The sequence below is a fragment of the Hoplias malabaricus genome, chromosome X1 (genome assembly GCF_029633855.1).
Source record: "Hoplias malabaricus isolate fHopMal1 chromosome X1, fHopMal1.hap1, whole genome shotgun sequence".
Classification (NCBI taxonomy): domain Eukaryota; kingdom Metazoa; phylum Chordata; class Actinopteri; order Characiformes; family Erythrinidae; genus Hoplias; species Hoplias malabaricus.
The window spans coordinates 19,714,193-19,944,864 of NC_089818.1; the positions used below are offsets into that span (position 1 = coordinate 19,714,193).

Here is a 230,672-nt window from a genome sequence, read left to right on the forward strand (position 1 = left end):
TGGACCCTGTGTCCAGCGCGCTTGTCCAATGCTCTGAAACACGGCCAAAAACATTCGGCACATTGTCTAACCCCCTACAGCCAAATCCCAATATCAGCAGAGAGCAATGTAAGGGAAATTGTCCATGAGGCGAAAACCACTAAGCCCTCTATTATAGTGGCATTGTAGAGGCAGCCTTGCTATAGCCCACCACAGCCTATAGGCCATATATATCAGAGTGTCCAAATTTTCCCTCTGGTTGCTTTCTCTCTCTCCTTTTCTCTTTCCCTCTCTCTCTCTCTCTGTCGAGAGGATAGTCTGGACTGCGTTCAGGATGTCTCAGTATTCAGGGAAGGTGAGTAGTGCACTCAGATTGAGGAACATTCACAAAGTTGCAGAACGATCCACATTGACCTAGCATTAATAGTGTAAGAGCAATGTCTGAGTCTGTCTGAGCCGTGCACGTTTTAAAATCCGGCCTCTAATGACAGCTCTAGGATCAGTTTCCCCCTGTGATTATTCATTTAAATTGTCGTTTGCACAATCCTAGTAAAATGATTCGCTGTGTAAATCAAGAGGCCAGAGTTAAGCATCTTGGAAAACAAGTAGAACCTAAACTTTAAAATATGCCATTACTTTTGTACAGGTCACATTTATGTTTTCTTTTTTTCTCAATAAAATCAATTAAAAAAATAGTCAATGGTGCTTTAAAAATGTGAATTACAATATTGGCCTTACCCTCTGCACACAGCTGTACTAAATGCAAGCCATCCATACAATGTAAATCTCAGCAGTGCACATTATTAATTTCTAGCTACAAGGACAGTTTGGAGGTCAGTGTTTTTTAAATGCATTAAAAGGCATCAGTCACGATGTGTAATTCCTACTCTAACCTCTGTCTGAATATGGATAACATGGTTATGAGTGATGCATGTTTGCAGATATTTATGAATGCATATAATGCATCTTTAACCTCTATTGTCCTTTTAGACAAACTTTCATTTATTCATTTGTCTTTTTTAACCACTTCGTCCACGTCCATTCATACATTAACAGCTGTAACGTGGCTCAGACACCTTGGACACGCTGAGAATAACTGACATTTTACTTAAGCATATGTTGTTTTGTCATTATCTCCCTGTACTTTTTCATTTGGTGCTTAATCACATTTAAAGCAGGTGCTTTTTTTTACTAAAAATATAAATATAGCACTTCTACTTTTATTTGAATAACAGCTTGATTGTGTAGACTTTGGCCACTGCGGGGGGCGGGGGGTGTCCTCCAACTACATTAGTTACAGGACTGGTTCTTTTATCCCTATGATATCCCGCCCCGGCCTTTCTGCTGACATCAGCCCGATTATAATGCCTGGTATTTAATCAGGGCCTTCTATTATTGATAGCGAGAGTGAGTGTCTGTAACATGAAATTGCCCCACAAGCTGACTGCAGGAAATGATATGTTTATTATAGGAGTGAACTGTACGTGTGTTGACTTAGATTCTATGTTTAATTAAAGCTTTAAAGTACTGGTGGACATTACACATTCTTGCCACTTAGTGTGTGTGTGTGTGTATGTGTGAAACTATGTGCATGTAGGTTGTGAAGTGTTTCCTGACTCAAACTTCCTTCCATTGAAATATTATTTTGGTTGAGAACAGAACTCATACAGAGGAAACTAACCATCAATGTTTAACATTTTCCTTTAAAAAAGGAAAAATGATTGCCTCATGTCTCTAAGTGTTGTGTAGGGAGCCTCTGGCCCACCATCCATACACAGCTCTCTAATCATCTGTATATATTTCATATTTTTGCAATAGCTATCAGTTCTTTTGCAAAGAAAATGAGCTGAAAACCTAAAAGAACCTCCCTGTTTTCAATGAAAGGAATATTGAAAGCGAACACACACGTTATGCCACGCGACAAGGAACAGTACAGAGAACATGAAGGTTCTCAAGATTAGTCGGACTGCGCAGCAGGACACTGTGACAGGAATAAGTGTGGGATAAGTGTGTCTTTAGTGAATTGATGCTGCATTTTGAGACGTTTTTTTCCATGTTAGCTGTTAATGTAACCTCCAGATACCAATTACAAGCCTGTGTAGTGGCTGGAAGTAGGGGGAGTGACAATAGCTATAAGTGAATGCAAGGAACTGAAATTCTAGCCTGAACTTAGGACTTGAGGTAAAATTGCTGACCTTTTAAAACCAACAAAAACAAGCTTTTGCGTGTTCTCTTTTTCATTTTGCAACCACCAGAAGAGTGTGTGGGCACTCCCATAACAGGCAGGTCTGTAGCAATCATGCTAAAGCTAACGGCTAATCCTCTTTTTCCAGATAGTGTTTTATGAAGGGAAGTGCTTCACAGGCAGGAAGCTGGAGGTGTTTGGGGAATGTGATAATTTCCAGGACCGCGGCCTGCTGAACAGGGTCAACTCCATCCGTGTGGAGAGTGGAGCCTGGGTGTGCTTTGACCACCCGGATTTCAAGGGTCAGCAGTACATGCTGGAGAGAGGAGAGTATCCAGAGTTCCAGCGCTGGAATGCTCACAATGATCACATGGGCTCCTGCAAGCCAATAAAAATGGTGAGAGGTTCTAGAGCATCATTTGCAGAAGCAATCAGGCTATTTGGAAAGCAAAAACTGTCTGAATGTATGCCCATGGTTTTACTTCACATTTTACATATTGGTTTCATAACTGGTGTCTGTCTGTTGTTCTGTGTGTGTATCTCTCCCCCTCTCTCTTATTCTCCCAGCATGGAGAGCACTACAGAATACAGATGTATGAAGGTCCAGACTTCACTGGTCAGTGTGTGGAGTTGTGTGAAGACTGTCCTTTTCTCCAGAGCACTGGCCTCAGCAAGACCTGTGTCAACTCAATTAAAGTCTATGGAGATGGAGCGTAAGTCCTGTCACACAGGGTAGATAGAGACGTTGTGTTCATGTCACTAGTAAAGAACCAAGAATGAGGTGTTCGCTGTATATTACCAAACTTGACAATGCTGTTTTAACTATTTACACTAGGCAGTCCGTACTGTGCATATTTGACACCAAAAGTAAAGGTTGTTTGACTAGTGTTAGTGCTCCAACAATGGCAATGTTCAGCTGGACTCAGGCAGGGTATGGGTCTTTGTGGGTGCTAACCACACTCAAACATGGAACCTGAATGTGATATCATTTTTGTGACACTCACTGCAAACAAATATCATGTCAACGGGGACACTCTGGTCTACTCATAGACATATGGGTCTGTGACTGAGGTGCAGTGTTTGCTGGAAGTGTTTACAGAGGTTTTTGTTACAATTTGTAACTATTTGCTTCAGTAAAAATATCCTTATACATTCGGTACGATTGAAGGAAAATCACTGTGCTGTTTGATCGATTAATTTATAAGGCATTAGAGTGTCATTTATCAAAAATGAAAAGCCATAGTCTGGTGATGTAAGCGTGCTTGGGCTCTGAACATTAAACACCGTCTGAGTGCAGATCAAAGCGGGGTACAGAGATGGGGACCACCCTACTTCCACATGGTAGTTTCGACTGGGCCAGCCCTGTGTCTGAAATGACTCCGCTATCCTAGGGTGACCACACGTCCTCTTTTACCCGGACATGTCCTCTTTTTTAGACTTAAACAAATGTCCGGGCGGAATTTCACAAACTTTTTGTCCCCTACTCTGATTGGTTCGCTTGAGTGAGAAAGGGGCGTGGTGAAGTAGCCTAAAATCTTCTGATTGGACGGTCTGACTGTAGAGCTACAGTTATTGGTCGATAACCTTCTCTGTAAACATTTAATTGGTCAGTCTGCACGTCAGTAGTCCTTGTTTACGTCAGGCAAAGCTCATGTACCCACCCTCATCTCGAGCAGCTGTGCCGAAACGTAAATGTAAGTCCTCGGATGAATTAAAAAAGAAATTCCCATGTTTTGTGTAGCAGATAAAGGTGTAAAGGATCTAAAAGCACACATAGGTTCAGCTAAGCATAGAACGGCACCCACCCACGCACCTCCCAATGTTTTTTGAACACTTCTACAAAATGACAGAACCCTAAATAATGCACTATATGGTGATTAGCATAACATTTAGCCACTGTACTACAGTCTAATTTGCTGTTTCTCTTCAGCTGGGTGCTATACGAGGGAATATGTTTGAAGTAAAATTCACTTTTTAGCTGTTTATCCATGTTCTCTGCTCAGGTGCTGATTTATGACGTGTCAAAGTTCCACTCTCCGTACATGGAAAATCCTTGAAATATATTAGCATAATAATATAAGCCACAAAAATAATCTAACTTGCTGTTTGCCTATAGCTGGGTGCTGTATGAAGAGCCAAACTACCGTGGACGTATGTACATTGTGGAGAGAGGAAACTTTGGCAGCCACATGGAATGGCAGGCTGAAAACCCCAACGTCCAGTCCATCCGCAGAGTGGCCAACTACTTCTAAACCTCCAAGACATGAGTTGCTAGCCTGATAAATCCAGCTAAATCAAACAGCAGATACAGCTAGCAAAAGCTACAAACTCCACACCATAGAACAGTTATGGTCTCATCAAACTGGACATGACACAAATATACTTAAGATTTTAATCTCTGCAATAAAGCTGTAAATGAGTAAAAGAACCTAAGAGTTGCTTTGTCCAATATTTGTGTTTTTGTGTGAAAATGTTTGAACGTCAGAGAAGTCGTTTCTCCAGAAATTTGCTCAGGGAAATCATTCAGTTTCACAATATGCTTCTGATCTATTTTAACTCTGTACTTTTGTCATATCCTGAGGAACAGCATTTTGTTAAATTTCCTCATATGTCTTTTTCTTTCACTTTTCTTACGTTTGTGACTGTTGCGCTGCTCAGACGTTAACAGGCATCTCCTGTAAGACACTGGCGTTGGGCAACAGTTGGCACAGATAAGCTTTAACACGGTTAGACAGGCCTTTCCTTGGCCTTATCTCATAGTGTCTAGTCATGGATTACAGTTCTGTAGCTTTATCATACTCTATTCCATCAAACTGACATTAGTCATCAGATGCATTTCTGTACTGAATCCTGACCTCTTTCTTTAACAAACATTGAATCATTGGTCATTAGAGACCTTTTACAACACTCAGTGAGACATTTTAAAAGCAGATGCTTTATGCCCAAATGTGTGTTAGTAACACTGACACTGCTCTTATGTAATCAACCAGTCAGTGCTAGTCCATATAAATGTTTCTTTGAAGACTGTACTATAGCAAGTACAGGCTTTGCCCACAAATGTGCAATTTGCTGTGTTGGACAAGCTAATACAATCCAACACCTTATGATTGCTTACATCTTAAAACAATTATAAGATACTCCTAAATGAGTACATGACATTATCAAGCTTGCCACATTATACCTGGTGGTTAGCTGATAGTTTCTGGTGCTCACCTACACCTTTTCCAAAATGCCATAGTTCTACCTTCCTCTGTGTAAAGACATGATGTGCCATATCAAGAACCCATTACTGACAAACAAGAAGAATATCTGCAGATCAAAGAAAGAAGCTGCTGATGTTCGCAGAACAATGTACTGGTTAGAGCCCAGACCCCAACATCAATAATGCAACCAATGTCTATGACTGAACTTTGTATCTGAGCATGACTCATGCAAAATACTGTAACGTAATAAAATTAACACACATAAATGGTGATTTTATTATAGTGCCTGTATGAATTTTACAGGAAGTCAAACGCTCAAGAACATAAGTCTATTCATATGAGCCGCAAGAACAATACACATATAACAACTAATACAATATAGGCAGCAGGTCTTTTAGAAAATGGTAATTGAAATTTTGGTGATAAATTTCAACTTAAGATGCAATTTTGATATTTGTTCAGATACTTTCATTTGTAAAAAAAATGTTACTTAATTGTGGGTTTAGGCTTCTCTGTCCCCTCTGGATATGACTCCTGCGTTCACTTCTTTGGGGGAAACAGGGAGAGCCTTTGTATGAGTGAGGAGGAGAAAGCGAATATGCCTGAATATGTGTGTGTGTGTGTGTGTGTGTGTGTGTGTGTGTGTGTGTGTGTGTGTGTGTTGTGTGACAGCTGAGCTTGTGGGGGTGTTGGGGAGAAAATGGCCTTCTCCTCTGAAGTTTTGTCTCAGAGGAGCTGAGGGACAAAGCCATGACCTTTTGGGGCAGTCCATGCTGGGCCTTCCCTTGGCCTTTGTGCTGCTAATAGTGAAGCAACTCAATTAAGCAACTTATTAAACTCCTGCTCCGGGTGACTGTGAGGAGTGTGGTGTGTTCTCCCTGTGTCTGCGTGGGTTTCCTCTGGGTGACTGTCTGTAAGGAGTGTGGTGTGTTCTCCCTGTGTCTGCGTGGGTTTCCTCTGGGTGACTGTCTGTGAGGAGTGTGGTGTGTTCTCCCTGTGTCTGCGTGGGTTTCCTCCGGGTGACTGTCTGTGAGGAGTGTGGTGTGTTCTCCCTGTGTCCGTGTGGGTTTCCTCCGGATTCTCCGGTTTCCTCCTACAGTCCAAAAACACACGTTGGTAGGTGGATTGGCGACACAAACCTGTGAGTGAATGTGTAAGTGTTTGTGTGTGTGTGTGTGTGTGTGTTTGTGTGTTGTCCTGTGAAGGACTGGCGCCCCCTCCAGGGTGTATTCCCGCCTTGCGCCCAATGATTCCAGCTAGGCTCTGGACCCACTGCAACCCTGAACTGGATAAGGATACAGATAATGAATGAATTAATAAACTCTTATTATTTTGTTATATTCATTAAGCTATTTATTACTTTGATTTAAAAAACTGTACAAAAAATTGTATGTAAAGAAACCTAAAGAAGTTCAGATTCCACAGTATTGGTTAAATATAAATATCATGGATTTTTCATGGTAAATAATAATACTCTCTTTGGGAAAATCACTTTGTAAATATTTAATTCTGAGAATGTTTCCTGCTTTAGTTTTCACCGTTCACTACTTAACATTATGTCTTCTAAAAATAAAATACACAAATCTTGTTAGATGATCTGAGAAAATTACAATTAAATCTGCAGCTCGAAAGCCCTTCCCTGCAAATTGACAGGATTGGTTCCTTAGGTTTATGACATAACAAACCCCACCTGTCTGAATCCACCTGTGTTTGGAAAACAGCCGTTTCAATTTGACCCCTTTTTGACACAATATATCTTCTAGCATAAAACACCTCATGGCCATTTTATGAAGATTAAACACTTGGATTTCCGTTGGAGGGAGTCTTTATATAGTAACTGCTTTTAATGAATCAGTGCTGTAGTAGTGTGAGTGGGTTTGTTGTTTAATTGAGAAAATTCCCGTGTTGTGATTGGTCGCCTCTGGAACATCCGGGTCCCTGCGCTACTCTTCTCTCCAGTCTGGAGCCATTTTGGCTGAGGTTCAGTTTTTCTCGTGGTAAACTCCGCTCCCGGAGCCTGAGGGAACTGAGAGAAACAGGCACTCGGCGTGGACTTAGCCCGATAAACAAACACTGTCCAACACCGGCTCGGAGTCTCAACAGTTCCGCAGATATGAGACTGCGTGTCTGTGTGGGATTAGACCGTGTTTCTGGCTGTGTGAGGGAGCCGGAGCGGCGCTGCTGACAAACTCGTTGTTTTTGTTGTGGAGCGGAGCGGTGGGGAGTCGGAGGCCGAGGGCCGTTTGTTTGCGCTCCCATGTGTTACCGCTCTTTCCCCCTGCTGTTTTCTTCGTAAATGCTTTCCAAAGGAGAACAGGGTAAAAGACAGAGTCTTGCTCGGATCTCTCTCGCTGAAGGACTATGTTCGCTCGCTGGCTGACGCTTGCACTTATTCGGGGAAGTTTGTTGGCAGGTAAGACCTCAGAAAGAAAGTGGTTTTGTGACATTTACGTTAACAGTTAAAGATACACGACTCAATATCAGTCATGACCGAGTTCTCAGAGTCCTGCTTGGGCGAAACAAACTGAACTGGGATAGATATATGCTTTAATATTAATAAAAGCCTACAGGAAACAACACGGTGTCGGTGAAGTTGGCTTGTTTTCAGCTTTTCTCATAGAAAACCATGGAGGAGTATGTCCACACCCCCCTAGTTCAGTCTTACAAGCTGTTTTGCGTTAAAAGGTGGTCTGTATCTCTTACATCACATAAGGGGGATGGAACGTTTGGATACAGAGTCCAATTCAACCTGGTATTTTGTCCGTTGTTGTGTATTTTCTGTTCCTCCTCGTGATGTTCTCAGACCCGTGTCCAGAGCTCTGTTCCTTCTTTGGTCACTTGGGGGTTTCAGTTAATCTCAGCTAAAGTGGTGTGTTGTACTCTGTAGTCTTTTTAGAGCAGCCACGCTGACAAACTGTCTTCACACAAAGGAAAGAGTTGAGAGACATGCCATGAACAGCTGCTTCGAACACGTTCCGCGCTGCAGCCTGTAGGTGGCGCACTTTTGTTTGTGGTTTCAGGAAAGCAGGCTTTGTGCACATTCACACATGTTGGAAAACAAACGGGATTAGTAGTGTTTTATAAAATATTTAATTTTTCAACAACGTGGGTCCTGATTTATCTGAAACTCTGTACAGTTTTGTAGGTCTCCATTTAACACTTATTACAGGCGTTTATTCATAGGGATATCTTTGCTGGAATATAGCACAAGGCTTCTTATGATATTGAATATTGTCAATAAACACAGCATTCTCATATTTAATTTAGCAATAATAAATTCGGTTAATATTTTCTCCTTCAATACGTTTACGCTGGGAATACAAATTTGTCTTCTTCCTATCCAACTTCTTTTGATTAAATATTTTGTGTGGCAAATTCATTAAGGGATTTGTTTAATATAACAGAGCCAAATTCATTCGTTATCTGTAACCCTTATTCAGTTCAGGGTCATGGTGGGTACAGAGCCTACCCGGAATCATTGGGGCGCAAGGCAGGAATACACCCTGGAGGGGGCGCCACACACATTCACTCACACCTACGGACACTTTTGAGTCTCCAATCCACCTACCAACATGTGTTTTTGGACTGTGGGAGAAAACCGGAGCACCCGGAGGAAACCCATGCAGATACAGAGAGAACACACCACACTCCTCACAGACAGTCACCCGGAGGAAACCCACACAGACACAGGGAGAACACACCACACTCCTCACAGACAGTCACCCGGAGGAAACCCACGCAGACACAGAGAGAACACACCACACTCCTCACAGACAGTCACCCGGAGGAAACCCACGCAGACACAGGGAGAACACATTCAATTAGGGAGTAAATTCAATAAGGCTTGAGCCATCTGCTCCAGTGAAAAATTATACTAAAAGAACGTACTAAAACTCTCGTCCTGCAGTTCTTTTGAGCAGTGTTTTGACATGTTCGGTTTGTTTTCTTCGTTAATAGGATGATTTATGCATTGTCAAACACGAGGCACTTTCTTAGTGTAATTCCTAAATGTAGTAATTTGAAATCTACTCTGGAAACTGCTTCTTGTGTAAAGCAGAGAGTTGAGGAATCCCTTCAAAACAAAAGAGCTTTTGATGCCTTATACACCAGCGGCTCTACATCAGCTGGGATGTGGTGAAGTAATCTGGATCAAGGGGCTGTAAGACTCCACAGGGGGCTGAAACTTGCATATACAGCCCCTACACCCTCACTCTCTTTTGTGTGTACATGAGTGTAGAGCAGGAGGGAGTGAGATATAATTGGAAAGGGTGGGGGTCGTGGCCTGAGGCTGATTTTGTAATTTGCTCTCACCATGTGACGACCTGTATCAGTAACAAGAGCAGTAGAGCAGGGGAAATCTGAAGTAGGGCTACATGATATGGACGCAGTACTAGTATTGTGAGTGTATTGTTGCATAGTGCCGTTGATTTCTGGAGGTTAAAACAACATTCAGGTGACGTGGTCATAGACGGACACACGTTATTTGGGTCAAAAATCCTTATATTCCTATGTTAAATCACATAAACATAAAGATTCTTCAAAACACCCACAGAAACACAGCTTGAAAAATGGTTTGTTAAATAGACTGAAGAGAATGGGCCACAATTATTTGAGGGAAAATTAATTACCTTGATATTAGCCGTGTCAATGTTACTGTTAGGGCGGCACGGTGGTGCAGCAGGTTAGTGTCGCAGTCACACAGCTCCAGGGACCTGGAGGTTGTGGGTTCGATTCCTGCTCCGGGTGACTGTCTGTGAGGAGTGTGGTGTGTTCTACCTGTGTCCGCGTGGGTTTCTTCCGATTTCCTCCCACAGCCCAAAAACACAGGTTGGTAGGTGGATTGGCGACTCAAAAGTGTCCGTAGGGGTGTGTGTGTCTGTGTCCCCCTGTGAAGGACTGGCGCCCCTCCAGGGTGTATTCCTGCCTTGCGCCCAATGATTCCAGGTAGGCTCTGGACCCACCGTGACCCTGACAGACACTCCTAAGTTTTAGGTTATCATTACCACTCATAGTTAAAAACTACATTCACTGCTTCTTATCCCACTTTCAAGCCATTGGACAAGTGTCAACCCAAAGAGGGTGTGTTCCCACTTATGACTCTTGCTTCCTGTCAATGTTTCTTCCTTGTGCATCGAGGACGTTTTTAGTTGTTACTGTCGCCCTTGGCTTGCTCAAAGGAGGCTTGGACCTGGATGTATGTAAAGCTGTTTTGTGAAATGTGCCATGTACATAAAATCTGATCAATACATTTGATTGACACCAGCGGTCACTCATGACACCCCCGTTTGATGTCACATGTTTGTGTGTACAGCATCCAGCTCTACACTTCAGTTTTCTTTAAATTATCTTTGTATATATTAAAGATGAAGCATATGGAGGAGGAAAAAATGAAATAGCAGTTATGAACTTCCCTTTCTTAATTTGGGCGACACAGATTTGGGAATAAAAATGAAAAGCTAATATGACACTTTCGACTCAAGGATAGACCCCTCAGTGTTTGTATCTGCTCAAAGCTATTTTTGGAGCCAGTATATTTGTTTTACAACTCATTTATATACAGTATAGAAAACCTTAGCTTGCTTTGTTATGCTGTTGCCATATCACTTGCTGCCTGCCAAAGTAATGACTACAGTCGGAAATTGATGGTGCTCTGTTGCTTTCTACTTAGAGTTACAGGGTCAGATTTGGAAAAAATAAGACAAATTAACCATGCAAAATACTGGCAAATCACAATGAATGTTTTTAGCTAGTTGGACATCATAAATGAACATTTATTAACATGAATCTCTTATTACCAAATTATGGTTGACATTTAAAAACACCAACTTAAAAGTCACTAATACAGATATATGTAACATTAATGACGATATGTAGCAGGCTGACAGCACATTGTGATGGGCTTTCAACAGTCTTCCTTCTTTCAAGGTGTGTGTGTGTGTTTTGGTGGGGTAAGGAGGGGGACTAAAAAAAACAGGGTAGGTGGTTAGTGGAAGAGATTACCACTTTGGGGGATGGGCTGCAGTCGGCTATATACATACATAAGACTTAAAGAGACAGAGCATGAATTTTATTTTTTAAAAGATTATACTGTATTCTGTCTTTGAATGGGTTTCGGTTAATTTCCAAATATTTTTCTCATGTCACTGAAATCATAATCCTTTGACAAATTGCAGTTAATCTGAAGGTTTCTTCCTTTCACTCTTATAGTAGACCACCCGACGTAAACATGATCCGTGACCCAGTTCTCTGGGTGTATGTGTGCATGCGTATGTATGGGGGTGATCAGCCTTTAGCGTTCTTTTACTTTGTGGCTTCTCTACTGACGCCTCACACATCTGGATTTAATTGTGCTTTTTAAAGAGCTCCATATTGATATTCTGAGCCACTTTTGGTAATTCAAATCTGAAGGGTTACATATGGTTCCTGGTGTTTGTTGAACATGTGTGCTTATGTTATTTTACTGCCAGCTAGGATTTAATGACTTGTTAAACATCTCTTGAGGTTTTATTGAAAAGGATCTTGAAATTTGAATGGTCCCTCAAAGGAGGTGGTTGACAGGGTTTTTTTTTTTTAAACATAATATAAAAGTTAATTTTATGTGTAATTATCAGTCCTCTGTGAGATGTTGCTTGATCCATTTGTGTAGAGTATTATATTTAATTCAAAAGGTACTTTACAGCTGCCTCCAGATTCATTCATTTTTCATTCATTATCTGTAAGTGCTTCTCCAGTTCAGGGTCGCGGTGGATCCAGAGTCTACCTGGAATCATTGGGTGCAAGGCGGGAACACACCCTGGAGGGGGCACCAGTCCTTCACAGGGCAACACAGACACACACACTCACTCAGACTCACCCCTACAAACACTTTTGAGTCGCCAATCCACCTACCAACGTGTGTTTTTGGACTGTGGGAGGAAACCGGAGCACCCGGAGGAAACCCACACGGACACAGGGAGAACACACCACACTCCTCACAGTCAGTCACCCTGAGGAAACCCAAGCAGACACAGAGAGAACACACCACACTCCACACAGACAGTCACCAGGAGGAAACCCAAGCAGACACAGAGAGAACACACCACACTCCACACAGACAGTCACCAGGAGGAAACCCAAGCAGAAACAGAGAGAACACACCACACTCCACACAGACAGTCACCCGGAGGAAACCCAAGCAGACACAGAGAGAACACACCACACTCCACACAGACAGTCACCCGGAGGAATTATAATATTTGACACTCTTATTGCTAACACTAATCCATTTCTTGCACCATCCCCTCAGGTCCTGGGCATGGGGAGGTGGGCACCAGAGAGTGTGTGTATTATAATGACAACTGGCGGGCAGAGAGGACCAATCAGAGCGGCTATGAGAGATGCGAGGGAGAGAAGGATAAACGGCAGCACTGCTATGCCTCATGGCTCAACTCTTCCGGAGCTATCCACCTGGTCAAAAAAGGCTGCTGGTTGGATGACTTTAACTGCTATGACAGGTGCGGAGAAAACCATTCTTGTATCTTTCACTCATTTTTTTTAAAACTTTTTGATTAGCTCTGTTTGGCTGGATTTGTTTTACCTGGAAAAAGATCTGCAATGAACATTGGTATCTGTGAATTTTATCCAGTAGAGGTCTGCAACAACTTCAACTGTTTAGACAATCTGAGCAGAAGCAGAGTAATGTTGGCAGTGTTGTGTATAAAGTTTTTAAGAAGAGATCTGATACCATTTGAAAACATGATATTATTATTGATGTGCAGATAGATGTACTAGATGCTGCCCTCAGTATTTCAGCTCTACTTTTTCTGGAACTAGGGTCAGCGTGTCAGTCAATCAAACAGACCTCTCTTTTATTTTTTGTAGTAAATGATATGATTACTTGAAGATTCTTATTGATCCCTTTTCCAAACATCTCTTTATCTGCTCTAACCGTGTATGTTTGTGTCTGTTTTATGAATCCATATAAATGTGTGTGAGCAGACAGGAGTGTGTGGCCACAGAACAAAGCCCTCAGGTATTTTTCTGCTGCTGTGAAGGAAATTACTGCAATGAGAGATTTACACACATACCTGAGACCATCAGTTCAGGAGGTGAGATCAGACGCCAGGGAACACCATAAGAGTTGTCATATTTTAAACGACAAGTTAATCAAGGACAAACTCTTCCTCCAAAACCTAACCTGGTCTAAACAAGCCAGCAACTTTACTGGATGTAATATAGTATAACAAAAGTAATCCTCTATGTCGTTTTTTGTTTTGTTACAGTGAAGATCCAGCCTCCTCCAGCAGGTCCATCTCTGCTGGGGGTATTGGTTTATTCTCTCCTTCCGCTGGTTGTGTTCTCGCTGGCCTTGGTACTCGCCTGCTGGACCTACCACCAACGCAAACCTCCCTATGGTCATGTGGATATCAGCCAGGTTAGACAGCACTGTTAAAGCAGAAAAAACACCTTTACCTCTTTGTATGCTGGCAGGGATGGTGGTTTATGTTGTGTGTACCAGCTGCTTTTTAGTAAATGGAACAAGACCTTTGTTGTAGTAAAGACCACAATCAGCCAATGTATGTGTACATTGCTTAAGGCAGATTAAATGAAGAAAAATTAAATTGATATTTTTTGACTATATCTTTTTGTCTATTACAAACCACTTACCTTACCCCATTTCACTGTGTCAGGATGTGGGTCCTGCTCCTCCGTCTCCTCTGGTGGGTCTGAAGCCACTGCAGTTGTTGGAGCTGAAAGCCAGGGGGCGCTTTGGGTGCGTGTGGAAGGCCCAGCTTCTGAGTGAATATGTGGCAGTCAAGATATTCCCCATTCAGGTCAGAGCCCTTTATAAATCTGATCTAAACCTTTCAGCTCATTATTTCTACACCGTTTGAAACTGGCAACTGCCTTTTAATTTGTGTACGAAGATTAAAATATAGGTATGAGTGTATTAGTTACCACAGTGTTATTGTAATTGGGTACCAAGGAGTGCCATCTTTAACTGTGCGCCACAAAAGTAAAAACTATGCATTTGTAATCGATGTGGTCTGGGAATAAACTTGTGTAAAGTAATTTAATGTTTTGTGTGTACAGGATAAGCAGTCATGGCAAAATGAGAGAGATATCTACCTGACAGAAGGACTGAGACATGAGAACCTGCTACACTACATCTCGGCCGAGAAACGTGGAACTAACCTTCAGATGGAGCTCTGGCTCATTACGGAGTTTCACGAGAGGGTACGTTGTTTAATAATTCAGGGATGATTTCAAAACTCTGCTCTTCCTTCTGAACATTTCTGGAGCTTATTATTTTTAATTTCCTTATTGGGCTTTTTGTTCTTCTGGTACTTTTTTTTGATAGCTGATAATGTAATAAAATGTACTGAAAGTATTGATAAAATAACTTCTATGTATTTGTATTTTATTTAATCGTGCTGGTTTCTTACTACAATCTCAAAACAGAAAAGTTTGAAATATTTTAGATCATTTAACTTAACGGCGGCATGGTGGTGCAGCAGGTTAGTGTCGCAGTCACACATATCCGGGGACCTGGAGGGTGTGGGTTCGATTCCTGCTCCGGGTGACTGTCTGTGAGGAGTTGGTGTATTCTCCCTGTGTCTGTGTGGGTTTCCTCCGGGTGCTCCGGTTTCCTCCCACAGTCCAAAAACACACATTGGTAGGTGGATTGGCGACTCAAAAGTGCCCATAGGTGTGAATATGCGAGTGTGTGTGTTGCCCTGTGAAGGACTGGCGCCCCCTCCAGGGTGTATTCCTGCCTTGTGCCCAATGATTGCAGGTAGGCTCTGAACCCACCGTGACCCTGAACTGGATAAGCACTTACAGATAATGAATGAATGTATACCCAATGTTTTGCAGTGTACACTGATTTGTAAATATGTCAATTTTTACTGATAGTTCTGGGTAGCACAGCTTGACAATATAATTTCCCCTCGTCAGTGATCTTGTTGGTTTGTGTTTGAAATATGCCTCTTTCATTTTTAAAATCAAACTACCAATCTAGATAGATGTTAAATTTTTTGAGTAACAGTTTGTCTATAAAAGTGGACCACAGCTTGTTACACAGTTAAAAGCCATGATAGCAGCTTCCTAGAAACCATATTTTTCCTGTTCTCAAGGTAGTTAAATGCCTGTTCACTGGTGGTGTTTAATTCTCTCGTCTTCTTTCTGAACTTATGAATGTCAGGTCATTTACTCTGTTGTTTAAACTTACAGGCAATGTTGCAGTCTGTTGTGAATGCTACAGATGTTTTGTCTGGGAATGTCTGAACACGTTAGTGTGAATACCAAGCACTGGTTTTTAAGTTTCCTCTTTTGTATGAAACCCAAGGGACAGTGATTCTTCTGTATTATCCAAGGTTTCTGCTTGTGATATTAATACTGTGATACATTTTGCATGTGTGTTTGGTTGTAGGGCTCTCTGACTGATTATCTGAAAGGAAATGTAGTGAACTGGACAGAGCTGTGCCGTATCGCTGAGAGCATGGCCAGAGGCTTGGCTTATCTACATGAGGATTTGTCCTACAGACTGGAGAAACCTAAACCTGCAATTGCTCACAGGTACCCAGCTACACTCTTTCTGAACCCATGTTTAATAAGCCCCCAAAATCAAAATGTAACATCTTTTGATTATAAGCATATGTTTATCCTATGGGTCTGAAAAGTACCTCTGCTCTTTCTCCTCTGCAGGGATTTTAAGAGTAAGAATGTGCTGCTAAGGACAGAATTGACTGCTGTCATTGCAGACTTTGGTCTGGCTGTCCGCTTTGAACCAGGGAAGCCACCAGGAGATACTCATGGCCAGGTAAAATTGTCAGAGAAGAGTTAGACCTGAAAATAGTCGATTCAGTAGTTGCATTGTTATTGTTTGTTGAATTCTGCACCTACTGTTCACAATGTCTTTGGATTCTTACTGCTTTAAGCTGAGATTACGGCAACTCATTTATCATAAACTACTAGAAACAAAGCAATCCTATTTTTGGTCTCTTGTCGGCTGCAGGTCGGTACAAGGCGCTACATGGCTCCAGAGGTGTTGGAGGGGGCCATTAACTTCCACAGGGATGCTTTTTTAAGGATAGATATGTATGCTTTGGGGTTGGTGGTCTGGGAGCTGCTGTCCCGCTGCACTTCAACTGATGGTGAGTATTTAGTGTTTTAGTGTTATACCTCTGGTCCTAAAGATTTCAAACTGTTAGAGACTGTTTCAACTGTTGTTAACAATTTTATTTATTTATTTATTATTGCTTTATTGGGTTCCTCCTTTAGTTTCTTTTAGATTATGTCTATTCTGTTATTTAGATGGCTGTAATGTGCTGTCTCTGTTCTGTTTTCAGGGCCTGTGGATGAATACCTGCTCCCGTTTGAGGAGGAGATTGGCCAGCACCCATCTCTGGAGGATCTACAAGACCTGGTGGTCCATAAGAAAATGAGGCCTGCCCTGAAGGATTGTTGGTTTAAACATCCAGTAAGGATATTGTGTTTTTATTGCCCTTAAGTCTGTGCAACACCACAGGAACCAAACCAACCAAATAAACCTGGTGCTTTAAAAGCCTTCTTACATGGCTTTGCTAAAGCCCAGGTGCATGTGCTCAGTGGCCGAGGACCAATCAAGCTAATGAACTGTTCCCAAATCAGGGTTGTGAAGTTGAACACTAGTAGTAATTTGTTTTTATTTTTTTTTTTCCTTTTTGCAATGGTTTGTTGTCAACTGAGGATCACTGTATTATTCTGTTGTAGTGTATGTTGTGTATACACTGTAATATATATATATTGTGTTTGTAGTGTTTGACCTTATTCAAACTCTTCTGATTACTGACGTTTGGACTAATGATAATAATTGTTATTATTATGATTGACTTAAATGACAAAAACATTAACAAGTAGTTAGAGAATGAATACCGTCATCGCTACGTGAGTTCTTCAGGATTTTCAGACTTTTAATGAACAGACTCCACACACTGTTATTTCAAATAATGGAAATATTTTATTAAAAGGAAAAAAGAATATTTACTTAACATAGCATAATCTTAGGAATTCTCACTGGATCAACGCAGGTCAAACTAGTTCGAATTTAAAGATAGGCTAGGCGATATGACTTGACTAATGTGTTACTAAATGAGGTTTAATTAATGTATAAATTTATCAAGAGACTTAATTAGGCATCAGCTTCTGAAAAGTGAGTAAAGTTTGCTTCTTACTCTTTTTGCCTTTTTCACCGAGCCGTCGGGTCCCGCAGTTTCAATCTCCGTTCTCCGGGTTTTTGCTTCATATCCTCCCCGTGTCGTCGAAGGTAGGCTCGCTGGAAAGGGGATTCCTTCCAGTTTGAGTCGGACACTCTTGGCCTTAGACGGGGTGACGTCAGTCTGGGGGATTCCCTTCACGGAGAACTACTGGCCTGTCCCCTGAGAAAGGGGGGGCGTCTCAGAGTCGTTAGCTCGTTACTCGAGTCTCCAGAAGCGCTATCAACTAATCTCAGGGGTGATATCTTATTCTGGCCAAAATAAGTTTCACCTGCTTTGACCAGTCGTGAGATTAAACTTAGATTGGGCGATCGAACACAAACACAATAAAAAGAAAAAAGATTAGAGTTACTCAACGTTACTTGTAGTTTCTGTATCACACTGCTAGCTAACACAAGACGTCTCTTGGAAGCTGAGTGAGGTCCTTTTAGAGTCTTTGATTCGTTTCGTCGACGTAAGGAATAATGAAGAGCGTCGCACTTGAAGAGAGTGAGCGCAACGTCAGGAGGTCGCCGGAGAGCGGCAGAAGGGCGAGAAGAGGAAGCGAAGGGCGGAAGCTAGAGCGTAAGAGTTAAGAGGCCGACAATTGGGCGTGACCGCGCCACCTCTGAAAAGAGAGTGCCCGGCTCACGCCCAATTGGGAGGTATCCTTCCTTTGATTGGATCCTGGTTCTGAGGCTCACGTGACTTGCTTCACGTTTCAGAGAGAGAGAGAGAAAAGATTCACGCATACACAAAAATTACTTATACATTTTTGTGGTATAGCACAATGAGTGTCCTGGATTATTAATATCAAACATCTACGTATATATATCTTGGGTATTTTACGATTACATCCCACTACAATATTATGCTAGAAGATACTAATTCGTTTTCTTAATCAGAGCCAGAAACTTTCTTTCATGATTGAAACAGTAATACACATCACTTCATTGGTTGGTAGACGTTCACCTGAGAATAACAAGGGGGTGACATTAATACATATTTGCATAAAACATGTTCATAAACACTCGTTGCGTTCGGTATGCATTTAGAAGTCAGCAGGGCGAAACATGATTTCGCAAACGTCCACTTGGGGTCGCTGTTGGTCCATGCCGTTCGTCCTGTGCGGGTGGGTTAACAGGAGTTCAGACCGAGGTCACCCCTGTTAGCCATCTGTTGATTTTGCATACGATAAGGTTTGCCATCTTGACGCCGCTCGTCATAAAACTGGATTGTTAATCATAGTTATTCACCACTTTGTTTGATCTTCTTTTTGCCTAAGAGCATCATAAACTGGGTTTGTTTTCTTTCCATTTCTGAAGACGACGGAGGGGGTCACTGGAAAGTGTCCTGCTCAGTCTTTGATGTGTGGGGGGGGGGATGCAGGGTCCTGTCCCAGGAAATCCTTATCAAAGAGGGAGAGTCTTTTCATTCAGAACCTTTCATTTCTTTATTCGATCCATACTCCACTACACTGTGATAGAAATATTAGTAGAGAATACATGACAGGATGGGACAAGATGTCCACAATGCAAGCATGTCATTATATTAACTGTTCAGTATTTCTATGACCATTAAAAAAAAATAGTAATTGGAAGTCTCATATAAAACGTTATTTAATATTGCCAATAAATTAAATCTGTGTTGATTTTATTGACAACTCGTTTTATTTTTTTTGTCATTATCTTTGTTGTTTTGGTAGTGGTGTAATCTCTTTCTCTGTCTCTGATATCTCAGGGTTTGGCTCAGATGTGCGAGACAGTGGAAGAATGCTGGGACCATGATGCTGAGGCTCGTCTTTCCGCTGGTTGCGTGGAAGAGCGTATTGTGACCATCACCAGGGCGACCGGCACCTCCAACACTTCTACCTCCGAGTGCCGGGTCTCCATGGTAACCTCGGACAGTGACTCAGAATTGCCACCAAAAGAGTCCAGCACTTGACTCTCAGCCACTAAACCAGGAACTTGACCACTTCACCATGGTCCTGTTTCCATAACAACTGGACAGACCTCTTCAGTAATAATGTGAACTCTGCTGCTGTTCTCATCTTCACGACTTTTTCCTCTGGATGAGTTAAGGGTTGCTTGTTTTGTTTTTTTAGTTAGCTTTTTTTTTTTTTTTTTTTTTTCATGGACTTATTCGGTCAGTTTACAAGCCTCACACTATCTGTCTACTGTATTCCTCTTTTTGGAAAGCACAAACACAACGATAAAGCTGACACCTCGAAGTGTGTCAGAACCTTCAGGTCACCACTTGGAAGTGCTGTAGCATTAGCACACGTTACCTCATCTGTTTCTTATTGTATTCTAGGCTTTTATTTTAAAGTGACTTTTTTGTTTTATTTTATTTTTTTTAAACGTAATCTGCCTTCACTCCACAAATACCTCCATTCAAGGGACTCCACTTGTGAAAACCACATTCCTCATGTGTCGTGTTGGATTAGCCATTGATCTGGCAAATTCGAGGGGGAAGTTAAAGACTGTTACTGAAAACTGATCTTCCACTGGAGAGAGAAAGTGTTCATACCTCTCTTTTTACTCAGTGATTTATTGTTTTTTTTGTATGTCTGTGTCTCGACACATTTTATGGAACAGTGGATTTTCAGAGAGAGAGAGAGCAGTTGTCAAAAACACTGGAATTGTAAGGCAGCAGGACTGTTTTGTTTTCTTTCAGTGTTAGTATATCAACATTTTAAGAGAATTAGGTTTATTTTAGCTGATCCTCTGCTGATTTCAAGCAGATTTCTACCATGTATTCAGAGGTTATGTTAGGTCCCGCATAGGGTTCCCTGACCCTGCTGGTCAGCTGAACACGAGTAGTATCTACAGGTTAGGAAACTGTTTGTGGCACAAAGGATAAATGACCTGATTTCATAATGCGGCCGCGGATTCACCCCAATAGGGCAGGGTCAGCTCAGAGCTCAGCTACGGGTCAAGATTTGATAAGTTAATGAGATTTATGCAGTCAGGTGCTGTGGAAATATTGAGCAATAGCATTGACACATCAGGATAAATGAGGGTGCTTTTGTTTGTGGTCTGTACACTACTCAGGTAAGTGTGTGTGTGTGTGTGTGTATAATATGGCTGTTTTTCTCACAAGTGTCTCATGAGCATAGCTAGCTTTGAATCTCTCACAGCTCTTAGCAATAGACCTTCTTTGTATGTTCAGATCGTTCACCTCTATCATATGCAATGACTCTGCCATGTAGCAAAGACTGAATGTCCAACAAGCTGCTGGGTACTTGGTGAAGGTGTGTATACTCATTGCTCCTTCAAAAACAGCTGTTCATTTTGATGTAAATGATTATGGATGACAATTGGCTTCCCCTTGCTCTGCTCCCAAAAGTACTGTACTGAGGTTGGATACGTTTTACCAAGTTCTGGGACAACTTCATTAACTGTCTTGGTTTTATATTGTGAGTTTTGTGGGGATGAATATTACATTTCAGTGTGATATGGAGCTTAAAACAGACTACCGTGATATTATTAGGTGATATGGGATTCCTGCTAAGCTTATCTAAAGTAATAGTTGTTATAAAAGCATTTACAGGAGGAGCCCTGGATGGGTCAGTTGAAAAGAAAGGACAGAGACGCCGAGTTCAGTGAAATATAACAAGTTCAACCTCATATATAAAGGTTGGTTTGTTTGTTGTTTATTTATTATTATTTTATTTGCTTTGTGGTAGAAATGTAATTTAATGTATGGCTGTTTTTTTTATGATTGAGATTTCGTTTTATATAATTTTAAAAAAAGCAGTGTTTCAGTTTCTATTTTATTTGATTTTTTTGTGTGTGCTCATAATGTATCCAATGTAAAGACAAGAGGTCTGTGTTTTTATTGCATAAGGAGTTGCCATGCAGTAGCAATTACATCTATTTTTTTTGTTATTATTATTAGTACATTTGATAAAAGGTGTAACCTACCTCATTTTAACCACTCTGGAATAATGGAGACCGTTTCCAAACCTTTTTCTCTTTCTCAGCTGTGTTTTTGATTGTATTTATGTGCTGTTGTTATATCTGTGTATACAGTAGCATTGTCCCTACTCTTTACCTGAGCCATTTCAGTACTCCTTTCAATTTCTGCTGACATCAGGGACTTGAATTTAAATATGAAGTACCGTAATTGTATGCAGGCTTGTGCCAAATTGTTTAAAGTGTTACCTGACCTTGACAGAGGTCAGCTGTTTTCAGGGCAGTTGCATTATAGTTCTTGGCCATTGAATCTGTACACTCCTAGCTAAGAAAAATGAAATAAAATGAACATTTAGGTGAAAGTCATGTAGGATTCTAGGCAAGACTGAGCACTTGTCTGAAGGGGCATATTTCATCATTTTGTAGTCTCTACTCAAATCCCCAGCCCTTTGTCTCACAAGCAAACAGGATATTACCAGAGGCAAAGGCGTTCTTGGAAAAAAAAATTTGTATGTTATGGAATTTGTTGTTGATTGCTGCTTGTGTCATTTTATTGTCTTGCCCTTTTGGGTCATTTCATGTTGTTTTCTGTTGCTCCGTTCAGTATTTCTTTGAATTAAATATAGCTTATTTCTAACATTTGAATCGTTTGCTCTCAGTGTTGGTCATTCGTCCTTTTTAAAGGCTAAGCACCACTTAATGGACCTCCATGAATATTTCACATTATTGTAGTTACTGACAGATATAAGTATGAATTAAAATGAAAATAGCAGCTTAATTTGCTTTAAAACTGACAATTTTATTAAATTGACGGAAAAACCCGAGCTCGCTACGGAAATTCTTGAACGCGACCGTGACGTCACTGGTGGACAACAGCTGAACAACGCCGCGGTAAAACACCGTTATGACTGACTGTTATGACAGTATCTAGCTAAATAACCAACATTATTCATGACAATAGCCTAGCAATAAGCTAAACTCAAATTTAGAGGTACCGTTATTCTTGTAAATGTGATCGAAGTCGAACTCGAATTCATCCGACACTATAAACCTCCGTAATGCAGCTACGTAGCCGAGTATAATCTGAGACACCGAGTTTAGCGAGTCAAGCTAACGTTAACTAACACCAACTAAAACAGGCGAAGTGAGTGTCCTTACCCTGTTTACCTCCATGTTACAGAGGCTCTTGAACACCTTTCGTTGGTGTCCTTACATGCCCATATTGTTGGAAAAGCGCCAGTGAAATGAGCTACAGATAACGGAGTGAGCGGATGGTCCTTTCCAAAGTGCCCGTTTAAAGTTGACAAATTTAGTCCATTTTCTGGATATTTTGGGATCTTTGGGCCATTTGTGCACAGATGTCCCACTGTACATTGAATGATTGCAGCCAACAACAACACACCTTTTCCTCATTTTGCATTAAATTAAGTGCAGCTTCTAGAGTTGTTGTCCACCATCTACGTCACAGGCAAGACGCCTATTAGAGTTTCCCAACACCGTTGAGGGGGGGAACCAACGGTCTTTTAAACCTTATTCCTTCAATTAGTAAGAAATAACATGTTTTCTGACTATCAATAAACACAAGTTAGGAACTCAAATTCCACTGTGTTTGGAAGACGCATCACAGCAAACAATTCTGACCCGAGGTTTCTCTAGAATGGAACATTGTTGATGGAAGTCCTTTAACTGAAGTTTTTTATACTCTTACTGTTGTAGATACCCCTCAACCCCTCCCTAACATGTCATTGTATATGATCAGAAACACCGATCAAATTATCTCACTGTCCTGTGGCTTTATGAAGAGAACTGTATGTAACTTAAGTTCTTTTTAGTGGCAAGTTCAGATGTGCACAAACTGACATTTTGTCCAGTCAAAGGTCTTTGTGGATTAAGTGGGTTGAGCTCATACTCTTGCAGTTAAGCTTTCGCGTTTCCTGGATTTGGCCGGAAATCCAATACTGTGTACAGCCTTTTAGCAAGTGGACCTTTCTGTGGACACTGCTGCATTTGTACACACTGCTCAGACCCTACTGAAGTGTTTTGTTTTTAGGACTGATCCCATTTTCTCAAAAATATAAAATCAAAATAGTAATTACTTTAGTAATAAGGATCTTTTTTTGTGTATTAACCTTTCTGCAAAATGATGAAAAAACCTAGCAATGCATCAGTAAACACTATCTACACACAGTGCACTGCTATTAGCGCCTTGGTTTTAAAAGTGTTCATTAAATACAGGGCATACCCTAGTGTTGAACACAAGAGGGCAGCATTGTTATGGTCTGAATTGTTTCATTCAAACCAGCGTGTTCTTTGACTGTGCAACTTAATAAATATTAATGTAATCTCCCTTTGTTTTCTTTACTGTTTCCACACCAGAAAAGAATGTATAATTCACAATGAATTCAATATTTATAATGAGACTGGGTGAGTGTGTGGGTGACTGGGTGATGGACTAGTACCTTCTCCGGGCTGAAGTTACTGCCTTGTAGCCAAATATTCCCAGTGGGCTGTGGACCCACAGTGACCCTGAAGAGATAAAACAATTACAGAATGAATGAATGATTGATTGAACAAACGAATGCTTAGTTTACAGTCAAATTGTTCCTGAACAAATCAGAAAAACTAGAAACAGCAACTGCGTGCGGTCATAATGTCTCTTAATGGTAATACAGCATTAACATGGAATTAATATGTCTGTCTGTGTTAATAGTTATGCTTCCTCTCCTCTATTCACTGTACTCACTGTCTGATTATATGGGTCATATCCACATGTGTATGGGCTTGTGTGGGTGAGGGCTTGTGTGTTAATGCATGAGAGAGTGAGAGAGACAGAGAGACAGAGAGAGAGAGAGAGAGAGAAGCAGATCTACTTAGTCATAGTGGGCAAACAGTGTGCAGATGGTGTGGTGAGAGAGGAAGTGCTGTGTAATTACTTTTAGTGTGTTTGGTATCCTCACAGTTAATCTCTTCCCTCCCTCTTTCTCCTTCACTTCCTCCCTCTTTCTTTTTCCTTGTATAAAAGATGAGGTTTTGCCTGAAAGCTCCTTCCTTATATCTGTATCTGTTATCGTTATGAACGAAGGAGCAGGATGAATGTTAGTATGGAAACACTACAAAAGTTTAAAACATCCATATGTGTATAAACTTAGCCTGAAAAAAGGACCCATTTTGAATTCACATTTTTGTGATGTCAGAACATATTTCATTTACATAAAGGCACGACAGCAAAGAACTTCTAATATTAAGGGATAAAGAGAGTAGGACCTCACACGCCCAAACACCCCCAAGTCCTATACGTACCCTGCAAACGCACATCATTTCCGCACCGGACAAACTCGTTCCCACCTCTGCCCTGTCTCCACCTTTTCTCTTGCACCCATCGATCCAACAGGTTTGTCTTTACACACATCCCAAAGCCACACAGAACTCCTGCCCAAAAATGTATCCGAGTTTACCTCCCCGTTCAAGCCTTCACGGGCATGGCGCGCACTAACAAACAGAATAAATGCAGGGTCCCTTTAAACGAAGTCATGGAACCAGTGCATCCAAAATACCACGTCCCTTATAATGCAACAATAACCTGTTTGAAATTCATAAACAAAACATTATAGTGTTATATATTTTAACCTGAAGAAAATAACTGACAATCACTGCATTTAACTATAAGTTTCTAATTTTCTGTGATTGTGATTCCGTAATAAGTCATTGGTATGTCCTGTTAAATATACACGTGTGTGTGTATTGAAGGAATAAGCAATAGATCACCATGGACACCATGTTCATATTGTCATTTTGAGGCTGACCAGTATCACCTGCTTCTCTCTGGGCAGCTTCAGCTAATAACAGTCCAGGGGCAGTTCAACCAAAAGCAATCCTATCAACTCAGAAAAGTTTGGTATTAATGTACAGACAAGACTAATATATATATATATATAACAGCCTGAAGATATTGCTGCAATGCTAAGACCTCATTATTTAGAATTTTTTGAGATTATTTGAATATATAGAAAGTTCAGGATGAATAATTTCTAGGCCTGTCATCATCAAATTTGTCAATTGTCTTCATATTTCCAGAGCAAAAATGAAGAATCTGATTTCAGACACTAAAGATTTAGACTTTAGCTAGTTAATGTATAGGGGGCACGGTGGCGCAGTCACACAGCTCCAGGGACCTGGAGGTTGTGGCTTTGAGTCCCGATCCGGGTGACTGTCTGTGAGGAGTGTGGTGTGTTCTCCCTGTGTTTGCATGGGTTTCCTCCGGGTGACTGTCTGTGAGGAGTGTGGTGTGTACTCCCTGTGTCTGTGTGGGTTTCCTCCGGGTGACTGTCTGTGAGGAGTGTATTGTTCTCCCTGTGTCTGTGTGGGTTTCCTCCGGGTGACAGTCTGTGAGGAGTGTGGTGTGTTCTCTCTGTGTCTGCGTGGGTTTCCTCCGGGTGACAGTCTGTGAGGAGTGTGGTGTGTTCTCTCTGTGTCTGTGAGGAGTGTGGTGTGTTCTCCGTGTGTCTGCGTGGGTTTCCTCCGGGTGACTGTCTGTGAGGAGTGTGGTGTGTTCTCCGTGTCCGCGTGGGTTTCCTCCGGGTGACTGTCTGTGAGGAGTGTGGTGTGTTCTCCGTGTCCGCGTGGGTTTCCTCCGGGTGACTGTCTGTGAGGAGTGTGGTGTGTTCTCCGTGTCAGCGTGGGTTTCCTTCGGGTGACTGTCTGTGAGGAGTGTGGTGTGTTCTCTCTGTGTCTGTGAGGAGTGTGGTGTGTTCTCCGTGTGTCTGCGTGGGTTTCCTCCAGGCGACTGTCTGTAAGGAGTGTGGTGTGTTCTCCCTGTGTCTGCGTGGGTTTCCTCCGGGTGACTGTCTGTGAGGAGTGTGGTGTGTTCTCCGTGTCCGCGTGGGTTTCCTCCGGGTGACTGTCTGTGAGGAGTGTGGTGTGTTCTCCGTGTCAGCGTGGGTTTCCTTTGGGTGACTGTCTGTGAGGAGTGTGGTGTGTTCTCTCTGTGTCTGTGAGGAGTGTGGTGTGTTCTCCGTGTGTCTGCGTGGGTTTCCTCCAGGCGACTGTCTGTAAGGAGTGTGGTGTGTTCTCCCTGTGTCTGTGTGGGTTTCCTCCGGGTGACTGTCTGTGAGGAGTGTGGTGTGTTCTCCGTGTCTGCGTGGGTTTCCTCCGGGTGAATGTCTGTGAGGCCTGTCATCATCAAATTTTGCCGAAAGTTAACTGCCACATTGATAACTGCATTTATCAATTGAATTGTCTTCTTTTCTGTTGTTGTTATTTGTAAATGTTGCACTGTAAGCCCATAGTGACCCGGCTGGGCGAGTTGTCCACTGGCTGTAGCTTAGTTCCTACCAAAAGATGACATAAACAGCTTGAATTAACCAGGTATTACTCCCCAGAGCCCTCTTAAGTTATAGAGCGTTTAGAAATGTTGTTAGAAGACCTCTTCAATGTTTAAATACATGTGTTTTTTTCACAATTCTCCATACATTAATGTACAATGTAATTTTAAGAAAGACGGTTCTCTCCTTAAAGCTATCATGTTTAGCTTGTGAGGTTTGGGAGTATGGGGACAATTTTCCTGAACAGGAATAAATCCAAGATTAACAGAATATAGCAGAAAAACGGACGGAAACACTGCGTGGGTTTCCTCCGGGTGGCTGTCTGTGAGGAGTGTGGTGTGTTCTCCCTGTGTCTGTGTGGGTTTCCTCCGGGTGACTGTCTGTGAGGAGTGTGGTGTGTTCTCCCTGTGTCTGCGTGGGTTTCCTCCGGGTGACTGTCTGTGAGGAGTGTGGTGTGTTCTCCGTGTCCGCGTGGGTTTCCTCCGGGTGACTGTCTGTGAGGAGTGTGGTGTGTTCTCCGTGTCAGCGTGGGTTTCCTTCGGGTGCTCCGGTTTCCTCCCACAGTCCAAAAACACACGTTGGTAGGTGGATTGGCGACTCAAAAGTGTCCATAGGTGTGAGTGTGAGTGAATGTGTGTGTGTTGCCCCGTGAAGGACTGGCGCCCCCTCCAGGGTGTATTCCCGCCTTGCGCCCAATGATTTCAGGTAGGCTCTGGGCCCACCGTGACCCTGAACTGGATAAGCGCTTACAGATAATGGATGGATGGATGGATAGTTAATGTATAGCTTCTATATAAATCACAGGACTTTATTCATTCAAACTACAGTTCCTCACCAATGGTTTTTGCCTGATTTTCCTCTTAAAAATGTCTTTCTTCACTTTTCAGTATCCAACAAATAATATTTATGATATTATATATAAAAATTATTATAATATTTAATCCAATAAATCAGATAATGTTTCCTTATTATTTGCTAGCTGTCTAGAAAAATGTCAGGTGTTTGTACACAGCCACAGTGTCTCTCTCTCTCGGGATTGTACAAAGAAACCTCTGAAAGTTGGAAGGCATGAAGAAGGTGAGGATCCTGCTCTATTCCTGCTCCTTAGGTAGGTAAAATTGACTTATTTTTGCTTTTTCAGATGCATAACTTAAGGGGGGACTGACATCAAATATGAAAAAAAGACCGCTAACTGCGTACATTTAAAGTAAACACAAAGTGCTACAAAGCTAAACAAATTAGTTTCTGTGGTAATTCAAAATCTTACAGGTAAGTTAACTACAGTCGAGCTCTTACTCAAAACTTCAGTACCTCCAGGTGAAACTGACTGCATATTGGGGTTTTTGCCATAAACGTAAACGCTAAATGGCTTTCAAAAAGCTCGAATTACAAATTGGTTTATGTGGTAATTAAAACAGTGAATACAAACAGACAAACCAAGAGCAAGCGTCAGTCAGCTATTCAAACATACCATTCCACCTTAAAAAATGCGGAGCTACTGAATGGCGGCAGCGTGGGGAGGGTGTTTTGTTCTGAGAGCTGCCGTAACCTAGGGTGACCAGGCGTCCTCTTTTACCCGGACATGTCCTCTTTTTTAGACTTAAAAAATGTCCGGGCGGAATTTCACAAACGTCCGGGATTTTGTTTTTCTAGAGCTTACATAGAACTTCGAGAAGTTTCCTTCACAAACTAGTCCCGCCTTCCCCTACTCTGATTGGTTCGCTTGAGTGAGAAGGGGGCGTGGTGAAGTAGCCTAGAATCTTCTGATTGGACGGTCTGACTGTAGAGCTACCGTTATTGGTCGATGACCTTCTCTGTAAACATTTAATTGGTCAGTCTGCACGTCAGTAGTCCTTGTTTACATCAGGCAAAGCTCATGCACCCTCCCTCATCACGAGCAGCTATGCTGAAACGTAAATGTAAATTCTCGGATGAATTAAAAAAGAAATTCCCCTGTTTTTCCATGTGTAGCAAATAAAGGTGTAAAGGACCTAAATCACACATAGGTTCAGCATACAACGGCAGCGAGGGGCGAGACGTGTCCTCTTTTTCACCATCTCAGATCTGGTCACCCTACTATAAGCTGAATAAACCTTTATTGCCACAAAAATATTACCACACAGAAAATGAACGAAAACATTTTGATATTCTGATATACCACTACAATACCTGAATTTTTTGGTTCTCATGGTTGAATGCCATCAAATCCTCATAGAAAATTTCCAACCTAGTCCGAAGTTTATATCTGAGACTTCTCAAAACCTCATTCCGAGGCCAGATAAGCCGCAGCTTCTTTTCGTGCTGTGTATGTTGACGTTAAAATGTCCTGCCAAATTCGACACAACCTTGAACCTGGGCTATATTCGCCTTTCCTCTGGACTCACAGCAGTACAGACGCCAAATTGTTTGGCCATAACATTATGACGACCTTCACTGATATTACAGGAGTAATTTGTATTTCTACAATTACAGGTTGTAGTCTATTTGTTGTTCTGCATAAGTTGTTTGCCGTTTTTAACCCGTTCTTCAAGGTCAGGACAACAAGAGAACAAGTATTATGTCGGTGGTGGATCATTCTTAGCACTGCAGCGACACTGACGTTGTGGTGAAAACTCCAACAGCACTGCTGTGCCTGATCCACTTGTACCAGTACCACAACCTGTGTCAACCCAAAATCATCTGCTCTGTGTTGGTCCTGACCATTGAAGTTGTAACGGTTACAAACTTTTTTTATATATATATATATGGGTACAGGTATATAAGGGTCTCTCCCATGAGAGAGGGGGTAGTAGAGTGTAAGCTGGTATCTCAGCATTAGGCTGCACCCCTCCATCTTAGTGTAGACTCTCTATTAAATCCAATAACACTATTAAGAAGTTCCCTGCTGCACTTTTCCTTTATATATGAACGGAATGAGTAGCAGCCGTATGACCTGGCTTTGTATGGTCTGTGTAGTAGCTAAATAAACTAGCCTTTGTGTAGCCCACTCCAGAGTATGTGTCCTGAATGCTAACTGCTAGCGGCTTCCTACACACCACGTAACCTCTAGGCCTGGAGTTTCCAAATTCCCCGCCCTAAAGGTGAAGTTAGTACAGTCAAGTGTTACAAAGTACACATTGAAATGGGGCAAACAACAGACGCAGAGCAACAGAAGACTACAACCTGTAACTGTAGAACTACAAAGTGCTAATGTATGCTCAAGGAGGTGTTTAATTTTATGGTTGATATTTGTGTTTTCCCATGTTGTTTTACTCCTCCATCAGTATTCCTATTTCTTTCAAACTTAGCCAAATTTGACATAGTGCAACGAAAACCTGTGCTGTTCATACTAACATACTTATAATTGAGGTTATGCTTCAGTGTTACTATCAGGTGATTTTTGATAATTCATTAAGTTTAATTTTAAGCAGCAAATAACTATTTTGAAGGACTGGCTCTGGACCCACCGCGACCCTGAACTGGATAAGGGTTAGATAATGAATGAATGAATAAATGAAAATTACTATTTTAGCTATTGCTAAATACATTTGTTCATGTTTTATGTTCTATACATTTTGAACCAAACTGAAATGTCTTGTGACTTATTCACTCACTCACATTTAGTGGACTACAAAAATCTCCACAAGGGGGTGCCATTTACAGCCAAATAGCTTTTGATGCCTCATCAGGTTTTTTTTTTTTACATGATTAGCCTTATAGACTAGCCAGCAAGTTTTTAATTTGGTGAAAGAAAATACATTTGCAGTGGATCATGGTCGACTACCTGTAGCAGAAATACAATTCTTTAAAAGCCTCCTCATTGCCCTGATATGCATTCCACGATTTGGACAGTGATGGTACAAACACTTCTTGCATGTGATAGATCAGTTCCTTTAAAAGTAAACCCCTTAAGGTGCATTTGACCCTTCTACAGGTCATGCTTAATGACTACAATGACATACAGTCCAAGGTCAGTCCAAGGGAATTTTTTTTCTGTCTAAATCAAATTTCAGATGCATTTGGATTGTGTTCACAGAATTGCAAAGGGCAGTAGCATGTGCAAGTACATTTTTGTAATTAGTAATAGTGCATTTTTAATCTCTTATGTTTCCCCTCTAGCAAAGCTTAATCCTGGCCACATGTTCCAATGCTTAAACATCATCTCAATTACTTAGGTACATTCATAAAGAGGGATTTTCCCTCCATATATTTCATAGCAATTCTAGCACGTAAAGAAACTAGAGGAAGTAAAAAAGCAAAGAACTTACTTTTGCGCAAAAGCAAGAAAATGCAGCAAGCGAGATAATGAGCTACATAAGGATGGGTTAATCAAGACATAAAGCATTGGAGAGGAAATGCCCAATAAATGTATGCACACAGCTGAAGGAAAGAGAAATAAAGTAGAGAAAATGACTTTTGCAGTGAACAGAAAAACCCTGACTGCTTCTGTCTGTATGTATGACTGGAGAGAGAGAAGTATGCGTGTGTAATTAAAACAAGTGATTTTTTTTCCCCTCTCTCCGCTGGGATAATCCATACGGTCCAGCTGGTCTCTGAGGGATTTGAGCACCCTCTCTGTTGGGCAGGAGAGGGGCAAGCTCTCTGGGAGCTCTGCCAAATTGGCTCCCTCTTCCAAAGCCCCCAAAAAAATCTGTGCTCATTACAAACTCCAACTACAGTCTGAGGCTTCTGCAGACTGTGGATTTCTTAAAATAAAATTAGTTTGAATTTTTGATTGCAGACTTTCTTGAACGTTGCGTACAAGTCAATGCATTACCTTTCATTTATTTAATTTTCAGGCAAAATGCCTTGGAAAAAGTGATATTTTCATCATACGTCCACTTTAAAGAGGCATGTTTAAGAGATATTTGATAGATAAATAAATATCAAAAAATTAAGATAAAATAAATAAATAAAAAACCCAAGGTTTCTGTAAATGCTTTCTCTGTAAGAAGGCGGCCTAATGCTGGATCTTAAAGGATGTGTCGTTAAAGAATCTTTAATAAGAAAAGTAAATAGACTAAATTTGCCAATCAAACAAAGAGACTGCTGGTGTTGATGCTCTCGGTGATCCCAGATTACAGTCATCCAACATCATTGTCGGGGATTATTCATAGATTGATCCTAAACACTTCCAGCCACTTCCCTTGTACCGTAATTCAGGGGACACCTTGCACTTAAACTTGAACCTAGCAAACCTCAGTTTCTGCAAAACTGCACCATCCATTGGTACCATAATCCTTTTTGGTGCACCTTTAAAAATAAAAATAATTAAGACATCCTGAAATATACTGTTACATGTTTCTTCTATCTTTGCACATCACATTTTCCTTTTCCTCTGAGAAGGCAAGGGTGGAGATCTGGGCCGCATTGCTGGGAACACAAAGACCAGACCCCCTTTTCTCAGCAGCAGTGGAAGGGAGGGAGGGGATGGGGTGGTGGGGGAGCACCATGATTTTCATCACATCAAACAGAAAGGAGATAGGGTGTGGAATGTGTAGACACACACTGCAATATTTATAATCTTTATGGACGGTACACGTATGTACAAACGATGTACATTTGATGCAGTTTGATGTACATTAGAATGGGTTTTTACAGTATTGTAAGTGTACAAATGTACAAGCTGTAGTTCATGACAAATATTTTATTGTCAATTTCTGTAATATTTCATAAACGAATAAACCTCTTACAATAGGAAAATATTTTGTATAAAAAAAAGAACAACACCTAGCAGATGTTTGTTATATCTCAGTTCTCTGTTCACTTTCCTTCTCTTGCTTTTCTTTATAGCTGAGTATAGCATACTGCTGAAGCTCCCTTTCAGAATAATTTAGTAACTACTGAAGAAAGTAAATGAACTGTAAATGATATGATGGTCTACAGCAGGGGTGCCCAACTCCAGTCCTGGAGGATATCCAGCAAATTTTGGTTATACCTCTGCTCACACACACCTGAGTCAACTTATCTGTTAACTGCCAGGTTTAAGGGGTGTGTTTTAGCAGAGCAATCACCAAACTTTGCTGGATACCAGCCCTCCAGGACTGGAGTTGGGCACCCCTGGTCTACAGCATACACCCCCCTCTCACACAAACCATTAAAGTAGGGATTTAGATTATTGCTTACAACAGTGTCTCAATGCCCTCAGAAAAGGCTCCTGAAGACAGCTTTATCAAGTTGAATCAATCACATGAACTCACTCACACACACACACACACACAAAGCAGGAACAGGCACATATTGCAGATCTCCATATTACAGTCTGAAAACTCTAATTTGGCTAAGTTTAGAAAATAGGTTTTGTTCTAAAGCAAATGACTCGTATTTTTCCTTCATTTAGTGCAAGTTTGATTTGAAATTTGTATTAAAAGAGAAAACACATTAGTGAATGATCATGACCCCTGACCCTTATCTGTATTAGAAATACTAGAATATAATTAAAAATGTTATTAAATGCTAAGCACCACCTAATGGACCTCCATGAATATTTCACATTATTGTAGTTACTGACAGATATAAGTATGAATTAAAATGAAAATAGCAGCGTAATTTGCTTTAAAACTGACAATTTTATTAAACTGACGGAAAAACCCGAGCTCGCTACGGAAATTCTTGAACGCAACCGTGACGTCACTGGTGGACAACAGCTGAACAACGCCGCGGTAAAACACCGTTATGACTGACTGTTATGACAGTATCTAGCTAAATAACCAACATTATTCATGACAATAGCCTAGCAATGAGCTAAACTCAAATGTAGAGGTACCGTTATTCTTGTAAATGTGATCGAAGTCGAACTCGAATTCATCCGACACTATAAACCTCCGTAATGCAGCTACGTAGCCGAGTATAATCTGAGCCACCGAGTTTAGCGAGTCAAGCTAACGTTAACTAACACCAGCTAAAACAGGCGAAGTGAGTGTCCTTACCCTGTTTACCTCCATGTTACAGAGGCTCTTGAACACTTTTCGTTGGTGTCCTTACATGCCCATATTGTTGGAAAAGCGCCAGTGAAATGAGCTACAGATAACGGAGTGAGCGGAGGGTCCTTTCCAAAGTGTCCGTTTAAAGTGGACAGATTTAGTCCATTTTCTGGATATTTTGGGATCTTTGGGTCATTTGTTCACAGATGTCCCACTGTACATTGAATGATTGCAGCCAACAACAACACACCTTTTCGTCATTTTGCATTAAATTAAGTGCAGCTTCTAGAGTTGTTGTCCACCATCTACGTCACAGGCAAGACGCCTATTAGAGTTTCCCAACACCGTTGGGGGGGGAGACCAACGGTCTTTTAAACCTTATTCCTTCAATTAGTAAGAAATAACATGTTTTCTGACTCTCAATAAACACAAGTTAGGAACTCAAATTCCACTGTATTTATTTGTTTGACACTTTCATATCGCTGGTGCTTAGCCTTTAATGATATGATCCCACATTATGTAGGAAACTATACTGTAAAGATTAGTGTGTTGTGCCTCTGAAAAACAAAATTAATCATAATTGAACGAAAGAGGCCAGATTTTTTTAGTTGGTGTGCTCATGATTAAGAGCTACTGAGTTGATATGTCCTAAACATGGACAGTTCACGTTCCCACTCTAAATAACTTTCAAGTTATAAAGATGTCATTCTTTCCTTTAAACCCAGACATTTGAACTATAAAAAAATAATATTTTGCAGCCCTGGAGATATACAAATCAAAATTTGTTGAGGAATGTATCATTATAGTCAAAACCCATCTTGTGAGGTAAATATCTAAAAGCCATTTAGTCTATAATCAATACGATCTGGCAGGACCTTTAAACTTATTAGTCCACTGATATAATGATGATCTTTTGCTCTTTTTTGCTAAATTGTTATTCACACATCCTGATGTTTCAATGTCTGTAGCGATATTAATATAACGCATGGCTTGTGCAATGATAAAATATCACAGAAAACTGCAAAAAATACTTTGTCTTTCTTTCTTATAAGTTCTGGATTCCTTTGCATATTACGTGATAGCAAACAACATAAAAAAGTATAATTTCTCCATAAAATCTAATGTGCTGTGAACACTGTGTATGCTCATCTTGAAAAAGGTGGCCCCGACACGCTTTAAAATGGACCCAAACACACTTTCAACTTAAAAAAAGAGCAACAGTTCCTAAAGAAAGGTCTCTTCATAAGTTTCTGCCGAGGTGCAAGGCTCAGAGGGTACAGAGTCCCTGGAGTCAGATATCAGCACCTGGAAGAGGTCGCTGTTAGCCATAGTGATGGTCTCATATGACGGAGGAGAAGATTGCACAGACTCCTCAACTATTTCCTCCTCAGGGCCATAATTCTCCTTAATCATACAAGCTATGAGTCCCTCTTTCTCTGGGGCGTCCTCAACGTACACACCGTCAAGGTTTATTTGTCGATACAAGTAGGAAGCTTGCTTCACCTGTCGTTTGACCAGGTGCCTCCTATAAGCATGCTGGATGATAGCTGCTGAAACTTCCTCTTGTTTGCGCCGGAGAGTTGTGGTGATTGGCTCGTGAGAGATCTTGGAAGGGTTGGCCATCATAAACTTGTCCTCCATTTGCTGCTTGAGGGCGTCCATCTCACCCGACTCACCCAGGACACGTTTGGTGAAGGCGAACAGGATGTCAAGGCAGTGGATCTTGTCTCCACTGACCATGGGCAGGTCCATGTTGATTAGCTTAATCCTGTTGGGTTTGGGGATCCGCAGGGGCTCTGACAGTGCATCTGCAAAGTTTGACAGCTTGGAGTACTCAATGAAGTGTGTAGCCTCGAAGTCAAACTTTTCCCACACCTCATAGAACATCTCAAAATCGTCCTCGCTGAGAGGTTCTGTGCTCTCTTCCGTGGCCACGCTGAAATTTTCTAGGATAATGGCAATGTACATATTAACAACAATAAGGAAGGAGATGATGATGTAACTGACAAAGAATGTAATCCCCACTGAAGGACTTCCACAGTTGCCCTTGGTGTTGGTTCCTGTGTTGATGATTTGTGGGTTGCATTCCTCAGGTGAGTTGTTCAGGATTGGATCCAATAAATTATCCCACCCAGCTGAGGTGGTGATCTGGAACAAGCATATCATGCTGTTCCCAAATGTCTCGAAGTTAAACATGTCATCGATTCCGCCTTGCTTTTTCACATAGGCGAAGTTGGCCATACCAAAAATGGCATAAATGAACATGACGAGAAAAAGCAAGAGGCCGATGTTGAATAGCGCTGGTAGCGACATCATTAAGGCAAAGAGTAACGTCCTTATTCCTTTGGCTCCTCGTATGAGCCTGAGGACTCTTCCAATTCTGGCCAGTCTGATAACCCGAAACAAAGTGGGAGACACAAAGTACTTCTCAATAATATCAGCCAGGACAATTCCTGCAGAGAGAGACAGATACAAGGAATTCTGAAACTAAAATGTGAAATAATGACACATTATATACAGAAAAACAATAAATATATTATTGGCAGTACAGGAGGTCCTCGGGTTATGTCAGTCTCGAGTTACGATGTTTCGTGGTTACGACACATCTCCCATTTACTGTATAAAGCCTTGTTTTGACTTAAGTGGTTTTGTGTCGTAAACGTCGTAACGTGAACTTCGTGTTTGGTGTGCGTGGCGGAAGAATACACGGTTACGCGGCTCGGGACCGAGGAGGATAGGTGTTAGGATAGGATAAGTGCTTACAGTATGTTATTTACGTACAGTATGTACGTATGTTCCGACATGCACCGAAAATCAGTTTACGACACCATGTAGGAACGGATCAACATCGTAAGTCGAGGACCCCCTGTATATTTATTTATATATGTTTTATAAATACAATATATAGGGGGTAGTTGTCGCCTAAAGTTTGGACAAGCAAACTTGGGAATGGAAGGTCGCCTGCTCGATCCCCATGGCAGGCAGGAAAATTGAGGGCAGTGGAAATGAAGGAACAGTACTGTCCTCCCTCAATCCATGGCTGAGGAGCCCTTGAGCCAGGCTCCTAAACCCCAACTTCTCTCCAGGCACCTGGGGATGGCTGCCTGCTTCCCTGTGTGTGTTCTGTTCACTGCCCCTAGAGCACTAAAGTGTGTGTGCCCATGTGTGGTTCTGAGTGGATTTTGAGTGGTTAAATGTTAAAGACACATTTCTTTGTACAATGATAAATAATGGCACATTCGCACATATGCATTTGCATATATACACATGAAAATATTTGTTTTATTTTTACAGGTTCCTGAAAAACCTGAGGCTAATGCACTATATCAAAGTTACACCAACAAATAATTTGAGCCCTCTACCTTAGCCACCAAGCTAGATGGATGAGAGGAATTTAAGTACTATAGGAAGCTCTGTTCTATTTAAACTCTCAGCCAAAGATGGATGTGATGTTGCTGGAAGCTGCATCTCAGCCACATGCTGGCAGTAGGCTAGATTTTAAATGAAAAAAAACATTTCAAGCAAAGTGGCATGACATGTATTGGTCCAAAACAATGTAGTGATTTGAGATTTGAGACCTCCTTTTGACTGTGTTTAATGAACGTTGCCTATATGTCATTAGACAGTACACGGCTTACTGTATTTTGGAAAGCTCATAGCTCAAGACAAGTTTGATACCCCTGATATATCTAAAGCAACTCCTCCAAACAGTCATTACCCACCCACAATAGAAAGGATGACCACTACAAAGTCAAATATGTTCCAGCTAATGGTGAAGAAGTAGCAGCGGAGGGCAAAAATCTTGATGAGGCATTCAGTGGTGAAGATGATGATGAAGGCCAGGTTGATGTTGTTCAGGATGAACTCCATGCGAATGGACTGCTCATCTGTCTCCACCATCATGGTAATCATGTTCAAGATGATGAGAATCATGATTGTAATGTCAAAGGCTTGTTTGGACACCAAGTCAAAGAAGAATCCTTGCAGAACATTCTAGATAGACCAACAAATTGTTAACAATTATTAAGAAATACACTAGGTTCATAGCTAAGATAATAACATTAATTGAATGAAACTTGTGTTATACCATTGGTCTTGGTATGGGCTTCTGCGGCTTTTTTGTCCCCAATTTTTTCATGGCATTGTAATATTTTTTCTGCTCTGCAGTCATAAAAATGTCCTGTCCACCTAGAAACAGCAAAAAAGAGGTTAGTCTTATATTAACCAACAAATATCCACATTCAGATTAAATATCTCTCTAAAATTGTAAATCTAAAAAAGTATCAGCACCTATCTTTCTCTTCTGCTGATTGAAGTTGTCAATAATGACACCAATGAACAGATTAAGGGTGAAGAATGATCCAAAAATGATGAAGATGACAAAATACAAGTACATGTAAAGATTGATTTCTTTAATAGGCTGCTCTTCTACCTGCGGTGAAGAAAGCAACACAGAGGATAGTATTTTGATTTACACTTCAACATTTTTTTATTTGATATCATTTCTGTCTTTTCCTGAAGCAATAAAAAAGCTTACACCACGGGAATCCACAGCTGCATACATGATTTCCATCCAGCCTTTGAAAGTTGCCTGGATAACAAAGACACATACCAAGGTAAACATGACCTACTTTTAGAAAAGCTATTAAACGCAATTTTCTCAAATATGGCTTTTATTTCAAACCTGATATATAACTACCCTACCCCTTACCCACACATTTACCCCTTATAAAGACAAGACCCACACAATAGTCAGTTGTAAACCAATTGGATGCACACCATAGGAAGCCACTGCCTTGGTAACAGGCAATTATATGCTTTTGTGATTGACTGAAAGCAGACTATTTTCAGAGGTAAATGATAGGTTTGGGACCAGAGACCAGAAAAGAAGTGAGATGACTCAGCATAGCCAGGGAAAATGGACATGAAAGACTGACATAACTGTCAACTCCCAAACAAACAACATGAATACAGCAAAAAAATTGTACCACTTACCACTTGCAAAAGCGAAAGATAGCCCAAACCGACATTGTCGAAGTTGACCTTCACCTTGGTCCAGTAGAACTGGGTGTCGTTCATGGCCTGGCATTCAGATTTGTTGTTCACAACTGATGCATTGTGGATGTAGCCTGTCCTGTTAACACACTTCCCAAACTTGCCAGCGAAAAGGTTGACACCCATGATGCTGAAGATGAGCCAGAAGATCAGACACACCAGCAGGACATTCATGATGGAGGGGATGGCTCCAATCAGTGCGTTAACCACCACCTCGACAACAGCAGACAAACACGTTAGACCACACAGTTCTGGGAGACATATTGGACCTGTCTACAATCTAGTGTAGTAGTAGTAGTCAGTAGACGTTTAAACCCTAATCCTACATTAGGATGTCACCAAAACTTGAGTGCACCTTGTGAAACGAGGAGGAAAAACATTGGAGGAACACACTAGAATATTTTATCTGGCTGTTACAGATGTTTCTTCGGATACAAAGGGATCTGTTACTCTTTAGGGGCAAGGACAAAACCTATAAATATATTATATACTGCAGAGTTGGTAACTTTAGATCCAGAAAGTAAAATAAATCCCAGACACCTCTCAAGCTGCTTTGAGATTACTTACAGTTGGGATGAAATCTTGGAGAGAATTTTTTACTTTTATTTTGCCACCTCTGGTGCCCTGATGGATGTCATTTAGAATTAAAGTAAACGTAAGGTTTGTAAACGTAAACTGAGGAGTGAGGCGATGACAAACCTTATGTTTCAACACTAATATACCATTTTTCAGGACGTGTATATTATATATTATTTCCGTAACTAAATACAAGAAACACAGAAGAGAAGTTGTTCTTACTCTCATTCCTTCGAATCGGGAGAGAGCTCTCAGTGGTCTGAGTGCTCTTAAGGTCCTTAAGGATTTAATAGCTCCGAAATCTGAATATCCCAGAGAGTTAGCCACCAAGCTAATCAACGACACCTGCAGGATTGAAAGAGAAAAGTATATTTGAGCTTTATTGTAGTTTATAATAAACCACAAACTGATGGGCTATTACTTATTGAGTTAATTAAATATTTATCAGAGTTCAAAAACCTAGAAGATATTTCTCAGAACTCATAGAGTTCTGACGTCTGTTTGGATTGGGCTTAGGTTCCAGATTTGGACTTTGGGCTTGAGATTTGCAGTACATTTCAGCATCTACCAAGAGTTTATATAAGGGAGTTGTGCACTAGGTGTAATCACAAAAATAATAGTAATTATTTAAAATAAGCGATATAAAAAGTATACTCAGTCCAATAAGTTATCCTTGCTACAGGAACCTAGAAAATACATTACAATGTATGAAGTCAGCACTTTATATTAAAAATGGAAAAAAACATACATTCTTGTAAGTTACATTATCCACAACTTGCAGCACTGAGGTATGTTCTTCAAATTAGAAAAGAAAAACATCCCCTATATCTGATATGGCAGTATTTACTGACACTGCAATCAAACTTTCATCAAAACACAGTTATACCAGCTGAGCACACTGCTATTACACATTTTACAACAATGTATTGCTAAGAAATATTTTGCAAATGTTAAAGTAACCTGATAAAATATTGCAATGTTTTGTAAAATGCAATAAAACAAGAATCCCTGTTTATTATCTTTAACCTTTATTGTGTTAGCGTGGCTTTATAGACACAGAATGTGTGTGCTGTGCTGGCCTACAGTTGAGATCAGTTTTCTAATGAGCAGCAGAATCAAACAAACAGCTGAAGTAGTGCTGGGCGATGCGATTGAAAACCAATATCACGCTTCATTGAACATTTTACCTCGATTACGATTAATAAACGATTATTTTGTTGTTCTTTGTTGCCTCAGAGTTCACTGACAAAGCTTGCACTCTAAATATGCTCCAATATTGAAGGTGAGATATATGTTTCTAATGTTGCTGGGAGCTTTTCTCTGTTTTTAAGCCGTGCTCTGTTCATATTCGGAGTGTGATTGTGTTCAGTGTGAAACAGACCGAGGGACATATTTTGGTCTGAAATTAATCAGTGTTTACATTTGACTACTTTATGTTCAGTGTCGTCTTCACTAGACTCTAAACATGTCCAACCTACAGACGCAGCACTTTTCTTTGTTACGAGCTGCGCAAATCGCTCTGTCCACCTCTTTGTTTAGGTTCTCCTCCATGTTGTTTCCATGTGGCAGACTGAATGAGGCAAAGTCACATGACTGCATGGTAGTGTGGTTTTAAAAGGACAGTACATGAACAGGCAGCGGGGATGTAACGGAATTAATTAAAAAATGTTAAAGAGAATTAAAAGAAAAGTCAGTATTACTTATATGGGCAAGATTACAGCGATAAGAAATTCTGAATGTTGATTTTGATATATTTTAGATTAATTAAATGGTGGCACAGCAGGTAGTGTCGCAGTCACACAGCTCGAGGGACCTAGAGGTTTTGGGTTTGAGTCCCGCTCTGGGTGACTGTCTGTGAGGAGTGTGGTGTGTTCTCCCTGTGTCTGTGTGGGTTTCCTCCGGGTGACTGTCTGTGAGGAGTTTGGTGTGTTCTCCCTGTGTCTGCATGGGTTTCCTTCGGGTGATTGTCTGTGAGGAGTTTAGTGTGCTCTCTCTGTGTCTGCGTGGGTTTCCTCCGGGTGCTCCGGTTTCCTCCCACGATCCAAAAACACACATTGGTAGGTGGATTGGCGACTCAAAAGTGTCCACAGGTGTGTGTGTTGCCCTGTGAAGGACTGGCGCCCCCTCCAGGGTGTACCCACAGCGCTCTGAAATGGATAAGCGGTTACAGATAATGAATGAATGAATGAATGAATGAATAAATGATTAAGAGATATAATTAAAAGATATTTTGACATAGTGGTACACATGCCTCTGTTTTTGGAGCATATTTCGGGTGTCAAATTCTAGATTTGTTTATAATGGTTTATACAATTAAGTTAGTTGATGAAAAGAGTAGGATGAAAACAAATCACAGATTCTTGTTTTTTATTGCATTTAACAAAAAAAAAAACCTTTTATGGAAACATGGTTTATACAAAAGACACAATAAATATGTAATTTTAAATAGAAAGCTAAAACAAATCAAGTTATGACATATTCCTAAATACTCTAAAATTAAACAAAATTCAATAATTGTAGTAACTGTAATGTACTTGCAGTATGCACACTTCAGCTGTATTTGAAACAAAATTTCAAACTGGAACAAAACAAAACTTCTACCAGCAGCAAAGAAAACCTTGATCAGGATATATCCGTATACTATTTATACAATAATGAAGTTAAATTTGGCAAAATAAATGGTTAAACATTGTAGAGCCAATAATTATGGGTTATGGGACATTCTACAGGAACACGCTTATTGGGACGTCTTAAGTTGAGTAAATTCTGATGTGTAATTTATAAATTGGGTTGTTACAAGAAATATACTTCCACTCTATTCTACATTCAAAGTGGAGAGAACAGTATGGTATTCTGCTGTTGAATGACCCGTTGCTGATGACTGTTGCAGGAAATGGCATGATGTTTGTGATCATCTAATGAAATGACATGCCGACAAAGACAAAGTATGCTCCAATACGCATTTTATTAAGCGCACTTACCCGCATACTCAACTATATATGCATTTCAGTATGCATATATATTAAATAGAGAGGTTTTTTATAAAGAATTTAGTTTTTTACAATGACAATTTAATTACTTCAGCCAAATTAACTTTAGGCACTTTGCAGTGCCAAAAGTGTATAGTTATGCCAAATGAGAATACTGCAAATATATTTTTTCTAAACGTTGTATTTGTCCCAAAAAACTCTAGTTCTTTATAAAAGAAAGTACTTTTGGATTTTGTCCAGTATACCTAAAAAGGACTCATACAACATGTTTGTGTGAGGCTCTAGTTTCAAAAAATCAGTAAATAAAATAATATAAAAATTGCATACAGCACGCAACTACAAGATTTTAATTATTCCCTGATACAATACAAGATCTAGTTAACTGAGAAACTCTTGCTCTCTTTTCACCACTCAATAGATAATCTCATGAGCCTCTGCAACAGCACTGAAATAATGGTATGTAGAAAAGATACTTAAAAATGTAAATAAATAAAAACACCGTCTAGTTCCTCTTGTTAAATCTTCCACAGAAAAAAAAAATGATGGGGGCAAGTTCATCTGATATAAAAGCCAGGGTCCTGCACATGTAACCACATAACTGTTACAAAATCTGTAAGCCTACATACTCAAACAAATAAAAAATAGGTTTTGATTTTGTCTAGGAGAGACAGTGGCATTTATATCTTGAAGTAGCACAAGTGAAACAGAAAAGCAGTCGTCATGCAGATGTGACCGCTTATCCTGAGTGTTTACTCACCTCTGACCTTTGAACTATGAACTTACCCTATCATTAGAGGTATGTGTGGAGATCTGTATGGGGTCAGACGAGTGGGTGAAACCAGGAGAAACACAGTGAGGGCTTGTGCATTCAAATCATATAAGGTAATTCTCACTCGCCTTACCCTCAGTGCAACTCATTTTGGTGTGTGTGTGTGGAAGAGAATTTGAATTGTCTGTGACCATTGCTGCCTATATATATAAATATTGTATGGTATAGTATAGTACTGGTATGGTACTGAAGACATGTCTTAAAATACGTTTTATTATGTAAAAAAAATTGATAAATGGAATCCATAAGTATCTTACGTGTCATATTAATAATCTTTTTTATAATTCAAATATCAAAACTAATGTTTTTGTGGTCGTTTTCTGTTTTGATTGGACAATCTTGGCTGGATAATTTTTTGCAATGAATTAATGCTCAAAAACAACTACCGTATAAATCCAAAACAACAAAAATGTGCTTTTACAGAGTCTACATAAATACATTTTCAAATGTTCTTTTCATATTGTGGTGCATGCCATTATTGAATAAAGAAAAGCGTTCATGAAGAATGTATACTTCCAAATGCACTGTAAGACGTCACACATCTTCATACTGAACTCATCAGAAAATGGTGACATCAGCCAAATTCAACACAGTACAATAAACAATCGATTGTTTCAGTGAAATAAAACCATAAAAATGTACACTCACATCCACAATCAGGAAATCCAACCAGCACCAGTAATTTGTGAAGTACTTCTTAAAGCCATAGGCAATCCACTTGAGAAACATCTCCAGCACAAAGATGTACGTGAAGACCTTGTCAGCATATTCCAGTACTACTTTCACCACCTTCCTCTGTTCAATATAAATGTCTTCAAATGCCTGAAAATACAAATGGGCAAACATAAATCATAATAAATACAAACTAAACTAAATTAGAGTTCATATTTCATTCAGCACATCTCACTGTACAACCAAACTGCTTTCTTTTACACTCGATTTCTGCTACTTGAAGTTCTGTGTATAGTTTATGACATCATAATTTGTTACTGATTTATTCATGAAGTAGTTACTAACCTACTTTCTTCATCAATACATTATCTTGTGTAGACTGTTTAGCATCAGAAAGAAGCATGGGTTGAAAACACTATACTCTTTTAGATTCCTGTCCACACATGGCTGTGGAATTTCTTGATCATTTTACACAGCTGCATGACTCAGTTTGTTGAGAGAAGGTAAGGATTTTGTTTGGCCATTTAATTATTCTTCTTTAGTCTCAATTAATACCACATTGTTTTCATGAGTAGAACAGGAGCTATGGACATGGCTAAAAAACTATTAAGTCAAAGGTGCAGATCTGAATCAGAATGAAAATAATATATAAATTAAATTTCTTATGTTACAATGCAATAAATAACATATACATTATATAACACTAACTGTAGACTAAGAGTTGATTGTGCATGGACGTTTTTTTAACAGCCTTTACCAGTGCTCCGCTGCTGAGAAGAATCATAAAGATGATGAATGTCTCAAACCAGCTGTGCTCCACAATTTGGTAGCAGGTCTTCCTTAGCCTCCACCAGGACAGGCCAAAACCTTGTGTAGTGTTGATTTTACAGCACTCACAGTGACGCAGGCAAACTGTGCAAAGTAAGATTATTATTAGAGTCAGAAACTAAAAAAAAACAAGGTGAAGGAAACTAGCCAACAAACATGGTCCAATCAAGGACGCTGAGTACAGGCCTGTGTCCTCACATACTCATTTGGTATTTTATGTCATAAGACCTGGATTTAGGTCAAGCGGTTGGAAGTAACAACTACAGATAATGACCTACATTTAGGGAGACGAATTTGTCAAACATGGTGTAAAACTGTGGTTTCCCACCCTTCAAATGTCATCAGTTTTATCTATAATCCACAACACATAATCAATTTTAGCAGAAGGCTATTAATATAAGGATCAATTGTTTCTCTAGGAAGCTCCAGAAAAACATAAAAAGTGTAGGCTTCCTCTTAACCTAAATATCGCCCAGTGTAAAGTGTCTGGCATTTGCATCGACACCCAAAATAATCTCAAATAGACTTGCTTATATGGTCAACTACATTTAGGGTAGGAGAACACAGGTAGACAATTAGGATACTATACTTCACTCACACTCAGGAAAACATTCTTCTGGCTCCATGGTATCTTCAACCACAACAGAGCCTTCTTCTTCTTCACCTGGTTTCCTTAAATCAACAGTACTTCCTTCTGACAAGCTGATCACTTCCTAAAGGAAATGACAGGATAATGTTCAGTTCCATTCTACACAATGTTCACAAGTAAAGTTGCATTATGTCCATGTTTGCAGACACGTCTTATTATGATTGGTAGGACTGGACAATAAATCAATATATACATATAAATAATTATCACAATATAGAATGCTTCAGTAACAATGATTTAAATTTTGCCTATATCTTCCAGCTTTAATTATTGGGTTTACCTACTTTAACATGCACCTACTAAACACTCAGGCATTTAAGTATGTATACACAGCTTGTATAATCTACACAGAAAAGCATCAAATGTAATGAGGCTCTGGAGTAGCTGCATATGAACCTAAGGTCACTATGCCCAATGCCAAGCATCGGCAGGAGTGGTATAAATCTCCCCAGCACTGGTCAGTGGAGCAGTGAAACTGCATTCTCTGGAGTTGTAGGAATCCATCCAATACCTCTGAGATAGGTTAGTGTGGCTCCTTTGACCAAAAACCCTGACATTATCTCAGAAAGGTTCTTGTGGTTAAAGATATAAATACCTCACATAAATGATCCAACATGAAGCTCAAATCAATTTCAGAAGAAAGTTAATTGAGCTTAGGCTTGTATAGTATTGCCGTACATGACAGGGTTTAAACACACCTGGGTAGATTGAGGAGCAGGGTTTATTCGCACTGAGGTAGCTTGTGGACCAGGGAGAGCAGGGTGCAATCGCACTGTGGAAGCTTACAGGGCTGGGTTAAATTGCACATCTGTGGCTCGTGAGGCACATTTGAATCGCCTTGTAGTAGCCCAAGTAAATACAGAGAGGTTTAATTGTGTGAAGCTGGCTATGACAATTTTGCCAAACTTTTTATTATTTTTTTTCACTCTACTTGTCAACACTTGACATTAACAAACAGTGAATATTTGTGCAGTGCTTGTTCCTGTCTTAACATGAGACAATAAAAACAGAGGAGCATTCCTGCAATTCTACATTGCTTGTTTTTTTGGCAGTTTACTAGCTAGATGTAGAACAGAAATTTGTCACATTGTCGTTTTCATATATCATACTGGCAACTCCTACCAATATTGATGTATATTGTATAACAATCCTACTGCCAGACCCTAGCTGGGCATCCACAAAGTTCTGTTAATAAATGTACTTATGTCTCTTTTTGGTTAAGAAGAGTTGATTGACTGTTAACATCCAAACCATTCATGCATAAACCTATTAATATTGACAGAGGACAGAAATCCCTGAAATATATACGAGAGTTGACAAAATTTATTTATAAACCATATGTCCTTAAGTTCATTCAGTGTGGTAGATTAGACTGCTATAAATGTTACTTTTCTCTCATCTAAGATTAGAGAGCATCACTAACCTCAGCTTGTGTGTATTAAGTGTTTGTGTGTGATGTAGCTCAGGCTGAGTATGCACTGCCACAAGCCCTACCATCTTAATGCCATTTTGAGGAGATTTCCTGGTGTTGTAATGGCAGCATATTTCAAATGATTTACCAGGATTACTGGTCTGAAGGTGCTGGCAAAATCCAATCATGTTAGCACCGTAATCCTACATTAAGGTGCCAGTGAGCAGAGTGAACAAAATGTGTGTGTGTATGTGTATATGTATGTGTGTGTGTGCGTGTGTGAGGGAGAGAGACAGAAAACAAGAAAGAGAGACTTTATATTACTATAAACTTTAGAGTTAACTTGCTTAGAAGCAAAAGATAGTTCCCTTTGAAAAGAAGCTGGTGAATTGTGTCAAATTTATCTCAATATATACTTCATCCACAGATCTTGTTGAGCCTCTGGCATTTAACAATATCTTTTTAGCCTTATAGACACACACGAATAAGAATATATTACTGGGCTTATTCCAAGTAATTTCAAGTATTAATAAGTGATCTGAAAAAGGATAAAAAATGTTAAAAATTAACGTGAAGCAATACTTGTGTTTAATAATTAAAACTGGACATACAGGGGGTCCTCGACCTACATCGCGTTGTAAACCAAATTTCGGTGTAAGTCAGAACATACGTACATACTGTACGTAAATAACATACTGTAAGAACTTATCCTATCCTAACACCTATCCTCCTCGGTCCCGAGCCACGTAACCGTGTATTCTCACGAAGTTCGCGTTACAACGTTTACGACGCAAAAACATTTAAGTCGAAACAAGGCTTTATACAGTAAATGGGAGATGTGTCGTAACCACGAAACATCGTAACTCAGGACTGACGTAACCCGAGGACCTCCTGTATATAATAATTAACTCAAAGACTGATTTGTAACTAACATATATGGTATTCTTCACCATTAGCATTTATGATGGCATTGGAGGTAGTAATCAGGGCCTCTATGTGGGTCGCAGGTGGGAAGAGGTTCCATGATGGTACTTGGTTCCCTCAATCAGGGCTTACATGGACAAAGTTAAATGATAATCTAACGTTGGCTACAGTACTGGAGAGACCAGTGAAGAGCTTAGGTAGCTGGTACAGTACGGCACTAAATAATACTGACCAAGTTCTGGGAATAAAGGCTGAATTGGTGAAGGCTATTAATAGCATTGATAGACCATGTGTGCCAGTGAAGTTGAAAGTGTTTTGTCTGCAGTTTGGCTTACTGCCTCGTATTAGATGGCCGTTGAAAATTTATGATGTTTCAATCACTGAAGTATGGAAAAGGTTATGAACAAGACTATAATGAAGTGGCTAGGGGTGCCACAGTGTTTAAGCAGCGTGGCATGGTATGGGAGAGGGATACTGGACCTACCACTCACAAGTTTGGTTGAGTAATTTAAATGTGCAAAGGTGAGTCGCGAGAATATTTTGTCAGGGGCAAAGGATGCAGTGGTTAAAGCAGCAACGCCAGTCACAAAAGCAGGAAGGAAGTGGAACCCACGAGTGGCAGTGCAGGTAGCCAGGGGCTCATTACAGCTAAGGGCCAAGTGCAACACGGAAGAGCGGGCCTTCGGTCAGGTGATTCGTGAAAAGCGTTTAGTAAGGCCACATCACCAGAGAGAAGGCAAACGATGACTAGATTTATTCACGATCAGGAAGAGGAGGCACATTGCGCAACAGCAGCGTCACAGGCAAAACAAGGCCAGTGGTTTCGCTGGGAGAATGTAGAGAAGTGGAAAATCACTTGGCAAGAATTGTAGGTGATGGAAGCAAGTCGTATTGAGTTTTTGCTTGGAGCCACTTATGATGTCCTTCCAACTCCACAAAATCTTGGACAGTGGGTCCTGCTTGTAAGGTCAGTTTGTTACAGGGGAGGTATACATGGAGATATAATCAGGTGCTAAGGGTTTTAGTATGTTTGTTGGACAGCAAACGCTTAGAGGTAAACGCATTAACGAGTGGTTGTAGTAATAAAGTGATTAGGTTTGTGCATGAAAGTGAACATATTCGAGAGTGTGCACAGGCTATAAATATTGGTAAATGGGTCGAAGCACAAGACTGAAAATTGTTGGTGGACGTGGGTAAAAAACTGCAGGTCCTGGAATGCATTGCATTAACTACACTGAGGCCAGATATGGTGCTGTACTCTGAAAGTAAACGGATAATTCATGAAGTAGACAAAGCATTCGAAAGGAAGAAACTGGACTATGCGGACTTGGCGGCTGAGGTGAAGGAACGTGGGTGGCAGGAACATGTTAGACCGGTGGAGATAGTTCTTAGGGGATTTATAGCCAAATCTGCCACATCCCTGCTTGTGCAGTTCGTATCAGGGGCCAGACACTAAGGGCAGCTGTGAAGAAGTTATCAGAAACAGCTGAAAGGTCTAGTCAGTGGTTGTGGATAAGCAGAACACAGAATAGTTGGGGAAATGCACTGTAGAGATGCTGTTGTGGTGGTTGGTGATGTAGCATGTAAAGATAACATGGAACTGGTGTCAGTGGGTCTAGGTACAGCCTTAGTCACCAGGGAGGCCAGTGTGGATTTACGGTTGTTGATACTAAAGGGTAAGGTAGGACTGTAAATCTAGCTTGGAGTGGGGTGGGTCTGGGACACCAGACTTCACTGTTGAGCTTTCTGGAGGTGTAGAACAGCATCAGAAAAGATGGTAGCCTCTGCTTTTAAAAGATCTTCCACAGTGCTGAACATGATTTTATAAGATGATATTAACCCGTAATGTTCTTTAAGGTCCTATAAAAGGGAAATCCATTCAAAAAGGACTGTGTTGCCTATATGGGTCAAATGTAGCTAAATGTAGCTAAAATTAAAGTTGACATTCAGCACTTATATTTTAATTTAAAATGGTTTCCTCTGGTTTCCTCCGGGTGCCCCGGTTTCCTCCCACAGTCCAAAAACACACAATGCAGGTGGATTGGCGACTCAAAAGTGTCCGTAGGTGTGAGTGTGTGAGTGAATTCTGTGTGTGTCTGTGTTGCCCTGTGAAGGACTGGCGCCCTCTCCAGGGTGTATTCCTGCCTTGTGCCCAGTGATTCCAGGTAGGCTCTGGACACACCGCAACCCTGAATTGGATAAGCGGTTACAGATAATGAATGAATGAATGAATTCTCTGGGAATGCTGAGCCAAAACAAACAAACAAACAAAAGTCATTGTCCAGTTACTTATGGACTGAGCGTGGGTTCTCTGAGATTGCTCTCTTTGACGGTGCTGCTGTTTGTGAGCAACGTGATCATTATGAAAGAGGCCAGCCTGGTGGGCATTAAGATTATACAACTGGTCACATGGGTGCTGGACTACCCCTCTGAGGGCCACCCTGCCTTTCAGATTTGTCTATTACTGTAAATTACAGCAGAGTACTTTCCAAAATGACTGTACTTCTTTTCCAGTACTGTACGATGCTACTACTTTCGTATACTAAATGTTTGAAGTTTTTCACAGTCTATGATTAAATTTGCAAAGTAGTCAAGTTCAAATAAGGGCAGACTACTATCTTCACTTTTGAAAATTACTGTAGAGTCCTGGTATATCATAGTTGGTGACATGAAATTGTCAGTTAAGTTTATTATTTTATGTTTATTTTTATTGCTCATAAATTGTTAATTAATGCTGAAAAGCAACCCCCCCCAATAAAGAAAAACTTTAATATCTCTCTCAAACCAATCATTGCCAAACTCTAATCCTGCCATGTTATCACTGCACTGGTCTAAATGGATTGCATTACAATGCATAAACATTAGATAATAAATTATTTTTAAGCGCTAAAATACAACTCTAATACAATATTTTTTTAAAAATTCATAAGACTCTTGATCTTATGCCTTTGACAAGCTGGCCTACTTGAGCAGACGCATTTCTCATCTCAGCTCTTATGTAAGAGAGACTGTGCTGCCGCTTGGATCACCTTGTCTGTGGTGCAGCTTAACAGCTTATGAATTCGGAACAGGCTCCACACATCCAAGGCTTCCACCCCCTCCCCTTCCTTTCCTGGCGCACACACACACACACACACAGCAATCTGCCCTTTCACACATGCCACATCATCCCGTTGACCTACGAACCCTGCTTTTCATTTGAGGGACAGTTCTCACGTCCAGTCACAATGAGGATGAAGGTATAACTGCAAATAGATGTAGAGATGAAATGAATAAATACACCTTAATAACAAATGTTCCTAATGCTTATCATTACAATGTGCTGTGATTTCCTTTGACATAGCTCACAGATAAATAGGAATCACAAAAACACTAAAAATAATTATTAACAAAATTGGAAAAATTACACTGATGCTCTTTTCCCCTTGCAACCAGTCTTGTCTGACATTATAATTTCTTCTTGCTTTACTTTGGAGCTAAAGTACTAAAAAGCAATTGGTAGCAAGCAAACTATATGATGTGCTATGTTTTTTTTATCTATAAAAACTGACAAATTTAGGCTTCAAGATGCATTCAGGTAAATGTATGATGATTATGCTCAGTGTTAAATGGTGTATAGGCTTTCGTGAACTGTCCACTAGATTAGCCTCAAATTTAAAGCTAAATTAGAAAATTTGGAATTTCATACTTGTCTGACTGAACATAATGGAAAATTCTATAAATTTGATTTTTGGCAAATCTATTCCTTTAAGGAAAAGAACTTGTCATTCTTTAAAGAAAATCACCAACTCAAATCAACCATTCAATCAACATTCAATGAAAAGTTATTTCAGTAATCCCTTACTGCTTTGTTTTCTTCATCCTCTGATGTCTCAGTATCCTCCTCTTCTTCCTCCTCCAGGAACTCCACATCTGACTCCCCAGGTGCAATGGGAACACATATGGTCAAGTTAGGATTGGTCATATAGCTGTCCTCCCCTTCTGGAATGATATACTTCTCTCCATAGCGTCCAATTTTCCCAACAACTCCGTTACATTCAATGTGGTTGGTACTGTGAGCCTTGATGACTGCCAGGGCCTCCTTGTTCATCTGCCTGTGTCTGGACAGATTGCCGTTGAAGAGGTCCTTACTGAAGCCCAGAATCCAGGTCAGACTCGAATGAATCCGTGCAATGGCAATCTGCAAGTTGTTCATTTCGCCATCCTCATCTGGAGCTGACAGGTTATCAGAACTGAAGGAGCTCAGCAAAAGAGCTAGGAACAAGTTTAGCACCTAGAGACAGAAAACGCATAAGCAACTGTAATTAAGATCACTTAACAAATGAAAATGGAGGCTTGGGATAATTTGCACTTAGTTTGCATAATGGAAAGGGGAAAAGCTTCCATTATTATCCTTTAAATTTGCCTCAGCTCTGGTGCAAAACAAAAAATTGTAAAGGTGAAAGGTACGGTGAATTGGATGTTGTAAACTATTCTTTTAAGATTTAATAATGTTAACCTTACATAAAATTTTCAGGGGACAAAACTCATGTAGAAGTTGTGATTTTTTTTAAATAACAAACGAAAATATGTGAATTTAACTGAGATTTAGCTCACAATGAAAAGATATACAATTTATTCATGGCTTGATTGAATTTTGTAAATATTAAACTGCAACACATTTCAAAAAATGGGACAGTGGCAATAGTATATATTTTAGAGAAACATGCTGCAACCAGTGTGACATCTTTTCCTGGAACATCCATGGTTATTTCACTAAAAAAATGCCAGACCTCATTGTTCATGTAATAAAACAGCATGACTCTGTAGACACAGTGTGTTTTTTGACTGGCCGGCCTGCAGACCAGATCTGTCTGCTACAGAGAAACAGTGATAAAAACATGCCTCTGTTCCGAGTGTGATACAGGCATCAAAAACAAACAAAAATATGTAAATGCTATAACCTGTCTCTTTAATTTTATGGCACTACATGCCTGATAACATATCAGTTTTAACACATAATATGCTTTAGTTGCACATGATTGAACATGAATTTAAGCCCAGTCATTATGATCATGTAATCCCAACTACAGGTCTGCTTTGAGCCTTACGTTTACTGGCTCAGTAAATGAGCTCATGCCAGCATGAGTTCCAGGAAATGCTTGCCTGTGCAAGCTAGGCTCTGAACTGTATATATTACAGTCAATGATATGCATTTAACATTGTGTTTGAGCCACTATGTGGCTCAAAATGGACCTGGTATTTGACAAATGTTTTTTTTTCATCTGACAGCTAGAACAATCCCTAAGGGGAAATGGGGATGTAAAAAAATTACATCGGATACAATGAGTAAATTAGTGGTGTCTAAAGCTACACATCATGATTAATCATAAAAATACGATGAGCTAACTGTGTAAATCAAATCAAGTTTGGAGCAATTTCTGTGTAGGTCAATCAATTTCATATTTATGTTTATAGAAATGTACATCTCAGTTTACAAAATTAAAATTTTGGGGTTTTTACACATACCTTGTACAAATGTCCATTTAGTTTTTTTTTATAAACTAGAAGATGTATCATGCCCCAGAATTTGAAGTCACGGGTGAGCTATTTCACTTTTAAACTTGAACTAGTCCCAAAGACAGTCTCAAACATGTGACTTCAAACAGCCAGGTTTTCTAAATAACAAATCCTGTCAGCATGCAGGGTGGGGTTTTCAAGCTGCAGGCGAGGTGCAGACTGTACGTAAAGATAGAGGTGTGGACGGATTCCACATTCCTAGATCCATGTGTACTGATTCATAGGAGGTGCAGAGCTACAGGGGTCAGACAATGAAACTGAAACACCTGGTTTTAGACCACAGTAATTTATTAGTATGGTGTAGGGCCTCCTTTTGCGGCCAATACAGCGTCAGTTCGTCTTGGGAATGACATATACAAGTCCTGCACAGTGGTCAGAGGGATTTGAAGCCATTCTTCTTGCAGGATAGTGGCCAGGTCTCTACGTGATGCTGGTGGAGGAAAACGTTTCCTGACTCGCTCCTCCACAACACCCCAAAGTGGCTCAATAATATTTAGATCTGGTGACTGTGCAGGCCATGGGAGATGTTCAACTTCACTTTCACGTTCATCAAACCAGTCTTTCACCAGTCTCGCTGTGTGTATTGGTGCAATGTCGTCCTGATACACGGCACCGCCTTCAGGACACAATGTTTGAACCATTGGATGCACATGGTCTCACTGGTGCAATGTGCAGTTAATGAAGATTGGCCACCAGGCTGCTCCAATTTAGCCATGAAACCTCCCTCACTACAATGACAGGTGTTTCAGTTTCATTGTCTAACCCCTGTACATCTAAACCCATTTTAAGGCATTAGGGGAATTTTAAAAATATCTAATTTTGAAAAAAGTAGAGATTTTTAGAATTTCATTTGATGAACAGGGGGTGACTGGTATAATTAATATTATTTTGTGGAAAGCAAAAAACTTTCTTAACAATTTTGCAATGTTTTTATATTTCTGACATTGAAACCAACAATATTTGAAATTAAAACAAAAATGATGTAAATGTAACTAATTACTTATGTAATGAATATAAAATATTCATTTCATTCATTCATTATCTGTAACTCTTATCATTGGGCGCAAGGCAGGAATACACCCTGGAGGGGGCGCCAGTCCTTCACAGGGCAACACAGACACACACACACATTCACTCACATCTACGGACACTTTTGAGTCACCAATCCACCTACCAACGTATGTTTTTGGACTGTGGGAGGAAACCGGAGCACCCGGAGGAAACCCACACGGACACAGGGAGAACACACCACACTCCTCACAGACAGTCACCCGGAGAAAACCCACACGGACACAGGGAGAACACACCACACTCCTCACAGACAGTCACCCGGAGCGGGAAACGAACCCACAACCTCCAGGTCCCTGGAGCTGTGTGACTGCGACACTAACCTGCTTCACCAACGTGCCGCCCAATATAAAATATTTTGAAATATATTGTACAAGATAAACTTAGGCTCTAAAAGGGGGTATTATGCAAGATCTAGTTTATCATAATGTACATGGACTATGCTGTTACCCAGTCATTCAATGTCTATGTTAATAGGAGCATTGTGGCTGTTTACTAAATAACATCTGTTCTGCTTTAATAAATCTCACCAAACAAATCTACAGTGATATGTACTTATACTACTAACAACAGGTGACAAGGTCAACAACAGCCAAAAAAGATATCCTGCTTATCTTCTCTCTTTTACTGAAACCAAAATAAAGGACAAAAACACAAACTCATGTTTAAAAATGTACTTAAATTAGCAATTTACATTGGTTTGCTGTAACCTGCCACAAATGTGTATATTGTTGTAAATGAAGGTAATGTCCAATATGATAACTGTTCAGTGGATCTGTAAATAAGAATAATATGAATGGGTGTTCCTCAGGCAGAAAATTACAGTATGTGTCATCTGTTTCTCTGGAAAAAAAAACATTCTTGAGCTGCTCCACATGTATGTTTTTGTAGGCTATGAAAAGGGTCATGTTGGTAAGGGCATGAACTGGGCGTAAAATCACAGTAGATCACTGAAGCTTACGAAACATAGCTTTCATTGAATTCAGTATTACAGATTGATTCCTGATAACATGATAGTTCAGCAACTTTTCAGAAAATGTCAACCTCCAAAATCGCTTCAGAACATAAAGCATGATACTGAACATTTAATACATTTTCAAAGTACAGCCATTTATTTTTTCAACCATCAACACAGTCTGAGTAGGCAGGCAATAATGTTCTATAAGTGTTTTTGACATTAGTCATTGAACTCGAATGATGCTTATGCTGTCACTCAGAAAAAGCTAGTTTATGTGCCTTTGTATAGAACTCGGCTAACGTTCTCAAGAAAAAATGTTTTTGAAAAAGGTGTCCACACTTCCCAAGTGTCAGTAGATAGTAGGTAGTTAATGTCATGTTTTAGAAGCCTATGCTAAAGCAGGTATTTTAATTTGGAGTCACTGCATACTGAATACATCAAACTGATAGAGGTAGTAAATAAATATTCCATATACAAAGTGCATAAACATGGAAGGTATACCTGATATAATTGCCGATGTACTGATACTGTAAAGTATCAGAAAAAAGTACACATCACTGAATGTATGTCTTAATCTTATTTCCAGCTGGGAACAAATTTTTCTGGTTCATGAACCAGTTTATTTCTGTGCAAACGTGCCGAACGGTTTCAAATTTAGCTCACAAACTGGAACCATTCCGGATTCTCGTTGGTGGAAAAGCGGTATGTGAAATATAGCTGAACTAACAACAGAGGGTGAAATAAGCTTAATACTCGCATTTCAACAATAGGAGACAAAAATGGACATAAAATAAAGTACTGCTTGCAGCATATGACAGATGTGGTAATCCTGTAGTCAGCACAAGCCATGCGCTACACATTTTACCCCATCTCCCTCATAACAGTTATCTTTAAAGATCCTATGCAAACATGAGCTTTTCCAATCACTACAAAAACCTACACCGATAAAATCATTTGTCATTAATACATTTGAATATGCAAATGTATTTTTCAGAACCTTTTAACTTACCACCAGGTTGCCTATGACCATGACCAGCATGAAGACCAGAATGCAGAGTGGTTGTCCAGCCACTTCCATGCAGTCCCACATGGTTTCAATCCATTCGCCACAAAGGACACGAAATACAATCAAAAAAGAGTGGAAAAAATCCTTCATGTGCCATCGTGGCAGTGTACAGTCCTTGCTGATCTTGCACACACAGTCCTGGTAGTTCTTCCCGAATAGCTGCATGCCCACCACAGCAAAAATGAAGACGATGATGGCCAAGACGAGTGTCAGGTTGCCCAAGGCGCCCACTGAGTTGCCAATAATTTTTATCAGTGTGTTGAGTGTGGGCCAGGACTTTGCCAGTTTGAAGACTCTCAACTGAAAGAGCACAGAGGTCAGTGTCTTGTTTTCAAAGATATCAAACACTGCACTGAGTAAAATTTCAATAGACCAAATAATTTTGTGGTGAAAAGCTAGATGTCACAAATTTTAATCCACTGTTTCATTTAGCAGATGAAAAGTTTCATGATCACCCATGTTACACAATAAAGCAAATAAAGAGTGTTTTCCACAAGGGTGTATTTAGTTCAATTAGTATGAAAATCCGGAAAGTCATAGTGTGTAATGGTCAATAAAACGCTGTAGGGGCAACCTCAAAAACCAAATTATTATACATAAAAGATAGACAAACTGGTCAATCCATTTGGCTAAACACTACATGACCTGTACTACAATTTGTTTATGCATTGTGATTGAAGTGGACAGAATGTGTAAGCCACATTTGGGTTTCAGTAGTAACATGATGGCATATTTAATCATTCTAATGCAGTGAGCATTTATGCTAGCGTAAGTGTGCATGTGAACAAGGCTATGTAAAAAGCCAGATTTTCCACTTAAATACATAGAACATACCTATGCTCCCAAAACTGTTACCTATTTGAAGTTGACATAAAGGCATATATAGAAACACATGCTATCTAGTAATGATAAGGACAATCATAAAGTTCTGCACATGGCTTTCCCTCCAGATTTACAAAATAAATGTAGAGAAACATTTTAACATAAATGTTAAATAAATCAATGTTAACATAATCCCCAAACACAAAAATATTTGATCAATCTCCAGTAAAAATATTCTGCTGAACTACTTCCAATAGAACTAATACAGTGGAACCTCTAAAGTTCGTTTCATCGAGTCAATTTTTCCCATTTAAAATAATGGAAAAGCAATTAATGGGTTCCAGCCCCCACCCCGAAAATCACCCTTTTTGAACTGATATATGTTTACAACACTCTCAAATTAGTAAAAAAATACATGTAGCGTTACTAAAAATAAAAGAGAAATACAGTGGTAACAGTAATAAAAAAGAAATAATAAAGTTTTAAGTGGTTACACATCGCTACCTTGAAGACGTGACGACTGGCTGGAGGAGTAACACAGGCACTGGCTGTATGACGGGAGGTGGGGGGTGGGGGGAATAACGGAGAGTAGGTGGTGAATGTGGGGAGACGAAGCGTAGATACGGCTTAACTTTCACGAATTTCGATGTCTGCTATTTACACTAATGCTAAATTGCTAAAGCTACAATTAGCTAATCTTAAAAGCTCACTCAAGTCTGGGCGCTGGGAGACTCGCCTATTGGGGTCAGTGGCCATTTCCAGCCGCCGGCTCGGGGGAGGCTCAGGTTCGTTTCTAGAGTCATGGTTCGTTGGTGGAGGAAAAATATATTCAAATGCCCGGTTCGTATCTTGGAAAGTTTGTTAGTAGAGGTTCCACTGTACTTTGACCATACTGATGCTTAGATGTAACCATACCAGTCTGAATGAGCGGAGCACAGATAGTCCTTCCACATTAGATAGGCCAAGTTCCATAAGACTCAAGCAAACAATTATCCCATCAAAGATATTCCAGCCCTGCTGGAAGTAATAGTATGGGTCCAAAGCAATGAGCTTCAGCACCATCTCAGTAGTGAAGATGCCAGTAAACACCTGAAGATACAAAAAGATACAAGTCAACAAAATATAAACAGACTTGCTGAAACCCTTCCATGAGTTTTTTTTTAAATATACCTAATGAACAAATGTTACTAAATATATTATTTACTCAACAGTTGAACCAATACAGCCTTTGTTGAAAGAACCAGTATGTCTTATATTCTGGCCTAAAAATGCATACATGGGGCTAATAAATGACTTTAGTAAACACTATTAACATTCGCTGTAATCTGCTATAACACTTTAAATACGATAGAGACTGCTACATTACATTTGATGCATTTGTATGAATACTCTGTGTAATTTCTCACCAGGTTCCCCACACTGAGCATGCCATTGAACTCCTCAGTCATGGGGTAGTGCTCCAGGGCCATGAAGAGTGTATTGAGCACTATGCAGATAGTAATGGCTAAGTCCAGGAAGGGATCCATCACCATCACCTTCACTGCCTCCTTAAGCCTCATCCAGGTTGGAGAGCACGTCCAGATCAAGTGCTTCTTTGCAAATTTATACCAGCATGGATAACACTTCTGGCGAGACTCTTCCAGCTCTAAGATTAAAAGGTGAATCATTAAGATCTGGTCACAAAAAATATCATTAAAAAATGTGTTTTGCCAAAAAAAAAAAAAAACTCACCTATGTTTAAGCTTAGATTAAAAAATATAATTAAAGTATAATCCTGTAGTTCAAAATGTGTTCATTATCATTCATGTGTGTCCAAACATAAGATTAATGAAAGAACAATAAAAAAAAAGTCTCAATGAAGCACACACCTCTTTGTGGAGCATTTTTCTAAAAATTACTGAGTAAATATGTGTAAATAAGTGAGTGAGTTACAAGCCTGTTCACTGAGAGACTTCACATCTAAAAATAGCAATGTTGTTCCATTCTCATAACCATGAGAACAGTTTGGCATTAATAATTTTGTTGCAGTGTTCATTGTGCTCAAAGCATGGAGTGCACTAGATGCTCAGGCTAAAGGAAATTAAGCAGCATCACACACCATCCATGGCATCACTGAAGAAACTGATGGAACTGAGTCCTCTCTTTCTGTGCGGAGGGGGTGCTTCCACTTGCACTTCCTGAGTGGGTTTGGGGACCGCAGTAGGGTGCTCTTCCACACACACTAGCTCCTGTTACTCATCATACACAAAGCGTATATTCAGAACACATACACTATATGTTTGTACAGGGGATAGACAATATTTATAGCCTTTAATAAATCCATGATACTTTCACAGTAATATGCAAAGTCAGAATTCACTTTCTATTTTATGTTATTCCCAGACAAACATTTCACTCTCAGTAACTATACTTATTTTAGATGCATATGAGAAATAAATGAGCAAGGTGCTAAAAAGTGGTGCTACTGAGATTAATTAAGTAAATGTACACCACAGCAATGAAACAATACATCTGAGATATATACTGTAATATACTCCACAGTAAGCACTTCTAAGACCAAGCTTTCAAATGTGGAAATGTAACCAAAAGATGTTCAGTGAAGCTGTTTAAATGTCATGGTCGGCCTGAAAGTTTTTTTTTAAATGCCAGAAAATGCAGTTTGAACCAACTACTCACCATGTCTTCTTTGACCTTCTCCATGCTGCAGCCAGGCAGGGAGTTGGGTGTGTGGAGGCCGATGCCAGTGATCCCGTTTTGGTCGAGCGAGACATTAAGACGGCCATTAACGGTGAGGGTGGGTGTAAAGACTTGCGAGCAATGGCTGCGAATGCTACTCGTGCGGCGCTTGTGCCACGGTGTGACAGTGGACCCTGCCCTGCTTCGGCCATCACCGAGAACACTCGTCTCATCATCTGCAAAGTCAGCCTCTGAGTTATTGCGTGGGCGGAAGGTGAAGATGCTGATGTTGCTGCCCCGCCGTGTGCTGAGAGGATGGGAAGAGAGTGTGGCTAGTAGAGGGTGTGTGGGCTGGAGCAAACACAGAGAGATAAATTGGCTAGAGAGATGAAGTCTCTCAAATGATTAAGAAGAACAGATAGGTGCTGAAAAAATAGAGAGAGCAGAATGGATAAAGATTTTAATGAACAACAGTAATGATATTTTATTATTACATAATTAGTTATGCACTGGATTATATTTACATTTAATGTACGCTCAGGCCTGTGCTGCTTGTTTCTGTGTGCAAAAAGACATATATGAATGAGAAATCCAAACTGGCTGATGTGATACCTACACATGTAGTTGAATAAGTTCATCTAGCGAAAAGATGCTGTAAAAAGCATGTCAAAGAATATTCTATAGGACTGGCCTCTCTAAAACGTGTTAATACAGTAGTCTAAGGGTCTTCTGTGGACCCTTGGTGCAGGGACATAGACACAGGTGGGTCTGGAAGGGCCTGAGCCCACCCAAACTGAACAAAGACCCAGCCAATCAGCCATAGCTAATTTCCTCTGTCTGAGTTCACACACGTGGACACACTCTCCTTTTTGGCAGTTCTGTGCACAAGTTAAATTAGAATGGCATTGTAACATTGAGTGTGTGTGTGTGTGTGTGTGTGTTTGATTAGTCTTACTACAGTTCACATTTTTCTTGAAAATATATGGTGCCTCATTAAGAGGAGAATCAGACAACAGTTTCCACAGACTGTCGAGCAGCTTGTGTCTTGTATATAGCAGGAATAGGCCAAGTTCTCCTTGCAAAAATGCAACAATTAGTATCTTCAATTCCCAAACATTCATTCATTCATTATCTGTAAGCGCTTATCCAGTTCAGGGCGGCAGTGGGTCCAGAGCCTACCTGGAATCATTGGGCGCAAGGCGGGAATATACCCTGGAGGGGGCGCCAGTCCTTCACAGGGCAACACATACACACACACACACAGACACACACACACACCTAAGGACACATTTGAGTCGCCAATCCACCTACAAACGTGTGTTTTTGGACTGTGCGAGGAAATTGGAGCACCCGGAGGAAACCCACGCAGACACAGGGACAACACACCACACTCCTCACAGACAGTCACCCAGAGGAAACCCACGCAGACACAGGGAGAACACACTCCTCACAGACATTCACCCGGAGCGGGAATCAAACCCACAACCTCCAGGTCCCTAGAGGTGTGTGACTGTGACACTACCTGCTGCACCACCCAATTCCCAAACATTTAAAAGTATAATTTAAAAAAAATGTGATGTGACCCAGTAGTAAACATGCCACTCCCGTTTTTTTTTTTTGTTTTTTCAAATGTTGAAGGCATTTCTTTCTAAATTTGTATAGACTTAACAAACAGAATTAAGTTTGTCACTGAAAACAGTGAAAATCTCATGTCTTTTTTCTGTTAAATAAAGGTTAAATTAATTAACAAAGAGTTTTGTGCATTCATAGGATGTCTCTCAAATTTCTGGAAATGGGGTTTGTATATTCTTAAGCATGACCTCTGTTTCCTTCATTGAAATACAGACAGAAAAAACTATCCCTCATGTTTCAGGCATATGACATTTTTAAACATTTTATAACAGGGAAAGTAATTTATTCTTTAATGGGAGATCTTCAGAAATCATACCTTCTCATCAAATGGATCGAACTTGTGGGATCTGAAGTCTGTATCCTCCTCTGTCTCCTCTGACATAGTTCTGTGGGATCTGGATCTGGTCCGGCGTTCTCTGGAGTCTTTACGACTACATGGAGATGGAACCATTTCTTGCACTCGAGCTAGCTCAGCTTCCTTGTTTCTTTTTGCTAATGCCTAGGAAAAACGGTTCAAAGCAACTTCTTCAACAGATATTTTATTGAATGTTCTATAGCTAAACAAAATACATAGTCAACTTGAATATACACTGATCAGCCACAAGATTAAAACCACAGAATACCATTAATTGTCTTGTTAAAATGCCACCTTTCTATGGAGAGAGATTAGTCTCAAAATACTTTACAAATGCGTAAATGTTAATCCACACATTAAACACAAGTCACAAATATGTTTCACTGTTTAAAAATGAATACGTCCCAATCTGTGTCTCACGGGCTGCAATTTGTACAAATACAGTTACATTCATAAATACATGTTTTTGCTTTTCATAGATATATCACAATTTTATGCGAAAATAAATAATAAAATGCATTTGTTTAAATTTACATCGCAAATATTTGTAAAGTCGAAATTCAAATTTAAAGTTTATTCGTAAATTGTAGAATCTGCGTTTGTGGATCAAGTCGTGTTTTCCGTGACGTGCATTTGTTCATTTCCTCTCGCGGGTTTTTGGATTTTGAGACTTTCCTTTCGCATTTCACTCGCTCCAAATACAAATGCAGCCTGATCCACAAATGAAACCTATTAGTATCTTCAATTCCCAAACATTCATTCATTCATTCATTATCTGTAAGCGCTTATCCAGTTCAGGGCGGCGGTGGGTCCAGAGCCTACCTGGAATCATTGGGCGCAAGGTGGGAATACACCCTGGAGGGGGCGCCAGTCCTTCACAGGGCAACACAAACACACACACACACACCTACGGACACATTTGAGTCACCAATCCACCTACCAACGTGTGTTTTTGGACTGTGGGAGAAAACCGGAACACCCGGAGGAAACCCACGCAGACACAGGGACAACACACCACACTCCTCACAGACAGTCACCCGGAGGAAACCTACGCAGACACAGCCTGATCCACAAATGAAACCTATTTGTGACTTTATTTGTGGATTAACCTTTACGCATTTGTAAAGTATTTTGAGACTAATCTCTCTCCATACCTTTCACGGGGTGGAATATACTAGAAGGGGAGTGAACAGTCAGTTCTTACCATTGATATTTTGGAAGCAGAAAAAATGGACAAGTGTAAAGACCCGAACTACTATGACAAAGACCAAATCTCCAAAATGGCGGGTCTTCTGAGATGTTCCTTGTATGCTGTGTGTAGTACTTACTAAAAGTATTCCATTAGGACAGCCAGTGAGCTGATTAGCCAAGGCTCACTGTACAAGGCTCAAATGGGTCAGCATGGGCAAACAGCAAGTTGTGAAGCACTGTATGTTTTAACATACAACAATTTGTGATACAGGAGCTCTTCTGTGGGATTGAACCAGGAAGACTAGGCTTCCATCCCTGTGGGCCCATGAAGATGTTGTCTGTTCACCTGACTAATATATTCCACACTTTGACAGGTAACAAGCTAATTTTTGTTTACCACTTCTATGTCTACCACTTCTACTTCTATCTATCAGTGGCTTAATTGATTTCATTCTTGTGGTTGAACTGTGTACAGTGACTATAGCATTTTGTGTAAAGCAGAGATGAATGGTTATTACAAAATCAGCTACATAATCTACCTGTTACTACACAGTTCCTCATTCATCCACTACTATCTGCCATGATTGTGATAATCATCTTAGCATAATAACTCTAATGTAATCAAATGGAATAACAATTGAGCAACAATGGAATAACCTGAGGTTATGTGTATTACCCTTTGCTCTTTTCGGAGCTGTTCCATGGCCAGCTGGAACTCTCTCTCTTTCTGCCAGGCCTCAGCGATAGTAGCCTGGTTCTGCTCCTCATACGCCATGGCCACCACAGCCAGGATCAGGTTCACCAGGTAGAAGGAGCCCAGGAAGATCACCAGCACAAAAAAGATCATATAAGTCTTACCTGCCGAGCGCAGAATCTGTCAGAAAACAGGTGGACAAGAAATGAGTAAATGATTTAAACTCCATGGACTCACACACAGAGGTTTTCCTAGTTTTTAATCTTTCTTGACCATCTAACAATTTAGAATAATGGTACTTAGAGCAAAATAACACAAGACAGAGCAAACGTTATCCATTTTTATGTAAAGTTTCCAGTCAAACAGGCAATATGTGGGAGCTTTACAAAACCACAGCCCAACACATGATTGATTATTAATTATTTACTTTAATCTAAATAACCCTAAAGGAGATATTTACAGGAATACTGGGATCAAATATGTAACATATATATATATATATATATATATATATATATATATATATATATATATATATATATATATATATATAATGTGCAGGGGTTGGACAATGAAACTGAAACAGCTGATTTTAGACCACAATAATTTATTAGTATGGTGTAGGGCCTCCTTTTGCCAGTACAGCGTCAATTCGTCTTGGGAATGACATACACACGTCCTGCACAGTGGTCAGAGGGATTTGAAGCCATTCTTCTTGCAGGATAGTGGCCAGGTCACTACGTGATGCTGGTGGAGGAAAACGTTTCCTGACTCGCTCCTCCAAAACACCCCAAAGTGGCTCAATAATATTTAGATCTGGTGACTGTGCAGGCCATGGGAGATGTTCAACTTCACTTTCATGTTCATCAAACCAATCTTTCACCAGACTTGCTGTGTGTATTGGTGCATTGTCGTCCTGATACACGGCACCGCCTTCAGGACACAATGTTTGAACCATTGTATTGGATATATATATATATATAAACACACGTACATAAATATATATCCCTGCACATTAATGTGATCAAAGGTCACACAACCTGAAAATACATATGCATTAATACATGACAATAACAGCGTATCACTACCTGGTGATAGAGATTTTCCCAGTAGTCTTGTGTCATTAGCCTGAAGAGTGCCAAAAAAGCCCAGCCGAAACCATCAAAACTTGTGTAGCCATAGTTGGGATTTCTCCCCGTCTTCAAACAGTCAAACCCATCGGGACACTTTCTGAATGGCATAAAGAGAGCAAACAACGCAAACAATAATACAGTTACATACTCCAGAAACAAGTTCATCTGTGACATGAATTTAACTCTGAGTTGTGCTGCCATTTTATTTCTATTTATGGACTTGTAGTGATTGGTATAGTTTGAAAATCTAAACAATTTTACACTTTACAACTCCAACAATCAAGAATTATTATTATTGCCCTGTAAAAACCAGGCTTTTATACCATACATGTAAACATATTTGAGTCCATTGTAGATAAATATATATCCCATTGTTTTAATAATTCAAAAATGAATACAGAGGTTGCTTTTCTGTGTCATCGTATTAGCAGAGAAACCTCAAATGGGGCCTCACAAGACATCCACAATAGTATGCACTGAGGTCCAAAGGGGATTATGATGAGACAGATGGGTATCAAGTTGCAGTTTTAATTTTTTTCTAACCCATCACCCTCCACCCATCCCATCTCTCCCTAACCATGGTGGCATTAGGTTTGAGTGACAGGCAGAGTGGAGGACAGGCCTGTGTCAATCTGAAAGAGGGATCATTTAGTAATGGAACTATCAACAGCTGGAGAGAGCACTGCCTCACTTTGAGGACATCTGGAAAGCTGTCAGAAAGAGTGAGAGAAAGGGGGGATGAGGTAAAGGGGAGTGAGAGAGAAATTAGGTAAAAGGAGTAAAAGCAAGTAAAGGGGAAAAGAGGTAAAGAGTGAGGGAGAGAAAAGGGAAATGTGTATAGGAGAGTTAAAGAGACAGGAGTTAAAGAATAACTGTAGCAAAGACACAAAGACGTAAAGAGGTATACAAGAGAGAACAGTTAGAAAAAGAGTGGAGGGGAAAAGAGAGAAAGAGTAGGACAGAGAGAACAGTGCAGAAGATTTAAAAAAGCAAGTGTTTCCATTAATGAGGCTCCACTTATTTATCCACAGATGTGATAAACAGCCTGGAGCTGGTTAAGAGAAAAGTGACCAGAATGCAACATGAATAAATGTCTGTGTTACAGAAATGGATGCTGGTTTGGTCGGCTCCGTGAATAAACAGAGAGAACAGGCAGATAAAAGAGGGCCAGTCTAAATTCCATGCATTAGCCAAGATCAGATGTGCAGAGGGTTGCTATGAGGACACTCTGAGTCTCTATAGTAACAAAGTCTGGGAGGCAGTTGCCAGCGGAGACCATGTTAATGGTGTCTCTTGAGTCCAGCCTCTTACAGCAGTGTGTGTGTTCCAGTTTGTGTGTGTGTGTAAGACTGCTCATTCAAAGTGGTGCCAGCAGTACTTTCTGTCCATCTTGCACTATTGCACAAAACTGCCCACATTTAAATCAACTTTTTACAAATACTATGCACCTATATATTTAGAAATACATGTATGTCTCAGCAAACATTATTAAACTGATATAGAATATGTAAAAAGTGGAATCTGTGTGAGTACACACGTCAGATTTATTTTCCTGGAAACACTATTCTCATATAAATGATGTAAAATCAGCATGATTCCAGCAGCCAGTGAAGCACATGTTGCACTGCAGAAAAGGGTACCCAGCTGTGAGACAGTAACAGTACATACTGCTCTCTGAAGTGATCTCTCTCAGACAGGCCTGATCCTGTCTCTGATCATCAGCCAGATCACACACACACACACACAAACAATCACACGCGCACCATCAATAGTGCAGCATCTTATCTCATCTTAAAAGGTCCAAGGTCATGTCCTGATGGCACTGGGGATTTTCTCAGCATGGCCTTTAAAGGAGAAAGATCTCTAAAGCAAAAAGGCATGAACCCAAAAATATCTGAACTGAAACATAGGGTCAATATCTGAAAATAGAAACTGTGCAAATGCACTGCAAATACACACCTGGTACACATTTTTACAACAACACAGGAAAACAATACAGGAATTTCATATAGTGAAGGGAAATGAATTAAATAAACACATCTTAGGCTGTGACTGATATCATTAGGGGCGGCACGGTGGCGCAGCATGTAGTGTCGCAGTCACACAGCTCCAGAGACCTGGAGGTTGTGGGTTCAATTCCTGCTCCGGGTGACTGTCTGTGAGGAGTTGGTGTGTTCTCCCTGTGTCTGCGTGGGTTTCCTCCGGGTGACTGTCTGTGAGGAGTGTGGTGTGTTCTCCCTGTGTCTGCGTGGGTTTCCTCCGGGTGCTTTTTTTATCCATTGTTTGCATTACCACAGAAATTAATTTGTAACTTGAGCTATTTGGTGTTGTAGCACTCTCGATGCACAGTGAGAGAATGTCTGAGCCAGTTCCAAATGATATACTTTATTTGTTTCCCATTTACAGAGCCAGGCTCTGTAGAAATACCTGACCTGTTTTCAGACTGGAGAGCTAGCAAAAGGAAACTGAATTGAAATAAACGTATATGAGATTAAAATCGTGAATGTCGCCTTGGTTAGTACAGTTGACTTTTGGTTTGACAGTATGTAAAGTTACGCATTAATAGCGCACCACAATCTGCAGCTCCGGCAGGTATTGTGGGTGCATATTACTGCCATGTGTTTGAAGATTTTTTTCTGTGCATACAATCATCTCACTCTGATATACAGCATAATAGAGGCAGAGAGCAAAGGGCAAGGGGGAAAGGGAAAGAATAGTGTGTGTGTGTGAGAGACAGAGAGAGAGAGAGAGACAGAGAGAGAAAAGAACAGCAGCCCTAATCCCCAATGTTCTGTTACGGTAAAAACAGCCATTAACAAACCTACAAAAGGGCTTAGGCAGGATCAGATGTGAATTTAGAGGGGAAATCCTCTATAGAGCAGGTTTGTTTATGAGCTGCTAGAGCAGCAGGACAGCGCCCTCGATCCCATTAGTGTCAACACTGTTCAACATTGCCAAACAGAACCCACCGTTCACATTATGCTTTGAAAAAAAAAACAGTAAGAATTAGCCTTCAGTTTTTAGGCACCTGCTCATTTAGTAGGTCTTCTGAAATTAAGAGTATCTACTCTTCTAGAAAGGTTTTAGAACCTTTTTTGTTGGGCTTTGAGGTTATTCAGCCATGAGATATTAGTGAAGTAATATACAGATGTTGGATTAACAGTTCTGGATCACAAACCTTACTCCAGCTCACCCCAGAGGTATTGGATGGAGCTTTATCACTCTGAAGAACAGTTTCAAAGCTCCACAGCCTGTTTTTAGGAACTTCACATCCTGCTAAGTGTCTCCTGGCATTCACCATAGTGACCATAAACTCATGGTTGTTTATAATAAAGTTGAACAAATGTGCACAATAGGGGCGGCACGGTGGTGCAGCAGGTTAGTGTCGCAGTCACATAGCTCCAGGGACCTGGAGGTTGTGGGTTCGATTCCCGCTCCGGGTGACTGTCTGTGAGGAGTGTGGTGTGTTCTCTCTGTGTCTGCGTGGGTTTCCTCCTGGTGACTGTCTGTGAGGAGTTGGTGTGTTCTCCCTGTGTCTGCGTGGGTTTCCTCCGGGTGCTCTGGTTTCCTCCCACAGTCCAAAAACACACGTTGGTAGGTGGATTGGCGACTCAAATGTGTCCGTAGGTGTGTGTGTGTGTGTGTGTGTGTGTCTGTGTTGCCCTGTGAACGACTGGTGCCCCCTCCAGGGTGTATTCCCGCCTTGCGCCCAATGATTCCAGGTAGGCTCTGGACCCACTGCGACCCTGAACTGGATAAGGGTTACAGATAATGAATGAATGAATGAAATGTGCACAATGTGTGCATTTTAAAATGCCTTTATATAGTGTCTTAGTTTAAAAAGCACAACTTTTGTTTCAAGTACTTTTAGGACTCTGGAAACACATGAACTTGAGGCACATTTCAGACATTCCTATATTTTCCCCAAATATATATTTATTTAAATAAAATAATTTTATATAAATTAAGTTTATATCTTAATTAAAGATAACAGTGCCAGATTTCCTAATGTCACACCAATTTCTGCTGTTACTTATTTCCAAACTTTTCATAGTGTACATTCCAACCCACCCAAAAGAGCGGAGGATTTAAAATTAACACAGATGGGTATTTAGTTCAATGAAATCCTTGAACTAGCCCTGGCAACATAAACATCATCCTGTGGCACTTGTTTGAAAGGCACTGGGATTTGTGGGATTATAGAAAAGGCACTGCAGAGGCCGAGTAGCTGCTTCAGGGGAGATATTTGGATCTGTAGAGCTGCAGGCCAGACTCCTGATTCACTAGGAGCTATTCCAACATGACACTGTCTCTGTATAACAAAAAATATAAACTCTTCTGGACAGTGTTTTGCATTTGTTGAATTAACCGTATTGCAGTCTATGAATTACTCGGTCAGATTACACACACATCCTTCTCTTGGAGGAAAATATCATTTGAGAGGTAGTGCAGTACATAAAGGTCACCCTTAAAGATAAGCTAAGAAAGGTTTGGTGTACACATTTTGTATCTATATGTTGATCTATATGTTACTCTTAATTAAACTTTGCAGATTTTAGAGCACTACATTCTACAAAGCATGACTACAATTTCATTCTATTTATAAACAACAGAACATTTCAGGCTAAAAGTTATTGTAACTCCGATCTACCGTCCATAAGCTAAACATGTACATGCTGTCAACTGTCAGACCAAGGCTTTCCTTTATACAGTGAAGTTTTCTTTACGTTTATACCTCACAGCATGTCATATTGTAATTATTATTGAAAAATAATTTGCCTAAATGTAGACCTGTTAAATGTCTTCAGGCGCCCATCATGTTAGTGTTAAGGATCAGGTTTGGAGATTAAGCTGATGCACGCTCTCAATATAACGTTAATGACCGTGTGAGACTGAGCTGATGGAAAATAAGAGTGAAATCATGTGAAACAATGAATGATAATCCAGAAAGACACATGCTGCAACATTAGACAGATTACCAGAACAGAGGGCACTAGCAGTGATCAGCGCAATCAGGGTTTTTAAAGGCAGCTGGGAGAACATTATTTCTTGCTTCACAGGTTTCCAGAAATGCATTTCCAGTAAGATTTTTGTTGTCTCATTTTTGATATCCAAACAAGGATTTTTAAAAAATCGGAAGGAACTATTTCATGCAAGCAGCTTATTACCAGTCCAAAATAATAATAATAAAAAATTCCACATACCCAGCATCACTGCTATATCCACATATTAAGGCATCCTTGGCTCCTTCAATTTTGTAGTAATTCTCTGAGGAAAAAGAGGAGAGTTCACTTTTAATGCTAAAATGAGGAACAAGTAATGTTAGGCAGTGCAACGGTAATACTGCATACAGCGTTATTTTAAAATGAGGGTGGTATTTTAAAACGTGTGTAGTGTGTCATATTTAAGTTGTGTCTTTAAATACAGGTTCAGAGTTCATTTATGTGCACTTAATAGAGCCACAAGGAGGGGGCGCTGTAGTTGTGTGTTTAATGCTGAGTTTGGGTTAATAGAGAGGAAGGAAGCTGAAAACCGACAAAAGACCCTTCACTCGAGTTTGTGCTCACAGGTACGATGTGCGATTTTGTAAATACAGTGGAACCTCTACCTACGAACTTGATCCATTCCGTGACGCGGTTCGCAAGTGGAAAAGTGTGTTTCTCAAGTCAATTTTCCCCATTTAAAATAATGGAAAAGCAATTAATGCGTTCCAGCCCCCACCCCGAAAGTCACCCTTTTTGCACTGATATGTGTTTACAACACTCTCAAATTAGTAAAAAAAAGCGTTACTAAAAATAAAAGAGAAATACAGTGGTAACTGTAATAAACGACTGGCTGGAGGAGTAACACAGGCACTGGCTGTATGACGGGAGGTGGGGGTGGGTGGAATAACGGAGAATAGGCGGTGAATGTGGGGAGACGAAGAGTAGATACGGCTTAACTTAGCACGAATTACGATGTCTGCTATTTACACTAATGCTAAATTGCTAAAGCTACAATTTGCTAATCTCTCAAGTCTGGGCGCTGGGAGACTCGCCTATTGGGGTCAGTGGCCATTTCCAGACGCCGGCTCGGAGGAGGCCCGGGTTTGTTTCTAGAGTCATGGTTCGTTGGTGGAGGCCAAAAATATTCAAATACCCGGTTCGTATCTTGGAAAGTTCGTTAGTAGAGGCTCCACTGTATGTGTGATTTAAGCTGGAGTTCGATGGAAAAACCATCTACTGTGGTGTGCTAAACCAAAAGTGTGTTAGCTGGCCAAATATGCTTCTTCATAGTGTAGAACCCCCAAGAAATGTATACCCTGATAATACTTTGAGGCCGTATGACAGTATGAAAAGTGTGGACACTGCCCATCCCTAGGGACAAGCCAAATAAAAAAAGTAAAAAGGGAAAGTCTAGATAGCTAGAATGCCTATAAAGTAACTAAGTATATCTTATCTCCTGTAGGCCAAGTCAGAAAAGAATATTGAGGGCAAAATTAGGGATCCAATATTTACCAGTTGCAATGACAGACCAAGATATAAAAGCATAAATATTTAAGTTTCAAAACACATGTAATACAACAGATATATTGGTAATAATTGGTGAATTTACTAAGGTGAGATTTTAGGTAAAATGGGGCAAATAACCTACACCTTTTGACATAAAGTAGCCAATCAAATGTAACAATTATAATTATTTCCTACAAAAGTAAATGTCAGTCTTTTTTCCACTGGCGTGACATCATGATGTTAGCTGCATTCACAGCGAATACTACTTTGATACACCCATGTTCTTTACATGCCGTTTAGAGATAAATCATGTTTTACTGAAAAGTAGGTAGGTAGATAAAGTAGGTAAAATGCCCACAGAACTGTTCGATCAGAATTAATAATGAGAATATTTGTACCTTCACTGGTAATGAATTCCTTCATGGACTGCCAAGTTTTATTGTTGCAGACGAAGCTTGAATTTCCCATGTAGGTGGAGTTCACACAGTGGGCAGCACTGCGAACGCACTTTTGCCGCAGGACACCCATGAAGAGCTGGAGACCAATCAGAGCAAAGACGCTGAGGCAGAAGACAGTCAGTATCATCACATCTGCTAACTTTTTTACTGACTGGATCAGAGCACCCACAATGGTCTTCAAACCTGCCCGATGAAAGACACAGCATGTTAGCACACTTCCAAACACCCTAGTTATCAAGACTTTGCCTTTCAGGTAAAATAGGATGACCATTTTATAATCACATCATCAGGATTCAATCCAAATCCAAGTCATAGTAAATAACCAGGTGTAAATGTAGTCTCTGACATTCAAGTAAACTGCATTTAGCAACAAAAACTAAATAGAGTATTTTCAGTAATTGTGAGTGATTTAAAAAGCAAAGGAATGTTATTATGATTTAATAAATGTAATATAAAATGAACTGTACAGTGACAGTGTAGAGATAAATGTGTAGGGCTTCTCTTACCTGGAATGACGGAAATTGTTTTTAGAGCTCGTAGGACTCTGAATGTTCGTAATGCTGATACATTGCCAAGGTCCACAAACTCCGTCACATACCTAGAGAGTAAGTCAGAAAGAGGCCATTATAAATAACACTAGGAAATATGGCTGTAAAAATGGTATCTGTAATGCATTTTCTCTATTTGAATTTGCAATTCTGATATTGCCTATCACACAAAACAACAATATTCTACTAAGCCTTCAGAAAAAAATGAAAGTCAGATATTTCAGATGAGTTTTACTGGTGAATATGCTACAGATGAGAATACTTTTTTTAAATAAATGGCAATAAAGACTGAACCATTTTGATCAAAATATCGCAGGTTAGGTTATAGCCTTGCTACATTAGTATGATTTCCTTACACTGCAAGGCATATTGCAATAACCATATTTATCACAATATGTATGCCACAAAAGTAAAATGGGATTTTTTTATTTTTTTTAATAAGTGACCAGTGGTTTGGAGCTCTTTATAATGCAAATCACATCAAAAACAAGATGTACACTGATTAAAGAGAATCTGTTAGTAACCCCTAAACCCCTACACACATAAATAACAGCCAAGTAGTGAATTGGATGTGAAACATTTGAATTCTACTAATGTGTCCTCTAAATTGATTACTTAAAAGTACAGGCTAAGTAAAATGTGGGTCCAACCAATATACTGTTTGGCAAATTATATCATTCATTCATTCATTGTCTGTAACCGCTTATCCAATTCAGTGTCGTGGTGGGTCCGTAGCCCACCCAGAATCACTGGGCGCAAGGCGAGATCACAGTGAGGTGGGGGGCAGTCCTTCACAGGCCGACACACACTCACAAATTCACACCTACGGACACTTTTGAGTCGCCAATCCACCTATCAACGTGTGTTTTTGGAACGTGGGAGAAAACCGGAGCACCCGGAGGAAACCCATGTGGACACAGGGAGAACACACCAAACTCCACACAGACAGTCAAACAAAGCGGGACTTGAACCCACAACCTCCAGGTCCCTGGAGCTGTGTGACAGTGACACTACCTGCTGCACCACCGTGCCCCGCCCCCCCAAATTATATCAGCTGGTGTCAAAAATCTAAATATTTAAACAATAATGTGCCAGTGATTATTGACATTGTTTGACTGCAGCATGGCCAGAATTCAAGTTCATTTTATAGTAACATGGGCTAAACTGGTGAATCACTTACCAAAGAGTAAATCAGCAGTGGTTAAATGCCAAAACAGTGCAAAAATATTATTGGTTTTTATACTAAACGAGAGGAATTGGCTAGAGATTCTGGAGAGATCTTTTACTCTGTAAATCTCTCTTTCCTGCTCTTTCTCTCTCTCTCCCTCTCTGTTTTCTGGCAACTAATCTGAGCCTCTGGTCAAGCTGCACTGCTAAATATGTAGGTCATCTGACAAATGCCTCATTGGATACCTGTTTTGCTCTGTCTCTCTTTTTTCACTCCCCCGCTTTATCAATTGCTCCATGATTCATTCCATCTCTCACACACACACTTTTGTATTTCCTTTCACTTTGCATTCTCTCTTCAACCACACACTTGCCCACACCCTCTGTCTACCACTATTACCATTCCTCCGTCTCCATTATCCACCTACATACTTTTAGTTAACCCTCACTCACTCACTCACTCACTCACTCACTCACTCACTCACTCACTCACTTATGCATTTCAGCTTCAAGCTCACTCTTTTGAGGGCTTTCTTTTGTAAAGATAATGTCGAAGCCTCTCTAGCTCATCTCAGATGCTTATGCTCAGCTTCTCTAATTGCAGAGAATTTTCAGCACCATGGAGAGCAAAGAGTCTCATTTAACTTTATTATCTGCAGCTTTTCACAAGCTACTACGGCATGGTGGTCACATCAGCAGAAGGTGTGTGGTGTAACTAATAGAGAAGTACTGTCATATTACGTTGTGATGTTTTACTGAGTATTGTGAGGTTTTCTAGATTATTAACCAACATTTATTACTATATCTTGTTATAGTTTCAGCCCCAAGAAGTTGAACTGCATGATATACATGCAATTTTGAGGTATTGTCGTGGGTGTCTAAATGCATTTAGAAAAGTGATAACTGCACTTCCTTTTAACAAATGTTACAAATTTTTCAAAAGGTCAGAGTGACTTTTAAGTAGCTAGAAACATACTTACGCCATAACAATGACACTGAAATCTAGCCAGTTCCATGGATCTCTGAGGAAGGTGAAGGGCCCAACACAGAATCCTCTCGCCAAGATCTTTATCAATGACTCAAATGTATATATGCCAGTGAATGTGTACCTGAATGAGCAAAAACAAGACAAAACATATGGTTGACGTCTATCATGTGTATATCATGTGTTAGAAAAACAGCATGCTTCATGCCCAGTCACATTCTCTTAGAAATCATCTCCATGCACATATTCATAAAAGGTAGATGCATATTGGACTCTGAGGTCAAATTTGAGAGCCATGAGCAGGAGGGGATTTTCAAAATGTGTCAGGCAGTCATTCATTGATTCGTTTGTTCGGCTAGTGTTGTGAGCTTTTAATGAGCAGCTGTGACAAGTAATGCCTCTAAACCCTAAAAGGCAAAGCAGGAAGAGTTATCCCAAGTCTCAGATAGATAGTCTGACAAAAAAACTAATTTACAATTCCTTCCCATGTTATAAAAATGCTAATATAGCTAACAAGTAATGATAACCTCAAAGGATAGCACTGTGTAACTGTAGCTTAAATACTCACAGTTAAGAATTCTCAGATTTTCATGGTTTTTGGCACTGTACATTTTTTATTTTAAAATTATTTTTATCATTTTATACAATGATAAAAATGCAGACAAATTTTAGGCTCAATGTTTTATGACAATTTGTTAATTTCAGTAAATAACCACACTCTAAAATGGCAAAGATTTAGTATTTACAAGCTTTTTAACCGGTTTTATATAAATATAATACACTGAATGAAACAAAGGGAAAAAAAATAGGTTAGTGATGTCAGGAATGAATCAAAATGTAATATTTTCAAATAAATTAAATTTCATGTTTTTTAAAAAAAACTGAATACATGCTTTTTTTTTTGCATGTACATGAAATAAGTATAAATGTTTACTGGTACAAACGATATCTCTATAAAATAAATGTTTTTTTTTATGTTGGACAGCTCACTAGAAACGTTGTATGCTGAAAGATTATGATAATAATCGGATAGATCCACTGGAAACTCAACAAAGTAATCAATTCACCACAGGGGCAGAGGTGTCTATTTGAACTTGTATGCCCTGAATGTATGTGATCAGAATTTCTTTAAGGAAGCTGTAAACATCATCTCTGATAATACTAAGGGCATGATAGTAGTCAGGAGAGACTTCAATTCTCTACATGATGGTAGATTCACTATAGATTTGGATTAAGAATTTCTTTGGGTAACAGAGACTGGGAGGAGAAGTGGGCGAAAACGAATCAATTCTTTCAAATGTCACAGGCCAAAGTAATTGCTTAATTACTTGAATATATTCATTAATTCATTATTAAATTTGGATCAACAAAATGCAACAAATTACAACAAATCAATTTTTAAAAATTCATCAATCAACTTCTACCCTCTTCCACTTTTTAAAGTTTAGGTTTCACACTGCCAAAAAATGTGTGAAGACCTAAATATCTGGTTTCACAGTGTTGATTTTTGAGGTACACACTTCCATTAATTGTTAGCTACATTAGCCTTGAGCTGCACAGACACCAATCATGTCTTACATATACAGGGGATTTAGAAGTTAAATTCCGTCCATCTGATTTATCACCAAACTCAAAGAAATGAAAGGAAGTTTTATTTGAGGGGGCATTCCAGTTGCAGTAGACAGAAGGCCATGCAGACGTTCAGTGTCTTACCCAGCCCTTTTCTCAAAAGGCCAACAGGATCATCCTAGCAGAGTATCACATTGATGAAGACTCAGTTTAAAATTTAAATGACATCAGATTATACAATCTAAATTCTCTGGTTACAATTACTTGTGGCATGTCTTGTCACACAGTAAAACATGTTTCTATTGATCACAAAAATGTAATTAGCAATACAATGTATATATGTGTATAATACATATAATGACAATAGGGCTTTAACAAGTACTCTGAAATACAGTGGAACTTCTACTAACGAACGCCTATACTAACGAACTTTTCAAGATACGAACCGGGCATTTGAATATTTTTGGCCTCCACCAACGAACCATGACTCTAGAAACGAACCCGAGCCTCCTCCAAGCCGGCGGCTGGAAAAGGCCACTGACCCCAATAGGCGAGTCTCCCAGCGCCCAGACTTGAGTGAGCTTTTAAGATTAGCAAATTGTAGCTTTAGCAATTCAGCATTAGTGTAAATAGCAGACATCGAAGTTCGTGCTAAGTTAAGCCGTATCTACGCTTCGTCTCCCCACATTCACCACCTACTCTCCGTTATTCCACCCACCCCCACCTCCCGTCATACAGCCAGTGCCTGTGTTACTCCTCCAGCCAGTCGTCACGTCTTCAAGGTAGCGATGTGTAACCACTTAAAACTTTATTTCTATTTTATTACTGTTACCACTGTATTTCTCTTTTATTTTTAGTAACGCTACATGTATTTTTTTACTAATTTGAGAGTGTTGTAAACATATATCAGTTCAAAAAGGGTGACTCTCGGGGTGGGGGCTGGAACGCATTAATTGCTTTTCCATTATTTTAAATGAGGAAAATTTACTCGAGAAACTAACTTTTCTACTTACGAACCGGGTCACGGAACGGATCAAGTTCGTAGGTAGAGGTTCCACTGTATTCATTAAATTGGATCATTTTATTCTACTTATATTATAGGACATTGAATTTATATATGACAGTTTTTCTCAATGATACATAATAACAGTAAAATTAGAAGAATAACACAAATACTTACTCCAGGTACTTGGTCCAGTGCGCTGGGTCTGACATTGCCATGACACAACAGTTGGTCAAAATTGTGCACATTATGAACCAGCTAAATAATGTAGACAAGAGTTAAGGTAACTCATGGGAAACTGTGAAATAACATGACTTTACATTTACTACATCCTTACAAATCAAAACCAAAGCCAACACAGAGTATAATACACATGGTTATTAACTGTATTACCACTTTAATCATCCTGACGTTAAAATAGCACAGCAAAGTGATGTCACATCCTGCCTCTCACTCATTGTTTTAGGAAAAGTAAATCTAGGGTTTGACCTTATTTCGGCCTGTATGGCGATCCTTTATCCATTTTCAGCATTACAGACTCAAGCAGCAATGAATTTCCAGTATTAACCTGGACTCACTGGATTTAAGCGTGTATTTGAGGACTGTGTGAAATAACTCTAGCCATGTTTGATCTGCCAGTATATTTTTCACAAAAATGCAAATCCTCAAAGCCTCTGTCTGCATACAGAGCTCAGAATGTGTTTAAGCGCAGACTGGCAGGGACTTAGTAAGGTATCAACTTTACTATTATTGTATTATTCCATCAAAAACATGCTAAAATTAAAGACGGCTCAAAGGGCAATTTTAAATCATGTAAACCAATGCTATTTTTATATTTAGGTTATCAGTCCTAAAATCCTTGTTACTGCGTAATGCAGCCTAACGGTTATCAGCTCTTCTTTTTTCATCCTATCTAAGCAGCCAAAAATATAAACTATGTGTGGAAAAAAATGCAATAAGGCCATCATTTTCCAGGCTTTAAAATAATATAAAATGCATGTCTATTTTCAAATGTAAAAAAGCTTCATAAAGAGTGAGCAATAATAGTTTAAAGTTTTCAAAAATAGTCAAAATCATATTCTGAATTCTGCTGAAATCTGAAATATTATGTCACAGAAATCCAATCATAGGTCAGAGTTACAGCCCTAATTGTAGCTGGTAGTCTTGTATAGGCTTCATGGTCCAAAAAAGGCTAAGAGCTGATGTGAATATAGCGTGAGTGAACAGAAGTGACCGGCTGGGGCCTTGACACCAGCGTGCATTAGAGCCACTACTGCATATAAAGGACCAGCCTTGCGAGTGCAGGTCCGCTCAGTCTGAGGTCTGATGTGCAGCCGTCACATGATGCCAAATCTCCTTGCTCTTATTTCATTTGGGGGATTAGAAGAGGGATATCAGAGGATTTGGTTTGCGATGCCAGGGAGGAACATTACAAAGCTGTTTCAAAAATGGGACTGAAAACAATCCAATAGAAAAGAGGGAAATTTTAAATATGTGCAATTGGCTTAGTGTATGGTATAGACCACAGGCTGCAACCATGACTCTTTCAGAAGCATTACTAAAAGCTTATGTCACCTCAGCTGTCTGTAAAGACATCTTTAGACAATGCAGAGTAGTCAGTTTTAATATCAAGGTGTCTTATGAAAACATGAGGACATGGATTGGTTATACTTTTACTAAATCATAAACCCATTACCACACTCTTGCACTCTGACTATCACATACACATACACAGTTTAAATGCCAGTAAAAGGATATGAGTGGACTAGTATTCGTATGGAAATTCTTCTGATAAGGTGAAACGGGCTAAATATGTACAGAGCTGATGTGGCACTGAAGCGGAAGATAGCCTTCCCCTTGTTAAGCACTATAAAGGTCTAGAAAAAAAAAGGACAGATCATTTTTAGTCCAACCAACCAAAGTTGCATTACACACAGATCAGCAAAAACATTCAAATGACTTCCTTGTTTTTACACTCATTGTCCTTTTTATGCTCTCCACTGACCATCTGCTGCTCTGCATACTTTGTTAGCCCACTTTCACGTGGCCATGTACTTCTGTGATCAGGACCCCCACAGGACAACTACAGAGCAGGTATGATTTGGGCAGTGGATCGTTCTCGTCACTGCAGCAACACTGACGTGGTGATGGCGTGGTAGTGTGTGTTGCACTGGTATGAATGGATCAGATACAGCAACGCTGCTGGAGTTTTCCTCAGTGCTGGACTGAGAATAATCTGTTCATTCATTCATTCAGAATTACTGAGTGTACATGTGGATTCTCCCCAACACTCACACATGTTGACCCTAACACTTGTAGCTGGACAGTGGGTAGCACCAAAAGGAAAACCATAAACACACACCGGGAGATCATACCAGACCCCACAAAGACAGTGAAGAGACTGAACACACAACCCAAGGAACCTGAAGTTGTGTGGCAAAAACACTAGAATAAACCATGCTGCCCTGCCAGCAGTGTCCTGTGACCCACTGGTGAAGGACTACGGGAAAACCAGCACAAACTGTGCAGCAACAGATGAGCTAATCTCTCTGACTTTTCTTCTACAAGTGGGACCAACAAGGTGGGTGGGTCTAATAGAGTGGACAGAGTGGACACAGAGTTTAAAAACTCCAGCAGCACCGATGTGTTTGATCCACCTGTACCAGAGCGAAGAAGACTAACACTCCAGAGCCTTGCCATTGTCACTGTCACATTGAGAGCGCACTTAGTTCTCTGATTGTTTTCATGCTGTAAGAATGTTTTATGAATCACAGCAGAATCAATATTAGAATGTGAAGAACCATGGGAACCTGCACTTGACCTAACTGCAAAGCAATAGGTAAATGTGTCTTGCTTTGTGTAACCTGAACAATGAATAAAAACAATTAAATTATGGCTACAATGACTGAATACATTTAGCATATCTGTGGTGTAGCTTAGATGCTAGAAGGCGTATCATAAGCCAAATAATTTCTGATTTGAAACTACAAAGTTCCAAAGGTATTTTCAAAGTCATGGATTCAGACAGCCAGGGTGTCACACTCCTGTCAGCTGGCAGGGCATGGGTTTCCAGGTGAGCTTAAGTTACAGGGGTAGGAACTAATAGCATAATCATAGATTTTAGCAAACTATTTAAAGGCAAAGGTGTAGAGCTAGCTCTAAGGCAATTTTAAGGTAATCATTTTTAAAAAGCAGAGATGAGTCGTTAGTATAATCAATGGCTGAAATTGCCTTAAATATAATTAAATGTAACTCTAATGTTATAAACAGCCATCTTTAATTCCTTGAATTGTAAACGTTTGACGATCACCCTAGAAACTCATGTTCAATTTTTTAAAACACTATTTCTCATGTTTTTGCTTATTTTTTTTAAAAATATTGCACACCTGTCCTTATTTCCCCAGAATAACTTCAAAATGAATGATAATTAATGAATGAATATGAGATTAGTGATAATCCCAGCACTGTCTTTTTAGGTCATGATAATAACAACTATAGAGTTGTGCCTGGTGTAAAATTCCAATCTCTTCCATGCAGTCTCAAATCACAATCTGAAACATGTCTGCCCATGCACCTCTGGAACTCAATCTGTTGCTCAATGCTAGAAGTTTAAGTCCCTCCATGCCCTATTAATATCAAAAACCATTCAACATGACTACCAGATTTAACCAATCTTGACTCACCTTTTGATTCTTGAAGTAAAAAGCGTCAATGTCCTCCACCGGGACTCCAACAAGTCCTGTGGGGATGTCACCGAAGATGCGAGGAAGCACCTTGCCGGCCTCCAGGTCTGCCTGAGGCTTTGGCTCATCAGTGTTCCCCCTGTTTGCTGAGGAATCCTTGACTTTCTTGGCCTGCTCCTCAGAAACCCTCTTTTCGATGGCCGCCAGGGACTCGCGAGTGAACCGCCGTAAGGCGCCTGGACCCGCTGGTAGCAGCATGGTCGCCATCTTTTCATCCTGATTGTCCTGTAGAATTTACTCACAGCTGAGCGCACATGTGAAAAAGAAAAAATATATATATTTTAATTTAAAGACTTATAAAGCAGACATCAGAATTAGTCAAACTCCCACTGAACATGTGATTACACAATTCATATGCAACTAGTTTGTGATTAGTCAAATATGATCTAAGGTACGGGCAGCACAGTGGCGCAGCAGGTAGTGTCGCAGTCACACAGTGGGTTCGATTCCTGCTCCGGGTGACTGTCTGTGAGGAGTGTGGTGTGTTCTCCCTGTGTCTGTGTGGGTTTCCTCCGGGTGACTGTCTGTGAGGAGTGTGGTGTGTTCTCCCTGTGTCTGAGTGGGTTTCCTCCGGGTGACTGTCTGTGAGGAGTGTGGTGTGTTCTCCCTGTGTCTGCGTGGGTTTCCTCCGGGTGACTGTCTGTGAGGAGTGTGGTGTGTTCTCTCTGTGTCTACGTGGGTTTCCTCCGGGTGCTCCGGTTTCCTCCCACAGTCCAAACACACACGTTCGTAGGTGGATTGGCGACTCAAAAGTGTCAGTGTGTGAGTGAATGTGTGTGTGTGTCTGTGTTTCCCTGTGAAGGACTGGCGCCCCCTCCACCCAGAGCGAGAATCGAACCCACAACCTCTAGGTTCCCGGAGCTGTGTGACTGCGACGCTAACCTGCTGCACCACCGTGCCGCCACTATTTTGTACTTTCGTCAGGAAATTAAGGGTTGAACAAAATTAATACACCAGATTCTTGTTTTTATTTCAATTTACATAATAAAATGAACTTTTCCTGAAACAGGGTTTGCCTATTGCTTCATCAACTGATATCACAGAAGGGTGTAGTGTGTAAATACGTATCTATCACTTGGTGGTGATTGTGAATCAAGGTGTCCACATGCACTAACATATATCAACACTTCTAGTCAAAAGACATCGGCCAATCCTTAACCATGTCACATCAAGGTTTAAAAATATGTCTTTAACGTAATTGAAGTATAGTTCCATTGCAGTGTGTAGCAATAATTGCAATATTGTATTCTGAACATATTATGTAGCTATTAGAGAATTTTGAACCAGTGCCTGAATTCCCCATTTTATTTCAATGTGTGACTAACACATTAATCATAAATGTACAGTTATCAGTGCAGTTCAAACCCATAGATCAGCCTCAGCTACCAATTTTCTTAACTGTCTCACACAGTGTAGGCCAGGAGGTAGCCTTGGTCAAAAGACTAAAATAAAAGCTTCTCTGAGCTACAGTTCTCAACTAAATCACAGACAAAAAGAACTCATTCACTATTTTACATTATTTTATCCAAATTCTATTTTATTCTCAACGGTTTAATGCTTCCCCTAAGCCCAATTGCATTGACTAATTATTGTTGGGTAATGATTTATTCTAATGTAATGCTAGGCAGAGTATAGTGTTCCATTATTTCTTAGCTATACTAACACTATAGTGTTTTCTCAAGACAAATTAGAAAAGCCAAAGCCAATAGACAAATTGTGAAAAGCAGAAACTGTAAACTGGAAGCTCATTTGGTGTATAATGAGTTTTTTTATTTTTTAAATCACCATTATGCTAATATGGAGCTCTGTCTGCACTGGTCGCGTTCTCCAGTGTGAATTCCGTGCTTTCTGTTTAAACATTTTCAAGGCAAACATCTTCCATTACTGCCCACGTCAACTCTCAGGAGTCCAAATTCAAATGGATTTTAAAGAGGATTATATTTGCACCATGTCAGTGGTCTACCGGGACCTACTTCAGTACAAAACTGACCTTGGCACTGTGCTAGGCACTATGCCCAGAGATTGCCCCACTCTTGGTTCCTGAAATACTGTGAGACTTCAAACAGGCTTCAATAGATACAGTAATATAGAGCAATGCTTACTGATGATCACGATGAGGGGCTGTTGATATTTAACATATCCCCTATATATATATATATTATCAAGTACTACATCATAGGGGGAGCACGTACGTGAACAGTACGTACTCATTTTCATTTTTCAGATTAGATTTGCTTGACCTCTGTTCAAACATGTTCATGTCAGGCCTCTTTTTCTTAACATATTACTAAATTAAATTTAAGTAGTTTAAATTCCAATCCCAAACATCATTCTGCTTCCATGATGAGCTAAAATCACCAATGCATTATGTCTCCAGTACAGTATGCAATGAAAGAACATTCGTGAGACTAAGCAGTTCTGAGCTGGCCAATTTTTTTAGTGAATCAGGTCCTGAACATTCATTACCTTTAATCAAATTAATGTTGTGAATTTCAGAATTAGGTGTTCTTTGTTAAGCCCCGTGAGTGTGTTTTGGATCAATCAAGTGGCTAATAAAATAAAATAAATTTTACTTTAGGTGTATGTCTCTACGAAAAGGGTTTTCTATCCACCACTGTCAAACCAAATGTCGGCCGCATTCTATCAAATGTAATTTAAAGTTGTCAGGATTCTGTTAATCGTCTTAACTAACACTGTATACAAGTGCACACACACACACACAGATTTATTTAGACACTCACATGAACCAACAAGCAATATGTTACAAAGCACAATCAAAATACAAAGGCATTCTACTGACATTCATGTTATTCTTACATAATAATACAAATATATAAATAAAAAATAAAATATAAAAAATATGTAAGTCATTTAATCATTCAATCAAAGTGAAAATCATGTGTTTGACCTGGTTAGCAAGTCCATAAAGGCCTTAAATGTACGAAACAAACACTATATTAACCTACATTAAATTTATGAAGGTTGTGTATAGCCTATATATTGCAACCTATGTGGGATTTTCAATACACAACATCAAACCAAATATTCCACTGCTGAATTTCTGTTATGTTAAACCCTAAAAGCCAGTAGAAGCCTGTCCACACTCTCTCCTGATATTAATTCAATTTTAATGGCAGATTTTGAATGAGAAATCTTCAGATTAATAGCTGAACAATAAGCTCAAGCTCTACACGTCATTAAAGCAAACTTCACATAAACATTTAGCCCCTTCTGAAGTTCATGAAATCTTCTTTATGGTACAACACAAATAAGACGTTACCTGTGTGCAGCTGTTAGCTAATTGCGATGACTGTTAAAAGTTCCCAAAAATCTTTCCATTTTGAGAAGCGCCTACATAGATCTGGGAATGTTGTGTGTTTGTTGCTTTGTTTAACCTTATCCACTCTAACGGATCCCATTCCGGTTCTGTGGTTTTGAAAGTGCAGATGTTTTCCATACTTTTTCTAATCGGTCTCAACTTTCTGTGGAGCTACTGTGTCCTTCTCTCTCAAATGTGGATTTCATAAAACATATTGACTGTGCAGTAGTAATAAATAATATTCCCCAAAACAAAACACAACAAACAGGTGCATTCAGTTCTGACAGACTCAACATGACCTCTACGACTGGGATTAACAGCTTTTGCTTTTAGGTCTGTGACAGAGGAAGAAAGTCTGCTTTGTCAATGCTTTAATCTGGACTAATCTTGGTATTTTCTTATTATCGTAACTGTTTATCTTGCACTGCTAACACTTAATATGAACAGTGATTCAAGTACAGAATACAAGTAAGTGTGCGGTGGTTAAAGGGGCTTCCTGAAGTCATTGGCGACCCCAAGTTCTCCAATTTAGGGGTTTTCCCTATTGTAACACATCCCAACAACAATGCTGAGCATTTACTCATTTGTAAATGTTCTTACGTCATTTTGATGTCCTTTATATGTCCTATATTATTAATATGTTGCACTAAAAATATTGATAATTTTATGGAGAATTCAGAGAGGACCAACGTCTTCATCAAAAGTACTTGTTTCTCCACTGGATAAGGGGACAGGTTTAACAAATGTTTAACACTTGGATGCTTTTAGTTCAAATAAAAATAATTTTATAGTGAATTGTACAGTGGGTGTTGACATAGAACATTATTGCAAAAAAATCCAGGTCCAAGATTTTAGTGCACATGCAAAATGAAAAATTTCTAAAGCATGAGGAGTATGGGGGGGGGGGCACTCCATCTCTGACCAACAACAAATAAAGCATAAAAACAGTACAATAAGAACAATAAGAAAGAAAATTCAAAAGTACACAAGTACAATTTGTAGGCGTAGGACCAAATGAGACCATGCAGGCAGCATTATGTAGAAAGAGAGCACCGGCCAACACCATGGATGGGCAAAGTGTATTTGGGTCTACTTCCCTTCTTTGTCAGTACATTGTTTTGGCCTTTGACCTCCCAAAGTCATTGGTGGAATTTACAGATGTGATCCTCAAGAACATTCAAATTTAGCATCAGATAGAATTGCTTCTTCTTTTTTGAGCTGTAACCAGTTTGCTTTATTTCTTTAACAGCTTGATATATGAGTTTTGTTTCTTATTTGTTGTTTCAAGCCCAGTTCACACAAATGGTAACACACTGACCATATAATATTGGCACTAACAGTCAGCCATTTTAAATCTTTTTATCCACATTTAAGTCAACGTTAATCCGCAGGTCTATGGTGGTCTCTAAGTCGATTACAGCTGCATGAGCCACATTGGTGTAGAAGGTTTTCAGGCTGAATAATTAAATAAACTTGATTATACTGAATTTGATTAACTGTATTTCATCTAGAAGAGGGCGATACAGCTAAAATGTCACCATAAATTGCATATCACATTATTTTGACTCAGATACAATATACTATTGGGTTGGGTTTTAAAATGAGCTTAATACATTACTAATAAAATATATAATAACGTTACTTTTGTAATGAAACATGCAGTTAATCAATTTGGTATGAATAATGATACTGGAAATTACGGTTTAAAACAATATCAAGTATTTTCATATTGCCAGTCCCTAACTTATACCTGAACCTATCTTCTCAAATCGAAAATAGTTTTAGATCATTAAAGCTGGTGGAAGCTGTGAATCTATTACTTCTGTGAGTTTAGTCCCAAGAGAGGAGAAAAGTAAAAACGTATAATGAAGTGTGGGGTAACTTTCACTCACCGTTGAACACAGCATGGCGTCCACAGATGCTTTTTCCTGTTTTTGGTCTTTTTTCCTTTGGGTTTTCAGTGAAAAGAAGCCACTCTTTGCAACTCCAGGACCCACAGTAGCTCCATAATGGGGCAAATCAGCTCTCGGGGTAGTTTGACCCCGGCTGAAAAACAAATTCCGCGTGGAATAAAGCTGAGTTTTTCCCTTTCTTCTTTCTGTTTTGGCTCTGCTCTGAGCTCAGGTCTCTGAGTCAGTGACGGTTACAGAGGCGGGAAAACATCGCTCCGCGCGCAACCCTACGTTTACGCGATGTATTTGACTTTATCTTGATCGGTGTCCATTTTCCAGCTTTTTAATGATATAAACGCGAAAGTAGGACCACAACGAAACCATCCACGCTGCTGCTTCCCCTCAGTGGCCACATTATTTCAGTTTTTTTCCAGAAAAGAAAAAAAACGTGAACGTCCCCTCCCGCAGGCTGAGCTGAGGCGGATTACACCGGGAGGCACGCGCTGCTGTTTTAATTATTCTGATTATTCATCTCTCTTAGTCACAAATTAATAAATAAACGATACAGTGAGAAATGTGCCTGAACTTCAGGTGAAGTGGGCACTCCAAAAAAAGTCGTTCTGTTGATTTGGTAAACGCTTAATATGAATAAATGCTATTTAGATAGATGTTTCCGTGTGTGGTTTCTATTACTAAATGTTAGATTTCCTGTGTGTTTGTGCTGAATATAGGGCAACATTACTTAGATGTTCATGTGTGTGCTGCAACTTTATGTACATGTGGTGTGCTTTCTATAACTTAGATGTTACGTTTGATTGTATGTGCTGAATGTGTTAATGTTTATTAGACGTTCCTGTTTGTGCTGAATAACTTTAGCAATGTGCTAAACTGCTGTAACCTGGTTATAGCAGAAGTAGTCCTTTGTAACGGCATTAGGGTTTGTGAGGTCACAAAATAAATAGTGTATTAAATAATAATAATAAAACAGGATTTTTCTATGATATCTGCCCTTGAACCCTTCTTTTACTTCAGTAGGCTATATATGAGACAATTATCTGGTGGGTGGCTTGGTGGTGTCAGCTCCAGGCTTCTGTGTTTTTGGGTTAAAACTCTGCCTTTGGGTGTTGTGTATTCTCCACGTGTCTGCATGGGTTTCCTCTGGATGTTCCAGTTTCTTCCCAGTCCAAACAATAAACGTAGGTTGGTTATTCAAGTGTCCATACGTTTGAGGGAATGTGTGATGACTGTCAGACTGGTGCCACGTCCAGTGTGTTCCTGCCTTGTGCCCAGTGATTCTGGGTAGGCTCTGAACCCACTGTGACCCTGAACAGAATAAAGTGGTTTCAGAAAATGAAAGAATAAACTGATAATTTTATCTGGTGCTTTGCCTGAGAATTAAGGAAACACATCATAGAAAGTATTAGCTCTGCTGTTCCCTCAAATCACCCATTCATTCACACACTCACACTTTTGACCCATGTGCAGCACAATAAGGGGTGTTTGCAAACTTTGGACAGTAAGTGTAGCCTTGAATAAACAAAAATAAAACAGTGACTTTTGAGTAATCTATTCTGTACAAAACTCACCTTCGGATGTGTCTTCCGAATGATGTCATCCAAAGGCTTTTAAATGTATGCAAATACAAGCATGTTTAAGCAGATTTGAACATGTATTTTTATCAAAGCTTCCAACAAAAACCTAATCCAAGCATGTTATTAATCAATTGTCCAATTGTAACATATATTATATGGTATTGTATATACACCAAACAGCCTCAACATTAAAATGACCACATTTTTTATAACCTCATTATACCCTTCTGCTATTACAGACTAGTCCATCTGTGCTCTGCATAATTTTTAGTCTGATCCAGTAGACACACCATATCATCAGTGTCACTGCAGAGCGACCCAAGTAATACCTGCTTTGTGGTGGTTCTGTGGGGGTGCTGACCATTGAGGTACAAGGTGAAAAGAGGTAACAAAATATGCAGAGCAACATGCTGACAGGTAATTGCAGACCTATAAAGTGCACTTAGAATTTTTTTTTTATGTTTTGGTTAATTGTAGGTACATGTGGTGTGTGTGTGTGTGTGTGTGTGTGTGTGTGTGTGTGTGTGTGTGTGTGTGTGTGTGTGTGTGTTGTGGTGCGATTGAACATTATTAAGTGGTGTGATGTCGTCCTCTTGTGGTTCCTATAAACATAACAGCACAGAGACACTGCTATTCCTCCATGGAACCTGTAGGTGGCAGTAAAGATTCAACACGGGAAAGCTGCAAATAACGCGTGGGGAAGAGTAAGACTCGAGGAAGAAGTGTTATGTTCATAGCTTGATTTGCTGAGCTAAATTTCTTAAAAAGACCCAGCCATGTCCGAAAGAAAGGTTTTAAACGTAAGTGACTTTCTCCTGCACGGATTAAATCTGTGTCGATGAAAACCTGAAGGAAGCCGTTGATTATTTTGACACTGGAAGCTCAGATAGATGTGCTGCTTGATAGCCTTTCGATAGGGAAATAGTTAAACATATAGCTTAAATATAACTTATTACAATTTCTTAGCTTGTAAAAAGAAACTGTGTTATATACACTGTGGCATTGGTTACTGTAGAACTGGTCTGTTAAAAAAAAAACGGTGTTTTTAATCAATACCAGAGCTCTGGCGCGTAGTTGTGTTTTCATGACCACAGTAAAAGTAGAACTACCTTCTTTAAAGGCGCACTAGGCGATTTTCTTACGTTTTCAAACTAGTAAAATTAAGAGTAAAATAAAGAAAACATGATTTAAAAAAGTTATTTTGTAAATAATATATGTACACAGGAATTCTGTGCCTGAGAAAACCAGAGGTGAAAAAAAAAACAAATTCTGGACCAGACTGGCAGTTTTTATTGTTGTAGCTAACCAGTTTGGCCACTGGAGGTCGCCTAGACTCACTTCTGTAAATGTTTAATACTGGCTGTATATTGTGCTTTGGTTTGTGCAGTAATGTGTTCACTGTGGAGGGCATGTACATATCAATATATTCCCCACATTTTACATTCACTCATGGCTCCCTTCAACCCTAACTGCTATGTCTTCATCTTTTTGTAGAAATACTACCCCCCGGATTTTGATCCATCAAAAATCCCCAAACTCAAACTCCCCAAAGACAGGCAGTATGTGGTCAGATTGATGGCTCCATTCAACATGAGGTGAGAGACTGCAGCAGCTGCTCACTGTAAATTTACAGGTGGTTAAATTTTTGTACATATTTTTAATAGAAAATCATCTCTAATTGTTGCAGGTGTAAAACATGTGGAGAATACATCTACAAAGGGAAAAAATTCAATGCCAGGAAGGAGACTGTACAGAATGAGCTGTACTTGGGTTTGCCCATCTTCCGCTTCTACATTAAATGCACAAGATGTCTGGCAGAAATCACTTTCAAGGTATGAGAAGGCCAACACGACTACTCTGATAGTAACGGTTTTAAAAAATTAAAACATGTCTAGTTTAGTGTGGTCATATTACTTCATACTTTTTGTTCCTCTCTTGAACAGACAGACCCAGAAAACACAGATTACGCCATGGAGCATGGGGCAACACGAAACTTTCAGGCTGAGAAACTAATTGAGGAAGAAGAAAAGAAAATCCAAAGGGAGCGAGAGGAAGAGGAGCTGAATAATCCTATGAAGGTAATGTTGAATGGTGTTCTTCAATATTTTTATTTGTACCATATCAGCTTTTAGCATGTAGTCGATTAAATCATTGAAAGTTCATTAATCATGGGTGTCTTTAACATAATAAATGTACTGTTAAGACACTTTTAGCACTTTTCCACTATAAATAAGTCTAGTTCTTTCTTTTTGAACTGGTTCCATTGGTCCTTTCCACGAAGTTAGAGAGGAACCAAAGATACTTCATCAGCGGGAGCCGTCACTGTGGCTGAATACAGCGGCAGAGCCACAGATAAACTGTCAGAGTCCTGACAGGGTCATTGTTTATTTTTCGTTTACCGTGGAGTCAGATTAGAGTGAGATAATACATGTACATGTTGCAGAGTTCAGAACCGTCCCACTGAGCTTGTGAACAGTGAAGAAACGTAACCAACGCAGAAGCGCAGCTCTGGCCTATGCACATGTTGAGCCAAACACAGCCCCAGAAACACACACAAAGGGAGAGTTTGATGACGCTGTATTTGAGGCTCTGATCTCTTGAGTTACTGAACCTCAGCACACCCATGGACAATGGTTCGCACTGATTGATACTCTTTGGTGTAAAAGCGCTATTTTAGTACCTTTTTAAGTTACTAAATGGTGCTCGGTGTACATAACAAACTACATCAAATCACTCCAAGCTTTTTAGGTTTATTTGCTTAATATTTAGAATATTTGCAGTTTTATTCAGTTATCACAATGCTCTGATGTCTTTTCCTGCAATAGGTTTTGGAGAACCGCACACGGGATTCAAAGATGGAGATGGAAGTTCTGGAGAACCTGCAGGAACTTAAGGAGTTGAACCAGCGGCAGGCTCAGGTGGACTTTGAGTCCATGCTGGAACAGTACAGAGAGCTGGAAAGGAGACAGAGGCAGAAAGAGCAGGACGACGATGAGCGAGAGACCAAGTATGATCATTTATAATGTAAACTAGAACGTTTTATCGTCCCGACGTTACAGGTTCCATTAAGAATATCACTAAAGTACACTTACATTTATTTACGTAATTATCTTTTTACCTATTGCGTCTGTTAAAGGTGCTGTATATAATTTCAATCCAAAACACTTTTTGTAAAATTCAGCAAATGTTTCCTCATGGTGTGCTAGCTCTATGGTCAGTTGCATGATGGAAAAATGTCCAGTGTTTCTACCCAGTCCCAGTCATTCTCCATAAGCTTATAGAGAGCCTTTAAGACTCCTTGGTCATGAACCTGTTGGAGGTAATGGAAAGTGAATACCTCTTCCACGACATGTGAAACCAGCCACTGTCTCTTTTCGAATTGCCAGTAATACAACAACAACAGTGGACAGTGCCGCATGCTGGAGAAGCGCACCAAATACCCAGATCTAGACCCAGTCCTTTTTTTTTAAGCACAAATTTGTTACGATATTTGTCATTGCAGTAATACACCTCTCATGTTTGGTATAAAAATACAGTACAAATTTCTTTGTTTTTTTAATGCAATAAGGTGTTTGTATGGTTTTAAAACCTCATCAAACTAACAGAGACAGAACATTAGAATGTCTTTCCCTCACTCTTGCTCTCACTCTTTAGGGAGATGCTGGAGAGGGCTTTGGTGAAGAGACTGAGGGACTCTGACTCTGACTCCAATTCAGATCAGGAGGAGGAAAAGGGAAAAGAAGAGCAGAAGAAACACTCTGCTGAGAGACCCACAGACATCCTGATGCCAGAGAGAAGTGAAGACACAAAAGTACATTGGGGGAGGGAACAGCATCATTAGACATTTCAGAATTCACTCACACTGGACTAGGTTAACCTCATTGTGCCAGTCAGCTAGCTGTGAAAAATTGTAAAGCAGTAGAGCTTTTTATTTTAGAAAAATATTTATAAAAATGGTATAAATTTATAAGAACTGTGTGTGTATGTATATATATAATTCTTTTTTAAATTATTCTGATTCATGATGTTTCACCCTCACCTCACAGGGTCCCTCTTCTGCTGGAGTGAAGCGTCAGAAAGTGGAGAGCTGGGAGAGGAGTGTAGGGGGGCTAGGAAGTAAAAGTACACTGGGATCGCTGATAGTAAGGAAGAAGCCTGCAGCCACAAACACAGGACAGCTGTCTGCAGCTGGAAGCCACACAGGTAAATTCACTTTGGGCGACTGCTGAAAGTGTAGTCATATAATTGGTAACAATTTTGAAACTTGTTAATATGATAATCTTGTTGAGAATGTGTTTGTGTGTAATTTATATTATTATTACTAAAAGCAGTTAGTAATAATACCATAGAGCTACCATATTTACATGTTAAATTCAGGTTTCGCGTTTTTAAAATTCAGGGTCACATTATAATAAGTAGGGTGGCATGGTGGCACAGCAGGTTAGTGTCGCAGTCACACAGCTCCAGGGGCCTGGAGGTTGTGGGTTCAATTCCCACTCCGGGTGACTGTCTGTGAGGAGTGTGGTGTGTTCTCCCTGTGTCTGCGTGGGTTTCCTCCGGGTGACTGTCTGTGAGGAGTGTGGTGTGTTCTCCCTGTGTCTGCGTGGGTTTCCTCCGGGTGACTGTCTGTGAGGAGTGTGGTGTGTTCTCCCTGTGTCTGCGTGGGTTTCCTCCGGGTGCTCTGGTTTCTTCCCACAGTCCAAAAACACATGTTGGTAGGTGGATTGGCGACTCAAAAGTGTGTATGTGTGTGTCGCCCTGTGAAGGATTGGTGCCCTCTCCAGGGTGTATTCCTGCCTTGCACCCAATGATTCCAGGTAGGCTCTGGACCCACCGCGACCCTGAACTGGATAAGGATTATAGATAATGAATGAATTGTAATGAGTATTATGAAGCTGTTATGTTAAATCAGCTAAATCATGCCCCTCATATGCTGTAACCCTTCTATATGGTTTTCACAAAGCAAAACTTCTCAGTTAACCCACTAGTGAAATTCCAAAACTGGGCTTTTGAAAAAAGGGAAAAAAAAAACAATAGTTTATTAAAAATGTTTTCACTTGCTTTTTGAAGCATCCCATTGGAATGTTGCCAATGTGTTCAGTTATATATATTTTTTCTCTTTCCTCTGTTATTCAGAATCAGCTGCTCCTAAACCTGCACAAACATGTACTCAAGCAACTGCCAGCAGCAGCCAGACTGCAGCAGCTCAGAACGGTTCCTCTCTCAGCCTCCTGGGGGCATACTCTGACAGTGAAGACAGCAACTCAGACTGAGCTTCTGATGCTCCCATCGGCTCTTTGTTTGCTGGATGCTTATCAAGTTTTCCATTTCACCTTAAAGAGTGGAGACCTTAATGGCCAATTTCAAGTAGAATGGAAAATTGAAATCAGAATAATCCAACTTCAGCTTTATAATGAGCTCCTTTTGTATTAGTGCTTATGTTAAATACAAAGAAAACAAGTCTGAAGATAGAGAGGCAAATAAATCAGTTTATTAATGGACTAGCAGTTCGCCTGTCTGAGCAGTGTATTTTTTAATTATTATGGTTATATATTTATGTAATTTCTGGCTTATTTTGTTGTGCATGAAGTAAAGATAGATTTCTTGAAAATCATGAGTTGGTTTTAAGTTTTACATTTTAAAAAATAGTGTGTTTTCTCACATTTTTCCTTCACAAAGTGTTTTTTCTATCATACTTCTCATGTACATCTGTTGATTTCTTTGGTTTTTCAGTTTAATTGCTACTGTATCTTTAAGCCTTTTATTGTGATGAGCCTTTCATTGTGGTGCACAAGTCTGTAATCCACCCTGACATATTGATTTTATCTGCAAAGAGTCAGAGGGCAGGGTCAACCACAGCAAAGCGTAACAGAGGGAATGCATCTGTTATTCAAGCCTAGTATCTAGAGTTCATTGAAGGCTGATTATTCAGAGTGCTAGTTTTGGAGTATTGTTAGTAATTAACCTCTTTCCCCACTAAAACCCCCTTATAATGTGGGAATTTTATGAATGTTTAACTGTGTGCAGCTTGAGTTTTTGTCTACAGTCTTTTAATTAATACCATGTTAAAAGTGAAATCATTTTAAACTGTGTTTATTCAGTCAAAACACCAAGCCCTTGCCAAAATATATGCTGGATATTCAGTATTTAATCTACAGTTTTAATATCAAAGTGAATTTGAAGAAAATGTGACTACTAGTATTAAATATATGCAGTCTAATGGCACAATTTAACATTTAGTACTGAACACAATATTCAGTGTAAGATTTGGGGTTTAGATCCCATGTGTTTTATATTTTAATGGAAGCAGTAATATTTATAATTATTCACTCTCTAATTTTTTAAATCTTCCCTAACTGCTTCTGTTATGAATAAACAATACCAGAAGTTGATCACAATGTTAGCGTTATTAAATATTTATATTGTGAGTAAACTATCTGGCAAAATTCTGAACAGGTTTATGTTTTGGGAGGGGAGGCACCAGTATTCAAATTTCGGGCCAAAGCTAGTAGCCATAATTTCCCTTAATGTCTATTCTGCTGCATGAACTAAATCCTCCTGGAATTTCGACACAGAAATACACATGATTAGACAAGCTGGAAAATTCTTGACAAAATAGCATATTTTTGATTCCTTTTTTAAGTGAAAATAACTTGTTTTGCCATTTTTATGGCATTGGTTCTTTATAACTTTTAACATAGTTTGCACAGGTCTGGTTAAGCCTTTCCCCAGCTCTTACTGAGTACAACGAATATTTGAAGGAAATAGGCTGATAGCAATAGAACTCAATCTCTTTGTACATCCCTAGTTTTAGGAAATAATTTAAATGTTATATCTTAAAATGGAATATTATTTCAAATCAGTTCAGTTGTATGTTGTACGCAGACATAGAGTTGAAGGCAAAATGACCATCTGGAAACAGGACTGTCGAAACAGTGTTCCCAAAATATTTGGGCTTATTATTTGCATCTAGAGACTTTGGATGGAAATCTTAAACAGGTTGCCTTAGTAACTCTAGAATATCAGAAACTAAAGATGGACTGAATTAGGGCGACGTATTCTGCAGCATGACATTTCCAGGCAGAACAAAGGAGATGGGAGAAGAAGTAGCCTGTGGGCTTTCTTTCCTCCAACTCTGTGCAGATTGGGTTTTAACCAGCTGGCTGCCATCTCTTATTCCACATTGGGTTTAGACAGCCAAAGGCGCACTGCTCCGGAGAGATGGGCTCCAGACTTCATTCACAAGTGTCTCATTTGTAGCTTTTCCTCGGCAAGTCACTGAAAGGTGAGTGGATTAACAAATTAAATCACTTAGTATATTCGTAGACAGTGTAATTGGTGGGGTACATATAATACTCTTTTTTTTTGGAATGATGGAGGTTTGCCACAATAAGAGAATAGGGGGCTGTCAGCAGAGTGGTGTTCGTTATCGACTGTTTAAAGGTTTTTTTAAAAGAAATATACGTTCACAGATCTGTAATTATCTTGCCTATTTAAACACGGTCGCTTTTCCTCTTTTATTTTTGCATTTTTCGGACAAGAAATGCCTAAATGGCTAGCTTGTTGCTAGCTATGGAAGCTGAAGTTGGTTCTTTTTTTATGGAATTTTCGGTTCCACCTTAAACAGAGCTGCGCTTACACTGGCGCCCGAGGAAAAACGCTATTGCCAGAATGGAGGCGCTGCTGTATTTAAGGTGGAATGGAAAATTCCAATAAGAAACCAACTTAAGCCTCGCTGTGGGCGAAAAAGTAACGTTAAAACAACAGTCCTAGCACGGTAATATGAATTAAAAGTCATTGAAGTTGTTTTCTGAAGGGAAATAAATCAGTACCTATTTTCTTTTATAATTACTGATGCGAAGTATACGGTTAAGACGTTACAAATGGCAAGTTCTCCAGTTAGCCTTGTTGGCTAGCAATATTAATACTACTGGATACGAGGAAACTTTCTGTTGGGTCATGAATGTCTTTTGAGTTTATTTTTAATATAATATAAGCTAATGTTGGAAAAATATAGCCGCGCTGCAGGAAAAACTTGGGAAATAAACTGTGGAACAGTCATAAATGAAGGAATGTGAATGGTTTGGGCAGGTCTCTTTATGGAGGCGTTGCCCTTATTGGTTCAAGTCCATGTGAGGAGACTGTGAAAGTTTTTAATGTCTTATGTTTTTTAAACCACCTCACTGAAGAAGTTAGATTTTCTGTGGCATCGATGATTGTGGCTAATTAAAGGTATTTAGTCCAAATTAATAGCTATTAATATATAGCCAGCTCTATAACCCACATAGAAATGCACTGTGATAATTCTTCTTTAGTTATTTAGAGTCAAACCCTTCAATGCTTTATGTTTTTACTGTATGAGACCTACAATGGTCAGCCAAAACATTAAAATGACCATATATTTCTACATCCACTGACCACATTGTATTTCAGTAATTACAGACTGAAACCCATAGGTTGCTCTGCATATTGTTAGCCCCAGAGCAGGTATTGTTTTTGGGGTGGATTATTCTCAGCACTGCAATGACACCGATGTGTTGGTGGTGCTGGTACAAGTGGATTAATTAGACACAGCATTCATAGAGTTTTGAAACACTATGTCTACTTACTGTCCACACTATTAGACTCACCATTTTGGTCCACCTTGTAGTTAAAAAAATAAATAAATAAATAAAAATGTCAGTCAGTTGCTTATTTGTCGCTGCTGGGTTTATTCATCATCCTCCAGTCCTTAATCAGTGGATACAGGATGCTGTTGGCTGGATATATTTGGTTGGTAGACTATTCTCAGTCCAGCAGCGACATTTGAAGGGGTTAGAAACTCCAACAACACGGATGTGCCTGATCCAGCTGTACCCGTTTAACACAAAAAGTCAGTGTCAGTGCAGTGCCACGAATGATCAACCACCTTATTAATACATTCTCTGTAGTGGTGCTGTGTTTTAATCTTAACTTTTCCTGTAGCTACTCTACCCAGAGACAGGCAACTTTAGCTCAGATTGCATGATCACGTTGTAGGTGTATATTTATACTTATGGAGTGCTAGAATTTAGAGTTTCAATTAAAACAATTTAAAGGTAAATATTTTTATAGAAAAATATTGCCTGGCCATCTTTGCTTGAGAATACTGTTGTTAAGTAATCTCACACACATGAATTTATGTGGTTTCAAACTCTAGTGGGGTATACGCTTCTACTTGTTTGCGGCATTAAGCCTTGCAGCTGTACCACAAATCTAAAGAAGCAGGCTTCAGTCTTTGGACATGCCATGACTGATCAGCTACATTTGGGGATCAGGGTAATTCAGTAAATAATATGTTTTTTTTGCCAGAATGTTATGCCTGTTTCTCCCCGTGCAGACCCATGGCAAAGTGGTTGAAAGATTACCTCAGTTTTGGCAGCAGGAAAGGACCTCCGCAGCCACCCAAGCCCGACTACACAGAGAGTGAGATACTTCGCGCCTACCGTGCCCAGAAAGACCTGGACTTTGAGGATCCATACGAACCCTCAGAGAACCGAGCACAAAACGGTCAGGGAACCGTTGATCCATTCCCTGCTTTTGGGACTGTTTTGCCCAATGGCGTGGAGGTCAAGATTGTGTCTCCTAAACACAGACTGATAAAAGTGGAATCTCAAGAATTTGGGCGCTGCAAGGTCCCATTGAGCATTGTGTCTTTTGAGGAACCCCAAGCCCCTGTAAGTCTTTGTTTAACGTAATTTTCACTTAGCAAATACTTAACTATGTAAATTATTATTAGTTTTGAGGAAGATGAATAGTTTAGTAGTGAATCACAGACTTTGTTCAGTATGTGTTACCTTAATAATGAAGGAAAACCATTAAGCTTGAAACACATTATGTTCTGGCTTATTAACTTTTCACTTTGCACTCTGTTTAGTGCCAAAAACAATTTCTATGGTGCCAATAAACCAGCTCTAATCACTTACATGCCCTACGACCTACATGACAGAACATAAAATCTCGACAGCTATATTATTCTACCCCTTGTACTGTGTGCAAAATAAAACTGTCTAGCTGCTTGCTACAATCAAAGTGATTTAAATAAACCATATTTAATCTCCGCTATTCAATGATAGGTTTAATTATGTGTGAACTTCATTTTGACCAATCAGCCTGACCCTACCTGTTAAACTTAGAAAATGAAACATGATGCTTGTCTGTCATTATTAGCAGCTGCTCATGCTGTAGGAATGATATGAGCACCTGTCGAGTCAGATGTTCCACAGGCAGATTGTATAGACGGAGCTCATCTGAAGGCAATCCAACATTAGAGACCGTTCTGATGTTCAAATCTGAAAACAGTAGTCCCATTAGCAGGGAAGCTGAACTAGAATTCACTTGGAAGTGAATTTTCTGAGCCATATTTTGGTGGTCTGTAGTTGTTTGCAGCACGTACATAAGGATACCTCTGTGTGAGAACATGATGAGAACTAGTACCTTTTTTTGTGAAAATACATAGTCATTGATCGAGGTAATTGTGTCTCTGTCCTGGCTTTGAGGCTAAAGTCCGCTGTCTGACAGGAGTTTTTGTTTTCCTGTCTGAGCTGCTTGCCTATGAATAATATGAAGTCATATTTTGATAGCTTGTCTCACAGCAGCATGAAGCAATGTAGATACTTTTGGCATCCAAAAATGCTTATGGATACTTGTGCCAAAATAACAGTGTGGGTTTTTATAATAAAAGAAGAGACTGGAAATGAAAAGGCATGATATTGCCACCTCAAACAAATCATTTCCTTTCTGAGATGTGTTAGATCTTGGACCTAACTGTAACCTACAAATGTCCAAACAGCTATTTGCTAACACCAGTATGATTCCTTTATAAGTGTACAGCTCTAAAAACAAAAGTGTTTGAAATTAGTAATACCAAAAATATGCTGGGATGAATTTATGCCAAAAATATATTCACAAACGCCTTTAAAAGCAAATGCATCGGGCCAGTGCCTTAGAAGGAAGACACGTTTTGAATGACATGACAAGATTATATGCTCTGTCCTTTCTAAATATGTTTTTAAAAAAATGAATCAGATCGTGCGCAGTATGACAGTTTAGTGTGTTTCAATTTCTCTTGTGTTTTGACTTTGAACTTGTGTAAATCGAATGTGTCCTTCTGAGTATATCCAGCCCCATTAAATATGATCTCTCTCTTTTAAAAGATTACATAGTCATGCTTTGTTTTGAAAGCATGGCACAATGGCAGCAGTGCATTACTTAGTAATTATCCTTTTGGAGGAAATGAAATATTGAAGGGAGCAGAGCCAGAGAGGGAGGTTTGTATTCATTAACCCAGGAGCTGAGCATAATCTCTATCCCTGCTGGAGCTGCACTGATGTTAGACACACATTTTTCTCTCTCATGCTTAAGCAGCCACCATTAGGTTAAAGAATATTAATACCGCCTCTTCAACCTCAGGGTCTGAACGTTCACAAGCAGCTAACATTATGATGACTGCCACATGAAGATGACCTGATTGCTCAAGCTAGAGCCACCCAAAATATAATTTATGGTAAACAATGAGTTGGAAAGGTCTGAGCACTGTAAAATAATATTTACCAAACTTAGCTTCCTTGTTTGAAGGCATTCTTGCTCTGTCAGCGCTCTATTCATAGGGCTACACTGATTACCCTTTGTCAGTTTGCAAAGCTGATGGATGCTGAGTAGTGGCCACTGTGAGGTCGGATGTGCACTGACCTTCACTCTTCCACTGTCCAGCTGACTCGGACATCAGAGCTCAGGCACGCGTGCTTAAGGAGACGTGATTGCTAGGATGGACGCGGAGCTCGCCAAGAAGCAGCAGCAGCAGCTGGGGAAAAGCAAACAAACACATCACTTTACTTGAAAAGTGGGTTAAAACTGGCCCTGAACTCACTCGACCTACACGCAACATCGCCCACATTATAGCAGATTGCTGTGGACGCTGAGGGCAGACCCAGACTCAGACACGCAAAGAGCTACTAAAGCCCCAATGGCCTTCCTCAGGCAAGACTCAGCACATCAACATTAAACAGCTCTTTTCCCTGAGACACTCATTCTTTTCCACTTAGCTCTCAGTTTATGAGCTGTACTTAAAGACTGTTTTGTCAAATCAAGTTCACACTACTTTCCACAAACAAAATGGAGTCTATCTACTTGGATATGATTTATGTATGATATTTGGTTCTTTAGATTTGTAATGGTGCTATTAATCTGATGTAGCTAAAATACAGGGGCAGTTTTTAGCCACTAGTTTACCATTGTGAAAAGTGCGCATCTAGATGATCACCTACAGTCTAAGAACATGGACTAAAATTAGTCATTCTGACTTTGTGCTGTCTTATGTAGATGGCAGGCACGTAGGAATTATCCCACGTCCTCTTCTGAATCTCTCCAATCACAACACTGGACTTGGACAAGGTTAAACGGAGCAAAACATCTACAAGTGGAGAAATATGTTCTGATTCAGTGTGGAGAAAAAGAGAGACAATAATGTTTGATCCTTGTGGTATTTTGAACAAATTCTTGCTTTGCTAGTTAGCTACATTAGCTTTTTTAGCCGCAGTGCAAAACTAAAGAAGCAAGCTAGGGATACCAAGCATGTCTTTGCTAATGGGCTCCATTTGGGGTGAAGGGAAGATTGTGGGAAACCATTGTTATGCACAAAGTCCCCTGCTCTGTCATTGTTTTTGTTTTTAAGCTAGTAATAAGCACTAAGGTTTTTTTTTTTACCCTTAAGTAGTGCTTAATCTTCCCCCTGCAGGTTCCTCTTCTGTCCATCCATCTTTTGTTCTCAGACAGTACTTAATCTTACTCTCTTTCTTTCTCTATCTGTTCCCACACCAGGTGGTTCCTTCTGCTCCAGCAGTGGGGGACACGGATTATTCTGACCCATTTGACGCTCGTCCAGACCCGAGAGTTAGGCCCAGCTGGGATCACAGCTCTGTAGAGAACAGCAGCAGCTACATGGAGCCCTTTGAAGCTCAGAGAGTCATTACTGGTGAGGTGCTTTCCAAAGCGGCCTTGGAGACCCACGTGGATGTATGGAGCACATAAAGGGCTACATTAGCAGAGCCATTTAAAGAACAGGGATGCATTACTGGGAAGAGCATTCGCTCAGGAGGGTCTCTGTAGAGGTCTAGGAAGACATGTGTAGGGTATTTCAATGGTAAAGTAAGCCTATACAGAGGTTCTAATTTGTACATTAAGAGCTTTTTGCCGCATTAGTGCCAAGCTATTTGCGCTCTTGCTGAGTTCACTCAATTTCAGACAAATGGCCAGTGTGTTAATAGGTGTTGGAGCTATTTGTCACTATTTTTAAATCCACTAATATACTATAATATACTATATCTTATTGAAGTGCTTCATCTGAATCTACTGTTTTTATTTTATTTCATAATTAATTTTTTCCTCTTCATAATGGGAAGTGCTTATCTTATATCAAACATATGATTTATTTGTTTATATATGTACTTACATTTTTAAATTATACATTGTAAATTATAAATCCCTGTTTAGAATTTCAGTCCTTCTCCACACTGCCTGCACCACTTAATGGACCTCCATGAATATTTCAGTATTAAAGTATGAATTAAAATGAAAATATCAGCTCGCTACGGAAATTGTTGAACCCGACCGTGACGTCACTGGTGGACAACAGCTGAACAACGCCGCGGTAAAACACCGTTATGACTGACTGTTATGACAGTATCTAGCTAAATAACCAACATTATTCATGACAATAGCCTAGCAATAAGCTACACTCAAATGTAGAGGTACCGTTATTCTTGTAAATGTGATCGAAGTCGAACTCGAATTCATCCGACACTATAAACCTCCGTAATGCAGCTACGTAGCCGAGTATAATCTGAGACACCGAGTTTAGCGAGTCAAGCTAACGTTAACTAACACCAACTAAAACAGGCGACGTGAGTGTCCTTACCCTGTTTACCTCCATGTTACAGAGGCTCTTGAACACCTTTCGTTGGTGTCCTTACATGCCCATATTGTTGGAAAAGCGCCAGTGAAATGAGCTACAGATAACGGAGTGAGCGGAGGGTCCTTTCCAAAGTGCCCGTTTAAAGTGGACAACTTTAGTCCATTTTCTGGATATTTTGGGATCTTTGGGCCATTTGTGCACAGATGTCCCACTGTACATTGAATGATTGCAGCCAAAAACAACACACCTTTTCGTCATTTTGCATTAAATTAAGTGCAGCTTCTAGAGTTGTTGTCCACCATCTACGTCACAGGCAAGACGCCTATTAGAGTTTCCCAACACCGTTGGTGGGGGGGGGGGGGGGGGGACCAACGGCCTTTTAAACCTTATTCCTTGAATTAGTAAGAAATAACTAATTTTTTCTGACTCTCAATAAACACAAGTTAGGAACTCAAATTCCACTGTATTTATTTGTTTGACACTTTCATATCACTGGTGCTTAGCCTTTAAGGAACAATAAACTTGTGACATGGGTTCTTGAAAAGCATTGTATAAATAAAATGTGTTGTTGTTGTTATTATTATGAAGAAAAAAATCTAGTAATTTTGTATCAGAGTTTGGTAAAAGTGTGGTTAAGCAGTCAGCTTTTTAACAGTGCAGAGTTGTTTTGAAATTTCTGTAAGCAGTTTGAGAGGAGAAGGAGAAATTGTACGGGTCTGTTTTTGTTTGCATAGTGCCACATCTCAATGGTCCATTTCTCTGAGAAGGGTGTGTATTAAGTGTAAACAAAAATGATTTTAAATGGTGCTTTGCTTATTCTAGACTGCAATGGAATTTTTTAAACAACATAATAAAGCACATAATTATCTTCTAATTCTAGTGCTGTTGTTGCAAATGCATACTGCCTGTTTTCATTCATTCAATGAGATAACAACAGTTCCCAATCTAAAATACTGTGGGCTGTTTCTGTTTCTCTCCAGGGCTGCAGCACGGTTCAGAATTAGGCCGCACTGGATCTAGAGGAAGTCCGCAACTGTACGACAGTCCGTACGAGGAGCGGAGTCGCCGCCGAGCTGGACCCTCAGATGATGAGAAGGATAGCCGTCTACCCCAGGATGACGAGAGGCCTGCAGATGAGTATGACCAGCCCTGGGAGTGGAAGAAGGAAAACATCTCCAAAGCTTTTGCTGGTGAGATTTTTTAAAGTTGGTGCATTCGAATTGGCCAAGGTTCAAGACGAAGCCATGCTTATTTTTAACCTGATGTAGGCATTAGAGGGTTTGGAGCATTGTTGTGCAAAACACTACATGGCTATACGTTTGTGGACACTTTACCCAACATTCTGAATTTAGGATATTAATAGATCATTTTCCCCCTTTGATGCAGCAATAGATTTGACTTTTTCTGGGAGGAGTTGATCTGATTGAGTTATGAAAACATTAGCGTTTTCACACAACCCGAACGTATTTTAATTTTTGGAGGGGTTTATACCCTTGTGGCCTGTGCTTGCTTTCAGCATGCTGACCTTTGATCCTGCCCCAGTGTCCCATTTCATATGCTTATCTGTGGAGATTTTACAAGCTTACAAAATCATGTTTTTCCACTATGGGTGCAGTTTAAAATAGTAGTGAAATAATACAAGGCTCGTTGTTAACTTTAAATCAGTCGATGTAATAAAGGAAGTTATTGCCGTGCCAGCTGAAGATTTTTCAGCCCTGACCTGTTTATTGGATGTAGCTCTTAATCATCCAGATAGAGAAATGGTTTCAGACAAGTCTGTGTGAAATGCTGCTCACGTACTGAAAGGGTACACACACAAACGCGGTGGTTAAAATCAATAGAAAGGCTAGAAATACACCAATATGAGGACCTTGGCTCAATACTGAAAGCCAAAGTATAACTCTCTATGTCTGAATATACAGTACAATAAAATGTTCCAGTATGATTTCATATTAATTTCGGAATGCATTTACTTGTAAAATAAATATCATTTTCAAATCAGTACACATCATCATCAATCGAATCTAAACATCTTTGTGATGTCACGTTTTTTTAGTCAATTATCTGCTGATAGCAATATGATTATGACATCACTGTGCGTCTTTAACAGTAATTAAAGTCTGTTTATATATTTCATATGTCTCACATCCAGATAAAGTGCAGATAAGACGCATATTAAATTCCATTTCCGCTTGGTCACATAAATACACACATTTGAGGCAGATGGACATGCAAATTTGTCATCTCAGCTTCTTCTTGTTGAATGTAAATCCAATGTTTTTCTGGAAACTCTTGTTTTTCTGTGCAGTTGTGCTTTTTAATAAATTAAAGAGAAATGTATTATTACTACAGTTTATACTACAGTTGTACGACGAGGAACTGTTTTTTTGTAAACTTTTCCCCCTCTCTTTTACTCTGTCCATTAATAATTTTCACTAACAAAGTAGTTCTCTATGGGAAGAGTAAAGATTTTGTGGCTTGGAGGAACAGATCCATTTACCCTTTGCTCAGCTGAATCTCCACTGCAATTCAAACCACCTCCTGAAGTTTCGGAGCGATTGAATTTCACTCTCTCTCCATTGCGTCGTGGTTGCATTTACACTGGCCTTTTTCTTGATTAGATAGCAATCGGATCAACCCAACATACAGGAAGTAGCCAAGTCTAAATATGCTTTAGATTCCATTTCCAGCAGTGTTCCTAAAATGTAGTTTAGTTGTTGTAATTGTTAGTAATAGCTTTGTTGGCTAGCTATGCAAAGTGAATTTGTCACTGAAACCAGAATCTGACCGTATTTGGCTGTATAATGCAAGAAATTTGACCCGACTGCTGACTGAAGCTTATTTTACAGGCCGTGCAGCCCATATTTACGTGTTTGCTCAGCTTGGACATCGAATCTGAACTGTGCTGGAATCGTGTCTTTTTCAAACAGAGCAACCAGGACAGATTCTTGGCTGTTGGGGAGAAGTGGTCTGGCTGTGCTGCACTTTTCTGCTCTCTCTTAGATGGTATCTGAGATGGTCCCTGGTGGGAAATGTGTGAGACGAGATGAGCTTTCAGAGGGAGGCAGGAGAGATGTGGAATCGAAAGGGAAGAGAAGAGAAATAATTGGAGGTGACTGGGAGAGCATTGCAGTAAGAAAGAATGAGACCCATATAGAGATTTGTAGGGGACGAAAATGTTTAAAAGCAAAAACCAAACCAGTGGACAGTGTGTGTATGTGTATATATATATATATATATAAATTACATTTTGAAACATTATTCCTGATAACAGAATTCCTGATAAAGTGCTTGAAACAGTTTCCTACATGTACAGTTTTTGCATTACAATGCTATGCTTTATTAACATACATCCCAGGGTCCCATAATACCATAATCCACTGTATTTGGGGGATCTTCTCCAAAGGCATGCTTGTCCTTCTCATTCTCCTCAGATTTACGTCCAATAAAGCAGTGATTTTTCAAACAAAAAAGGGTCAAACTCCATTGCTGTGCTGCAGTGTGGAGATGAGTGGGTTTAAATAAAACTCACAGCAGCGTCCACAGCTTGTGTTATGTGACTATGAGCGTGGTCTTTTTTCTGGCCGTATGTAGTACAGTGTTCTGTGCAAGATACTTTCTACATGGCTGCTTCTCACAAAGCTTCAAGTGTATTATTGTTTCTCGCATGGCACTAAGAGCATGTGTAACATACTCCAACTACATTTCCCAGTTGTGCTGCGTAACTTAATAAAAGCAAAGAAGACATTTCTTACGGCTTATCTCATGTTTCATTTTTCATCTTTTCCCCAGATTCTCTCTGGCTTCCATATAGTGAATAAAGTCGTGTAAAAGTGAAAGAGCAAGCTGTCAAACTGCATAATCAAGTCATGTTGTGAGATACCTGTTCCCTGTGTCCAGTACGTCTCAACTGAGTGGTGTGTTTGAACATGCTCACGCACCATGTATTAACAAACGCCTAATACAGAGGAAAGCATGCAGTTTCATCACCAGCCCTGACATGACTCTTAACACACATTACTTCACTCAGGCACAGCATTACAGCTGGAGCAACTTTCCCACAGGCTGCTTCTTTTCATATTATTTTGTGTAGGTTCAGAATCTTTCAAGAAATTGTTCAAATGCATCTTAGAATCAATTCTCATCTATTGCTAACAGGCAACTGTAACTGTAGAGAGCCTTTACACCTAATTGCCTCATTCAAATATCAGTCTGGCCTGGATGTCTTTATAATATTACTGTAAATAGGCATTGCTAAACTGCTGTAAGCTGAATGGACACAGATGTAAGTTTGACTGTGGTGTAAATGCTGTGGGTTGAAACTAATGATTTACAAATTATTACAAACAAATGTGATTTCCAAACATAGAATTCAGATTGTTATGGTCTGTGCCCTAAAAGCAAGGCAAGGCTTAAAACAAGATCGACCAATCTGGATCTGGTTGGCCACTTCATCTCAAACTGTGTGTTTACATATACATAAACTATTCTCGTAATTTGAAGAGGACTTCTAATCAGGCCCATCAAGACCCGACACATGGTCCTCCAAAGCTGACATGCACACTCCTCCTTAGAGCCATGGTGTGCCTGTCAGACAGAGGGTGCTAAATGCGTGTGACAGTCCAGCAGGGCAGTGAGTCACAGAGAGAGATAGAAGAGAACTGCCCAAAGATGGCTTAGAGCAGAGATACTCAGTTCAGTCTTGGAGATACAGCCATTGAGTTAAAGACTCGAGAGAGTAGATATAGGACCTTTTGTTAAAACAGGAAGACATGCCTCCAGAAAGAAAGTGAGAGAATGTTTCAGTTGGAGAGATATAAAAGCCCAAAAACTAGAAAATGCCAGAAGGGTAGTAGCATAGGAAGAAAAACAGTATGTGTGCTAGGGAGAGAGGTGGGGGATGGGGGGGTGGTCGATGAGGGGGAAGAGGCAGATAGGATTTAGCTGATAGCCTGCTGTCACTCCATATAGAGGAATGCCCCCCTGTTGATCCAGTCAGCCAGATGAAGTGTAACAAAGATGACTGAGGCTTTGCAATCGCCCGATTAAAAATAAATATGATGCAGTTCACAAACCATATTAGTCACAATTGCAGCTCTCATTAATTGGAATTAAGTGTGGATTCAAAACGATTTCACCCTGTCGAGAAGCAGAATCCGTCATGCTTTATTGGTTTGTTCAGCTTGGCCAACCTTTTGTGCTACATGGATTTGTCCATTTCATGTCTGGACAGCTCTGATTTATTCTGACCTGGTTAATGTCTGTGTGTGCTTTAGTTCAGTTTGAAGGTGGTGACTGGGACCGGTCCACGTTGCCTCATGTAGAGCAGCAGAGGAGAGCAGGACCCCCTAGGACCAGCCCTCCTTCCAGCAAGCCCACCAGCCTACGGAAGCCCACTGACCCAAACACCGTTCTGGGAGAGAGAGTGGACCCTACCCTACCCCTGGAACAACAAGTGTATGTCATAATAAGATAATAAGCAACAAGGCCATGTATCACAGTGATTTTAGTACAGTTAATGAGTGGTTTAAGTACAACCATTTTTAGTAAATAATTGTATTTTCTGTTATTAATAATCAGAGGGTCTTGGTTAACCCTTTCTTTATCTGTCTGTTAGGTGGTACCACGGTGCCCTGACGCGCTCCGAAGCAGAGGCCCTGCTGACTCTGTGTAAAGAATGTAGTTATTTGGTGAGGAACAGTCAGACCAGCAGAAACGACTTTTCTCTATCCCTCAGGTACCACAGTGTGCTTCTGATATAACACTTTGTTTAGTTGCTTGGTTGTATTTCCTTTAGTCTTAAACTTTGATGGAATTGTTTAATAAAGAACCTAATAATGTCATTGGCAAGTCATAGACATTCACCCTGATACTGGCGCTTGCTTCTCTGGATTGTAATAACATCTAACGACTACTAATGCAGTACTATAAAGTGCTACGGTTACGTACTTGAGCTGTCAGCTACTTTCTCTCTGCAAATGCAATAATGTGTTCTCTCACACCTTGAGTAGTTTAATAACCTACAACGTGTGTAATATTAAAGTTATCTCTCTTTCTCTCTCTTTCTCTCTCTTTCCCTTTCTCTCTCTTTCTCTCTTTCTTTCTCTCTCTTTCTCTCTCTCTCTTTCTCTCTCTCTCTTTCTCTTTCTCTCACTTTCTCTCTCTCTCTCTCTCTCTCTCTCACACACTTATTGTCTCTGCCCCCTGCTGATGATGCATGTTAATCACGGTCTCTCATCCAAATCTCCAGTTAAGCTTGCTCAGACAGTCAGGAAAAACTGGCATCTGGAGCCTTTTCAGAAAGTTTTTTCTTTTCTTTATTGTGCACTGTTGGTATGTTTGTTGGCATATGCATCTCAATAGGCAGTATATTTAAGGTGTCTAAGAATTGGGAGAGCCTATGTATTGGGAGCATGCAAACTATAGTGTGGACAGCTCACTAGGTCTTGGGTGTTGGGAAAACTTTTAATTTCTCATGTATTTACTTAGAATAATAGGACGATAACTTACTTTTCAGTAGAAAAACACCGGAATCAAGCTTCATCAGTTAAACCATTAGAATCCTTTAGAGATTAGAAACCGTTAGAGTCCTGGACTGGACTAGAGTCTAACAGCTACTATTTTATTCTAGTTTTATATCTAAATGTTATCCACTCAGGCTGAATACTCTGCATATTCCATTCAGCCTGTGGCATATTCATTTACATTTTTATAAGGCTAGCACTAGCGTATTCCAGTAGCATGTTAAACATCATTTTCTTTCAGGCCAGTGGCAGAAAAGTATAAAATGTCTTTCAAGTGAATGCTGTAACCTCTTCTCAAACGTTGAACACACTTCATTCTTGTTTTCTCTTGCCCATGCTTCTGAGGTTTGTGGATTGGTGGAGCTGTTCTTGTGTCCTTTACTATTCAGGTGCTTTAGCTTTTTCAGTGTGACCATTGTTACTAGTATTGTGGACAATGTAGAAGCTGAAAAATCTGGTTAGGTTTCAGCATGAGACATGTAAGGGCATATCCATCATACATACATGTGGTATATTCTGTGTGTGTAGCCAGTGAAGCATTTTCCAGTGTATTCACTTGTCAGCCATGATGGACGCTCCAGAAATACACCCCCTTGGCTACATAGCAGAGATGGTTCATTAGATGAACATCATTTTTATTATAATGGCAGCTAAGTGTGTCAAGGTTGAGATCAGTTTATTTTGTCATGTAAACTGTAATTTAGTTTTTTGGGTTATGTAAAATATCAGCATGTCATTAATTAGTTTGAGCTAAGTGTATGTGATGATTTAAGGCAGTGTTTCTCAACCCTGGTCCTGGAGGCACCCAGCCTTACACATTTATTGCTTTTGCTTCTCCCAACACACCTGATTCATCCTATTGATTCATCTGAAAGAGTTACAGTGGGAGTAACGTGGGGAAGCACTAAAATGTGCAGGGCACGTTGCCTCCAGGAACAGGGTGAGAAACACTGTTTCAAGGCATGTAATTCGGACAGTGTTAACAGACAAATTTAAGCATTAATTTCAATTAGTGTAGGTAGTGTCGCAGTAACACAGCTCCAGGGACCTGGAGGTTGTGGGTTTGTTTCCCACTCCGGGTGACTGTCTGTGAGGAGTGTGGTGTGTTCTCCTTGTGTCTGTGTGGGTTTCCTCTGGATGACTGTCTGTGAGGAATGTGGTGTGTTCTCCCTGTGTCTGCGTGGGTTTCCTCTGGATGACTGTCTGTGAGGAGTGTGGTGTGTTCTCCCTGTGTCTGCGTGGGTTTCCTCCGGGTGACTGTCTGTGAGGAGTGTGGTGTGTTCTCCTTGTGTCTGTGTGGGTTTCCTCTGGATGACTGTCTGTGAGGAATGTGGTGTGTTCTCCCTGTGTCTGTGTGGGTTTCCTCCGGGTGACTGTCTGTGAGGAGTGTGGTGTGTTCTCCCTGTGTCTGTGTGGGTTTCCTCCGGATGACTGTCTGTGAGGAATGTGGTGTGTTCTCCCTGTGTCTCCGTGGGTTTCCTCCGGGTGCTCCGGTTTCCTCCCACGGTCCAAAGACACACGTTGGTGTGGATTGGCGACTTAAGTGTCCGTAGGTGTGAATGAATGTGCGAGTGTGTGTCACCCTGTGAAGGACAGGCGCCCCCTCCAGGGTGTATTCCCGCCTTGCGCCCAATGATTCCAGGTAGGCTCTGGACCCACCGCGACCCTGAACTGGATAAGGGTTACAGATAATGAATGAATGAATTCAATTAGTGTATGGAATTTGAAAGGTGTTGTCTGGTGTTATACAAAATATCACTCTCATCGTGTTCTTAAAATGCATTATCAGTCTTAAGTGTTTTGGAATTTAGGACAGACTTCAATTAAACTGGTCTTTTCACTTGTCAGTAGTCCTGCCCAGTGTGTCTGAGGGGAGCATGTTTGCTTTCGCCGAGGTGTGTACTTTGCTAACGTTGTGGTTAACGTTGCTGTACGTACGGCTGATGGAGCTCCATAACGAAGTAGAAAGACACACTATGTAAATTTTCTGAGCTGTTTTCCCATCCCAGATGACGCACAATGTTTGTCACATGCTGTGTGTCCGTTTGCTCCTTTTATAACCGCATTCAAACATGCTTGATTGGTGTCCTACTTGTGTGGCCTTTCTCTTTCATTTTGGAAGCAAGATTTACAACGCAGCACAAAACCGCCTTTTATTAAAGGCGCTTGCAATGGTTCCTTCTGCTTCAGAGCAGTTTTTAAAGTTGGGGGTAGACGTAGCCAAATCTATTGGGTGCAGTTGCCCTTTAAAAAGCTACAACAGTGGCTTATTAGCTTTATTTGTTCAGCTTTCTTTGTGGTTTTTTGCAAAAACGTGGGAACAGTAGGTCTCATTTTACATATTAAATTGATGCTTTTTGGTGGTCTGGCAAGTCTTGTATAGGTATTAGCAGTCCCCCTTTACCACTGTCTTTTGACTTGCTTGTCTAAACACTACACCAAACCTTGTTAGAAGTATCTCACTGCGTGCTCTAATCTCAGCTGAATGTGGTGGTTTTGTTGATTGCTGCTTGAATTACATGAAATTATAGTAATCCAAATGCTTTTTCACACTCTGATGCGAGTAGAATAATGGCATATTAATAATACCCATGGATTAGTGGTTTTATTGGTTATGCCTTATTGCCCATGCTGATCCATAGGCTTAGAGCTTAAGTAGATCAAATCCTCAATTTTGGATCCATCTATCCATTGCCTTTTTTCCCTCCCCCTCTTTTTCCTCTATTTGACCTTGTTTTCTCCAATTCCTCCCCCATGTTCTGCACCATCACTCTCTCTCACTCACTCTCTCTCACTCACACACTCTCTCTCTCTCTCTCTCTCTCTCTCTCTCTCTGTCTGTCCATGCCGCTAGCACAATATAAAATGACTAATCCTACACAGCTGTTCCTCTGTGTGTTTACACAAAGACTGTCTAGCTCAGTAGAGGCAGTGTTCAGAGACTAGAAACAATATCAGTAACATTCAGTTCCTCGTTTTCTTTCTTTCTCCATATGAGCATATAGCTGTGCATTGGTTTTATATTTTCACTTATTTAGTCTCTCAGCCTGAACATCAAAATTAAATTGGTTGCTCACAACTGCACAGAGCGTATGCTCATAATGACAGTGTTTAATTGGATTGAATTAAACAATATTATTCTTTTCAGGAGACTTGAGGCAGTATGTAATGTCTTTATTATTGGCGGATATGTTGTCCCTCTCTTTCTGCCTCTCTGGGATTAATTAATTCATTTATTTAGTGGGTCTTTCCTTTAATTTTATGCCTTTTAATTCTGCCTAGACGAGCCACGGTGTGCATACGCTTACAAACAAGCCTTTTGAAAATGGATGAATATTTTAGCGAGTTTGTTTCTAATCTTTCTTTCGCTCTTTGCAGGAGCTGCCATGGCTTCATGCACATGAAGTTTTCTCTGTCGCGTGACAGAAAGTACATCCTCGGTGAGAACAGTCCTCCCTTCGACACAATTCCAGAAGTCATCCACTACTACACAACCCACAAGCTGCCCATCCGTGGAGCAGAACACCTCTCCCTGCTCTTTCCTGTTGTGGTCCAGACACTCTGAGGACATACACTGGCCTATAGATGCATACACACACACACACACACACACACACACACAAATGCACTCACAGGCCTGGACTCCTGCTTGCTTACACACACACACACATATGTAAACATGCACACTCAGGGCCTGATTTGGATCAACTTGCAGTAGTGCTTTGTACTTGATCAAAGTGTGGGTTTATGTTAATTAATAGCCACAGCTGATCTTTCAGTATTTAGTTTGAATCAGTATCGAATGGTGCTTTGGAGTGCCATTGCTGTGTAGTTTGGAATTTAAGCAAATATGAATGTGGGAGCTAAAGGTAGGCTGTTTTTGAAGCTACATGATGCCACATGCTTTAAACACATTTGACACTACACGACTTGCACAAATTTCTATGATGTGTTGCTTTCACTTGCAATTAATGTTCCGTTAATGGGTTGGCCAGCATCGAGAGGGGCTTTACGCTACAAGAAAACGCACTATAGCTCATGAAGTATGGACCCTTCATTCTATGCTGGAATACATGGGAAATGCCTTCACTAACTTGACATTGTAGCTGTACTTATCCTCTAGCTGTATTTCTATGTACTGTACCAACAGGGCTTCTGCTTTAGTGGAAAAGTAGACTTTCCAAAGTATGACGAGACACGTCCATAATTAGAAAGAAATTGTTTTTACAGAAATGTTTGGTTAAAAGCCAGTTGCTTAATAACGTGACTGTTTTTTCTTGCTGTCAGTCAGCATCATCTTGGAGGTTGGCAGCAGTTGTAACCAATGGTAATGTGCATTTCAATTGAAGGGAAGCTATAGACTTTTTATTTGAGGTGTTTTTTAGATATAGACTTTAGGATTCTTATCTAAGTAATGTATCAGAATGAAAAACCTGGGCCCAAACCAAAATTCATGCCAACCTCAAAGACCAAAACTGAAAAAATAGATAAACACAAGTTAATAGTTTAGTAGCTAAAAGAAATTAACTGTTACTTAAAAAAAACATGTTCCACACGGCTGCCATTTTCCCTGAAGAGGTAAATCTTAAAAAAAAAAATAATTGTCTTTCCATCTCAGCTTAGAACTGAAAAATATACCAACAGTCCTCAGTGGCTGATTTTTGGTGTGTCCCTAAACACGCAGAAGTGGGAGTTGAAATATAGACTGGAACATCTTAAGGAAATTGAGCAGTGGCAATGGAATGCACAGAATTTCTGCCTCTTGAGCTGCTGACCAGCCAAAGCAGTGTCCTTTGTGCTGGAGCCAGTGACTCAGACTTAAGTCTAGCAAAAGAGAGGTGAAAACAGGAAGAGAAAGCCCTCACCTCTCCAAAGCCACGCTCTTTCCACTTGGCCGCTCGTCTCCTCTCTGCCCCAGCAGCTTCAATTCTCTGTGGGAGCAGATAGGAAGCTTTTTGAAGGGCTGCACTTCACTGGAGTTGAACGCGGCAATGCCTGGGGTCCAGTCACCATTTACAGCTTAAGAAAAGGCAATCACTGCTTTGTTCAAAACTACTGAACTCTTGTGCACAGTTTTACATTTCTCTGTGTGTGTGATTGTGTGGTGTACTTTAGTTGAATATTTTGTAAATAGAAGCAATATAGACACTGGGTGAATTGGGGATGGGGGAAAAAATAAATATACAAATACTGTATATCCCGACTGAGGGCAGACATAACTATGATACATGTCCTATGTTTCTTAGGTGAAATTTTCTTAGGTTTTGTTTTGGTAGGAGATTTGAGTTTAGATTAGGTTTTAAACTCCCTGGAATCACCAGAACAAGTTTATTAACAGGAAAGTCTTTTTTGCAGAGCCTTTTTGTTAAATTATTATTTCAAATATCTATAAACCATAGCAGGACACACCCCACAGATGAGCTAAACTGATGGTCATTTTCTACATGTTTTTATAGAAAACAACGATTGTTCCCAGGCCTAGATGCTCCCAATATTTTGGTTGGCATCTCTGGACTTCAGTGAAGTAAAGCAGAGGTATGCAGGGTTTTATCTCACTCTCTCTGTAAAGATTTTTTATCAAAGAGGGAGGCTTTTGTTCAGCTTCTTTTACCTCTGTTTCTGTAAACTCCTGATATGTTTGACCTAGGGGACCTATGGTTAAAAGAGACGCTTGCTTTGTCAGATTGAATCATTGGAAAGGATTTTTAACAGCAGTTCTCACAAGCAAAGTAAAACTGTAGCACACTTTCTAAGTATTGCAAGACCCAGCTTACTCTGTCACAGAGTGTAATTATAGAGAACTACACTGTAGTGGTTGATTATGACTAATTTCTGTACTGTATTGTTTTGTTTATTTTAAACATTTTGTTTTTATTTTAACTAGAAGTTGCTCTTTTTGTATAAAATAAAAATAAAACCTGCGTTGTGTATCATTCTTGTATTCTACATAATATGGATAAATGCCAGGCTAAATGTGACCCAGGGCTTAGAGAATAAATGTGCTCACAGATGAAGTGAAGCATAAAACACATGGGACAAATACATCTCTCTCTCACTCTCTCGCTCTCTCAGCATAAAGGAGAATCAAAGTCAGTTCCTTCAGGCCTTCAAACAATACGCCTAGAAAAATAGGTCACGACTCCCGCATGTCACAAAGCCTATAGAGCAGTGTTGGTATATGGGAGCTAGTGGGGGTGTGTGTATCAGAGTGAAACAAGTATTGAAAAACCTTCTTGCTGGTGCCCATTTGCATATTGTCTAATCTGACAGTTAATGGCCTGCTGCAAGGAAGTCTCTCTGAATTATTAAACAGACTACGTCTATGTGCTGAATACAGCCCATATTCAGCTAACTTTGCTAAAGGCTGTCTGCAGTAACGACACACTCTGTAACCTCAAAGTGAATTGCCAAGTTAAACCGCTTTTGGCGGAATGTGCCGCCGGAAACAAACGGGTACATAACTGGACTCACGAACCTTTAAAATAATCATGAACGTTAAATTAGAACATGAAGACGAAGTGGACCAGTAAGCGGAACATCTTGTTATATCTTGCTTTAAGGAGACTTATAACTTTCCACTTTGATGTTGCTTTTGTCAGTTTGCTGCTTGTTGATTTATGCATAGGTCGTCCACATGTTCCATTCCGAAAAGCATTACAGTGGGAATCATTGAGTTAAAGTCAGGAACACCGGGTGCCGTCGCATCCCACACTCATACCCGTGGATCCCTTTGGATTGTGCAACTAAACTGGAACATTCGGAGGAAAACCACGCAGACACGAGAGAAAACACCATAGTCCTCAAAGACAGTGATGAAGGATGACGTTTGAACCCTGGATTACAGGACCATGGATCTCTGGCTGTGATACCACATGTAGCCCCACTGTGCAGCACTAACAAATAATAGACGAACTCATTGCAGAAGGTGTAAACAGTGCTTAGTTTCTAAAAGGTTTTCAAAAACTTTACTACCACCAGTTTTTTGTATCTGTAGTTGTGACATCACAACCATGATCAAAAACGGGCAGCATATGTAGCTTCATTACCTTACATTGACTTTATAAACTGAGGGGTGTATGACATCCACTAGTGATGTTCATATGTACAGTAAAGGGTTTGCCGTGATGTACTATATCCTTCCTTTCACTAAAGTGGTCCACAAAGTTGTAGTGGTCTGTGGATTTGTATTAAAAAAATGTCTGCTTTCTCTCCTCTCTTCCAAACAGGCTGCCCCGAGGTAACATCTGGCAAACGTTGCACTGAGTGCTCATATAAATTGTTGATGCACTGCGCATCCTTCCATTGTACAATCCTGCATGTGACGAGGACTTTGTCAGCCGTAATGTATTCTCCTCCACACTTCTGTTGAGACTGAAGATGTAGACTGAGACAAAGTAGATGGTAAATCCATCTAAAAGCTAAACATTAAGTGGGCTTTCATGGACCTCTGCAACACTGGCTGGTTCAGATGGATGCTGAAGCATGGGCGTGTAGGTGTGTGTGTGTGTGTATGCATGTTTTGGCAGCATGCCGCGTAAGAGCAGGTGTGAGGTGTAGAGAGCGCTGAAGCAGAAAGTGCTGGAACATTTCATCAGTGACGGGTCACAGAAAATTCCAAAATAACCACGGGAGCGGCTGCAGTTGCCACAGCAACAGCAGCGTCTCAACAGGTTTCCACACCCCCACCGTATCTATCAATCTTCTCATCTCATGGAGTGCTACATGTTTTAGAAGAGCAGGTAAACAATATCTTACATGTAGTTTACTTTGTATTTATACAGTAAATATGGGTCAATAAGTGATCTGAGCAGCCATGAACTGTCCAGAGGTATCCACACACCTGTTTGAATTAGTCTTTTTAGCTGTATTAAGTTAGTCCTGCAGTCACACAACTCCAGGGACCTGTAGGTTGTGGGTTCGATTCCCGCTCCGGGTGACTGTCTGTGAGGAGTTGGTGTGTTCTCCATGTGTCCGCGTGGGTTTCCTCCGGGTGCTCCGGTTTCCTCCCACAGTCCAAAAACACAAGTTGGTAGGAGGATTGGTGACTCCAAAGTGTCCGTAGGTGTGAGTGAATGTGTGTGTGTTGTGTTGCCCTGTGAAGGACTGGCGCCCCCTCCAGGGTGTATTCCCCGCCTTGTGCCCAATGATTCCAGGTAGGCTCTGGACCCACTGCGACCCTGAATTGGATAAGCGGTTACAGATAATGAATGAATGAATGAAAGTTGGTCCTGTTGTTCCTACAAGCATTCAATTGTGAAGATTCAGCTTTTATAATATTAGAAAAAGTAATCAATAGAATGGGATGCCGTGGAGCAGCATGCTCAATGCCAAGTGCTGGGTTCTGGAGCAGTGGAACTGCATTCTCTGGTGTGATGGAGCCCCATCCAATAATTTGGGATAAATCATTATTCAAACATTTAATATAGGCTTCCCAGAAGAGTAGGAGCTGTCATGGGATCAAAGAGTGGCTATGAATAGCTTTAATTGTATAAGTCATATCTACAAATATTTGGGACTCTAATGACTGTTCACTCCAGGAGCAGGATCCAGTGAAAGCAGGAAATGCCATACGTCAAGTGGTGAGGTTTGGGCCTGTGTGTGAAAATTATAAGAAAATTGGGTAGTGTGGCCCCTGAACAGAGACAGTGATATGTTGCCCTGAGCATCTGGTTTGGTTATGGCATGCTATATCAGTGCCATCACCAATGAGCTGCTGCCTTTGACTAACCTTCCCCTGAGCTTGTTTTCACTCTCCCACATTGGCCCTTTGGCCTGTAATATCGTTATGGAGGCTCAGCCCTGTACTCCATCTGCCACAGTATCCGGGTGCAGTGGTTTCTGTGCCCAGACAAGAGAGCATGGCTTACAAACAGAGGGAAGACAAGCTGGCCCAGTTTCATGTTTGATCTCTCCACTGACAGCTCCAGTAAACATGCCTGTAATGGCTTGCATGAGTATTTGAATGAGGTTTCAGTGGGATTTATGTCTGAATGCAGCACAGAGAAAGAAGACAACATCACAGTCACATTTACTACTAATAGTTATACCAGTACTACAAGTATGTGGCTCCATGCCATCTTAAATTGTTCTTAGTTTCAGCTGCACTTTATTTTAACCAGGAATGTTAACAATTAGGCTAGATTCTTGAAACAAACTCTCACCTTTTGCTTCCAGGACAGGAAGCCTGGCTGTGTTACATGGTTACAATGAGACAATGAGGAAAAGAAGGCTGTTTGGAAAATTAGGTGAAAAGAACCAAGAATCATACTGTGGACGTGTGTGTGCGGGTAAAAGATATATATATATATATATATATATATATATATATATATATATATATATATATATATATATATATATATAAATAAGAGTGACCGGATGTCCTCTTTTACCCGGACATGTCCTCTTTTTTAGACTTAAAAAAATTTCAATGGCGGAATTTCACAGACGTCCGGGATTTTGTTTTTCTAGAGCTTACATAGAACTTCGAGAAGTTTCCTTCACAAACTAGTCCCGCCCTCCCCTACTCCGGTTGGTTCGCTTGCGTGAGAAGAGGGCGTGGTGAAGTAGCCTAAAATCTTCTGATTGGACGGTCTGACTGTAGAGCTACCGTTATTGGTCGATAACCTTCTCTGTAAACATTTAATTGGTCAGTCTGCACGTCAGTAGTTCTTGTTTACGTCAGGCAAAGCTCATGTACCTACCCTCGTCTCGAGCAGCTATGCCGAAACGTAAATGAAAGTTCTCGGATGAATTAAAAAAGAATTCCCATGTTTTTCCATGTATAGCAAATAAAGGTGTAAAGGACCTAAAAGCACACATAAGTAGAGAGGGGCGGGAGCTCATCATCATATACACTCCTGCAATGCAGCACAACCCATGTTACAAAATGTTTTGTTCAGTAACATATTTCCACCAAAGGCCAATTCCTAAAATATTGACAGAATTTCATAGTACAGCTTTTAACAAAGATATATAGAAAATAATGCCCTTAACAACAATAAAAGGTATACCACCAAAATATAAGATAAAGACTGAAAGCTTTAAAGAAGAGTAAATAAAAAAAAATCAAAACTCCATATCTACTTCCTTTAGTTTATTTTTGTTGCAGCATTAAATATACGTCGAGTCGTCTGTGTACGTTTCTGTACAAGTACCTTGTATTTCTTGACAGGAAATGTAATGACGGTGGTCTATTTTGCACAGTACAAATCTGGTGATTCACAAAGTATGCAAGTAAAAAAAAAACACTTGAAAGAGTGAATAAACAAGCCTTGAACTATTTTTAAACTGTGAGTGACGGATTTGTGTCTCTACACAAAACTGAAAACAGCCCCTCCACTTCTCTCATCCTCACAGAGAAGACAAGGTTTGGGGTTCGGCACAAATGGATTCATCCTCCCTACCGAGTGAAATACTCGGTTCAGGAAACCAAGAACTGTACACCATTTTATCAACTTTTAGTCTATGGACGTATCTAAACTGACTTCATGTTGAACATATTTGGCCCTATTTTACTGTGGTTGTTGCTATTGTGCGAACTATAGTGATTAATGACCGTACACGAAAGGGTTCAGGCTTTTTAAGGTGAATTTGAACGCGACCGTTAACGCGTCACTCGTTGTCTGGGTAACGGGCTAGCGTACCTCACTCGCTTTAGCAGAAGGGTAAGTTATATAACGGCTAGCTAGTGAAGAAAAAATGGTGTCATTTAGGCTATATTCTGCAGAGCCCTGGTGACATCACTTAAAAATAAATTCACTGAAGCATGGGAACAAATTACATATTAGTCTACATGTTTGATATGCTTTGTTTTCTTGTGGTAAGCTACTATCTATCTAACATGTTTATTAACAACTGACGTTCCAAGCCTTGTTGTAACTAATATGATTAATTCTCAGTACTACAGCCACAAATAACGTTTTATAAAATATTGTACACCTTAACTATGTATTTTCTGACTAAAATTATAAGAAATGTTGAACCTGAAGAAGGAGACTTTTTTTTCTTCACGTCCCAATAACAACCAAAAAATTAAATGCTCTGATGACAGAAATAATATAAAAAAAAACCCATAATTTTCACAAGACTGTAAAAACTTAATTCAATCATTTCACTCAGACCAAGGTTGGGGAGAGATGTAGAAACGAAACACGGATTAAAGCCACAATAGGTAGTTTTTTTGTTATTTTTTTTACTATAAAATTACAGTTTCAAAATCATTGTGAGCACAGAGCCTCTGTGTTTGCCACTTCATGCAGAAACAGCACTTTGTAACTTTTGGAGGAGGGTAGGAACGGCCTACACCAGCTTTAATATTGTGTAAATTAATCTAGAATATGAGTCTAAAAATTATTAAGTGAACTTCACTTCCAGAAAGCTGTTAAGCCAACCATCTTTGATAATGCGCTTTGATTTGCTGTGTGCCTCTTTCATTGTCAAGCAATCATTTTGTGTCCTTAAGCTTAGCTCTCCCTGATTAAACCATGAAGTCTCCAGAGAACTTGATCCTGAGTTCATTTGCTCCAATTAGTCTCAGCTGTAAAGCATACCGTTTAATTGTAATGTGTGTTTTTATCAGGTGTCTAGCCAGTGATGAACTTCATTTGTCCTTTCAGCAGGCCCCTGTTTTTCCATGGCAACTCGTATCGACCAGCTCGCCCGGCCTAAACCAGATCTGCTCAAATTCCCAGACAGGTGGGCTTCCCCAAGCCACTGTGACACAGAGAGCATTATAAACTACAACGTGCCTATTTAGATATACTCACAATTGTGGTTAGTCCAAATTAAATCATTTTTATTGAATAAAAAAAACGTACTTCTTTGAAATACATTTTAAAATCACAGAGTATCAAAAAAGTTGACTTTTCATCTAAGGAATATTAATGCTTTAGTTTTATATTCCAACTGAATGGAGGTTGATTTTGTATTAGAGGAAATAACCGAGCAGGGTTTTGCCAAGACAACCTCGAAGTGTATATTTTGATAATAACCTTTGAACCTAATTAACACAAAGTAAAACAATAAATATGGCTTGTGTAAAAGTTACAGCACATTTTATATTTCATGTTCTTTTTTCCAAAGCAGTAATGTCAGCAAATGAACAGATGTTGTGCACTAACAATTACAGAAAAACATTAAAATGACAATGTGTATTAATGTTCATGTCAGATAGCTTTAATCTACAGCAGTGTATGTAATTTGACTACGGTGCCCAAACGTTTCCATACTACTGTATGTGTTCATAATAAATCTGCCCTCAGGTGGAACTTTATGTGGTTTTCCCACTGTATTTGCAGACGCTCTGTGTACTGGTTGGATGAGCTTCCAGCAAAATCAACACACATCACCACTGCCTTTGGTAACATAAAGCTACAACAAAACTATTCACAGAGCTACTTGTGAATAAACTACCCTAAGAATTCCTCTTGAGACGCAAGTGTGTTGTGATTAATTGATTTCAGTTGAAATAATTAAATTGAATGAATCTGGGGTGGTGCAGCAGGTAGGTGTCGCAGTCACACAGCTCCAGGGACCTGGAGGTTGTGGGTTCGATTCCCGCTCCGGGTGACTGTCTGTGAGGAGTGTGGTGTGTTCTCTCTGTGTCTGCGTGGGTTTCCTCCTGGTGACTGTCTCTGAGGAGTGTGGTGTGTTCTCCCTGTGTCTGTGTGGGTTTCCTCCTGGTGACTGTCTGTGAGGAGTGTGGTGTGTTCTCCCTGTGTCTGTGTGGGTTTCCAACGGGGGACTTTCTGTGAGGAGTGTGGTGTGTTCTCCTTTTGTCTGTGTGAATTTCCTCCGGGTGACTGTCTGTGAGGAGTGTGGTGTGTTCTCTCTGTGTCTGCGTGGGTTTCCTCCGGGTGGCTGTCTGTGAGGAGTGTGGTGTGTTCTCCCTGTGTCCGCATGGGTTTCCTTCGGGTGCTCCGGTTTCCTCCCACAGTCCAAAAACACGTTGGTAGGTGGATTGGCGACTCAAAAGTGTCCGTGGGTGTGAGTGTGTGTGTGTGTCTGTGTCGCCCTGTGAAGGACTGGCGCCCCCTCCAGGGTGTATTCCCGCCTTGCGCCCAATGATTCCAGGTAGGCTCTGGACCCACCACGACCCTGAACTGGATAAGCGCTTACAGCTTTGAATCTGCATCTGTTTCAACAAAACATGTTTTAATGGTGTTGTATGACTTTTTACAGATTTGACTCCCCGCTGGTCCAGGCTTGCAGAGAGTAAAAAGTTTTTCCCTCATTTTGAGGACCACAGGTGTTTGTCCTATAATCATAGTGTTCATATATTCAAAAAAATGTACACACACATATATATATATATATATATATATATATACAGTACTGAGCAAAAGTCAGATCAGTGTTCTGTTTATTTAATTTCCAGACCAAACAGTGATATTTCTGATGAGATTTGATGTAACATTTCAGCGGCATAAGGAACTTAACAAGCAGCAGTTTAAAGACTGAATATTGACTTCCTGGTTTTATGGATTTGAAAAAAAAACAAAAAAAAAACAAAAACAAAAAAAAAAACGTAATGGCTGCTTTGAGTTGATATGAATTAATAAAATATGAAGGGTCTTATTTACACTAGCATACAATTTACCATTGTTTCTATTATTCACTCTCTCTTCCCAACTCTCCATCTCTCTCATGTATTCATTCTCTCTGGCCTTACTCTCTGTCTGTTATATATTCACGCTCATTTTTCTCTCAATCCACTTTCTCTGTTGTCTGTCTCACTCTCATACATTCACTCTGTTCTTTCTGTTTCGTATATTCTCTCTCTCTCTCTCTCTCTCTCTCTCTCTCTCTCTCTCTCTCTCTCTCTCTCTCTCTCTCTCTCTCTCTCTCTCCCTCTCTCTCTCTCTCTCTCTCTCTCTCTCCCTCTCTAGGAAATCTCCTGAGTGGAAGGTGAGTGGAGCAGCACTAAAAGCTCAACCCTCTGACAGAGTGTGTGTTCTGGCCATTCCCCGTGGACCCGCTGTTGGCTGGCAGCCTGACCGCCCTCTGCTGCCCACTGTGAGTAAATCTATGATGAAAATAAGTTAACATGTCCTCTACAGGGAACACACTTTAATATGACATCTTTCTGTGCGTTTTATAAGAGATAATGAAATACACACCAAATATATCACTGTTTAATTTCAATTACAAGGTTGTGAAGAAGTTAGAATAGGGATTACTACATATATGTGGAAAGATCACCGTAAACCCATATACCACATAAATCCACTTAAACATGGGAATATTAATAAGTACTTACAATCACATTCCTGTCATTGATTTAACCTCTAAACACTCATCTCTGTTCATCAAAATGGCACGTTTAGATGGTTTTCTGATGCCTCCACATTCCCCTAATGCCTGAAAAGGAGCTTTGACTTTGATGTAGCTCTAAACCTTTGGTAAACCATGCATCGCACCAAACAAATCATTTAAGGAAAAGCTTCTTATTCATTATAAACAAAGCATCTTTTCGTAAGGTCAGTCTCTGAGTTGCTCGGTGCTACACTGTGAAGGGCAGCGTTTATAATGCAAATTGTCCATGATTACAGTGCTCTGAGCAGATGTTTGTTACCACCTGCTTTAACCACACCTGAGCTGATGAAAGGAGGCCTTGATGTGAGCTGCTTTACTGAGTTACATGTGGTAGACCGGTGTTGACATTAACCAGTGCAGTGCTGTGAAGGCTCCAGGCTGAAAAATTACGAAGACAACAAAATGGAACCGAGTGGTCTATATGTCCATGTTCAACCCTCTCATACTCTCTGAGTTTCTGCTGCAGAACAAGTAGAGAACTGTTTAACCTCTAAGCTGCTGGCTGCTTTAAGGGAACCATTCTGGAGAACTGCTGTTCTCACAGAAAAACAAACTCCCCTGAGGCTTTGTTTTGATTCAGAAGCCGTTTAAGAGAGAGTGGTATGTTTGAGTAAGAAACCAATTGCACCTTGTGTATATTTGAAGTTTAATTTTCCTGGAAGATTTTTTTCATTGTTTGAATTACCAGAGACACTCATTTGTAACTCGAGCAGCTGGATTCATTCATTGTCTGGTCACGGTGGGACCGGAGCCTACCCGGAATCACTGGGCCCAAGGCTAGAACACACACAGTAGGGGGGGTGCCAGTCCTTTGCAGTGCGACATACACTCACACATTCACTCACACTTATGGACATTTTTAAGTGGCCAATACACCTACAAATGTGTTTTTGGACTGTGGGAGGAAAGTGGAGCACCTAGAGGAATCCCACACGGACACAGGGAGAACAGACTAAGCTCCTCACAGACAGTCACCCTGGGCTTGAAGCTCACAACCCCAGGACCCTGGAGCTGTGTGAGAGTGACACCACCTGCTGCCGCCCCTACGTAGTACATCTGAAACAGCAAAAATAAATACATAATATTACCCACCTATGGAGCGGGAATAGAGCGACATCCTCAACCCATTTCATGGTCTTTCCACAATCCGAGCACCTCCAGTTGCCCTTACTCAGTCACTCAGGAGTGAACACCTGAGCTATTGTGGGCCGATCCACTTAGTTTCTTTCCCAATTACTGAGCCATTTCTGTGTACAATCACTGGACCATTTTCTAGAGTGCAGACAGACTGGAGAGCTAGCAGATGGTGAGGAAACTTATTCAAAATGTATTCGATTAAACAAAGCATCCTGACCATCGTATTAAACAAGGGACTAAGCTCAGTGTTCCAGGAGAACATTAACTTCCTAATTCTATTATATTATTTTGTGTTGAATAATGATAAGAAGGTGGTCAAGTCTATGCACTGATAGATAATGAGACCAGGTCTATTAAACACAGGCTTGGATGGCTAATGCACCACTGTGGACAAAACTCACCTCACTATTGCATTGCACTCTTGCACATAAAGGCTCTTCACACCTAGTATTTCTTTTTATTTGTCTTTGTGTCTCATAATTTCTTCAAATTTCCCTGTCCCTGTCTTCACCCCTATTGTTTACCCTGTTCTCCCTCTCCTACAGTCACTTTATCCCCTTCTTCCTCTTTACTTTTACCATTTGCCTTCCTTTCTTCCTCTCACATATTTTGTCTTTCTCCTTCTCCTCTTTCTCTTCCTGACTGTTCATTTCTGCCAATTCTATTCATATTTACCTTGAAAATTGTTACGTTTATTATAAAAACGAAATGAAAAAAAAAAACATGACATATGCATATAATATGTGTCATTTACCAAATATATAAGTAATATTTTTTTTCTTTCTCTCTCTCTCTCTCAGTTAGGTATGGCATTGAGATCACCTGAGGCAAGTGCCCGGATCTGCCAGCTGGCACAACCAAAAAAGACGCATGTACTGTTGACTGAAAAATCACTGTCTGCTGCACCTTTACTTAAACCTTCTGTTCGCACCCACTTCTTGGCCAGTAAGTTACTGCCCTCATCCTCTCATCTTAATGGCCATCTTTTATAGAACATGTAGTACATGAGTATTGTTCTGTCACATATTGTGTTTACTCTACTCTGACCTGGTTGTATGTATTAATTTACTTCAGTTTATTTTAGGGCTGGACAATAATTCAGTATCATTATTTATCACAATGTATAATGTTTCAGTAACAATGATATGATTTTCAGTATTATTTACAACATCTGTCACTGACTGACGGTCATTACAGGCCACTGTCATCACTTCATTCATTCATTCTTACATAGTCTGTAACCGCGGTGGGTCAAGAGCCTACTCGGAATCATTGAGCGCAAGGCAGGAACACACCCTGGAGGGTGCGCCAGTCCTTCACTGGGCAACACACACACATGAACGCACACACACAGACACTTTTGAGTCGCCAATCCACCTACCAATGTGTGTTTTTGGACCGTGGGAGGAAACTGAAGCACCCGGAGGGAACCCACGCAGACCCTGGGAGAACACACCACACTCCTCACAGACAGTCACCCGGAGGAAACCCACACAGACACAGGGAGAACACACCACACTCCTCACAGACAGTCACCCGGAGGAAACCCACGCAGACACAGGGAGAACACACCACACTCCTCACAGTCACCCACCCAGAGGAAACCCATGCAGACACAGGGAGAACACATCACACTCCTCACAGACAGTCACCCGGAGGAAACCCACACAGATATTTCTTGTTTGTTCTTGGAAGTTTTAAGTTTATTTTATACTGTTCTTATTAATATCGGAATTATATCGCATCTACCAAAATCAAGAAATATATTGTGATATCATTTTTGCTCATATCACCCAGCCCTTGTTTATTTACATTGGTGTTATACTCTGCCACAGGTCTGATTGAATGTTTTGCATACTGTATTTGTTCAGTCATGCTAATGCATGTGATGTGAGCAAGGATTCAAATGCTCCTTTGGTTTATTCAGTTGTGTGTTCTTCTTAAATGTTTTACTGCAGTAGAGCAATCTGAGGTTTGCCTGCATTACTACAGCTGTGTTAATGACATTTGTATCCCATTTCCTATCCATCCTCCTTTCTCCACTCCTTTCCTAGCCCCTAAACAGGAGCACCCCCAGTATTCTCCGGATAGGCCTGTGTCATGTCCTGTGGTGAGGTCTGCTCTGGAGGCAGTAGCCAGCGAGAGGCTGCAGGTCCTAGCTACTCCAAGGCTCCGCAAGCCTCTGTTTGATGGGTTTGACCCGTATAGAGTGAGTTCAGCTGCCCTTGCTGCTATTGCATCCCCCAGGCTTCAGGAGCTGTCCCTGCCCCCAGCACGCAGGTGCAGGACCAAATGAACAGACATAATTAAAAGCCTGATTCTAATATCAAATTATATATATATATATGTGTGTATATAAAACATGCAACACCCACTTCACTTGGACACTTCCACATATAACAGTTCATGCTCGTGCTAAAATGTTGTAACCATTAAATAACAGTGTCTTGTTATAATTCTGCATAAAATCAGGCGATGTTTAGCTGAAATTCTAGGGAAGTGAAAGTGTATCCACACAAATGTTTGTCAAACAGGACAGTGCAGGGGAAATTAGTATTAGATTGATATTCTTTGAATAGGAATTGAGATCAGGAGGGTTTATACTTTACGTTGTGTGTTCTCTGGATATAGTAGCATTAAGTCATTCTGTAAAAAGGACACAACATGTGGGCTGTGTTTCTCTGGTGTGTTGATGATTACAGAGAAGATCAATTGATAATATGTAGTCATTCTAAGATGAGAATTATGGAATGAGCATTTTTATAGACTGTCTGTGAGGAGTGTGGTGTGTTCTCCCTGTGTTTGCGTGGGTTTCCTCTGGGTGACTGTCTGTGAGGAGTGTGGTGTGTTCTCCCTGTGTCCGTGTGGGTTTCCTCCGGGTGCTCTGCTTTCCTTCCACAGTCCAAAAAAACACATTGGTAGGTGGATTGGCGACTCAAAAGTGTCCGTAGGTGTGAGTGTTGCCCTGTGAAGGACTGGCGCCCCCTCCAGGGTGTATTCCTGCCTTGCGCCCAATGATTCCAGGTAGGCTCTGGACCCACCGTGACCCTGAACTGGATAAGGGTTACAGATAATGGATGGATGGACCTAAAATTAGGTCATTTCCTAAACTTTTATGAGGTCACCTATTCATCTCTCAATCCTGTGTTAATTTTTGCTGAAATCAGACCAGTGCTGAACGGACATGTGTTGTCAGGACTTGTCTAGTCACCTACCACGACAAGTTCCCAAGCACATTGATATTTCACCGCCTGTACTCAAGGCTATCAAGACAAATCAATAGAAGAAATATGATATGTTGTGAGCTGAAGCACACATTTACCACAGGTGCAACATTTCCAATGTCTAAACTCTAACAAAGCCACAATACAATGGCAAGCCATTGACATTCAGGTAAATGTGTAACAAACAACACCTGTGTATGTTCAAAGAATGCACATCTGTGAAAACAAAACCACCATATGTGACATCAGACAAGATGTTCTTAACAGTCGCAGGACAAGGTCAAGTGCTTTTTTAAGATAAGCACGCCAGATTTGTCCGTGACACCTGTTAAAATTTTAGTAAAATATTTTTCAATACAATCACATTACAAACATCACAGCGAATATGAATATTAAATGTAATTATAAATATATCAAGAATCTAAAGAATAGCAAATAGGGGCTCTGTCGTTGCTACTCTGTGATCAGCACTGCAGAAATTGCCCTATGTATCTTTGTAGGAGGGTAGTTGGTAGTGCTGCATCATTTGATAGTGTTTAATGTTTTAATGTATGCATGATCCTTTGGCCTTGGGTCTTTAAACCACAAATCAAAATGTATTATCTTGGTGATTTAATATTTAAATACTAACTCAGCCTGTAGCCAGAGTAATTCTCTATTGCTTAATGAGCATATAGTGCTATGTTTAATGAACCAGTGTTCATGAGATGTATGGGAATTGGAACATAATGAGGAACGAGCTGCCTTAAAACCTCCACTATATCAGTCAGACCACTTAAACTCTGATTATGATGTAATTAAAAAATATTATTTGCTACCGCATGTGCAGGAGTCTTCAGCACTTAGCGTGAGCTCAGCCTTCCGTACTGCGATATCTGCTCATGAAACCAACCCCCTAAGCTTTCACTTTGTCCTACAACATAGATTCAATCTAGCAGATAAAAATAATCTAGTTTCTACTGAACCAAAATTTGTTGGCTAATTGAGTAACTATTCAAGTAAAGGGTCTGTGATACTAATGCTAAATAGCAAATATTCCTCTGAAAGAAAGGGTATTGATAGGTATTTACTCAAACATTGCTGCCTTTCTGCCAACTGTACATTCATTCATTCCTACGGACACTTTTGAGTCGCCAATCCACCTACCAACGTGAGTTTTTGGACTGTGGGAGGAAACGGGAGAACCCGGAGGAAACCCACGCAGACACAGGGAGAACACACCACACTCCTCACAGACAGTCACCTGGAGGACACCCATGCGGACACAGAGTGAACACACCACACTCCTCACAGACAGTCACCTGGAGGACACCCATGCGGACACAGAGTGAACAAACCACACTCCTCACAGACAGTCACCCGGAGGAAACCCACGCAGACACAGGGAGAACACACCACACTCCTCACAGACAGTCACCCGGAGGACACCCACACAGACACAGAGAGAACACACCACACTCCTCACAGACAGTCACCCGGAGGACACCCACACAGACACAGAGTGAACACACCACACTCCTCACAGACAGTCACTCGGAGGAAACCCACACAGACACAGAGAGAACACACCACACTCCTCACAGACAGTCACCCGGAGGACACCCACACAGACACAGAGTGAACACACCACACTCCTCACAGACAGTCACCCTGAGGAAACCCACGCAGACACAGGGAGAACACACCACACTCCTCACAGTCACCCGGAGCAGGAATCGAAGCTGTGTGACTGCGACACTACCTGCTGCACCACCGTGCCGCCAATTAACTGTACATCCTTCTGTAAAAGTTTAGTTTCTAGAACATTTGTGTGAGGATTTCATGGTATTTAGCCAAAGGTTCAAGAGTCAGACACTAATGTTGGATGATCAGTTCGGAATCACCAACGTTAACTTCAAATCTTTCCAAGGGTACGAGATGGAGCTTCTGTAGAGGAACATGTATCCCCTGTGCATGGTAACTTCAGATTTACACACATCTGGATTAAAGAACTCCAATGAATTTCATATATTTGTTATGGAGATTACACAAGTTGTGTGTGTGCATTAAACATCTGGGTCCAGAATAAGGCTGAACTTACTGTAACTTTGAGAGGGGATGTATTACACCTGAATAAAAATAGCAATGACTTCTGAAGAAATTAGGGTAGAACAGAGGTGGTGATCGGTTAGAAATTTCAGTAGGAACAACACCCCCAAAAAATCACTACGGTTTGTAAGTGTGTAGTTTCAGTTCCTCAAAAATATATCCACAAGTTGTAGAGTGAAATGCTCTACTATTTACAAAGGAAACGTTGAAGACTTCCCTCTTTACTATACATTGAAGAAATTACTGTTATTTAAACTGCATTAATTCAATTCGGTTAAATTCTACCGTAGTCTCACACTTACCGTTGAACAATTAAAAATGCTAAATCTTTAACTAATTTACAACTGTTATATTTTATATAATATATATTTTTGATTTAACGCAGGCACGTGAACTTGTTAAAGTGATAATTTCGTATACTTTTAAGTGAAATCCCAGTGTTAATATGACATCAATAATATCAAAATGACGTGGACAGGAAAAGCTTCTACATTCATCCTCATTTCCACAGTTGAATGACGTCAGGGAAAGAAGCTTCAAACCAGTTCCACTTGTAACTTTTCTAACTTGTGTGTGGGTGTTTTGGGGGTTTTATTACTAAATCAATACCTGAGGTGTGTGGTGAAAACCTGTTGCGCTAATGTCGAAGTGGTAGGAGAAGTTGAGGTTTAGTCTGATATAGAGTGTCTGAAAAAGTCTGTCGACAACCACAGCCCATGCGAACTGGAACTCCAAGAAATGTCATTAGTGCCATGCTCTCCTCGCCAAAAAACAGGTCTCAATGTGAAGACACGTCGAAAGGAAGTTTCGCTTGGTTTGTTTTGGCCGCAAAATTAAAATATCCCACGCCTGCTCGACGTGAAGCGAGGAAACGAACGTCCGCCTTGCAGGATTCCCTCGCGACTTCACGTGTCGTATGTTGAAGACTAGAAGAAGAGGAGCAGGTGGGAGGGCATAACTACACAAAAAAAAAAGAGGCGCTCTGAGTAGAACAGAGGAAACAGAAGCAATGTGGATGTAGACCAACTACTCACTTGTTCGTCTAAGTCTTATTTGCTCTATCACGAACACTAGGTGCTGCTGGACGGTCTAAGAACTTACACCAAAGAGGAACCCTAGGAGAAACAGCTTTCTTCTTGAGGCACCAAAGTGAGCACCACTTGAAGATTCATTCCCCTCGAGAAAGCAGAAAGTGACCAAGAAACAACTCAAGCAAGATGAACCTCCACAGATGTGAACCTTTCAATGCCAACATCCTCATTTTTCCCTAAAAGATCTGGAAGGTCAGAGTGAAAGAAAACTATGGGTGAAAAGTCTTGGAACTTGAAAGGATTTGTCTTCTGGATATGGAGCACCTACATGATCCTAGGCTCAGGTAAGCTTGACATTCAGTTGGTCCCTGATAGTGTCAAATAATCTAGAACTGCTTTGTGTTTTTCTGATTGGTTGATGGGATCTAACAATGTCCTATAAGGAAAACTTATTTTGATCATTACTCATTAATACAGCAGGTATGGTAACTTGTGTGTGATGGACTGTCACATTGACATGTATGTTTTGACATCCCCCAAAACATTACTTAAAATGTTAGGCTGTATATCTTTCCTTCCGGATTTTCTTGTGCAATAGCCCTTAGTCTAGGTTTTCTTGGTATTTCTCTTCCTCATGTTTCTGGTTCCAGATTCAGATCATTCCTAGGAACAGTTAGGTAGCACTAACAAACTTGGCGAAGAAAAAGATCCCCTTAGGAAAACTGCTTCTCTACATTTGACCCATCCTTGGTAGAGAACACACAAGCACACACTAGCGGCTACGTTGCTACTAGGTTTGAGTTTGTATTTTATTGTACTGTTCAACGACAGTTAACCAATGAGTAACATTTGCATTTAATTTACATTAGACAGTGATATCAGTGACTTGGCACTGCTGTGTCTGATCCACTCGTATCAGCGCAACACACACTAACACACCAACCTCCAAATCAGTGTCACTGCAGGACTGAAATTCAGCCAAAAATAATACCTGTAATGGTCCTGACCGTTTCAGGAGCCGGATGAAAGGAGGTAAACAAAGTATGCAGAGCAGCAGATGTCTTACCGGCTGTAAATGTAGGATTACAACTGGCAAGTGGAGCTGATAAACAATAAGAAATAATGTAATGTCTGACTGGTATAAGTGTTTATGCATTTGTAGCATCTCTGATTTTTTTATTCTGGCTTGAGCCTGTCCTCATGTTTTTCCTTTAATTGTTCAGTTAATTAATGAGTTGTAAATGGAGATTTTTATTTTAGCAATTTTGATTTCTTAAAAAATTCTTTACTGACAAATATTTTGGAGTATTGATGAAAAGAATCTGCACTCTTTACAGAATATGAATTCATATTAATGAACAATGTATGGGAAATAATAGACATAAACAGGATTAATCTCACGGACGTTTAGTGAATACATGACAAAGTACGATCAAAAAAGGCTTGACATGTACTTCTCAGGCTTGATGTCCAAAAAAGCCCCCTCAAAAAACAGTATGTACACATTGAAAGGAAAAGTATTATTAACGTTAGATATAATTTACAGTTATATGAATGATATGAATTTTATTTTATTATTTTGGACATTTTCAGTTTATCCATATTGGCCACCTCAGTAAATCCTGAGTTAATTGGCAATGATCTTAATCAATGAACTGATTTCTTTGTTGAAAAAAAAAAAAACATAATATGTAGCCTGTATGAAAGGTGTGGAATATTTTATATTAATGTTTGATTAATGGAGCCACGGTGGCAGGTAGCATCACAGTCACACAGCTCCAGGGTTCTGGGGTTGTGGCTTCAAGTCCCGTGAGGAGTTTGGTGTGTTTTCCTTGTGTCAGTGTGGGTTTCCTCTGGGTGCTCCGGTTTCCTCCCTACAGCCGGGCTGAAGTGGTACATGTCATTAATGAAGGACAGATCCATAATAACAAAATACATTACACTCACTCTTTCAGCTAACGGGAGATACAGATCCCTCTCCTACAGAGAGAGAGAGAGAGAGAGAAAGAGAGAGAGAGAGAGAGAAAGAGAGAGAGAGAGAGAGAGAGAGAGAGAGAGAGAGAGAGAGAGAGAGAGAGAGTAAAGTTTATATGCGCTATATCATGTCTTTAATAATTGCTTTGGCAACAGTAAAACTTCAGAAATCCGTGTCATTAACTTGGTACCACTTTAAAATGACTACACTTATAAATGGTTATAAATGTTTAAAAAACACTGTCTAATACATGGTTTTTAATTACATTGTAAACACATTAAAAGTCATTTATAATCATCTGAAACAGAGGTAGCCTCTTTTTTTTTCTAATAGTGAAACTGTCAGAGAACTTACTGAAAGTGTCGAGGTAAAAAACATGCTGAGACTTTAGAATGTGAAATTAGTCATTTCATATGTTAAGGGGCACAACATTATCACTGATGTCTAAAAAGACATTTCATCAGTGGTTAATTGACTAAACCTGGTGAGTAAATGGTTAAACATATCAACAAATATGAAGTGTCTGGGTACTGAAGTGAGGTCAGTATCCAGACATCTGAGGTTTAACGGTGTAGATGGATGTGGGTTCACTGTTTGGCAATCAGCAGGCCACTGTTGAATTTTCTATCTATGTATTATAAATGATTGTTAATGATTATTTTGCATTTACGACCTAATTAATAACCTTACATAAACAAATTGTAAACCATAAGTGTAGTCTTATTCTGAAGTGGTACCTTTAACTTTTAAAATAAATTTGTAAATGGCAGCTGCACTTTACAGTCTGTGATTGGTGTACAGTGAATGGAACTAAAACCAAATTGTGCAATATGGTGGGTGACTGTCTGTGAGGAGTGTGGTGTGTTCTCCTTGTGTCTGTGTGGGTTTCCTCCGGGTGACTGTCTGTGAGGAGTGTGGTGTGTTCTCTTTGTGTCTGCGTGGGTTTCCTCCGGGTGACTGTCTGTGAGGAGTGTGGTGTGTTCTCCCTGTGTCTGCGTGGGTTTCCTCCGGGTGACTGTCTGTGAGGAGTGTGGTGTGTTCTCCTTGTGTCTGTGTGGGTTTCCTCCGGGTGACTGTCTGTGAGGAGTGTGGTGTGTTCTCTCTGTGTCTGTGTGGGTTTCCTCCGGGTGACTGTCTGTGAGGAGTGTGGTGTGTTCTCCTTGTGTCTGTGTGGGTTTCCTCCGGGTGACTGTCTGTGAGGAGTGTGGTGTGTTCTCTCTGTGTCTGTGTGGGTTTCCTCCTGGTGACTGTCTGTGAGGAGTGTGTTGTGTTCTCCTTGTGTCTGTGTGGGTTTCCTCCGGGTGACTGTCTGTGAGGAGTGTGGTGTGTTCTCCTTGTGTCTGTGTGGGTTTCCTCCGGGTGACTGTCTGTGAGGAGTGTGGTGTGTTCTCTCTGTGTCTGTGTGGGTTTCCTCCAGGTGACTGTCTGTGAGGAGTGTGGTGTGTTCTCCCTGTGTCTGTGTGGGTTTCCTCCGGGTGACTGTCTGTGAGGAGTGTGGTGTGTTCTCTCTGTGTCTGCGTGGGTTTCCTCCGGGTGACTGTCTGTGAGGAGTGTGGTGTGTTCTCTCTGTGTCTGTGTGGGTTTCCTCCTGGTGACTGTCTGTGAGGAGTGTGGTGTGTTCTCCTTGTGTCTGTGTGGGTTTCCTCCGGGTGACTGTCTGTGAGGAGTGTGGTGTGTTCTCCCTGTGTCTGTGTGGGTTTCCTCCGGGTGACTGTCTGTGAGGAGTGTGGTGTGTTCTCTTTGTGTCTGCGTGGGTTTACTCCGGGTGACTGTCTGTGAGGAGTGTGGTGTGTTCTCCCTGTGTCTGCGTGGGTTTCCTCCGGGTGACTGTCTGTGAGGAGTGTGGTGTGTTCTCCTTGTGTCTGTGTGGGTTTCCTCCGGGTGACTGTCTGTGAGGAGTGTGGTGTGTTCTCTCTGTGTCTGTGTGGGTTTCCTCCGGGTGACTGTCTGTGAGGAGTGTGGTGTGTTCTCCTTGTGTCTGTGTGGGTTTCCTCCGGGTGACTGTCTGTGAGGAGTGTGGTGTGTTCTCTCTGTGTCTGTGTGGGTTTCCTCCTGGTGACTGTCTGTGAGGAGTGTGGTGTGTTCTCCTTGTGTCTGTGTGGGTTTCCTCCGGGTGACTGTCTGTGAGGAGTGTGGTGTGTTCTCTCTGTGTCTGCGTGGGTTTCCTCCGGGTGACTGTCTGTGAGGAGTGTGGTGTGTTCTCTCTGTGTCTGTGTGGGTTTCCTCCTGGTGACTGTCTGTGAGGAGTGTGGTGTGTTCTCCTTGTGTCTGTGTGGGTTTCCTCCGGGTGACTGTCTGTGAGGAGTGTGGTGTGTTCTCTCTGTGTCTGCGTGGGTTTCCTCCTGGTGACTGTCTGTGAGGAGTGTGGTGTGTTCTCCCTGTGTCTGTGTGGGTTTCCTCCGGGTGACTGTCTGTGAGGAGTGTGGTGTGTTCTCTCTGTGTCTGCGTGGGTTTCCTCCTGGTGACTGTCTGTGAGGAGTGTGGTGTGTTTTCTCTGTGTCTGCGTGGGTTTCCTCCGGGTGACTGTCTGTGAGGAGTGTGGTGTGTTCTCTCTGTGTCTGCGTGGGTTTCCTCTGGGTGACTGTCTGTGAGGAGTGTGGTGTGTTCTCTCTGTGTCTGCGTGGGTTTCCTCCGGGTGACTGTCTGTGAGGAGTGTGGTGTGTTCTCCCTGTGTCTGTGTGGGTTTCCTCCGGGTGACTGTCTGTGAGGAGTGTGGTGTGTTCTCTCTGTGTCTGCGTGGGTTTCCTCCGGGTGACTGTCTGTGAGGAGTGTGGTGTGTTCTCCCTGTGTCTGTGTGGGTTTCCTCCGGGTGACTGTCTGTGAGGAGTGTGGTGTGTTCTCCCTGTGTCTGCGTGGGTTTCCTCCGGGTGACTGTCTGTGAGGAGTGTGGTGTGTTCTCCCTGTGTCTGCGTGGGTTTCCTCCGGGTGACTGTCTGTGAGGAGTGTGGTGTGTTCTCTCTGTGTCTGTGTGGGTTTCCTCCTGGTGACTGTCTGTGAGGAGTGTGGTGTGTTCTCTCTGTGTCTGCGTGGGTTTCCTCCGGGTGACTGTCTGTGAGGAGTGTGGTGTGTTCTCTCTGTGTCTGTGTGGGTTTCCTCCGGGTGACTGTCTGTGAGGAGTGTGGTGTGTTCTCCCTGTGTCTGCGTGGATTTCCTCCAGGTGACTGTCTGTGAGGAGTGTGGTGTGTTCTCCCTGTGTCTGCGTGGGTTTCCTCCGGGTGCTCCAGTTTCCTCCCACAGTCCAAAAACACACGTTGGTAGGTGGATTGGCGACTCAAAAGTGTATGTAAGTGTGAAAGTTTGTGTTGCCCTGTGAAGGGCAACACAGGGTGAGTTCCTGCCTTGCGCCCAGTGATTCTAGGTAGGCTCCGGACCCACCGCAACCCTGAATTGGAGTTCAGAATTTTCCTGCATAGTTACCATTTTGATGATGAGGTTTGGAGAAAGCAGTGACTGTATGTTGTTTGGTCATGTTTAAATTTCCATCATTCTTTGCTCTTTTTCAGCCTCGTCCACAGCACCCTCTGTTACACACTGTGAACTCCTGCATCATGCAAACATCACTTGTTACTGGACCGCGGTCAGTTCAGAGATCACCAACTACACACTAGCAGTCAACATGTAAGAAACAGCCCAGAAAACCTCCTTTTGATTGCTATGTTTGCTTTTTAATCCATTGAAATGCTTTTGTTCAACCACAGCTAGTTTCATGGTTTAGTTGAATGATAAATGGCTTAATTCAAATTAAGGTAGCCTAGTATTGAACCTGTAGTCCAACCTAACATGGTGCCACCTTAAAAAAAATCTTCACCATTTACCATACACTGTCAAAAAAGTGTCACTGTGGTGCTACCTTTAACGGAACACATTCAGGACCTTTAAGTAGGGAACATATTTATATTTTATTCGATTCTAACTCAGTGGAAATTGAGTTCTGTCACCTTCATGTTTAGACTAGTTCACTTTGTCTGTGGTGTTTGTTGATTACTCAGTAATAAACTTCCTTTGATATTGATTAGGTCTTCTGGTCCCACAGTGACCATAAATAATTTCTTACAGTAGTTATCAGAACCCTATAAACATCCAATTAACATTGTGCTAACTGCAATATCACCACAAACCTGACTCAGATAAGTTGAATTTCAATATGTAGAGGGACTTTATGTTGTGGGTTTAGTGAGAAATGAAGATTGGTCTCTTAGTATTTGGCAAGTCTGCCTTTCAATGTAATGACAGTAAAAAGATATAAAATCTGTAAAGATTATGGAACTTACATGAGACATAAGAAACAAAGACTATGAAATATGTGCTTAAATCCAAGCAAATGCTGAAATACCTAACAAACCAGGACAACTAGGTAGTATTACTTTAAAATTACAGTTTCAAAATCATTGTGATGCTTCCCTTGCGCTCAGTGATTCCGGGTAGGCTCCGGATCCACCGGGACCCTGAACCTCTGTTGTTGCTACTCCAGTGCTGTAAAGGAGTCCATGAGCTCAGTCTTTGCAGTCAATTTTGCTATTATTAAACAAACACAATACACCTCATTGTGCCAGTGCAACAACGTGAGCTGCCACCATTGGGAGATCAATACAGTTTTATAGTTTACGTCCTACAGAAATCTAAGAGTTCGTCTATATTTACAGGGTTCAGCTGTGTTTACCCAAACCATTTGTTAAAATGAAGATGTGTTTGACAGGAAACGGCACACAGCCTTCCTGTCTGTGGTCTCTTTTTAAAAGGGGTGATATGGCAGGAGAGTTGTGTGCATTGAAGGTTGAATATCACTGGGAAAGAGACATATGTTGAATAATTATGCATCGCAAATGTGTGTAAAATCTCTTGTTAACAATGGCTTGTTATTGAATCCAGAACTACTTCTTCGCTAAAGCTTTGTAGGCAGCGTGCAATGAAATTCTCACAGAAATGTTTCATCTCCACCCTATTAGTTTCTCTCCTTTTATGCCCATAGCAACCAATGACACTGACGTATTCTTTGCAGCATGAGAAGGTGCATTGTCATGCATGAAGATGATTTTGCTACGGATATCATCGTTCTTCTTTTTGTACCATGGAAGAACGTGGTCAGTCAGAAACTCGTTATATTTTGCTGAGGTCATTTTCACACGTACAGGAACCCTAAAGGGGCCTACCAGCTCTGTCCCCATGACTCCACCACCTCCTCGCTGACATCACAGCTTTGTTGGCACACGGTGGCCATCCACCAACCAGCTACATCTGGACCATCCAGGGTTGAACAGCACTTATCAGTAAACAATGCAACCGTGTACCCACTGCAACCGTGTCAGCTTGTCAGCACTGGTTAGGGGTGGCCGAATAGTAGGTTTATGCACAACTGCAAGCCTTTGGAGGATCCAGACTTGGCATATCTTTTACAATTTACAGGGAAAACCTTTCGTCACATATTTATCAAACACTATCACATGAAACGATATCTCTGCACCCAAGCAGATCCTCTTTGCTCATTTCAAGAAATTATTTTGGAGGAAGTAATGGCATCTGCAAGTGAGATCTTCTCACCTGATAAGGTCGCACTTTAGAAGCAGAGTTGACTGATGAAGGTTAAAAAAGCTTATGAAATTCTACAAAAAAAATCATCATGAGAAAAGGAGATTTCAGTATCGGTGTTATGGGACATGACTTCACTGGACAGGAGGTGCTTTTGTAGAGTAAATAACTCCTGGAGTGAGAGTACACAAAGGACACGAGAGTCCACGTGCTACATCAAAGGGTGTGACTTGAAAAATAGTGAGAACAGAGACAGTGAATGAGTGGGGGAGAGAGAGAGAGAGAGAGAGAGAGAGAGAGAGAGAGAGACATAATAACTGATGCCATATGTGGGTGGTTAGAAGTTCTGAGAGTGTGAACATGGGTGGAACTCTACCAACAAGGGAATGTCCCACAAAGAACATTGCTGTGAGTACCTCCAGCATGTCTTCATTTTGTTCTCTTACTACCACTAATCACATACTAACCCAGCCATCCATGTGATGGGAGAAAATGAGGTTGATCAGATCAGTGATTTTAATTGTGGACTGGGGTGATGTTTGTGATCCGTCGAAAATAATTCCTTAATTATGTTTAATAAGACGGTTCTCTGATAAGGGTCCAGAGTGGTGCAGAGATCTAAGTGTGGGCTCTATCACTGAGAGACTGTGACTTCAGCTTCATCCACCTGAGGCCAGAAGTCCTAGTGAGCACAGCTGTTGGTAGGGCAGCCCCCGTTTCTCTCTCTGCTCATGGTGCTAGCTTATCACAAGCATCTGTCAGCTGATGCATCAGATCTGGGCAGTTTGCTTTGTCGTTCAGTGTGTTAAGCTCAGTTTTGCATTAGCAGCAGTTTAGAAAGAAGCAGTGGGCTGACTTCAGATGAAGGAAGTAAGGCTGGTGGCGTTTGTAGAGTTACACACTGATGACGCTCATAATTGGGTAGAAAATTTACACATAAATAAACCTAATTAGGGACAAAAAAAAAGATGCTCTGATCCTAATAATAATACAATTGTTTGTTTACAATATTTTGCAGAACAGATTGTGAAACATATGCAAATTACAAGCCCCTGGGCTTCTGCAGTACCACCCACAGACAGTGCGCAGTGAACATCGGCTCAGTGTTTCACTGCTTTTGTGTGGATGTGCTTGCATCTTCTCCTGCTGGAACCCTCAGATCAGCTCGTCACTGCTTCCTCGGGAGCAATGAAGGTATCAGTTCCGTCAAAGAAAAAAACTATATTTTATTATTCTGCTATTAGAGCAGTGGAATGATCATTCAGATTCACATTCGGTTTATATTATCGTAAAAATAAAAATCGTTTTAAAATAGCATTTCTTACTGTGTGAAATGTTGTAACTCCGTTGAGCTGCTAGAGAGCAATGACCAATACATTTTCACTTGTTTTTGTCATTTTGAGCAGTTAAGATGTACCCTCCAAACATCAAAAATCTCATCCCTGTGCCAAGAAATCCCCACTGTCTGAGACTGGAATGGACAGAGGATCTATCCATTTACCCACATTCTGAGAAAGACAAAGTTGTTCTACAGATAGAGTACAGAACTCATCAGGTATTAACACACCACAAATACAATGCTGTGAAAACGTTTTTGCTGTCCCCCTATTTTTTCAGGCTAATGTATGATTCAATAACTTTCTCTCCTATCTTCTCTGGAAGTTCTCTTTTCACACATAGCCAGTAGATGATGGAAGCTTTTTTTCCTTCAGTACTGAGCCTTTTAAACGTGTGCTTGGTGTTTACTCAAATTCTCATTGTTTAATGCTTAATTTTATTTGAAGATCTGGAAAATTTAAGTGTGACAAATTCACAAAAGTGTTCCCTGCCTCTCCCCATGATTCGACAGTATGTTTTTAATCAAGTAGTATCTAAATAAGTGTGTATTTGTTGTTCATTTCAGGTTCAGCCCTGGACAGTGAGAACTGCGCATCACAGCTTGCAAATAGAGCTGTGTGGGTTATCTCCAGGTACCAAGTACTATGTGAGGATCAGAGCACAGGACACTAGAGCCCAAAGGCACTGGAGTTCCTGGAGTGTTATTAGAGAAGTCACAACAGCAGAAGCTGGTGAGGATGAATGGGAGGAGGATGGAGGGATGGTTAAAGTAATGGAAATACTGTCCATGGCAAAAGTTTATTAGGGTCCTAGCACGTAGTGTGGGGACCCTATTGCAATTGTCGGGATTTTTCTTCTTCTTCTTCTTCTTATTATTATTATTATTATTTTTCTCGGATAAAACTCATACTGGAGCAAAGACTGTAAGACCCAGAGCCACCAAACTTTAAAGCAAGGTACAGCTGAGGTGCAATGAGAGAACTCTCGAAAATGACACCCATTGGCCTCAAGGTGGCGCTATAGCAATACCAAACGCATTTACGCCGGTATCTGCTAAACCGTATAATTATTGGTGATTTTGTATTTAAATGGCTGACCAAAGGAAAACATGTATCTCCATTTTAGTCGAATTTGTAGTTTACGACATTATTAAAACCCAGCTGTTGTCCTGACAATTTTATAATGATTAGACCAATAGAAAGGCTCCAAAATGACTGTAAAACAAGTCTGTTTTTACACTGACTTCCTCCTAAAGTTGATAAGATTTTTCCTTCTCCACTACAGTGACTATTTTAGAGGTACATTTTTTTGACAGCAATGATATAGTCATCCCACAGTTATAAAATACCCAATGAATATATAACTTTTACAAACTTAAGCTTACATAGAAAAAAATGTTGTAATAATAAACATGACATATGTGTCGTAAATTACCCCATCATTTTTTATTGCCAGCCATAACCACATCTTCTAAAAGTTCACGTATATTTGTGTTTTATGTTTGTGTTTATTACCCTCAGCCCCGTCTGCAGCCCCAGAGGTTTGGCGGCACATCCAGCCAGAAAAGGGAGGACAGAAACTCATCACCTTGCTCTGGAAGGTAAATACACAGCCACTAGTCTTTAAACAACAACAAACATGCTGCCAGATTTGTTCTACAACCAAAAGAGACCCATTTGAAACTGCATCAAGTATCTTACTGTTTTTTTTCCCATCAGGTTCATTGTTGTAGATTATTTTATTAGAACCCATTTTGGACAGCCTTGTACAACCAAAACAGCCTGGATTCTTTGTGGCAGAGGTTCATCTAAGAGATTCTGACTCATATTTAGATGCGTGCATCCCCTCATTACATGTTGTTTCTGTCATTCCACCACATCCCAATTGGCCACTACAACATGGCTGACTCACTGTGTAAAGCACTAAATAATATTTGCATTATAAAATTGAACCCAAGTCTCAGCCCTTTGTTAACTTACATTGTTTTGTAGCCCTTTGTAGCTTATAGCCATTTCACTGGCTATAACCATTGTTTACATTTGGAGCACCTGAATGCGGATAACTACATTTAATGTTACATTAGACTTTAACCAGTTGATGAGGCTTGACTGCAAGCATTGCATAGCAATTCCAAATATTCACATGGACCATGTGCAGTGGTGGATAAGGACTTTTCAGGCCCTTGAAAAATGACTTGTTATTTGTTGTTTTAGTCTCAGCCTAACGTATAAACCTGTGAGATGCTGTGTAATAATTTGCTAAATGAGCTGACGTAACTGTTATTTTAGACTTGTTTGCGCAGATCAGATTATTTAGCTAAATGTCACACTACCTTCAGAGCGTATAGCTATTTCACAATACAGGCTTCACAACTTACAGCCTTGAGGTATTTGCTAAGACTAACACTAGATTTAAATGTTCAGCGGGGGGAGAAGTGCTATTTCTGATTCCCAGAGTGTGTGGTTTAAAGTTTTGTCATTTCTGTCCTTACAATGTCGTGCCATGAAGAGAATTCTGTTGCCAGCACATGACCACTTCTTCTTTTCGTGCTTAAAGAAACCTCAGCTGAATGTGGCAGTGCTGATTTTAATTTTCTTTGTGCAAATGCACTGCGTTATGACCATGCAGTGGCTAAGACAAATGTAAAGGACTAGGGTGGTGGTGCCACAACATGGTGGAGGGCTATAATAATTTACACTACTGATCATTTCATATAAGCAGAATTACCTGTGAACGTGCCTCATCTCATTAGCATCCCCACACTCATAACACCTCAGCCCTCTTGTGTAATAAATGCTTAATGAGTCCAAGCTGTGCTTTGATTAATCTGTGATGGTGGCTGAGTTGTTATTGCTTAATGTGTGTCTGAAGGAAGCGAGAATATGAATAATGACAAGCAGGAAGGACAAGCAGGTTTCTTCGAATTGTGTAAGTGGATGAAGTAACTCCTCACACATACAAATGTGGGTTTTACTCTGTTTTGGGTTCAAGTATTTCTCAGAATCATGCAGCAATTAGTACACCACGATCATTCTTTATCACTGTTGGTGGGGTATATTTGGATGGAAATGCATATGTTTTTAAAACTGGAAGATATCTGGGATATTGTCTTCATATCTGAGCAAAAAGTCAGCATTTAGAACTGTTTTTATTGTATTTAAATGCTCATTTTAACTAAAAGATTTATGTTATTTCACAGAGAGCCAGCAAATAAATATATATACATATGTACAGGGGTTGGACAATGAAACTGAAACACCTGGTTTTAGACCACAGTAATTTATTAGTATGGTGTAAGGCCTCCTTTTGCGGCCAATACAGCGTCAGTTCGTCTTGGGAATGACATACACAAGTCCTGCACAGGGGTCAGAGGGATTTGAAGCCATTCTTCTTGCAGGATAGTGGCCAGGTCTCTACGTGATGCTGGTGGAGGAAAACGTTTCCTGACTCGCTCCTCCAAAACACCCCAAAGTGTCTCAATAATATTTAGATCTGGTGACTGTGCAGGCCATGGGAGATGTTCAACTTCACTTTCATGTTCATCAAACCAATCTTTCACCAGTCTCGCTGTGTGTATTGGTGCATTGTCGTCCTGATACACAGCACCGCCTTCAGGACACAGTGTTTGAACCATTGGATGCAAATTTTAGTCCAATTTAGCCATGAAACCTCCCACACTAAAATGACAGGTGTTTCAGTTTCATTTCCGTTTCTCTGGAGGACTGTCCTCTGGGGGGTTGCAGAATGTAAGTTGTTGTCTTGAACTAATTTTATTTGCAGTCGGCTTTCTCTCCACTCAATCCTTTTTAGTGCAAATTTAAGATTTTACTGGAAACTGGACACAAATGCTAGTCCCTAGATAAAGTAAAGCAGAGAAGTGATTTTGTATTCAATTTCTGTTTTAGTTGACACTGACTGTAATCTCTATCTTAAAAATCAGACCTCAGACATTTGGAAACTGCTTTACCACATACAGATAAACCTTCAAGACAGTTTCAGAATCATCAGCTTGATTCATCAGATACCGAAGAGGGAGTCGCTGGCTTTATATTAGGAGTACAAATACGTTCTACAGTGTTTTAAGAAATAAAATATGAACTCTCCCACTCTGTTGTCATTAATGGTTTTGTACTTTTAAAAATGACATTTGATCTGTTATTGGGGATAATATTGTATCCAAAAAGTGTGTGAGTTTTGGTTTAGAAGATTTAATGATGTTGGCGATTGTCATTTTTAATACTAATTTACTGTTACCATAAAATTACAAAGACAGGAGAATGTTGGAACACTTAAAAATGTATTTCTAGACCTGATGTAAACAAATGTGTCCGAGGAAGCAATCACAAAATGAGTAATATAATGGTAACTGGGCAATCCACTGATGTCTTATTTTCTCTCAGCCTCCCCAGTGGCCTGATTGTAACGGTGTAATTCTGCACTATGCTGCTTCTTGCTGGAGTGATGCGGACCGCTCTCACTGGGAGTGTGGTTACCTGGACTCGTCCAGCACATCCTGTAGCCTCCCCATCTCTGCCCACACCTGGACCTGCAACCTGACCACATCCAACTCTGCTGGAACGTCACCTGCAGCTTATATACACATAGCTGAAGATGGGAACACAGGTGATTGACAGTTATCAAACACAGTTCACAATAGTTTCAAGCTGCAGACATGATGGGGAATGTTGCATGATATAACTTAACATAAATAATATGCGCAGTGAATCTTTAAGTTGAACTCTTTTAAAACAGTTTGCTGTGTTTTGTTCTAGTGCTCGGCACTCCCATAGACGTCAGAGTCACTCCACTGGACGACTTACAACTGAGAGTGGAATGGACAGCTACAGTGGACCAATCAGAAGCCAGCTTTGTGGTGGAGTGGTTTCCCATCCCAAACAACACAGCCAATGCTTTATATTGGAAGATCTTGAATGGGTCTGCAAAGAGCTTTAATATCACAGGTGAATAATTAGAGATTACAAAATGCTCAGAAAATGGCTTTGAACCCTATTTAATGTCACAGTTAGTCTACACTAGCAACAACCTAGCATTGGATAGTACTCTGAACAATGTGCAGTACCCTAGCAGCCACTTGGAACATCAGAGTATCCACCTCGCAACCCCCTAAGAACAAGGAGAGATGTCATAATAACCACATAACAGTAGCCTAGCAGAGTCCTCCAGTACCATAGCAAGCACCAAGAAAAACAGGAAATATTATAGCAACAACTTAACACTTTATCATATGCCTTATAATTGCCATGGCAACCATCTTGATGCATCTTAGCAGTGTGGTGAAGTTGCTTAAACTGCAAAATATATCTGTTTTTCTGAGGAAGAGACCTTTTCTAGTTAAACCGTATTTTGAAATAAAGTGCCAGTCAAATGTTTGGACACGCCCACTCAGTGAGGGTTTCCTTTGTTTCGGGACATTTTCTACATTTTGTGAATGTACAGAACCAGGCAAAAGTTTGGACACATCTACTCATTTAATCGTTTATCTTTGATTTTTACTATTTTCTACATTGTAAATGAATATGAAAGACATTAAAACTATGAAGGAACACGTGTGGAATTATGTAGTAAACAAAAATGTTAAACAAACCTGAATATGTTTTATACTTTAGATTTTTTAAAGTAGCCCCCTTTGGCTTTGATGAGAGCTTTGCGCACTCTCAGCGTTCTCTCAGTCGGCTTCATGAGGTCGTCACCTGGAACGGTTTTCAGTGAACAGCTGTGGCCTCATCAAGAGTTAATTTGTAGAACTGTTCACCTTCTGAATGTGTCTGAGACCCTGATACCCTGGGCTGTGCAGAGGTAGGGGCTGGTACACAGTTCTGTACAGTGACTAGCCCTATTCTACCAATGACTAATGAGAAGATGTGACCAAACTTTTGACTGGTACTGTATATAGATAGGCCAATGTAGGTTTTGGGCATAACCAGTGAGAGATATTATTTGGTTAGTATTTACGTATCAAAACATACGATCCAACATATATTTATACTCACTTGTGCATGTGTCTCTGTGTTACAGATGGAGTATTTCCAGAAGTTCCCTACAATGTGTCTGTTCAGGTCCTTTACAAGACTGTAGTTGGAGCGGCAGGTTTTGACATTGCCTTCTCCAGACAAGGAGGTCAGATATTAAATATTACTTAATGTTTAATGTTAAGCAGGTCAGGTTACATCAGATTACAAAGTATGTCTTGCTCATCATGGTGCAGTGGTCTCAGCATCAGTCCTGTTATCAATGATGCTTCGGCTATTCGACCCTGGGTGTCTAAGTGAGGACGTCCATAAATTGCATCATTCACATCCTCCTCAAAAATATTAAAAGATCTCTTTAATAGACATTATTAATCATACTCTCCCTAAGAGCAAGGAGACAGCGGTCCACTGAGGGCAAAGTTGGAGGTCCATTAGTGTTTTGCACAGTGTTTACATTTGTTTCCTTCATTAGGTTATTTTTGTTATTCTTTATAAATAAGATTAGTAAATAATTTTAATCAGCATAGTGTCAACATTTTTAGCATTTAATCATTTTATATCAGGCTTATACTCATTATTATATCTCTCAGAGTTGTTGGTAATATTTGTATTAGTTTGTTTTCCAGAATAAAAGTCTCTGTGAATGTAAACTCTGTTTGAGGAGATTATAAATGAGTTATATCCTGTACAGGACAGTAGTCTGAGTGGTCCGATGGTGGACCAGCAGTGGTGTGCCAGCCTTTTTATGCCAGTGCCAGTGGAGTCTAGATGTACAAGATTAATGCCAATTCAATGTTTGTTTAATGTTTTTATTGCAATAAGTAGCAATATATAATTGCAATAAGATAATGTCTTTATTATGCAGCACTAATTTCTCTGTGGAAATTATCTCTGTACAGCATCAAGTACAGCATATTGAGCTTAGGGTGAGATCAATTATGCACTCCAGAGACTTTCAAATGATGGCCTTGTTATTTTCTGATCGTCACTGATGTTCTCTTCAAGAAGTAACTGCTAGAGAAACTGCTAAACTGCTCTTAGCTCAGATCTCAAGCTCAGTTTGTGTGATTTTCATTCTTCTGTGTCATAGCTCCCTCTGTTGGCCCGGTGCTGGAAGTGCTTCAAACAGCGAGCGACCATGTGATTCTGAAGTGGGAAGCCGTACCTCTAGAGAAGCTCCATGGATTCGTCCAAAACTACACCATTCTGTACAAAACCAATGGCAAAGAGAGATGTAAGGCCTCTCAGGTTTGACCTTGAAATGCACATGACATGTTAACGTTCATAAAATTAAGGCTAAGTGTAGACAATATGAATTTATAGTGAGAATTCATTACTGGTACTGCAGTTTAGCCTAGGTACTGCAGTTGAGGACTAGGTTTAAACCATGGCTAGAAGAGCATCCCTATATGTATTAAATATCTAAATGTCTATATGTCCACACACCTAATTAATAAATAATCTACTTTAAAGGGACATAGTGAAAATCACTGATCATTGCTGCATCTGTTAAACACATGCCTACACATGTCAACACTATAGTTTTAAAGAGAGATATTCCGTGTTAAAGACCTGAAAAAGCCCATTCTGATGATGTATCTTGAAGGTGGGAGGAAAGTTTGATAAACTACACCTGCTTTGGAGAATGAGACCAGGCTGTTTGACATGTTTTGACCTCTAGCTAATGCAGAAATTAAGCCATTCATTCATTCATTAATCCAGTTCAGGGTTGGATCCAGGGCCTACCCGGAATCATTGGGTGCAAGTCAGGAACACACCCTGGAGGGGACGCCAGTCCTTCACAGGGCAACACACACACACTCACACCTACGGACACTTTTGAGTCGCCAATTCACCTACCAACGTGTATTTTGGTACTGTGGGAGGAAACCGGAGCACCTGGAGGAAACCCACGCAGACACAGAGAGAACACACCACACTCCTCACAGACAGTCACCCGGAGGAAACCCACGCAGAAACAGAGAGAAAACACCAAACTCCTCACAGACAGTCACCCGGAGGAAACCCACGTAGACACAGAGAGAACACACCACACTCCTCACAGACAGTCACCCGGAGGAAACCCACGCAGAAACAGAGAGAACACACCAAACTCCTCACAGACAGTCACCCGGAGGAAACCCACGCAGAAACAGAGAGAACACACCAAACTCCTCACAGACAGTCACCCAGAGGAAACCCATGCAGACACAGAGAGAACACACCAAACTCCTCACAGACAGTCACCCGGAGGAAACCCACGCAGACACAGGGAGAACACCCCACACTCCTCACAGACAGTCACCCGGAGGAAACCCACGCAGAAACAGAGAGAACACACCACACTCCTCACAGACAGTCACCCGGAGGAAACCCATGCAGACACAGAGAGAACACACCAAACTCCTCACAGACAGTCACCCGGAGGAAACCCACGCAGAAACAGAGAGAACACACCACACTTCTCACAGACAGTCACCCGGAGGAAACCCACGCAGACACGGGGAGAACACACCACACTCCTCACAGACAGTCACCCGGAGGAAATCCACGCAGACACGGGGAGAACACACCACACTCCTCACAGACAGTCACCCGGAGGAAACCCACGCAGACACAGGGAGAACACACCACACTCCTCACAGACAGTCACCCGGAGGAAACCCACGCAGACGCAGGGAGAACACACCACACTCCTCACAGACAGTCACCCGGAGGAAACCCACGCAGACACAGGGAGAACACACCACACTCCTCACAGACAGTCACCCAGAGGGAACCCACGCAGACACAGGGAGAACACACCACACTCCTCACAGACAGTCACCCGGAGGAAACCCACGCAGAAACAGAGAGAACACACCACACTTCTCACAGACAGTCACCCGGAGGAAACCCATGCAGACACAAGGAGAACACACCACACTCCTCACAGACAGTCACCCGGAGGAAACCCACGCAGACACGGGGAGAACACACCACACTCCTCACAGACAGTCACCCGGAGGAAATCCACGCAGACACGGGGAGAACACACCACACTCCTCACAGACAGTCACCCGGAGGAAACCCACGCAGACACAGGGAGAACACACCACACTCCTCACAGACAGTCACCCGGAGGAAACCCACGCAGACACAGGGAGAACACACCACACTCCTCACAGACAGTCACCCAGAGGGAACCCACGCAGACACAGGGAGAACACACCACACTCCTCACAGACAGTCACCCGGAGGAAACCCACGCAGACACGGGGAGAACACACCACACTCCTCACAGACAGTCACCCGGAGGAAATCCACGCAGACACGGGGAGAACACACCACACTCCTCACAGACAGTCACCCGGAGGAAACCCACGCAGACACAGGGAGAACACACCACACTCCTCACAGACAGTCACCCGGAGGAAACCCACGCAGACGCAGGGAGAACACACCACACTCCTCACAGACAGTCACCCGGAGGAAACCCACGCAGACACAGGGAGAACACACCACACTCCTCACAGACAGTCACCCAGAGGGAACCCACGCAGACACAGGGAGAACACACCACACTCCTCACAGACAGTCACCCGGAGGAAACCCACGCAGACACAGAGAGAACACACCACACTTCTCACAGACAGTCACGCGGAGCGGGACTCAAACCCACAACCTCTAGGTCCCTGGAGCTGTGTGACTGCGACACTAACCTGCTGCACCACCGTGCCGCCTGAAATTAAGCTGTAATGAATCCTATTACTGAAGGAACTTTGGAAGCAAAAAAATCACATCCTTATTTATTAATATATATATATATATATATATATATATATATCTCCATAAATAATGCCCAAGCTGTCCAGTCCAGGGTGTGTGCTTTGTTCAGGAGCCTGTGTTCAGGAGTCTTTCCACTAAAGAGTGTATTAAAACTCTCTTTGTTCAGCTATGTTCAAAATGTCAATTATATGCAAAACATGACAAAATGTAAAATGTGGCCTCTGCAAGATTTATGGCAATTTCTGTATTTAATTATTACAAACTAAATAAAACTAAAAGGTTGGTCTCTGAAAAAGATGTGTTAAATTTACCTTGAAAATCATTAAATCATTAAAAGTAATTTGACCAGATGTCCAAACCCTGTCACAATATAATCTTAATATAGTCTTAATGGATTAACTCTATAATCTGTTACTGTTCTGCAGCGCGAATGCTTGGGGGAAATGTTCAGCAGTTTTCTCTGAGTGGTCTGTCAGCTGGAGAGTACTCCATCTGTGTGAAGGTCCACACAGCTGTGGGGGGCGCTGAAGGACCATGGGTCACTGTGGCTGTGGGTGAGTCAAAGCATATATACCCAGCATCTCAGGAGTATAATCATAAATACACTCTCAGATCACTGGGAGGCATCCTTTCACAATACTATGGTAGGTGCCTCAGTGAGAATACATTTTCAGTCCCTTAAGACGGGGAGAGTTGTAACTTCTTCATTTGCAGTTGGAGTTTTAAGTTGCACTGAGATTATGCACTGGATCTTTGTTCATACAAATAACTTTGACATTGTACAGAGGAATCTGATCTGAGATCAGTTCTTTAACTTAGGCCTGCTCTGTAAATACCAGTATGTAATTCAGTATTTACTTGTATCTCACAGTTACACGCTGCCTTTGGGAAGTTCTTATTTTGTGTGTGTGTGTGTGTGTGTGTGTGTGTGTGTGTGTGTGTGTGTGTGTTTCAGATAATCATTACATTAAGCTGATGGCCATAGTGTTATGCACTGCTGGCATACTGTTGATTTTCATAATCTTGCTGAGCCAGATTGAAAGGTAAGGTCAACATATGCTGAGAGCTAGATTTTTTTTCATTTGTTTATTGGATTTTATAACACAATTATATCAATTAATTCATGTCTATAAGCCCTTATCCAGTTCAGGGTCGCGGTGGGTCCAGAGCCTACTTAGAATCATTGGGCGCAAGGCAGGAACACACCCTGGAGGGGGCGTCTGTCCTTCACAGGGCAACACACACTCACACATTCACTCACACACTCACACCTACGGACACTGAGTCGCCAATCCACCTACCAACGTGTGTGTTTGGACCGTGAGAGGAAACCCGAAAAAAAAAGAGGCAGATTTTGAAATATTGGAACATTTATATGTGAATTTGATGGCTTACAACCACATAAAACCTTTTATCTGACACTTGACATTGGGCATGGTTTTCTTGAGCTTATACTGGGATCATACAGAGCACCCCACTTCTATTTAAGCCTTTTTTTGGACACTAAACAAGCTGCTTAGGTGCATTTTATATGTGCAGAATTTACATAAAAACACACATCCTATGTCTTTGTGACATTTTAGTTTGGTCCAAAATTATGCAGAAGTTATATGTTCCGCAGGTAAAAATTACTCTTCCATGATATACTTCCCCATATGAATACCAGCCTCAGACGTTGTTGTTGAAGTGGCTGAAACTGAAACTGTTTACTTCAGTAAGAACACTGAAAGGGCTGTATGCACGTTTGTGTACTAATATTTTGCCTCTGCAAATGGCTTATAATCTAAGTTGAAGTCAGTTACAAGGTATCTAGGAATATACTTGATATAAATCACCTCTAAACTCCTAGCACTTTGTGTTATATTTATAGAAAGGGTAGAATTGAAGATGATGATGAATGATTGAATGCTTTATTGTCATTGCACATTGTACTTGTACACTTAAACATTCATTCATTCATTCATTCATTCGTTATCTGTAACCCTTATCCAGTTCAGGGTCGCGGTGGGTCCAGAGCCTACCTGGAATCATTGGGCGGGAATACACCCTGGAGGGGGCGCCAGTCCTTCACAGGGCAACACACACACACACACACACGGACACTTTAGAGTCACCAATCCACTACCAACGTGTGTTTTTGGACTGTGGGAGGAAACCGGAGCACCCGGAGGAAACCCATGCGGACACAGAGAGAACACACCACACTCCTCACAGACAGTCACCCGGAGGAAACCCACGCAGACACAGAGAGAACACACCAACCCCTCACAGACAGTCACCCGGAGGAAACCCACGCAGACACAGAGAGAACACACCAACTCCTCACAGACAGTCACCCAGAGGAAACCCACGCAGACACAGGGAGAACACACCAACCCCTCACAGACAGTCACCCGGAGGAAACCCACGCAGACACAGGGAGAACACACCACACTCCTCACAGACAGTCACCTGGAGGAAACCCACGCAGACACAGAGAGAACACACCAACTCCTCACAGACAGTCACCCGGAGGAAACCCACGCAGACACAGGGAGAACACACCACACTTCTCACAGACAGTCACCCGGAGGAAACCCACGCAGACACAGAGAGAACACACCAACTCCTCACAGACAGTCACCCAGAGGAAACCCACGCAGACACAGGGAGAACACACCACACTCCTCACAGACAGTCACCTGGAGGAAACCCACACAGACACAGGGAGAACACACCACACTCCTCACAGACAGTCACCCGGAGGAAACCCACGCAGACACAGAGAGAACACATCAACTCTTTACAGACAGTCACCCGGAGGAAACCCACGCAGACACAGGGAGAACACACCAACTCCTCACAGACAGTCACCCGGAGGAAACCCACACAGACACAGGGAGAACACACCACACTTCTCACAAACAGTCACCCGGAGTGGGACTCAAACCCACAACCTCCAGGCCCCTGGAGCTGTGTGACTGCGACACTAACCTGCTGCGCCACCGTGCCGCCCTACACTTGAACAATTAAATTAAAATACAGTCCCTAACAGACTAATAGCTGGAGAAAAAAAATGAGCAAAACGCTGTTGTCTGAAGAAAACATGTATCTCCAAAATAGTAACTTTACACAAGAAGGAAGAATCCTCATTTACTTTCAGTGGATGTCAGTGTAAAATACTGGAGATTTTCTCATAAAAAAACAGATTTTCTCATAAAACATTTTCACACTTCTACACTCAAGGTGCTTTTTTTGTTGTTGTTCTTTAGAATTCATCAGCTTCTCTGTCCCAGCATCCCAGACCCTGCTAAGAGCAGCTTGTCCAACTGGTCACCTGTTTCTGAAAGTCAGGTAAAGTCAGAAAGCCCAGTGACTTTTCTCTGTGATTATTTGATTTTTTTGACAGAAAAAGACATTTTGTTTGTTTGTTTTTGTTTTTTTTTTACTTTGTTTACAATGGTAGAGTTTGAATGACTATATTACAGCATCTTCGAGTATTACTAGCTAAATGTCAACAAGGACAGGTGGAAATGTTGTTATTTTTATGTTTGAATCATTATTTATACCGATAATCAAGTAATCACCCATCAGTGTCAACAGTGATGGAACGTTGATGCTAGCTTGAAGCTACAGGTGTGATTTCACAGGGCTAAAGGATTGTTTTGCATGTGAGGACTGAAAAATACCATGCTCACTTCCATTTGGGGCAGGGCTTTGGAAGATGGCCATAATGATGCAGCTCTGGAAAAATCAGTGTCTGCTCCAACCAAGTGTTATTATTAAAATCCAGGAGGGTTTGTTATGCAATCTCAATGGCAAATCTTAAGGTTTGATGCGTACTTAATTGCATTTCTGTCTTGTTGTACCATGTAGCATAAATCAACAATCCTCGACGTCAGACCACCTTCTTCTCTTTTTGAGCTAATCTACGTGGGAGGAAAGACTGGCCTTGGGGATCATCACCGCCGCCGCCAGGACCACAGCCAAATCTGGGGTTTCAGCTACCAGTCTGTACCAACCCAGTCAATCAACCATGAAATCAAATCCCATGCCAACTTCCAAAGGTCAGTTTTAGCCAAAACAGATAAGGGAGAGGTTGGACAGTATGTCAATGCAGTGAATGCTGAAGAATACGTTCAAGATCTGAACACTGACCTCTGCTGTAAGGCCAAAATGGTGATGAAACAGTCCGATCTCCAAACCCAAGTATTTTCTAGTTATCAGTCAGTTTCAGAACCCTGTCTTGGAATGGACGTAGTGGATCCACCCTTCTCTAGAAAATGTGTGTCAAAATTAGAGCTCGGTTCTCAGATTCAGGGATCTTCTGAAAGTCCATCAGTAGCTAAGTCCTCTCTTGGAGTGGAGGAAGCAGAGCTTGTCTATACCAATGTTTCTACCGATGTTCATGTCCCTGACTGCTATTCCAGTTTGAGAACTAAAGCAAAAGACTCATCAAATCCTCACCATAAAAATGGTTTTATTTATGTACTAGACTCTTGTTTCTACACCCAATTAACCTCTACTTATGTACAAGTCCCTGAAGCTACCTTAGCCTATGCAGATCTTCTCTTGGAAACTGTGGACTCAACTGAGGATCACCATCAAGGTCAACTTATATCAGATATGGAATACTGTTGTTACTCTCATGTACCTTCCAATTACGTAGACGTACCTGTGTCCCTTTCTGAGGATGGAGAATCCACAAGCAGTCAGTCTCACATGTGTACAGACTTACAAATGATCGAAACATACAGGCCCTTGGGCCCTGAGGAGTATCCACGTCTCTTGCGAATGTCCTTACCGAAAACCAGCACAGAGGACTCAACAGATGTGGTAGAGTCATGAAAATGTGCACCTCACAAGGTCTCACTGTCTCAGAGACTACTGCAAATCTGATGGTACAATGTTGATGAGACAATCACAGCACACCTCAGTGAAATCAGGGATGTCAGCTGATGGTTACAGCTATTTCTGGACTCAAGGACTATTTCGTTTTTTGCCATCAGTCATCAGCTAATGAACTTTCCCTGATCAGGTCATAGACTTTTGACAAGGAGCTGTAGCACTAGCTGCTAGGGCGGTTAAAGGGCTGCCTCCCGTAACTGATCACGTTCACGTGTGACTGAATCTCAAAATAGCCCAAAATCTCACCTCGCCACATTCTCTTTAAATCAGGCAAACGCTCAGAGTGGACAGATTTTGTGCCCTTCCCTTAGGTGTCAAGTGGTTTGTGTTGTCATAACCAGCTCAGCTACAGTGCTTGCTGTGATGGGATTGAACTGCCAGTTGTATCAGGGAAGTGGTGCGTTGTTGAAACTGTGATCAGTTTTTATTGTTGTTTGTTTGTAGCTCCAGTTACATGTTTTGTTCTAATTGTTTATTTTGTGGTGTGAGATTAGTGTTGTTTTTGTACTGTATGAACTTTACATGTGAAGAGTGTCATGTTATTGTATTTAAATAAATAAATAAATAAAGTCTGGCTACAAATGCCAAGAAACAGAATAAGATAAGTGATTCATTCTAATGGATCCTCTTTTTGTTTTTGTTTTGTGCATGTATGGTTTTTGTATATTATTTATTTATTTAACAATTTTTTACCGTTTTTTTTTACATTTTTTTGTGGTGATTCTACAGTTTTTACGTGGCCACATTTGACCCTTTTTTACTGACATTAAATTGTAAAGTGTCAGAAACCACATAAGAATATAGATATACATGTGTGTTTGTGTGCTTGTGGAGATAAGGCATTATACTAGTACATGACAAAAAAGAAAAATAATGAAATCCTTTTGACGTTTGTTAAAAACATCTAGATAATGTGTCTCGGCCGATGAGTCACGTTGGATGCTGCTGTATGTCGAGGCTAGAGACAGCAGTGATTGGTCGAGCAAGTGCTTAAATGCTTTTCAGGTTCATTCCTGTGAAAATCTAAAACAGCAAACTTGACTGAACTTTTCCTCTAAAGGAATTGGATGAGCTGAGGAAGGCAGATTTGCAGAATTTGGACTGGGTGAGAATTCAGCTGATGAAGCAGCTTGAGGAAGTGGAAGGGCATGCGGACTGGATCATTTCTACTGCGACTGGAAATCCCAACCGGGTCACTTTGTGTTTGGACAGATGGACTTATTCCCCATCCGCTTCCACAGTGCTGATCCGATGACCCCACAGTTCAGATAGGCCCCATTCCAACTGAGGGGTTAGAAATAAAGACATGCACCATCATTTTTATCAGGCCTGGTTTTGTTAGAATTGTGCATTGGGTGTTTATTCATTTTCCCCCAGAATTACATTTCTACAGTGAGTTACAGTTTCCAAAAATATAAAAACAAACTCACATCATATCACCCATGCACTAAACCCTAAAACAGACAGTAACCACACACTTCACGATGCATGAAATAGGTCAATCACATGGACTGTCACCAAAATAAAAGCACTTTCCATTCTGTAAATATGGACACAGTAAATGTAAATTGTTTGCATCAAAACTGGATAATCCTATTTACACTATCAAAGACATGTCCTGCATACAAATTTAGAATGGTTACAAGATTGGAGAATCAAAGTGTTGTTGTTGGGACAATGAAATCAAGGCTAATCTTGCTCTGTCCCAGTAAACATTTAGCCGTTGATTCAACTTTGAAATAACGTAATGACTGTCATCTAATCAACGTTCTCTTAAGGTTGAAAATGAAAATTGAAAAGACGTCCAAACACAGACATTGAAAAGACGACTATTAGACGTATTTTGGACGTCCATTGACGTTATTAATTGGTCCCGAAATAAATTACTTGTATAAAACGCATTTTGGACGTCCACTGACGTTATCGATTGGTCACCACTTATTAAGATGGATTTTGGACGTCCACTGACGTTTAAAATATGTCCTTGACGGACAGACTACTTTTAGACCTATTTTTAACATCCAGGGTTGTTCCTGGTTTACTGGGGTGAATATCATTAGTCCCAGTAACAGCACTTCTTAACTCTTAAACTTAGCTAAGACATGGCTAACATTGCTCTTTTTTTAAATGACCACTAATGACAGAACATACACACACCTCAAGCCTTTTTCCCAATTAAACTAAAATTTACTTGTGCATCATTGGTAGTGTCGCAGTCACACAGGTCCACGGGCCTGGAGGTTGTGGGTTCAATTCCCGCTCCGGGTGACTGTCTGTGAGGAGTTGGTGTGTTCTCTCTGTGTCTGCGTGGGTTTCCTCCCACAGTCCAAAAACACACGTTGGTAGGTGGATTGGCGACTCAAAAGTGTGTGTCTGTGTTGCCCTGTGAAGGACTGGCGCCCCCTCCAGGGTGTATTCCCGCCTTGCGCCCAGTGATTCCAGGTAGGCTCTGGACCCACCGCGACCCTGAACTGGATAAGGGTTACAGATAATGAATGAATGAATGAATCATTGGCACTGACATGGTGGTAGTGTGTTAGTGTGTGTTGCATTAGTTGGAGTGGATCACACAGCAGTGCTACTTGAGTTTTAAACACCTTAGTGTCAAAGTTGGACTGGGATTAAGACACCAACCAAAAAAAAAAAAAGTCCTTTTGGGCAGTGTACAGTGACCACTAGAATTGACCGTCACAAACCGTGCAGCAACAAATGAGCTACTCTCTCTGACTTTACATGGTCACATGTACAAGGTGAACCATAAAGGCAGTTGTGTCTAATCGAGTGGACTGTGAGTGAACAGTGTTTAAAACCTCTAGCAGCACTGCTCTGTCTGATCAACTCATACAGCACAGTATACACTAACACACCACTATCAGGTCAGTGTCACTGCAACACTGAGAGTGACCCACTTCCCAAATCACGGTCCTGACTGTTGAATAGCAGAGTGAAAAAGATTAGAGCAACAGATGGACCACAGTGTAACTGTAGAACTAAAAAGCACATTTAAATGGACAGTGAATGTATTTTTAAAAAATATTTTGGCTGAAAAATGTGTGCATAAAAGTCATGGGCGGTAGGCTGTAGTTGGCAACAGAGGTTAAATACTGGAGTACGACTCTAGGTATGTGTGTGTGTGTGTGAGAGTGTGTGTATGTAAATGAATAGTGTTTCCTGGAGACTTCCTCACTGCCCTCCTGCTCTAAAGCGGCGTCACTCAGAAATAATTCACAGCCGATTCCCACACACAAACACAGCATAGTACAGAACTAGCTGGGCTGAACTGTTTCTCTCTCTCTCTCTGTGTGTGTGTGTGTGTGAGAGAGAGAGTTAGGAAGAGAGAGAGAGAGTGTGTGTGTGTGTGAGAGAGGGAGAGAGAGAGAGAGATAGAGAGGGAGAGTGAAGACCGCTGTAATCTGTGCTCCTCAGGTAAAAGAGCAGAGGATCCGGAACAACTCGAACAGCCAGTTGTTGTCCCGTTTTAGCTTCTTTTTCCCAGCGTGGGGCTGTATTTTCCTGACAGAAGGAAACAGAGCAGGAAAGAAAGCGTGGAGACCTGCTGAAACATGATGGAACTGAAGAAGAATAAGGTCTTCATTCTGCTGGACGTCCTCTGTGTATTTGTAGGTGAGTTAGATAAATAGCGTCTTGTCAACATGGCCGACCCTTTCACTTACAAGTTACTGCTCACTGAGAAAGCATTTAAAAGTCTTGTTCTTTGTACAGTAACGTAAAAATATATACTTACGTACTGTAATTTACACCACTAAGTGTGTTTTTCAGGTGTTGTGTTCAATATTTCACGGATACTTTTCATAGTAGGTGCGTGACAGTGCCTTCAAACCTTGATAGTTGGATATTACCATTCCATATTCTCACAATATTCCAATGAAAAGATGGAAAAGGATAATTATCCACACAGTTTACTCTGAACTAGTGTTTTAGTCAGGACTGGGACTACTGCAGGGACACTTCAAGTCTGAGTCAAGACTGAAGCCAGGGCACATCATATACACCTTTAGAAAAAGTGTGTGTGATATGTCAAGGCTTAGACTGGGCCACATCAACCAGAACCTCAGACCAGAACACATCAAGTTCAAGTTCAAGTCAGAGTCAAGACCAAAACTAGGACATGGAGTCAGAGATGAGACCTTTAGAGAAGTTCTGAATAGAAGTCAGTGGTGGTTGATTGAAATGAATGTTATATTTATACGTTTTGCTGACAACAACTGAGTGAAATGGCATTTAAACTTTAATCTAGACTCATGATAAATGTGTTCCTTGATTGGATGCTGGATAAGAAGTGAAGTGACATGTTTGTCTGCGCTAGCCAATCAGAATGCAGATTTTATTTACGGCGCAGAGAAAGGGCAGTTTATTTTGTTACAGTGCCTAAAGAGTCCAACTGAATTATGAGGTTAATAGCCAAGTTGAATCTAGCACACTGAAACAGAAAATGAGACACTCTCTTTAACTTTTTAGACCTTGGCAGCTCTGGCTGGAGTTCAAAGCCTTCAAAGTAATCAGTAGATTGTTGAAATGGCAAAATTAGTTGGTAGTGATATTATGATCTGGTCTTGCTGAGGTACTGGGCCCTGTTTTAATGCAGTCTTACAGGAGCCTGTAGTAAGTCTCTATTTATTTATTTTTTGTTTTTTCAGCTTCCAGCACAATATCAGTTCTGTTTTGAATTGGAATGGAAAAGAATGTAGATCATCTGCAGTCTTGAAATGCTGACTTGAGATAGACAGACAGAGATTTCATTTAGCAATGTCTTGTTGGCATGCTGTAGTAGGTGAAAGTGTCTTTAACATCACATGCATCTGCCAAATTCCTTGACTGAATTCTAGCTTGAGCAATCTATCAGTGCCTCAGTGGTGCAAACCCTTTTTATTTGCCAACGTTCTAAACTCTGGAAGGCTGCATACCCACGTTTGGGTTTAGAACACGTCTTTAGGCGTTAGGCTACCTTTTAGCATGTGATTCAGTGTTGGAGTCCAAACTGAATTAGTCGTTTTTGCCCGTCTCTCATAAATTCTCCAAAAAATGTTCAATGTTTGTAATGGAACCCATGGTTTTTGGCATTATGACGGGTCTTATTAATCACGAATGCTATCTTTGCATGACCTCTCTCAGCCCTAATAAGGGCATGAATATAACCATAGGGGCACTGTGCTAGTTCTACTCTGTGTGCCTTCAACATTCCCTTATTTCACTGAGTTGGAAGATAGGAAAGCTTGTTAAAAGTCAGTCATTCATATTTACATTTCCAAAGTTCAATCTCTGGTTTATTTACTATGAGGAATGTGTTTCCAAACCACAGCTTTTAACTTCTATACTTATTGACAGCTACGCATCCTTTCAGACCCAAATTGTACAACTGTCTCCTCACAGTCCAAATATTTGGAATTCTAAAATACTTTGACTGTGTCCTTCCTTATGTAAGTGAATAATACTATATCTGATCTACTACAAAAATATCCAGAAAAATTAATAACGTACATAATGGCTACTTTGGGCGGCACGGTGGCGCAGCAGGTAGTGTCACAGTCACACAGCTCCAGGGTCCTGGAGGTTGTGGGTTCGATTCCCGCTCCGGGTGACTGTCTGTGAGGAGTGTGGTGTGTTCTCCCTGTGTGGGTTTCCTCCGGGTGACTGTCTGTGAGGAGTGTGGTGTGTTCTCCCTGTGTCTGCGTGGGTTTCCTCCGGGTGACTGTCTGTGAGGAGTGTGGTGTGTTCTCCCTGTGTCTGCGTGGGTTTCTTCCGGTTATCTCCCACAGTCCAAAAACACGCGTTGGTAGGCGGATTGGTGACTCAAAAGTGTCCGTAGGTGTGAGTGTGTGAGTGAATGTGTGAGTGTGTGTGTTGCCCTGTGAAGGACTGGCGCCCCCTCCAGGGTGTATTCCTGCCTTGCGCCCAATGATTCCAGGTAGGGTCTGGACCCACCGCGACCCTGAACTGGATAAGGGTTACAGATAATGAATGAATGAATGAATAATGGCTACTTTGACTTGTAATTGATATAATGTGTGGGCTGTGATTGGCCGGTATCGTATGACTGAGGCTACAGTGAATCCACACTGTTGCCGGTTATTGAAGGTCAGTAATGGACTTCCCTGAGGTTCCCTCTCTCTGACCAGTCGGCTGGTCCGTGCCGGGCAGGGGTCGCTGGTGTGTGATTTCAGTCAGGCTTCATGCAGTGAAGCAGTCCTAAGTATTTACACTCGTTTGACATGTGGCTACACATTCCTGCACCTGTTTTTATGTGTGTGAAAAGACTCAATCGACCTGGCTTGTTAAGACTTGCTGTGGATTGAGGAGTGTGGTGTGGGGTTTAGTTTCGGGAGTCCCTCTCCTGGGTCTTTCTCTTTGTTCTTTTGTTAAGTTGAAGGGTCTTGTAGGAAATACATATCCCATCGGCCCAGACAAGACCAAATATTTATGGACGTGTTTAGTTTTTCTTCTTCATTTGTCCTAGGCACAAAAGCCACATACAACAAACATTAGCTTTTTTTTGGGTGCAGCTAAGGCTGTGAAAATACACCAAACTCAAACACAATAAATATTTTGGAATCGTTTGCTGTGGTCGTTTCCGAGGACAAATATTGGGACAATGGAAAACTATGTGTTTTAAAGCTCCCATGTAGGTCATTGTATTTTTGTACTGTTTCCCCGGACTCAAACATACATGAACAATTTAAAATATGTTTATTTTTGTATCCATTGGTATCAGTCAGTCTATCACAGCGCTGGACCCGTGTTTATGTGCAAAGTTAAGTTTAAACTGAGCAAAACAAACACAACAAGAGTGGAGAAACAAGAGTGCTTATTAAATAAGGAGAAAAGGCGGCACGGTGGCGCAGCAGGTTAGTGTCGCAGTCACACAGCTCCAGGGACCAGGAGGTTGTGGGTCCCACTCTGGGTGACTATCAATGAGGAGTGTGGTGTGTTCTCCCTGTGCCTGTGTGGGTTTCCTCCGGGTGACTGTCTGTGAGGAGTGTGGTGTGTTCTCCCTGTGTCTGTGGGTTTCCTCCGGGTGACTGTCTGTGAGGAGTGTGGTGTGTTCTCCCTGTGCCTGTGTGGGTTTCCTCCGGGTGACTGTCTGTGAGGAGTGTGGTGTGTTCTCCCTGTGTCTGCGTGGGTTTCCTCCGGGTGACTGTCCGTGAGGAGTGTGGTGTGTTCTCCCTGTGTCTGCGTTGGTTTCCTCCGGGTGACTGTCTGTGAGGAGTGCGGTGTGTTCTCTCTGCGTCTGCGTGGGTTTCCTCTGGGTGACTGTCTGTGAGGTGTGTGGTGTGTTCTCCCTGTGTCCGTGTGGGTTTCCTCCGGGTGCTCCGGTATCCTCCCACGATCCAAAACAAATGCTGGCATTCCGGGTAGGTTCTGGACCCACCGCAACCCTGCAATGGATAAGCAGTTACAGACAATGAATGAATGAGAACAGAGAACCAAGTGAAAATGGCTAAAAAGCTGAACTTCTGCTCCTCGCTGCTGACCGCTGGAACAGGAACAGGCGCTGAGACCGGTCGTTCTGAACAGGGCTGTTTAGACAGTTGGAGAATGTCACATATGTTTTCACTTGTGGAAAAGGGCTATAATATGTTCCCTTTAACACGTTTTGTAGAGTACGTTGGCAGTGGTTTAGTCTCTGAATTTCACCAGTGCAGGTGTGAAAAGCACATTTCAAACGTTTTGAAACTGGAGGCTTGTAATAAGCTTTGCACTGATCACTCAAATCCTGCTTTTAAGGCTGCTTTAGAGTCACCCCCTGTGGGATTTTGTGGTTGGGAAATCCTTGCATAGGAGGATTTGTTGTCTTTGAACCTGGTTGTTTATTTGTTGTGTCGCACAGTTATCCGTCTGCTCGTGGGTTCTTGCGTAAGTGTGATTTGAGCTGCTATAACATGCAGTGTGTGCTGTAGGAATGTATATCAGAAGTGTCTTTATTTTCCTTAGAGGACTTTGGTTTAAGAAGTTACTGGTTCAGGGATTGGGCAGAGAACTGTAGACTGTTTAGTATCGTATTGTCACTGTTAAATATCTCAATTTCAATCTAAGTTAATGTTTTATTAAGCCTTGATTCATTTTCTTTAACATTTTACTAGTTCAATCAATTAAAGAAATACCAGGAGGAAAATACATGGTACAAAACTGAAAAATGTGAGGACACGTGGACACTGTACAAAAGCATAGCCCTAGCTACTGTTAGTCCAGAGATCATAACACTCACACAAGAGACACCAATACTGTTTCTGAAAATATTTTTCAAAAATAGTTGTCCCCACCAGCGCTTCTTTTCAAACTTCAGCAAATGCAATGCCACTGAAAGAGGAGAACGCAGACTGTCCAGACCTGCCTCGTCAGCTGACATATGCCCATGCAAGCCAGAGCTGTATGCAGTGAGATGATGGGAGAGGAGGGGCCGTCCTACCCCCACAACTGTTATGTCTAAGACTTCTGGCTTTGGACGGCTGACGCATCGCTGGGAATCCAACCAGTGCTCCACTGATGTTAGGACCGCTGCGTTAGAACATTTGGTCCATAAAACCTCTTAAACTTAAAAGATAATATGTCTGCAGCCTCCTTATTTGGACATTTTTGAAAAGGATCTGAGGGCATTTTATTCCTTCATGTGTCACACATTTATCTCAAACTGCTGTAAAAAAGTTATACTGATAGCCCAAAATCCCCACACCACACACACACTCACACACACATGCACACCCCTGGCCCAAAGCAGTGTGACGTTCTGCCTAATTTCCTATGGGATCTTATCAAGCCTGTTCCTTCCTCTTCTTTAAAGCTATGCTTTCATTTCGCGTGTCCCTTTTTCTGTCCATTCTCACTGATTACAGCTCTGTTCTTTTTCATCTTTTTCACCTACGCCCATGTTTTCCTCTTCCAGCGTTCATAACCCTGCCAGAAAGCTCAGGACCATTTACACTGTAAACAAATGACAACATTAGTCCCTCCCATTTGTGCGTGTGTGTGTTTTGTGGCTAGTGATACACCGAATCAGAAAATGTTGGGACAGTAAGGAAAAAGCAATAATAATAAAAACAATTTGTTACATTATCTTTAATGTTTGTTATATTATACAGACTGTTTGAACCCAGTTTATTTCCTGCTTTGTCTGGTCAGAATAATTTGGTATTTTAGTATACATCCTACCTGGAGGTTGTGGGTTCGATTCCCGCTCTGGGTGACTGTCTGTGAGGAGTGTGGTGAGTTCTCCCTGTGTCTGCGTGGGTTTCCTTTGGGTGACTGTCTGTGAGGAGTGTGGTGTGTTCTCTCTGTGTCTGCGTGGGTTTCCTCCGGGTGACTGTCTGTGAGGAGTGTGGTGTGTTCTCTCTGTGTCTGCGTGGGTTTCCTCCGGGTGACTGTCTGTGAGGAGTGTGGTGTGTTCTCTCTGTGTCTGCGTGGGTTTCCTCCGGGTGACTGTCTGTGAGGAGTGTGGTGTGTTCTCTCTGTGTCTGCGTGGGTTTCCTCCGGGTGACTGTCTGTGAGGAGTGTGGTGTGTTCTCTCTGTGTCTGCGTGGGTTTCCTCCGGGTGACTGTCTGTGAGGAGTGTGGTGTGTTCTGCATGGGTTTCCTCTGGGTGACTGTCTGTGAGGAGTGTGGTGTGTTCTCTCTGTGTCTGCGTGGGTTTCCTCTGGGTGACTGTCTGTGAGGAGTGTGGTGTGTTCTCCCTGTGTCTGCGTGGGTTTTCTCTGGGTGACTGTCTGTGAGGAGTGTGGTGTGTTCTCCTTGTGTCTGCATGGGTTTCCTCCGGGTGACTGTCTGTGAGGAGTGTGGTGTGTTCTCCCTGTGTCTGCGTGGGTTTCCTCCGGGTGACTGTCTGTGAGGAGTGTGGTGTGTTCTCCCTGTGTCTTCGTGGGTTTCCTCCGCGTGACTGTCTGTGAGGAGTGTGGTGTGTTCTCCCTGTGTCTGCGTGGGTTTCCTCCGGGTGACTGTCTGTGAGGAGTGTGGTGTGTTCTCTCTGTGTCTTCATGGGTTTGCTCCGGGTGCTCCGGTTTCCTCCCACAGTCCAAAAACGCACGTTTTTGGCGACTCAAAAGTGTCCTTAGGTGTGAATGTGTGTCTGTGTTGCCCTGTGAAGGACTGGCGCCCCCTCCAGGGTGTATTCCTGCCTTGCGCCCAATGATTCCAGGTAGGCTCTGGACCCACCGCGACCCTGAACTGGATAAGTGCTTAAAGATAATGAATGAATGAGTATACATCCTTGCCTGCATTTCAGGGATGCAGCACATGCCAGAAATATGTTTGGACAGGGGCTGTTTAGTGCAAGTGATGAGATAAATAACAACAACATAATGTATTGTCAACAGGTGACTGTGATCATGACTTGGTACAAAAACAGAATCCAGGAGTGTTCCACGTACTGGACTGGTCTGTCTACAGTCCTGACCTGTCCCCAGCGGAGAACCTTGAAAGGAAAATTGCGTTTCAAAAATGCAGCAAAAAATGACACCACACTGTTGCACACCTTAAAGTGTGTTTGCAGTAATAAACACTCTAGAGCTTGGTCTCAATGGTGCCAAACATCTTTAATGTGTTGTAAGAAGGAATGGCAGTGTTACACAGTGGTAAATGCTATAACATCCTGGCATTTTGTTTTTAGAGAGTGCTGCAGGCCTGAAATCCAGGGATGGGCGTATATTAACCAATAAAATGAAGTTGAAGGTATTTTATTTGCATTTTCTGTACTGTCTCCTCTTTTTCTTATTTAGTGCTTTCTAACAACAAAGATTGTATTTTAGCTGATTGTCTGACTATATGTCACTTCATTTTTGTGTACGCCACAACTACAGACGTTTTGGAATCACCTGGCATTTGAATATTTGTTGTGTAGTGGTTTCTTACACCGCTGTGAATGAACCAGTACAAGCTACAAGTCCAGAGCCCACCTGGAACCATTGGGCGCAAGGCGGGAACACACCTTGGAGGGGGCGCCAGTCCTTCACAGGGCAACAAACACACTCACACCTATGGACACCCCAATCCACCTACCAACGTGTGTTTTTGGACTGTGGGAGGAAACCGGAGCACCCGGAGGAAACCCACGCGGACACAGGGAGAACACACCAACTCCTCACAGACAGTCACCCGGAGGAAACCCACGCGGACACAGGGAGAACACACCAACTCCTCACAGACAGTCACCCGGAGGAAACCCACGCGGACACAGGGAGAACACACCACACTCCTCACAGACAGTCACCCGGAGGAAACCCACGCGGACACAGGGAGAACACACCAACTCCTCACAGACAGTCACCCAGAGCGGGAATTGAACCCACAACCTCCCGGTTCCTGGAGCTGTGTGACTGCGACACTAACCTGCTGCTTCACCGTGCTGCCCATAAGGAGTGTATATCAATAGCTTAGATTTGGACTTAGAGCATGTTCCCACAGTCAGAAATGTTTGCATTATATATTGACAATAAGAAGTTAAATGATTTTTTATAGTGACTAATCTTGACAGCTCTATCACTGTGTAGCCCAGGTTTATGTGGGATGTCATTCCACAGAGAAGTGTGCTTCAGTGAGGTGTCGGTGTTGGCAGGCTTCACTGTGCTTCTATCAGCTATTCAGCTCTACTGAGCACTCAGAATGCATGAACATAACCATAGACCTCAGAGGAGGAATTGCAGCTTAAGAGTGGGAGGCCCAAAAGTGGTAGAGGTGAAGAGATGAAGAGATGTGCTGGTGAATGGGGGCGGTGGAACATTTCATGGAGAAGAGGACGTCAGGATGAGAGTGCCAGAAAATTTAGCTGACAGAAGAAAGATGTGAAATGAAATGAAACACAACCCAAGCTTTGCTGTAGATGAGAGAGAGAGGGAGAGACAGAGAGAGGCATAGAGAAGAGAGAGAAGAGAGGGAGAAAGAGGGGGGAGAGAGAGAGAATAGAGGGTGAAAGAGAGAGGGGGGGATTTAGAAGAGAGGGATAGAGAAGAGAGAGGGAGAGAGAGAGAGAGAGGGAGAGACAGAGAGAGAGAAAGAGGGAGAGAGAGGGACAGAGAAGTGAGGGAGAGAGGGATAGAGAAGAGAGGCGGAAGAGGGGGGGATTGAGAAGAGAGGGAGAGAGGGATAGAGAAGAGAGAGAGGAAGAGACAGAGAAAGAGGGAAAGAGGGATGGAGAAGTGAGGGAGAGAGAGGGACAGAGAAGTGAGGGAGAGAGGGATAGAGAAGAGAGGGGGAGAGACAGAGGGAGAAAGAGGCGGAAGAGGGGGGGATTGAGAAGAGAGGGAGAGAGGGATAGAGAAGAGAGAGAGGGAGAGACAGAGAAAGAGGGAAAGAGGGATGGAGACGTGAGGGAGAGAGAGGGACAGAGAAGTGAGGGAGAGAGGGATAGAGAAGAGGGGGAGAGACAGAGGGAGAAAGAGGCGGAAGAGAGAGGGGGGGATTGAGAATGGAGGGATAGAGAAGAGAGAGAGGGAGAGACAGAAAGAGGGAAAGAGGGATGGAGAAGTGAGGGAGAGACAGAGGGATAGAGAAGAGAGAGAGAAAGTGAGGGAGAGACGGATAGAGAAGATAGAGGGGGAGAGACAGACAGAGAGAGAGAAAGAGAGGGGTAGAGAAGTGAGGGAGAAACAGAGAGGGAGAGACAGAGAGAGAGAGGGGGGGTAGAGAAGGGAGAGAGGGATAGAGAGCGAGAGAGATTGTAAAATGACAGAAAGCATTGAGCCCTGGTTTGGAACGAATGTATTAGATTTCGTAGTTTGTTTATTCATTGAACACACACACACACACTTCACGTGAGGAGTTAAGGTGTCTTGTCTTTCTCTGTGATACATGATTTTCACTTTGACTTTTTAGTTGAGCAAGGAAAAAAAAATATCTCAGAAATTGTTCAATCGTTAATGATCCAACACATTTTCCAGAGCTCATATGTGAACACAGCTTTGGAGAATGCTAACGTTTATATCAACTCAAGGTCGACTTACGCCGTCTTTATCTTCCGTTTCACAAGGTAGTGATGTAGTGTATTACTTTCATAATCTGTGAAGTCCACTATGTAGGGATTAGGGCTCCATTTGGAACAGGGTGCAGTTTACATCTGGTGCCAGGGTAGAAACAAATAATTAGCCCACTTTTTTTCCCCACCTGGTTCCCAGTATTTTTCCCTTCTTCCACATTTTTATTAGTTCCGTGACGTCCAAACCAATGTCGCCAGGATTTAGCTGGAATTAATGAATAGAATAAGTCCTGGAGATGAAATCTACACAGTTTTAAAATCTACAGTAATATAGAATAAGGTGCAGAATAAGGCAGTGCAGGGTACGGTATAGAGTTTGAGTCTAAGCAGGGCCTAGGTGTTGTTTCTGGTGTAGGTTCGACTCAGAAGCGTGAATTGAACTGTATGGAGACTGTGGAGGTGCTGTGGTAATGTGGTAATAAGTAAGAGCTGGTGCCATGTCACGCAAGTAAGACTGAAAACAAAATATTTTATTAATTTCCTGCGTTGTTGGGAATCAATTCAATCTGTTTTGCTTGAGTCTGAGTATCAGCTGCCAACTCCTCATTTCTGATCGGTTTGGGATGAATTCACATGTGTTGACTTATGTATTTCTGTGCAATGATCCAAAAAGTTCTCTCTCTCTCTCTCTTCTTCTCTAACTCTCTCTCTTCTCTAACTCTCTCTCTCTCTCTTCTTCTTCTCTAACTCTCTCTCTTCTCTCTCTCTTTAACTTTCTCTCTAACTCTCTCTCTTCTCTAACTCTCTCTCTCTCTCTTCTTCTTCTCTAACTCTCTCTCTTCTCTCTCTCTTTAACTTTCTCTCTAACTTTCTCTCTAACTTTCTCTCTCTCTCTCTCTCTCTAACTTTCTCTTTCTCTCTCTCTCTCTCTCTTTCTCTCTCTCTTTAACTTTCTCTCTAACTTTCTCTCTAACTTTCTCTCTCTCTCTCTCTCTCTAACTTTCTCTTTCTCTCTCTCTCTCTCTCTTTCTCTCTCTCTTTTTCTCTCTATCTTCTCTAACTCTCTCTCTTCTCTCTCTCTCTCTCTCTCTCTCTCTCTCTCTCTCTCTCTCTCTCTCTCTAGTCAGCAATGTGTTGCGTGTCAAAGCATGAGCAGATTTATGAAGTCCTGTGTGCAGTGTCCTGTCCAGAGCTGAAGAGTGTGTTGCTCCATCGTCCGGCCGAGCACATTCTCACCCTCAATACATCCTCAATCTGACAGTGTTGCTTCCTCCCCAGGAGAACAACAGCTGCAAGCATAGGGCTCTTCTATTCAACACTTCTTTAAGTAGACAGTTTGTTGACCTTCTCACGAGAGCCGGATACTCTGCTGCTTCTTTATGAAACGTTCTGTTATACTGGTCAGCGTTTTGGAAGCTGCGTTTTGCAACAGTGACCTGAGTCAGTATCAGTTTGACACCAGTAAGACGCGTGCAGAGAGGAGAGCTTCCAGCTGAGGCGGCATAATCTGGAGCAAGCGCTTAAAAATCTTAAAAGCAAAACCATAGAAAACCATGAGTTTCTAAAAGCACAAGGTAGAGATAAAGAGGAAATGGGACTTCTGCTGAAAGACCCCAAAAATGACTGACACTTCATCTTTGAGAGAAAGGAGAGGCCTGAACACTGCCAGCCAATTACTAGAAAAGTCATGCAACACTTCAATAAGATCCTATTTAGATGCTCTCAGAGTTGGACAAATGCCTGCGTTTGACGTGTTAAAGCACCTCCACCAGCAAAGGCTCTGTAGCTTGGGGCTGCAAATCATAAGACAGGCATTTGTCTGAAATTGTCTGACATTTGCTCTCATGCCTGTGGCCAGTTTGTATGCACTGAGAGAGAGGGACTGTTCTAACGAAAGATGGTAAACACAGAACGTCACCTTACTGTGGACCCTACTGAGGCTTACATGGTTTTCCCTGTTCCTGCCCTTAAATAGCAGCAATAGCCTGCCTTCAGGGGTCAGCCACCAGAGTGTTATTCTCCTGCACGTTATCACATAACCCCCTCCTTTATGCTGAGGAGCTGTTTCCCATCATGCGTTTGACCCGCGATGTCGTCTCGGGTGTGCGCGGTCAGTTGAGGACTGAATGTTCACTCTGATTTTTAAATGGGGAAGCTTGTGTGTTAGATACAAAGGCAGTGTCTGAGGGAAGGTCCTTCATTGCTCCGAGGCAAATGCCAACGATGCAGTGAAAAGTCAGAGAGTCACTGCTGAATGAGTTCACTTCAAGCGTGAACTACCTTTGTTTTCCCACAATTCATCACTTGCTTGTGTTTTCTTAGCCTTGGTTGTGCTTTGTCTCTCTCTCTCTCGACATTTCTGTGTCTTTATGAGAGGAAAGCCCTATAAGGTGAGTCAGCTGTGTTTTACCGATAGAGTGAATGCCGCTTAAAAAGAGACTCAAAGGCTTTGTACAGCTTCACACTTATTATTATTATTATTACAGAACAAGATGTTTCAGCTGCTCTTCCAGCTCCGAAATTATATATTAATCAGTAATAATGGTCAAATTGTGGACAGCTTGGTGGCACAGCAAGTAGGATACCGGGATGTGGGTTCTAGTCCCGCTCCGGGTGACTGTCTGTGAGGAGTGTGGCGTGTTCTCCCTGTGTCTGCGTGGGTTTCCTCTGGGTGACTGTCTGTGAGGGGTGTGGTGTGTTCTCCCTGTGTCAGCGTGGGTTTCCTCCGGGTGACTGTCTGTGAGGAGTGTGGTGTGTTCTCCCTGTGTCTGTGTGGGTTTCCTCTGGGTGACTGTCTGTGAGGGGTGTGGCGTGTTCTCCCTGTGTCTGTGTGGGTTTCCTCTGGGCGACTGTCTGTGAGGAGTGTGGTGTGTTCTCTCTGTGTCTGCGTGGGTTTCCTCTGGGTGACTGTCTGCGAGGGGTGTGGCGTGTTCTCCCTGTGTCTGCGTGGGTTTCCTCTGGGTGACTGTCTGTGAGGAGTGTGGCGTGTTCTCCCTGTGTCTGCGTGGGTTTCCTCTGGGTGACTGTCTGTGAGGGGTGTGGTGTGTTCTCCCTGTGTCAGCGTGGGTTTCCTCCGGGTGACTGTCTGTGAGGAGTGTGGTGTGTTCTCCCTGTGTCTGTGTGGGTTTCCTCTGGGTGACTGTCTGTGAGGGGTGTGGCGTGTTCTCCCTGTGTCTGTGTGGGTTTCCTCTGGGCGACTGTCTGTGAGGGGTGTGGCGTGTTCTCCCTGTGTCTGTGTGGGTTTCCTCTGGGCGACTGTCTGTGAGGAGTGTGGTGTGTTCTCCCCGTGTCTGCGTGGGTTTCCTCTGGGTGACTGTCTGTGAGGGGTGTGGTGTGTTCTCCCTGTGTCAGCGTGGGTTTCCTCCGGGTGACTGTCTGTGAGGAGTGTGGTGTGTTCTCCCTGTGTCTGTGTGGGTTTCCTCTGGGTGACTGTCTGTGAGGGGTGTGGCGTGTTCTCCCTGTGTCTGTGTGGGTTTCCTCTGGGCGACTGTCTGTGAGGAGTGTGGTGTGTTCTCTCTGTGTCTGCATGGGTTTCCTCTGGGTGACTGTCTGTGAGGGGTGTGGCGTGTTCTCCCTGTGTCAGCGTGGGTTTCCTCCGGGTGACTGTCTGTGAGGAGTGTGGTGTGTTCTCCCTGTGTCTGCGTGGGTTTCCTCTGGGTGACTGTCTGTGAGGGGTGTGGCGTGTTCTCTCTGTGTCTGCGTGGGTTTCCTCTGGGCGACTGTCTGTGAGGAGTGTGGTGTGTTCTCTCTGTGTCTGCGTGGGTTTCCTCTGGGTGACTGTCTGTGACGGGTGTGGCGTGTTCTCCCTGTGTTAGCGTGGGTTTCCTCCAGGTGACTGTCGGTGAGGAGTGTGGTGTGTTCTCTCTGTGTCTGTGTGGGTTTCCTCCAGAAACAGCGTGAACAGAATGTGAACAGCGTAAAATACTGTAAACCTGTAAAATCACTGACAACTTTATCAGATACATTTCGCTGGTGGAACACACTGACCACTGCAGTGATATTGATGTGTGGGGCAATACCCAAATTATATCCAATCACCAGAACTACAGTCCCAAAGTGACTGTCATTAATGCAGTGTTAATGACTGATGCGCCACAGTTTTTAATCTGTACTCATGAATAGTTTCTCTTACGTGGCCAATGAGGAGTGGAAGTCCCAGGTAGGTGTTTCTACAAAAGTGTCCAGGGTGTGGAAGTGCAGTACAGATGTTTGTAGTAATATTTCACCCAATGTTAATTATTGACTTGTAAGAAATGTGTGTCGATAAAGAGTCCAGGGCATTACTAGAGATTTCCAGTAAAAAAAACAAACAAAAGTTATACAATAGGGACTTCTAATATAGAGGCCAGTGAGTGGAGTATACAGTAAGTGTTTCTAATCAATTGGCCATTGCGTATTACTAAAAAGAGTGACCCAATTGCAGCTAGACCTTGAGACTTGCAGTTCGATGCTTCTTTTGGCTCGCTTCTTTTGTTCTGTCCTTGGCATCTCTGTTGTGCAATGATTTTCTCCCTCTCTTGGTCACGCAAGAAGGACAGGGAGAAGTAGGGAAACTGTAACTTGAGTTTTCACATTCCTATGAGAAACTCACACGGATTCCAGCCACAAGAACTGCTTCTCGCGCAGAGAATCCGGCCTGTCGCCAGTTTTATTTCTGAAAATATGGGTACGGCGTCCCTGTTGTGTACTTAAGGCTTATATAACACACTGAGAGGGGTTTTGTGATTTTGTTGGGTATTTAAAAAGGGACATTTTGGTATGCCACAAAAGCATTTATCTTTCTTCCTGTGCTCGTCTTCTGTCTTTTCCTTCCTTCCTATTTGGGCTAAGGGTTAGCGTATCTGAAAAGCTTCGCTAGTGCATAAAGGTGGAAGTGGAGCGCTATCTCCAAAAGGGCCTGGGAAAGGTGGCGTTTAGGAGGCCGTGCTGCGTTGTGCTTGAAGTGAAGAACTGTTAGTGTTGGCGCTGTTCATTGCCAGTTTATCACTATTTAAGACTTGTGTTGGAGCGCTTTCCAGTGTTGTGCTGTTGTAGACTTTCTGCTGTCCAAGAACTGATTTGGACTTCAAGTATTTATACAGATTATCAGAGCCGGTTTAATGACTGCGTGTTCTAAAAGCCAGCTTTGCCCTGAGAGAAAGCAGGGTGTTTGGCTTGTGGGCAGTGATACCTCAGTGGTGAGCCTTTAGAGGAATCTCAGTGGCTGCTGTTTTGTCCTGATATGATTGTGATATTATGTATATTTTGGCAGTGTCAGGATCTGAAGTGGCAAATAACATGAATAAGTTCTTGCTTCTCCTTTTTTGGGCTATGGGAAAGCAGCCCAGAGTCAAAGGACATGAGGAAGACAAACCATGTCCAAATGTGAATTCTTGCCTGTTTGTTTTCTTAAAGTCATCCCACTTGAAACTCTATAGCCAGATGAGCTTGCATAATGCCTGCGCCGGACAATGGACGGCCTTCTTCCATCAGCTACATTCCCTGCTGACATGGACACAAAGAAGCTACTGGCACAACTCCCCATCACTCTACACTGTAATAATCTAAAGCCATCTCAGCATTCACTCATCTGTGCAGAGGGAGACTCTACTGGGATCAAGGCTGAGAAAATATAGTGCTGAAAGTTTTTTAACTATAGTTAGTGGTTGCTGAAACATCAGCATGAGGTGGGGGTCACTTACAAAGCTGCAGTTGTGTTTACAATATCTGGCCAGACCTAAGCAAATTTAGATGTTTGCAAAAGTTCTAGCTTACACGGTCTTTGCTAAAATGAAGGGCAGTTATACACAGCACGGTAGCGTCGCTGTAGTGTCCAGGATCCTGGGGTTGTGGGGGGTTCAAGCCCCACTCCTGGTGACTGTCTGTGAGGAGTTTGTTGTGTTCTCCCTGTATCTGCATGGGGATTTTCCAGGCACTCCCATTTCCTCCCAAAGTCCAAAAACACACAATTGGCTTCTCAAAAAGTAGCCGAGTGTGTGTCGCCCTGCGAAGGATTGGCGCCCACTCCAGGGTATGTTCCCGCCTTGCACCCAGTGATTCCAGGTGGGTTCTGGACCAACCCCAACCCTGAATTGAAGAAGTGGCAATAAATGACTGAATGAAAATTAGTGAGAGGCTCACAGTAATCACCTACTGTTTACTTGCAAATATCTTAAACATAAAATGTAGCCTCTGTGTAAGTGATGATATATGTATATTTTGCAGTTTATTCATTATCATATATATAAGCGAATACTCAAAAGTTCAACAGACTTATATACTTGTACAATTGTGGAGCTTTTCCAATGCATCATACCTACTCTACACTGTAAAAAAATTGCTGTAAATTTACAGCGAGTCTGCTACAGTATTTTACTGTAAATCCCAGTATTTGTAGTAAATTATTGTATTATTCAATTACAGTAATATGCTGTAAATTTGAAATACAGTAGTGTTCCTGTAAAAATACGGTAAATGGCTGGGAACTCTGCTGCCAGTATATTACTGTAAATCCCAGTATTTACAGTGAATTATTGTATTATTCAATTACAGTAATATGCTGTAAATTTGAAATACAGTAGTGTTCCTGTAAAAATACGGTAAATGGCTGGGAACTCTGCTGCCAGTATTTTACAGTAAAATTTACAAGAGATTTTTTACAGTGTACTCAAATCTGCTCACCTCTACTTGGTAGTGAACACCCCCCCCCACACACACACATACTAAGGGCAGTCATCCCCGTACTCAGGGAGCAGTTGGGGGTTAGTTGCCATGGATGCTCCTTTTCTGCCTCTGCCTCCTATTTTTACTTCAAATCGGTAACCTTCCTTTCCCAATCCCACTTCCCTAACCATTAGAGTATTAGGTTTGATGCCTTACTGACCTTGCACTCGAGGGCCCTGTAATATTCCATCCCCTGCTAGCGATCAGCTGACAGTTAATTATAACCAGGAACACAATATTTCATATTTTATTGAATGTTTTTTATAACTGTGAATAGGTTTTATTGAACATCCCAAACACTTGGACAACACTAAGAGCAAGGAGTAGACGTAATACGAACAGTGTCTCCAGATGATTAGTTTATAGCATTAAAAACATTGGAGCTGTTTCTTATTTAGTTAGTTTTTTTCACATGGGACAGTGACGCAGTCTCCTCGTACAAAAACAATCAGCTCTGGAACATTGCTACCTCCTGTGCGCTAATGCTGCTGTTAGAATGACTCTGCACATTTTTTTTTTGAGGTTTTTGTTGGATCTCAAGAGGCATTTTCCCACAAAGATTCTGATTCATTTCAAATCCTTTACTGTTCTCATTTTGCTGATTGCCTGAGAGATGAATTACTGACAGAGCTGATGGAAACCTGGAGAACACAACAGACCACTTCAATAATAACAGTGTAATGTGAAGCTAGGAGATCAAAAGTGCGTCATTTCTGATACATCTTCTGTTCCAAACTGGCTGTGAATCATGTGTTCGGAAAACTGCCTACTGCCATGTAAAGTTTGTTTTTCCCCCATTGTGGCTAGCATTAAAATCAGAAAAGGAATTGAGCCATCTGCATCAAATAAAACATTCTGGGAGGCCAACGACCAAGGCCAGTAATGCACAAGTAGCAGTAGGGGCTCTAGGAAGAGGATGGCATGGGAGGGGGGTGTTCCAGTAAAATGAAACTCAGTTAAATATTACATCACTGCAACCTTAAACGATTACTATAAGTGGAGAAAACTAGTAAAGTACTGTGTTTATTCAAATCTTATACTTCTATGTATTTGCAAGAAAGGAATTCTGCTTTTTACTCTGATACCTTTTAGCCTTTATATTAAATATTGGTTACAAAAATGGAAATAATTCAATAATAATTATGCAGGTGGTGATAATGTTCTGGCTTATTAGTGTGTGTTCATAGTGAGTGCATTACCATACTAGTGTTTACAGTGTTTTTGTGAACAGATTACAGTGCATTGACTTTAGGTTTTGTGAGCTGTTGTATATGTGTTTAGGTTTGTAATCTGATTACTACTCGAGTCATTCATTCATTCATTCATTCCTTCGTTCATAGTCTGTAAGCGCTTATCCACTTCAGATTGGCAGTGGGTCCGGGGATCCCACCCTGTAGGGGGCGCCAGTCCCTTTCAGGGGCGATTACACACTCACACTATGGACACTTTTGAGTCGCCAATCCACCTACCAACGTGTGTTTTTGTACCATGGGAGGAAACCCATACAGACACAGGGAGAACACACCGCACTCCTCACAAAATGTGTCCTGAGGCAGGGTTCCAACCCCCATGACAAGAGCAATTTTACACATATATTCTATGAGATAATGTATGACACTTTAACATGTTATGAATACAGAATTCATAGGAACTGTTACCGAAATGGGGTCTTCATGATTGTCATTGACAATGCTATTTTACCTGAACTCGTAACGGACTATTACTTTTAGACAGTGTTATGAAGGCAAGAAATTAGTCGTCGATGACGTGTGCAGACGACTTGAGGTTCTCTGTCTATTACTGTAAGCTGAGGTTAGACCGGGGCACCGCTACAGACATGCATTTCCTGATGACACAATGAAGCTACTGTGGTCTTAACACCTGACATCACATATTAGCTTTTTAAAGAGTAGCAGTGGTGTAAAAGACTCTGTGTTTTCCTGTCTCCCTGGCACAGACCAGGTGTGCCTCATTAAATGTTTTCTCACTGTAAGGAAGAGGATGTTGAAGTCCACTGAGCTTGGATAGGAAGGAAGAAATAGTCTTTAAATTACTCTTGAAGCTGAAAGAATCGCATACATTTAGGGTCAGCTGTGTCTGAGGTAAACAATTAATGTGTAAGTATTCAACTTGTATTTTGCTAAAAATCCCATCTCTAATTTCCTGGACAGTGCTTTAATTAATAGAGCTTTGGCCTTTCTGGCTTTCCCATAACCTGATATAAACATTCTCTTTGTTTTATATTTATTTTATTACTATTATGAATTCCTTTAAGCAGAAATGTGAGAAACTTGTCTCCTCCATAAAGAGTTTTGACCACATTCCTTTTAGAAAAGCTATAGCCTTTTTAAGGACATCTCTCTGTTAATCCTTTAAAAAGTAACAGCTTTATTTTAAAAATCCTCCTCCTCAGTCCTCCATTCGTGTAAGAGCATGTCATCACAACGAGTGCATTATGAAATCACATCTGACACTTGTTGAATGTCATTAACCTGCTCGTTTTTAGCAAAAAAAAAAAGTTTTTTTCTTTTCTCTCCAGCTGGTCATTTGAGCTGTGAGCTGCAGTTCATGTCCCCAGGCTCCTTGATCTGCTGCAATGACCTCGTCATGAACCAGATATCAAGGGGCTGCCTCCTTTGTAAAGGACCAGCAGCAATCTCCCACTCACTGCAGTCCAAAGCTCATTTGACTCTCATTTGACAGTAGTTCTGCTGAAAAGATTAGAGCCTGTACATAAACCTGTGCAGCTGTGGCCGAACCCAGTTCCGGTGAAAAATTCCTCCAGAGTACCTTTCAAATCTGTTGATATTAGCAAACTATATATATTTTTATTAGTTGCGCTTTGGTGAGGCTCAGTTTTATCAGCTGCTTTAAAGGTTTCTGCAAATGCTGGGAAGTGGACGGTTTTGAAGCCGTTTTAAATGCTGCCTGCAGTGCATAAAATGGACCTGAAACATAAAGGTATACAACGCGTTTGAGACCAATGCTAGCTGCTATCACTGGACTGCCATGTTGATTTAGTACACGTGCATGAGATTGCACCAGTGGAGGAAGAGGAAAAATAAAGAAGAAACAAATATGAAATACTACCTTAATAGCTAATAGCTGCTGCCTTTGTTGGGGCTGAGGAGGATTGTTTGCTTTAATGGAACACCAAAATGGTAGGGACACAATAAATCTAAAATATTAACTCACTCTTGAGTCTGTTTGTGTGCTGTAAACCAGACTGATGTGTTTTTGAAGCCCCAGTGTCTGTAAATGAGTAAAAAACAAAGTGGCTGGGTCTGGTATGCTAGGCTTTCTCTCTCTCTGCTCATGGGAGAGAATAGACATCTGTCTGTGGTTGTTTTTGTTGTTTTTGTTTTTTTGGACAAAGGAGAGAATTCCCCACATTCAAAAGCTTTATTTAAAAAAAAGCAATATTTGCTTATTTTTGCAGTTTCGGATCACTGAGGTGTAAATTTCTCCAAACTCAGGAGACGGCTAACTGCATTAGCAAATGTGCTACAAAACTAACCCTAGCTACAAATGAGTTTCTGTGGTAATTCAACAAGTGAATAAAAACTTACAGACCAGTTTAATTTCAGTTGTTTTTCTTCTCAAACACACTGTTCCACATTGAAAGAGGTGAAGATCCTGAATGTAAACAACTGAGAGATAATTGTGTTTCCCTATAATCATAAACTTCCTCTTTAATGTTCTAGAAATGTTGATAACAGATTTGCAGAGAAAAGCATATTGTAATTTAGTAAATTAGTGTAATCATAGTTTCTTTGCAGAATATTTAACATATCGTTAGTCAATTAAAAAATTGAATTAAGTATAAATAAATAAATAAAGTATCTCAGTTTTTGATGATTTTTAATTTTCTACATTTGAACACATTAGCTGTGCTTCTAATAGACCAATAGAAATGCTCCAAAATTACTCTATTCAAAGGGTTTCCTTCTCCAATAAAGTTACTGTTTTGGGGATACGTGTTTTTCTTTGGACAGTGGACAATAAAATGGCTTTCACATCCACAAGTTGAAAGTAAGTACCTGTACAGATCTCTGATCACAATCCTGATGAACACTATACTCAGACTTAGAGAAAACCTTAGAGACTCTGTGGATGAGTGTGTATTTGATTTTTGTGAAGAAAGTCTTCTTTTGCAGCAGCTTGCAGCGTTTACGTATTTTCACCTCAGACGATAAACCCAGAAAACCAAGGCATATGGTCATACATATGGTCTATTTACATTTCTTACTGCTCTATAAGAGGAGAACTAGCATCGGGCCATGGTTTCAGTGGTTGAAACCGGTGCTTAATCTCATGATGCTTAGCATGATTTAGAAAAACAAAGCAGTGGTCATTTGGTACTTGATGTGCTAAAAAGTAAACATATTTAAGGTAGAGTTTCACCGAATCTCACTGGAGTCAGTGGCTGAAAGCTTAAATACGTCCAGTTCTTATTCTGAGAAAAAGTTAACTTTGGTTTCAAGTCAAAACACAATTGGCGTAGGATACAAGCAGGACACTCGTATTTAACCAAGAACAACACAAAAGCCTCAAACGCTGTGTTAACAGTCAAAATGTCAATGTTTAACTTGCCCACTCCTTACTCTTTGAAAGAGTTTGTGATTGCTGGGTTCATGAGAAACAGATAATAACTTTGACCAATGAATCAAATGTTTGTAGTAAATACATTTAAAGCATTTAAAGTTCCTGCTCCAAAGAGACAATATTTCCTGATGATATCAGCGATATATTCTTTTGTAATGTTTTAAAACATAAGGCTTTTATAGCCACCAGGAAATATACATGAAGGAAGTGGCTTTTGAAATCCTTCAATGTGGTTTTTAATCATCCAAAAAAAAAAAAAACTTAAACAAAAAACTGACTTCATTTGAATGCTATCTGCGTGAGTCACACTGTGGCTTTGTTTTTCCCATCTTGAGATTGTTGTAGAACACAGACAGGATTCATGCTGCAGTTTTACAAGATTCCGAAAGGATTCCCAAAACATGTTCATTGTTCCAGGCTTTCATTGGAAAGACAGGTTTATCGTCAAAGTGTTGAGTGTTGGCCGGAATGTGAGAAATTCCTCCTGCCAGGACGGACTCGGGAACGCAGCCAGACCCCCAAGATTCATCTCTGCGTTTCACAAATCCACTCCAGGCCTTTCTTTAGACTGGACCAGTGCATTAAAGGAAATCTAACTTTGAGGCTAAAGTCTAACATGAGAATAACATTCCGTGCTGTTCTCAGTTTAAGCAACTTGTAAACCTCCCTGTCATTTACACGTTTCAAGTAGTTGGTGGTTTTGTAAAAACCAGTGTGAGCCAGTTTTTTTGGGGGGGAATAAAATCCAACTTAAAAGGACCACCCCCTACATTCAGCCTTTATTCCAAAGCCACTCCTCTAACACATTTACAACAGACCGGCCGTTCGATTTGCTGATTGCTATTGGCATGCACAGTGTAATTCAGTAAATGTAACCAAAAACAGCCACTCCAGCTTTAAGAAAGTCCTCTTTTTTCCTCATTTGCTTATAGCAGCACTGTATGGTATTGATATGACATAGGCCTGTATTACAATAACTGTTAGCAATGTACTGTTGTGGCTGTATCTTTATTGAACAGCATTTATCATTCTGAATTACACAGCTGGGTGTGTGTATATGAGCTGATGGGTGTGTGATTGGCCAGGAGTGATATTTGATTGAGAGCTCGTGTGTTTTTCCCACCAGATGTTAGCCATTTCCACTTCCGCCCACCAGTTAGGACTCATCCAATCACAACTCCCCTAATGCTACAACATTCTAAGTGTTGAGGCTAGCGTGTGTGTCCTTTGAGACTCCGGAAAGAGCAGTGTTTCTTTTTGAACTGCTTTGGACAGTGTAGCAGGCTTAAGACATTTTTTATGGGTCAGCAGTAAAGAAAAGTGATGCCTGACTAAGCTCTTGTACAGTAGCACTTTCATACAGCTTTGGGAGTATTCAGCACACAGCTGGATAAAACAGATGTTCTTTTTTTTGTCGTAACGTTGTCCAAGTTTATTTCCAGTTCATTCCAAAGTGGCATCATTATTGTGTTGTTGTTGTTGTTGTTTTTAAATAATTTATTTATTTTTAATTTATTTACGTATTTTCTTACAAAATATGTAAACACAAATAATATGATATATATTATAACAATAATATGATGCAGGTAAGCAACTGACCAATCACTGAATGTTTTATTTTTTGACATTCATAGTCTGAGAAATCAGGGATTGTGGTATTTAAATTGAGATTAATTACATAATGCAATAAACATGACAAATTTTGGAACACAGCATTACACTGGAAGGTATATAGTACTCTCAAGATCTAGTGTGCGGATGACACACTAGATTATGGGAAATGTAAGGCCATGAAGGGTTAAAAATCCACTACACAGAGCAGTTACAGAAAATGAAAGAATAAATGAATAATTCAAAATTGCAAAATTAATTAAGACGTAAACAAAGAATTTATAAAATGCTCTTTTCTAGAGGAACGCATGGTTTAAAGAGTTAATATTACTCAAAAATGATCATTTTCAGCATTCATTCATTCATTATCTGTAACCGCTTTTCCAATTCAGGGTCACTGTGGGTCCAGAGCCTACCTGGAATCATTGGGCGCAAGGCATACACCCTGGAGGGGGCGCTAGTCCTTCACAGGGCAACACACACATATTCACTCACACACACGGACACTTTTGAGTCGCCAATCCACCTACCAATGTGTGTTTTTGAACTGTGGGAGGAAACCGGAGCACCCGGAGGAAACCCACACAGACACAGGGAGAACACACCACACTCCTCACAGACAGTCACCCGGAGGAAACCCACGCAGACACAGGGAGAACACACCACACTCCTCACAGACAGTCACCCGGAGGAAACCCACGCAGACACAGGGAGAACACACCACACTCCTCACAGACAGTCACCCGGAGGAAACCCACGCAGACACAGGGAGAACACACCACACTCCTCACAGACAGTCACCCAGAGCGGGAATCAAACCCACAACCTCCAGGCCCCTGGAGCTGTGTGACTGCAACACTACCTGCTGCGCCACTGTGCCGCCCTATCAGCATTCAATGTTGGAAAATACATAAAAGGGCTGTATTTATGTTATAGACATCGTGACTCATGGTTCTATTCAGCATCACATTTCTCTGCAGCTAACAATTGATCACAAGAGACTTTTCAGTATGCATTTGTTTACTTCTCATATCAACCACTGAAATATATTTTTGGACATTTTAGACCGCAGTGGAATGTCCCTTCAGATCCCTCTGTAAACACTTTTTCCATGATTTCAGCGATAAACAGCTTCCATCGGGAGTAGTTCATGTAGGTGACTCCTTGTTTGGTTTTCACAAACTGCTCCGATATTGTGATGTGGCTTTTCTTACTCCTCTGAGATATGATGCTGATTACGCCTGAGAGTGGACTGGGATTTCCTATAGATAACTGCCCACATCGCAAGCGCAAGTCCGGTTTCCTGGATAAAAGATACTGACCGCTGTGTGCTACTGACTGCACACGTCAATAGGGGCTACAGATAAAAGTGATGGTGTCAGGCCTGAGGGGATTTACACGGGATAGGATTTCTCTGCTCTGTTGAGTTTTGTACCTTTTTCAGTCAATGAGTGTTTACGCTGTGGTCGTTTCCAATCAGACAGAACATTAAAATAAGCTCCTTGTTTTTAAACTTATTGTCCATTTACTCAAAGCCACTGACCACATAGGTGTCCATTATCGTTCAGCAAATACAGACAATCTGTTGCTTCGCATACTTTGTTGACACCCACAATTTTCATTCACAGCACTGATGGCATCATGTTAGTGTGTGTAGCTGGTATCAGACACGGCAGGGCCCACTCACTCTGCACTCTTATACACGCCAACCTCAGAGACAGGACACTCTTGGTTGGTGGACTATACTCTGTCCAGCAGTGACACTTAAGACACTTTAAAAACTCCAGCAGATCTGCAGCCAATCTATTAATGATGCCACTGTTAGTGCTGTGTGGCCCTTGACCTTTTAAAGGACACTGTGAAAGAGGACTGGACGACACATGTAATGGTAGATGCTTTTTATTGGTTTGTTATTCATCCATTAATCAAGATATGTTTGTGATGCTGCAGCCCCTCCTTCTGAGTGTATATTTCTAAGACGGTTCTTGTTTGTGTTTCTCTGTCGTTCAGCTGCGATGCCTTGTACGATCCTGACGTTCATGTTCAAGCCGTACGAGCGCGGTGTGTACTGCAATGACGAGAGCATCAAATACCCCTACAAGTCAGACACTATCTCCCACGGCATGATGGCCGCTGTCACCATTTCCTGCTCCATCATCATAGTGAGTCTCCAGCTATTCATGAAATATCAAAACCTTACTCATCAGAGCACTCATACTTACCTCAGGGGTAAGTTACAGTGGAGGCAAATACAGAAGGAACCTGTGTTTTCAGAACGATTTGTACTTATGAAATATTTGAATAATGTGTGTGAAGGAACACTGTAAAAAACCAAATCATCAATTCTGTCAAACTCCTGAAATGCTAGAAAATGCTACATAATTAGCATATAACATATTAGCTTAGCATAGATTATATAAAAATGTTTTTTGACTTGTGTGTAACATATTAAATGCTAGTTTTTGGCTGGACCACCAGTTGAAACTTATGAATGTTTTGCCTTTTCCTCTCCAGATTACATCGGGAGAAGCCTACTTGGTCCACACCAAGCGTCTGTACTCGAACTCTGGCTTTAATCAGTATGCAGCAGCGCTGTATAAAGTGGTGGGGACGTTTCTGTTCGGTGGCTGCGTGAGTCAGTCTCTGACGGACATGGCGAAGTTCACTATCGGACGCCCGCGGCCAAACTTCATGGCCGTTTGTGCTCCGGTCGTCTGCAATGGCTACATGCCGCACATCAACTGCACAGGAAACCCTCGCAACGTGACAGAGTCCAGGTACTGGAGCAGGACACAGGAAGGCCTGGGCGAAGGTCACGGCACCACTGACCTCTTTTCCCGTGTTTGTGTCTTTGTGGTGTCAGCTGTTGTTTTCACTTCCTGCTTCTTTTCACTTGTGCAGTTGTAGGATTTGACCTTTCTCACAAGGGGTTCTTTTGTTCGTGTCTCACAGGCTCGAGGCTTGAGGGACCCTATTTTTTTGCTTATGCCATAAATACACACGCCAATGATTTATACAGTTTCTGCAGGCTTCTATATTTAGGCATGTGCTAGAGTCCTCAGTATTATGTGACGTCTGAACAAAGACCCCGGCTTATTCCCTTCAAGAATGTAAGCCCCATGATAACTGAAGGGAAATTCACAAGATGTGACTTGAGTCCAGTTTAGGTTTTCTGATATTTACAAAGGTCAAAAACACAGTAAGTGCACACCCCAATCTCTCCCACGATCAAAGAAAAAACTTCCTTAGGCCTGAGTTATTTACGGCTGTGTTTTCTTTCTCCACTGCTCTAGGTTGTCCTTCTACTCAGGACACTCATCCTTTGGGATGTACTGCATGCTGTTTTTGGCGGTGAGTTGTTGCTCTTCTCCCAAAGAACCTCACATTTCATTGCTCATGTTGATCACTGATGGGTGTTACTTAAAATTCGGTGTCTTTATTAAACGAATATATCACAGTGTATGTGGATATTCAAATGAACACATCTAATTCTAATAACACTGTTTTGATCTTTGTTTAAAATTACACTAAAGGATATCTTCTTCTTTCCAGAAAATGAGACAGAAACCAGGAAATATACAGATTTTTTTCAGTTTACAATTAATACAACCAGGTTTTCCCCCATTTTTCAGTACTTTCTGTTTGTCACACGTTTCCGCAGGATTGTCTGACATGATTCTCTACACATCCAAAGTTCACTCTTAGAAGCCAAGTAAAACCCAAATGTTCTGCACTGTTCAGGTCTGGACTGTGTGTTGGGGAGTACATTGATTTGAGAATGCCAGCAGATTTTGTTTGATATGATAACGTTCCCTTTTGTCTATTTCCTTTTATCAGTAATAGATTTTTGTCCGTGCAAAAACAAGAGTGGAGCTTTATTTATTTATTTAGTGAGTTTGTTAATCAGTGTTGGGCACATGTCAGGGGTTCTAGTTTCTCTTTTTATTTTAGTGCTATGCTAATCTGTTTTAGTTAGTTTTTTTCCTTTGGATTTTCCCTATTTCTTTCTTTCATTCATTTCGTTTAGTTGTTTGTTTATTTATTTATTTTTTTATTGGTTGGTTATATATTTATTTATCTATTTTTGGTTGTTTATTTATTTATTTATTTGTATTTGTTAGTTGGTTATTTATTTATTTTGTTTGTTGGTTATTTATTTGATTATTTATTTATTTATTGTTGCTATTTATTTATTTTTGTTGTTTATTTATTAGTTGGTTATTTATTTATTTTGTTTGTTGGTTATTTATTTTGTTAGTTAGTTGTTTGCTTATTTATTTTTGGTTGTTGGTTATTTATTTGTTTGTTCATTTATTTTTTGTTTGGTTGTTTGTTGGTTATTTATTTGTTTATTTTTGTCATTTTATTTGTTTACTTATTTATTTTTATTTAATCAGATGCCCTCAGGAATATTTTCAGAACAAAACGTTTTTAGTAGAAATCAACATACGGTAGGTGCTTGACATTAACAGTAGGTCCGGAGCCTACTCGGAATCACTGGGCACATTTAAGGGAACACACCCGGGCCAGGGCTGTGTATGCACTGCTCTGTCTAAACAGTCTGCAGCAGACTTTGTTAAAACTGATAATCAAAATTAGTGCTTTAACACATTTCCCAGGAACCGCACAAAGGCACTCACTCAGAAGTGAATGTAGATATAATGACTCCTCCGTGTTGCACAATTACTGAAAGTGAGTTGGGAATAGTACTGGCCCAGACTGGGACATGGATAGAAAATGATTTCAGCCAGAGAGTAATTCAGGTTACTTCTTGTTTCTGCTCGTCGTGTCCAGACGTGTTTACACTTGTAACACTCTAATATTCTTCACACACTGGGTGATAGCGACCTGCTGGAAGAAGGGATTAACAGTGCAGGAAGTGTAACATTCAAATTCAAAAAGTGTTTTTTTTAGGTGCGGCTCTGTTTCCAGAAGGAGTGAAAATATTTTATGCAAAATCATCCCAAGGTGTTTTCCCCGATGCTTTTGGCTTTAAGCAGTTGTTATTAAGTTTGCCTTGGAGTTCATTGAGTTGGGATTGATTTATTGGGAGAATGCAGAGTTTGGAGGAGGTTTCCTGATAAGTAGCTCTCGGTTTAACTGCTGACACAAATACATCAGCAGCCCAGGGAACATCTGTGATTGTAGTTTGGGTTTAAAGGTTAGTAGATATCTCTGCTCCATATACAATACCTTATCTTTCCTGTTTTCCTTTCTCTCTCTTGATACCTCTAGCTATATGTGCAGGCACGAATGGCATTCAAATGGGCACGCCTCCTCCGACCCACAATTCAGTTCTTCCTGGTGGCCTTTGCTATTTACGTGGGATACACACGGGTATCTGACTACAAACACCACTGGAGCGATGTTGTAGTGGGTCTTTTGCAAGGGGCACTCATTGCAGTTCTTAATGTAAGTGATATCACAGTGATTGATAAGTCCGTTATAGGCAGGGATTAAATAAATGTAATACTACTCATAAATCCTTATTCATACAGTATTTTACAAATGTAAATGTATTAAAACAGTTAAAACATTACAAATTGAAATTTGAAAGCAACGTAAAGTGTTATGTCTGATATTTAAACTGAGTTTGAAGTTTTTCTGTGATGCTCCACAGGTGCGATACATTTCTGATTTCTTCAAAGAAAGACCTCCCATCTGTGAAGATGCTGAGACCCCTGAGAACGAAGAGACGGAGCGCAAACCCAGCCTCCAGATAGCAGAACAGAGTAGGAACAATCATTACAACTTCCCCGGCTCAGTATGAGTGACCTTCAGGCTTCTAACGGGCTGCGACCAAACCCCTAAAACAATCATAACCACTGGACAGGCTGCGTCACCTCTCTGTGCTGACCCTCACCGCCCCCCCACCCCCTACCTTCCTGTCCCAGAGGCATCATCGCAGCACCTGCGGCCCCCAAAATGAGTGGCACTGACTACAGACTCCCCTCAACAGGAGGATAAATACCCCCTTACATTCCTGTGTGTGTGCGTGTGAGTGTTAATGTGTGTGTGGTATCACATGCAGTATTTCTTTGTTTGTAGAGGGTCGGACGTATTTATACTTTGATTCTTTTATATAATAAAAACTGCCAACTTTTTATAAAGCAAAATAACCCTTAAACTTTACAACCTTTATTTTGCTTTATTTAAGAATATTTTATTTCTCACAATAAATGTTTCATTTTATTTTCTACCCACAATGCATCTCTTTTCATATCAGCTGTTGTCAGATTGGACAAGCAGCAAATGGCAAGAGTCCCACACAACTGCCACCGCTAGAGATTTTAAATGCTGCCAAGCTGGACTATGTTAGCTATGGGATTTTTGCTATTGTTCTGTGAAGCTTGACCAACATGGCAACTGTTGCTATGTCAGAATCCATGGACGTCGGGACATGGATAGGTCCATCTTGCATCAAAATGCAAATTACAGTGCCTTTAACCTGTTCTTATTCAGAGCCATGTGGATGAAAGTGGGGGGGGTTGAATTTTAAAGGAATGGTAAGAACATGATAAAATAATGATAAAATCCTGTGCTGAGATTTTATCATTATTCGACAGATCATTGTTGGTTTTTAAGACCTGTTTAAAGACATTTATTACCACACCCTGTGGTGACAACTTCATTATTTTTACGAGGCGCCATTTGGAAGCAATCAAAGTGAAATATACGCCAATAGTGTTTTGTCTCAGCCCTCTAACAAATCCTTTAAAATGCTTCAGAAGTGGACTGGATTGTGTAATTTTGTGTTAATAGCTTTTTTATTTTCTGAATAAATACCACTAGCTAACTATTGCATAATTTTAGGCATACTACCATTTTTCAGCTTTTTTGTTTTTTTAAAAAAATGTGAAGTTAGAGGGCAGTTAATGTTGGAAAACTACAGCATGAGCAGTTATTCTCAATGTGGCTTTGTTTCTCGAAGGGCAAATAGAAACGTGTCTTGCTTAATGCACAGTTAGCATCAAGCTAACATGGATTATACGCAATGCTAATGAAGGCATTAGCGGATTAGAATGATGCTAAGGATTACAGATAGCATCATGCTATCTTGAATTTGCAGGGTTCATGTTCCTGGAAGAGCGTGTGTAGCATTAAAATATTTCGGTGCAGTAGCGATAGGTGAACGTTTTGGTGATGTTTTCAGAGCCCGGGTGGCTGGTTCCGATTTTCAAAACTGAAGGGAGATTTCAGATATTTTTCTAAATTATTGAATAGTGCCATTGTTGAGGTGTACACACATTATTTCAGGGTGTGTTTGTTGTAAACTGGGGCGTTGTAACTTACCGAACTTGTTAAGAAATTCACTAGTTTAAAAATGAGTGGGAAAACTCGTAGCACTCAACATATTTACATGGACAATCCTGAAGGATTAAAAACGGCTAAAGTCTCAAACAGGCTAATTCCTCCTTTTATAATGGCTTTTATATTGTGGTTAAAAATTACAGTCCTCCTCTCACTTGAAGACAGTCTGATCTTGTATCGGTGAAGAATCCTAGAAATGTAGCCCTTTAATTTGTTGTACGTTCTGAGTTTGATTTTAGCAAAATAGTGGTGAATCTGGGTCATGGTTTTTTGCGGGAGCCATTACCTGCCGGAGACGACTGTTATCTTCACTGTGAACAGGTTTCTCTAGAACAAAGCGTTTCACTCCAAACCACTCTGAGAGACTTTGATTACATCTTTAATTATTCAAAAATTTGGAACAAAGAATGGATTTCCACTTTCAGACTAAGAACAAAATGTAGCTTTTTGCTAAACACTGTGCGAGGTGCATGAAGGGATTTTTTTTTGTCATGTAACTACCAGTATAATATATCCATCCTTCACTAATATTATTATGATTTCATAACAACAACCAAATGTATTTTATTCTTTGTCATGAATCATATACTCATCTGTTTTTACCTTAAACCAAACTCTCTGGGTTCTATGTGCTTCACAGTAAATAACCACAGCTTCAGTAAATTAACAAAACCCACAAGTTCTGTTTTTAAAGAAGCTGACAGTGTGTTTCATCTGATTTGACCACTATTTGTGCCTTAAACAGAGCCTAACTGTGCACAGAGATGGCTATATTCTGCATTACAAGAAATGCACTATGTCCAAAAGTATGTAAACATCTATAATTACTAAATGTATCTACTTTAATGTGCACCCATTTGAGACAGAGTCCCTCAACATGGGCCTGAGGGTCACCACAGTCAATGACCCCACAAACGTTTGGCCACGTAGTGTGTAGAGGAAGTTATCGCTGATGTTTTAAAAATTGGGGAACTCTAATTAGACTTTGCATTTTGGTTTGAATGAAAAATGTTTCCAAAATCCATTGTTCAACTAATGTTTACTAGATATTCTTTCACTGATGTTTTGTTCTGTCAGCGACACGTTACAAAAATATCACAGTGTAGCTACATCACATTAAACACTATATTATCTCTACGTATCTTCTTCATATTCCATCAACATGTACTAGATATGGTTTTAATTCATATTCACATCCATCTTAATGTCACCTTCACACTCTTCACACACACACTTCACACATTTGTGCACATTAAACTATGAGCCGAGCATTTCACAGATTCAGCGCTAGCTGCATGATTTTTAATGGACTCTATATTTACTCAGAATGAGCGATATTTCTTTTTTTTCTCTCTCCACTGAACAGAGTCTCTCTCTGTTACTGTGGTGTAGCTGCTGAAGCCCAAAGCCTTAAAATAGAGCAGGGTCCATCAGGACTGGGGAAATGCATTTATTATCTGTCCAAACCGAATGTGAAAGATTCATTGTATCTGTATTTTTTTCCCACTTGTTTACATTGTTTTTGCCGTTTAGGTTTTTTTTTAATTTTATTTTCTTGTTTGTTTTTGAATTTGTAAATTTACCCTCAATAACCTGATCATGTTCGTTCTCAGCTTTCTAATGCAGAGACTATTACATTACCCTCCACTCTCTCTGTCCTGAGCTCTTGGAATTGCAGCAAGAAACAGTTCCACGCTGAGGAAGCTTAAAAAAATAAACCACGTTTTGTTATAAAAATAAACCACACACTTATTATTGCATTATTACAATGAAACAACAACAAATCATCAGCCAGTGCTTCTCCTGGTGCTGAGCGTGTGAACCAGACCCTGTCTTTTCCTTTTGGAAAATTTGAATATTGAGATTTAAATATGTAAACTAAACTTGTGTTGTTCAAACCTGCGCACTGCTTTGTTTTCTTTGAAAGAACATGTGGACATAGCATTATATTATATACAACTTTAATAAACAAGGATTTGTTTAATCGAACAATACATTCTCATCGATGCAAAGCACAATAGCTCCCCCTTGTGGTTCGGTGCCTAAATGTGAGTGAGTATGTGAGAAATAGCACCACTTATGGTGCTTTAAAAAGGACTGCGCTGCATCACGGCAACATTGGTCCGAATAGGGTTCCAGAGCTGGGATTTTAGCTATTAACCTAAACATTTTGTCAGAAATACAGACCAAACCTGGCCATGTCCGAGAAATAAATGAGCTACCTCAGTCAGAAATGTCACCTTCCTTCAAAACAAGTGCTCAGGCTCCAAATTGACTTTTGTAGTGTGTTACATAAAAAGCCTTTACTAGTTACTTTCATTTGTGGGAGATGTGAGTGACTCCACTGAATGTGTTTCATCTTTTATTCTATGCCCCTGATTTAAAGCTAAGCTTCTAAAATCAGACAGACCCCAGTGCCTACAGACCTTGCCCCTCCCACTGCAGCAGAGCAGGGACATCACTACTGTGTCATTACTGGCCTTTTGCACACATCCTATATAATTGTTATATGTATTTTTATGTTGTCTGTAACTACTGTATAATGAATAAAACATATTTACTTACATGAATAATGTCGTTTTGTTCTCCCAGCTGGAGAATGGGTCTTGGCTACATTAAAAATACAAAGATGGTCAGATAAGAGAATAACTTTCACATTGTTTGATGTAACAGTATAAACTTGAACTTTTACCCTGGATGCAGGATAGTCAAGGGCAGCAGTGACAACTGGAACTAGTAATTAGTTACATTTTATGGCGGGTAGAGAATGGACAGTGAGAATTAAAACAAGGTGAAAGGATGCTGACCTTGTCATAATACCATTTAAAGTTGTAATCCAGCTTTTTCATGTGTAGCATTTTAATACACACGTAATACACACAGTGGTGTGTTGTTATCAGTGATAATCCTATCATTACAGTGGCTGCTTGAAAGGGCGTAGATATGGAACATTTTAAAAACCAGCTATGGGCATGAATGGGTTAACCGTATTGAACCAGTATGTTACATCAATAGTTCTTTAAGGTGATGTTTGCAAAAATCACAATTTGTTTCCACACCATTTGTTAGCGCTCTGGTTTGTTTGTGTGCTGGAAAAAAGCTCCAGTGTTTGTACACAGCCCCAGCTCCACAAAAGGGTCTTGGTCCGACACGGCGTCCATTTTGATTCCCTGGCTGAGCCACGACTGAGAAACTGCATCTGCTCAATAGGTGATTAGTTTTGGCTCAGACGCTGATGGTGCCCCAGCCCTTCTAGATTATGCTGACCTTACACTCATGTGCAGCTGCTCCCTGATTTTATGGCGATGTAAGCTGTGCAGACTGTATGTCTGTGTGCGCAATATTTGGCCTTTCCAATAAAGTAGGTGTGGGTGTGTTTTTAAAGCCCCAGAATGTGCGGTGTTCCTGTTATTAATCCCCTGATGGGTTTATGGCCAACTGTATTGTGTGGACCCTCCTTTGACTGATGGACATATGACGTCCTGTCCAAACCAAGCACTACAGCGTTTCATACAAAGAGCCCGCGGGGGTTCCGCTCCCATAAAAATCAGGCGTCAGTCTCAGAGAGCCAGAGGTGTTTGTATTGATTTAATATGGAGCCCTGATGTTTCTCTGGGTGACTGAAATACTGCCTCTCTTTCTCTAACATAATAATCTAATGACGTCTGCCCTGTGACTTAAACCATGGCCAGAGCACGTTCCCTTCAAGCACTGGACATGACTCACATCATGAGTTTGACCACTGAGAAAGAAAAAGCAGGTGCGTTTGCAATATAACTATTGTTATTGTTTACTGAACAGGGAGAAACAGTGTCATGTGACACACATCTGGTAGGGCTTGACAGTGCTGACCCCTTGTGGCAGAAGTCGTCAGGTTGCAGCAAATCCGAATTGCTTCCAATGGACAATAATTTGCAAAGATCAGAGACCACCCTTTATTTAATTTCCTGGTTAAATGACCATCAATTATTAATTTCTGTGGAGTTTAGATGTTGCATTAAAAAGAGGAAAAGAAAAAAAAGTCTGCAAACCTGTAAAAAAAAAAAAAAAAGTATAATCAAAACATTTAAAAATGTGAGCCCTAAAAGCCACACTAAAAGTTCATCTTTAAAAGCAGATTCCTCACAGCTGCCCGTGTCTATACTTCCACTATAGCCCCTTCCACACGTCCACCGTAACCTGTACATTTTCTATAGTTTACCCTGAGGAGCTGTATCTGTGAATGCAAACACTCACATGGATTTTATCCCTCTAGCTCCCTAGCAAAAGCTCATATGTGAATAGAGCTGCTAACATCCCAGAGAATTTGCTGTATCTCCTGCACATGCTGCAGAGGTGCCGCCCCATGCCTAAAGCACGCAGAGCATTTACCTGCTGTGAGAACGCATCTGACACCGAAAATCTTCCGCTGTTTGCTGCATGTGTAAAAAGAGATTGTGAGATGACGACTCAAAGCTACACAAAGTGAAACTGTTTGTCAAAGTGTTAACAGTGTTTGGGAATGTTAGAATCGTGAGAAACAGAAAATGCAACCGACTCCTGAGACTGGACGCTGGCTGTGACGCTGGAAAACCTTGAAAAAGAAACTGAAAGCAGGTATTTAAAAAAAACATGAGGAGCTGTAATATAATCAAATGAAACACTGTGTAATACTTAAGTGTCATTTTCTCTTAAATACTGTCGCTGTCCAAAGAAAAACATGTATCTCCATTTTTATCAGATTACATCATTGTGTGAAAACTTCATGAGGAACGGACCAATAGAAATGCTCCGAAATCATTTGGAAGAACATCTTTTTAATTTGACTTCCGTTGAAATTTAAGGCTTTTACTTCTTTGACGTGTTTTTCTTTGGAAAGCGACAATAGGTTTTTCACTGGAGACTAAATCTAAAGGGCGGCTGTTTGCTGTGATTTCTGAACAGTTGCGTTTACAATTTATGCAACTGCCAACCGAACACGTCCAAGAACTCTGAGATAGTTGTACAGTAGCTTAAAATACCATTACTGCTGTAACAAAACCTTGAAACTGCATTTTATATTACAGTGTGTGAAAATACCAACATCCCTTAACAAAAAGTGGCCATTCATCCATCCACTCCTTGGTTCCTGGAATCAATGGGCGCATGGATGACTGATATTATTCGATCAATCAAATCAAGTCAGAGCTTCTGAGCTTCAAGGTTTTGCTGCAATAGGGACGACACCTTAAATGTGAGCACTCTACATTCTGCTTTAACAGTTGGCTTACACTAGTTTTCTAGTTACAGGAGGTGAAGTACAGATAGTGGGCATAACTCTAGCTTTTTACAGAAAGGTGTAAACAGCGGCATGGAGTGTATGAAAGGGAAAGTCAATGTGAAAGAGTAAATACGTATGAATCTTCTCCGTTGTTAGAAAAATTATGCAAATACAAAATAGTAAAGTCATACTGAGTTGTTATAGTTGAACTGCCCACTGACGTATGTCCGTTTAGGATATGCTGGTAATCCGAGTAATGTAGAACAGCCAAATATAGGTCCATTTTCTTCTCTGGTAAAAGACAGTCCAGTCCTGTCCAGCAGCTGTCTGGAAGATTCTGTTGCCGTTAGTTCAGCCTCTGAAAACGTTAAAATAGTTCCCAATGCATTTCTAAACATCCTCTTCACTCTGTTTCATGTCTGAAGAGGTTCAGCAGGGGTTTCTTCCGATGGCTAACCACTGTAGAACCAAAAAGAAAGGAAAATCGTTAGAATAATAACAAGCTGAGGCTTGTAAACGCACACTAGCCACTGCTTCTTTTCCAACGGTTGCTAACAGAAATCACCAGAGCAGCTCAAAACACTTACACTGTTCTATAGTGTGTCTAACATTATTGACTCTACTGATAATGAAACACATCAACTCACCAATACGCTCAGCTTGGCCACAGCCCTGCAGCTGCCTGATTGGCTTAGAGAGCTGTCAGTCACAGTGGCTGCTGACAGGCTTGTTAAGCTGTGCCTCAGAGGCAGAGCTGTGGTTTGTTGGACGCAGCTGTGGTCAAGCTCACGGTGCGGCTCCGAGGGTCAGTGGGCACACACAGAGGTCCCGAGCAGGCACTTGGTGCCTGAGCCCCACTGCTTTTTGGGACGGAGCCAGTGTGTTGCTGGATAGGGAGGGTGGGGGAGGGGGCGCGTTGTCTCCCACCCTTTTCACTCCACAGAGCGGAGTGCGTCCTGCGAGGACAAACAGTTTCACTTTGTGAGAATGAGGTGGAAACAAGAGCGACAGATAAATAGATACACCTAACATTTTGATTTAAAACGATGTTTCATGGATTTGTTACAGCTAATGGTGCCCCCTTGTGGAGAATGTATAACCTGCTAAATGTGAGCAAGTATGTGAATAAGTGAAGTGGCATTTCCAGAACTTCCCTGTGGAAGGCACCTGTGATATTAACTTTACTGAGAAATGAAATGATGTGTAGGGTCTGACCTAGTGCTGAATAGGAGGAGAGGGAACGCGTGCCGGGGAGGAGAGAGGCCGAGCAGGGGCGGGAGGAGGAAGAGGAGTAGGAGCAGAGCCTGGAGATGCAGTGTCTCGGGATGGAGACTGAGAGGGAGAGCGAGTCTTTTCCTCCTAAAAATACAAACACAAAGAGAGGGAATAGTAGCAGTTCAAAAGTCATGAAAGATTTAGATGCTGTTGATCTGAAAGAGAGGGGTGTGTGTGATTTTTAGGAGTTCCACATGTCTCCACGTAATCACACTGCATTTTTTCTGTGTTGTGTAGTGTGTGTTGTTTACAGACAGGGTGCACTGTGTACCTGGGAGGGGCTTTTGCGGTGGCTGGGTGTGTGTGGGTGGGGGAAGGGAGAGGGTGGTGAGTGGGCTTCTCTGGAAGTGTTCCTTCGCTGGACCGGTGAGCCATCCACTCCGTTTCCGTCAGCTGACCTGGGGCTTGCTCCTGCAGGAGACACGCTCTTCTACCAGGTCAATGAACAGGAGAGAAGAGATATTAACCATAACGTATCATATATAAACAATAATGCAGACACATGTCCTAATTTCTATAACGTCACTGTCCAAAGAAAAACGTATGTCCAAAACACAGACATCACAGGAGAAGTACCCCCCCCAACCCCCAACGGTGTTGGGAAACTCTAATAGGCGTCTTGCCTGTGACGTAGATGGTGGACAACAACTCTAGAAGCTGCACTTAATTTAATGCAAAATGACGAAAAGGTGTGTTGTTTTTGGCTGCAATCATTCAATGTACAGTGGGACATCTGTGAACAAATGGCCCAAAGATCCCAAAATATCCAGAAAATGGACTAAATTTGTCAACTTTAAACGGGCACTTTGGAAAGGACCCTCCGCTCACTCCGTTATCTGTAGCTCATTTCACTGGCGCTTTTCCAACAATATGGGCATGTAAGGACACCAACGAAAGGTGTTCAAGAGCCTCTGTAACATGGAGGTAAACAGGGTAAGGACACTCACTTCGCCTGTTTTAGTTGGTGTTAGTTAACGTTAGCTTGACTCGCTAAACTCGGTGGCTCAGATTATACTCGGCTACGTAGCTGCATTACGGAGGTTTATAGTGTCGGATGAATTCGAGTTCGACTTCGATCACATTTACAAGAATAACGGTACCTCTACATTTGAGTTTAGCTTATTGCTAGGCTATTGTCATGAATAATGTTGGTTATTTAGCTAGATACTGTCATAACAGTCAGTCATAACGGTGTTTTACCGCGGCGTTGTTCAGCTGTTGTCCACCAGTGACGTCACGGTCGCGTTCAAGAATTTCCGTAGCGAGCTCGGGTTTTTCCATCAATTTAATAAAATTGTCAGTTTTAAAGCAAATTAAGCTGCTATTTTCATTTTAATTCATAATCAGTAACTAAAATAATGTGAAATATTCATGGAGGTCCATTAAGTGGTGCTTACCCTTTAAGATTAGAGTATGCTTTGTTGGGAAAAGTTAAACTAGAAAAGTTTATTAAAAACGGTGTGTGGTATAAAAGTGTCCTATGTGTTACTCTAAGAGGACTTTTATTTTAGAGTTTTTAATGCTAACAGACAGCAAGGTCGCTGCTGGGATTCTGTTCTGAGCTGTGAGCAGTGAAAGCAGCTAACTGCAGTAGCGCCTGACTGGGGCATTAAATATAGACACAATGTTGATGGTAGGCCAAGGCCGTGGAGAAGAGGAGGGAACAAAATAATCAGGCCATACCTCTTTAGCGCTGTCCCGTCTCAGACTGTCCTCATTTTTGTCCACTTCACTTTCCTGTGGGGAGCAGCCAAACATCATCAGTTACACGTCTTACATCATGTACTTACTGTGAACTGTGGCTAAACTCAGATGAGATTTATTTGATCACACAAACACACTCTGCAGTGCAGACAAAACTTTTCAGGAGACCAACCCTTTGTAAAATTAATAAGTCACGGTGTACGTGTATTCAGGGAACTACATAATAAACCTGTCATTAATTTACTTATTCATAATCTACAGGGTGATTAGTTCAAACTCTAACAATCCACTCTTAGAAGTACCTCACAGTCATTACAAAAAAGACACAGTACCGAAGTTTTCATTCAAAATGACCCCTGTGGTCACTCTGAAAGTCTTTAGGGTTAAATGACTGATTTCCAGTGCGTATAAAAGGTTTACTGCTAGACTGGTGAATCACTGTGAAGTGTATAATTGAGGTCAGGATGTGGTGTAGTGTTTGTGTGGAAAACTGCAGCAGTGGTCTAATGCCACTGCCCCATCATCATTATGACTGTTTATAAGTGTATGTGCGGTTGACTGTGTGTGTGTGGTTTTGTGTGAGACAGCATTACCCGGGGTGTGTTAATGCTGGCTTTCTCTGCTGTGTTGCTCCTCTTGCTGTCAGTTTCAGTCTCTGGAGGGCAGGTCAGAGACAGAGGAAGCCTCTGGCCCAAAGACTGACCCATCACGGACAAGTCCGCAAAGCCCTGACCAACACACATCAGAACACTGACCACTTCATGCAGTCATTTATAGGAAAAAGGACTTCACATTGCACAACTACATACAAGCAGTCGCATGTTGAAAATAGGTTTAAGGTGGAACGGAAAAGCACTACTTCACCCCAGGCTTATTTTTGAGCTCTGAGTCATAGTAGTTTTTCTTTTACAGTTATAAACACAATCAATTAAAACTGCTTCCCTCTTCGGTTTAAATCATTAGCTCTGTCCCAGTCCAACAGTCTTCACTGACATTCTGCTCTTTGAATGTGACCAACATCATGCGAGTTTACATCATTAGGCAAGTGAAGTAGTGCCCTTTCCCCCTTAACTCTAAAATTACACAGCACCCTGTTCAGCACGTACAGTACACACACTTCACCACTTCACTTCACCAGTCAGTGGAAAGCTGAGCATAAATTAATAAACAATCCAAGTGGCATTGTTCTAAAATAAAGCCTAAAGCCATGCAGCCTCCATTTAGTTCACTGACTGATGGCCCTGTGGGGACTCCCAGCTCGTTCCATAAGCACACACACACACACACACACACACATATATATATATAAAACACAAAATCAATAAGAGGCCACAGACCAGGGCTACATTACACAGAACAATTCACACGGCAGAATGCAGAGTTTATATAAGCAACACATCCCAACTGTCCCTAATGGAAGTCATTCATCTGCACTGACACTGAGGTAAACGACCAGAGCTGATACTCACCCTGTTTGGCACACCATCTAGAATAATAAAGAAAAAGAGGTTGAGCTTTTATTTAATTAGATTACACACATTCATATGTCACCACATACAAGCGTTTGATCTTTGCCACATTATGACTGATTTATTAACAATCATAATGTCACAGTCAGAGGAAGACATTGTGAATTTTTCCTTTACACCTTTATTATCTTTAGAAACTGCATTTCAATGAGAGGGTAACAGTCACAGAGTCGGGGTAACAGTGCCCAAGCAGCTGCACTTCAGCCTGCAGTAGCATGGTAGGTTTTTAGGGCCGAACCGAACAATTACACAGTTCCCACGTTACAGACAAGGACAGAGAAATTAAACAAGACACGAATATACCTCTAAGATCCACAGATTCGGGGTGAGTGAGATCATCTTTAGGTGCCAGGTGTGGGGGGAAGGGGAAGGCTGCTGGGAGGGCCATTAGACCCCCTGCCCCCAGGGACAACCCCGAGGGATGTGGCGTCATGGGGAACCCCGGGGCATGATGGGAAAGATGCTGAAGCTGCTGTTGCTGCGGTGTGGAGACAAAAACATGAACTGTGTGAAAAGCAATTATGATTCTCTTTATCGTCCTAGGTTCTTATGAATATCCATGATATGTCTGAACTCTATTCTCCACCAGAGGGCAGTGGAGAGCCTGTGTCTGTTTTAACATGTTGTTTTTTTTAATTAAATGAAACAGAAAGACTACCGCCACCGTCTAATGGGACCTGCACAACTGGAAGTGGCAATAAACATCCAACTGAAGAACATTTCGCAATCTACACGTGTTTATAAAACATTCAACAGCAGTTTGTGAGTTTACGATGTAACAAACTCAAAAATAACCTCATATTGATAACACTACAGTATTTTATATATATATCCACATATGTATACTGATAACAACAATATGTCTAATAATATCACACAGAGTGTATAGTTTATCCAAGTAATGCATGGATGAGCAGAGCTTGTGTTTTGTGGCTTCACAGATGGATCATTGGTCAAGCTGACACTACACTGACAGGATTTGGGGAACCTTATACAGCATCATGGTTGTGATTGGTGAGAGCAGTGCTGCTGTGGTGTGATTGGTGTAGGAAGAGGAGGAGGTGACTGACCCCTATGATGGCGTTCAGGTCAGCCATGCTCACATGTTTGGACCTCTCAACAGCCTGGGCCACCTGGTGCTGATGCTGCATAACAAGCAGACACATATACACACACACACACACACACACGCATGTATTAGGATGCACATAATGGACTACCGCACAGCGCCAAGTAGGTCAAATCCTCCCTTTAACAACTCAATACAATAAGTGAGACCCAGAAAATTGGATTCTGTGATAGTAATCACCAGGTAATGTGAATAAATCTGTTAGTCCATTATCTGTTCCTGAGAAAACTCCCCTGAAAGAGCACCTTTAAAAAAAAAAGTAAATCCTTTTCCACGAGCACTCATTCACTCTTCAAAGCATTCAATAGATACCAAGTCCCCATCTGCTCAATGGGATCTCACAACATAATAATTGACACATTTCTCATGACCTATCATAGCCAAAGTATTTGAAATATTAATAATAGAAGTCAAAGGGCAGCTGTTTCTATTGTAAGTGCATTTTAACCTCAAATATATCTGTCCTTGTTTAGGTTCCAGGAAAACTATCAGATATTCTACTGAAACACAATGAAAAAAAGACGTGCACAAATTCTATATTATGTTTTATTCTTAAGCAGATGCAGTAAAAATTAATATGTATCATCTCTCGCACAACAATAACTCTTATCTTAAATCTCCACACAGGCTCTGACTTTGAAGCAGAGTCCAGAATATTTTTTTCCCCATTTAATGTTGAAGCATGTCTATGAATTTTTTGTTTTTCAAATTTCACACAAAGAGCTTCCAAAATGTCATAAAACTGCAGCTGAAAGAAATCAGTGCAGACCCCCAGTTTAATAAAAACAATGTAAGATACTGGCTTGATAAAATAATAAGGTTTTCCATGATATGGGCTCTTTAATATAAATATAGCCCAGCGGCAAAGTCTCGACACATCACACGTGTTTACTTGACTTCAACTCAGTCAAACAAACAGATACTCTCTGGGTCGGGTTCGACTGGGGTTTTTTTCGGGGTGTAATAGCTAGAAAATCCCCAGATGCTGTGTGTGTGCCTGGTAAAAAAAGCTGTATTAAATATTGATGTATTAAAGGGGTGGAGGTCAGACTGTTGATGACCAGTGATCTTGTAAATAATTAACATCTAAATAGCCCTAAAGGAAAGGGGGGGGGGTGGCAGGGGAGAAAGGGGTGTTCATAGGAACCACATTTTAATGTTGGGCTATGATTGGTCGTGTGTGTAATTCGGTGTGTGTGTGTTTTCACCAATAGTTTTGCTCACTCACCTCTTGGGACAGGAGTGGGATGATCTGAGTGCATATAGCACTGAGCCGTTTTACAATCTCCGCCTGCAGGGGGAAACACACACACACACACACACACGGGTCAGAGAATATCCCATCAGCCAGTAGAGGACATTGTAAATATGACAATACTACCAGAATTGTCTTATCAGATGAAAACCCAATCATTTGACTGAGGAGGCCTGAGATTTGCATATAATCGCATGCATGACAATTACACAAAACACACTCTCCAAATTAAGTTATTTTAAGCTGTACTCATTATGGAATCATATGTTCTGTTGTACACAAACTCCATGCTCTGAAACAGCTGCACAAGCCTAAACGGAGCCTCATTCGATACCAAATGTCAGCTAGAAGATCCAGAAAATACCATCCAACATCAGAACCCCTCTAGACTTCACTAATGCTCATCCGGATGAACACTGCCAAATACTCACAGAAATGTATCAGCACAGGTACGACACCAAATGAAGAATATACTTCCTATCAATACTGAGGCAGGTGTCCAAAAACATTTGGCCAGAAGAGCAGTCTTTTTATAGGCTTTTGAAAATAAAACCCCAAATGGAAAGCCCCCTAGTGGACACTTTAATACTCATTCAGTTCATTCAACTGTATTTAGTGACACACAGAGCATGAATCAGTGCCTCAGAGTCATGGGGTAGATGTATACACTCCATCAAACCTCCACATACACCTTCACTCACAATACACTGAAACAAAGCAAACACACACACCAACATAGACACACACACCACCAGAGGCAGTTCCACAGCTTTTCCACTGTGACCCACATACACCCTCAAATCCAGATGGCCTGGAAAAAGAGGAAAGCACCAGGGGTCTTATCTGGATTAGCCCACTCTGTATGTTTGTGTGCGTGTGTGTGTGTTTATATGCATGTATTAAGGTTGGCCTGAATAATTAGAATATTCAAGAAGTCATTTGTTATGTTTTTATTTATTCAGCGTTCAGCAGCTTTGTCGTTGTTCAGGCCCAAAACTGAAGCCTAAAATAACCTTCAGATAGAACAGTGATTTTATACATGAAAAATGTTTTAAATAAATTAACTTACGGCTAAATATAGTTGAGTGTCTCGTTAATTTAATCCAGGCATCTACATCCATTTTCCACATTTAAAAGAGTAATAAATGTGCCTCATACAATTTCTTTCTACATATTAAACAACAAGAAAACTGTACAAATATGGTACACCACAGAGAAAAGACAAATATTGTGAATTATCTCAAGCTTCCTCTAAAACATCGATAGCATCTTCCACCATAATCTCACTGCACAACTCAACACACTTGGAGGAGAACCCTAATGCACAAGTTTTGTTATGTACAGTGACTAATAACACAGAATGTTTACACGCAACAGACCTAATATCTAATATTTTAGAAAACCTACCTGTTTTTGCATCTCGATGTTTAATCCATAGGACATCTCATAATACTGTGCAAAAAAAGAAAAAGAAACAAAAACCCACATGGTTTATAAATACAGAGTAAAGAGAATATACCAATACGGATAATTTGGTATGGTTCTTAACTGTGAAGGAGTATGTGAGTGTTTGAGTGAATTTACAAGCCTCTTAAATGATATTTCTCATCAACAAGAACACAAAGTATCATTGATTCAAAGCACAATAGCACCCCCTTGTGGAGCCGTCCCTAAATGTGAGTGAGTATGTGAGAGATAGGAATTGCAACACTAAAGGGCCACTAACAGCAAATGAGTATGTTTGTATGTGAGTGAGTTTACAAGCTAAGTTCCATGAGGTGCTTCGGTTTTAAAACTATGAATTTAATTTTTAATTCATTCATTTTTATTCCGTGTTAATTCTAAAATATACTAAATAAATTATCCATAAATTCCCGTACTCTTCATAATGGAACATGCAGTTCCTATGTGTTTTTTCCCTGACAATAGTCTGATAATATCCAGAGTATCCTCACAAAAGCTTATTGGGACTCTACCTGACGAAATCTGTCACAATAACAGTAAATATTGTCACACTGCCCACCTCTAATACGCTGTGGAAATGGGTTCTGATTCCAGTCCAAATGAAAATAAGCCCCTACTCTTCCCTCTACCCTTCCCTCCTCCATTCAGCAAATCAATGACGCGGGGAAAAATGACCTTGTTTTGCAATCTAACGTAATGGTTGAGTTAATGATTACTCCCTGGTGTTACCACAGGAGAAATGTGGCTGTAAATTGAAAGACACTATCTGGAATTAGAAAGGGCTGCATCATTTATAAATAAAACAAATTGTACAACCATTAAAACATGGGCTGTCTCAAGAGGGAAAGGGCTAGGGGAAGTAGAGGACAGATAATCACTGCACAAAATGATGTATAAACAAATTAAATCATCTTAGGTCTAGTCAATATTTGTCATTTCAAGAATATTTCTAGATAATGTTTACTTGTTTTATATCAGTTCATCTAGAGACACTTTCTTTTTCTATTGGTAGATGTGCTTCAAACAAGTAAGAATGATCGTACGGTGGAATTTGTTTTAAAAAAATCGGAGTATTCTTCATCATAACATCAAAAAGAACTCCTCAATACATTCACAATATCTGAGTTTTCACTTGAGAAGTGTTTTTTACTGGGGTTACTTTGTTCAGAGCAGGGCTGTTTTCTTATTTACTTCTTCTCATAACTGCCTTTATGGGTCATTCACAGTAGAAAAAAAAGGGGCACTCACCATGATGTAATGCCTGTGCATCTCTGTCTTCTCAGTGGCTAGTTTCTCACATTCTAGCTTCAAACTGAGAAAGAGAACATACAGAAGAAAAACTGCTCTCAGAACTGCCCTCTTTTATTGCATGTCACAGTATATTACTTTGCAGAAACCTGCTCAGGGACATGTCATATCGTTATGGCTAATAGCACAATAAGATGTGGATGATCTCAGATGTAGTCGGCAAAATGGTGACGTATTGTATGCTACTCCTTTTATTGTTGTGTATATGTACAATAACACACTCCAAAAGCTTGTAGAAACCCTTAAAATGAGTAGACGCTGCTACTTTACCTTTTGCGTAATCCACAAAAAGAAACTAATTAATTGAGATGATATAGAGCAGTGGCACATTATTATAAAGGCAGCAGTGGAATTTTTTCTTTGTAATGATGGCGCATTCAGTACCTGGAATGGTGTTTGTGGTCCAAAACTAATCATTCAACACTTGTACCTGATCATGTTAATTCAAGGGTACTTTGTGATGTTTACCATTTTAATCAAAAATCAGAAAATGGTTCCTCACCTTTTACAATCTCTCCAGTCAGTCTGTATGCTAGGAACTAGATCTAATGTGTTTATGAAACCCTACTGACCTAGTGTCAGTGAACGAGTAAAACATGCTAGGCTTCCTCTCTCTCTCTGCTCACTGCAGAAAAACCACATCTGGAGGTGTTTAGACAACGAAAATCATGAAAAGAGCCGAAGATATTGCTCTTTTCCTGCTCCAGGTGGGTAAGATTGACTTATTTTTGCTGTTTCAGATTATTTAAACTGGAACTGACTGTAAATTTGGGTTTATTTGGGTGCAGTTTGAGTGCTAACTGCATGAAAGTAAACACAGTCTAAAAATGCTACAAAACTAAACAACTCCAGTTACAAATGAGTTTCTGTGGTAATTAAACTGTGAATAAAACCAACAAGTTCAACTTCTGCACTTAGATAAAGTCGTTTGTTTTTTACCTCAAACATAACATTCCACCTTAAAAGTCATGGAGCTTCTGAACGTAAACAAACCAAAGTGAACAACAGTTCCCCTCAGTTGTGGACGTTGCCTTTATTGCTAACTTATCTTCACAGAAATGTTCCAAAAGAGTTGAGGGTTTTACTTCAGCAAAGGGGAGCAGAATACTTATTGACACCCTTCATTTCAGAAGACATGTTGAAGGAGTGTCCACACATTTATTTATTTATTTACTTACTTTTATTTTACCTGTGATTTTAGCTACTATCAAAACATTTAGCTGCTGTATGGCATTCTGTCACAGACTGCGCTAACAGGATCACTGGTTAATAGCTCAAATCAGGTTACAAAGTAGCTTAGCCCAATCATTCAAGTCATCTTACAGCATTAAGTCTGATTTGAGACACTAAATCTTATTGGCTTAGCATAGGTGGTACACCCTGCAACTCAGGAATGAAGTCCTGCTCTTATTCTAGAAGCTAAGCTAGTGGTTGGCCAATGTTGCTGCTTCTTTAGCTACTCCGAACCCAAAATTAACAGGGTTAATAGATGCCAATCTGTGCTATAACAAGCATGTGCTTGCCCGCACCATTCCAGTTTAGTAGCATTGTGTGTGATTAGTGGGAAGCTAATGGGTGAATTTAGTCACAACTTAATTAGGAAGAAAACTGGGTTTTATAAAAGTAATAATAATAGTATGTAAAAACTAATCAATAAAAATCCAGATGTATTATTTTTGGCCCAGATCCCATCTGAGTGAATGTTGACTGCGGGCACCGGTGTACGTCTGCTAGTGAAGATGACCTTAAACAGACAGACTACAGTCAACAGCACAAGCTAAGTTAGCTTTCTAGCTAAATGCTATTGTTAGCCAACATTATCAATGTTAGCTTGTTAGTGGCAGGGATGAGAATATTAGTCATATTGAATTATTAAAAATATTTACTGAATTTTATTATTAATAATAATGATTAATAACAAGTGTTCTCGTCATAACATAGCACTACTGTAGTAAGATTACCATAATAAAGTGAGTTGAGGAACATGTCTGAACATGTCCAAAAATGTATTGATTAATGGAATAATCGAGTAGCCACACACAGCACATCAACACACTTGATTGAAGGTATGACAAGCGTTAAAATGTCACTGATTTATTATTGTATTTCAAATATTCACCTCCAGAAAGCAGCTACACACTGCAGACATTCAGACTGGGCTTCATCTTTCTATCTAATACCTGATCCATCCAATGTGCCAGAATCAAGTCAAAGCATGTTTAAGACATTTCTAGTATAATGTGTTCCCCCAAAAGACTTCAACAACCACTTAAATGTTCAGAGAGTGATGATATTTTAAGTAAGGAGTGCAAGTGCTCACCTATGGTACTGGGCCTGGAACAGCTGGAACTCCTCTTTGATATGGTCCAACGTCTCCAGCACTGTGAACTTCATGCCAGCGTGTCCTGGCACCAGCGGAGCCTGAGAGACATAAACAGGACAGCTGCAATATGACTCAATACACTGAATATACAACAGTGGGAAGTAAATGGAAAATCACTAACGTTGATTGTTATTAAGCAATAACAATGTTTTTATAGTGTGCCGCTGTGAGCAATCACAGATTCAAGCAGCCGCATTCCAAATCCAGAGAAAAAGTTAATTTCAGGTTATGACAGTGTTTATCAGCTCTGGGTGTGTTCATTCTTGGACCAGACCAAAAAAAAAGGCATGCACCAACAACATGGGTTCCTCAGAAAAACGTACTGTGATTTATTATATCATCATAAAACTAAATATCTTCATATTGCCCTGGCAGCATGGGCAAAACCCAGTTTTAAAAAGAATCTACAGAAGTCTCTTTCCTGTTATTTTTATAATTTATGACATGTTAGGTGTCACAACGCAGCGCATAAAACACAATCTGCATGTTCTCTGACTTCTCTGGACTTGCCAAGATTCTAGTCGAGTGTAAATAGAGCTCTGTTCTATTCATTGCAGACTGCAAATAATGAAGCTAACAATACAATACCCCTCCCTGAACAGTCACGGCATTGTTTTCATCAATCTTATGAAACTCCTTACAAGCCAAATCATGGCCTTCAATAGCATGTTCATTTTAAATTAAATTAATATTTGACCCAACATTAAAAAAAAGCATACATGGCCGTCCCTCTCCCCCGTCACTACTGCATAGTTAGTCAATGCAGGAGTCTCTTTGTTTACATAAGAGAACTGGGCAGTTTTCATTAGTGCCCGAACAATACGTTTTGTCACTGATACAATGGTGATTTTTAAAGAGCTTACAATAATAACAGATAATGATGTTACACTACGAGGGAACGTTTTTGCGTGGCTTTGCGGAATCACTGGGTGCAAGCCGGGAACACACCCTGGAGGGGGCGTCAGTCCTTAACAAGGGTCATACAAAATTCACTAAAACACCTATGGACAGTTTTGAGTCGTCAATCCACCTGCCAACATGTGTTTTTGGACCATGGGAGGAAATGGGAGCACCTGGAGGAAACCCACACAGATACAGAGAGAACACACCACACTCCTCACAGACAGTCACCCGGAGGAAACCCACGCAGACACAGGGAGAACACACCACACTCCTCACAGACAGTCACCCGGAGGAAACCCACGCAGACACAGGGAGAACAAACCACACTCCTCACAGACAGTCACCCGGAGTAAACCCACGCAGACACAGGGAGAACAAACCACACTCCTCACAGACAGTCACCCGGAGTAAACCCACGCAGATACAGGGAGAACACACCACACTCCTCACAGACAGTCACCCGGAGTAAACCCACGCAGATACAGGGAGAACACATCACACTCCTCACAGACAGTCACCCGGAGTAAACCCACGCAGATACAGGGAGAACACACCACACTCCTCACAGACAGTCACCCGGAGGAAACCCACGCAGACACAGGGAGAACACACCACACTCCTCACAGACAGTCACCCGGAGGAAACCCACGCAGACACAGAGAGAACACACCACACTCCTCACAGACAGTCACCCAGAGGAAACCCACGCAGACACAGAGAGAACACACCACACTCCTCACAGACAGTCACCCGGAGTGGGACTTGAACCCACAACCTGGAGCTGTGTGACCAAGAGCAAAAACTGTATATATATAAAACAATGTTTTTTATATTGCTATGTGTTGAAGATATCACCATTTGCTTACTGTTCACCAGCTTTTGAAAAATTAGGGGATTTTTAATTCTAACTTAAATGATTAGTAAGAAGTTTGACATTTTAAATGCACCGTTTAAAACTGGTTTACGAACAATTCCAAAAAGTGCAGGCAGATATTAGGTGAAGAAGCCATATTAATGTCAAGTTTGACATTTTAAAATGACTGTTTTTATAGATTTGACCTACTGTGGATATTATAGATATAGACTACGTGTAGAGCTCTAATTCACTACCAGCTCAAACCAAAGGCATTACCTCTGGTTCAAATGAGTCAGGAGTCAGTGAAGCTACTCTTTTAGGTTGCAATGCTCCAACTCTTTGAAAGTTCAAAGAGGATCACATGCCAAACGCAGGTTTTGGGTTCAGAATTTAAAGTAGACGTCTCATCTAAGCATGCCTTAAACTACCCAGCGCACACTGGACAGCGTCAAAGTAACTTAGCATTACAGTCACAGCATCAGCATACCGTCTCATGTAAACAAATATGGAGAACTGCCTTCAGCAAATACACATTTCCTACAACGCAAATAGGAAGCGATGTAACACCATCCTGTCGAGTGCCAGGTGATCTTTAGCACAGAGACGGTGTATGTAGATAGTGCTCATAAAGAGGAATAGTGGAGAAGGGTGTAGAGCAGCTGCAGGAGCACAGGGAGCAGCTGCGCTGGAGAATGGGGCAGTGCTGTGGTCATACAGCTGCTGAGAAAACAAGAGGGTCATTACACACAGGCTACAGACAGTATGACAAAGCACTGCATTATCACCCAGCCCTCTCCACACACTGCCGTCCTGCAGCAATACAGCCATCTATCTCAATGTTTTACTGTGTCAGGCAGTTTTAGTGCAGGAGAGAGAGAGAGAGAGAGAGAGAGAGAGAGAGCGCAAGTGCAAGGCAAGAAAAAAAAAAGATGAGACGATGAGAGAGAGGGGAGAGGAGCGAGAGATGACAGAATCAGAATGAGGGTGAGAGAGTGAGAAGGAAATGCAGAGGGGGTGGGGGAGAAGAGTGAGACCAAAAGGGGGAGGAAGGGGAGAGAAAAAGATGAGTAAGGAATGGATAGAAACAGATGAGTGAGTAAGGAGACGGAGGGGGAGGAAGATACACAGAAAATACAAAGTATGAGGGAGAGAGAGAGACAGAGAGAGAGAGATTGATTGAAATGGTAGGAGAGAGAAGTAGAGACAAAAAAGTGAATAAGAAAGAAAGAGTGCAAGAGATTGGAGGAGAAAAGGAGTGGAGAGAGAGAGAGACTAGGAAAGAGAGAGAGAAAACAAGTGAGGCAGGAAAAGCAAGAGAGATGACTGAGGGAGGAGGGAGGGGGAGGGAGAGATGGGGGAGACAGAGAGAGAGGCAGGGAGGGAGGAAATCACAGGGCCGTGAATAACTGTAGGCACTGCTGAAATATTCAGCACATGGGCCACAGATACAGCAGCAGACGAGCCTACAGGAAAGGTGTGTGTGTGTGTGTGTGTTACATGTGTGATCGCATGCAACACACAAAGTGTCCCCCAGGACTGGAGGCTGGCAGGAATAATAGGATACTAACTGAGATAAAGCGGTCAGGACCTCATTGAGAACTAGACTACAACGCCACCATAGGCCTCAAGTCTCTTATTAAAAAGACAAAAGCACAAAGTGATATCAGAGATTTTGACGACGGTGTTACAGTGTTGCCTCAGTACAAGCCGATATTGCATGCTTCCCCCTGATTGATCCATCACAGGGAGGCGGATTCTAAAGAAGCCAATCATAAAAAGAGACTATATTTACTCATCTCACATTGGCAAGTTTCACATCTCGTTTTAACGTCACGTGAGTAACCACCACAGCTCCTGATATTGTGACATCGGTGACCACCGTACACCTTTTATAGGCATCATGGCTATAACTAGCTGGACTGTGACAGCTTTTGTGTTTGGAACATTGCTGTGACTGTTTAATTGCATTTAGATTTCAAGATTTTTTTGGTTGTTTTCACGCCCCTCTTGCTGATGCCTGGTGTTGAGCACAGTGACCTCAAGCCTGTAACTGAATGTAACTGAATGTCTGTGTCAGAAATGACTGCACTCTGCTGATCTCTGGGGTGAGTACTCTATTGTTTGGACAGTCACGGCCTAAAGGATAAGGGCTGTTTTCAGAGGAAATAACATAAATGTAGAATGGTTTTGGGTATTACAGTATGTGGTCCATGAAAAATAATAATATTTTCATATTTTAGCATCCTTTATACACTCCCCCCCCCCCCCTTTCTCTTTATTTCTCTCTCCCCCCCCCTTCTCTTTCATCCCCCCCTCTTCTCTTTCTCTCTCCCCTTTCTCCTTCTTTCTCTCTCTCTCCCCCCCTTTCTCTTTCTCTCTCCCCTTTCTCCTTCTTTCTCTCTCCCCTTTCTCTCTCTTTCCCCCTTTCTCTCTCTCTCTCTCTCCCCTTTCTCTCTCTTTCCCCCTTTCTCTCTCTCTCTCTCTCTCCCCCTTTCTCTTTCTCTCTCTCTCCCCTTTCTCTCTCTTTCCCCCTTTCTCTCTCTCTCTCTCTCCCCCCCTTTCTCTTTCTCTCTCTCTCGTTCTCTCCCCCCGTTTCTCTCTCTCCCCCCCATTTCTCTCTCACTCTCCCCCCCGTTTCTCTCTCTCTCACTCTCCCCCCCATTTCTCTCTCTCTCCCTTTCTCTCTCTCTCCCTCTTTCTCTCTCTCTCCCTTTCTCTCTCTCTCCCTCCCTTTCTCTCTCTCTCTCCCCCCTTTCTCTCTCTCTCCCTCTCTCCCCCCCTTTCTCTTTCTCTCTCTCTCCCCCCTTTCTCTCTCTCTCTCTTTCTCTCTCTCTCCCTCTCTCCCCCCCTTTCTCTTTCTCTCTCTCTCTCTCCCCCCTTTCTCTTTCTCTCTCTCTCTCTCTCCCCCCCTTTCTCTTTCTCTCTCTCTCTCTCTCTCTCTCCCCCCTTTCTCTTTCTCTCTGTGAATGAACTAATGAAATGAGTGCTAGGGAATGCTCCCATAAGTAATCATGGGAAGGTGTGACACATGCTCTTCTAAAGTGTGCCAGTCTGCTATAGTGTTACTCATCTAATGCAAGTGTTGCTGGGCTTATGCAATAGGGTTACACGCAGTTATATGACTGATGTGTGTGTGTGTGTGCCTGGAATATATCACATTATGGGGACCAAAACTGTTTACACACCCCGCCTTGTGGGGTCTGCTGCAGGAATTATTGTATTTTAAGGTGGAGACATGTTTGAAGGTTAGGTTTAGGCTTAAGAGAGTAGTGCTTATAAAAAATATACTGATAAATCTCCACAAAATGACTGTAAATTTACGAAATGTCCCCACAATTCACATATACAAGATTGTGTGTGTGTGAGAGAGTAAGCCTTGGTTTCCGGGCACGTGTAGCAGAGTACACAGCAGCACCACAATGGCAAGACTGCGTGTGTGTTGTATCTCAATGTGAGTCTCATTTATTAATGGGTGTCTCAACTAAATATGCAGCATTAAGCATTATGCAAATCATCTCTTCCACCAATCACAGTGAGTTTCACTATGCGCTATGAATATCTTCACTAATAAACATTTACAAAATGCTTCTGTAAATCTTGCATTAGCACAATAATTTTGGAACCTGTAGCCTACCAACCCACAAGTAAGCAAGCTTGTGATTATTGTGTACAACACAAGACAAGCTGAAGGTGAGTATTACAGGTGGATAACCTCAGTGGCGATGTTATTTTTGATAACACACGAGCAAAAACATGCACACGGGTACTGAAACTACCATGTAACAGAGAATGCTGTTTGATATCTCTTTCCCTTTTACTTTGTGTGGATCTTCTGTTTAGCTGTTATCTGAATAACTACGACACAGTGGTGCCATGTGTGTGTGAAAGGTTTTGATTCTGTTGAGCTGCTAGTGAGCAATTAGGATTAAAAAGGAAGAGAAAACCACCCACAACTGTGAAAACAATGGACGCCAATCACAGACGGTCCAGAGTTCACATGGGCACAAGGCAAGATCAGATCCTACATACATTATGATACATATTACCATTATTCAAACATATTCCATCAGCATTAGACGGAAATACGCAGAGACATTACAGAAATAGCATTTTTATGAACATTGCGAAAAAGGGTTAATCATGTTACTGATTCACTAATGGCTTTTTCAATATACGACACGGCAACTGTAATCACTGTCTGTAGTAATGCAATCACAATATCAGTTTGATGCCTATATTGTGCAACCCTAATGTGTGTGTGTGTGTGTGTGTGGGTGTGTGAGTGAAACAGAGACACGGCGTATTAAAGAGCAGTAGCATTAAATGGAGGGGGAGGGAAAGAGGCAGAGTGCAGATTTAATCATTAACACCAAAAACTGTATGGACCGTAAACACGGAGCAGATGGAGGAAGATAACGCAGTTAGGACACGTTCATTTGATACTGCCTCTCGATTCCTCATTCTCTACATGACCAAAAACCAAACGTACATAAAACAAAACTCGCAGGCGTTAATTTAGGCTTTGCTCCTCGCTCTGTTTCGGTTTGGTTCTCTCGCTCTAGCTTCACAGGCCTGCTGCTTGTCTGAGTGCAGCACGATCAGATCAGCCAGGCTTTTGAGAGCAGACAGAAGCTGCCCAATGGAGTCATATCATAACCGGCCCGGCAGGGAGCCTGCTGCCAGACACACACACACAGTATAAACACACAACAAAGCATGAGCACAAACATATTCATGGCATAAACACACACAAAGAGATCATCAGAACACTGGAGCAAATCCCTCCACTTTGTCTCTTCCTCAAATTAAACCTGCCTTATCCAACTAAATACTAAAGAACGTGGATCAGTAAATGCTTATTTACTCTGAAAAACAGGTCTTGTAGGGCTCTAGGGTTAAGGCAAGGGTTCTATTTAGAACCATTATTCTCCATCAGTCTGAAGGACCACGTCACCATTCAGAACCATCGTCTTTGCTGAAGAACCCTCTTTTCTAAGAGTGTAGGGATGTTGAAATGTGACATGATTATACTGTTACCACAGGTAAACCGGAATTAGGACATGAAAATGAGGAACAAATATTGGCTAGGACTTCACTTATTTCTCCTAGCGCACCTAAGGGATTCCAGTAGTATGTTAGCACTAAGCTAACAGCCTCTTACATAAACATTCTTGGTCATTCAAGCTTAACCACAGATATTTAAACTTGTCTGAAATATTCCATGCTGTAACAGAGATTTTATCTTGGAGCAGTTTTACAATGGCTTAGAGTTGCTGTTGTGTTCCATCTTAAATACCTGACTACACAGCACTGGTGAGGCTACCAACTCACTACAGATCAAGACGTGATTGGCTGATTATCATTATCCAACACCCTAGGCTTTCAGTTCAGTGCCTGAAGACCTAAGCAATGATCCTTGTCCCAGGTTTTATCTATTGTGATACCACATGGGAAATATCCTTCTTAAATCAGTGGCTGTTAAAGGAACACTGCGTTATATTTTTGCCTTAAAATTACAGCTTCAACAGCATTGCAATTCTTCACTAAGCTACAATAGGGTGAATAGAGCTTCTGTCATAGATACTTCAGGTTTGGCACTGCAGAAACTGCACTATGTATCTTTTGGTGGAGGGTAGGAAACCCCCTCGATCTCTCCTTCCCCTCTGATTTCAGTACATTCATTCATTCATTATCTGTAACCCTTATCCAGTTCAGAGTCACAGTGGGTCCAGAGCCTACCTGGAATCATTGGGCGCAAGGTGGGAATACACCCTGGAGGGGGCGCCAGTCCTTCACAGGGCAACACACACACACATTCACTCACACCTACGGACACTTTTGAGTCGCCAGTCCACCTACCAACGTGTGTTTTTGGACTGTAGGAGGAAACCGGAGCACCCGGAGGAAACCCACGCAGACACAGGAAGAACACACCACACTCCTCACAGACAGTCACCCGGAGGAAACCCACGCGGACACAGCGAGAACACACCACACTCCTCACAGACAGTCACCCCAAAGGAAACCCACGCAGACACAGGGAAAACACACCACACTCCTCACAGACAGTCACCCGGAGCGGGAATCGATCCCACAACCTCCAGGTCCCTGGAGCTTGCAACACTACCTGCTGCACCACCGTGCCGCCTGATTTCAGTACAGTGCTGTAAAAATAAAATTACACTAGGTGGAGACCTACAAGCGTAGAACACTAATCTTATCTAGTGTTTCTTTAAGATCCCCCCCCACCCCAACCAAAACATAACCATGATTCCAATGGTAAATGAGATGTAAACTGTAGATGCGATTGCGTTGAAATTTACTGGAATATTCCTTTAAGGCAGCACTGCAGTAGGCAATACCTCTGCAACACAAACTGCTTTCTGTTGTAACAAAGTGTACTGCTACCTAAGACTAGCCTCCAACGTGCAGTATACAAACACAACATTGTCCAGTGTTCATGAAAGGTGTTATCCCTCATCAGTATTCGAAACCATAATAACCTCATATTTATTATTACCTCGTGTCTTTTTTTTTTTTTACTGCAGCGGCTTTGAAAACCCCAACCTTCACATTATCTCCGCTGCAGTTAAGCAAATTAGATCTAACTCAGATCACATGACCGGACTTCGAGATACAGACTGCTTTCCTTTTATGATAATGCCCTTCCTTTTATGTCTACCACTTGTGGAGGGCTTTGCTTTCACATCCATTTATAAGCGCACGCTCAGAAACAGATACAGAACAGCGCCTCAGACTTGCCTCATCGTGGCTCAGCTCTGGAGATCAACAGAGTTCGAATGCAAATCGTAACAGAGCCTGAAAACAGTGTTTGGAGCTGCCAAATCATTCTAATTCAGCTTCGTTTCTTCGCTTTTCGTCACCCTGAGTGTAATCAGTGTATTCAACAGAACTCACAAGAGCTGACAAGTTCACAAACGCTAGTCACATTACGGCGTAATGGTTTTGACTCTTCTGAGGCCCGGATCAAACGACGAACAAACACAGAGACGAGAGACTGACTCCTCTGATCAGGAACAATCGGCTTCACACATCCTTAAAACTACAGATCACTTTACAGCTACATAACGGCAGCTCCACAAAAAACTGCACACACTGGAATATTATACGTAACATGACTGTAATATTGTGTCTGTGAGCTCAATACTTTTAACTCCTCTGTGTTTGTGTACGACCAACAGCCTCGGCTCCTCTGAGAGCGCTGTACCCTAGATTATGGAATATTTCTGTGAGGATTTGAATGTATTCAGCCCAAAGAGCACGTGTGAGGTCAGATGAAGGTGCTGGGTTACTAGTTTGGCCGCACAAAACACAGCAGCTCGTCACGACTCCTCACAAAGGAATCAGATGAAGCGCCATCACTCCAGAGAACAATGTGGAGGTCCACTGCACATGTTTTATGACCATCTAGTCCACATTGGGCACTCAGGACGGTGACCATATGTTCATGTGCAGCTGCTTCAGAGCAACAAGCAAGTCATTAATTAGAAAGTGTATCCAAACACTTTTGGGAAATTATTGTAAGTGTTATATATAACATAATAGATGTCTTTACAAACACCATATTTATGCATACACACACCCCACACCCATAATATTGACAGAGCAACAGTGCTCTGAGATAGTGAACCCTCTTATCTCATCTTATGTGTGCAGACCTGTAAAAGCACATCATTAAAACTACAGCTACAGCAGAAAGTGATTGTGTGTGTAATATCATGTTTCTCATTGAAGGTAATACAACATGACATTTGCGGCGGAGAATTAAGTGGCCTGGATCCATATGCAGTCTCTCTCTCTCTCTCTCTCTCTCTCTCTTAGTCCCCCCCTCTCTCTATTTCTGCTCTCTCTCTCTCTCTATTTCTTCTCTCTATTTCTATTTCTTCTTCTCTCTCTCTCTCTATTTCTTTTTCTCTCTCTCTCCCTCTTTCTCTATTTCTTCTCTCTCTATTTCTATTTCTTCTTCTCTCTCCCTTTCTCTATTTCTTTTCTCTCTATTTCTTCTTCTCTCTCTCTCTCTCTCTCTATTTCTTCTCTTTCTCTCTCTATTTCTTCTCTCTCTATTTCTTCTTCTCTCTCTCTCTCTCTTCTTCTCTCTATCTATTTCTTCTATCTCTCTCTCCTCTCTCTCTCTATTTCTTCTCTCTCTCACTCTCTCTTTTTCTTCTCTCTCCCTCTTTCTCTATTTCTTCTTCTCTCTCTCTATTTCTTCTCTCTCTCCCTCTTTCTCTATTTCTTCTTCTCTCTCTCTCTCTCTCTCTATCTATTTCTTCTTCTCTCTCTCTCCTCTCTCTCTCTATTTCTATTTCTTCTTCTCTCTCTCTCTATCTATTTCTTCTTCCCCCGTGTCCCTCTCTTTTCCTCTTTCCATACATCAGCTTTTCTCTCGTTGCCTTTTCTGGCAACATACGGCCTTTAGGACATGTTTTACATACAGCATACACACACACACACACACAGCTCAATGACTGCATCACTGCTCATTGCTCTGCCTGTACATCAGTGACTTATATAACACAGTTATCCAGTATGATTTTGATGGAACCCAAACTGACTGCTCTGAACACTCCCCTTGACCTTAACGCTGACCCCAAACACCAACATTCAACTAGAGTCACCCTAAGGAGCCCCCTACTTGGCCCCCGTCCAGACCCTTCATCCATTAAGCTCCACATAAACAAACATTATGTACAGCAGGACCGGATCATGTTTCTAACGGTAGACATAACAAGATCATATACCCACACTGCAACGTCTGTAACGAGACTGCAAGCATGCAGGCATCTGGTCAGATGTGAGCAGCTGGAGTTCTCCTCCGGCACGCTGGACTGTCCAGGGGTGTTGCATTAGCCGCAGTTCGAAAAGAGGTAGTGGTTGGCTTCACATGTCTCAGAGGAAGCATGTGCTTCACCACATCCTGCCAGATTAGTGCTGCTGTGTGTGACTGGGAGCGTTTAAGCTAAATGAGGCAATGACTAATCATTTAATAAAACAAAATCTGGGTAATAATTTTAAATATAAAATGTGGAATATCTGGTGTAACAGGGCTGTAATATCAGAAATAACTATATCTATGTGTGGGAACTTACCAGAATCTGTGGACCAGGGCTGTTATATCACAATTAACAGGAGTGTAATATATACAGGGTGTAACTAGAGTGCAACATCACTTGTGATTGGACTGTAATTTCACTGTAATATGATGTAGAACATAATAACACCACCCCTGACCCCAACACCACCCCCAAGCCCAACACTAAGCCTGTATCTAAGGTCAGATGCACTGCTGAACACCTGAGGGGCTCGGGGGGGGGAGCTCCAATCTAAACATGCACTAGTTTGAATGGCTGGTTAAACACGTTTAGGAAACAGAGCCCAGCCTTTTCTTATGGGATGGACACCATGTGGCCAAAAGTTTGTGGACACCTGCTCTTCCAACACAGCTACTCAGATCAAGGAGCTTGCCTTCCTTGCTGCAGTAACAGCCTCTTCTCTTCTGGGGAGGCTTTTTCGGACGGCTGTGAGGATTTGATGGCATTCAGCCACACCAGCATTACTGAGGTCAGGTGCCTATGTTTGATGTTAAGTCACAGAGGCCACTCCAACTCATCCCAGAGGTGATAGAGCTCCATTTCTCCAGAGGGCGTACTTCTGCTGCTCTGGTTGACTATTGGTATTGAGCATGGTGGTCTTAAGCTGTGCAGCTGCTCCAGAGAGTGCCGCCGTTTTGTTTCATATTTTTATATGGCGATTTACAAAAAGAGGTGTCTACAAACTTTTGGAGATGTGGTGTAGTAAGGTGGGGGGTGGGGTTAACAAGAATTTGTAATGTATAATTAAATATTAGTATTAACAGCAATAAAGCATTAATATTCATGATCATTTATGACATCAACAACAACTACATCCTTGTCATGTTTAATCCCACACAACAGTGACTGAGGTGACGGATCATAAATATTCAGGTTTTTAAGGTCGAGTTATAATTAGAAATGACGCTCGTGCCGGACACTGACCTGCGCTCTCCCGTGCGGATACATGGTGTGCGCCGCGCGACGCTGGAGGTCATCCATCCACGAGCGCGCGCGCGCTCGCTCTCCCCACAGCTCTTCTCCTCCTCCACGCGACGTGTTCCCGGGCGCCGGAGCTCCTTTGATCTCCCCCTTCGAAGCGGACGAGGCACAAGTCGCTGCGGCTTCGGATTCGAGGCGAATCGTCGCGGTCGGGGTCGGTTACGAGCGCGTGAACAAGCGCCTCCCCCTCTCTCTCTCTCTCTCTCTCTCCCGCTCTTTAGGTGCTGCGCTGCGCGAGCCACGAAAACGTAAACATCCCAGCGCCAAACAGTGTGAAGTGTGTCCGGGGGGGTGTTCTGAGAGAGAGAGAGAGAGAGAGAGAGAGAGAGTCGAGTGGAAGGGGAAGAGAAAGAGAGAGAGTCGGGAAAGACAGAAAAAAAGAAAAAACAAAGAGAGAGAGAGAGAGAAAATGAACAGCAGGTCAGCAGATGATCCAGCAGGCTTCACAGCAGCAGCGCCCAGACTGTGTTATTGCGCCTGTGAGCTTGACATTAACTTGGCGGAGGAGAGCGAAAGCAGCTTTTTAAGGTGGCGCACAACGCATTCAGCTGTAAAAGCTGGCGAACATATCCCCTGACAACAATGTCAAAAGAATTAATAAACATCTTAGCAAGAGGATGCGAGCAGAAAACTCGCGCTTACCGGTGTGCGTACGTGTGTGTGTGTTTCTCTCCGTGACCGTTGTCTGTTTATCCGAAAGAGCCTCGTTAAATAAAAGCCTAGTTTCTAACACCGTCCCCGCATGATGAAAACACGCCACCTTAACGTCTCTTTCTCCCTGCCAAGCTTTCATTGGCTGCAGCGAGAGTACACTCCGCCAATCAGCAGCCCGGGTCCCCACGTTGGGTCATGACGTCGCCAAGCAGCAAAACCAATCACAGAAAGGTATTTAAATAAGCTGCGTGTTGAATCTTGGGTAGTGTAGTACATTTTTAGGTCGCGGTTTTTTTTGTTTTTTTGTTTAGTTTTTTTTGTTTGTTGTTGATGGGCCACGCTGCTTCTCGGCACATTTTAGCGGCCGTAAAAGTATTAAACACGGGTTTGAAGTGTGAATATTTATGAAGGCGGTGCGCTCTCGCGGCCTCTCCTTGAAAAGAGGTGCTTACTCAGCTCAGCGCTGCCTCATCAGGGAGGGGAAAAAAAACACAGCGCAGCAAAGACTGAGATAATGTGGTTTTCATTACCGAGCCGCGCATATCAAAGTCATGAGTGTGAGGTAGACTCTGTGTGGGCACGGAATCAAGCGCTAGTGCTTTTTAAACGGAACTAAAGACACTTCAGAATGAAATATTCACGCATGCCCAGATACAGAGAATATGTAAATGCTAAAAACATAACAACATACTGGGTGTTTTTCCATCACACACTCAAACCACAACTGACCCAAATGGAAACCGGCGGTTTTACTGTACGTTCATTCTCCACCTGTTTGAGAGACAACTAGAACGTTCAGATAAACATCTATTGTGTTGTGTTTTGTTCTTTCTAAGCTCAGTAATTAGGCCAAAGTCATAATTAGCATAGCTTAGCTAACACAAAACAGATTATACAATTCATCTTCCACTTTCTTGAGGAACAACTGAAACAGCCATAGCCTTGTTTGACAATCTTCACTTGATATATGACTTCCTGCCTATCAGATTAACAGATTAGTGAGTTTTCTCTTCTAACCCTAAAATAAGAAATCAAATAAAACATTTGCCAAGGTTACAAAAATATTTCTGACAATAAAAGTTATTATTATTATTATTATTTATTATTATTTCCATGCATTGCACATTCTGTCAACACCCGCTGTAGCCTTGAGGGAGGTGAAGTTACAGGGAGCAGCCAATTGGTACATTCCTTTTCCCCTAAATTTATCGGCCGTTCTAAAAAGTGTATTGTTGTCCTCGTTTTCCCTTTTGATGCTAACAGAGTTACACTGGGGCGGCACGGTGGCGCAGCAGGTAGTGTCGCAGTCACACAGCTCCAGGGGCCTGGAGGTTGTGGGTTCGATTCCCGCTCCGGGTGACTGTCTGTGTGGTGTGTTCTCCCTGTGTCTGTGTGGGTTTCCTCCGGTTTCCTCCCACAGTCCAAAAAACACATGTTGGTAGGTGGATTGGCGACTCGAAAGTGTCCGTAGGTATGAGTGTGTGAGTGAATGTGTGTGCCTGTGTTGCCCTGTGAAGGACTGGTGCCCCCTCCAGGGTGTATTCCCGCCTTGCGCCCAATGATTCCAGGTAGGCTCTGGACCCCCCGCGACCCTAAATTGGATAAGCGGTTACAGATAATGGATGGATGGAGTTACACTGGTGTGAAGTGGGATATAGTTGCAGAAAGAATTCTCCAGTGTCACCTCAGTGAACCTCATGCCAAAGCACATCAAACAGAACTGGTGTGTCCACCACATTTCTTGTCCCCTCACTGATAGGGCCATGTGCTGGTCCAGCACGACGTTCACTGGTGGAGGACGGGGAAGGAGTCCGTGCCACAGGCCAGAGGAACTGCCTCTGTCAGCTACAGCTACAGTAATTTGGCCAGGGCTCCATGGTGAAACGACAGAGCCAGCCGACAGTGAACGGTGGGTGACGTATGGTGGCATACAGGTATGGCACAAATAGTGGTGCTAGCTGCTCCAGGACCCTGCACTTGACTGAGGATTAGCTATTGGCACTTTTCCACCGTATGGTATCAACTCTAATTGACTACTCGCTTTTTGGTCCATCTTCCTTGTTTGTTTTTCCACTACGACCCTTTGCAAAAAACTGTCTCTAATGGGAACCACAAATTTCAGAAACCACAACAACTGTAGTGGTAACATTAAGCGTTGTATACGCATCGTATATTCATATATTTATTTATTTAAGTTGGGAGGGACCTATCACACCTCCACTGTAGAGTTTATTTGTTTCCTGTTGCTACATCCAACTCTCACTGGCAGATTTTGTCAGCCACTAATCCAAAGAGTGTTTGTGCTGCTTTAAAAGACCATGATGTAATTTTAAAGCTGCCGTTGTGTGTCAGATAAAAACAGATATGATCTCTGCTGTACCTTGGAGAATTTACAAATGTCTAGTTTGTACTCGAAGCCAGCGTTTCAGTCTCTCAGGTCAATCAGTGCTTTGCAAGGTTTAAACATCATGTTTAGTACCTACTCGTTTTGCTTTGCGCTAAAAAATACCATGTTCCAGGTACCAGGTTTTCCAAACAGAAACGCAAAAAGGAACAGTAGGGCTGAGCCGAGTTGGTGCCATGCAGTGGAAAAGTGCCACATTGCCATATATGCTAGTTAGCATAATTAAGCTAACATACATCTATGACCTATAACATTCATTTTACACCTGCTTGAGAAACAAATGGAAATATTCATTTCACAGTGACCAGTGTCATAGGGACTTTATATATTTTTTGCTATATTGTTATTTTTATTGAATCTTGCCGTTTTAAATTTATGAATCACTGTTTTTGTCACTTGTTTACATGTCTTTGTGAGTCTGAAGGCTAGCATGAGCTTCTTCAGAGACTTTGCTGCTCACACAACATCACTGAACAGCTCAGCACATTTGGAGGAGAACATTCGTTCATTCATTATCTGTAACCCTTATCCAGTTAAGGGTCGCGGTGGGTCCAGAGCCTACCTGGAATCATTGGGCGCAAGGCAGGAATACACCCTGGAGGGGGCACCAGTCCTTCACAGGGTGACACACACTCACACATTCACTCGCACCTACGGACACTTTTGAGTCACCAATTCACCTACCAACATGTGTTTTTGGACCATGGGAGGAAACCGGAGCACCCGGAGGAAACCTACACAGACACAGGGAGAACACACCACACTCCTCACAGACAGTCACCCGGAGGAAACCCACTCAGACACAGGGAGAACACACCACACTCCTCACAGACAGTCACCCGGAGGAAACCCACGCAGACACAGAGAGAACACACCACACTCCTCACAGACAGTCACCCGGAGGAAACCCACGCAGACACAGTGAGAACACACCACACTCCTCACAGACAGTCACCCGGAGGAAACCCACGCAGACACAGTGAGAACACACCACACTCCTCACAGACAGTCACCCGGAGGAAACCCACTCAGACACAGGGGGAACACACCACACTCCTCACAGACAGTCACCTGGAGCGGGAATTGAACCCACAACCTCCAGGTCCCTGGAGCTGTGTGACTGCGACACTAACCTGGTGTACCGCTGTGCCGTTGGAGGAGAACCCCTCAACTAATGTCAAAATATTTAGGAATTGAGCAAAAGATGGACATTCAGGGGGTCCTTGAGGACGTTTTTTACAAATCGGTTTGTTAAACAATCTTAAATAGACTTGCTTAAGTGGTTTCTGACCCTGTATATGCCATACTGTTATCTTTACAAATGGACTGAATGGACCAAGGAACACATTTCTTTTGACCTTGCTGCGCTGGTGCTGAGTCTGTCTGGAATAAAGATAATATCATAAGCACTAAGGTTTTTCTGGGACAGTTACAAATGATACATATGTGAAGGATTCAAGGGGGGAAAAAGGAAAAAAAAAAAAAAAGCAATACATAAGGAATATAAGCTGGAACGAGGGTGGATGGAGGATGGGAGCGGGGAAAATACAAGACAGAAGAGGAGAGAAGAGAGACATGCAGACAGGAGGAGCCAGCAGGGATGGGAGGATGGTGACAGGCGGAGGAATGAGAGAGTGAAGGACAGTGACAGCAGCCACTGCCTCAGAGAGGGTAATGAAATATCATGTCAGTCTCCTTTGCCACCGGGAATGACTGCACCGACTGATAGAAATGAACAAGGGGAGAGATAGAGAGGGGGAACAAGGGGAACGAAAAGGGAAATGACAGGAAATTTATCTCCAGATACTGCATCTTAAAGGATCTCTGTGTAGGTTTCTTTTACTTTAAAATTACAACTTAAAACCTTTGTGACACTTTACTGACATGTAACAGGGGGAATAGAGTCTCTGTTATTGCTACCCCTCCACAGCACTGCAGAAACTGCACTATGTAACTTTTGGAGGAGGGTAGGAAACCACTCACCACCTTTGATTTCAGGACTGGTGTAAATGTGGATTTCCCTCAGCAACTGTAGGAGGAGCCCAGGAGCAAAAATACCAAATCGTACCTAAGCTGCATCCCAGTTGTGCACTCAACACTATTTCAAACTAGTAATTGAGTATGTACTTTGCAGTACAGTCAAAACTGTCATAGTTGAATATAATAAAAAATCCACTGTGCATACTTAAGACCAATTGATGTTTGAGTACTGTAATGATGAACACTAGTGTCCCACAATCCAACGGGAGATGGAAAGGGAAGAGCTTTTCACGTCTGGAAAACTTGGGCTCTATTTCAGGTTTTTATTTACTATTATTATTATTCATTCATTCATTGTCTGTGAGCGCTTATCCACTTCAGGGTCGCGGTGGGTGCAGAACCCACCCGGAATCACTGGGTGCAAGGTGGGAATACACCCTGGAGGGGGCACCAGTCCTTCACAGGGCAACACACACACACATTCACTCACACACTCACACCTACGGACACTCTTGAGTCGCCAGTCCACCTATCAACGTGTGTTTTTGGACCGTGGGAGAAAACCGGAGCACCTGGAGGAAACCCACGCAGACACAGGGAGAACACACCACACTCCTCACAGACAGTCACCCAGAGGAAACCCACACAGACACAGGGAGAACACACCACACTCCTCACAGACAGTCACCCGGAGGAAACCCATGCAGACACAGAGAGAACACACCACACTCCTCACAGACAGTCACCCGGAGGAAACCCACGCAGACACAGAGAGAACACACCACACTCCTCACAGACAGTCGCCCGGAGGAAACCCACACAGACACAGGGAGAACACACCACACTCCTCACAGACAGTCACCCAGAGGAAACCCACACAGACACAGGGAGAACACACCACACTCCTCACAGACAGTCGCCCGGAGGAAACCCATGCAGACACAGGGAGAACACACCACACTCCTCACAGACGGTCACCCAGAGGAAACCCACGCAGACACAGAAAGAACACACCACACTCCTCACAGACAGTCGCCCAGAGGAAACCCACGCAGACACAGGGAGAACACACCACACTCCTCACAGACAGTCGCCCAGAGGAAACCCACGCAGACACAGAGAGAACACACCACACTCCTCACAGACAGTCGCCCGGAGGAAACCCACACAGACACAGCGAGAACACACCACACTCCTCACAGACAGTCGCCCGGAGGAAACCCACGCAGACACAGGGAGAACACACCACACTCCTCACAGACGGTCACCCAGAGGAAACCCACGCAGACACAGAAAGAACACACCACACTCCTCACAGACGGTCACCCAGAGGAAACCCACGCAGACACAGAAAGAACACACCACACTCCTCACAGACAGTCGCCCAGAGGAAACCCACGCAGACACAGAGAAAACACACCACACTCCTCACAGACAGTCACCTGAAGGAAACCCACGCAGACACAGAGAGAACACACCACACTCCTCACAGACAGTCACCCGAAGGAAACCCACGCAGACACAGGGAGAACACACCAACTATTATTATTTATTTATTTATTTTTATGTTAAAACTGATTTGACAATTTGTTCAAATTTTGTGTTGTAATTATGTTATTTTATTCATTTATTTTTTATTACTAAATAGCTTAACCATAATTAAAAAAAAAACAATTTTCTTATTTTTTACTAAATATTTCCTCTTTTAGTTGTGATGCGTCTGATAAACTTAATCAATGTTAATGTGTTGTAAATTTCTTGTAAAACATTTTGAACTTCAATTTGATTTGTTTTGAAATTTGAAAGTGCTATTTAAATAAAGTTTGATTGATTGATTGATTGAAGTAGTGCCCTACTCACTGCATAGTGCACTTCACAGATTATAAATGTGATACTACCACACAGACACTGCACTGAATGTTACATTAATGGGTGTGAATATTTGATTGAATATAAAGTGTTTTATTATCTGACATACAATGTACAATTTTAGTGCAGAGACGCGTTTTATGACGTACAGTGTGGCGCGAGATGTTTGAGCTTCAGCCTTTGGGGGGGGGGATGGCAGACAACATGTTAGTTACTGGTGTGGTGTGTTAATATTTTGTGTACTAGCCTGCTGAAAGAAATATATATATATCACACTATTGAGGTCAGTACATATATTCTAGTGTTGGTGTGTAGTGCACAATTGGGACGCAGCCCTAGTGATTTTTTTAAACTTAAATCAGTGAATGTCCCAGTTTCTCCAATAATATTAGAAAAGTACTGTCAGCAGACGAGCTTCAACTTACTCAATGCCAAGTGTCAGCTAGAGGGGTATAAAGGCCCCCGTCACCAACGACGTATTGCCGAATGGCATCAAATCCTCACAGCAATGTTCCAATACCTATCCTGAGGTCTTCCTAAAGGTACCTTAAATTTCCTACTAATACTCTTGACTTTAGAAGAAATGCCAGATGAGCAGGTGTCCACAAACTGCACGGCCATTTAACTTCCATTTAGGAGGTTTGCGTTTAACGATGATGTATTATGACGCTTATAGTTACAAAGATTAGACACAGCTGTGAAGAAACAGCGCCATCTCCTGGACGTGCTCTTACACCAGTCTACTTCAGTAAGGCTTGTGAGAAGCCTGCCATAACATAAAGATGGTCAGTCTAAGTCTAGACATCAAAGAACATTTTCCTGTACGTAGCAATTTTATGTCATTATCTTTATAATGAGTAAATATTACGATATAATGACAAATACTACAAACAGGATTCCTCCATTAGCCAGCTAACCTAAGCCCAAACCAATAGGGATTTCCCTCATCTCTGTTCTTATTGGACAAGCTTGATTTTGAGCTTATCTGGCTAAACTGAGAAATCCTGCTTCACAGTACACCCCTCTGCTCTGGTAAAGATAGAGCTGTGCTGGCGGAGGAAAATGTTCAAGAGTCAAAAGTGGCCCAACAAATGACTTCGGGCAAAATTTGCTGAGTGCGATTTTCGTGTAGCAAGTGGGAGCCATCCACTAAAGTGCCATTATTCCATGTGGCATGGGCTATGAAAGCTGCAGATATGGAGCAGACCAAGGTCAGAATAATTCTGCTTTCTGGGCTACTTTGAGCAGAGTTAACCATGGGCATAATTCTTGACAAGCAAATATATTTAGGGCCATGTTTTAAACAGTTATTAAATTAATAATAATAATAGGGCGGCACGGTGGTGCAGCAGGTAGTGTCTCTGTCACAGCTCCAGGGACCTGGAGGTTGTGGGTTCGAGTCCCACTCCGGGTGACTGTCTGTGAGGAGTGTGGTGTGTTCTCCTTGTGTCTGCATGGGTTTCCTCCTTGTGACTGTCTGTGAGGAGTGTGGTGTGTTCTCCCTGTGTCTGTGTGGGTTTCCACGGGTAACTGTCTGTGAGGAGTGTGTTCTACCTGTGTCTGCGTGGGTTTCCACCGGGTAACTGTCTGTGAGGAGTGTGTTCTCCCTGTGTCTGTGCGGGTTTCCACCGTATAACTGTCTGTGAGCAGTGTGTTCTCCCTGTGTCTGCGTGGGTTTCCTCCGGGTGCTCCGGTTTCCTCCCACAGTCCAAAAACACACGTTGGTAGGTGGATTGGTGACTCCAAAGTGTCCGTAGGTGTGAGTGTGTGTGTGTCGCCCTGTGAAGGACTGGCACCCCCTCCAGGGTGTATTCCCGCCTTGCGCCCAATGACCACCGTGAACCTGAAATGGATAAGTGTTACACATAATGAATGAATGAATGAATAATAATAATAATACCACGTAAAGAACTCAAAGGATCCTGTCACATCACTGTGAAATCTGAAAACGATCCTTCATGACGTGTGGGGTCCACAAAAAATGACAAGAGGACACAGTCAGAGGTACACTGAAGCTTTTATTTGTAAGGCACCATAAATACTTCCTTACTGCAGAATCTCATTCACAAAGAGTTAAATGTAGTCACCATTTTTCTGATTTCCCCCACTTTTTTTTTTTTGTTTCTCTTTTTAAACAAAGCAGTAATATTGATTTTCATAACACAAATGACATACACTTTCTGCCAAGTTTACAGTCAAGAAGTTTACATACATCACAAAATGAGAGCGGTTGAAAAAGAAGTGTTACAAAGCTTTCAAATAAGATTTAAAAAAAAAAAAAAAAAAAAAAAAAAGACAGTCTGATAAACTTGATGGAGGGATGGGGGGGAGGAGTAAAAGAGGGGCGGGGTCACAGAGAAGGACTTTACAGTAATGCCCGATTAAAGATCAACATCAACTGTACAAGAGATGGGGAATGCAGCTCATGACATTGTAATTACATCAGCTCCTGGTCAGCCAACAGTGCATCTGGTCATTAGGGAACCACACAGCAATTAAAGGTTACTGTAAAGGAATAATCCAGCCTTTTCCAACGTAATCCATATCTGACACATCAGCAGCATGTGGTCAACAGCCACAATCACTGTGGGACATTGAAGTGTGTGAATATAAAATGATATTTTATCTGATGCCGATAAATACTCAGGATGCAAATATCGGCAATATATCGACCAACCAATGTATCGTCTTACAACTGAAACATTACCCCACATTTGTTTAACCAAATCTGGCACACTCTCAAGGGTTTCAGTCCCTTTCTCAGTACAGTAAAGCTTTTAGAAACGACTTTTTCTGTGGATATCGACCACAGACACCAGATGTCACATAAAATAAGGTTCAAAAATGGCTGGACTGTCCCTTTAACACCACTGATGAGCTTCTTGAAGGAGCGAGAAAGGAAAACAAAATATATCAACTCCCAAAATGATGGTCTGCCCATCTATCACTGCTATATTAATAATGACCATAGGCAGCATCAATAAACACTGTAACTGAACACAATGGCTCTCTGTGTGTGTGTGTGTGTGTGTGTGTGTGTGTACACAAAGGCTCTAAACATAAAGCTGATATACTGCAGTCTACATCATAACATAGCTCAATAGTAACGTAATGTCATAAAAGTTGCTCCATCAATCAGCACATCAACACAGCACACACACATCATACTGCCCCCCCCTCCCCCACACACATCATAAATGTAGCTTTATACATACAAAATGTTTTACAAAATTATATGTATATCGATATATCTATATATGTATATAAATTGGCCCTTCACGACATGAACGAACATATAAAACACATACATACTATTCAGTTTGGATAAATCCTCCAGTAGGTTCTGTGCTATTTTGCTTGTGGTTTTAGAATCAGACACTGTACTGTTCTCTGGGGAAGTGACGATCAAGTGCCTCCGCCAAACAGGGGGGGGGGGTACGCCAGAGGTGTAAATGTACCCTTTACAAAAGGTACAGCAGTGGTGTTACAGTCCAGTTGTGATCCCTAAAGGTACATTCCATTCTCTTCTCCAGAAGGAGAGGGGGATCTCTGTAATCTTTCATTACAGATCTGTGTAAAATTGGAGGTGAAATTGGGTGCATAAAATCAACACAATCTTAAAATCTAACACGAAAGGTACAGAGTGTGTTCCCTTGAGGGTACCACCACTGAGTCTTTCTGACAGTGTATGAAACTGTTTTAGTTCATTCAGTTCAGACTGAGTGTGAACCGATAACACGTCGCCTGTTTACACCTTGCATTAACATGCGCTTCACATCCGGATTGGCTTTGGATAACTAAGACGCCTCCTCAGTTACCAGATGAGACCTGAACTCCCACGTAAACAGCACACAACTCATTCATTCATTATCTGTAAGCGCTTATCCAATTCAAGGTCACGGTGGGTCCAGTGCCTACCTGGAATCATTGGGCGCAGGGCGGGGATACACCCTGAAGGGGGCGCCAGTCCTTCACAGGGCAACACACACACATTCACACCTACGGACACTTTTGAGTCACCAATCCACCTACCAACGTGTGTTTTTGGACTGTGGGAGGAAACCCACGCAGACACAGGGAGAACACACCACACTCCTCACAGACAGTCACCCGGAGGAAACCCACGCAGACACAGGGAGAACACACCACACTCCTCACAGACAGTCACCTGGAGGAAACCCACGCAGACACAGGGAGAACACACCACACTCCTCACAGACAGTCACCCGGAGGAAACCCACGCAGACACAGGGAGAACACACCACACTCCTCACAGACAGTCACCCGGAGGAAACCCACGCAGACACAGAGAGAACACACCACACTCCTCACAGACAGTCACCCGGAGCGGGAATCGAACCCACAACCTCCAGGCCCCTGGAGCTGTGTGACTGCACACAACTCAGCATTTCTGTTTTACCACTGTGTCACGCCCTGTCAAATACAGGCAGAAACCTCCTGCTTTAGCACAGCTGTTGTGGTCAGTGCTACTACTATCTAGAGGAAGGTTAGGACACAAGAGAAAAGTTAAAGTGACTCTCACAGATGCTGAATACCTCTCATTCTTTCACCACCAAAGCATTTTAAAAAATTCAAGGCATTTCTGCTTGCGTAATTGTGTTCAGATTCAGAAGATGGATTCTCTTAAATGAGGTCGCAATCGGTCTGTGATCTCCAAATGAAGCTGGACTGGAGAGATCAGACTGTGATGCACCTTGGGTTGGGTGTTTACAGCTGGCTTTAAGTCAGATCTGAATTTGAGGGAATCATCACAAACCCCATGTTAATGCAAGTTGTGAACAGACTCTGTCATGGGAGAAGATTAAGAATAAATGAACATACCATCTAACGGAACACAAAGAAGTATGGCATTTGAATGCACGGTTTATAATTTGGATAGAGATACAAATTTAAATGAAACTTGCCATGTCCATGGTTAATATTATTCTATTATTCCACAATGTTCGATCAACAAATAAAAGTGCATTCAACTGCGATGCAGCGTGTTCTCTGTAGAGGAAACCAAAACATGACCCAAAAACAACTGTACTGAGTGTAGGACCCATTCAGTACAGTACACGTAGACACTGAAGCACCTTACTCTGCCTTCAAGTCCTCCATTCAAGTGGTATTTGATTGGTTAAATGATTAACAAGCGTCCCGTCCATGAACCCTCACTTCAGAGACATGACTTTCTGTTACTGACACACCCTAAACCGAGTAAATACCAAACTGTCATGGTGTTCATTTACTCATTACCGTATTTCCCCAAACGACTTGAAGGCAGGAGCCCAGGACATTTGCGCCAAAATAGCAAGCACTCAGAGAAAATTAAAAACACGAATTTATATAGTAGATAGCAATTTTTAAAGTGGTTATTTGTTTTTAAAGAATATTATTTATATCTGTGTCTGTATAAGAATCAGAGGACAGACTACTTTCAATCAACGGAAAAAACAAACTAAACAAGGACAGCAGAAGCTTCTTCGCACAAAAGGATGAATTTCAGAAAGAAGCTGTTAGTATGTACTGAATACATACGGCACACAGAGTATTTACTGCCTATAGCTAGCATTAAAACTCTCTCATGCTTTCAGAAAAACTCAAAAAAATAGTCACACTACCACCAACAGCATACAGACATCCGCCTTTTCTTCTTGATTGTTTAAAAGAATTAAAATAAGACGAAATTATACAAAAAAAAAAACAAAAGTATCACTCTTCTGTTATATACAACCATAGGTAGTACCAACTCAAACCAAACTGGACGAAATGCTCTTCGGTCTCGAGGAAACACTGCCACCGTGTGGTCATACCCCACACACACTATTCAAAAACCACTCCTGTTGTTGTCTTTCCCAATAAGACCTCTGTGTCATTTATAGTCTTTGATATGTATAGACATTCGGAATATCTGTGAGAGAAATGCTTCAGAATTTAACCCATTAAAGACCAGAATGCAGCCCACACTCCAGTTCTCTGAAACTCATCCCCAAAGCATTGCATCTCTACATTTATCTCAAATATATTTTACGGACATACTTTGAAAAGACCAGCTACTCCTCTGTGCTCCAACGTTAAGTTAAACAACTTGTTGTTGCTCCACTTTGGGCTGCTCCCACAAGGGGGCGCCGCCTTGCATCGCCCGCCAACCCCCGACTGATGATTGGCACATCAGACTTGGCGGAGATTTTAAGCCCTTCCTGACACATCCCTCTCGTTTCACCCGGGCTTGGGACCAGCACCAGGAGCTGGGTAGCGGACCTGGATAGACTGGGCAGTGGGGACCCCACACAGACAGTGACCCTGAGCTGAGGCTCAAACCCTGGCTCCCATGGCCCTGGAGCTGTGCAGCTGTGACGTGATAATCACGAGTGACTGAAAAGCATGTTTCAATAGATATAAGGTTTTTATGTTGAAATCACAATTTCCTAAATAACAAGGCGTCTCCCGACTGCTTATGTCACTGCTGTCTGCGCTTGTGTGTAAAATATCTGGTAGGTAACATATAAAAAGTAATCACAATTACATCAAAGACAGCGATATCTAATCTAACAAAGATCACAGTCTGTGACCTTCTTTTTACCACCACTTCCCTGTTGTAATCCAGCTGTTTCTTTTAACTGTAAGATGGCTGCCGCTGCGTCTGTTGCGCACACCTCACCCCTGTTTATGTGAAAGTAATTTCGCTGCAGTGTTGTACTTGTATGACTTTGTACGTGACAAATAAATCGAATCACAATATTCTCCCCAAATCATTCAGCCGTAGATTCCACTGGGTGAACACGAGTGACCTGTGCTTTCAGAAGAGAAGTGAGAGAGCTGTGCACGGCCTAAAAGTACCACAACACACACACACAGACAGACAGATACATGCTTTCTTTCTGCACATCACTGGCATCGACTCTCAGGCCAAATCAAGATGAGCATTTCGCTACAAAGACGATCAATTCAACCAAGGAACAGCATCGTTTCTACTAATCTTGTCTTAATCATTTCTGGACCTTTAGCCTTATTAACACCGCACTGTTTCACATAGTTCTGCACTGCCCATGACTAATCGGAACTGCATAATTAAACACCAGCTTAACAAACACGGCTTTATCTGGAGCATTATTTAGGGCAATTTTGTAGGCCAGACAGAGTCTAGCTCTTTATGTAGGAAACTTATCCCAAGGTAAGTGCTCCACAAACCGAACAGAATCTAGATGATTATTGCGAGTTACTGCACAAGGGGGTGTACTGGGTATGGAAAGAAAAATGAGCGAATAATAAAATCTGCATATTTTCAAGACAGTATTTGTGTTGAGGGATGAGTAGAGTTTAAATCCATACAGTGCTGTTACTTCAGGACAATGACTGGTTAAAAAAAACACACTCGAGAACTGAGTAGAACACGTAGAACCGACGTTTACAAATCACTTTGGTCTAAAATAAATCAGCAACGGTGTGAACACAGCCAGCTCTGATGAGGACTGAAAACAGTCAAACGTAAGAACATTTGCACACAATTTTTAAAAAAATGTAAGCGACAACTGTTTTTGGCAGGAAATTACATCATATGCACTTCTAATCCCTAAAGTTCAGTGATGGAACAGACTGCTAACATGGAAATACCTTTTTAAAAAGTATCGCTCACGTCTTATAAGTGGATGTTTCGACAGACGGCACACGGAACCGCAGATTTGATTCGCACTCGTTTGAATTTGACTGTTTTTATGACCTACACAAACGTGGATCAAGAGTTGACGGCGATTGTCTGGACGTCGGGCTTTTGTTGTGTTTTCCGACAGCCTTTGCCAAATGTAGGAAAATTTAGGTCAAACTTTAACAAACATCTGGTGGTGTCTGAGTGGTTCCAAGAACGGGTACATTTCACAAATCCGTGCATTTGTTGAAGTGTTTAAACGAGAACGAATCATAAGAATCGTTTGCACAGACCCGCTCTCCTGCTTGGTTTTGGCTTAGGATGGCAGCCTGTGTGAGAAAGTGTGGACTCCTTCTCCCACACGTAGGAAGATTTGAGAGAAGGCAGCGGATTTGCAGGAAGCTGTGGTTTTCCAGAGGGTTGGACAATAATAATAAACGCTGGATGAACTCAAACATGGAGCGAGCAGAGGAAGGGCAGATAAGAAAGCAGAGAGGCCCAAGGAGTGGTGTGATGAAATGC

At 41.3% G+C, this 230,672-nt stretch overlaps 9 protein-coding genes and 1 long non-coding RNA gene across 15 annotated transcripts; 8 read left to right on the forward strand and 2 right to left on the reverse strand.

Moving 5' to 3' along the window:
• Positions 1-217: 217 nt before the first annotated feature.
• Positions 218-4,560, forward strand: LOC136676040 (gamma-crystallin N-A). Its single transcript, XM_066652892.1, has 4 exons — positions 218-334; positions 2,313-2,561; positions 2,732-2,877; positions 4,281-4,560. Exons 1-4 carry the CDS (start codon positions 314-316, stop codon positions 4,414-4,416), a joined length of 552 nt encoding a protein of 183 aa, XP_066508989.1. The 5' UTR covers positions 218-313; the 3' UTR covers positions 4,417-4,560.
• A 2,778-nt stretch (positions 4,561-7,338) lies between these two features.
• Positions 7,339-22,086, forward strand: LOC136675847 (activin receptor type-2B-like). The gene is made up of 11 exons (XM_066652621.1): positions 7,339-7,780; positions 12,653-12,860; positions 13,345-13,454; positions 13,629-13,780; positions 14,037-14,180; positions 14,440-14,583; positions 15,779-15,924; positions 16,054-16,168; positions 16,364-16,502; positions 16,698-16,828; positions 19,323-22,086. Exons 1-11 carry the CDS (start codon positions 7,729-7,731, stop codon positions 19,524-19,526), a joined length of 1,545 nt encoding a protein of 514 aa, XP_066508718.1. The 5' UTR covers positions 7,339-7,728; the 3' UTR covers positions 19,527-22,086.
• Positions 22,087-34,946: 12,860 nt separating this feature from the next.
• On the reverse strand, positions 34,947-80,981 carry LOC136675786 (sodium channel protein type 2 subunit alpha-like). Its single transcript, XM_066652537.1, has 26 exons — positions 80,715-80,981; positions 78,790-78,908; positions 77,209-77,286; positions 74,455-74,583; positions 72,266-72,357; positions 71,700-71,942; positions 70,015-70,078; positions 64,766-64,907; positions 63,660-63,857; positions 61,754-61,936; positions 59,806-60,156; positions 59,228-59,357; positions 58,536-58,774; positions 58,045-58,218; positions 56,251-56,607; positions 51,501-51,929; positions 45,271-45,385; positions 44,602-44,756; positions 43,821-43,994; positions 39,576-39,698; positions 38,718-38,990; positions 38,260-38,313; positions 38,013-38,154; positions 37,810-37,910; positions 37,445-37,715; positions 34,947-36,175 (listed from the first exon to the last, which is right to left on the reverse strand). Exons 1-26 carry the CDS (start codon positions 80,979-80,981, stop codon positions 34,947-34,949), a joined length of 5,832 nt encoding a protein of 1,943 aa, XP_066508634.1.
• A 7,248-nt stretch (positions 80,982-88,229) lies between these two features.
• On the forward strand, positions 88,230-93,134 carry LOC136675979 (splicing factor YJU2-like). Its single transcript, XM_066652812.1, has 8 exons — positions 88,230-88,377; positions 89,072-89,172; positions 89,265-89,409; positions 89,521-89,655; positions 90,403-90,584; positions 91,232-91,388; positions 91,624-91,780; positions 92,714-93,134. Exons 1-8 carry the CDS (start codon positions 88,354-88,356, stop codon positions 92,848-92,850), a joined length of 1,038 nt encoding a protein of 345 aa, XP_066508909.1. The 5' UTR covers positions 88,230-88,353; the 3' UTR covers positions 92,851-93,134.
• A 1,588-nt stretch (positions 93,135-94,722) lies between these two features.
• LOC136675722 (SH2 domain-containing adapter protein F-like) lies at positions 94,723-113,942 on the forward strand. Of its 2 annotated transcripts, none has more exons than XM_066652444.1 (7): positions 94,723-94,862; positions 96,908-97,272; positions 100,415-100,568; positions 102,488-102,697; positions 106,784-106,964; positions 107,125-107,244; positions 111,410-113,942. In XM_066652444.1, the coding sequence occupies exons 2-7, from the start codon at positions 96,940-96,942 to the stop codon at positions 111,594-111,596; spliced, it is 1,185 nt and encodes a 394-aa protein (XP_066508541.1). In that variant the 5' UTR covers positions 94,723-94,862; positions 96,908-96,939; the 3' UTR covers positions 111,597-113,942. The 2 variants fall into 2 exon arrangements, with proteins under 2 accessions (XP_066508541.1, XP_066508539.1); XM_066652442.1 differs by having other exon boundaries at positions 94,726-94,862; positions 96,936-97,272.
• A 4,637-nt stretch (positions 113,943-118,579) lies between these two features.
• On the forward strand, positions 118,580-121,257 carry LOC136676111 (uncharacterized). 4 transcript variants are annotated; one of them, XR_010796238.1, is made up of 4 exons: positions 118,580-118,698; positions 119,650-119,806; positions 120,331-120,392; positions 121,214-121,247. It is a non-coding gene; the product is annotated as an uncharacterized lncRNA (long non-coding RNA). The 4 variants fall into 4 exon arrangements; XR_010796239.1 differs by having other exon boundaries at positions 118,665-118,698; positions 119,613-119,806; XR_010796240.1 differs by lacking the exon at positions 118,580-118,698 and adding an exon at positions 118,716-118,853 and having other exon boundaries at positions 119,650-119,728; positions 121,214-121,257.
• Positions 121,258-122,003: 746 nt separating this feature from the next.
• On the forward strand, positions 122,004-125,873 carry LOC136676110 (sperm microtubule associated protein 2-like). The gene is made up of 3 exons (XM_066652971.1): positions 122,004-122,047; positions 124,285-124,429; positions 125,539-125,873. The coding sequence occupies exons 2-3, from the start codon at positions 124,291-124,293 to the stop codon at positions 125,778-125,780; spliced, it is 381 nt and encodes a 126-aa protein (XP_066509068.1). The 5' UTR covers positions 122,004-122,047; positions 124,285-124,290; the 3' UTR covers positions 125,781-125,873.
• A 4,225-nt stretch (positions 125,874-130,098) lies between these two features.
• Positions 130,099-153,800, forward strand: LOC136676014 (interleukin-31 receptor subunit alpha-like). Its single transcript, XM_066652863.1, has 14 exons — positions 130,099-130,171; positions 135,306-135,420; positions 138,347-138,522; positions 138,735-138,883; positions 139,232-139,397; positions 140,187-140,266; positions 143,067-143,289; positions 143,439-143,627; positions 144,703-144,804; positions 145,747-145,890; positions 148,850-148,978; positions 149,380-149,467; positions 151,676-151,757; positions 152,280-153,800. Exons 1-14 carry the CDS (start codon positions 130,099-130,101, stop codon positions 153,249-153,251), a joined length of 2,688 nt encoding a protein of 895 aa, XP_066508960.1. The 3' UTR covers positions 153,252-153,800.
• Positions 153,801-156,484: 2,684 nt separating this feature from the next.
• LOC136675729 (phospholipid phosphatase 2-like) lies at positions 156,485-186,940 on the forward strand. The gene is made up of 6 exons (XM_066652453.1): positions 156,485-156,935; positions 181,156-181,307; positions 181,660-181,922; positions 182,439-182,496; positions 184,381-184,557; positions 184,766-186,940. The coding sequence occupies exons 1-6, from the start codon at positions 156,875-156,877 to the stop codon at positions 184,913-184,915; spliced, it is 861 nt and encodes a 286-aa protein (XP_066508550.1). The 5' UTR covers positions 156,485-156,874; the 3' UTR covers positions 184,916-186,940.
• Positions 186,941-190,348: 3,408 nt separating this feature from the next.
• Positions 190,349-223,059, reverse strand: LOC136675842 (transducin-like enhancer protein 1). 2 transcript variants are annotated; one of them, XM_066652616.1, is made up of 15 exons: positions 222,928-223,059; positions 215,539-215,891; positions 203,680-203,780; positions 201,300-201,363; positions 199,995-200,039; positions 198,561-198,623; positions 197,274-197,348; positions 196,507-196,681; positions 196,144-196,160; positions 195,268-195,402; positions 194,654-194,707; positions 193,242-193,400; positions 192,911-193,054; positions 192,343-192,651; positions 190,349-192,154 (listed from the first exon to the last, which is right to left on the reverse strand). In XM_066652616.1, exons 2-13 carry the CDS (start codon positions 215,593-215,595, stop codon positions 192,911-192,913), a joined length of 1,089 nt encoding a protein of 362 aa, XP_066508713.1. In that variant the 5' UTR covers positions 215,596-215,891; positions 222,928-223,059; the 3' UTR covers positions 190,349-192,154; positions 192,343-192,651. The 2 variants fall into 2 exon arrangements, with proteins under 2 accessions (XP_066508713.1, XP_066508712.1); XM_066652615.1 differs by lacking the exon at positions 222,928-223,059 and adding an exon at positions 216,238-216,351.
• Between the last annotated feature and the right edge of the window lie 7,613 nt (positions 223,060-230,672).

Bases quoted from the DNA above. Each gene is read 5' to 3' on its own strand.
- LOC136675842 (XM_066652616.1), bottom strand. From the start codon at position 215,595: ATGGATGACCTCCAGCGTCGCGCGGCGCACACCATGTATCCGCACGGG. The intron at 196,682-197,273 runs GTCAGTCACCTC...TCCACACCGCAG, and splicing joins ACCTGAACGCCATCATAGGG to CAACAGCAGCTTCAGCATCT. The intron at 194,708-195,267 runs GTAATGCTGTCT...TGCTCCCCACAG, and splicing joins CCAGCATTAACACACCCCGG to GAAAGTGAAGTGGACAAAAA.
- LOC136675979 (XM_066652812.1), top strand. From the start codon at position 88,354: ATGTCCGAAAGAAAGGTTTTAAAC. The intron at 88,378-89,071 runs GTAAGTGACTTT...ATCTTTTTGTAG, and splicing joins CCGAAAGAAAGGTTTTAAAC to AAATACTACCCCCCGGATTT. The intron at 91,389-91,623 runs GTACATTGGGGG...CTCACCTCACAG, and splicing joins AGAGAAGTGAAGACACAAAA to GGTCCCTCTTCTGCTGGAGT.
- LOC136675729 (XM_066652453.1), top strand. From the start codon at position 156,875: ATGATGGAACTGAAGAAGAATAAGGTCTTCATTCTGCTGGACGTCCTC. The intron at 181,923-182,438 runs GTACTGGAGCAG...CCACTGCTCTAG, and splicing joins CGCAACGTGACAGAGTCCAG to GTTGTCCTTCTACTCAGGAC. The intron at 182,497-184,380 runs GTGAGTTGTTGC...TGATACCTCTAG, and splicing joins ACTGCATGCTGTTTTTGGCG to CTATATGTGCAGGCACGAAT.
- LOC136676040 (XM_066652892.1), top strand. From the start codon at position 314: ATGTCTCAGTATTCAGGGAAG. The intron at 2,562-2,731 runs GTGAGAGGTTCT...TTATTCTCCCAG, and splicing joins CCTGCAAGCCAATAAAAATG to CATGGAGAGCACTACAGAAT. The intron at 2,878-4,280 runs GTAAGTCCTGTC...GTTTGCCTATAG, and splicing joins AAAGTCTATGGAGATGGAGC to CTGGGTGCTGTATGAAGAGC.
- LOC136675786 (XM_066652537.1), bottom strand. From the start codon at position 80,981: ATGGCGACCATGCTGCTACCAGCGGGTCCAGGCGCCTTACGGCGGTTC. The intron at 74,584-77,208 runs GTAAGTATTTGT...TTGCTCATTCAG, and splicing joins CACTGGACCAAGTACCTGGA to GTACACATTCACTGGCATAT. The intron at 37,911-38,012 runs GTGCTGATACTT...TGCTGTTTCTAG, and splicing joins TCAGCAGAAGAGAAAGATAG to GTGGACAGGACATTTTTATG.
- LOC136675847 (XM_066652621.1), top strand. From the start codon at position 7,729: ATGTTCGCTCGCTGGCTGACGCTTGCACTTATTCGGGGAAGTTTGTTG. The intron at 7,781-12,652 runs GTAAGACCTCAG...CCATCCCCTCAG, and splicing joins TCGGGGAAGTTTGTTGGCAG to GTCCTGGGCATGGGGAGGTG. The intron at 14,584-15,778 runs GTACGTTGTTTA...GTTTGGTTGTAG, and splicing joins TTACGGAGTTTCACGAGAGG to GGCTCTCTGACTGATTATCT.
- LOC136676014 (XM_066652863.1), top strand. From the start codon at position 130,099: ATGGGTGAAAAGTCTTGGAACTTGAAAGGATTTGTCTTCTGGATATGG. The intron at 135,421-138,346 runs GTAAGAAACAGC...AATATTTTGCAG, and splicing joins TACACACTAGCAGTCAACAT to AACAGATTGTGAAACATATG. The intron at 151,758-152,279 runs GTAAAGTCAGAA...TGTACCATGTAG, and splicing joins CACCTGTTTCTGAAAGTCAG to CATAAATCAACAATCCTCGA.
- LOC136675722 (XM_066652444.1), top strand. From the start codon at position 96,940: ATGGCAAAGTGGTTGAAAGATTACCTCAGTTTTGGCAGCAGGAAAGGA. The intron at 97,273-100,414 runs GTAAGTCTTTGT...TTCCCACACCAG, and splicing joins TTGAGGAACCCCAAGCCCCT to GTGGTTCCTTCTGCTCCAGC. The intron at 106,965-107,124 runs GTATGTCATAAT...TCTGTCTGTTAG, and splicing joins CTACCCCTGGAACAACAAGT to GTGGTACCACGGTGCCCTGA.
- LOC136676110 (XM_066652971.1), top strand. From the start codon at position 124,291: ATGGCATTGAGATCACCTGAGGCAAGTGCCCGGATCTGCCAGCTGGCA. The intron at 124,430-125,538 runs GTAAGTTACTGC...CTCCTTTCCTAG, and splicing joins TCGCACCCACTTCTTGGCCA to CCCCTAAACAGGAGCACCCC.